Source organism: Zootoca vivipara, chromosome 2 (genome assembly GCF_965207765.1).
Source record: "Zootoca vivipara chromosome 2, rZooViv2.hap1.1, whole genome shotgun sequence".
In the NCBI taxonomy this organism is placed as follows: domain Eukaryota; kingdom Metazoa; phylum Chordata; class Lepidosauria; order Squamata; family Lacertidae; genus Zootoca; species Zootoca vivipara.
Window position 1 is genome coordinate 8,773,126 of NC_142584.1, and position 286,165 is coordinate 9,059,290.

General features: G+C 45.6%; 7 protein-coding genes, 1 long non-coding RNA gene and 2 pseudogenes across 24 annotated transcripts; 4 read left to right on the forward strand and 6 right to left on the reverse strand.

Annotated features, from left to right (window-relative positions):
* Positions 1–3,202: 3,202 nt before the first annotated feature.
* Positions 3,203–31,878, reverse strand: SENP1 (SUMO specific peptidase 1). 7 transcript variants are annotated; one of them, XR_015947933.1, is made up of 20 exons: positions 31,720–31,826; positions 30,825–30,874; positions 28,896–28,947; positions 27,636–27,766; positions 25,891–25,975; positions 23,213–23,372; positions 22,651–22,822; positions 21,719–21,822; positions 21,371–21,621; positions 20,969–21,023; positions 18,443–18,481; positions 16,996–17,080; positions 16,377–16,520; positions 15,779–15,910; positions 14,603–14,806; positions 13,327–13,406; positions 11,025–11,092; positions 8,119–8,203; positions 6,542–6,637; positions 5,114–5,695 (listed from the first exon to the last, which is right to left on the reverse strand). XR_015947933.1 is itself a non-coding variant. In XM_060272094.2 (19 exons), the coding sequence occupies exons 3-19, from the start codon at positions 28,897–28,899 to the stop codon at positions 5,633–5,635; spliced, it is 1,890 nt and encodes a 629-aa protein (XP_060128077.2). In that variant the 5' UTR covers positions 28,900–28,947; positions 30,825–30,874; positions 31,724–31,878; the 3' UTR covers positions 3,203–5,632. The 7 variants fall into 7 exon arrangements, 4 of the variants coding, with proteins under 4 accessions (XP_060128077.2, XP_060128078.2, XP_060128076.2 ...); XR_015947932.1 differs by having other exon boundaries at positions 31,724–31,824; XR_015947931.1 differs by having other exon boundaries at positions 31,593–31,778.
* Positions 31,841–76,683, forward strand: PFKM (phosphofructokinase, muscle). Of its 4 annotated transcripts, none has more exons than XM_088661250.1 (23): positions 31,841–31,975; positions 45,387–45,631; positions 53,538–53,611; positions 54,777–54,854; positions 58,578–58,767; positions 59,030–59,195; positions 60,743–60,787; positions 61,306–61,414; positions 63,507–63,602; positions 63,841–63,933; positions 64,777–64,902; positions 65,654–65,718; positions 65,950–66,013; positions 66,997–67,143; positions 67,265–67,335; positions 69,358–69,445; positions 69,811–69,963; positions 70,696–70,860; positions 71,792–71,853; positions 73,369–73,480; positions 74,220–74,319; positions 75,517–75,622; positions 75,966–76,683. In XM_088661250.1, the coding sequence occupies exons 2-23, from the start codon at positions 45,541–45,543 to the stop codon at positions 76,111–76,113; spliced, it is 2,349 nt and encodes a 782-aa protein (XP_088517376.1). In that variant the 5' UTR covers positions 31,841–31,975; positions 45,387–45,540; the 3' UTR covers positions 76,114–76,683. The 4 variants fall into 4 exon arrangements, with proteins under 4 accessions (XP_088517376.1, XP_088517378.1, XP_034955375.2 ...); XM_088661252.1 differs by having other exon boundaries at positions 31,847–31,975; positions 45,533–45,631; XM_035099484.3 differs by lacking the exon at positions 31,841–31,975 and adding an exon at positions 35,826–35,981 and having other exon boundaries at positions 45,533–45,631.
* Positions 76,684–78,676: 1,993 nt separating this feature from the next.
* On the reverse strand, positions 78,677–89,918 carry ASB8 (ankyrin repeat and SOCS box containing 8). 2 transcript variants are annotated; one of them, XM_035099486.3, is made up of 5 exons: positions 89,566–89,918; positions 88,643–88,718; positions 85,049–85,211; positions 82,527–82,631; positions 78,677–81,659 (listed from the first exon to the last, which is right to left on the reverse strand). In XM_035099486.3, exons 3-5 carry the CDS (start codon positions 85,163–85,165, stop codon positions 81,030–81,032), a joined length of 852 nt encoding a protein of 283 aa, XP_034955377.1. In that variant the 5' UTR covers positions 85,166–85,211; positions 88,643–88,718; positions 89,566–89,918; the 3' UTR covers positions 78,677–81,029. The 2 variants fall into 2 exon arrangements, with proteins under 2 accessions (XP_034955377.1, XP_088517383.1); XM_088661257.1 differs by lacking the exon at positions 89,566–89,918 and having other exon boundaries at positions 88,643–88,769.
* Positions 89,919–95,740: 5,822 nt separating this feature from the next.
* LOC118076666 (uncharacterized) lies at positions 95,741–102,970 on the forward strand. Of its 4 annotated transcripts, none has more exons than XM_035099501.3 (3): positions 95,741–95,928; positions 98,368–98,484; positions 101,555–102,970. In XM_035099501.3, exons 2-3 carry the CDS (start codon positions 98,409–98,411, stop codon positions 102,337–102,339), a joined length of 861 nt encoding a protein of 286 aa, XP_034955392.1. In that variant the 5' UTR covers positions 95,741–95,928; positions 98,368–98,408; the 3' UTR covers positions 102,340–102,970. The 4 variants fall into 4 exon arrangements, with proteins under 4 accessions (XP_034955392.1, XP_088517381.1, XP_088517380.1 ...); XM_088661255.1 differs by having other exon boundaries at positions 95,744–95,855; XM_088661254.1 differs by having other exon boundaries at positions 95,791–95,924.
* A 1,917-nt stretch (positions 102,971–104,887) lies between these two features.
* Positions 104,888–112,253, reverse strand: PFDN5 (prefoldin subunit 5). Its single transcript, XM_035099519.3, has 6 exons — positions 112,172–112,253; positions 109,347–109,449; positions 108,908–108,939; positions 107,122–107,196; positions 105,436–105,541; positions 104,888–105,326 (listed from the first exon to the last, which is right to left on the reverse strand). Exons 1-6 carry the CDS (start codon positions 112,241–112,243, stop codon positions 105,247–105,249), a joined length of 468 nt encoding a protein of 155 aa, XP_034955410.1. The 5' UTR covers positions 112,244–112,253; the 3' UTR covers positions 104,888–105,246.
* A 4,045-nt stretch (positions 112,254–116,298) lies between these two features.
* Positions 116,299–162,026, reverse strand: ESPL1 (extra spindle pole bodies like 1, separase). The gene is made up of 31 exons (XM_035099532.3): positions 161,971–162,026; positions 160,794–160,882; positions 159,170–160,285; positions 157,682–157,786; positions 156,022–156,142; positions 154,933–155,069; positions 153,150–153,337; positions 149,560–149,802; positions 147,561–147,705; positions 146,415–146,577; positions 145,622–145,764; positions 142,402–142,536; positions 140,325–140,444; positions 139,197–139,368; positions 138,126–138,254; positions 134,367–134,523; positions 133,831–133,940; positions 131,698–132,824; positions 130,286–130,664; positions 128,945–129,115; positions 127,191–127,404; positions 125,893–126,080; positions 125,097–125,224; positions 124,896–125,018; positions 124,035–124,190; positions 122,737–122,910; positions 122,189–122,293; positions 120,457–120,572; positions 120,060–120,143; positions 117,457–117,615; positions 116,299–116,835 (listed from the first exon to the last, which is right to left on the reverse strand). The coding sequence occupies exons 2-31, from the start codon at positions 160,872–160,874 to the stop codon at positions 116,634–116,636; spliced, it is 6,591 nt and encodes a 2,196-aa protein (XP_034955423.2). The 5' UTR covers positions 160,875–160,882; positions 161,971–162,026; the 3' UTR covers positions 116,299–116,633.
* Positions 162,027–162,711: 685 nt separating this feature from the next.
* On the forward strand, positions 162,712–165,211 carry LOC118081106 (pseudouridine-5'-phosphatase pseudogene; annotated as a pseudogene). The gene has a single exon (XR_015947934.1). The product of XR_015947934.1 is annotated as a pseudouridine-5'-phosphatase pseudogene (transcript).
* A 904-nt stretch (positions 165,212–166,115) lies between these two features.
* On the reverse strand, positions 166,116–168,457 carry LOC132591765 (uncharacterized). Its single transcript, XR_015947935.1, has 2 exons — positions 168,304–168,457; positions 166,116–166,569 (listed from the first exon to the last, which is right to left on the reverse strand). It is a non-coding gene; the product is annotated as an uncharacterized LOC132591765 (long non-coding RNA).
* Positions 168,458–171,837: 3,380 nt separating this feature from the next.
* SLC61A1 (solute carrier family 61 member 1) lies at positions 171,838–179,883 on the reverse strand. 2 transcript variants are annotated; one of them, XM_035099554.3, is made up of 3 exons: positions 179,770–179,863; positions 177,221–177,278; positions 171,838–173,754 (listed from the first exon to the last, which is right to left on the reverse strand). In XM_035099554.3, exon 3 carries the CDS (start codon positions 173,698–173,700, stop codon positions 172,342–172,344), a length of 1,359 nt encoding a protein of 452 aa, XP_034955445.1. In that variant the 5' UTR covers positions 173,701–173,754; positions 177,221–177,278; positions 179,770–179,863; the 3' UTR covers positions 171,838–172,341. The 2 variants fall into 2 exon arrangements, with proteins under 2 accessions (XP_034955445.1, XP_034955437.1); XM_035099546.3 differs by lacking the exon at positions 177,221–177,278 and having other exon boundaries at positions 179,770–179,883.
* Positions 179,884–205,307: 25,424 nt separating this feature from the next.
* Positions 205,308–236,949, forward strand: LOC118076701 (nuclear receptor subfamily 1 group D member 1-like; annotated as a pseudogene). The gene is made up of 8 exons (XR_015947936.1): positions 205,308–205,471; positions 227,604–227,894; positions 228,723–228,811; positions 230,010–230,154; positions 231,821–232,341; positions 234,144–234,329; positions 235,224–235,434; positions 236,605–236,949. The product of XR_015947936.1 is annotated as a nuclear receptor subfamily 1 group D member 1-like (transcript).
* Positions 236,950–286,165: the final 49,216 nt, after the last annotated feature.

Consider the following 286,165-nt stretch of genomic DNA (forward strand, 5'->3'; position numbering starts at 1 on the left):
TCAAAGCACATAACCTGCAAATGCTATATATTAGCTTAAGATTTCTCTTGTACGGCTTCATCTTGTAAAGCTCAGGTGACACATCGGTTAGGAAGATTCGCTCTAACAAGAATGTAACAGATAACAGCAGCAGCAACAAAAAAACCCTCCTATTTCTGATTCTTCCCTGGAAGAACTACTAGGCCCAGAGCCACCTAGTGACTAAAGTATCGAATGACAGCCAACAGCCTCCGTCTTTAAAATGGACAATACGGTATTGGCAACAATAGGCTTGCCATACGTCAGGAAAGTTCTTGACATGTCCTGGTTTTCCAGTTGTAAAAATGGCGTCATGGAATCGGCAAAATGACAAGGAAAACGCGATGGGAAAAGCAGCGGGGAAAGCCCAAAAAGCTGGGGGGTTTGGGGGTCTTCCTAAAAAAAAATTAGGAAGGAAGTTGACTGTTTTTTGTTTTTGTATATATTTTTTATTACATTTTCTGTTTTACCATTTAAAATAGGCATTTAAACATCCTTAAAATATCACTGACTTCCTTTCTTCTCTTTCCATGGTTCATTTTGCATATCATAAATCCTAGCATATTTTACAAAAACTAAACCATTCAGTATTCCATTATTGCATCCATCAAAACACTGTTGAATTTATCTTAATGTTGCCAAAGTTTTCAAGTGTACACAATTTCCCCCCATGTATTCAATAAACGTTTTCCAAGCTTCTCTAAATGTATGTTCTTCTTGTTCTCTTATTACTACCGGTAATTCTTCTTTAGTTGGAACCTCACTTGTTTGCCAAGAATTTTACTGTTTGAAACATGGCAACCCTAGGTAACAACAACAACAACAACAGTAGTAATAATCAATGCTATTTTGCTAGAAAACGAGGTGCCGGAACTCACCATGAATGCCTCCCTCTGTCTCTTAGAATGGCAATGGCACACACCCGAGAGGTTCCAGAACCAAGTTCTGGCGAGTTCCCTCTGAAAAAAGCCAATAATAATAATAATAATAATAATAATAATAATAATAATAATAATATCAGCAGTTGGGGAAAAGGAAGACCTTGTTCTGAGACCTTGAATGCTCTCTGTCAATCAGAAGTAGACAATACTGGTGTTCTAGATGCACCTAACTTGGCGTACCTTCATATGACTTAGGTGTGCCAGAATTCTGTACAGAGCAACAGTTGTTTTGCTTGTCAAGCTATGAATAAAACCAGAAAGTCCATCGTTGCATCCTACAGCTGGCCATAACTTTAGGAGCTCTTCGTACAGGTACCATATTCATAGAGTTGCCAGGAAAGAGACCTTGGCGGTGGCATTTGGCTAACCCTGTATTTGAACATACTCTGTCAAGGTCAATATTGAATCCATTTGGAGACTGGTGGCAATGCTGGACCCTGCTTTGGGAAGGTGGAAGCACCAGAAGACAGTCAGTCAGTCCCTTTCCTTCTATGGACACTTTGTCTGTAGGCAGTGATGGAAATACAAATTTTGCAGAATTATTTTTGATATAAAGCAGCCCAATGGCAGGAAGTGAAGCAAGGTGGGATTAAGCACCATGCTAAATTCTCTAGAGAGAATGAACTGGAATTTGTTTACTGAATATTGCAAAGAGACAAGTTATTCAAATGTTCAATGTTATTTTGTATTGCTTTGAACTTAAGAAATACATCAGTATATAAAGCCTGTTACAAAAATCAGGATATGGATCTAGATTCAGGTAGTTGGCCGTGCTGGTCTGATGCAGTTGAAATAAAAAAATAGTCCAGTAGCACTTTAGAGACCAAGTTTGTTCTAGGTATAAGCTTTTGTATGCATTAGTCGGTCTCTAAGGTCAGACTTAGTTGGTCTCTAAGGTGCTACTGGAATTTTTTTAATTTTTCACTGCAACAGGATATGAATGTGCATGTGTTTCAGAAGTGAATCATTTATATATTTGAATGATGAAAAAAAGAAATGTATGTGAAAGAAAAAATCCAAATGGGAGTTGTGGATACAGATTAGCACTTGCTCCAGACGCAGATCCCCTGTGAATCAGCAGGCAGGCAAAATAGTTTTGGGTGGCCTATGTCATGGTCACTGCAGAGTGTCCAAGGTCTCTTTTGAATATGGGATAAATAGTTCCCATTTTCTCTGAGAAAGAGTTAGAAGTAGTGGCAAGGAATCAATGGAATATTGTCTGCTCAGCTCAAGGTACACTTACAGAAGTTGCTTGTTCATGTGTGTGCAGAGATTAAAGATGCTAATGAATAGTTGCTTGGAAAGGGTTAGGTAAAGCCTTGCCCGTGTCTAGGAAGAGAATGTTGCAGGGAGGAGAGAGTCAACATGACCTGAAAATCCCTAGCCAGTGGCATGCAGCAAAATATATTAAAAGTGCAAGAACAAAATAAATTCAGTGTCTCCTCTTCACACCCTGCAATATAGCTTCAAGCCTCCTTAAAGTCCCACTATTGCACTGTTCTGTAATAATGTTAATGGTCTACCTACCATAGCTTTCCCCCACCTAAAATCAACTTGCTTCTAGAAAAACCCTGTATTTATCTTAGATGACTTGCAGTCAGGGATGGCTGAATCTGACAATATTGGTTTCTCTGTCAATTTTCCAATCCTAAATTTGATCTGCCCTATTTCTACATATGCTAATGAATTAATATATGCATTTTGGGGGAAACGTTACCTAGTGAATGGATTTTTGCATGCAATTTTCACATAATAGAATGCATTTTTGTATGTTGTTTTCAGCAATGTACACATTTGTGTGTGCACGTTTCACTAATACAGTATAAAGGTTTTTCTAAGCATTCTTTGGCTGAAGAACAGCACCAGCTGAAACTTCAAAGGCAGCTTCACATATAATTGAATAGGCTTTTGTTTTTGTTATTTGTCTCTTTGTTGTTCAGCCTTGTGTTCAAATGCAAGATGACACACAAGGGCCTCAGGGAAAGGCTTCCCTGAGCCAAGTTCTTTGTTTCTTTTCTGAAATGTATTGCAGTTGTTTGTGTCCTGGTTTCATTCTGCTGAATATTACCAGTGATATGGAGCAGGGGAGGGGAAACACCTTGCTGAATAAATTTAAGTCAGTTGTAATGCATGTTACAGAGGAAGGGATGGGAAAGAATTTGGCAAGGGTTCATTTCTGATAACATGTAGATCCCCACAATAGAAATAGGGCAGGGAAATGATGCAGTAGGCCAGACTTTGGATAATTATTATTTCAACAGCTGGGTTTATTTAAGAATAACACATTACAAAAAAAATACAGAATTTCAGATCACTTGGAAAAAAACATAGAAAAAGGGTCACCAAAGAGCCTGGTATAAAAAAAAACCACAGATAGAGGAAAAAAGGTACAAACTTGTCTAGGAAGAGCACGACTTAAGGAAGTGCAATGAAATTTGTACAAAACTATTGTTTACAGGTAAAGAATATATAAAATGTTCCCTATCTGATGACAAAAATACAAGAGGACATTGCTTTATTCTTTAGAATTAAAAAAAATGGTACATCAAGAGGTATGTGTGGCATGTGAACTTAGTAAGTAGTCCTACATAATTTGCACCTGAATTCCAACTGCATCTCACCTTTGTTGGCCTCAGCAGGTACAGATACCAAGCACATCTGCTGATGTCCATTAATATAAGTCAGTGATGGCCAAACTTGGCCCTCCAGCTGTTTTTGGACTACAACTCCTATCATCCCTAGCTAACAGGACCAGTGGTCAGGGATGGTGGGAATTGTAGTCCCAAAACAGCTGGAGGGCCGAGTTTGGCCGTCACAGAATAAGTGGAGCTTACAGCGGGCCTCCACTGAAACAAATGGCTGCAGAGAAGTTGCACACAGTGGGCTGTGATATGGGCCAGTGGCATTGGAGAAGATCTTTGAGTGAACCAGAGTTTATAGAGTCCCTCTCATACTGAACTAGAAGTTACATCAATCAGTGAGACTCAAAGTGCTTTGGGCTCTGTAAAAGATCTCTCTGCCTGCTGCTAAATCTCAAGCTGCAGCTGGCAATGCCACTTACATTTGTTTCAGAGAGAAACTAAACAGATTCTGTATATTATCCTGCATTAGCACATAAAAGCAGGATTTGAAGAGGAAGCATCTCAGTGGAAGAGGTCCTCCACTTGGCATCATTAATGGCTATCTGGAACAGAAGCAGAAAGTGGAGGGCAGGAGGGGGGGAAAGGTCAGGATTTCAATTCAGCTATAGGAGTTTTAAACGGAAACATAAAAGAGCTTAAAACCCAGACACTTATTTGTTCACTGCTGCACCATTGAGAAAAGTTTATAAATATATATATGGTATCAAAACAGCTTACCAATTATTATAAAAAAATGCTTTAAACATCATATTGTACCTAAATTCTACAAAGGGTTTGACGATCAATAACTGTTCCATCCTCTTGTCAGATAAGCATTCCATCAAGCATGTAGCTGCTTAAGTTGGCTTGCAAATCCTATTCTGTATCAAGAATGCAATGTAACAGTCCTTCCTAATGTCAGGATTTCCTTAAATTCTGATAACAGGTCAATGGGGAGAGATGCTGGATTTTATAGGGTCTGACCCCAGGCATTTGGGCACAGGGCCCCAGAAGTGCCTCACAACCCAAAGCTCTACCCTTTCTCTCTGCTTCAGATTCCATCCACACAGCATGACTGTGTGATGAGGTCATAGAGGAGGCACCTAAAACGAAGGCTCTCAGTGCAGGGTGCCTCTGCCAACACATGACTCATCTTTCCAACAGGTGGGCAGCTGCTTCCGGATTCTGAGTTAGAAAAGAATTCACTAGAAGAAATAGATTTTAAATGCTAGGGAGATCCTCTGCTCGAGCATCAAAAAAAGGCATTGTTCATCTTTCATTTACCATCTCATCCTACAGAACTGAAGAGAAGGTCACAGTCATGATGGAAAATGTTGTAGCAAGCTGCTTCTCATGTGCTGGTGTCTATCAGAGCTTCCATTCTCAGGCGATTTTATTTCCACCTAATAACCAAAGAACTAAGGGCAATGCAACATGTCATGACTGCTGTGGGGTAGCCATGTTCTCTTCTGCAACTTATAGAAACACACATATATACAATCAGGTTTCCCCAGACACATATGTACATGCATGTTGTACCTCTACATGACTTTATTTGCTGCAGAAGACCACCTGCAGTAATTGTAACATGTAGCACTGCCCTTACTGAATGCCATGAAAGCCATTTTTCTCCATGTCTTGGTAAATGCAATACAATAGTACAAGTGCCCCACACAGTTGAAGCCTGGAAGGTTTCAAGTTGTTTGCAGAAGCTGGCCATTTCGAAAGGACTGAGACTGTAAAAAGAGGAAAACTCACTGAAGGTGAAAGTCAGTACTCCTCAGCATCTCCAAATGTCACTTGTAAAAAAAACAGGGTTCCAAGAGAGAGAAAGGCAAGTGTGCTTCTGAAATAGTTCCATGGCACACTGCTCCACGAAATATAATTCATTAATTTTTTATTTTTATTTTTTTAAAAAGAAAACCACACAAAATGTATTGTACACAGTCTTTAAGCTTCAGCAGGAAACCCATGCAGCCCACTTCGGAAATGGCCAAGAAGGGCAATAGCCTGGGTTTGCAGTCTCTGAAGGGGCTTGCTTTTCGCATGAAATCACAGCAGCTTGCGATGGAGGATCTCCCAGACCATCCGTTTTCGGAAGTAAGGCATATGTTGCTTTAACAAAAGAAACACAACAGCATCAACACTTTCTTAAAATGACAACAAGGTAATCCTTTGATATACACGGGCAAAGTGTAAGCCTCATACTGAGACAGCTATATTCCAGTGATCTGTTTTTAAACACAAAACCAGGGCTAGTACCACCAGATCTTGAAATCCATTAAAAAGTTATTTTTCAAGTTTGATCTGGTTATCCTAACCCCACATCCACAATTTTGCTTGTCCATGAGCAGATATAAGTGACACTTCTTTCAATTGCTACAAGCACTAATTCTGCAACACAGACTTGGCCTGCGGTTGGCAGAATGAGAATTTTGACCTCCAACAGAGGTAATAGATGAAGATAATTCTAACACAGTGCCATCATCCAACAGGTTCTTGTGCCATATTTTTTAAACATGCTGGTGGTAAGGTAACAAAAAACTGAAGAGTCACCATAAAAGTAGCTGTGGACCATTAATATAGGTTATAGTCCTGGAATTACCATAGGGCATAACTTGCTTATCCATATCATAAGGCTCTGTATCCAAATTTAAGGATCTTGCTACAGGGAGCAAAACAACTGCCCACATGCAGCTCCCTCTCTTGTGGCACAATTATTACAAGCTATATGTTCAGAATGTTATTGAAAACCACAATCTTGCAATTTGACTTGCACGAGATAAGCAAATATATGGGAAATTATCTACTTGGGTGTTCCGTCTTCTGGCCACTGAGCTTCAGTTTTCTTGGTTAAAAATTAGTTTGTTTGGGCACAATTAAGACTAGAAGACAGCACTGTGATAATATAAGCTAGCATTCTACCAATTCAGTGCCCACTAGCCAGGAGAGCCAACTTACCTGAGTGAAATTGATTGGTTTGTCTTTGGTAATGCAGTCAGCATATTTACAGGCAAACATCCCACAGTCACTTCCATTCATCTGTTGAGGAATCTCCTTTAAAAGACAAACAAACACAGCCCTCTCTATTTAGAAGACAAAAACCTCATGTTAGCTTTACCAAATAATTATGATATAAACTGCGCAAGGTAATGAAAGGTGCAAGAAACCCAAAGAACCCCACCATGCATGAGCGAGTCTTCAGAATTAATGGGAACAAATGAGCCAGTATTTCAGCCAAGATGAAGGCAAAGATAGCAAGACTAGAATACTTCCATCCTGACAAACAAGGAAAAAGATAGGAACAGAAATACAGTGGTACCTCGGTTTACAAACAGTCCCGTTTACGAACGCCTCCGTTTATGAATGCCGCAGACCCGAGTGTTTACATCCGGGTTCCGTGGCGTCGGATGTGCAGATGTGATCTGTCGGCACTTTGTGCACACGCAGAAGCATGCCTTCTGCTTCAGGGAGCAAGCGCCTACGTTTACGAACGCCTCTGTGGAACGGATCGCATTCGTAAACTGAGGTTCCACTGTATGTCACAGGCTCTGCCCATGTACAGAGATCTTTGGATGCTTGTAGTCACTCTTAGTTCCAACAGCTTATACAGGTACGTATGATCAGAGGCACCCACTCCTGCTCCCTTCTCAACCCATGCTCAGGACAATGAGAGAACTGCTGCAACTTGCTCCTCTGGCAAAGAAGCCACTCCATACTGTTTTGCTTCCCTTTTCTCCATCACTGGCTGATTTCCCCTGCTTTTTCAACTGAAGGCTAGAGCAGTGAGATCAGGAAGGGAAATATTCAGGAGCCTTAGTCTTATCTGTCAGAAGTGAGGCGCTATTGAGGAGTGAGGGGGGGCATTTTAAATAAAAGGACACAGGCCGGATTTAGAAAGCAATTGGGCCGGATCTGGCCCCTAGTTTGCCTACCCATGGCATAGAACCTCTAATCACAGACGATTGTGTGAGGCACATCACACCTTTCTATCTATGAAACAAATAGCACTATCTCGTTTCCTCACAGTACACATTATTTTCTTTGACACAGGCATGACTAACCTTTTATGGCCAAAGGGGTAGAATTCAAGGTTGGCAAAGCCTGAGCTACATATGCCACTCACATGGACCCAACCACACTACACACAGCTAGCTAGCGCTCTCTCTCTCTCTCTCTCTCTCTCTCTCTCTCTCACACACACACACACACACAGGCTCTACCCAAACTCATAAACAGACCACACACTCTTATATCTCTCTTATATCACTCACCGCTTAACTGGAGTGCTAGGGTCAAGCAATTTCTTCATCCCAGCACTGGGCTGAATAAAGAAGCATCTCAGCCCAGCGCTGCAGTGGACAGAAAAGGGGCCCAATTTTGCTAACGGCTTGGCAAGCTGCATCACCAGGCCAACCCTGATCTAAAAGTTACACTCAAAAACCTTAAGAGCCAGGCAAACCATTAGTTTAGGAAAGTGGATATAGGATAAGAGCATTTCAGACACTCATGTGGTCAACTATGTAGGATCCAAATACCTGGCTCCGTTTACTCTGCTGCACCCAGCCATTGGTATCAAATTCCTTCCGCTTTTTGTCGACGCTTTCCTGCTTTAGGTACTGCCTGCAGAGGATTGAAAAGAAGAAACACTTTTAGAAAGTACACAACCAGCAAAAAATGATAAAAACCCAATTAAGGAATTAATTTTTTGGGGGGGGGATTACTTTTAATTTCAGAATTGCTTCTCCTAGCCCAATTCTGGACTTTAATTCACTAACATACTAATTCATCATAAGGCACACCTACAGCAGAACACCAAAGGCGTGGAAAACGTCAAGAATCTGACTAAAGGGTAAATGACGGGACAGTGCTACTTTTCTGGAAAGAAAGCCCCCTGAAAAATGAACTCTGCATTGCACTTATCGCTATGCCCAAGTATTTTATTTTATTTTATTTCTAATCCTAAGCAATATTTGCACTAGCGGTCCCTATATGAATGGATCACAAAACACACTGAAACTCTTGGCAAAGATAATGTGGCAAGGATCTCCCGGACATGTATGTAGACATGAGAAGGACTTGCAGACAACCAGTAAGCAATGTTATGCAACCATTCCACAGTATGTGCACACATATCAAGTATTTTATTACATTGAGAAAAGGATGGACAGCTTACTATCAGTTTCAGCTAAATTTATGTGGTAGTTTACAACAGTAACAAGGTCTGGTTACATCTTACAGCTGAGCTAAGTATTATCTACTTTCAGGTGCCTCTAGAGAGTTTCAAACCTTCCCCTTGGAGATAAGCTACTAGGGTCTAGCATTTAACACGAGGTCAAGCAGCCCCAGTAGGATAAATACCATAACAGAGCAGGTCCACATCCCCCCAATGTTAAAAAGAATAAACTTTCCAATAGCTTGCTATTGGCTACAGCAGTTGTCTGGAACCCTTTTCCTACCACTTCCCCTAAATCCCATAAAGATTATAGTCCAATGAAATGGCAATGTTCTGGTTATTGAGGTAAGTCAGAAATGGCCTAATACATCACTTCTATGTATCTGAGTTCACTGCCCTCTTGATAGTCAATTTCAACTGCTGCTCATTCTTCCTGTTAATATATTGTACCTTGTTTCTAAAGCAAAGAGTTCCCAATCACTTTGGTTTTTTCCTCTTATGCATTCCCCTGTTGGATGAAAGACCTGGCTGCAGCCATAACCCCCTCCCCACTGCTTCTTATTCCAGATGTATGTAACTGTCACCCTGGTATATAAAAACAAACTCAGCTGCTTACACACAACACATAATACAGTGGTGCCTCGCTTAACGAATGCCCTGCTTAACGAAATTTCCGCTTAACGAAAAGATTTTTCGAGCGGAGGTTGCCTCGCTAGACGAATTCGTTTTATGAAAAAATTGTCTAGCGAATCGCGGTTTCCCATAGGAATGCATTGAAATTCAATTAATGCGTTCCTATGGGCAAAAAAAAATGCAAAAAAATACAATGCATTCCTATGGGATTTGCTAGACAAATTTTTCGTTATAAGAAAAGACCCGTGGAACGAATTAAATTTGTCTAGCGAGGCACCACTGTACACAATAATTTCCTCCTGTCTATTGGCCCTTCCCTTCTACACAGCCTGATCTCTCACTCATAGTATCTTTTCAAGCGCTCATATTCTCATGGTTCTTTGCTCAAGAACCATGCAACTAGTCCTGGGTACCCAACAAGACTGGGGGCTTTTACTTGAGCTGCAGCCCCCATGATATATGGCAAGCCACTTCTGAAACAGAGGAGAGTCTCAAAAGCAGCCTGTGATATGGCATAGGAGTCTGTGGCCCAAAGGAAAAAAATTCCACTGGATTCCCACAAGTTGTATTGGTTGGCCTACGGTAATTTGGGGGGTGGGTCCCTTTTTATATTTCTAAAGAGGCATGAAAGAGACAGCTCCTTAGGTATAGCAGGAGTATAAGCAATAACATTATTTGGAAATAAAACTGAATACACTTAAATTAAGACTTTGGTATCAAATTGATATTCTGAAAAATGTCAACTTCTCTGTAAGAAATTTCTCAAGATAGAAAAGCACATAAATATATCATATTGGGGGTGGTGGTGCTTTGGGAACCTAGCCAAAGGCTTATATCATTTTATAAATGACAATTATATAAATTTATAAACTACATAGGATTATATAGTTTCAACAACCTCTTAACTTGGAAGTTGAGATTCCCTCAAGGAATATTTTCTGCTGAACAGCATACAAATATTTTGAAGGTGACAAGGACACCAGCTATACGCCAAAGCACTACAGATGGTCTCTGAAGAGATGTACCTATATCTTGTATACACATCCCTCTGCATCTTCCTTTGTATATTAGGAGAGAAACTTAAAAAGGACTCACACACCTGCTTCATATTTCACTTCTTGTCCATGTCTGATCTCATTCTGAGCAAACATGGGCTAATCATTTTTGCCACGTTTTTACATAACAAAGCATACTTCTCGATTCTCTACATCGGAAGAAGGCATGGGTGGCATAACTAATTAAGGGCGGAAATTATATTTACATATGAAGCGGCATGATATCAAATCACACCATTAGTCCATCTATCCTAGTATTGTCCACTCTGATCTTTTAGCAGTTCTTTTGGGGGGGGAGGGGTCTTAGGCAGAAAAGTATCTATCCAAAGTATCTATCCTAGCCTGGCTACCTTAAATAACTGAGACTGCTGCCTAGGATCAGTCCCTCTATATGAATCTGGATGATTTTCTCAGTATAACCAGATTTTGAAAAATGGAATATATACATTTTTTAAGCCACAGGAGATTCATGGCATCCCATAAATCTCTCCCTTTTCTAAAAAAAGGGGCAAGCAAATCATTCAAAACTCACCAAAAATCAGGAAGCTCTAAAGATTGAAAGCATGAAAGGGTCACTAACCATGAATAGGACCTCGGTCCCCTCTTCCCGGTGTGATCCTCCCACTGCATTCAACCAATTAAAGCCTCCTGAAAGGAAATAGAAAGGGAAAAGCAATTACAGGAAGGGCGACAATCAGCTGGAAGCCGAGTCCCTGTCCCATTGCCCTACCTGTGCTGCTAGGCATCATGTGGTCAAATTTGCAGGGCTCCTGCTCTAACCATGCTGCCATGTCACCAAATCTGGGATCTAATTTGGCTTTCCCATATAATCAAGAGAACCCTTTGGGCTTTTATATAAAAGCAGATTTCCTTTGGAGAGGGCCTGCCAACATGAATGGGCTCAGGTGGCAAAAGAGCCACAACATCCACTTGCAGACACTGTCTGCCTGTTTAAAATCTTATCCATTTGGAGGGGGGGGACAGAGAATAGGTTGAGGAATAGGATTTTCTCAAGAACTGCTCAGAGGCTCTTGGATGAGTACCCAGTGCGGGTTTTACAGTCAAAATCACAAATACACGATTGCAAGACAGGCACATGAGGGGCAGAACTGTATGGGGTCACGGATTTAATCCTCAATCCATCTACATTACCCATAAAGGTAAAGGGTAAAGGGACCCCTGACCATTAGGTCCAGTCGTGACCGACTCTGGGGTTGCGCGCTCATCTCGCATTATTGGCCGAGGGAGCCGGCGTATAGCTTCCAGGTCATGTGGCCAGCATGACGAAGCCGCTTCTGGCAAACCAGAGCAGCACATGGAAACGCCGTTTACCTTCCCGCTGTAGCGGTTCCTATTTATCTACTTGCATTTTGACGTGCTTTCGAACTGCTAGGTTGGCAGGAGCTGGGACCAAGCAACGGGAGCTCACCCCGTCACAGGGATTCGAACCGCCGACCTTCTGATCAGCAAGCCCTAGGCTCAGTGGTTTAACCACAGCGCCACCTGGGTCCCTCTACATTACCCATAATACCACCCTAAAGAACCTGCTTACTATTTGGAGAACACTAGTTTACTTGAAACCCAGGGACCCAGGTGGCGCTGTGGGTTAAACCACTGAGCCTAGGGCTTGCTGATCAGAAGGTCAGCTGTTCGAATCCCTGTGACGGGGTGAGCGCCCGTTGCTCGGTCCCAGCTCCTAATGGTAATGGCTAAAACTTACCTTTATGTCATTTTCTAAGTTGCCTACTACTTTGACTGGCATTCTATATGAAGCGTCTTATTGGTCTATTTATGAACCTGGTTGGATTGTTTTATTACCGGTATAAATTTGAACCATTTTAGCACACTGTATATGTTGTGAGTGTTAAGATGCATGTTACTGTGTATATATTTCTTTTCCCTTTCATTATGATGAGTGCGCTGCTAACAAAACTTAACTAACAAAATCACCCCATGCTCCTAAGCCTTGTGCCAGTGTGTCGTGCGCCGCTGCACCGGTTCCATGTTAAAGGCAGGAACTCTGTTCATAAATGGTAGAGTATCTGAGATAGAGGTTAATTTTACCAGGGATACTGAAAAATGTACAAGTATGCACTGGTATCTAAAAATTCACAAAGCAAATTTTAAATATTTTCAAAGTTTTATCATTCTGAATTGCCTGCTTCATATTCCTGAATCAGCAGTAAAATATTCGATCAACAATTAAGATTGAAATTCCTCTCCAGGCCATTGCCACTTCAAAGCTACAAGGCAGTGCATTCTTAGACTTGATTAATTCCCCCCCCCCCATTTGTTTTCGGGAAAACTTCATACTCTTGCAACTGCTGAAAATATTGCAGTCTCTGATGCATATGTCCTTTTATTCTATATCTTCCTGGCATCTTTTTCCAAATGGAAAGGGCCATCAAATACTGGGTTACCTTAAGAACATTATACTCAGAGATCCAATTTCCAAGGCCTTTCTTTCTATTCTTGTTTGGTTTTCTATAGTCTGTTGTTGTAACTGGCATTTTACTTCAAACTTGTAAGTTGCCTTGAACACTTTTTAGTGAAAGGCTAGGGTAGAAATATTTTAAATAATTCAATTTCTTATAAGAACTCAAGAGGCTGTAGCTCAACAGCAAGTCTGTTTAGTTGAAGAAAACGTTTATGTCACTGCTATCTAAAAAAGTTGGAAGCTACACCTCAAAGAAACAAATGTAACATCTGCCCCTTGGGTTACCAGGGCATGCTTGCTGTTAGCTATCCCTTTTGATTTAGTCATTTCTTTATGTAATCACAGCAATAAAGATTGATTTTTATCCACCTGAAGGTCTTGCATTCTCTCTTCACCTTTGGGCTGCGAAAAACTTGAATATATTTAAATAAATTGGGACACTCACAACAATATCTTGCAAGCTTCAGTGTTGGTTCCTCCCATTGAATCGTAGTAGGTGATGCTTTTTTTCCTGAAGTCAATAACCTAAGTAAGACAGAACATCTCATTAAACCACGGACACACTTACAACTCAGAACTTTCTAGAAAGCATTTAGAAAACATCCAGCCTTGCTTTCTATAGAAAAAAAGAATTTGAAAAGATTAAGTCCTTCACCAAAGTAACTTGACCAAATATATATATGCTTCTCTTTAGTTTAGGAGTAGGGCTGGGCAATAACTGGGTTTCAATATTGCGAAATATCACCAGCTAAACTTTGTGATATATCAATATATCACAATATCCGAAATAAGGAAGGAACTACTGTACGCAGAAGCGAAGAGGACACTGTCCTGGCAACTGCTACTGCTTAAGTGTCTAAAAGCGATAAATGATGATATTATCAATCACCTCATGGTCACCTTCAGGAGCAGGCAAGCCAAAATGTATCCCAACAGGACTTTTGGTTTTGGGCTCGGCTACCAAATTCAGGACAATCCAGTGATGAGACATGGTGATTACAAATAACCTGGGAATGCCAGCAGGCCTGCTAGGAGGCAGAAGTAGCAGTGTCAGAAACAGCCTGCCATGACTGGTACATGTCGGCAGTGGTGGCAACAATTTGCAAGGCCTGGTGATGGCGGCACAATCAGTTGTGGTCTGAGAGTCCTCATGGCGGCAATGGGAGGGGGCAGCAGTAACAGCAAGACCTGGCAGCAGCAGAACAGAATGTGGCAGCCTGCGAGGCCTCATGGTGCTTTTCTCCATTTGCTCAATGGAATTTGCCAACCGCCCATTGGCGCCTCAATTGTCGAATGTTTCGAAGTCAAACAGTCTTCTGGAACAGATTATGTTTGACAACTGAGGTACCACTGTATTGCCAGCTCAAATATTGTGAAACAATTATCATGATGTGTACTTCAAACTGGTTTTGGACAATATATCGCCCATGCCTATTTAGGAGTTAATATCTTGCCCAGCCACACAAAGATATGGCTACATTTGTGTAGCTGAGCAAAACTGATATCTGCACAAACACACAGCCCTGTGGCAGTTTTCAATGTATGCACAAGTCTGTAGATCTTCATAGCCACTGAGCTTTATGAAAATGTCAGCTCACAAGTACGCTACAAAAGAGGAGCCACTGTGATATTGTTCGGAGCACATTCCAGAGAAGCAGAAGCGAGAATGAGAACTTGGAACAAATAAACAAAACACCCCCAAACCTGTAAAATATACTCACTGCTAGGCACCAGTGGACACCAAGGTGAATAGGCACCAGCAGGATGTCAACAGAAAATACATCCACTTTTTTAGTCCAACGCTTCACAGCTTGGTACCCAGCAGTTTTTAACTTGGTGAAGAAAAATGTGTTGAATGCATGAACCGTTGGAAAGCCCCTCTGTTTACTTCTTTCCATTAGCATATTCATGTAGAAGTTAATTATCTGAGGGGGAGAGTAATACATGTTAGGAAACGACAGAAATTTTCAAAATAGCATTTTTTGCATTCAAGAGGGAAAAAAATATTCATTAAGCAAATGGTGAAAGATAGCAAGCTATGAACCCTGCAGATATCTGCTGCTGCTGCTTCTTTTTTTAAGGGGGGATTCTTCATTAGGTTAAGGATGGCAAGTACTTCAACACCCTTTCAATTCTCTAAAATAATATGCCTATATAGTAGCCTGCACAGAGAATTTTGCAAGCTAAACCTATTATTTGCTGCTGAAGGTGCAAAATGGAGGAGGTGGGAGGGATCTGCAATTGGGGGGGGGATGATGAGCACGAGTCCCTCCCCTGCACCCCTTTCTTTCTCTGTGCCCTCCTCCTTTCCCATTTGCCCAGGTTCTCAGAGGAAAGAGGGATCATGGGAGGTGACAGCAACTGGGTGTCTAGTAAAGGACGAATATGTAATCCATGTGCACGAGGCTGTGCCAGGCAGTACCCCGTGAGGCTGCTGACCTCAAACTGCTGCAAGGCTGATTGATTTGTCTTTTTCAAAAAAAATCTGACTCTTTTTATGAATGCAGATTGTGGCCATCTACACCATGGACTAACTCATGTTTCAAGACCAGGATATTATGAGCCATGATCTTGATGTGCGTTGGAGCTGTCATTCCTAGACCAGCTGATCTCCCAAAAATGGATAATTATGAGGACCGATAATTATACTGCCTTCAAGTTCCAAGGCAGATTGCCTGTGAATTACCAAATGTGGGGAAGGACAGTGGGAGAAGGCTATTTTGCCCTCATGTCCTCTTTGCTGGCTGCATGCAGGCTTCTGGTTGGCTACTTTGTGAAACACGATGCTGAACTAGACAGTGATTTGGTCTGATCTAGAAAGGCTCTTCTTGGTTTATTTGGAGATTTTAAACAAGTACCAAACAACTGCAGCGTACAAAAAGTGAAGATCAGGTTACCTCATCATTGAGCCAATTGAGGTGGTTAAGAGTCTGAATATCTTTCCTAGTTATTGTCAACCGGAAGGCTTCGCTCAGCACCTCATCCTGGTTCCCGCTTCGTAGTACACTCTTTATTTCCCTCTCCATTTCCTAGAGAAAATAAAGAGAGATGCATACAACAAGTAGTTTTGGCTTTTCCAGCTGGAGAGCTTTGCCTGAGATAACTAGTTACATTTGTCTCATCGCATAGAAAGGGCTCTAGAATGAGCAGAGCCTGGAATCATGGTCTTAGTAGCTGAGCTGTGCTAGTTTGTGGATGGCCCCGCTAGGAGGAGGAGCCTGCACAAACAATTCTCCAAAAACCACTGTACATAAACCAGCATGTCATGTGGGCAGGCTAGGCTAGATCACTTCTCCCCATGGTTCGTTTTCTATGTGCAGAGGTGTTCTGTTTTGTTTTTTATTAGAGCACAGCATTCATGCAATCTCCGCAAACTAGGATCTCAAATACTGTAGTACAGTCGAGGAGCAGCTTTATCATATAATCACAGCTGTTTCTGTAGGTTATCTCTAAAGCCTGTCAAGTTTTTTTTAACATTTACATTAAAAAGTCTACCTCTGTAATTTCAGGGAACTCTTCCTCCCCATCAGTGGTCTTCTTTTCTTCTGGCACAATCGTGACAGGAATCTCCTTCTCGAGAGGTACTCGCAAGTGTAAGTTGACTGAATCAGGTACCAAAAACTCCTGTTTCTGCAGCCTCTGAAAGACACACCCTTAAGATAGCAACATCTCACTTTGCAACTTCAGTGTCTCTCTTATATTTGCACGTATGAGTCAGCCAGGCAATTTTAATTTAGAATCCAACTTCACCAGTGGAAAATATAATGGAGAAATCCTTTGTTTGACTTTAATAGGGTTTTGATCACGTCTTGGTCCATAACTTGCTTATCAATTTACAATTCAAAGCAAGACAGCCGAGTCTTACAGCCTTTAGGTGTTGCAGCCTTTATTATCATTAGCAACGACAGGCATGTAACTGGAGAAACCAGGCAGCCTTCCCAACTGTGATACGCATTAAAAAATAACTGAATTCATTTATGGGAAGGCACCAAGTTTTGTTTTTTATTGTTCTTTGTAATATTTGATAGGAAGAGCATTTGTAAGTCTGATGGAACGTTCAATAAACCAAGATTGTTTATTAAAAACACACACAAAATGCATTTGAACATCTTACCTGCTTCTGCAATTGCAATGCCAAAGCTTTTTGCTCTTCTATCTGTCGCCATCTCTCACGGGCTCGGGAATCATATACGCTGGTTCTAGAAACATTTTTGTACGCAGCAGATTGAGAATTCAGCATTAGCAGCAATGGATGTATGCATCATTGCCACTTTCAAATATAAGGCATTTGAGCATTTCTTTAGGCTCCTGATCAATTTTTATGGCAGAGCCACTTTGAGGTGAAGGATGGAGAGGGCTGGGTCAGACTGACTCCTTCTGCCAAATTGAGATACCTGTAAGTCCTGTTGGCACAGCCACACCAGCCCCTTCATGCACCTTTGTATGAAGAGAGAACTGAGCTGTGTTTACCAAGGAGAAAAATTTGGCCCTGGGTATCATTATTGCTAGCATCTGGTTTAAATGTAAAAAAAGTCACCTTTACCCCTTATGAAGATCTATCTTATGTACATTTAAACTATGCAACCAGATTACACAGAAGGCCCCTTGCCTTCTACTTATGTAGAAACCATTCACAAGTGTCACAAAGGCCATAGAGAGCTGCCTAGTCTTACTGAAGGGCTTTATTCTCTCTCTTTGAGGACAGCTTTGGTAAATCGCAGATTACCGAGATGAAAGGGTAGAATGTGAAATAAAAATTCTTCATGTCACAAGTGAAATTAGGTTACTACTCCCAATATCAACAGCACTTACCCCTAGGGGATATGATTTTTTTTTAAAAAAATTAAAATTATACTTCATGTATATTTAATTTTAGTTTGCATTCATTTTTGTTGTTTCTCTTTGCTTTTGGTTCACATGTTCCACTGTGTATGTTCTTGTTTTAATTAAATAAAAATACTTTAAAATATTACAACTGAACATTCGGAATTTACATTCTACCAGACTTTTCCCAAAACTAAATTTCCTTGCAGCTAGCAATGGTCAATTCTCTGGCATTCTCTATGGATCCAGACCTGCAGGCTATTCTTGGGGTAGTCCTGGCTACTCCCCAGAGCTATGCTGATGTTTAGAAGGGGGTTAGAAAAGCAGCTTCTCTCTTGCATTCAACAATAATAAAACCATATCCAAACTGACTGACAAGAAGCATGGGGGAGAAAGCTATTAGGTAAGTATTTCATTAGCAAAAAATGGGGGGGGGATCCAGAATTTTGACAGCTATTTCCTATAGGAGTTCAGGGGTATCGACCTGGCAATCTCCACATGTTTTTTGACAGCAGCTTCCATCAGCCCCAGCCAGCATGACTAATGGTCAGGGCTGATAAGAGTCATAGTTCAACAACATTTGATTGTCCTTGTTACAGATCATGGCTGTTGGGAAGGCAGCAACAACAGCCTGGAAGCTGTGTGCTTAAAGAGAAGGCAAACTCTTGGAGATATTGGATATGATGACTATATGAAACAAATGCAATCATTAATATTAAAAAAATGAAATAACTTACAATTCTTTGATCCACAATTCAGCCTCAAAGAAAGGTGTGCTGAAAGAAAAAGAATACAAGAAACTGAGAATGTTATTCTGTGGGAAAATAGCCGAGAAGAATAAAGGGGCTATTTGTTACAAAAGTGGCAGGTTCCCTGTCTTCTTTATCCAGAAGTCCTGCCTTTTGATATCAAGTTTATATAGCTTGAAATATTTTTTTAAACTTTTTTACATAAAAAAGTTAGTTTTAGAGCATTGTGTGACATACGTACATGCCCCAAATAGTAGAAAGTACATATATTCTCATGCCTCCATTTCTAAAGGGTGGCAAGAGTGAATATTTTACCCTGTCCTTAATCCTAAACCCAATACCGTAGTTTCAATGTGTCATTCTACTGATAGCGCTCTATTCAAGTAAGTTTTGTGTTTAGGGTCTTCAGGAGAATCTAGGCATCTTGGATTCCATGGTGCCTCTTTGGAAAGGAACCTTTATTACAGCATTGTTCTTAACTGTGACACAGGTATAGACACATATAATGTTGTTCATACATGTACCTCTCCTACAAATAAAATAAAAATGTGCTCCTATTGCTCAAGGAAGGGAGCAATCACGCATGGTTGGCAGGTCATGAACATGTGGGCACCATGACAAGTTCTGCTACTACAAGGTCATTTGCATCCCTTATTCCGATTGATGGGTTAGTGGGCAGAAGACATCGGCCACACGATACCCAAAAATAAACCTTTTTCAAAAAAATTTTTTACATAAAATCTATATCAAAAAGCGGGTCTTCAGGATAAAAGGGGGCGGGACGTCCATTAATTTTAATCTGACAAATAGTAGTCCCCGTTCTTCTGAGGTGGTTATTTTAGCTGAAATTCCACTGAACAGTAATGACAACCTTGGGGGAAAAAGTGACAAAGAAGATTGGTGGTTGCTCAGTCCAGCTGCACAGCCTGCAATCAAATGAAGAGAAATTTCAACTTAAAGGGACACTGGGGAGCCCCGAGGGGTGAGAAGGTTGGAAAGGGCCATGAGGCTTGCCTAAGAAAGTGCAGACAGGGATGCAGTGCTGGGGATCTCTCACAAGATGGCACTGCAAACAGGCTACAGGAGAAGCCGGTGGCAGCAATGACAGAAAGATCTCTCCCTCTCACAAACACACTCACTCTCTTACTCTGTCAGAGTAACAGTCTACTTGTTCAGCCATGAATTCCCTGGCCATTAACATACATTAGGCACATACTGCCACCTACAGAGCATATTATATTGAATTTCTGTGCTCTGCTTTTGTATTGTTTTATGATGTGTTTTACTACTACAGTATTGTCCATGGCTTGAGATACGCTGTGATGTAAACCACAGTCTAGGGCTTGCCGATCAGAAGGTCGGCGGTTCAAAATCCCGTGACGGGGTGAGCTCCTGTTGCTCGATCCCAGCTCCTGCCAACCTAGCAGTTCGAAAGCACATCAAAGTGCAAGTAGATAAATAGGTGGGAAGGTAAATGGCGTTTCCGTGCCCTGCTCTGGTTTCGCCAAAAGCAGCTCAGTCATGCTGGCCACATGACCCGGAAAAAGTGTCTGCTAACAAACTTCGACTCCCTCGGCCAGTAAAGCGAGATGAGCGCCGCAACCCCAGAGTCGTTCGCGACTGGACTTAACTGTCAGGGGTCCTTTACCTTTACCTTACTACTACCGGTACATTATTATCCATGGCTTTAGATACCTCTTTAATACAAAGTGGTAGCATTTAAAATGTTATATACACAGTATCTGCATCTATAAATACCCTGATCCCTACAATTTCCTGCCTCCTAACTTTCACAGCCTGGAAGCAGAAACGAAATGTGATTGTGAAGTTACAGATTGAAAAGCAAACCAACAAAAAAAAACCTCATGAAAATGATAGTTGCAGATCAGAAAAAGTGGTCAAGATGCTTTGCTGGATTGAAACCCAAAATTTCTGCCCAAAGAAGGCCACGATCTAGCTGTGGTCTGATCAGAATCTTCACTGAGTAGCCAAGCTACTACTACAAGCTGCCATCTGAGCAATGTCTAACCTATCTAATAACAGAGTTAAAACCCACTGGCAAAATAAATTTAGATAAGAGAAAACACATAGAAAGCTAAACCAACAGGCCCAAATCCAGAAGGGACAAAAGTAATGCTACAGTCCCATTGGGCAATAAATGTGTTGAGTGGAATTCAACCTCACCCTATGATGAACATTCCCTCTGTACAAGCATTTTAGCTTGTCAGGCAAAGCATCCTACGTCTTCTCTACCACTGCCTTTCATGGGTTTGCCCGGACCTCCCCCCCTCCCCCCCCCAGGTCAAGGGGGTGCAGGAAGGAGAGAGGGAAGCCCTGCTGGAAGTCCTTGCACAGGGCTTCTTCCATTTACGGAGCTTGCTAAGGTGAATGTAACTAACTTGTCCTATCAATTTCAATAGGACTTAAACACAACTTTCTCCATTAGAACTTTTATCCCTCTATTTCGCATCAAGGGGAGCTCTCAGTTGTGGTCCCCACAAGGAAGACACTTACCTTGGTGCTGGAGATTTGAAGTCTTGGCCATTGAGCATTATGACAGAGTCAGATCCTAAATGAAGAACAAGCAATATTAGATATTAATCTTTATGAATGGACTTCTTTAAAACAAAACCATACCATCCGGATCCTCCCCTTTTTTTTCCTGGGTTATCAGTTTATTACACGATTGTACATAATAATAATAGTTAATATAATTAGCCTTAAGTTGCAATCCTGAGTGCAGGCCATCTGAATGTGGAAATTACTTCCACGTAAACAAGATTGGGAATGGATTGCAAGGAAACATATAGGCCATCTTACATATATGTTGGAACAATCTGTTAATGATCTTCAGAAAGTAAAAGCTAAGAAGGGCTGAGCAGGGAGAATAGTCTAATTCTCATCTATTGTTTTCACCTTCAGCATGCAAATCCAATGCTGACACACTATTTTGCCGAGCTGCTGTATTGGTGTCCTTGGGCTCAAAGGTAACACGTGAAGGGAAATTATGGACTGGATGTGGCAGTGGTTTGTGCGAGTGTTGCTCCTGAGTCCTGAGAACACCAGATGATTGGTTGCCTGCGGTGGGGCAATAAGCTTCAAAAGGTTTCCTACTCTGATTTTCAGCTTCTTTCACAAGGTTTTTATTGGAACCTGCGCATCTGGGTCTGAAAACAAACAAACAAACAAAAAGATCAGGGCTTCCACCAACGAACTGAAAACATGAGGTAGATAATGAGCTAGCAGCGTATTTCAGAGACTCACAGGTTGAGAGACAACAATGAAGAGGACTTTGAGACTGAGCATTTCTTCCCTGTAACCATTTGAATCAGTTGCCTGTAAATCTCTTTTTCTTCCTCTCGAACTGTCTGTGGAGAAATAACCACACATATTTCAACCAGCCAAATAGTTCAATCCTGGCTCTGCAGAGACATGCAACATACTGTAGTATAGAAAGAGTCCACATATTTATCTACTTGACACCAAAGGTTTACACTTTTTTAAAAAAAAACCAACAAAAAAGCAATAGTTTAAACCTCTGTGTCAAAGACATACATCTTGAGAGGCAAAATTCTTTTTATATATTATTTAATACACTGCTTAATTCCAAAATTCACAAACCCCAATATGCAAGATGAAACCAAAGGTCAGGGTCAGATGCTCTAAAGATTTCAAAGAAAAGGGTTGTAGAGAAGAATAAAATGCCTCCTCCCAGCACTGCAAGAATGTGAACAGCAAAACATAATAGTGTATGATTTGGCTTATTTGTTTGGACACATCTACTAATTGGTCTAAGGGCACGTCTTCACATCTGTAGATTTATCTTTCTTCCCTACTCATGTTCTCTTCCCCTTTCCTTTATCCATCTTTCCTTTCCAAGGACTCCTCTCCCAAGTACTTCCCTTAGTCTACTCATCCCCTGATTTTTCTACTACTCTTAGCCTAGGCCCTTATCTCCCCCACAACCCAAGATCAGAGAGATCAGTCAAACGTAGTCAGAGACGTGCGCATGTCTAGCAAACCCTTCTGTTGTAATAGGGAAATTAAGCCAAATACTATGAGAGATGTCACCCCCAGCACAAAACAATTGGGGGGGTGTAAATCTGTAAAAAGGTGGTAAAACCCACGAGAAGTCAAAGCATAAGGCTCCTCACACACAGGAAACTTTATTCTCTCTCCTTTTTCCTTTTACCTACCTCTTCTGCGGTGCTGATGGATCTCCTTTGGGATTTCTTGGGACTTAGTAAGCTCCGACGACATTGAGCACTCCATGATGGACTAGTAACAGACTTAATTGGAAAGGATTTTTCAAATGCAGAAATATGGCAATGGTGATTTGATTTCCCTGCAAAGGAATTTGATGTCGTACTGCAGAAAAAGTTCAAGGTATTAGATTAGTAAGCCAGTACTATAAAGCTATTCAGATTTTTGTTTTCCCTGCTGCATAAACCCAAGCAGAAAGCCAGAGCAACCCTATTCTCACTTCCTCATACTTAGGAAAAGTTAAAAGGTAGTGCTGCTTTTCTCCTCCTCTTGAAGAGAATAACTTCAGGCTCACTGTGACAATCCATCTTCTTCCAGCAGATGGGGAATATTCTGGAGCAGGCTTTCGTTATCATTAAGAATTCCCACCCCACAATTTTCTGCTTACAATACAAAAATCAAAATATATAAACTCCACACACTACCCCGCCCAACGCACTGCTAATTTTTTTAATTGTATGGATACAGAACAAAATCTAGTGAAACCTAATGTACCTTTGACTTTTGCGTGCATCAAAATATACGCTGCGGTTTGCTCTAGGCTTCTGTAAAACGGGACCCAGAGTAGAATCACAATTCCTCCACTGCCCATTAGCACTTGTTCCAAATGGTCTTTGCACTCCTGCTGCTTGATACCTCTCAGGGGATGGCGGTCCTGTGAGAAAGAAGCATTCAACAATACAGTAAATGAAAAGCCAACCGATTCACTCCAAGTTATCCATTACAAACAACCTAATTGTATCAAGCATGACAGGACTTCAGAGGAGTTCCGTGGATGTACTTGCATCTCCCTAGATAGTATCAAGGAACTAAAAAGGCTATAAAAGTTTCAAATGAGATCCCACCAGTAAAACTGCAACAAGCCCGCCTCACTATTTAGCAAGTTAGTTTTTGAAAAAAATGTATTTATTGAAAATTTTCCAACACACATATACACACACATACACCATACAAAAGCAAAAATACAAAAAACACAAAAAACAAAAGAAAAAAGAAAAATATCAAAAACAAAATCTCTAACTTAAATCTTAATCAACACCTTTTGGACTCCCTCAACCTCCCCCCCTTGGGTCCCTGTTAGAATATTACTTAAACAGTATTCATTGTAATTTTACTAATCTTACACATTATTTTATCAATTCTTTGTTCTTATTTTCAACCCATCTTTCATATCTTATTGCAATCATCTTTATCTAATATTTCAAATCAAGTATTTCTAATTTCCTTTCTTCATTCTATAACTTTTTCCCTTCTGCCTATAATTTTTATTAACAACGAATCATCATTCTAACATTAACTCTTAATTCAAACATTTTTCCACATCCATTATAGCATTGCTCCCCCTCTTCCACCATTCCAGATTTTCCAGAAGCTTACAGCGAAGTCCATATAACATACCAGTGTAGGGTCGTTTCAATCATCCATCTCTATTCACATTTAAGATCTATTAACCCACTCCCACCCTTTCCCACAGCTTCCACAAAACCCTTTCCTCCCACTTCTGCAGTTTCCCACCTATACCTTTCTGTCTACCTTCCCAGGGGGTGCCCTGTCCTCCCTCTCTCACTGAGAGGACAAGAGCCCTCTCTGGCTCATCCTTGAGGAGATTTTGAATCCAGTCCTTTTTCTGTTCCACATCTCCCACTTGTAGAACATACTGCCATTCTTCTTCTTCTTCCTCTTCCTGTTGTACCAGTTCTTCCTGTGTCATAAAAATTTTCAATGTTGGTGCTTTCTTTATATCCTCCACATCCAATCTTTCAACTTCTATGTCAAATCTTCTTTCCGTGCTGCTTTCTCTGTTCACCTCTCTTGGTTTTTCGTTGTGTTCCCGCGACAAAGCGCATTCCCGCAACGCGTTGGTGTACGAATTCAGTCCTTTTCTTATGTCACTCAGCACTGCAAATATTTTTTGCCAAGGCTGATCTTTTCCAGCTGCTAGGTCTGAAGCCATCTTATCTGTTCCAGTCCCGTGGGAAACCCACCAGTCACACTGCAGGAAATGGGGGAGGGTTTATTCTGAAACATTGTAATCCATTTTGTTGCCCGATCTGGTTACTTCCTTTTTTAACCTCATCCGTGGCCAAATCTTTCAAATTTTTGAACTTTTCTTAAAATCTTTTACTCACGGTTTCCAAATTTGTTTCATTTGTTGCGAAAGAATCCACTGCGTTCTGCCGCCGGCACGAAGCTTCGCTGCTGCGAGGGTAACGATGAAGCTTAAGATGGCCCCCACGACTTCCACCCCGCTCTTCCCCGGGCTCTTCTCGAGCTTACCGGAGAGTAGGAGAGTCGGGATCAGGGCACTGCTAAGCACTTTGTCACCATAAAGCTCAATATGGGGCTCTTTTGGGCAGCCGCGGCGCTTTCGCGGCTCCCCCCCCCCCCCGCAGAGCCGGATTGTCTCGGAGCTCGAGACAAACCCCGCCGATCGGCGCTTGCAGTAGACCGGAAGTACCACTACTTAGCAAGTTAGTTGCTCAGGTTGTGGACTGCAGCCTGTTCTTTTAAGAGTACCTGCATGATTTTTGGCAACATAATCCCAATTAACAGGTACTCGGGAGGAGACTACTGGTTAACCCAAGGCTGGTCACCTGGCAGCCCATATTCCAGACTGTATTGAACTATAAACAAAAACATAGTAAAAGGTCTTCCCAGGTTTATTCATACATTTCAAAAACAAAAGCATTTCAGTTTAATATTACGCAGGAAAAAACCACAAATGAACAACCACACCCTAGGCCAACCCCAATCTCTCTCACCACCAAAAGAACACAAGTGAATAAAAGAGAACCTGATGTTGATATCAAACCCCACATATATCAAGTAAAACAAAAACATCGTCACCTAACCCCACCTACCCTCCCACCCCCTACCCACCTTGTTTCCCCTCTTTCTTTCCAATGTCTCAACAAATGAAACTAATTTACAAAAATGATACATGTAAAAATGTAAGAGAGAGACACTGCATATACCTTTATGTTCTTAAGGAATATTTCGAAAGTTTCAAATGCATTCCTCTATACAGTAGAAGTTTAGACTCGACCATAAACTATAACAAGGCAGCATGTATAACTTCACCAAAGGAAATTTCACTGCAGTGTTACAATCAGCACATGTTTTAAAAGCTTTTAATTGGTTTCTCAAGTGAACCCAAGTCAGCCTCGCCTTACCTGAATAGTAGCCGAAACTGCAGGAAGTATTTCCAGTCGGACAAGTAAGAGGCCTCTCCAGACGATCAAACTTGTTTGATGAAAACTGCACAAAAGAGGCCATAAAACCAGAATATATTCAAAGGAAGGATCACATCTGGGGAAAATGTGTGTGTGTGTGTGTGTGTGTGTGTGTGTGTGTGTGTGTGTGTTTTCATGCGTAATAGAAGGACCGTGCAACTTATTATCATTAGCTACAACAATATAAGTGAAACTAAAACTGAAATACAGTGGACGCTTGGGTTGCAAACATGATCCATGTGGGAGGCACACTTGCAACCCTCAGCGTTTGCAGCCCGCATCTGCATGTCTGCGCACAAGCAAGTCGCGATTCCATGCTTCTGCGCATGCATAAAGCGTGATTTAGTGCTTCTGCGCATGCACGAGCACCGAAACCTGGAAGTAACCCGTTCTGGTACTTCTGGGTTCAGCACAGAGCGCAACCTGAAGCAGCTGTAACCCGAGGTATGACTGTATACGAAGAATTTTGCAACTTTAAAATATCCTAAAGAAAAATTGTGCAAATGTAAAGAATGGCACATTTAGGATACAATGCTGCAGTCAAAGTTTGGAAATGCTGCAGAACTAATCACATACCTTTGGCCAACTAATAATAATGCCTTTTGCTTTTTCTTCAGCCTTCCTACATTTAAGCTTAGGGGGATTATGCAGTAGTGAGACTTTATAAACCTCAACATCTTTCTCTACAGGAGTTCTTCTTTCTTTCTTTTTGACAAATAATCATAAATAAATAAGAATAAAAATGTGCACCCCACCACTGAGACCCTTCCATTGTAACTATCCAACCTCCCAAAATTTCAATATCTATTGCGATGGTTTGACCCATTTCCATTTGAACAGTACAAATTCTACACCCTCCATATCTCCTAAAAATCATTTATTCTGCATATTCCCTCCATCTCTTTATACCATTTTTCCATTTTATATTCTGCTTGCCCCTTCCACTTCCTAGCTATAATAATTCGTGCAGCTGTCAATAAATTTGTGAGCAAGTCCTTCATAGCCTGTAAACCTTCCACCCCATTGTAAATTGAAAATAATGCTGGACTTTTGGTCAGCTTTAACCCAGTGATTTCTGTTATCTCCTTAAAAATCTCTACATGACTTCTGCCCTTCCAACCCTCTTGGTAATTATACAGCTGTCTAGTTCTAATTGACAGTAGGAAGTTTTGCTTTATTTTATAGTATGAAATAATAAACCCAGTAGTCCTGAATACAAATTCATCTTTACACACTCATCTTTATTACACCCTGAGATCTATGGATGAAAGGTGGCATACAAATTTTAATAATAATAACAAGAAACTTGCAGGAGATAAATATCTGAATCTCCATTACAACAGCTGGATATGTCCCCAACTTTATTCTATATGGTATATATTGAAATCAACCAAGTTAGTGGCAAAGCAATCCTAAAAGGGGCCAGCAATCCAAACAACACATTCTGCCAGGGGTATCTTACTGCCCACTTGAGTGGGGATTGGGTTTTCACCACAATGGAACGCCACCCTCATTCCAGCAGCCAGTAGATTGCAACACTTCCAACCAACCAATCAACATTGAGAAGTTGAGATTGCAGCCAAGTGTTATAATTCAAAGAGCAAAAATTAGCCTCGTTACTTTTGGAGCAAAAATACAGTAAAAAAAAAATACAGCTAAGAAATAAAAGCAGTTCATTCTCAAACCTTGTTGCCAGACAATGGAAGTTGATCTCCTGAAAGAGCGTTCTGCTGTAGAGGAAGAGTCTTGAACACAGAAGTGTGATTAGCTAACCCATAGTCTCCAGCCTCCATCTTCATACAATCAGCAGTTTCATCTGAAAGAGAAAAGCTCCTTAGTGTATGATTCTCAGGAGGAAAGAAAGTGTACACAATCCAAGAGAGGTTTTCATTCTGCAAGCTCATGTTAAGCAAACAGGTGGCGCAGCTGGGACTTCTGCAGGAGAAATTCCCTGTGGACTACATACCACTGGAATGACAAATGCCAAAGAAGCAAAAACAAACCCCAAGAAAGGAAAACACCAGAAAGAGACCACACATGAACTTCATTCACACTTGTAACAAGCTTCATACAGAAATCAAGGTAACTTGGCAAACACCTTGAGCAATCATATATACTATAACAGGGATTGTCAACCTGGTGTCCACAAATTAGGCTTTAACTGGTGCCCCAGACACTTAGGCAGGACTCATAGCTGGCTTCCTATGGTAAGTATAACGTTGTCAGGGATGGCTACCTAATTTTAGGGTATGCCACACTCCCAAGGGCACCTATTTTGTGACTGGTGCTACCCACCACTCTCTCAAAATTCAAGGTGTGCCCACTGGTCCAAAAAGGTTAGCAACACCTGTACTACAAACTGTAGCTTTCACATCTCAAAAGGTACAACCTACATTCTTCATAATGCTAAATTTAAGAGAGACAGTAGGTAGCATTTCAATTATGTTCAGATGATAAGCAGCAGCCTTGAGCTACATAAAAATAACCCCTCTCACACACACAACCTTGCAACAGCTGAAATCTAATAAGCTGTTTTCCAAATGGAGAAAAATGAGTGATCTTCTCCAACTTGCCAGAAACCTCTCACTACCACTGCACCTGCTCATTTACTATTATAGATGGCCAGCATATGTTTGCAGGGAACCAAAAATGCACACATGATGCAGAGCAAGCACATAGGATGTAGAGCAACCCCCTAAGAAGCAAGGTGATATTAAGCATGCCACAGCAAGGTTGAGGAAGCTGCTGGTTACAAAAATAGTGAGGCAGATCCTAAAGCTCAAGCAGGAGCATAAACTGGGTAAAATCCTAATGTGTAAATCCAGACTGGGCTGTTAGGTAGGTCTGAAAGTGTCTGAAAAGACATGGAGATTCCATTTGATGTAGGTTTTATAATGATAAAGGGTACAAGACAAAATGGGCTGGTATAACATGCACAGACTCACCCATTCCTGAACTGCTCACATAACTGACTCATATGATAGAAGTTTCAAGTGCCTGAAAAGAGCAAGATGTATAACATATTAAGGATTTAGAGCAAACCCCATGGAATGTTTGTCTAGTACAAATACCCAATTTCTTGAGTAAAAAAGTTGGAAAAAGAGTTGTGAAATCTAGAACAAAGCATTGCAATCACACATTGTATGGAAAAAATATACATACTTTAACAGTGAAAGAGAAATAAAAAGTTTTTAAATATTGCTGTTTCTGCTCTTCAGAAATCAATAATACAATGTTTTAGCTCTTTCATTACCGTGTCTACTCAGAAGTAAGTCCTATTGATTTCAATGGGGTTTATTCTCAAGTAAATGGGATTAATAATGCAGTTTTATTCTAATTAAACAAGGGTGCAGTCGTATTAGTATTATGTTCATGCACAGTGATTTTAAATTCTCGAGAATAATCTTTTGGAGAATATTCTCAAGAATATTCTCCAAAAGATTATTCTCGATAATTTAACATTACTATTCATGCATATCACCAACTTGCAAATGTTCATAGCTACATGTTACATTTCAGAACCCTTCTCCTCTGACCATTCTGACAAGTCAAAGGCCACAGACTCTTAGATGTACAGTTGAAATACAGCTTTATACTCACTGCATCATTAAGAAACTAAATAGTCCGCACTATCCTTTTCCACTAACTAAAAGTTGGTAGTGGAACTAGTTTTTCAGGGTGTGGTCACCCAACTAATTGTCCTGTATTACCATGATTTTGCAATTAAGTGAACTACTAAACTGCACTGGAGACAATGTTTCAAAAAAAGGATACATTATATCAGAGCTTTCCAAACACTGTCTCACAACAGCGTCGGCTGCAGTGTGTCGCGCAAACGTTCCCCAAACTTCTCCTGGGGCTGGAAAGATGTTGGTTTAACCTCCAGTTTGCTAGTAAAACTGAATTACTGTGTCACGAAATGATGCATGTCTTAAAAGTGTGTCACCAACATGAAAAGTTTGGAAAGCTCTGCATTATATATATGACTGGGTGTTTTATCTCCTAAACTCTGACTTCCCCCTCCTGCTCTCACTAGGCCATTTTACCACTCTTTAGCTAAGATAATTCTTGCAATTTTGATAAGAGAAATCTAAGTTGAATGTTTTCTCTGAGTCTGTCAATTCCAGTCAAAACAACACAGCCACCAAAGACAGCAAAGGTGGAAATACTGTGTGCAGAGGGAAGACACACCAGATCACTTTTCCTACACTATCATACAGAATTCATTTTTATGTAAATCGCCAAAGGAATTTTGAGGATTATGCAGTACATAAATCCTGCTAAATAAATAAAATGCAGTTAGGTTTCCACAATAGATTCAAGGGACACAGCAATGGTGACTATAAAGTCAAACTTTGTGATGTTCTATTATGCTTTTGTTATTTATTGTTTGTAAGCCTCTTTGTGACTCGTGTGAGTGAAAGGTGTCATAGAGATAAAATAAAATGAAGCATGAAGCGACCCAGGTGGTGATGAGCTGCACCCCTCAACTCTTACCTCAACACTCATATGTTCTCCCTTCCCAACCACCCCGCAGGAAAAAAGCCAAGGTCACTCTCCTGCAGCTTCAGCAGATCTCCTTTACTTTTAGCAGTTGACCTGAAGTGGAAATTCAATTCAAAGGCTCATCACAGCACAATCCAGCAGGTGGGGAGGGAGGGGATGACACCTGTCAAAATCCTTACTTCAGCTTTTAAGTGCATACGATAATTCTTCGCGCGGATGGGTTACCTCTTGGTAACCAACCACACAAAATATATTATCACCATGATGCATTAAATTTAAATACCACCTTCCATCCGGGCTTCACAGTACAAAAAATGCAAATGTACACAACTGTAATACAGAACATAGCCTTCTCCTTCTCTGCATACCTTGATCCTGCCCAGAGGCCCCAGCGGTCTTCCTCCTTTCCCAGAGATTCCTTAAAGCAAGAGATTTCAGTAAGTCAGTTCAGCTGTCCTCTGAGGGTTAGGGGAGAAGTTCGATTCAGAGGGCCTTCTCGGTAGTGGCACCTGCCCTGTGGAACGCCCTCCCATCAGATGTCAAGGAAATAAACAACTACCTGACTTTTAGAAGACATCTGAAGGCACCCCTGTTTAGGGAAACTTTTAATGTTTGATGTTTTGTCGTGTTTTTAAAAATATTTTGGGAGCCGCCCAGAGGGGCTGGGGAAACCCAGCCAGATGGGCGGGGTATTATTTAAACTGCATTTAAGCGGCTTGCACTTAATTGGGAGCAAGGCCCGTTTGGGCAAGAGCTGGCCTTAACAGTACTTCCAAACAGGCGCACTTTTCGCAGCAGCAGCAGCAGCAGCAGCAAGGACAACCACACCACCACAAGAGCGCCAGCCAGCAGCGAACTCCCCCCCCCCTTCAAGCCACGTCCGAGGCGAGGTTTAAACAGGGGACTTTCCCGCCCGCCCGCCTCTTCGGCCAGCCACGCTTCCCTCTCTCCCAGCTTTCCGGGTTCAAAAGAGAGCGAGGAGAAGGGGGGCGGTCCGTGAGGGAGGCGGACCGGGCCTTAGAGGTCTCGGAGGGGGCGGGAGAGAAAAGGTGGGGGACCCCAACTGGGGGGGGGGGTAGTAGGGCAGTTGCCATAACTACCAAGCCCAGACTCTTCCACCCCCCACCACAGTTTACCGGAAGCGAAGTCAGCGGCCGAGACGGAGGGAGCTGAGGCGAAAGTCTCTTTGTTTCCGCCGCCGCCACCGCCTTCCAAGCGCCCCGGGGCTCTTTCTCTTTCACTCACACACACTCTCTCACTCACTCACTCTCTTTCTTTTTTTCTTTTCTCCTGGATTCGAAGAGGCGGGAACACGTCAAGGCAACCGGAAACGGAAATGCTTCTCCCGGTTTGCTCCCCCTCCCCGCCCTTTTCCGCCGCTCCCACTTCCGGGGGAAGAAGAAGACGACGACGACGACTCGGCTGTGGAGGAGGAGGAGGAGGAGAGAACGTTGGCTCAGAGGGGGGCGGGGGGAAAGGAACACACCCACGCGCGCGCAGAGTCCTCGGAAGGGAATTGGTAGGAAGGAGGAGGAGGGTTGCGCGTGCGCACGCGGGGGGGGGGGGGAATTGCCAGTAGTTTAACGCAAAAGAGGTTGCATGCATGTGCGTAGGTGGGTGTATATGCACTGTACAGTATATATTTGGAAGAACGTATGTAAGCATGAATGCGTGTATATGTATATATTTGCAAGTATGTGTGTATAGAGTTACAAGTATGTAAGCATGCATGTGTGTGTATGTATGTCAGGCATCCCCAAACTTCGGCCCTCCAGATGTTTTGGACTATAATTCCCATCATCCCTGACCACTGGTCCTCTTAGCTAGGGATCATGGGAATTGTAGGCTAAAACATCTGGAGGGCTGCAGTTTGGGGATGCCTGATGTATGTAAATATTTGCAAGTATGTATTCATATGCATTATATGCCTGTTGTCTTTGTCCATGGAGTTTTCTTGGCAGGGATACTGGAGTGGCTTGCCAGTTCCTTCTCCAGGTGGATCACGTTTAGTCAAAACTCTCCACTATGACCTGTCCAACTTGGGTGGCCCTGCATGGCATAGCTCATAGCTTCTCTGAGTTATTCAAGCCCCTTCGCCACGACAAGGCATTGATACCATAATCAAGGACAAAAGTGGTAAGGACCTAACAGAAGCAGAAGACATCAAGAAGAGGTGGCAAGAATACACAGAGGAATTATACCAGAAAGATATGGAGGTCTCATACACCCCAGATAGTGTGGTTGCTGACCTTGAGCCAGACATCTTGGAGAGTGAAGTCAAATGGGCCTTAGAAAGCATTGCTAATAACAAGGCCAGTGGAAGTGATGATATTCCAGCTGAACTATTTAAAATTTTAAAAGATGATGCTGTTAAGGTGCTACACCCAATATGCCAGCAAGTTTGGAAAACTCAGCAATGGCCAGAGGATTGGAGAAGATCAGTCTACATCCCAATTCCAAAGAAGGGCAGTGCCAAAGAATGCTCCAACTACCGCACAATTGCGCTCATTTCACACGCTAGCAAGGTTATGCTTAAAATTCTACAAGGCAGGCTTAGGCAGTATGTGGACCGAGAACTCCCAGAAGTGCAAGCTGGATTTCGAAAGGGCAGAGGAACCAGAGACCAAATAGCAAACATGCGCTGGATTATGGAGAAAGCTAGAGAGTTCCAGAAAAACGTCTACTTCTGCTTCATTGACTATGCAAAAGCCTTTGACTGTGTCGACCACAGCAAACTATGGCAAGTTCTTAAAGAAATGGGAGTGCCTGATCACCTCATCTGTCTCCTGAGAAATCTCTATGTGGGACAAGAAGCTACAGTTAGAACTGGATATGGAACAACTGATTGGTTCAAAATTGGGAAAGGAGTACGACAAGGTTGTATATTGTCTCCCTGCTTATTTAACTTATATGCAGAATTCATCATGCGAAAGGCTGGACTAGATGAATCCCAAGCCGGAATTAAGATTGCCGGAAGAAATATCAACAACCTCAGATATGCAGATGACACAACCTTGATGGCAGAAAGCGAGGAGGAATTAAAGAACCTTTTAATGAGGGTGAAAGAGGAGAGCGCAAAATATGGTCTGAAGCTCAACATCAAAAAAACCAAGATCATGGCCACTGGTCCCATCACCTCCTGGCAAATAGAAGGGGAAGAAATGGAGGCAGTGAGAGATTTTACTTTCTTGGGCTCCTTGATCACTGCAGATGGTGACAGCAGTCACGAAATTAAAAGACGCCTGCTTCTTGGGAGAAAAGCAATGACAAACCTAGACAGCATCTTAAAAAGCAGAGACATCACTTTGCCGACAAAGGTCCGTATAGTTAAAGCTATGGTTTTCCCAGTAGTGATGTATGGAAGTGAGAGCTGGACCATAAAGAAGGCTGATCGCCGAAGAATTGATGCTTTTGAATTATGGTGCTGGAGGAGACTCTTGAGAGTCCCATGGACTGCAAGAAGATCAAACCTATCCATTCTTAAGGAAATCAGCCCTGAGTGCTCCCTAGAAGGACAGATCGTGAAGCTGAGGCTCCAATACTTTGGCCACCTCATGAGAAGAGAAGAATCCTTGGAAAAGACCCTGATGTTGGGAAAGATTGAGGGCACTAGGAGAAGGGGACGACAGAGGACAAGATGGTTGGACAGTGTTCTCGAAGCTACGAACATGAGTTTGACCAAACTGCGGGAGGCAGTGCAAGACAGGAGTGCCTGGCGTGCTATGGTCCATGGGGTCACGAAGAGTCGGACACGACTAAACGACTAAACAACAACAACATTCATATGCATGGGATGCGGGTGGCGCTGTGGGTTAAACCACAGAGCCTAGGGCTTGCGGATCAGAAGGTTGGTGGTTCGAATCCCTGAGATGGGGTGAGTTCCCGTTACTCGGTCCCAGCTCCTACCAACCTAGCAGTTCAAAAGCACGTCAAAGTGCAAGTAGATAAATAGGTACCGCTCTGGCAGGAAGGTAAACGGCGTTTCCATGTGCTGCTCTGGTTCGCCAGAAGCGGCTTTGTCATGCTGGCCACATGACCTGGAAGCTGTATGCCGGCTCCCTCAGCCAATAACGCGAGATGAGCGCCGCAACCCCAGAGTTGGTCACAACTGGACCTAATGGTCAGATATCCCTTTACCTTTATGCATGTATATATTTGCAAGTGTGTGTGCATACTTGCAAGTATGCATGTGTGCGTCTGTATTGTATCAATGCACTTCTGATTGTAGCTTGTGGTTCTGCTCCAGAATAACAGTGGGTTTTCTGAGACTTTTTTTTAGGGGGGAGCATCTGAATAGATGTGTGCTGGATGTTGGGGGAGGGGCTGGGTCGTTTTCCAAGGGCTGGTGGTGTTTTTCATCATAGTTGAAAACTGGTACTCACAACTTTCTGGGTAGAATAGATTTTTGCAAGCAAGACATGAAAAAAAGCAGTATGACGTTACCCTGTTGCATCTTTTACTCAGGCTTGCAAAGCATATGTTCTGCCACAGAATTATGGGCGCTTCCCCAAGGAATATCTTCCCTTTTGAAAGTCCTGCCCTAGGATTCCTAGGTACCTAGGAGTAAACTCTATTATTCAACACGCTTTTCAGTGTCTAAGATTGATCTGCATACCTGTTGGGCAGAAAGTAATGATACAGTGTTGTTGTTTTTTTACAATGCTGAGTGAGCCATTGAAAACAGGATGTGAATTTGTCAGAGCATTTATTATGGCATGTGTGTGTTCAGGAGGGGGGGGGTTAGAGAAGGAGAGAAAACTTCTCAGTGAAGCTTTCCTTGTATGTGGTTTGAGGAGAACGAGGTTGCTGTCCCAGAGTTTCACAATTTTTCATATAAGGCCCTGCCAGTAAGGAAGATATTCTCCATGATACACATGCATTCAACCTTCTCCTTGACATGTCATCATCATCATCATATAGCTACCGGTAGTTGGGTATTGTCCTTTTTGGGATTCTTCACGGGGGCGAGGGCAGGTTTTTCTATCATCAAGACCAAGTTATGCTGTATTGCTGAGGTTAGAACTATACTGCAGGTTAATTTTATTTCTCCTTGGTGCAAGTTTTGGCTCACCGTGCTTACAGACCTTGAACTCATATTTTTATCCCTTATATAAATTCATTGCAGTATGTTGGGGAGCCTGTTAATTCTATTATGTGCAGCCACAGCAACATGTTAAAAACACATTCCTGATGTAAAAGAAGTAATCTTGAAAGGGTGAATCCGAAGCTGCCTCTTTAAAGTAGCTTACAGTTGCAAGACAACATGACTGGGACATTTTCAATGAAAGGTCATGGCTTTAATATCTACCAATAAGGGTGAGGAACGGCAGAGGCAGCTGTCTAGAGGCCTAACACAGCGTCTATAAATATCACACAGGAAAGCACACATGTTCTGGTTATGTGGGCTCCCCTGGACCTCTCTGTCGTAGGGTCCAGTCTCTTCATTTCAGTGTCACTTACCTTTGCAGCTGTTATCTTCTTCTTTACCTTCTACTCATTCTCTGAAGAAAAAGAAGAGCAACCAGGTTAGTGTAGATTCATGTTCTAGATTTTTATTTTTAATTTGCCTCTTAAAACATCTTAGGATTTTAGACCACAAATAGAATCTTACCGCTCGGTGGAAGAGCCATGGCTGGTTCAAATCTCTGTTTAGTCAAGAAGAATACTGTGTGGCCTGGTGCCTTTTGTTTCTGCCTATATCTACTTCACACTCCAGGAAGAGCTTGATAGAAGTTTATATATATGTATCCTAGGCTAGTGCATGAGGAAATCTTAAATATAAAAGTTCACAGCCAGACCTTTCATATTTCCAGAGTGATATTTCCTGAGTTTTCCAGAGTGGATAAAAAGCGTCACAGTCTGCCCATTAGTTGATGCTTGAGATTGTAGCTTGCTTTGTAAAAGTGTGCAGGAGAACGCTGTCCTGGCAAGTTTTATGAATGTAAAATGGGAGGGTAAGGTAGTAGTGCAAGCAATTGCCTCTTTGTTTCCTTTGCGATTCCCCTACCCTGCTTGTTTTTAAAATTCAGAGATGGATCTCTGTTGCTGTGTCTTAGCAAATGCCTTGGTAGCAGTATGAGCTAATTCAAGCAGGGATACAGCGCCAGGCTTGTGGGTAGAACCAATCTTTCTATAAAACACACACACACACACACACACACGCATGGTAAAGAGATAGCATGCAGACATCAGTTGACAATTTATTCACTACACACACAAAAAGAAAAAAATTCAAAGCTTGCACGTGGTTTCCTCTTGTTCTTTGGACCAAGATTGTCAGCTCATCAGTCTTCCTAGAATAGTTCCAAAAACTCTGCCTCCCAAGCTGAAACCATGATCCTTCCCCAGTCTTCACTGGAGAATGCAAAGGAGTTAGATTCAATTTTAAGTGAAACTTAATGTTTCAAGTAGGCTGTGCAAGAGATGCTTGCACATTCAGTTCTCATTCAGAGGTTGACATCTCCAGGGGTTCTGAGTTAGCTCTTTAAGTCATGGTTCAGTAGCAACTGACCCATTCTTTGTTTGTAGGGTGGGGAGACTTTTTCATCCCAAAGACCACTTCTTTCCTCGTGGGCAACTTTTAGGGGTCCACATGGCAGCAAAAGGCAAAAACAGGAAGCACAACAAATGTAAATTTCACATTTGTACACAAGGCCAGTTTCAACACACCATCCCCCAACCAGGCCAGCAAGAAGCGTCAGAATTCAAGGAAAACTTTGCAGCCAGACAAAAAACGTTCAAGGAGGGTGCAAAGTATGGCTAGGCTAGGCCTCTACAGAATCCCAAGGGCTACATTCCCCACTCCTGCTCTACTTTTACTCTAGTGTCGTTGGACCTTCTTCCTTCCCATTGCCATTGATGAGATTCCATGGACTGGATCAGACCACTGTTCCATCTAGCCCAGCGTTGTAACAGTGGTTCTGATTGGCACTTCCAGGTGACCTCCCAAGGTCTGAATTTGGAATTCTTAATACATTTTTTATTATAAAAAAAATCACTGATCAACATTATTATTATAATTATACAGTGGTGCCTCGCTAGACGAATTTAATTTGTTCTGTGAGTTAATTCGTTTTGCGAAAAATTCGTCTAGCAAATCCCATAGGAATGCATTGATTTTTTTAATTATTTTTTTGCCCATAGGAACGCATTAATTGAATTTCAATGCATTCCTATGGGAAACCGCGATTCGCTAGACGAATTTTTCACAAAACAAATTCGTCTTGCGAGGCAACCTCTGCTCAAAAAATCTCTTCGTTAAGCAACAAATTCGTCTTACAGGGCATTCGTCTAGCGAGGCACCACTGTAATGGATTTGATATCCCACTTTATCACTACCCGAAGGAGTCTCAAAGTGGCTAACATTCTCCTTTCCCTTCCTCCCCCACAACAAACACTCTGTGAGGTGAGTGGGGCTGAGAGACTTCAGAGAAGTGTGACTAGTCCAAGGTCACCCAGCAGCTGCATGTGGAGGAGCGGAGACAGGAACCCGGTTCCCCAGAATAGGAATCTACCGCTCTTAACCACTACACCACACTGGCTCTCCTTACCAAGCTAGAAAGAACTTAACTGCCGGGGTAGAAGACCTGTCGCCTTCCTGACTTTGTTGAACTCTCAGTTCCCATCAACCCCAACCAACATGGTCAATGGTCAGGGCTGATGGGAGTTGTGGTCCAGCAACACCTGAAGGGCCAACACCTGAGTGCCCACCCCTGCACTCTCCACGGATGACCCCAAATCCCAAGAAACCAGCCATTCTACATAAATGCATGCCCTTTGGTTTAAGGATTAGGAGGTATGAACAGGTGAGTTGTGATTGGCAGGTGGTGCCTGCTATGGAAGAGAGGTTTTTCCATGCTTGTCACTAAACCAGAGTTTCCCAAACTTTGGTCTCCCCTTGTTTTTGGACTACAACTCCCATCATGGCCTGCCAGCAGGACCCAGTGGTCAGGGATGATGGAAATTGTGGTCCAAAAACAGGTGGAGACCCAAGTTTGGAAAACGCCGCACTAAATGAAAGTTCAAAGTCGCTATGCATTTGGATTGGGCATGCTTTGCCATACACTAAGCAAGAGATTCTCCTTGCTCTAGACTAGCCACACTTCACCAGTTTGCCTTAGTGATGGGTTCATGAGAGTAAGTGTTACTGAACAGAAATGCCAGGTCGCACTTGGCACAGGGTATTACAGCTAGCAGATTCTGTATTCGTGGTTGCACTCTGCCTGTCAGCTTCCAGAGCTTTAGAGGGATAATCTACAAAGCCACCGACTTATGCTCTTGTAATCCCAGGAAGGAATTGATAAGATGATACTGAATTAAGAAAATGCTAGAGGAGGAAGCTAGCAGCTCTGGCAAGATGAACCATATTTCCTGTTTGAAGAAGCCTTTAAAAGTCCACAGAACAGTAACCCCTTTCTCTCCCACACACCCTAGTTTGCCTGTCTGCAGATGCCTATTTACATTAATAATAATGGTGCATTAAAGTTTGGGGTGAGAGGGAAGAAACAAACTCTCCAGTTTATGAAACTTCCTTTACAGGGTAATCTTACGGCCAGGTGAATGTCAATTTACAAACCTGCTTCAAAAGTTCTGTCAACAAGGACAACCCCTCGATTACAGCCAAAACATCTTTCCCTTCAGTCACTTTGCATTTAACTGTAATAGAACCCTGTATAAATAATGCGGACTTCTTTTTAAAGTGCTGATTTATTTACAAGATTACATCCCTCTCACTCATGCTTTCAGGGACAGTCCCATCTCATCTGTGTTGCATCCTGTATGTCCATCAATACTTGGAACAGATTTTGCTAGTGCAAGAGGACTTCCCTTTCCTCTCCTCCAGCCCCCCCCCCAATGTTCTCCAAAGAGTTGGGGAGACCCCCTGGAACAGATTTCAGGGGGCTGCAAGAAGAAAGGAAGGATCATTCCAATTTGTGCAATATTTGATATCCTCTAAGTTTAAGAAGATGTCATGCTACCCGTCTTTTTCTTGAAAAAGCCATCTGCTGAGATCAGTATTTTGCAAATGTTTAATACCAGGGGGGCACCGTTTTTCTCCCCACCCACCTGCATTTAAAATTGGAGTCACATTTTATTCTTATGCTGAAGTAGGTATACAGTGGTACCTTGGTAGTCGAATGGCTTGGCTCCCGAACAAATTGGCTCCTGAACGTCGCAACACCGGAACTGAGTGTTTTGCTTGTGAACGTTTTTTGGAACCCAAATGTCCGACGCGGCTCCTGCGGCTTCCGACTGAGTGCAGGAAACTCCTGCAGCCAATCGGAAGCCGCACCTTGGTTTTTGAACCATTTCGGGAGTGGGGCGGACTCCTGGAACAGATTAAATTCAAGAACCAAGGTACCACTGTATCCATTTCAGTGTAAGAATTTAAAAAAATTAATTTCCCCAGAGCAATAGGAAATTGTCTTCCTTGCAAGTGCATTGAGCTAATATCACTTAGTATCTCACACTCAGTAAAGCTCAGGGTTTGGAATGAGCTTTTCTGGGCAATGCTGCTTCTTAGGATTCCTTTGCACTTGGGAGCTGTAGCACTGGCGGTATTGAGAAATCCCAGTGCAAATTTACTTCTTCCCTTAAGGTGATGGTATTCTCCATACATTGACAGAATGAAAGGCTGATCAATGTGCCAAGGGCCTTCTCTGTTTTGACCGAGAATGTTTTGAGTGCAATACAAACCCTCTTATGATGCACTAGTGCACCTTGCAACACAATTTCAGAAAAACAAGCCTAGATTTTCATCCTTTGGTTCAATGAAGCTGCTAGTCCTACAACAGGAAATCCGAAAGCTCGATTTGCACTGCATCCAGAAGGTGGCAGCAATGTTTCTTCATTTTAATTTGTGACCAGAGGGGTTTCAACTGAATGGGCACCGTTGCCCTCCTGTATTTATAATTTGGTTTCTCCAAACATATACTGTACCTAGATTGTCATAATTTCCTAGGCCATAGTGCAAGGTGGCAGCGTTAGGAGAAGCAGGTCTATTGGGCTTTTTGCCGGCAAACACAAAATTAAATATTGGAATACTATCGACTGGAGAGAGGCAGAGGTCATTGTACCCTTAGCCATGTACAGAGTACCGTAATTCTTTTTATTTCCAAAGATTTTTATTGATTTTATAAATACATATAGTAAAACAATAAACAGATAACACTCCACACGATACAATGCAAACACAACAAAAACACACATACAACAAGATATCTTTCTACCTTTATAAATTCTTATTCTTTTCTTTACCATTTTAGGGTGACTTCCTCAAGTCCCCCCTATATGTGCTTCATTGTTATTAATCTTTAGCAACTTCTAACGCATAACTATAAATCATATTGCAAATCTCCTTAATATAATTTCTACTTATTCACACTTTAAAAATCTTATCTTCATATTGTCTTTAAATCCTTAACTTAACTTCTTATATTACAGCCTATAACTACTTCCAAATCTATATTCAAATTTCAAATATTACAGTATTTCTTTAGGTATTCTTTAAATTTCTTCCAATCTTTTTCCACCGTCTCTTCTCCCTGGTCGCAGAGTCTCCCGGTCAGTTCAGCCAGCTCCATATGGTCCATCATTTTCATCTGCCATTCTTCAACCGTTGGTATTTCTTGTATCTTCCAATTCTTCACTATCAAAATTCTCGCTGCTGTTGTGGCATACAAAAAGAAAGTAACATCTTTTGGGGGAATTTCTTTTCCAACTGCCCAATAAGAAGGCTTCTGGTTTCTTAATAAATGTGTTTTTCAACACCTTCTTTAATTCATTATAAATCTTTTCCCAGAAGTCTTTTACTATGGGGCAAGTCCACCACATGTGGTAAAAAGTTCCTTCTACAGCTTTACATTTCCAGCATTTATTATCATATGTATGATATATTCTTGCTAGTTTAACTGGTGTTAAATACCACCTATACATCATTTTCATAACATTTTCTTTCAAAACATTACATGCTGTAAACTCACACACACACACACACACACAATTTTTCCCAATCCTCCATCATAATACATGTACAGAGTAATCCAGGTTAAATTCCAAATGCAAACCAATAAGTTTCCTCTAGGTAACAGTGTAAGTGTGAAAACAGCCAATCTTCATTATTTTAAAACCTTAATTTCACCATAATAAGGTAAGAAAAGAGTAACACAAGTTAACTGCAAGTGTTATTTCATCTAACAATTCAGTTATGTTTGATTTGTTAGAAACAAATAATCATAACTACAATTTTTCACATGCCCTTCACCCTAAGGTCCCAGGGCAGGTTACAACAATTCTTCTGAACATCAGCAAATGGTTTATTGGAGAGAATCTCCCCGAACCCTGTACAGTATTAGTTTGCTCTATTTGCAAACAGCAACAGAGAAGGAAGAGTTGGTGTTGCCTTACTTTTACAAAATAAGAGGCAGGGAATTTGGAATTGGAGGGTTAGTGTAGGAGTATAGGGGTAGAGAGAACTCTGCAAAATGGAAGAAGAAAAATCCCCATATTATCATAACACTCTCTTTTTAGCCTCCGCTCTTGTAGCAGGCATTGCCTTTATCATTTATGCTGCAACCATGCGAGCTAGAAATTTTGAGCCATGCAATTTAGGAGCTTACCAGATGCACTAGAGGCCAAATTCTGGCTCATGGTAAGCTAGTGTCCTACATAATAAAAATGGAGAGTGCAAGTGAGCCCGCTCTTGCTCTGTGTCTTTACACTGAGGATAGATTTGGCTTTCTAAGTGAGATGTTTTCATCCGGGTCAATGGCTCCCAAGCTGTAATGCAGAGCATACTAGTTAACATGGTGTGCTCAGAACGAGCATTGCACGTGGAAGCCTTTGGCCCAGTCTCTTCTCAAACAATAAGTCATCAGCCTAGTGGTTGCGACCTGGAAAGCAAGGCGTGTTGGTTTCCTAGCAATGTCACTGTGAACCTTCCATGCCAGGTGCCCCTCGAGTTAAGTGGGAAAGGTACCAACTGCAATCATGGAGTGGTCGTTTTTAGACACAGCATCTTTATTTGGGATGTGCTAGGTAATAAAACTCAAATAGGACTGAGGCACGCAGTTGCTACATGCCGCCTGCATTCCCCTTTTTCTGTTAAAGTAAATACATTTAAGCAATGCATCCTGGGAGATGCAAATGGGCACTATCCCTGCCACACTGTGAGCGTGGGGAGGAATCGTACCAGGAAAGTACAGAATACCAGTTCCACTACAAGGTAAGCTCTGCTGCTAGGAGGCTTTGCTTAACTTTTGTTTTTGAAGATGTGCAGAGGCAAACTCGCAAAGCCACTGAAAGCTCAGCTGTACCAGCCATCTGCAGACATTTCTTCTTCATTAATTTGTATCTCACTGTTAGGGCAAAATTCTGGGTGCCAGAATGCTCAGCCACCCAGCTCATCAGGCAAGGGCCTGTGGTCGTTGCGGAGTATAAAAGGAAGGAGTCCAGCCATGATCCGGAGCAAGCAGCAAGGTTTCTTACTGTGCAGCAGGTTCAATGCCAGACTGAACACCGTGAACAGGGCTGCAAGAACTTTTAAAAGTTCCCACCACCATCCCATAATGCACATCGAAAGCATCATACATACATCACTTGTGACAGGGTAAAACGTCAGAAAAGGGGAAGGTGCAAGGGGCATTAGCATACAGGTAAACAGGAGGTACACAGGATTAACATAAGGTAACAATGCGCGATGTCCCAGGACATTGATAAGCAAGTACCAGTAAGTATCTGGGAGGGGATCCTTGAGTACCCGGCAGGGGAAAACAATGGGTTCAGGTGTGTGTATTGCCTCTGGCTTCGGAGGGTCGGGAATGGCAGGAGATGGTACCTGTATGGATTATGGATATGCAGAGGAGCACCACCCTGGCTACGTGACCTCTTGCTTAAAGGATTATGGCTGTTCCCTGCATCCCTGAGAGCCCTTGGCCAGAGTCGCAAAAGGGGGTTTCATTTAGAAATACAGATACGCGGTATTCATTCATAAAGAAATATGGTTACATAGAGTCTCAGGCAACAGAGAAAGGGTAGGAAAGGGAGCCTTTATTACTCAGGGCTTGATCTTGAGGGGTTCGTGTTGGTGCGATACTACCGTAGAGTGGTGTTGTAGGATCAGACGGGTCCCCTTGAGGGCATTTGTGCCAATCTTGATTCCCAAATGAAGCCTCGTTTGGGTGCCCCCCCTATAAAATTCCCTAACACTCACCTTTCCATACAGCTTCCATTTCCCGAACATGCAGAAGAAGATGTTTTCCAGAAAGTTAAAATACCTGTAAAATATGCCCATCTGTATATTGCTGTAAAAATAAAGAATCTCTGAGCTCCTTATTCTTGGGGTAGTTATATTAAAAGGGGGAGGTGCATGTTGTCAGATTGCATGAGTACATATTTCTACATAAACACATGGAAGATTTTAATTTGGGTTGGTTTCTTAATTCTTATTATTTTCTAATTTTAAAAATCAAGATGAAACAAGGCCTCTGATTCAGGTCTGACCCTTTCCTTAGGCAGAGTGAAGCAATCACTTCAGGTGGCTGATGTGAAGGCCAGGCCAAGAGAGGATGGGTATGTCTGTGCCACACAGATTGCCCTTCAACAAGCCCTCAATTTGTGGTGGCTAGGGGACACTGCCGGTGTTTGTGTAAGATTGAACTCATTCTTACATGGAATGAAGGAGGGTTCTTCACCTCAAACTGCAAAATGTCTGAAATTACAATTCTATAAATCACAAATAAACAGTGCTGGTTTTTAAGTATTCCCAACCGAATCATTTAACTTAGCTTTTGAAATATTCATGTAAATAAATAGCTTTGTGATGAGTTGGCTCCTTTGCAGTCTGTGCATTCATTCCTGCACAAAGTTCATTATCTGGTGCCCAGATCCAAAGAGCTTGCAAATTCTTCAAAGAAGTTAAGTGTAGGGAACAAGAAGGAATAATTCCTCATTGTATGATTTCATAATAACCTGCTTATTGATCCCAAAGTAATGGAGGGCATCTATTTGTGAGCATGACAGAAATCATTTTTCAATGCCAGTGCTCTGTAAATGAGTTTGACCTAGATGCACATTCATTTCCCTGCATGGTTCATCTGTATTTGTAAAGCTGTCGCTGTTCAACTTTGGTTTTCCAAAGCCTGTTTGGAAAAGACATAGGATGATATTCAACCAAATTTCACTGAGATCCATTGAAGTGAATGGGTCCCTCAGTCATGTTCAGTCATTTCAGTGAGTGTACTCATGAGTAAAACCTAATTGAATACCACTCATAATTTCAAACCACCACCCTCCAGAACAGTTTTTATTTAATCTTTTGGTGAAACTTGATTGTAAGGTTGCTGTACTTGGATTTCCAAAGTACTTCATTCTGCTGTGTCCCTATTTTCCTAGTGTCCCTATTTTCCAGGGACAGTCCCGAAATTACAGAAGCCATCCTGGTTTCTGATTTGATCCCGGAATGCCCCACTTTTCCTTAAGATGTCCCTATTTTCATCGGAGAAATATTGGAGACTATGATGTTTCAGGCCTACATAAATCCAATTGTGTTCAATGGGGCTTACTCCCAGGTAAATGTTTTGAGGATTGCCACCTGGAGGTTGTAGTCAATGAACTCTTATTTAAAGTAGACCCGTTAAAATCAATGGACTTAAGTTAGTCCTGGTCATTAATGTCAGTGGGTCTGCTCCAAGTCAAAGTTAAGTAGAATACAACTCAAGAGCCTCTTTAAAAAATCTTACCTATATTCTCTCCCAACTTTGAAGCCACCAAAAGCCCACAACACAGTAGTTGGTACCTGAAACCTGACATTTCTGCTGTCCATTGGTACTCATGACAGCTGGCCATGTGCCCTTTAGGATTAGCTGTGGCTGACACTGCATCGAAGATCATTTACAGGCTGACATTTCCACTTGTCATTTATTGGAGAGTAGGCAGGGTGTCAACTTTGAAAGGCAACGGCAGAGGGCTACGAGGAGCACTCCGGACCCGGCTGTGGCTCCTGTGGCAGGACAAGAAGGCACCGAAGACCAAGGGCGTTTCCCCCATCTTTAAGAAACTCTTCTTGTTGACTTTCCAGCCCGGAGAATGTCGCAAAAAGCGGTCAAACATGAGCACGCCGACACAATGGGGATTGGCAAGGCCATCGCTGTGTTGACATCTGGAGGAGATGCCCAGGGTAAGTGAACAGGTTGCTGGTGTGTGTGTGTGTGTGTGTTGGGGGTCTCCCTTTGTGGCCTGGAGCGAATGGCAAAAAAGCAAATAGGCAGAAGTCACCACTTTTTAGCATCCAGATTTTCCCTAAACTTGGTAAGATGACTCAAGTGGAACTGATCTTGGTTGCAAATTGTAACAGGTAAATTTGTCTTTCCTCCATCCATAGCTGCCAAGTTATCCCTTTTTTACAGGGATTTTCCCTTATGCTGAATAGGCTTCCTCGCGGGAAAAGGGAAAACTTGGCAGCTATGCCTCCATCCCGCCCTGCTTTGTGAGTTTTGAGAAGCATCTAACCATTGTTGGAAGCTGAATGCTGGGCTGGGTAGACTTTTGGTTTTTGTCCAGTAAGGAGCAGTTCTTTTCTATACTGTCTCCCCTACTTTGACTTTCCCCTCCCATGCTGTCTCCAGCCTCAGTAGTTCTCTGCCTTCTTGCTGGATGCCTTTTTTCTCTTTGATATTATTTGTATTGCTTTTTTTAAAAAAGAGCCTTGAAAGCAATTTGTGGCTCATCAACCACAGTTTGCCCACCTACCACCCCCATCTTGCAAGCATCCTTAGCAAAATGAGCACTCATATAATCTACCCTCAGGTGTATTGAACCATCATTTCTCTGCTGTTCCTCCTATACTCTTACAAAGTCTGCAGTTCACTGCATCTCTTCCTGGTCTGGATTTGCCTATATCTATGTCTGTTGATTAATTTGGGGTGGGGGCACTGTGGTGTGAACAAATGCAATGAAATGCTTAAAAAAAATTCCCTCCAAAATATTTTTATTAGTTTTCAATACAGCAAAATACAGGTGCTTTTCTCAAACATGTTGACTTGTCAAGTTCTTAAGCAGATGATTCCTTATTTTCCTTATTCTGACCTTGAGATACACACACACAGCTCTGTTTTGTTTATCTGCACTCATATATCTTCTCTTGGTGTCCAAGTCCCGTCTTAGTTTCAAGATGGATTTTTTTTTTGGAAACGCATACATGCTGTTGACGGCATTGCAAGTGAACATATCACTTGGCTGAGTATTATAAATAGAAAAAAGGCCATTCCTGCCTCCAGGGACTTGCAATTTCATTTAATATTGTATTTTAAAATTGCTGTACCCTTATGGTGAAGGGTGGGTAAGAAATGGAAATACTACTGCTACTAATATATAAGGGTATATTATTATTATTATTATTATTAAATTTCTATACCACCCTATACCTGAAGGTCTCGAAGCAGTTCACATAAAATATCATTACATAAAATCAAAACAAAACCAACAACCCAATAAAAAAACCCCCAAAGAGCTAGCATTTTTAAAAAGGGTATAGGATGTAGATTAGGCATCCCCAAACTTCGGCCCTCCAGATGTTTTGGCCCACAACTCCCATGATCCCTAGCTAACAGGACCAGTGGTCAGGTATGATGGGAATTGTAGTCCCAAAACATCTGGAGGGCCAAGTTTGGGGATGCCTGATATAAATCAAGTCAGGCAATGGCCTGATTGAAAAGGAACGTTTTTGCCTGGTGCCTAAAGGTGTGAAGGCACCAGGCGAACTTCCCTGGGGAGAGCATTCCGCAGACGGGGAGCCACTGCAGAGAAGACCCGTTCTCGTGTTGCCACCCTCCAGACCTCTCAAGGAGGAGGCCCACGAAGATGGGCCTCGGAAGATGATCTCAGGGTCCTCTGGGTAGGTTCATATTGGAAGAGCCAGTCCTTGAGGTATTGTGGTCCTGAGCCATTTAAGGCTTTATAGGTCAAAACCAGCACTTTGAATTGGGCCAGGAAACTAATCCGTAGCCAGTGTAGTTGGACCAGGATTGGTATAATATGCTCAAACTGTCTTGCTCCGGTGAGCAGCCTGGTTGCTGAATTCTGCACCAGCTGAAATTTCCGAACTGTATTATATATATATATCTGGGTATAAGGCGGTATATAAATTCAATTAATAATAATGATAATAATAATAATAATAATAATAATAATAATAATAATAATAATAATACAGTCATACCTTGTGTTGCGTTCCGCTCTTCTTACGGACTTTCAGCTTACGGCATCCCAAAATGGATTAAGTCTGCAACTAGAGGTACCACTGTAATAATAATAATAATAATAATAATAATAATAATAATAATAATAATAATGTGAGAATGGGGGAGCTAACAGGGGAGGAAAGGGAAATAAATGAAAGGCTTACAAGGAAGAAATACTTTGGGTGGGGTTCACCTGAAGAACCCGGTCAGTGGACAGGTACACGAGGATTTTGGGGCCCCTTATGTGCTCCCTGAAACTGACTCTCCTGACCCCAACCCCAGAACAGTGCATGGAGAGATGTTGTTCCATCTGGCAAGCTAGAATACTGGTACAGGAAAAAGATTTATTGGAGCACCATGTTGAATTCCACGCACTGTTACTAAATCACTCAGTGTGACCCAGGCTAGGACTTACTCTCATACTACTTTGTGATGCCATTCTGTTGTGACTTTGTTGTGGTGGTGGAAGAGCTACTACTAATAAGCAAGAAGCAGCAGTGTGTGTGTGTGTCATACATACTTTTACTGCTGCTGTTGATCTGATGTGATAACTTGAGAGGCTTTTTGCAAAATGTCTTGTCACAATCACATGGCCTGGCAACATGACTTCACAAGGGCTACACTACATCACAAACCCACTGCCCATGGATGCAGCAGTTAAGTATGTATGGTTGTGGACAGGAGTGCAATATGGGGAAGAAACCTAATCCTTGGCTGGTTTACTGGAAATCCCAACTATGGACGTACGTACCTATATTACAACTTTACTGGTGGATATTCTCCGCAGTTGTGTTGCTTTATGAAGGGCTGTTGCAGTCTAGACCAGGCATCCCCAAACTGTGGCCCTCCAGATATTTTGGCCTACAACTCCCATGATCCCTAGCTAAGAGGACCCAGTGGTCAGGGATGATGGGAATTGTAGTCCAAAACATCTGGAGGGCCGAAGTTTGGGGATGCCTGGTCTAGACAGATGCCAAACAATAACTTCTGATGTAACCCAGAGGTACAGCTTAACGTCTAACACATTAAAGCATGGACACATCTAGCTTCAAATGATAGGTGACAAAATGACTAGTTTGGCGCTGGTATCTGAGACAAATCTTCTCACATTTGCCCTGTAGATAGGCCATACTTGGTTAATGGACACACACAAAAAAAACTTTGAGAAGTCGTAGTCTTCTGGTGGTAAGAAATGGTGGCCAATGTGGTGCCTTCCAGATGTTGCTGGACTACAACTCCCATCATCCCTGACCATTGGCTGTGCTGGTTGGGGCTGATGTGAATCAACAGCATGTGAAGGGGCACCCTTATAGGCTGCTCTTCCCTTAAGGCAGGAGTCGGCAAGGCTTACCGGGCATGGGTCAGATCACTCCCGCGGAGATCCTCCGTAGGCCGGACCAGCGCAGCGTGACACTGGAAATTGCGTCTGCGCATTTCCGCGGCGCTGGAAATCGCTTCTGCGCATGCCCAGACGCTGAAAAATGTGCCTGCGCAGATGCAATTTCTGGCATCTGGGCATGCGCAGAAGCAATTTTTGGAGCTGTGGAAGCGAGTGCTTGCGTGGCGCTGTGCTGGTTTAGCGCTGAGCATGGGACTAGCTGAGCAGGCAGCTCAGTTTGGGGGTGGCTCGTGGGCCGGTTAAACAGCCTCCGTGGGGCGCTTCCAGCCCATGGGCCTTAGGTTGCTGACCCCTGCCTTAAGGTATATGTGGAAGCAGAGCCCAACAAGGCTGCAAGAACTATGTGAAAGAGGTGATGGCTTTAAGGAAGGCTAAAGGGATGTATTTAATGGAAGGATGTTTCTGGCTCACTCCTGCATCCATTCTCAGGCTGCACAGCTGATGTGGTAGCATTATGCAGCCTTTCAATATTCGTGGACTCATTTATCATAACCCATCAGTCCCAGCCAGCATGGCCAATGATCAGGGAAGATGGGAGTTGGAGTCCAACAACATCTGGAGGGCCATAGAGTGCCTGGAGGCGGTTGGAGGATGGATGGCGGCTAACAGATTGAGGTTGAATCCTGACAATACAGAAGTACTGTTTGTGGGGGACAGGAGGTGGGCAGGTGTGGAGGACTCCCTGGTCCTGAATGGGGTAACTGTGCCCCTGAAGGACCAGGTGCGCAGCCTGGGAATCATTCTGGACTCACAGCTGTCCATGGAGGCGCAGGTCAATTCTGTGTCCAGTGCAGCTGTCTATCAGCTCCATCTGGTACGCAGACTGAGACCCTACCTGCCCGCAGACTGTCTCACCAGAGTGGTGCATGCTCTGGTTATCTCCCGCTTGGACTACTGCAATGCGCTCTACATGAGGCTACCTTTGAAGGTGACCCGGAAACTACAACTAATCCAGAATGCGGCAGCTAGACTGGTGACTGGGAGCGGCCGCCGAGACCACATAACACTGGTCTTGAAAGATCTACATTGGCTCCCAGTACGTTTCCGAGCACAGTTCAAAGTGTTGGTGCTGACCTTTAAAGCCCTAAATGGCCTCGGTCCAGTATACCTGAAGGAGCGTCTCCACCCCCATCGTTCTGCTGGACACTGAGGTCCAGTACCGAGGGCCTTCTGACGGTTCCCTTGTTGCGAGAAGCCAAGTTGCAGGGAACCAGGCAGAGGGCCTTCTCGGTGGTGGCGCCTGCCCTGTGGAATGCCCTCTCATCAGATGTCAAAGAGAAAAACAGCTACCAGATTTTTAGAAGACATCTGAAGGCAGCCCTGTTTAGGGAGGCTTTTAATGTTTAATTGTTTTATTTCATTTTTCTGTTGTAAGCCGCCCAGAGTGGCTGGGGAAACCCAGCCAGATGGGTGGGGTATAAATAATATATTATTATTATTATTATTATTATTATTATTATTATTATTATTATTATTATATATACCTGGAGGGCAGCACTAGAGCCAAAAATGGATGGGTCCATTTCCACTCGCCATTTCCAGATAGGGGGAACCCAGTGCTGCATGAAATTAGGTCAACGGTTGCCTGCAAGTTATCCACTACTGCACAGTGCAGGGCCCTTCCTTTTTGTCCTTCAGATGATGGGGAGCCTAGGAGATTTCTGACTCAATAAATGCTTGGTGTGTTGTCTCCTAGGGTGAATTTGGATTAAAAGAATTGGCAGGATTGGCGAGGCGGATGCAATGGCATAACAGAAATGAAAAACCTAACAGACTAATGCGAGAATGTTACATTAAGACCGATCTTAAAAATCTACAATGGATAAGTAAAAAAGGAGAAGAGGACATTTTGCAGAAGGGCATCCTATGTTATAACCATATGTTTAGAAATCTTGGACCAATATTATTATTTATTATCCAAGACCTCTATTAGAAGGCGAACAGTTCACTTTTTGAAAAGGCAATTTGGAAATTTTCAGATATAGAAAGAAAGTAAGATGGAAACCTATTAAGACTGGAAGTGTGTGCAGACCGTTGAACAAGGGGAAGCTAACTTAAAGACAGAACCATCTTGATATCAGCATTTGGGAATAGGTCCTTTTTCGATAGGCTGATGAGAAGTCTCATTCGATATTTTTCAGCTGTGCTGGCAAGCAGGCAATGAGGTATATGTACTTGTGTACATGATGATCATAATTGGAAGAAAGGTTTAAAAGCGGTGGTGGTTTGGCATCCACCTCAGCCTTCTCTTAGCCCAAGCTTTCCTCAGCTGCATCCATGATCGCAGCTTGTTTGTGAAGCAGTCACATGACTTAGAGAGGTTTTTTGGGGTGGGGGAGAAATGGCATTGAATTACAGTCCCTCTCTTGGTGTGGTATATTTTGGAGCCAGCAAGCACAGTGGCCTGGCAGAGGGGGGTACCTCAGGAACTTGTTTTAAATGTCAGCGGGTCAAAAATAAAATGTGCAAATCATCTGAGGGTGGGATCATGGGAGACTTAGGAGTCTGGGTCAAGCATACTGACCTGAGGCAGTAAGAAACCACACGTACACCAAGGAGGCTGAGAAACAGCAGCGTGGGTTTAAGGGTCAGGTGATGCCATAATAAAGGCTCCACATCACACACTTACCACATTTATTTATAAACAAACAAACAAATGCATTTCTAGGCCACCCACTTGCAAAAATCAGGGTGGCATACAACAGCATGAAAACATTTAAAAACAACACAAAGCAATCATTAAAATGACTGTCTACTCAAGGGAGATTTTAAGCAACTGCATAGGCCTGTCAGCATAAAAAAAATAGTTCAGGAGATCACCTCTAAGTTGACAGCACAGATATATGAGGAAAAACAGCAATTGCACATCAATGGAGCTTCAGTGTTGTAGTAGGCTGGTTATACCATACTGTATATTCCGGCGTATAAGACGCCTGGGCGTATAAGACGACCCCCGACTTTTGAGAAGATTTTCCTGGGTTAAAAGGTAGTCTTATATGCAGGAATATACAGTAAATTGAATGTCACAGCAGCATCAAGGCCAGGCAAATAAGGCAGAGCTCTATAGAAATAGAGACACCCCCATCTAGGGATGTTAGAAGGCATCAATTTCTGTTCCGATCTGTGTTCATTGCAAGCAGCACTGTTTCCGTTCCACTTCAGTTTGGTTTCCAACAAAGACCAGGGGCGTACCCAGGATCAAATTTGGGGGGCAAGGGCGGGGCCAATGCACGGGAGGGAAGGGGCTACAGTGGGAATGTGGGCGGGGCTATGTGGCCTGCGCCTTTCAGATGTCCCGAGGAGGCGGCCCCAGGCTCCCGCTCCCCTAAAAATAAGCAGCAATGCACTCTAAAATATACCATCAAACAAATAAAATAGCTGAAAACAACAGAGCAGCTTAGAACAATCATTAACAAAACTTACAGTGTTTGGGCATATAAATAAGTATTAATCTGGTGCCAAATCTAGAGCAGTGTGGGTGCTTTTCATACTTGTTAGGAGATTAGAGCTGTGAGTCACTAGTCTTTTCTGTTTCCTTTATATTCTGACTTAAGCCCCCAGGGGGTCTTGTTCACCTTCCCATGGCTTCTCCTGTGATTCAGTAAGAACTAGATATGGTTGGAACAGAATCTGCCTCAGGAAATGGTAAGTTCTTCATTGTTGAAGGCATTTATGCAGCCCTCAGTCAGATAGGTGGTGTAGTTGCATCTTCCTTGGTAGATCTTGTACTGATCTCAGACAGATGACTTCCAGATTCCCTTCAATCTCTCTGATTGTAAAGTAGAGCAAGACATAGCCCACAGGAATCTCCTTGGGTTTCATCTCAGATAAGTACGGTATGTAATGTATTAAAAAATTGTCCAAGTAGCACCTTAGAGACCAACTAAGTTTGTTCTGGGTACAGTGGTACCTCGACATCCAAACGATTCGACTTCCAAAGGTTTCGTTTTCCGAAGTCGACAACCCCGGAAGTCTTTTCGGCGCTTCGACAACCAAAGACTTCGACTTACAAAGATGGCCGTGGAACGGATCGTCTTCATAAGTCGAGGTACCACTGTACTGTATAAACTTTCGTGTGCATGCAAACTTCTTCAGATACGGTATCTGCATATGGAATGCATGCACACAAAAGCTTATACCCAGAACAAACTTAGTTGGTCTCTAAGGTGCTACTGGACATTTAGTTATTTATTTTGACTGCGTCAGACCAACACAGCTACCTTACCTGAATAAGTAATGTACATATTGTTGTTTATACAATACATTAGCAAAGTGTCGTGCTCTCAAAAATGGTGTTGAACTACAACTCCCATCAGCCCTGCCAGGCATGACAGGAGCCATGGACCAGGCACACCTGAAGGGCACATTGTCTACCTCTCCAGTGCTGTCATCCAGATTGCTTGTGGATGGCATTGTGACCTCTCTTCTACCTTCTCTCTGAACAGGCATGAATGCTGCTGTCCGGGCAGTGGTCAGAGTGGGAATATACACTGGGGCCAAAGTGTACTTTGTTCATGAGGTAGGTAGATTTGCTGGCTTTCTTTACTTGAGTAGGGATTGTATCTAAGGCCTGGTCGACTCATGGAACAGAATGAGGCGTGGAATCCCCTTACTTACAACATTCTCATGAAACTAGGGACATTCCATTCTAAAGCATAGAATGTCTCTATTTTCTAGAGTGGGCTGCATCACTTGAAGCTACAGGGGGCTACAGTTTAACCATTTTTGAACTTGCACTCGTGTAAAATTCCTGCAAGCTAAACGCACACACACTCATAGCTGCCAAGTCTCCCGTATTCCCCGGGAAATCCCCATTTTTCCAGCTGTTCCTAGCTGAAAAAACAGATTTTTTTGTTTTCCCCCGGTTTATTCTGGCGCGGCGGCCATTTTGGAACTGGGCGGAGCATGCTCAGAAGCAACTTTTTGATGCTGCTCTGCCCAGTTCCAAAATGGCTACAGTGCGACTTCTGGCGTGGTGGCCATTTTGGAACTGGGCAAAGCAGCATCAAAAGTCACTTCTGAGCATGCTCCGCCCAGTTCCAAAATGGTGGCAGCGCTACTTCCGGTCTGCTACTTCCACCCGGTCCCTTATTTCTCCGACAGCAACTTGGCAGGTATGCACACACCAGAGAGGAACGTTCGAGCTCCGCCTCTTCCCGCCCGTACTAGGTTTTTGCTTACTCATGGTAAGCTTTTTCTGCTGGAGAGTATTCACAAATATTATGCTCCATCTTCAGACTTGAATGGTATATTCCATTCTTCCACCTCGTTCTACTGCAAATGGATTTATTATTTTGTTAACACTGCTGCTGATTGCTGCTGCTAGACCAAATGGACTATTAGAGTCGCCATAGGTTGCATAGCAACTGTAATGCCAGACCAGCTACCCTGCTGCTCCACAGTCCCTATGCAAGGATTGCCCTTTGTTGGGGTGCTTCCTGTTCAATGTTGCTACAGTGGCTAAAGGAGCTGGAAATATCCTGCGGTCGAACAATGCACCAGCCTGGCAATGTCGTTGAACTGCATCTTGTCCTTAATGTTCCTTCTTCAGTATAGTTTGCTGTAGCAACAGCTCACAGCTATGGTGTCTCTATCTTCTTGAGTTAACCAGCTCTAGAGGAGATTGAGATGGAGGCTCAAAAAGGCTTCTCTTTTCAAATAATCTCTTCTGACTTCTGTTTCAGGGCTACCAAGGGCTTGTGGACGGCGGTGACAATATTAAGGAAGCAACATGGGAAGGTGTTTCTATGATGCTGCAGCTGGTAAGTCGGTCCCTTGGATTTTGTCCCTCAGGCTGTGAGAGGTTTCAGAGCTGTCCTCCTTTCCCTAGGTGTCACCAGTGCTAAGATTTCAGAGTTTTATGATACTACTGAACCACTTGGTGCCCCCCTGATGTTTTCAACCGTTTATTTATTTCACAAAATGTATACGGTGGTACCTCGGGTTACAAACACTTCGGGTTACAAACGCTTCAGGTTACAGACTCTGCTAACCCGGAAGTACTTTGCCTCAGGATGAGAACAGAAATCGCGTGGTGGCAGTGGGAGGCCCCATTGGCTAAAGCGGTACCTCAGGTTAAGAACAGTTTCAGGTTAAGAACGGACCTCCAGAATGAATTAAGTTCTTAACCAGAGGTACCACTGTATACTGCTTTGTTTTTTTTAAAAAAAGCATAGCCGGAAATCCTCCAAGTGGATTTCAGAAACACAGCAACAATGAAATTATCAGTAGAAAAATATTAATTTAAAACAGTTATTTAAAGCATCCCCCCCAAAAAAATTTTTAAAAAATCAATGTTAAGCTAAAGACCAGATTAAAACACGTCAACATTCTCCATATCTGGGTAGACTTGCCTAAACCAAAAAGTTTTTAGCAAGTGCCAAAAAGAATGAATGGGACCATAATGTGGGTGCTGCCACACTAAGTGATAAATTGCTTACAAATGAAGAACGATAACTCCCTTCATCCCTATTGATTATGCTGGCTGAAGCTGGTGAGAAATGTAGTTCAAAACACCTGGAGGGCACTAGGTTGGGGAAAGCTGCTATAGAATTAGGGCATGGTTTGCATTTCATTGGGTTGGATCCAGACTTGTGCTCAGCCAAGTTCTACTTGCATTGGTGAAAGTGGGCAGGGTGGTGGGTTGTTGTTTTGTTATTCCTTCTTTGCCTCTGCAATCCCCTGTGCCTCCATCAAATCTGCCCCAGAGGTGTGTTTTTTGACAGGGGCATATTTATGGACACTATACATGACATAATCCCCAGTGGGATTTTAATTTTAACCTTGTAAAAATATCTTAAACCTCTGGAAATATCGAAGTGGTCAGTCCAGTGTTATTTTTATTTTATTTTTAAATGTTATTCTTTTCCCCTTTGAGAAGTTCCTTTGCTCCTTCTCCAGTTTGAGGAAAGTCACTGGCTGGTTGAGTGAGGGGCTCCTGTCACGAGGAAAATTATTGTAACATCTTGACCTTTTCGCCAGTTGGGGTCACTGGCAAAGTCGTCCATCTTAAGTGTAATGATATCACCAGAGCTGGGGTCACAATGAATGCCTGAGACCCAAAATAACTCGAAACCCAAGCTGACCTTTGCTTGCAGCCATACTTGCATGAGTCAGGGCTTTTTTGGATTTCATAAACAAGAATTGCAGAGGATTCTGGTCTGACCACAACTCTCTTTAGGCATCCAGACTGTAGAGATAGAGGATCACATGTAGCAAACATGTATTATCTCTCCCAGTGTATCTCTTTTTTGTAGAAAAAGAAGTGCCAGAACTCACCGCGAACAACTCCCTTGTTCTCTTATAATGGCAATGGCGCCCACCAGAGAGGTGCCAGAACTGAGTTCTGGCTGAAAAAATGTCCTGATCTCTCCTCACCAACCCTTTGCACATAACAGTGAATTGGGTGAAATTCTCAACCACTGCTTTACAAAACACTTCGACCTGTTGCAGCTAATGGATTTTGGTGATGGTGAAGATGCCTTGATCTTTGTAGTGAGGAGAATTTATTTGGTGGGCAGAGAGAGCAGGGAGGTGTAGATACACTGAATCAGGAGATCAGGCGGCAGCCATTTTCCTCAAAAAGAATGAACCTGAGAATTATAGGTCATAGCCTTTCTGGACATTGTCTCTTTTTAGAGTAGCTTGAGAACCGTAGTTGAGCGGAGTGGGACTTGGGGATCTGTTTACCTCAATAAAGAAGCTCCAGGACAAGCCCAGCCATGAGGGAAAGTGAAGCAGCCACCTCAAATGGCAGATGGGGCGTCAGGGAGAGAATAATGGAGTCAGACCTATGTCTCCTAAGCTATCTTGTTTCCCTGATAGTGTTGGATGCTATGCTGTTGTTAACCAGCTACCCTCTCTCAACCTAACCTACCTCACAGGTTTGTTGTGAGGATAAAATGGGAGAAGGGGGAGAATGATGTTTGCTGCCTTGACATCCTTGGCAGGAGAGAGAGGATGAAATGAACTTTTGCTTGCTCTTCTGGAAAGATGTCCAGCAGTGCTCCCATGTGGATCAACTTATTTTTAATATATAAATTTATACAGTATATTAAAGTTATACTGTACAAGATTCTGCAAAATACAGTGTTATCAAATAGAATCTGATGGCAATATGCATAGTCCATGTAGAATAATAGAATTGTAGAGAGTTGGAAGGAACCCCCAGGGACATCTAGTCCAACCCCCTGCCATGCAGGAATCTCAGCTAAAGCATCCATGACAGATGCCCATCCAACCTCTGCTTAAAAACCTCCAAGGAAGGAGAGTCAACAGCCTCCCAAAGGAGGTTCTACTGTCAAACAGCTCTCACTGTTGGAAAGTACTTCCTGATGTTTAGTCGAAAACTCATTTCTTGAAATTTGGAGCCATTGGTTCGAGTCCTACCCTCCAGACCAGGAGAAAACAAGTTTGTTCTCTCTTTCAGGTTGACAGCCCTTGAGATATTTGAAAATGGCTATAATATCAATAATAGTTCACTGTTGAACAAATACAGACATAAAATAAAACCAAAATAAATAAACCACAGGTATGTGAATGCGTGGAAGGTAGCGACTAAAACTATTTATACCCGTTGTTCCCAATGTGGGGCACACGCCCCACAGGGGGACAATTTGATTTTGACGTGGGCAATTTGAGAATGAGTTAGACCAAGTTAATGGCTTTTTAGGCTTCTTCCACATGAATAGGAGGGATGCAGGTGGTGCTGTGGGTTAAACCACAGAGCCTAGGGCTTGCCGATCAGAAGTTCGGCGGTTCGAATCCCCGCGATGGGGTGAGCTCCCGTTGCTCAGTCCCAGCTCCTGCCAACCTAGCAGTTCAAAAGCACGTCAAAGTGCAAGTAGATAAATACCCTGTTTCCCCTTTTTTAATACGTAGTCATGGTAGGTAACGCTCCAAGCGGGAAGCTCAACGGCGTTTCCGTGTGCTGCTCTGGTTCGCCAGAAGCAGCTTTGTCATGCTGGCCACAAGACCTGGAAGCTATACGCCGGCTCCCTTGGCCAATAATGCAAGATGAGTGCTGCAACCCCAGAGTCGGTCACGACTGGACCTAATGGTCAGGGGTCCCTTTACCTTTACCTTTACCATATGAATAGAGGTTCACTTTTTGAATAATCACAGGATTTTAGAGATACTTAGGTGGGGCATGGCCAAAAAAAGGTTGGGAACTACTGGTTTATACCATAGACACAATGGTTAAACAAGGCAAGGTTGCAAAACATGGACCCTTTTCTACCAATAGAAAGTAATTAAAGTATTCAAAAGTATTTGTTCATGGGCTGAGGGGGAGCCCCCCTCATCTGAAGCAGCTTTCTTGTCATGGTACCTATGACCTAAAGTATTTTTTTTCCTCCCTCGATTTTTTTCTTCTTCCAGATTTGCTTGAGGGACTCCTTCTCTTGATCATAGCAGCACCTAAGTTAGGTGGCCATAATGTTGTATTCCAGCTCTCACACTCTCACCTGGTTTGTCCCCTCACCTAGGGTGGCACCGTCATCGGAAGTGCCAGGTGCATGGACTTCCGTGCCCACGAAGGACGCCTGAAGGCTGCTCGCAACCTGGTGAAGAAAGGAATCACAAACTTGTGCGTGATCGGGGGAGACGGCAGCTTGACTGGAGCAGATACCTTCCGAGCGGAGTGGCCCAGTTTGCTGCAGGAACTAGTTAAGACAGGTATTGCCAAGGAGGGCACTTAAAAACTGGATGCCAAGTCCCCTAACCGTTGGCTGTGCTGGCAAGAGTTGGAATCCAACAATATTTGGAGAAGCTCAGCTTAGCCACACTTGCTCTAAGGCCTGACCTGCAGGATAAAGGGAGAATAGGGAGGACGATTGCTTTCTTTTTGCTAGTTTTAGGCTAAGAGCGAACTTTCAGGGATAGTGTAATTATATCCTATGCTGATATTTCACTGGTTCTTTGCCTAATAACTTTCCAGGTGGCATCACGGCAGAAGAAGCCAGCAAGTCTAGTCACCTAAACATTGTTGGCATGGTTGGCTCAATTGATAACGACTTTTGTGGCACTGACATGACCATTGGAACGGACTCCGCTCTCCACAGGATAATGGAAATAGTGGATGCTATCACCACCACGGCTCAGAGGTGAGACTTGTGGGCATTGTGCAGGCCCCTTTGTTTTCTACAGTTCCTGAACGGCACTGTGAGAATCTCTTTTTGCAGCTTAAAAAAGAGAGAAGAAAACAAAGTCCTAGCCCTTAAGGCTAGGCTTGAAAGTGTATATAGACGGCAGTTGCAGAGCAATCTCAGAAGGTCTTTGCCCTTCCTCATGCAGGAGCATATAAAATGGGAAATAATATATTTGCAAATACAGGCAAAATTTGGCTCAATATGCCTACTCTCTGTTGTAGAATTTTAAAATATATATATACCGGTATCTTAGATAAGGGTGTGGTGTGTGTGTGTGTGTGTGTGTGTGAGAGAGAGAGAGAGAGAGAGAGAGAGAGAGAGAGAGAGAGAGAGAGAGAGAGAGAGAGAGAGAGAACAAGAAAATATAAGGATCTTCAAGGTAAACCTTGTGCACAGTGGTGTAGCATGGGGGGGGATCTGTGGCCCCAGGCATATTTTTGCAACCAGGCACCCCCACAACAGGCTTCCCCTTATCAGAGCCGGGCTCCGGTGCACGAGGGAGCTGCAGAAACAGTTTCCTCACATGACGACCCAACACAGCCGTAGCTCCACTCCCAGGTCAAGCCTGAACCAGGGATGGAGAAAAGAGTCTCGGCGGCAATCTTGGCTGGGCGGTGCCATGCAAGGATGCTGCCAAGCAGCTTTCCCTTGTTTGACCACAGCTCCACTCCAGGGTCACACCTGGCCCTGGGCGCAGCAGGCTCCCTCTATGCCTCACCCAGTGCCAGATTTATGTATAAACTAAACAAGCTATAGCTTAGGGCCCCACTCTCTTGGGAGCCCCAAAAAATTTTAAAGGGGGGGGGAACTGGACGTACATTTCCAAAATATGATAAAAAAACAAATAAAATAAAACCTACATACAGCAACAGTGTTTTGTGTTATGTAGGCTCCTATTTGTTATGTGCAAATGGCTTTAGATACCTATTAGGTTCATAGATTACCATATAGCATATATTCAACACAAAAACCAGTGACAATTTGTTGTTGACAAAGGACAGCTGGACATATAAAGGGCCCCATTGCCTTCAGTAGCTTAGGGCCTCATCAAACCTAAATCCGGCCCTGGCCCCACCCCCTTGGGGGGGCGTGTCCCTTGTGCCCAATCCGAGTTGCGGTAGTACCAGTACTGTATATGCTTCGCCACTACTTGTGCATGTTTTAATGAGGTATTTTGAGGACCTTCTTGGCAACAGTTGAAGTGACCTGGAACTCTTTTTTTTTTTCTGAGAAGAGCCTGTGCAATCCCTTGTCTTTCTAATTATGTGAGAATCTGTGTGGATAGTAGTATTTTAAAAAATTGAAAACAAGAACAAAAAAGATAACCATTAGCAGTAAGAAACCTGGTGCCAAGATGTGGAATGATGAGCAAACGGCACAAGCTGAAGCTATCCCTAATTTTCCCCTACATACAAAACTCAAATCTTTTCTGGAATGTTTAAAACATTTCTTTTTTTTAAAAAAAATACTCACAATGCTTTATTATTTGTTTTGCCTTGCAGTCACCAGAGGACATTTGTGCTGGAGGTCATGGGTCGTCACTGCGGGTAGGAATTTCTATTCTTATTTCTCTCAAATGTCACGTTTTAAAATGCATTTTGATCATTATTTTTTTAGAACGGCAGCACAAAAATCAATGAAGTGAACGATCTGAAGCAGGCATAGGTAACCTTCGGCCCTCCAGATGTTTTGGCCTACAACCTCCCATGATCCCTAGCTAACAGGACCAGTGGCCAGAGATGATGGGAATTGTAGTCCAAAACATCTGGAGGGCCGGAGGTTGCCTATGCCTGAATTCTGAAGGATAATTACATTCTGATCCACACACTAGCCCAGGAAGTGTGGATCCAGTTGGTGCTGGAATTCAGAAAGATCAAATTTCTCCAGTCTGAGTGCAGTCTGGGTCTCCCCAGAGAGAGGATGATATGAATCCGTCTCCAATCAGACCTAAGTAACCTTTAAGAAAGCACCTTCCCTGCTTGGGTTTTTCAAGCACTCTTGCTAGGTTAAAATCTTGCACCAAATCAATAATGGCTCATTGTTCGGCTTTTATCTCTTCCTCTAGTTACCTAGCCCTTGTAACAGCCTTGGCAAGTGGTGCAGACTGGGTTTTCATTCCAGAATCTCCACCAGAGGACGACTGGGAAGATCACTTGTGCAGGAGGCTAACTGAGGTAACCAAAATATACAAGTATCCAAATCAGAGGGCTAACTGCCTAGTCCTTAAGGTTTTCTCAGACATAAATCCCACAGTGTTCAGTTGGAATTATGCTTATGATTACAGCCTCTGTTAACACATCCACCAATATGTGGCCCTTCATTATTTGTTTCTTAACATATTGGCTCAGTAGAATCATAGAATCATAGAGTTGGATGGGACTCCCAAGTATCATCCGGTCCAACCCCCTGCAATGCAGGAATCTCAGCTAAAATATCCATGAGAGGTGACCATCCAACCTCTGCTTAAAAACCTCCAAGGAAGGAGAGTCCACAACCTCCTGAGGGAGACCATTCCACTGTCAAACAGCTCCTGCTGTCAGAAAGTTCTCCCTGATGCTTAGTCAGAATCATCAGGAATCTGCCATGGAAGCTTTAGGTGTGATTTTTGCAGCTGCTGTTTAAGTTGCAAAACAACAAAGGACGGGACAGATCAATGGAGAATTTCTGAAACAACAATGGGATATTAGCTCTGCCTAAGGCATGATGGAGAACAGCAACAAACCAGGAGAAGATAGACATAACATTTTACAAGGACAGGAAGAAACATCACGGACAGAATAATTGCCACAAACAGGAAGAATAAGGATATAGTTTGAGCCCTCAGTTGTAGTTTCATAAATCATTTCATGTGTCAATACGAATGGAAGTTGTTAACATTGCAGTTGTATAAGGGATTGTTATCTTGACTGGAGTGTAATTGAAATTAATAAGATTTTTGGAATGCAGAAATAAAGAAAATCATCAAACCATCAATTGTAGCATGTGGCAGGCCACCTAAATTATATAATTTGTTATCTGAGTGTTTGGTATTAGTAATGGGGCTATTATTGGACTGTAATTGAAAATTAATATAAAAAAAATATCTAAAAAAAATAGGACACTGCCCCACCAAACTCAAACTGCCTCCACCTTCCTGCCCTCATAGAACCAGTGTGGGGTGGCTTACCTTTCATCGGCTTCACCTACTGTTTGCCTTTCTGCCTTACCAATCCCAGCAGGCACCAGCTACCGGTATCACTAAACTAGTGTATTATTTGCATCCATTGGTGAGCTCAACACATATCCTTAGAGCAGCTTTTGTTACAAGGGACTTGTATGTGTGCACTTAACACATGACACACATGCTTGGGGGGGATCTTTTGTGCGGCTCAACCATGCACCACCCTGAGAATGCATGTAAGGGAGATCAAAATCCAAAAATTCACAGTGGGGTGGAAAAGGGAATTCAGCTACACACTAAACCACGTGTTTCAGCATACAAAAAATAAACACTTCCAAAATGGCAGCAATACGTACACTGTAATGTGTTGATGCTGTGTACTGTACTGGCTGGAGAATGTTTAAAAATGCAAAACAGTTGAAGTATTTGGAGTCAGTGAAAGAAATCTGCACCAAAACAATGGGATACCCTCACGTATCCCAAGTCACCTCAAGGGCCTGGTGAGCTGGAGAAGCTAGACCAGGCACCCCCAAACTGCGGCCCTCCAGATGTTTTGGCCTACAACTCCCATGATCCCTAGCTAACAGGACCAGTGGTCGGGGAAGATGGGAATTGTAGTCCAAAACATCTGGAGGGCCGAAGTTTGGGGATGCCTGAGCTAGACAAACCTAGGGTAGCCTGAGTTTCACAGTCAGGCCCTCTCTAGGCTGCACAAAACTGTCTCCAGCCTTGATTAAGGAATTGGGGGAATATGGCAGCAGCAACTGAACAGAGAAGAGTACCACAATTGATGGCACTGAAAGCTGTCGAGAGGTCCAAGAGGGTTGGGTTCCTGGCAGCCTTTCTTGACTGACCAAGGCAGTTTCTGTCTCCAAACCAGGACTGGAACATGGTTTGAAGTGGATCTCTCTCTCTCTCTCTCTCTCTCTCTCTCTCTCTCTCTCTCTCTCTCTCTCTCTCTCTCTCTCTCTCTCTCTCTCTCTCTCTCCTCTTCCTCCTCCTCCTCCTCCTCCTCCTCTTCTTCTTCTTCTTCTTCTTCTTCTTCTTCTTCTTCTTCTTCTTCTTCTTCTTCTTCTTCTTCTTCTTCTTCTTCTTCTTCTCCACAGACAAGAACCCGAGGCTCAAGGCTGAACATAATTATTGTGGCTGAAGGAGCAATTGATAAGCACGGCAAGCCGATCACCTCAGAAGACATTAAAAGTGTGGGTGATGCAATCCTGTTTCTGCTTGAAGCATCTGTGTCAGTGTCCTTTGCCCTAACATTGAGATTGAGCTGAAATACTCGCTGGGAGGCAGAATGCCTGGTTTATTGTCCTGCACAGTTAAAAAGGGCGGGTTTGTACAACCAAACGACTCAAAGAGTCTCCCTCTGTTGTCCAGTGAACATTCTTAACTTTGAAGGGATAGTGTCATTTTTATGCACCTCTCTTCTCTCTGCAGCTGGTTGTGAAACGCCTGGGCTATGACACTAGAGTCACCATCCTTGGACATGTGCAGCGTGGTGGGACCCCCTCTGCCTTTGATCGCATCCTGGTAAAAAGCAATACAGTTTTGTTTCTGATGCTTCGTATAGATGACATGCCTGTAAACAATATTGCAATTTGGAGTCAGAGGCAGGAGGAGAAATTTCTAAAGGTGTAGTCCAGGTGTGGGGAACCTTTGAGCCTCCAGATGTTGCTGAGCTGCAATTCCCATAATCCCTGGCCGTTGGCCCTGCTTGCTGGGGCTGATGGGAGCTGCAGTTCAGCAACACCTGGCGGCCCCAAGATTTCCCACACTTGATGCAGTCCCGCTGCGTCTAGGTCAGGCATCCCCAAACTGCGGCCCTCCAGATGTTTTGGCCAACAACTCCCATGATCCCTAGCTAACAGGACCAGTGGTCAGGGATGATGGGAATTGTAGTCCAAAACATCTGGAGGGCCGAAGTTTGGGGATGCCTGCTCTAGGTTGTCAACTTCTCTGGAATTAATTGCTTGCAGGTGGGGAATGTTACACTTCTATAGAAGAGCAAAAGGTCTTGTGACAGACTAGTTGAGGTATGAGCTTTCTTGGACTAGAGCCCATTTTGTCACACTGTAATCTATGAAGACAAAAGGCCACGAAATGCAGTCTGTCGCATTTTTAGGCAAAGTTTGACTACACACAATAAGAACACTCGTTGACTGTTCACACAACAGGAGGTGATTAGCAATAACATAATTACAAATTACTTATCACTCCCTCTAATAGTGAACAGGTGGCAAGTGTTGGCTGGATTGGCGCCAAAATTAGGCTGCTGTAAAACAAGAGGGAAGTATTGGCATGCTCAGGTGTTTGCAGAAATACAAAAAAAATCACCCTTTTTAAAAAATCATTTTTCTGTTCTCCATCTTGCAGGGAAGCAGGATGGGTGTGGAAGCTGTCATGGCACTACTAGAGGGAACTCCTGATACACCAGCATGTGTTGTCAGCCTCTCTGGTAACCAAGCTGTCCGTCTTCCTCTCATGGAGTGTGTCCAAGTAGTAAGTACTGTTTGCTGGCATGTGTGTTTATGTTGGGGGAGCGGGACAAGAAAATGCGCCTCTTTATCCCAGCCTTTGATAGTTAAGGTGTTTTGTTTGTTGGTCCCACCTCATTTGCTGAATGTATATTGTTCTGTTCCATTTGAAATAGTTGCTTTTATAACAGTATACAGTCGTACCTTGGATCCCGAATGCCTTGCGACTCGAACATTTTGGCTCACAAATACCACAAACGCAGAAATGAGTGTTCCGATTTGCGGACGTTCTTTGGAACCTGAATGCCTGGCGCAGTTTCTGTGGCTTCCGATTGAGTGCAGGGAACCCCTGCAGCCAATCGGAAGCCACGCCTTGGTTTCCGAACATTTTTGGAAGTCGAATGGACTTCCGGAACGGATTCTGTTTGACACCAAGGTACAAATGTACAGTTTTACCTCGGTTTTTGAACGTCTCCATTGACAACCGTTTCAGTTTTCGAACGCCGAAAACCCGGAAGTAAATGCTTTGGTTTTCAAACACTTATCAGAAGTCGAACATGCCACATGGCTTCCATATTGAGTTTCCTGCATTGAGGCTTCCATTTTGAGTTTCCCATATTGAGGCTTCCATTTTCAGTTTTCGGTTTTTGAATGTTTCGGAACTCGGTCTTACATTCAAAAACCAAGGTACCACTGTATTATATTGTTGTTACCACCCCATGGACCTTATGGGCAGGTAAGAAATCTTATTCGTCACTGTCACCTTCCTTCAACAGACTAAAGATGTCACAACAGCGATGAACGAAGGGCGGTTTGATGAAGCTCTTAAACTTAGGGGAAGGTAAGGTGGAGCTGCAATGTGAACAAGGCCTTCCAGGGCCACTGTGCAATTTCCTTTTTATTCTTAGGAAGGGGAAGTGGCCGTAGCTCAGTGACAGAGCACCTGTCAATCCTTGGCATCTGCAAGAATGGCTGGGAAGGATTTCCTGCCAACCTCAGTCAGTGTAGACAGTGAATGAACCTGGGTAGAAGGCTGCTTCCTTTGCTCCTAATAATTTGATTCATCCTACAGGAGTTTCCAAAACAACTGGAATGTTTACAAGATTTTGGCCCATATTCGCCCACCCTCTGCAAAGGTAAGGGATGGGGAAGGGGCATACAGTGGGAAAGAAAGCATAGCTCAGTGGCATCCTTTGTATGTACAAGTCCCATGTTCAATCCCTGACATCTCTAAATAAAAGGATTTAGGTAGGTGATGGGAGAGAAACCCTTCTCTGTCTGAGACTGTGAAGACCTGCTGCCAGACAGTGTAGGCTGACCTGGCCTCCTATGAGGCAGCCTCAGTATAGGCAGGTCTGCATCTCCTTTTGAGAACTGTTTAGACAGGCCTTTGTAACATGAACTTTCTTTCTTTTTAACCAGTCTGTCTCTTTATTGATGTTTTTCTGCTGATTTTATTCTCATGTGATGTACTCTGCCTTGGAGACACACGCACACACATGCACGCGCGCGCGCACACACACACACACACAGAGAGAGAATATGTAATTATAATTTTCATAAATAAACCATCCTTGTAATGGCAACAAAGCTGCTCTGTGAAGGCATTTCTCTCCATGTGACCGGCTCCTTCAGTGGAACCCAAAATCCCAAAGCGGGGAGTGCTTTGAAGTACACCCAATATTATTTTATTTTATTTTAATTCTACCATGCCCATCTGGCTGGGTCTCCCCAGCCACTCTGGGTGGCTTTCAACAGAACATTAAAAACAGAATAAAACTTCCAACATTAAAAACCTCCCTAAACAGGGCTGCCTTCAGATGTCTTCTAAAAGTCAAATAGTTGTTTATTTCCTAGACATCTGATGGGAGGGCGTTCCACAGGATGGGTGCCACTACCGAGAAGGCCCTCTGCCTGGTTCCCTGTAACTTCACTTCTTGCAGTGAGGGAACTGCCAGAAGGCCCTTGGCGCTGGACCTCAGTGTCCGGGCTAAACGATGGGGGTGGAGACGCTCCTTCAGGTATACTGGGCTGAGGCCGTTTAGGGCTTTAAAGGCCAGCACCAACACTTTGAAAAGCCCTTTCTGACTTTATCCCCAATCCTTTCCTTTCTCTGCAGAGTGGCTACAACCTGGCGGTGATGAATGTAGGTGCGCCAGCAGCTGGCATGAACGCAGCCGTGAGGTCTACTGTTAGAATTGGATTGATCCACGGCCATAGGATGTTGGCTGTGCACGACGGGTTTGAAGGCCTAGCCGAAGGAAAGGTATTTCGTTTTGTTTAACTGAGGGATTAATGCTCTCTTCTAAGAGAGTTCCACAGTTGCCAGTGGCTCAGGAAGAACTGCTTGAGTTAAAGAAACCCTTTCGTCCATCCTTCCTCTCCAGATTGAAGAAATTGGATGGGGAGGAGTCGGCGGCTGGACTGGGAGAGGTGGATCAAGTCTTGGAACTAAAAGGTATTATGATGGAGTAGGGAGAGGTGTCTATGGATGGATGTACTCTGTGTTTAAAATAAACACAGCTGCTAAGGAAAAATAAAATGATTTTAAAAAAACACAGCTGGCATACATAGCTGAGGCAAACTTTTTCCTGTTATAAAATTGAAAACACATGTTCCTCTTATTGCTTAAAGCAGGGGTGGCTAACTTGTGGCCCTCCTGATATTCCTGGATTCCAACTCCCAGCCAGTATGGTCACTAGTGAAGGATGATGGGAGTTGTAGTTCAGCAAAACAAACAAACAAACGTGGAGGGCAACAGGTTAGTCACCCCTGCCTAATTTTTTTTTAACTTTTAGAGTGTGGAAGAGCCACTGGAGACAATTCTCCATATTTCTACAGGAGACAATGTACAGTAGAACCACTACTTACGAATAACTCTACTTACGAATGTTTCTACTTACGAACGGAGCTCCGTCCGCCATCTTGGATGCGGTTTAGATAGGATTTTTTCTACTTACAAATTTTTAGATAGGGTTGCTTCGACTTACGAATTTTTTCTCCCAATGCATTCCTATGGGATTCGACTTACAATTTTTTTTGACTTATGAATGTGCATTCGGAACACATTAAATTCGTAAGCAGAGGTACCACTGTACTCCTGGATGGAAGAAGACAAGCTCAAAGCATTGATTTGTGTAAGAATGTATCCAGCAGCCTCCTCAGAGGCTGCTGCATTTGTAGATGGGTAGTGACTGGATGCTTGAATGATGCTGGATGCAGAGGCAAAACAGAATTACCTCACTCAGCGGAGGCTGATTGGAAAGAGCAGTGACTCGTGCAGAGATGCATCAGGCAGCCTCCCCTGAAGCTGGGAAGTTCTTCTGTGACTGCCTCAGGAATATTTGAAAGCTCATATCCTATCCTTTGCTGAAGCACAGCAGAATTGCCCGTCCCGCTGCAGAGGCTAACCGTCTGAAAACTGAGTGTTACTGGGGATAATGGGACACTGGAACTTTCTATGAGTGAAATCAAAGTCCCATCGCTTGCCCCCCAAAGACTTATTGAATCAGAGCCATTCCTGAATTCTCGGGGGTGTTTTTCTAGCTGGCGTGGCCGGTGCTCCTGTTAAAGCCCTTGCCTTGCCATGGAAAGGTGAGATAAGTTTGGCTGTTGACAAGATCCCTCCTACGTGGCCTCTTCATCTATAGGGAGTCTGAAAGGCTTCTTAATTCTTTGAGGGGCTCCTGGCAATGAAGCTGACCAGATGATGGCTGGGGCAGAGGGGGCATAGGTGACAGAACAAGAGTCTACCATGTGGTAATGACGATGGTGGTGAAGAAAACTTATTTCTCTGCTTCCGTTTCATCCTCAGTGAACCACTCAGCAAAGCATTTTCCAAGTGGGGAGTGGACTGCCTAAATCTAACCCAGTCTGAAAGCTGCAGTTGAGTCAGAATGTCACTTGCCAGGTTGTAATGTGAAGCAGCAAGATGGGATTATATCATTTTGATCCTTAAAACTCTGTGCTGACTGCCTCTTAGCCACTGGCCCCAACCAAAGGTGTTGGCACCTTTGTCCAAAGCCATATAAAACTTAGGGCCCAAGGAATGTAAGACGTGCCTTCGCTAGTACCTGCTGGCCCATGCTTTAAGATTGGCTCGGGTAGTCCCGTCAGTGGTAGTGATGGTGGTGACAAGAGGCAGGGCCTTCTCAGTGGCAGCCCTCATCTGTGGAACTCCCTGCATTTGCTTTTCCCTCACAACATTCCCTCACAACATTGCTTTTCCCTCACAACATTCAGGCACAAATTTTAAAAATGCATCTATTCAGCCAGGCATTTGGAATCTTAACTGAACTGGGACCCGTTAATCAAAATTGTATTAGCCACTGTATTCTGTTTTAGTTGTTGGCGTGGATTTCATTATTTTAATTACTGCTTTATAATACCTGCATTTTTTTTTTGCTTGATGTTAACCATCAGAATGAATAAGAGATTAAACAAAAATGGAGTGCTGATTCTTCTTCTTCTTCAATGGCAGGACTCTACCTAAGAAGTACTTTGAGCAAATCAGCAGCAACATCGCCAATTTTAACATCCATGGGCTGATCATAATTGGTGGCTTTGAGGTAGGTCTCTGGCACGCCTTAGGCTCTTTAAAGCACAAGATGTATAACAGAAGCAAAGCACTGTGGATAGGATTAACAGATTGGTGAATGAGTATGTCAGTTTTCACATCCCACAGAACATTCCTATAGGCACAATATGACAGCCATTTACAGTGGACTGAAAGAGGCAGTCTCCATCCAACAGGGTGGACTCCGATGATAGTCCTGTTATGGCTGGGATGGAGAACTGCCCAGATGTTGCTGGACTCCCATTGGCCACGGGTAGCATGGTCAGGGATGATGGGAGATACAGTCCAACAACATCTGGAGGGCCACAGTTTCCTCATCTTAATAATGGAGGCTTTCTTCTTTTTCCCTTTCCGTAGGCTTTCACCGGCAGCCTGGAGTTGATTGAAGGCCGAGCCAAGTTCGAAGAGCTCTGTATCCCGCTCTGTGTTATTCCTGCCACCGTCTCCAACAACGTTCCTGGCTCTGACTTCAGCATTGGTGCAGACACAGCCCTCAACACCATCACATCAGTAAGGCATTCATTGGCATCCAAGCTCAATGAATTTCAGTACACGCAGGGCAAGTCTTACCACAGGGTGGGGTGTGGCAGGTGCCTAACATAGTGTTTTGTGGTGCAACAGCATAGGAAGCTGCCTTATAACTGAGTCAGACCATTGGTCCATCTAGTTTACTACTGTCGAAACTGGCTGGCAGTGGCTCTCCAGGAGTAGAAATAAATACACTGTGCAAATTTGGAGGATTTTCATAGGCTGCTGAGATCAGCTTTCCGTGATGCAGAATTTGCTTGTTATTCCTTAGGCATCTCTGATGAAAAGACATGCCTGCCTGATAAAACCCTGGATAGGTGCTGCCAGCCAGAATAGATGGTCCAATGGTCAAATTTGGTATTCGACAGTGTCTTGTCTTCAGAAGCAATGGAGAGGGGCTGTAGCTCATTGGCAGACTGTGCGCTTTCCTTGCCAAAGGTTCTAGGTTGGTCCCTGCCACATTCAGCTCAGAGGATCTTGGGTGATGGGGAAGACCCCTACTTTGCCACGAAATCTTGGGAGGGCAGTTATCAGTCGAGAGGAGGCAGTATGTCTGACTCAGTCCGAGACAGTTGCTGTACATTTACATGCCTGTAACTTCTTTTAACTTGCAAACATAAGAGATGCCAAAACGTTTTGCAGAGAACTTGCCCCATTCTGTCTTTCTGAGCAGGATGCCATTTGTTTTAACACATTGCTTGTTTAATTCCCTAGACTTGTGACCGTATCAAACAGTCTGCAGCTGGCACCAAGAGGCGGGTGTTCATCATTGAGACCATGGGAGGATATTGCGGCTACCTGGCTACCATGGCGGGACTGGCTGCTGGAGCAGATGCAGCCTATATTTATGAGGATCCTTTCACCATCCGTGACTTGGAAGTGAGAACCGTTTGCAGAGGCCAGAGGGGGCTGTTTCCTTTTTGAAAGCTCCTGGGAGAGCAGCATAGTCTAGAATAGATTGAGTTCCTCTCTCCACCCTTAGCAGCCTCTGCTGTAAATATCTGAATAGTCATTGCAAAACTGTGTGCTGGGGCAACACCAGTATGCTGTGAGAGGACTGCTTGTGTGCCATGAGAATAAATGAGAGGAGCGTTCCTGCACTAGCGTCCTGCCTTCACTGGAAGCAGGTAATTCTGTCTAGTACTGTAACTGCTTTGGATGTGACTGGAGTGTTCAATCACCTCCAAGAGAAGAGCACAGCAGAATTGCCTCTTACAATCACTTCCAATTCAGACTCATTAACAGAATTGCCTGCCTACAGAAAAGGCTGTGTTGTATCTCTGCATGAGTCACTTCTTTAGGCTTGCTCTGAAGGCAATGACTCATGCATAAACATAGGGGCTAATCTTTAAGAATGGGCAATTCCTACTCTTGCATACTCTAAAAGCCAATGTTTTCAGAGGCAAGAGTAAAAATGCGTGCAGTACCTATAGTTCTCATTCAGGAGGAAAGTGAGCCTCAAGCATCTCACTGTGTAACATTTTGCAACTGTTTGTGCAGATGACAACTGTGTGAAGTCACTAATGTAAATAGTTTTGGGCCCGCAGTTTGACTTTATTAAGTGGGTTAATCTTACTCCTTTCATATTCACAATCCAAAACATGATATCACAGGCTTTAGTGCAAAGTTTGCATATCCCACCTTCACACAGGAAAGTTTTTCCAGGAATACTCCTTTATAGAAAATAAGTCTTGACTGTATGATGATGGGGACTGGAACTTGGCAACAAAAGCTATGATAGCTGGGAGATGTGCTCACGTGTAGTTTCGGAGATGGAAACTGAAACCATGATTCTCTCTTTGGTAAACAGATGAATGTGGATCATCTGACTGAGAAAATGAAGACCACTGTGAAGAGAGGTCTCATATTGAGGTATCTTACTAGGCTTAACCATCAAACAGCTGGGGATTGGAGGCTCAGAAGTGGTTTCCATTAGGTAAAAAGAGTGAAGATGGGCAATACCATTGTAGGAGTGGTGGAAACAGTTTTCTTTTAAGCTTTAACCATATATGCTTATAACTTTCTGTTCTGAGCTGGGTTCTAAAACAACATTGGTTCTGCAGCTTTTCAGCATGGTGCATTTTGAAAGGGGGAACAACTTAACCTTTGAAGTACGTTATGCTGAGAGAAATTTGCCCAAGAGTGGTGTGGAACTTCATTACAAAGTAGAGAAATTTGCACCTGGGTCTCCCATCACTGCCAGGACCACACTGACATTCTCTTATACTAGAAGACAAAGCAGGCTATGGTCAGAATAGAATTATGGTGGGCAGAGGCAGCTTATGGAGCAATAATGTATTTTCAGTACAAATGGGTGCAGACCAAGGGAAATATGTAGTCTGTCAAGCTGTAGGGCCCACTAGCCAATCAGACCAAAGTGGGCAAGGCAATGGGTGTGAATCCTGGGTCTACATTCATACAAAATACAGAAAATTCTACACACACACACACACAAAAAACCCTCTCTCCACCCAGTCAGCCAAGAAAGAGGCATTAGCATAGTACAATGATACAAAAGTAGTTGAGGAGAGCAGGGTGGGTGGATGACTCAATAACTTTAATTGTACTTATCTTACTAACCTACTTAGAAATAGCTGTTGCTCTAATCCAAGCATATGTCTTCGTCTTACTTTTAACCCTTTATTTAGAAGAAAACATTTAATGACCCAACAAGCACACCCCTTTCATATAGTAAACCCTAGTCCATGACCACTAACAGGAGCCATCACAGCTTTATTATTAACATCTGGTTTAGCAGCATGATTCCATTTTAATAACACCAACCTTATATACTTAGGCCTAATTATTATAATGGGGACCCAGGTGGCGCTGTGGGTTAAACCACTGAGCCTAGGGCTTGCCGATCAGAAGGTCGGCGGTTCGAATCCCTGTGACGGGGTGAGCTCCCGTTGCTTGGTCCCAGCTCCTGCCAACTTAACAGTTTGAAAGCAGGTCAAAATGCAAGTAGATAAATAGGAACCGCTACAGCGGGAAGGTAAACGGCGTTTCCGTGTGCTGCTCTGGTTTGCCAGAAGTGGCTTTGTCAAGCTGGCCACATGACCTGGAAGCTGTACGCCGGCTCCCTTGGCCAATAATGCGAGATGAGCGCGCAACCCCAGAGTCGGTCACGACTGGACCTAATGGTCAGGGGTCCCTTTACCTTTTAATTATTATAATGCTAACCATACAACAATGATGACGAGACATCATTCGTGAAGGAACATACCTAGGACACCATACAGCACCAGTACAAAAAGTTCCCCACCTGAGGCTCCCCCCCCCCCTCAGCACTTTGTTCTACTATCTCTTTTCTTTTAAAGCTAGTTCTTAATCAGTGTAGACCTGTCTTCCTGCCTCATCCATGCTGGGTATGTTCTCTCTTTCTAGGAATGAAAAGTGCAATGAGAACTATACCACCGAGTTCATATACAACTTGTATTCTGAGGAAGGGAAAGGCGTCTTTGACACCAGGAAGAACGTCTTGGGACACATGCAGCAGGTATGTCTGGAGCCTGGCTATACTGCTACAGCTGCTCAAGCAAATAATACTGCTATTAGTTCCACGAATGCAGAGAAGTTGAACTCGGGCTGAAGACAGAAATAGCTCCAAAGGACTGGTCCCAGAGGCCTCCAGTTCACCCACACTGTCTTATGTTTTGTTCCAAACGGAAAACACACGGACACAACACACAGACACAGACACACACACACACAGAGAGAGAGAGAGAGAATTCTGTCTCCCAAGTGCTCTTAAAAGGCCTCCCTACCAGCATCAGAGCTGGGGAAATGCTACTTCTTTTTTTACTCTTCATAGAAAGATGGCCATCTGTCGTGGATGCTTTAGCTGCATGGCAGGGGGTTGGACTAGATGACCCTTGGGTCCCTTCCAACTCTATGATTCTATAATAAAAGGGAGTGTTTCCAGGACCTCTCTCCAGCACTGGGGTAGTAGGAAATGATGTCTTTTACCCTTTACCTGCGAAGAGCAGACAGAGGGCTTTATGTCCTGATCACAGTATGGACAGAGACTTTACCACCCAATTTCAAGTGCTGAGCACCAGGCTGCTGAGATTGGAAGATAAAGCTGTAGCAATTGGCGGGTCACTTCCTCTGCCAGGCTGTACAAGGCCCATAGCCACTCCCGCTGCAACCGATCTTCCATTTGGAGGCTTTTAAGCAATTCCTGCAACTATGATTCTCAATGACAATCAAGCTGATTTCCCCTTTGCCCATCACAGGGTGGCTCACCAACTCCGTTTGACAGAAACTTTGGAACAAAAATGGGTGCTAAAGCAGTGGCATGGATGTCCGGCAAGATTAAAGAGTGTTCCAGGCATGGTAGGTGGATGCTTTTGACTGGGTAGCCTGTTACACCAGGGGGTTAGCTATGGCTGCTGGAGAATGAGGGATAGGAAAAAGAGAGAACAGAATCCAGATGTTTCTCCCTGTTGCATCATGCCATTAATGAATTTGGAAAGAGGCATCGCCCTCTAAAACTGCATAGGCTACTTGTGCTATCAAAACCAGCTCAGTATTGTCTACAGGTCACTGATAGGTTGTGCTCTCTAGGAATTTAGATGGATCTTTCCAATGAGGATTAACCAGTGATTAAACCTGGGATATTTTTCATGTGAAGTAAGTGCACTACCACTGACCTACAGCCCTGCTTACAACTCCCTTGCTCCTGTTTTCAGGTGACTATGAGGGAGCCTCTGTAACTATACTTTATAGAGTTGTGTGGAAGTTGCCCAGGGCTGTTTGGCCCTTTTCATAGCTCTTTTTTTTCCCCTTAGAAAAAGCACTTGCTTTTAAAGTTTCAAAATAACATGGCTTTAAATAACATTGCTGTACTTGTTCTTGTCAGATTGAATGTACCAGAGAGGTAGCTGATACTTACGTTACTGGAACAGATTTACATGAATTCGTATCTGAGACTGACTGATATTTAAAGACTGGCTCTGAGGCAGGCAGGCAGCATAACAAAACACGCTTGCTGCTCTCACAGCTAAAACTCCACATACAGTGATAACTGACTGAACTGGAAAAAAACTGCCTCAGTATATATATTTATGACATCACAATATTATGTGCTACAGCATTAACCCTTCGCATAGTATTTTGGTTATAAAACCAGTACAGATTTTGCCATTTTAATTTATTGTTCATTGCTCACCACCCTAAGAACTTTTGTTGAAGACTATTCAAGGATTATTATGATTAATGGAAGGCTATGCATTTTAATTGTAGACAGACAAATAGTTGAATTTAACTTGTAATTTACTACATAACTTATTGTGGACTTTTCTCCACCAATCTCTTTCACGTGAACAGGCATAAATACACCCAGATATTAAATTCCAGAAGATTTCCTTGAGAGTATTATTACTACTTTGCTGAACTATTTATTAATGTTTAGTCTGCATTTCAGAATAAAATCTTTCCAGGGTATCTTAGAATATTAAGCAATGAAAATGCAAGTCCTCATTTTTCCAGATAATGAATTTGATGAGCATTTCCCATGATTTCTTTTTCCAGGTCGTATCTTTGCCAACAGCCCTGATTCAGCTTGCCTCCTGGGCATGCGCAGACGGGCCCTTGTATTCCAGCCAGTCTCCGAACTCAAAGAGCAGACCGATTTTGAGTAAGTGTCTCCTCTGTCTTATAAACTCAGGTCAGTAAGTAAGGCAGAATCTGCACCTGCAGTCAGGGTAATCTGCAATGCACAATATATCTGTTAGCAGTCCAAGAACCTCGCTAAAATAATAATAACGCAGAAGTGGTTGCTAAAGACTCCCCAAGGCTGAGCCTTTTTGCAAAGTGAGCGATTGTGCCAGAGCCATGGAATCAATTGTGCTCCAGGGCTTTCCGTAGGCTTCCAATGCTGGACTACGATGGGCCTTTGAACTGCTCCAACAAGGCTCTTCTGGTGTTCTTAGGTGTGTCCTGAAACGTTCATGGTCTCTCTCTCTCTCTCTCTCCAACAGGCACCGCATCCCCAAATCACAGTGGTGGCTGAAGCTTCGTCCCATCTTGAAGATTCTTGCCAAGTACAAGATTGAGTTGGATACCTCTGAGACAGCTCACTTAGAACATATCACTCGCAAGAGAGTATCCGGAGAAGGCGCCCTGTGAACAGCTAGCAGCTCTCCCTTTTAGTTATGACACTCAAGGAGACCTCTAAAGCAAAGTATATTTTTCCCCAGTCCCCTTCCCAAGTTTAGCATGCAGCTGTCTCATCTAGTGTTTTGTGTAATGACCGGGACTGCATGCCTGCCACAAATGGAGGAGGCAACACCAAATGTCATCTAGTGCCATATCTGCAGTATGCGAATGAATGAGTTAAAGGGAAATGTATGTTATTATATTCTACTTTTCCTTTTAGAAAGCTCAAGACAGCTGACATGGGTCTCCTGGTGGTCTTCTATTCAGGCACCGAGCAGATCTACTCTTTCTTCTCCTTTACTGGTGCTTATAAGGTTAGGTGGCCCTCTGTCTGGGGGTGGAGTGGGGATTTCAAACAGGAATGGTCATTTCAGCTTAAGTTCATGTTGAAATCTGGACTGGACTGAATATATTATTTTGCTATCAGGCCCTCTCCTTTGAACAGTGACAGCTACCCCAGAACCCACAGTTGGGGTAAATTATAGCTTTGAGATTCAAGCTCTTCCAAATGCTGAAAATAAAATGGGAACTGTTTCTCTAGAGGCTGCTGTTTGGATCTGCCATTTCAACACCATCTTTTCCCCTTCTTCAGTAACATGCACAATGCAATGGGGGTTGGACTGCAGGCATGGGGGATTTTAAAAGACCAAGCAGCCAAATGGCACCCAGCATTCAAAATGTGCCAGGCACATTTTGCACCTGGCTATCAGCCACCTGCAACCGAGTGAAGAAGCCCGGGTGCTAGGATGGTGCCTGAAGTCTCCACCATCCAGAGGTACATGCCTAGGGATCCTTGACTGGTTTCACACACTAGCATCACATCATGCAGAATTCTACCAGTTATATTTTATCTGCACAATCAGAATGAATTTCAGGAACTAAAAAGTCATCTTGAAAAATACAGTTTTTGAGCCGCCTGGCCCAAAAATGGCAACTTTGGTGACTGCAACCCTGGTTTAAAAGGAGCCATTTGGTGCCTAGCTTATATATCCAAGTTTCTAACACTGCTGGCACCAGTACTAAACTAGACTGCATGTAAACTCTTCCATTTGCCAAAATACATACACCTCTCTTCTCATCTGGGGCAATTTCCACCTCCGTGGATTTAAAGCAGCCCCTGTGAACATCATTTGAAACCACCCTTATTAAGAAGTGCATAAAAATATGCAAAAGTGCAACAGCAGCTCTTAGACACATGGAACAAAGATACCTGCAGACACTGGGGGTTGTAGTGCTATATGCTTGTTCTCCAACCTGTTACTTGATGGCCCAGCTAGCTACAAACAGTAGTGCATCTGTACAACAGGAAGGCAGACTTCAGGCTTGTAGATTCTAGTTTGTTCCTGACTACAATCCCAAAATCTACTACCCAGAAGCTGGTGCAAAAATACAGCCAAAGGGAATTCAGTGCCAGAGCTGAACAGAACTTGCAGTTCCTCCACACAAAAATCCATTCCTGGTTATCTCGCTCCCTCCAGGCTTCCTGCACTTTAGCACACACACAGAGGGAAATAAAATGCACACATAATAAAGTAACAGTAGCCCTATGAAATAGCAACGGTGGGAAATAATTACAAAAAGGTTTCCACCAGCCGGTGTCTCTTACCAAGTTCCAAAAAGTAGAGGCAACAGCAACACGCAGTCCTCCGAGTCAGTGCCTTAACTGAAAAGGCCGCCTTGCAATTCATCTGGTGGGAGGACTGGGGGAAGGCCTCTGAAGTAAATTTTAGTAACTATGTCTTAAGTATCTCAGGCAGTTGTTGAATGAGTGTTTTCTCTCTTTTCCCCTGCATCTAAACCCGGCGCCCCCTTTTTTGCATGTGCACTCAGAATTATGTACCTGTACATGAGGGAGTTTTGTCTTCCATATTGAATGGTGCTGTCTGCATGTATTCTCTTCCCTAGTAAAAAATGTAAAAACAATCACCTGGAAAACAGCGAATTACTTTGAAAATGCCAAGCTAGCCTCCTATTATATTTGCAGTTGGCGTCCATTTATTACTACTAATGAACTTACAAAACTGACAATAAAACGCTGGGAAACGTTTCACCGCCAGTGGTGTTAGACACACAGTTTAAAAAAAAATAGCAGAGTTAAAAAAATTAAAACAGAGGCAGGAACTTTGTATACATTTCTTCCCAGCTACTTATCCAGGCTTCCTCAGCCTCAGCCCTCCAGATGTTTTGAGACTACAGTTCCCAGCATCCCTGACTACTGGTCTTGCTAGCTAGGGATAATGGGAGTTGTAGGCCAAAAACATCTGGAGGGCTGAGGTTGAGGAAGCCTGTACTTATCCTTACTGAAAAGGGAAGTTCTTGATGTTGTCATCCTCTTCCTTTGGCAAAATCCACTCCACATTAAATAGAATCCATGTTAGTTGCTGTATTACGCCATAACTGTGCACACCAGAACGACTTCTGGGTTCGTGGTGGTGCAGCAATCTGACAGCTATCTGCTGGAGAAATGGCAAGAGGAAATAGCAGGAGACAAGCAGTACAACACTCTCACAATGAAAACACACTGCAAAATAAATTGCTTCTACACCACCATTTTTAATTAGCAAACTTTTAATACTCCACACAAGTTATTTGCTCACCTAATGAACCACCTTCCTCCATAGCAACCAAACACTTGGGCAAAGGGAATTTTGAGCTCATGGCATGATTTGTTCCTCCCAATATGTGGCTTCTGACTGTCCAGCATGTACTCAGGTAGGCTTAACTCAATGGGGGAGATGTGTTCCCAGAGTGGATGACAACTGCATCGCCACAGTTACATACTGTTATAAGGAAGACATGATTTCGGTTGTTCTTAAAAGTATGGAGCAATGTTTCTGGATTGCCTGTGAATGGAGAGAACCACATCTCCATATAAAGTTATGGCTCTCCTTATAGTAAACAGCCTTTTAACCACCCGACTCATGGCTCAGGACACTGTTCATTTTACCAAGTGATTAGAGCAATCCCACACTGCCCTGAAAATAACGGTGCCCAGTTGGATACATTCACTGCTCAGAATTAGTTCATACTCCCTACCCAACCAACAGCGATATCCTGAGGGATGTAAGGGAATCCTAGAAGCATCTCCTATCCTCAGAAAATTTCATTTCATTTTTAAGCCTTGGCTGAAAGTAGAGGGAGCTGGGCCTTCAGGCAACAGTACCACTGGGCTATCTATCCTTTGCCATGATCTAAGGAAATTAGGTTATCCTTTTAGAGTGTAAATTGAAATATACCTATAATTTTACAATCGGGGAAAACCCTGGGTGTCAGCTATCGGAGTTTAAGAACTGGACTGTGCAAACAAAAGCTGGTCCAAAACCTTGGGAGATTTGTGACAGCACGTGGGCTCAGATGTTGCTTCTGTCATCTAATCAATTTGGTGTAAATAAATGCAGGATTCATAGCTGCAGGTAGTCATAAACTTTTACTGTTGCTTGGACACTAAAGGGACTTGTGTTTAATGGAAACACCTTGAAACCTTTAGAGGTTTTTTTTTAATGCAGCAGTGTTTTAAGTACTAAAATACCCCCTACCCCGTGAACACTCTGTTGCTAATTAAGGAAAGCACAGTAAAGCACAGCTGAAATTGAGTAATGTGACAGCAAACCAGAAATTAACTGAATATGCTATAAACCAGGTATGTGGCGCTTATGTCCCTCCAGATGTTGCTGAACTACAATTCTCAGTCATCAGCCTCAGCATGCATGGCCAGGGATGATGGGAACTGTAGTTCAATGAGGCTCAACACAGGGTGCTGAGACCCACTTTCAAAATGCAAGGAGACTGAAGAATATGCTTACTAAGCTCTAAAGCCATAAATAAGATACATGAGCACACAATGTAGACAGCAACCAACTTCCATATTATTCAGGGTACAAATCTCATACATGTACCTATCTTGCTACTTGACTTTTTAAAGAAAAAACTCACTGTGATTTACTCTGACTGGCCTGCTTTCTGGGGCTCAGCTGAGCCCTTCCCCTATGAAGGGTGGATCTAAACATGCAGGAGAACATGATTGAAAGGAAGATTATCATCTCAGAGTGTTGGTTTGAACTTGCACACTGCTTCTGAATGCTTCTTTGCTTTACATTATACTTTACATTAGGACAGCAAATAAAGGACTGATGAAGAACTTGTTGCCCTGAGGGTGTTTGCTTTCTACTTGCAGGGGTTTGGTTCCTCAACCTGACTCCCAACCAAGGGCCATTCACAAATCATATTCTCCACCTACAGTCTGAAATGAGACAGTCCACTACCACCTTGGGATTTGTTGTGGAATTTCATTCTGCTGTACATGAAGATCTGGCCAAAGTATCAAAACATGATCCACTACTTTGGAGAGAATTCTCCCTCACCTGCCAATCTGATGAGCAGATAGGAGACACACAAAGGAGGGCCTCCTTTGTTCCATTCCAACAAGCCACTTTACCTTGCAGTAGAAAATGAAATGGCAAGACAGGCCTGCTGACTCAAGCGTGTAAAGCTAGAAGCAGGAAAGTCACCAATCATTCGGCTTTTGTGCCTTCCCCACCACTTCCTCCTCCAGCCTGGTACGTAGCTCCACCTTCCCTTTGTGCAAAAGATTCTCAGGAGAAATCAGATCTAGGAATTCAGGGAAGAACTGCAGGAGGCAAGGGGGGGGGGGTTCTTTCTCAAGCATTACACCTTCCAGCCTCTCAGTGAAGAAAAGAAGGGAAAAATGAGAAACTAAGGGAAACAACCAGCCAATGTCAGAACCAGTATCCCATGTGCAGTTACACACTGATCTGCAAAAAACTACTTCGTATCACTGCTACAGTCAATTGAAAGCACCAGGAAAGGAGCTGCACAGTAAGTCAACCAAAGTGAGCTATTAACAGAGCCTTGCAAGGCTTTAGCTGTCATTTAAGCAACACATACTCTTTCAGAGATTCTGGCAGAGGCAGCTCCTTCACTGCATCTGGCAGGAACTGGACTCCCAGGCTGCGGCGCACAGCATAGCGCGACAGCGTCTTTAAGGTGCCTGGGGCGGAGCACAAGGTGGTGAGCTTTTCGCAGAGTTGCTGATCCCGCGTGACTTCGCGCGGCATCGTGCCGTTCTTCCGCAACTCAAAGTGTCCTACAGCACTGTGAAGGAGATCAAAGCAGGAGTCTTCTCTCTCAGTGCCGAGTCCTCTGACCAGCAGGGCAACCAACCTCGAAATCGGGGTCTGCCCCTTCATATTGACCACCCGGACCTCTGCCCCGTATTCCAGAAGGATGCTCACACTCTCCAGGTTTCCCTTCATCGCTGCCCAGCTCAGGGGGGTGTCGTCGTTGTAATCCAGAGCATTGACAAAGGCGCCGCTTTCTAAGAGTGTTCGGACACATTCAGCATTGTTCTTGAAGGCGGCCCAATGAAGTGGTGTGTCCTTGTTGCCATCCAGTGCATTGGGATTTGCCCCATATTCTAATAGGATTTCTACGCAGGTCTCGTCCTTTTCCGCTGCATAGTGAAGTGCTGTTCGGTTGTAGCCATCAAGGGCATTGACCTGAAAAAGCAGAGACGGGATTCTTCATGTGTTTGGAGTTTATTATCAGCAAGAGGAAAATTATCCAAAGCTTGGCTAATAAGGATGGGAAGTGGAATCCTCTCAATGCAATCCCCATCAGCCGAAACACTTGTCCCATGATCCTCACTCTCTAATACCGGACCCATTCAACGACAGTTTCCTCTGAAGCAGATCTCAAAAGAAAACTCAAGTATCATGCTGCTGCTCTGGCCCTTATTTTTTAGAAACAGCACGATGATGATAATGATACATTTGGTCTCATGGCCTTGTCATTTTCCTATCTGTAAAAACTTTTGTCAAAATTAAAGGCAATGCTGAAACACACACACATATGACTATTACTGAGGGACAGCAAACACCATTAAAAACAGACTGCCCATAATTCAACATATGATCAAACTGGCACAGGACTAGACTGGGCCATGTCAATCAATCAGGCAAATAATTTTTGAGCCAGAGAGCTAAACTCCAGTCACCTATTCAAAATAATGCTCAGGATCCCAACAACTGTGCAAACCATTCACTATGCCCAAGAGGGCTTGACCCTATGATTCCCGAAATGGCACATTTTCTTACCACTCAACCTCAGCCCCCAAAAGGCAAACCACTTTGAAAACACACAAAACGCTGTTTTCCCCTCTCCAAGCTCTTGCATCTAAAGGAATATGTCTCAATCTAGTCGTGTAATATGTAATACTGTGATCAGGATTTGTGTGTGTGTGTGGCCTATCACAAGGATAACATATAAGAACCCCCTTGAACATTCAGAAGTGCTCTGCAAACCCCCTCACATCTGTCATATATGAGTAGGTTTGCTGGATCTGTTCTTAAATAGGCTCCTCTTACCTCAGCTCCTTTTTCCAAGAGCAGCTCAATGCAGTCGGCGTCAGCAACCATGCAAGCACAGTGCAATGGCTTCAGGGTACCGTGCATACAGTTAACATCTGCTCCCTGGAAGAACACCAATTGGGAAAGCACAGTAAGAGAGGTTCTGCCAGCTTATTTATTTCTGATCTCAATGGAGCATAAATAACTTTTGCAATACACATTTGTCATCTAATAACGATACCACATTGGGGTACTTCATATTTATGGTGATTAAATCTCTGTGATTTAAGACAAAAATCTAAAGCCCAAATCCTTATCAGTCTCTTCATATTTATTACTCTCACAGCTATTTATGTATTGCTGTAGCATTCCAAAGGTGGCTAAAAAATGGGAGAGAACTTGCCTCCCGCAAGATCTGCTCCATTTGCTTGAGGAAGCTAGTAAAGAACGACATCCTCTCAAGGAGCTCAGGTTCAGACCGTGGCCTGTTTCCATACAGCCAGTATCTTGGGGTCTCCTCATGTCACAAGGAACTGTATGGATTGCTCATATTTAATGACATGGAATTTATTGTTAGCAACACAGGTTGTACTCAGGGGAGCTAAGTGACAATTGTTAACCAGAAGGGTTTTTCTTCTGTGTACTTCAGATGTATATTGAGAAGTCATAGTCAAGTGATCAGCTGACCCCAGCCTTCAGAAAAAAGCTTGCTTTCCCCCTTCTCTCCCGGAGAGAATTATGATATACAGGAGACAACCATTTTGCACGGGGGTTCTGTTCCTGGACCTACACGCATAAGCCCACTCGGTCCCCATTCTGTCCTATTCTGAGTCCAAAAGGACCTGCACTTCGGTGGTCACACGTCAAACTGAACTTGCTTAAAATGGTCACCACCTGTATTTTCAAACACCTGCTTTAAAAAGCTAATCTCTTAACTCTGGCATCTCCAAATAGGCCTCCCCTCCCCTTGTGTTTCTGTCTTACCAAACAGATTCAGGCCCCAGCCTCCAGCTATTTTTATTTCTGTACAACACTCTGTTACCATATGCATTCTGGAAAGATTACTATCTTATATTTTATTTAACAGCAGGGAGAGGAAGAACAAGGATAGCAAACAAACATCAATAACCATATCAGCTTCCATGGGCTCTTTGGCCAACAGGCTGACTTATAGTACATTTAATGGGCTCTGGCAGACTAAGTACCTGGGAATTAATATAGCAAAGCAGTTGGCAGCATCAATCAAACCTAATGTGGAGCTCTGCGACTACAAGTACTGAGAAATCAGAAACTGAAGTAGTCTTAGCACTGCCCTTTGGAGCTAAAGACTGACTACATCTTCTTTTTACAGGTAGGTAGCCATGTTGGTCTGCTGTAGTTGAAACAAAATAAAAAAATCTCCTTCCGGTAGCACCTCGCATGCACACGAAAGCTCATACCAATGACAAACTTAGTTGGTCTCTAAGGTGCTACCGGAAGGAATTTGTTTATTTTACATATTCTTTTGAATATCAGAAATGTCACATTTAAACTGGCCTGAGGAACACTATTCAATACTATTTAACATATATCCTCCCTTCTCCTTTATGGAGCCAAAATCCACATGGATCACCTCTTGACTCCCCCAGATTTGTGGGCAACAAGGAACAGCTACCTGGCCAGTAAATTTGTTTTAATGCTCTTCCAAACTTGCCTCTGCTCACTGTAAGCTGTCTGCTGTACATACACTCTAAAAATAGCCAGTAGTTTAGATTTACACTTAAGATGCATCAAGGGCGGGTTAGCAAGAAGGCACAGCCGACATAACCTCACCCATCAGAAAGGAGGATTCCTATCCCTACGGTTATAGCCCAAAATACAGCAGTGGCCACAGTATACAGATGATCTAAGATCTGGGGTATATTGGCTGTATGACATAATACATACTTCACAAAGCACAACTTTAGTTCAAGTGTCTATTACATGCGCATGTCGGTTCTCAACCACTGGTATCTGTGTGGTCAGTTACAGCACAGCACATTTGTTCTGGCCTGCTTGAGAAAAGCAGGGGGAAATAGAAGTTAAAAGGAAATAAGGAGATCTTTCTCCTCTGATGGAGCAAAAGCAGTCCATGCTTGCCATTCCCAGACAGTGCTGTTCTGCTCTAAGTTCACTAAGAACAGGAAGCAGGTTAATGCCACCCTATAGTGGCCTCAATTGCATTCCTTTACTTTTATAAAAGTATAAAATGAATGGTTACCGTCCCATCCCTTGGGGAAACAATGTGTTACACTAATGAAGCCATGTCTCTCTCCCGCACCCTGAAGGCAGTTTGCAGGAAGATGCACCATATGTTACCGTGGATTCACAGGATTGGTCCCCACCTCTTAAACTCATTAACCCTGGTTTAAAAGTGTATGTGAAGCAAACAGCAGTCCGAAGGAAATCCTGCCTAGGGTTGTAGCTGAGCCATAAAACTGAACCAAGACACACAGAGGTTTTTTGGAGATTCCAAAACACAACTTCCAGAGCTAAAACATCTCTGTAGTCTTCCAACATACCCTCCTGATAAGGTCTTCGACGTTGTCATGCGGGAAGGATCGGATGGCTGCAATAGTCCGGATCAAGCGCTCCGACAAAGAATATTTACTCTGAATGCTCTGCATAATATACCACATACTGGAACTCAAGTTTCCTTGGGTTCATTCACATGCTCAATGTTGCCTGTGGTGGAGATAAAAGAGAAATGCAGAAGAAAGCTTTAAAAAGAAAGAAAGCGCACAAAAGTTCAAGGGAACACCTATTAATAATATAAATTGTGAATAAGAAAAGACTTGGCATCTTGTTACATTTCACTCAGCACAAGATTACTGCAGCATCAAGTGATGGTTTGCATGCCAAGGGTGGGTTGCGCCAGAGGCAAGAAGTGGATGGGGCAACAGGTGTGACTTAGCTCTACAAAAGCCAGAGGTTTCCATACACTCAGGTGCACATACTCCACCCAGGCATACAAGAGGCATGATCACATCAAGGACATATTGCAGTTGGGCAAAAGCACCCAAGGGGGGGGTTACAAAGTAGGGCTGGCAAAAGGCGTGGACTGGGAAGAGTCCTAAGGACCAGACTGTCAGGCATTCAGCCTCTGAGCCTCCACTCATGGTCTATTTTGATCAACAGCCGCTCTATGTGGTCTCCTGAATAGGTTTTTGTTCTGCCCACGATCATTTAACTGAAGATTCTGGTGACTGAATTTGGGATCATCTGCATACGAAGCATGTGCTCTAGTACTTTGAAAACCAAGGTGCAGCTTTTAATTGGCTGCGGGGCCTTCCAGCAGAACTCCTTTTATATGGAGGATTCCGCTTGCATTATTTGCATGTTTGGAAGAACAAAAAATGAAACCAAACTGCATGATGCAATCATATCTATTGTGCAAGTGTTACATCCTAGACTAGCCACCTTTTAAAATACATTGTGCTTACTTTTTCATCATCCTTGTTCTTGTTTTAGAAGGGTTTCACATTTTAAAGAAATAATACAAGGTCCTGCAAATTTTGCAACCAGAATAAAAGTATTCAATTCAGCAGGTCACCCTGATTTCAATAATCTGCTCCAGTTTTGCAAGCTGTCAGTGTACAAGTAGAACCCAACAAGTAGCACTCAAGGCTATGAAGTTATAGTATATGTGATGCAAGCATCATCTCGCTCATTTGTTTTCATAAACAAGATGAAAAATTGGGTGGCACAAGGCACACTTTATTATTATTAGTTGCTTTTTAAAAATGAAAAAAGAAACTCAAAGCAACTTACAAAAATGAACATTAAAAACAAGGACTGAACAACCTAAAATAAACTATATGTATGTATCTCTATATACACAGGTTCCACCCCATTAAAATGTAAGCTGAAAATTAAGATTCAAATGCATAATAATGTTTTTGCCCAGCATGTGAGAACAAAGACAGCACAAGGCTTGCCTCCCTGGACAGAACATTCCATAAAGGGGGAGCCACCACTAAAAAGGCCCTTTCTCTTGTTGCCACCCTCCACACCTCCCTTGGAGGGGGCACATGGAGAAGGACCTTAGATGAAGAATGCAGAGGGAAGAATGGTTCATGTGAGGAGAGGCAGTCCCTGAAGTACTAATGTCCAGAGCAGCATCAGGCTTCCTAGGTCACAACCAGCATTTTGAACTGAGCCCAGAAACTACTTGCACCAGTAAGCAAGGCAGACAACACATTGCAGTAATCTAACTTAAAGACGGATGCTGCACATAGCTGCCAAGTTATCCCTTTTTTTAAGGGATTTTCCCTTATGCTGAATAGGCTTCCTCACGAGAAAAGGGAAAACTTGGCAGCTATGTTGCTGCAGTCTCAGAGAAACATAATATACTGTCAGAAGCATTCCTTCTTTTTTACTCAACTCAGATGGCCAAGAGAAATACAGAGGATTGTATATAAGATGATAGTCAACTAAACAGACAAATGCACTCCCCATTCCGGGGAGAAAAGGGGAGCAAGAGAAACACACAACTGTGGAACATAGCTGTGCCTTCCAATTAGGAATGAGATGGAACAGATAAATAATAAACCACTAATTCCCAAAGGGTGTGCTGCAAGGGAATTGCTAGCAAGCCACGAGAAACAAACAAGAAGCAATCAGCAGCCTCGTTCTGCCAACTCCCAGACAGCGCTATTGCCTGCCTATAACTCTTGAATGTATTCTGGGTGAAAGCACTTTAGCCACAATGCATGATGCATCCCTTCCCTGTCATACATTACATGCATGCCATGTATGACAGCTCATAACAAGATGCATTTCTGCTAAAAGAGGAAACATGTATGCTTCACTGTTGACCTGATGCAAGGGATGCATTAGACACCATTTGACTTATTACTACTGTACATAAAACATCTTCCAATTAGTGCAAGCTGACTGAGGTGCCAGTTACAGTAGTTCTGTTGGTTAATTAGAAAACAATTCAAAAATAGCAGCAGTAAGACCAACTGAAAGATCACAAAGTAATGAGCAATAATTCAGTTTCCCAGAACTCTTCAGCAGCAAACTTAACATGCCACCTGAAGAATAGCTTTGAGGACCAGTGTGTCTCTGTGACATGTCTTTTTTATCCTATTACAGGTGTTAAATAGGTTACAAACGCCAGAATGTTTGTGTTCTCATGAAACACATCTTTGTGACTACCACTGTGCTTTACACATATGCAAGTTTTTAACATAATTGTCAGTTTGCATTCTGGCATTTTGCTTCCCCCACGCTTCACTGCTTACACCCAAGCGCCTACGCCAGCTAACCTGGGCTAACACTTCACGCATCTGAAGACATGGGCTCTAGACCACAAAAACAAAGCATGTCATCATAAATGTTTAAGAGGCAACAAGACTCTCTTGTGGTTTTGAATTAAGAAGCACTGCCTCTGTGTTACCTTTTGCATTTCAATGCAAGCTGCATAACTGCCACATACCCTCGCCTCACACGCAGACTCCCTATGTAACGTGACATATAACGATATACATTTTCATGGGCATAGCCGGGATTTATGTTGGGCGGCGGGGGCAGGGCCACCACCTGTTATCATCCTCTGTCTGGCTCTGTGTAGCAGATTTGGAATGAACTCTCACAACAGCAGCTAATTTACATTACTTTCTTTTGACTCCAAGTGCTCAGAAAAGCCTGTTCAAAATCTTTCTACAATTTCTAAATTACGGTAAGTATTTTTTTTAATTTGATGGGGGGGATCTGCCCTCCCTCCCTACTCCTATGTACATTTTGAATACCCCCCTCTCTCTATAGCCACCTAAATCTCTGTATGAACAACACAGAAGCTTTGCGGGATTTCTGTTGTTGTTTTGTTGCTGTTGTTGTGGCAGACAGTGAGGCGTGTTTTGGGCATGGAAAGAGGCGAGCTGAAGCCCACAGAGGCCGACCAGAGGTAGTGGTGCTGGGGGTTGTCGCACCGCCAAGCCCAACCGATGCGGTGGTCCCAGGGGTCGCCTCTCGTTCACCACCAGCCCCACGAGCGCCCCGCCCCGGCGGTGCCGCCTCCGCCGCCCGCGGAGGCCAGACGGAGCAGACCCCGCACCGCAGGGCGAGGCCTCCCCGGCCCCTGACGCCGACGCAGCCCCAGCCTCACTCACCGACCCGGCGTCGACCCCGGCCCGCGCGCCCTCCAGTAGCGCCCCCGGAAGCTCAAGCGCCGCTGACCCCGGTGACCTGGAAGAGGTAAAGAAAAAGAAGAAGAAACCCCTCAGGCAGACGCTTTTTCCGCTCCGTCTCAGTGGGCCCCGCCCTCCTCACCAGTCTCCTCCAATCATTGCCGAAGGTCTCAGTGTAAAGCCCACCCCACTCTTCCCTCTACCTGCCAATCCTCTCGCAGCTCTCTGAAAAAGGTCCTCTTTCCCCGGCGAAGGGAGTTCCAGGGATACACCGCGTAGCAGCTTCTGGCAAAGGCTGGGCTCTTTCTTCCTCCCACGGGGGCTTTTTCTGGGCCTGGCTAAATTTTAGGCACGGGAGGGGAGGAAGGAGGAAGAGGCAAAGCAGCGCTTCACGTGCGCAATTTTGTTCGGCTCTGCAAACGTGACATGAAGGCTGGCAACATCTGGGAATTACTTCTTTTTTATTTTAAGTCATTTATTATTATTATTTATTAACATTATAACATAAAATTTTTCTCTTTGGTTTTATTGACCTCCCCTCCCGTTTTCATGGTGTTTTAAATTTCTCTCCCTTGCTGCACCCTTGTCTTCTCTCTCTCATAACCACGACACAATAATCTCTAAGCCTGTCTGTTGCTCATAGTTCAAATCCTGCTCGCAAATTCATCACACTCATGGGCATAGCGGGGAGGGGCAGCATAGAAAGTAGTCAATTAAGTGAGTACTTTTAGGGTGGTATTTTTACCCGTGACTTCTCCCCCCCCCAAAAAAAATCCTGATTACGTCCATGATCATACATTAATATTTCTTTAAATATTCCAAAGGGGACTTCCATTTAAGTATTCCAAAAGGGGCTTCCATTCTTCCACAAAACAATCATTAGGCGCTCTTATTTTTGCTGTTACCTTTGCCAACCCTCCGTGGTCCATCCCTTTACTTATCCATTCTTCTTTGGTGGGAACTTCTTCCTTCCAGCTTTGTGCATAAAGAATCCTAGCTGCTGTCGTTACATACAGCTTAATCGTATTTTTTGGGAATTCTGTTCCCACCGTCTGGGAATTCCATGCCTGGAAGTTTCACTTAAAATAGCATAATTGTCATCGTTAATAGGGTTCATTGCAGTCTTACAGGTGGTAAAGTTAGAATTGGAAGAATATATCTTCATGCTTGGGTGGATAACTTAAGGGGAGGGATCGTGCAAATAAAACAAGGGCATCACTGAGGATGCCACTGGCTGAATCCGACCTCTACTGTCTATGAACAAAAGACAGCCCTACTCCTCATCCCAGACACGCTCCTCCAGCCGGAGGGGAGCCAAGCCGGCCAGCCAGACGCTCAAAGGGGAAGGCAAGGATGAAAGGAGCAGCGAATGCAACCACATCCTAGGGATTCTCAAGCAAAGCCAGGCAGGGGATCGGAGGTGGAGGTTGGGGCTGGATGGAGAAAGGACTTTCCTTTTCCCAGAATCCACCTTAAATATTGGTGAAGCTGAACAAAATCTGGCTCTGGGTTTCTCAGTCTGCACCCTGTGGTGCCTGCAGTGAATTCTCATCTCTCGGTACATGCAGCAGCCAAAACCAAAAAATCTTCCGCGCCCAAAGCAGTGGTGAGTAGATGAAAGATGGGGAAGCCTGGACGTGAAGGACGAGATGCTTTAGCAGCAGCAACTAGGTCCGGACTCTGCTTGCTGGAAGGAAACTGGTTTTTTGTGTTTTATTTGATAGACAGTGACAGTGACAGGATTCTGGGAAAAGCGCCGCATTTGCAATCATTGTAATAAAATGCATTCCAATTAATACGTATAAAAACTAAAAAAAAACCTGACGCTGTTGCAGTAGCCCACCCCCAAATCTCATTATTTCACTATGCTCTGAATCAAGTCACACTCCTGAAGTGTCAGGACTAGGGGTTGGTGTTTTTTTTCTCACGTTGTGGGCATGGGTGTTTAATTTCATTGCTGTACAATTAAGTGCAAAGCACTGAGCTCCCTATCTCTCTGCAAGGTAGCTTTATTATTACCATTTTACAGATGCCAAGGGTGGGGGCTGACTGCTGTTGCTCTGGTGGGTTTGACATGCATCCAGACTGTATCTCAACATGCCCTTGTCCAGAGGGTATTTGGTGGGGGGCAAGCCAGCTGGTTAGTCTTTATTGCAAATAGAATCAAGGCTGAATTTGAAAATATTTTGAAATCGAGTTTTCATTTGTGTTTTTCTGCTTGTTGTGTAATCCCCCCCCTTTTATACACCCTACCTCACATCACAATATCATAATTTGTGACAACCAGAACATTCAGTAACTGTTTTTGTTCCCTGGATAGACCTTTGTCCTGCTCTAACAGGAGGAACCCAACAGACAAATGGTGCTGGGTGTGGCTGAAAAGCCAGACCTGGGGTTGGACTCACACATAACTCTAGATTGAATAACACAAATCTTCCTGTTGGACGCTAGCACACAGAGAATGTTTTCAGAGAGCTGGTGATGTCAAGGAGTGTGCCAATTCAGTCTCACTTGACCACTCTGCATTTGGGACAGAGTTTGCTGTTCCTGTGTGATGTACACTATTGCCAGCTGTAGCAACAGTGTCAAATTTTAATCCTGTGGTGTACCACCTCTTGAATATTATATAATACTTAAGCACCACTGCATGTCAAGTGCTGTATTGCAATTAGAATCGAGGTGCCCCAGTTGGGTATCTCTCATAATTAGAAAATGATGCCTTTCACATTCAAAAGCTTCCAGAGTTAACACTAAATACATTACTTCTGGTAAATGAGCCACCATAGACATTAGAGGGCTATGAAAATTTGTGTCCCGGGCTTTTTAGACTCGTCTACCCATGTACTATCAGAAACCAAAAGGGAGCATTGGTTGCCAGATGTGAATCGCCCCCCCCCCACTTAGATATATTCTGCTGATAGCTGAATTATATTTCCAGGATACAAAATAAATGGAGAGCAGAAGGAAGGAAGGCAGCCTAACCCAGAAAGACCCCATAAGAACAGATCCCCAGGGGGCAGAGGAACACTCCCAGGGGAGAAATTTTGACAGCAGCAGTCAGGAGACAGACTGTGAGAGCCAGAACAAGCCGGGGAGGCAGCGGAGAAAAAACACAGCCATTAGCAGGACGTTTGGTGTTTCCTCCCGGTGCAAGGAAGGCATTGAAAGGCTGAAGGGCCTCCTGGCCCTGCAAAGACCCCTTGTGAGGCCCACCATCTGCAATGAGTGTGGCAAGGGCTTCAGCCGCAGTTCGGACCTCGTCAGGCACCAGATCACCCACACAGGGGAGAAGCCCTACACCCGCGCTGACTGCGGCAAAGGCTTCATCCAGAACTCCAACCTGCTGGCCCACTAGAGGATACACACAGGAGAGAATCCCTACCAATGCAGGGACTGCAGCAAGCGCTTCAGCGAGAGCTCTGCCCTTATCCAGCATCAGAGGACCCACATGGGAGAGAAGCCTTACGTGTGCGTGGAGTGCGGGAAGTGATTCAGTGTGAGCTCGAACCTAATTCGTCACCGGCGCACCCATACGGACGAGGGGCCTTATATCTGTGAGGAGTGCAGGGAGGGTTTCTGGCACAAGTCGCAGCTCAGGAGGCACCAGAAACTGCACATAGCTTAGCGTTTGGGGTGGGGGTGAGCTACAAAATCAAACCAAACCGCATACTGTGTAAAAGAACAGGCCAATATGTAAAACTGAAACAAATGTGTTCTTGTGCACATTTTCTGAACTCGGATTTACCTGCAAAAAGATAGTTAAAGTTGATCCTTCCAATTTAATTTTCCCACCCATTGCTCTCCTGTACAGGTTTTGGGCTGCAATCCTATACACGCCGAACTCAATGGAACTTAGGTCTAAGAAGGCCTGCAAGGAATAGCACTGTTGGCGGGTTTAAGAAAAACGTGGGTGTCAGAAACACTTCACTATGACCACCTTGAAGTTCATCAGCAATGCTGAAAAGTTAGGCTTTAAATATACTTCCAAGTCAGGTTTTGAAACCAATCTTTGAAAAATCACTCACATTCCAAGTTTTGGCTATAGTTTGGTTGTATATGGGATCAAAAGCACGTGAGGATTCTATATTTTGGGACTCAATGGCCTGGTTCTCATGCTGCACTAAGACAAGCCAAATGCACACAGGATCCAGAAGAGATGGTAGCCAATTTACTCCTTTTAAAAAATAATAATTTTCATTTTACAACAAACAAAAGCAAAATCTATTAAAAAGCAACTTACTGCATGTGTCGTATTTTGAATCCCCTCCCCCTCTTTCTGTGGTTCCTTACGTTTATAATATTTTTACTGCATTTCCGAATTAAACCTATTTATTATTTATCCCATATATTCAATATATGTTTTATATCACTGCACATTTTCACATTAATCCTGCTAATGTCTTAATCTGTTTACAATAGTCTTGTAAATATTCAATAAACAGTTTCCATTATTTATTAAAAACCTTGTCATCTTGATTAAAAATAATAATAATAATCTATTATTTGTACCCCACCCATTCGGCTGGGTTTCTCCAGCCACTCTGGGCAGCTTCCAACAAAGATTAAAATACATTAAAATGTCACACATTAAAAACTTCCCTAAACAGGGCTGCCTTCAGATGTTTTCTAAATGTCAGGTTTATCTCTTTGACATCTGATGGGAGTGCATTCCACAGGGCGGGTGCCACTACTGAGAAGGCCCTCTGCCTGGTTCCCTGTAGTTTTGCTTCTCGCAGATAGGGAACTGCCAGAAGGCCCTCAGCGCTGGATCTCAGTGTCCGGTCAGAACAATGGAGGTGGAGACGCTCCTTCAGGTATACTGGACCGAGGCCATTTAGGGCTTTAAAGGTCAGCACCAACGCTTTGATTTGTGCTCGGAAACGTACTGGGAGCTAGTGTAGGTCTTTCATGCTGGCCGCTCCCAGTCACCAGTCTAGCTGCTGCATTCTGGATTAGTTGTAGTTTCCGGGTCACCTTCAAAGGTAGCCCCACGTAGAGCTCATTGCAGTAGTCCAAGCAGGAGATAACCAGAGCATACACCACTCTGGCGAGACAGTCCGCAGGCAGATAGGGTCTCAGCCTGCGTACCAGATGGAGCTGGTAGACAGCTGCCCTGGATACAGAACTGACCTGCGCCTCCATGCACAGCTGTGAGTCCAAAATGACTCCCAGGCTGCGCACCTGGTCCTTCAGGGGCACAGTTACCCAATTCAGGACCAGGGAGTCCACACCAGCTCACCCCGTCCCCCAAGAACAGTACTTCTGTCTCGTCAGGATTCAACCTCAATCCATTAACCGCCATCCATCCTCTAACTGCCTCCAGGCCCTCACACAGGGCCTTCACCGCCTTCACTGGTTCCGCTTTATTCTTCTGTTAAGTTTAGCCATTTCTGCGTAATCCAGTAGTTTCTGTCGCCATTCCTCTTTAGTTGGGACATTTTCTTCTTTCCATCTTTGGGCAAATAGCAGTCAAGCGGCTGGGGTCGCATATATAATTTTTAAAAAATTGTTTTAGGTAACTTTGCTCTACTTCTGATTGCTCAGCTGTTGTGTTGAGCTGTGCTGCGGCTTGGCTTAGTGTGTCATCCAAACCTGAGCTCATGGTTTGGCTCTCTTCAGACAAACCAAGAGCTGTAGCCAAGGTTTGTCCTATGGTTTATGGTTTGTGGTTTGTTTGGGAGAACTTACCCACATGCCTGGGTTCAGACTACACACTAAGCTTAGCTTAGCTCATCCCAATGGCAGAACAACCAGGGAGCAGCAAAGTGTCCAGGTTCTCTTCCTTAGGAGCCCACATGCTTGTGTGTTCCTGCTGAGTCATGGTTTGGTCCTACTGAGTGCGATCTGCACGCCCCTTGAAGCATTTCCACCCTTAAATTGGGTACAGTCATACATCGGTTTAAGTATGCCTCGGTTTGAGTATTTTCAGTTTCAATGGGAAAGTTCGCTTCAGGTTAAGTACAGTACAGACTTCCGGAACCAATTGTGTTTGTAAACCGAGGTAGCACGGTACATTTAAGACATATGGATTATGGCAGACGTCATGCTTCAAACACCAGCATTGGAAGCACACAGGACAGGAGCTAGAGTAAACAGCAGTGTGTACACAGCCTCTATCAGCTCCATTAAATCCAGTGGACCTACGGTACTTGTTTAGAAAGCTTAGTCAACTTCCACCCCTTGGCAGGTAGATTAATATATGGTGTTTTCTCTGGAGGAATTAATGCAGAGTCCCACAAGAAGTGTGCATGCACACGAAAGCTCATACCTATGACAAAGTTGGTCTCTAAGGTGCTACTGGAAGGATTTTATTTGTTGTTGTTGTTTTGACTCCTTCCACTGAAATTTATGAGACTGATCCGGGATGCTGTGGTACGCACATCCTGTCAATGGCACCCTTAAATTATTTCAAATCCTGGACTTACAGGGGCCCCCTCTTCAGACCACAAATGTGACACTATCTTTAGTTTATTCAGTGTATGGCAGGGCAAGCCAGAGTCCGCCTTTGCTTAAGGGCCTTGGGTTTAAGTACCCGAAAACCCTACCCAATATATTTTGGCACCTGAGGCAAACCACAAAATGGCACACACGCCCCCACCTCCCTGCCAGGGAATAAGAGGAACAAAGATGGAATCCATAGAACTGTAGAGTTGGAAGGGACGTCAAGTGACACATAGTCCACCCCCGCCCCCTGCAATGATGCAGGAATCTCCACTGAATAAATATCTACATCAAGATCTTGTCAAATGGGTGGGCCGGCCCTGGTCCTACTCAGAGGGTCTCCTGCTGGGACCTTCTGGGTGCATCGCTAAAGAAAAGGGTGCCGTTTGGCAAACAGCTCTCAGCCAGCTGCTGACCTCCCCGTCCCTAACGGAGAAGAAACTCGCCCACCTACTTTTCCGACGGCATTCTTCACCCCTCAGGGTGCATATATAGACACTGCACTTCCCTTTTCAAGAAAGCGTGCTGATTTACACTAGGACAACACCCCCCTCCCCACCTCTTAACCATAGAGCTAGCACTACCTCCCTCTTCCTAGCGATCACCAGGAAATACAGCAGCGGAGAGGAGGTGGAATAGGGGATTAAATCAAACTGGGACCTTCCTGTTCCCAGCAGCCCCCTGAGCCGAGCTGAGAGTTGAGCTTTAGTGCAATCGCTGCCGTGGCGGCTCAGCCTCCTTTCTCTTGCCTAAGGTGGGGGTGGTGTTTGGAAAAATAAAAATAAATCAGAACGGGTTACCTTGCTTCCTTCATCTTCCCAGGGCAAGTGAGTTTGAACCGAGGGATCTGCGGGGGTGGGAGATACCGGGAGGGGGAAATCGTTGCATTGGCAAGATTTGCAAGCGGAATTGGCAAGATTTGCAAGCAGGGAAGGGGAGCATCGCTAGGCACGACCTCCCTTTCTCTGCAAACCGCATCCCGAGTGGGCAGCATTGCGCCCTTTTTTTTTTACTTTGCAAAAGACTTTGCATGCCTATTATTGATCAGATTTCTTCCTTGCTTGCCACCCTTGGTGAGAATTTCCTTGTTATTCCCATTGCTCCCTTCTCTCTGTGTGTCGTTCTCACGTCGGTGCAATATCGAAATGGTTCCCTCTCTCCGGGGATGTGGCCTCACGGCTCAGATCTGCAGGATTTCGGGGTCCGGCTGGCCGCCAACTGTCCCCCCCCCCCATCCTCCACCACCTGCTTGCTCGCCCGCTGCCCCTGATGACATTGCTCGATCCCAAGATGGCCACCTCGGGCGAGAGAGAAAGCTGTCATTTTCAAAGTTGCGGCTCCGGGGGTGCAGCGAGGCATCGCTGCGGGGCATCAAGTTAGAGGTTTCCGGGGCTGAGTAAGGCGGCCGTGGGGATGAGCCTTTAATCTTCCTGAGCAGTGCAAAATCGGGGGTGGGGGTTTGGGGTACGGGAAGGTGCTGTTCGCTGGTTTTTAACTTTAGAAGACACTAGTATTTAACTCTCTCTCTAAGTATTGTGGCTAACACATTTATTGTGGCATGAGCATAACAGCCACGTGATTGGTCTTTGTATTTGTTTTTGTGTGTGCAAGGAGCTTACATGGCCGTTTCTCTGTACAGTAATATGTTGCTTTAATGATGGTTAGCCATTAGTGGCCTTATTTTCATTTTTATTGTTACTAGGTCCCCATGTGCTACATTGCTTCTTCTTCTCCTTCTCCTCATTCTTTTGCCTCATCCCCACCCCCCCACCCCACCCCGATGTTCTTCTGGTTAACTGGGTTCATATTGTGGGAGGCTTACAGTTGGCAACGTTTTTTAGAAAAGGAACATGCTCACCAGTAGTTTGATTATATGGCAGCAATCCCGTGCAGTTTCTTGGCAGTGAATCCTGCCAAATGCAATTGGTCTTAATCAATTGATTCAGTGGTTAAAGTTGCCTATGGATAGAGCAATAACTCTGAAGCACATTTTGTTGGGAGGTAGCATGCATACCGGGCAGGAGCATAACTCAGCAGGAGAGTGTTTGCTCTTGCCTGCAGAAGGTTCCTGCTTCAATCTGGGACAATTAAAAGAGAAGTGGGCGAGGGGGAAGAAGCGGGTGTTGGGGGGAGACCTCCTCTGTTTCAGAGCCCGGAGAGCTGCTGCCAGTCAGGGCAGGCAATACTGGGTTAAATGTAAGAGGAGCCCTGCTGGATCAGCATAACAGGCATCTGCCGCTAAGGGGATGAGGCCTTGACTTCATAGCAGAGCACCTGTTTTGTGTGCAGGTTCAATCCCTGGCACCTGCAGGTAGGGTTGGGAGAGAAGCCTGCCTAAAACTTTGTAGAGCCGCTGCCAACCAGTGTAGACAGCATTGAGCTAGATGGGCCGATGAATGATGGGTGCAATTTATCTGGTATTTCATTTGAATGGCTCCTTTTGGTTCCTCCCTTGTTAAATAATAAGTGTGGAACAGCAATTAAGGTTTAAGTTGTAAACTGGTCTTCCCCTGTACCTTTTCAGGAAATGAAAAGGTGCTGGGCTAGTAGCACTGAACCCTGTTTCGGGGCCCTGCACTACAATTCCCATCTTCCCTGACTGTTGGCTATACCGGCTTGGGCTGATGGGAGTTGGAATCCAACATCCGTGGAGGGACACAAGTTCTCCATCCTTGGTCTACACCACTGCTGTAGTTTCAGAACAAAGTAGTTGATTCCCCATCTCATGATATAGGAGGCGTTCTCATGTTCCACTGAAAGGATGAGATTTTAATCACTGGTAACTGGAGTGCTCTTGCTCTGTACTCTGTGACCAATGCATAGTTTGATTTGGAAATACCCCTGGAACGTATTTTCAAGGTCAGGACTCAAACCCTGAAACATGTTGAGGCACTACAAAAAGAGTGTTGCTTAACATGTGCAGAGTGCATTCTGGTCACCGCTGAGCAGGGTGGGCTTTACAGGGCAGGGCTGTTAGATCAGAGCATGCAATTTTGTGAAGCCTTGGCACTTTTCAGTGTAGAGGTTAAGTCCTCCCAAGTAGAGGTCATAGATTATCAGAGCTAGATAGGCCTCGCTATACCAGCATAGGTCCCACCAGAAGATGAGAGAGCATGGCATGATAGTCAGAGGGGAGGCTGTGTGATCTCAAGCTGTAGGCAATTATGGTCCCTTTCACCCAGTACTGCTTGTTTGTGAACATCTGTTACAAACTCCAGAAATGCTTGATATTTCCTCTGATTTCAATTCTCTCATTCTACCCATAGCAGTAACACTCTGGCTTGGAGGGGGGGGAAAGCTCTTTGAGATGGAGTGCGAAGACCCAGGTCGTGTGGAGATCCACAACTCAGATGATGGTGGGATTGTACGGAGAGTCTACCTAGGTGAGATGCTTGGCCCAGTTGCACATTCTTGTGTGAATCCTATTATTCTTCTTACATTATTATACCCGGGTCTAAACCACTGGGCCTAGGGCTTGCTGATTGGAAGGTTGGCGGTTTGAATCCCTGCAACGGGGTGAGCTCCCATTGAAAGCACGTCAAAGTGCAAGTAGATAAATAGGTACCGCTCCAGCGGGAAGGTAAAGTGTTTCCGTGCACTGCTCTGGTTTCGCCAGAAGCGGCTCAGTCATGCTGGCCACATGACCCGGAAAAACTGTCTGCAGACAAACGTCGGCTCCCTCGGCCAGTAAAGCGAGATGAGTGCCGCAACCCCCAAGTTGTTCACGACTGGACTTAACTGTCAGGGGTCCTTTACCATTTTCCCCTCCCCTCCAAGGAGCTCAAGGGAGCATACAAGGTTCTTCTTCCTCCTCCTCTTCCTTTTATCTGCACAGCAACCCTGTGAGGCAGGTTAGACAAATATATTATAGAATCATAGGCTTGCAGAGCTGGAAGGGACCCCTTAGATCATCTAGTCCAACCCCCTGCAATGCAGGAATCTCAACCAAAGCATCCATGACAGGTGGCCATCCGACCTCTGATTAAAAACCTCAAAGGAAGGAGAGTCCATAAGCTCATTCTGCTCCAATCACTCTCCAGGATTGCTGTTATGCATTCCATTTGAAAATGATTTAATGTTGCCCTAGTTTTTTGCCAGTGATAGGGAACCTGTGGCTCGCCATATGTTACGAGACTACAACTCCCACCATCCCTTAAGAGAATAAGTCATGTACCAGGTCTTGCAGTTTGATGATGTGGAATCTCTGTTGCTAATAAAGGTGATAGCAAAGGGCAGGGGGCAAATATTCCTCCTTCCTGTAACTGCAGCCGACAATACAAATTTACTAAATATGCATGTGCAACTCTCCATAAGCCCTCGCTTATTGTTCTGCATATGCCTTGATTCCACTGCGGTGCAGAAAAAGCACATTATGTAGCACTGGGTGGAGAACTGAGCTTCCTGGCCACAGCCAAGTGGTAGCTGCATGCAGAAGGCACCACCCAGGTCCAATCCTTAACATCTTCAGGTAACAGGTAGGTAGCCGTGTTGGTCTGGATCGAAGTAAAATAAAAAAATTCCTTCAGTAGCACCTTAAAGACCAACTAAGTTTTTATTTTGGTATGAGCTTTCGTGTGCATGCACACTTCTTCAGATACAGTGAAATGGAAGTTTCCAGGCACTTATGTAGAGAAGGGGTGGGGAGGGGTGGGGATGGGGAGGGGGGATCACTCAGAAGGGTGGTGGAAATGGGTGATTGACTGACTGATAGCTGTTGATGACCGCAAACGACTGCAAATGGTTTTGCATGAAAAAGCAAGGGTTGAGATGGCTGAAGATCGCTTATCATGTATAATGAGATAAGAACCCGATATCTCTGTTCAAACCAGGTCCCTCCATGGTTTTGAGCTTGGTGATAAGTTGCAATTCAGCAACTTCTCTTTCCAGTCTATTTCTGAAATTCTTTTGTAGTAAGACAGCTACTTTGAGATCTTGTATAGAATGTCCTGGGAGATTGAAGTGTTCTCCTACTGGTTTTTCTGTCTTCTGGTTCCTGATGTCAGATTTATGTCCATTTATCCTTTGGCGTAGGGTTTGGCCTGTTTGTCCAATATAGAGAGCTGAAGGGCACTGTTGGCATTTGATGGCATACACAATCTATACAAGATCTCAAAGTAGCTGTCTTACTACAAAAGAATTTCAGAAATAGACTGGAAAGAGAAGTTGCTGAATTGCAACTTATCACCAAGCTCAAAACCATGGAGGGACCTGGTTTGAACAGAGATATCGGGTTCTTATCTCATTATACATGATAAGCGATCTTCAGCCATCTCAACCCTTGCTTTTTCATGCAAAACCATTTGCAGTCGTTTGCGGTCATCAACAGCTATCAGTCAGTCAATCACCCATTTCCACCACCCTTCTGAGTGATCCCCCCTCCCCATCCCCACCCCTCCCCACCCCTTCTCTACATAAGTGCCTGGAAACTTCCATTTCACTGTATCTGAAGAAGTGTGCATGCACACGAAAGCTCATACCAAAATAAAAACTTAGTTGGTCTTTAAGGTGCTACTGAAGGAATTTTTTTATTTATCTTCAGGTAAGATGGAGAGACCCCTGCCTAAAACCTTGGGAGTACAGTGTTAGACAGCATTGTACTAGATGGAGCAAGGGTCTTGCTTGGTATAAGACAGCTTCTTTGGATCCCACGTCTTTTATTTATAAATGGCACACATTTCTAGCACTGAAAAGGAACAGGAAGCTGCCTTGTCCATCTAACTCAGTACTGCCCATACTGCTTAGTGGTGGCTCTTTGGGATTTAAGTCAGGGTTTTCTCCCCGCTCTACTTACAGATGCTGAAGATTCAATCTGGGATCTGCTGTTTGCAAAGCAGATGCTCTACCGCTGATCTATGGCCTTTCTTATAACTGCAAATTGCATTATTACCTGTTCTGCATCTTTCCCTCAGCAACAATTTATTGAAAATAGGTGCAAAGGGTTTAGCAGGCATTCAAATTTCAAATGCAGAGACTGTCATAAATATACATGCCTGATTTCATTTCTCAATGCTGAAGCGTGTAGCATCTTCCTCCAAAATTAGAAGCGGAGATCAAGCTGGAAGTTGAACTTGAAATGTAGAATAGGGCCATGGGCAAACACACTAGCTATCATTTTGGCGTTTTGCATGCAAACAGGACGACCAAGGGCAAGTTTAAAGCAAACCAGCTTTTCTTGGCCACTTAGGGGGAACTAGTAGGAATGGTGCAATAAAACTATGCCAAATGGAAGAAATTATACAAACTATCGTAATAAATGTGAGTTGCACCATTAGCTTTTTCATAACACTTGGGTTATCAAACAGGTGTGTGGCTGTTTTTAAACTCAGCCCTGGTGGGTTTCCATTTTTGAAAGCCTCAGACTTAAAGACCCATTCTTCTGACCTCTGCGGATCAGCCTGTGCGTCTTGCTGCATTGCTCCTGTGGCTGATCTATGTGGCTGTTTTCCCCTACAGCTGACAAAGGTGAAGATGATCTGGAGCACGAGACCATCCAATCCAGCATTCAGCATGGACAGTCCAACTGGAAGGCAAATTCCCAGCAGGAAGGATCAGCCCCTGGCAGCTATGGCGAGGGCGAGGGGGCGGTTGCAGCTGCAGTGGTCTCACGCTCCACCAAACAGCGCCCCTTCATCTGCAACGAGTGCGGCAAGAGCTTCAGCCACTGGTCGAAGCTGCTGCGGCACCAGCGCACCCACACCGGCGAGCGGCCCAGCACCTGCACCGACTGCGGCAAGAGCTTCTCGCAGAACTCGCACCTGGTGCAGCACCGGCGCACGCACACCGGCGAAAAGCCCTACGTCTGCCGGGACTGCGGCAAGAGCTTCAGCTGGAGCTCCAATCTCATCCAGCACCAGCGCATACACACAGGAGAGCGCCCTTACACGTGTGGGGACTGCGGGCGCAGCTTCACCCAAAGCAAGAACCTGGCCAAGCACCGGAGGACACACACGGGTGCCCGGCCGTTCCGCTGCCCCGAGTGTGGGCGGGGCTTTGCGCACACGGCCGGCCTGGTCAAACACCAGCGCCTGCGCCATGACACCGACTCTCCCATCGGGCACCCTTGCCCGGAATGCGGGCAGCGCTTCCGGGCACCCTCCGAGGTGGAGCGCCACCGCGTGGCTCACCACGGCGTTGCCCCCTCGGAGCCCTTCATCTGTGTGGAGTGCGGAGAGTGTTTCACCAAGAGAACCACACTCATCCGCCACAAGAGAGTGCACAAGCCCATCTTTGTGCGTTGAGGCTTTTCGTCGCCCCCGTGCGGGATGGGAATTCCAAACGTCTATGCCCAGGCTTGCAGCCTGAAGACTACAGGTTGGGGTCCGAGGTGACTCTGGACGGCAACCTGGGTGTCGCTTGACCAGGTCAAAGGCCCTGATGGGGCCAACGTGCAAAATCCACTGGGTGGTGACGAGGAGGAGGAGGAGGAGCAGGAGGGAAGAAGAAAAGACTGGGCTCAGAGCTTGGACTCCAGGCCCTTGTCGGGAGAGAGACTGGTTGCAGCCCAGATCTCGAACTGCCTGTGGGGCAGAATGAAAGCACAGCATAACTCTCACTCACCTGCTGAGAATCTACAGGCCCTGGACTCTTCTCCTGTACATACAATGTGTGTGTGTGTGGGGGATTCTTTAGTTAGAAGCCATAATAGAAAACCTTCAAGGGGAGGGAGGGGGAAGAGATCCAGTAAGCAAGTCTCCCTGAGACTTGGATGGAAGAAAGAATTCAGACGAGGAAGCATCTTGCAGCAGAACTGAGTTGCCTCAGGGAAGGAGCATGGACAATTGGGGCAGGGGAAATTGGATGGCGGTTGAGGAGAGGACAGGGAGATTGAACAAAACAATTGTGAAATAAAAGTTTTGTGTATCTCCTGATCTCAAAGTGCCAAACTCATTCTTTCTTTTAGAAGTTTGCGATCAAACAAGGGCAGTTCAAGAGACAAAGGTAGGCAATGTGGCAGAATGGGAAGATGGACCAAATTCGGAACAGGAGATGAATAGCACTGATAAAAAGGCCACTCACTGGGATACTGTGGTGGCTGATGGGCTGTACAGAAGAAGAAAAGGAGACACTATGGACTAAAAGACATTTAAGCCCAGCAACCCAACAAGAGGACATAGCAAGTCTTTTTTTTTTTTTGCAGTGCAGGGTACAAACTGGCATCTGGGGCAGAACACAGTTCATTTTAAAGCTGTTCCTTGTGTTTATGGCTATGGATGTTAGTTATGCAAAAGGCAGTTTTCATAGATAGGTCTTGATCTTCCCAGCCACCTCATATTCCTCTCCTGATAAATACTTTTTGCATACCCACATTTCTCCACCTATCACTATATTACTACAAGCATACTTTATCAACTACAGTCAAGCAAAAACTACAGAGGATAGACATCTACAATAGTAGTAACAGTATTATCTGGCCTATAAGTGAGTCCTTCAGATGTTGAGGTGTTCTCTCCCTGCAGGGGAGAAAAGTTGTTATAAAATGAAACATCCTTGCTTTCTGGTTTCCTGAGAAAACTTACAAATGGTCCTTCATCACACAGGGAGACAAGTGAATGAGAGGCATACAGATTCAGGCTGCTGACACAACTACGAAATATCTCTATATGGAGGACATAGTACTAAGCGTGCTTTAGGATTGCAGGCTGAAAGTGTTAGTGCTTATTGAATTCTATGGCTGCATTTGGATATAGCTCAACCATGGTTTAATACAGAGACAGGGAAGCTGTGGCATTCCAGAGGGTGTTGGACTCCCAGTCGTCATCACTGACCACTGGCCATGCTGGCATAAAATGATGGGAGTTGAAAGTCCCAACTGGAGGCCCATAGGTTTAGCATTAACGGAAGGAACTTCAGGAAGCCCTTGCGGCATCATAGCTGCCAAGTTCTCCCTTTTTTTAAGGGAAATTCCCTTATGCTGAATAGGCTTCCTCGTGAGAAAAGGGAAAACTTGGCAGCTATGTGCGGCATGCCTGGATGTCCCTCGCCCTCTGGATGAAGCAAGTAAGCTTCATAAACTTTGAGAGAAATTCAACATAGTGTTATGGCAATCATTCACAGTGCAAGCCAGGCATCCCCAAACTTCGGCCCTCCAGATGTTTTGGACTACAATTCCCATCTTCCCTGACCACTGGTCCCGTTAGCTAGGGATCATGGGAGTTGTAGGCCAAAACATCTGGAGGGCCGCAGTTTGGGGATGCCTGGTGCAAGCATTTCAGCTTTCCAGATGGAACAATCCCCCCTGCCCCCCCCCGCTGTTCTGGGAGCTCTCCACCGAGCCAATTTGGTGAAGAAAGAGGAGGCAAAGGCGCTGGTGGTTGTGGGACTTGTTATATGAGTGCGCCCCTAGGGGTCTTAAGTTTGCTTCTTTCAACTAATCTTTACAATTAACTAGTTTGTCCGGGTTAAGGCGACACGGATGGTTGTACCTATTCTAAAACAGAAACAAAAAGCTTCTGGACTCCTCCTCGATGTTGCAACAAAGGATAAGGGGGAAAGTATGCGAGTCCAAAGCTTGCAGTGCCTTGTAATGCTAGGCAAACCAGCCCTATTGGATTTACTTCGGAATAAATATGCTTATGACCACACTAAGATACCTAGTGAATGTACAATCCAATACTCAGCCCTGGAACGTAGACATATTCTCCCTCAATATCATTTCATACATATATCTGATTAATGTTATTTGCCCAAGATCTAAAGAGGTTAACAGCTGCTCACTTCAATTTCCCAGTTCCTTGCCTTCGCCTCCCATTTCTGAAGATCACACTAGCTGGTTCACACACATTGCACTTTCTCTCATCCTACCAGTTTATTTTGTACAATTCCATTTACAAGTGACAAAAATTTCCCACTGGGCTTTAAAAATGAAAGGCCGTCTCATGTCACAATCAGAGCAATACATAACAACCAGCCCAAGAATAAAATTAGCGAAAGCCCGCCGCCTTAAAAGGATGGAATCCTCAAAATGGTAATTGTTCCCAGAAAAGATTTTGTTATATCACAATCCCGTATTTATTAAAACAACTAACGTCCCCCCCCCTCCTCACCCTCAGCTGCACAGATGAATGGAGAGCTGCATCCTGGGGGAGCAATTCGGGTTTACATCACAAAATGGTGAACTGCGAAGGCATGTGTGTGACCAGTGTTTGCTAGGCCTTTGCTGCTGCTGCCTGTGAGGTCCCCGCTGCTGTTAGTTGCTGAATCTTATGGCTCATCATCTCTATTACAGCTGCAAAAGAAGAAACAAACAAGAGTAAAGAACTTCACCCCAGCCACAGCTGCTCGGATCAAAATGTAATCTCGCCAATTCCAGGGCTTTGCCTGCCATCAGGCCCCACCTTGCTTCATTGCGTGCTTCTCCTGGAGTGCCGGCTGGATTTTCTCCATCTGTTTCGTCAGGAAATCAATCTTCCTCTTGAAGAAATCTCTGGCATCGTCCACTGACTGCAACATCAAATGCACTTTGTGGATATTGGCAAAATAGCTTTCTAAACAGAGGATGCTGAGCCAGACCCTTAAACTGCTAACGAGGCATATTCAAAACAATTTTGAATTCTCCAATCTGGTGCCCTCCCAAATGCTGTGGACTACAACTCCCATCAGCCCCAGCCAGCAAAGGATGGTGGGAGCTGTAGTCCAACAAACATACTGGAGGCCTGACTTAAACCCTTAACCAGTTTGGCATGCTCTGAATCTTTTACATTCGCACCTGTCATAGAGTCTATCTCTTTGGATATACGAAACCCCTGCTAAGAAATTTTACTAACCTACTGGAACTGTTTGGCCTTCTCTTTCAAATTTGTCAGACATAATGCCCAAAGAGGAACGTTTGTTCCTTTTCAGGTTAGGCATATTCCAATAGCAAGTCTATTCAAGGGCCATTTCATATTTGATGCCGGATGGTGTGGTCTATAAAAAAACACAGATCTATCTTAGAATGTTGAAAGGACCCATGGCATCAGCTCCCCAGCAACACACAGTAGATCCATACTATTGGACCAATCCACATTGGAATCCATTTACCAATCTTATAGAGACAGACAGAAAAAAGAATGGGCAGAATTGAGCATTTGCTGAGAACAAAGACTGTTGAGGAGCCCATTGTTGGTCCCCAATTCCATTTTTCTTACTAATTCCCATGGAGGGAATGTGCTCTTCCAGGCACACTTGCAGCATAAATCTTTGATGCCATCTACAGGCACAGATATTACATACGAAATGAAAGGTTCCTCGTTAACAGAATTCTATTTTAATGAACTGAATAGAGCCAAAGTTTTATGAGTCATTGGAAGTAGGAGAGTGTGTTTCTGTATAAAATTAATAATGCTTAGCTTATTTTTTAGTTGTTATTTTATTAATATTGTTTTATAGGTTATAAATGCCTTACTGATTTGTTAATCATATAATATGACTTACGCTGTTATTGTGATGCTTAGCTTATTTTCTAGTTGCTGGTTTGTTAATACTGTATTGCAATTGTTTTGTTAATTATATTATATGATTTATGCTGTAATTGTGAGGTTCTATTATGTTATTTTTATTTATTGTTTGTAAGCAACTTTTGAGATTCATTTGAATGGAAAAGCAGCAGAGAAATGCAATAAATTAAATCTAAACAATCATATTTGTCAAGAAATCCCTTTCTCCTGATCTCTGGTTCAAACCCCATTTATGAAGCCGGCTATGGTTCTACAGGGGTATGGGAATACAATTTGTACATTCTCAATGACATTGCCTCCCATCCCCTGGCCCTAAAACACATGATGGGAAATGTGACAAAGAGGGTGGGCTGATAAGCCTCCAGGGCCCCACAAAAACTCATCCATATTGAGAGCCCCAGAAACAGTCAATTCAGGCAGAATACCAAAATCTGCCTTGAGAACAGTTCAACTCAACCCAACAGTTCAAAGCAGAAAGTACTGGAGCATTAGACCATAGCAGGCCCCAACGTTTCACATGAACTCAAACCATGCAGCTGCTTTAATAAGAATTCCACGTGTGAATCTCAAGAACGGATGTCTTACCTTTTCTACATAGTAACCTGTTCCTACATCTATCAAGACATGAGCAACATCGGAAAGCTTCCCAGGAACATACATCTGTGAGAAAGGTTAAGAAAATGCAGAAGGAACAGGGAGGAACCATGTGACATGCAGGTAGCCCACAATCTGTGTGTGGCTCTTCCATGTGGACCACACGGATGCCCAAATGAGCATGTGCTAGATTGATGTCTTACCAATGGACTGGGTGACAGCCAATACATAGAAGCTCAATCCAGACCAGACTGGATATTTTACCTTGATTGGTCAACTGCAAACCAGTGAGCTGTTTTAGCCTGAAGATGCAAATGATCTTTAAGTCTGAGGTTGCAGCACATGATACGATGAGGTCACAGTTATAAGCTGACCTCACCGACACTCAAGTCTCCATTATGACATATGTAACATATCCAACATTATTAAAGGCACTAGTGTTGTTCAGCCCGTTTAGAAAACGGGCGCTAGAGGATATGTGAGAGGAGCAGCGGGGCTGCGGCCTTCCCTCTCTCTCTCTGCGCTCGGCCGCGGGGCGCGCCGGGAACGCAAGTAAACAAACTCGCTCTCCCGTCGTGCCCCGCAGCTGAGCGAAGAGAGGGAGGGAAGGCCGCGGCCTAGCCGCTCCTCTCACGGGCTCCTCCGTCACTGCCCATGGAGGCCGGCCCCCTGAGGGCGAGGAGCTCAGGACGGGCAGAGGCCAGGGAAGGTGAGGCACGCTCGGCCCGGGCTGCTCCCGCTGCTGCTGTTACCGCCGCCACCTCCTTCCTTCGCCAGAACAACGGAGTCTGGTGACGAAGGTGGCTCCGGGGACGCCCATGGCTGTCGCGGGGCCGAAGCCGGGGTGGCGGCGGCGGGAGGGGGCGGGGATCCTCTAGGCGCCCATGGAGGCCAGCGCTGGGAGCGGCCCGCTAGAACAGCCTCCGGCGCCGCATGACAGTGTCCTGGGCGCGCGACCGAGATATTGTCTCTGCGTCCGATCCCTGTGTCCCTGGGGCACATGCGCATTAGCGCGGAAAACGGGACACACGGAATCTGGACGCAGAGACACAGGGACTTTATTATAATATAGGATGAGTTGTCAAAACAATTGGGGATACAGTTCCCAAGGGGTGCCTTGTAGAGAGGGCCTTCTCCAACTGCAGCCTGCTTATTTAAACCATTCAGCTTCGTTTTAAACAAATGAGTACCTCTTATTCCAAAACCAATCATTTGTCCAAAAACAGCTGGGGTAGTACAGTAGGACAAAAATCAAGAACCACAGGGAATAGGAGTACCGCAGTGCTGAAGATAAAAAAATCCAGGGGTGGCCAGAGCAAGATGTACCTGTGCAACCCAGCTGCTGAAAAACTCCCAAAGGCTAAAGCCTTTTACTCTGAACCATGAAACGGGCTCTAGAGAGAACTATGAGACGTTTCCACTCTTCTAATAAGGTATCTCCACAAATGTGGTTGCAGATGAGAGGATGGAAGGATTCTATGAGAGATGTTGCTCTCTGAAAAGTTGTATGCCAGGACTCGGGAACCTGTGGCTCTCCAGATACTGTTGGACTCCCAACTCCTTTTAGGCCCATCCAACAAGGCCAATGGTTAGGATGATGGGAGCTGTAGTTCAGCGACATCTGCAAAACACAGGTTCTCCGTGCCTGTTCTAGATACTTTGTTGCAGATTAATCCAACGGTCAAATTATAGGAAAAGAATGGCTGCTTAAGGGAGAAAGGTTTTGCGCGGTAGGCAGTGGTGCTGCCATACCACCAACTCCTTGTGGAAAGGATACAGAGCTGGAAAGTGGGACCAGTAGCTCTTTACCTGATGAGACAAAAATATAGGACTGTTACATTACAGAGCATCTCCACAATAATGATTTGTCAAAGTCAGAATCCAATTGTGCCGTGTAATTTATTGGTTACTTTTGTAAAACGTCAAAAAAAACCCACACATCTGAGTTGAAGGAACTACCATTGAGCTCCTTCATGTCATCTTTCATACCATTTTCTAAGAAACCACAGTAAGGTATGTTTCACGCATATTCTAGGGAGTGGAACAAGGAAGATGTTTGACCTAAAGTTAACATAATTATTATACATTACTACTAACTTTTAGTATTTGTGTCAATGTTCCGCATTTTCATTGTTGTAACCCACTTTGAATTCCTCTTTTTCAGGGGCGGGGGTCAAGGAAGCAGGATATAAATTTTAAAATAAAGAGTCACTTGCCTTCATTGGTTTTATTCAAAACTGTCAGACAGTCCTTGGCTTCCACATATTTTGTCTGCACCACCTTAAGTTGTGCAATGGATGAAGAAAGGAACTCCACTTCCTATAGAAGGCATACAAAAATCAAGGCTCAGCATCAAATAACTTTGTTGCCACCAGGGGCCACTATTCTACTATAAGTACTACAAACATTACTCTAGTAATGGTGGGATATTGCTTCAATGAAACACCAACTGCTCCCATCAAAAAGCCCTGTAAGCTTTGTAGGACACTCACAACTGCAATCACTTGGAAAAGAGGAAAGACTACAAAGTGAGGGGGTGATTCATCCCTCACTTCCCAATCTCTTAACAGGAGGATAACACCAAAATGTTGAAAGGATTACTGAAGTGCAGAAGACAATGAAGCTTAAGGCTACCTGATACCAGAAGACAATGAAGCTTAAGGCTACCAACCCATAGCACCACAAACCAGGTCAAGGAAGTGACAAAAAAAGAAAGCATGCATGCACTACGCAAATATTTTCAAGGGGTTGAATTTTCACAGGAAAGGGGTAGGTAGGCTACATGCCTTGACCAAAAAAGCTAAAGTTCAGGGAGATCCAATATTACTCAAAGCCCTCTGCTTCAAAAGCAGTATGGTACTCCTGAGTAGGGGTACCCAGATCCCCTGAGGCTCAGATCCTGGGAGCTAAGGGGCTGCGCTTCATAGGATGAGGCAGGAAACTCGGAGATGTCCACTAAATGCTGCTCAAGTGAAGAAGAATTTAGCCTTCTCTTTCCACCCCACCCCCCCAAACCCTTGATTCTGGCCCTTCTCCCATCCACTGGAGACCTAGCAAAAAGGAGGCAGAGCTGCATCCTTATCCACACTGACTGGGGAACATACTTTCAAGTATCATAAAATTGTAGAGTTGAAACGAACTCAAAGGATCATCTAGTCCAACCCCCTGGAATGCAGGAATCTCAAATAAAGCATCTATGACAGATCATAAACCTCCAAGGAAGGAGCGCTCACAACCTCTCAAGGGAGTCCCTTCCACTATGAATAACTCTTAACTGTCAGAAATTACTTCCTGATGTTTAGCAGGAATCTCCGTTCTTGTAACTTGAATCCATTGCTTCAGGTTGTGGCCTCTGGAGGAAGCTCGCTCCATCCTCCATGTGACCATAGCTGCCAAGTCTCCCGTTTCTCGCGGGAAACCCATGGATTTAATCTGTTTCCGCTGTTATCCTGAACAGAAAAAAATCCCGGAAATCCTCTGGATTTCCTATCTGCCAGGGAGGCTCCATTTCGGGTGCCGCTCTGCCCATGTCTGGGCACCGGAAGTTGCTTCTATGCATGTCCAGACATGCTGATGTCCGTTGCTGATCCCACATTTTTCAGCAGGAGACTTGGCAGCTATGCCATGTGACAGCCCTTGAGATATTTAAAGGTGGTATCCTAACTCCTCTCAAGTCTCTTCTTTTCCAGGTTAAACATACCCAACCCCCCCTCGACCATTCCTCACTTTGCTTGGTTTCCAGACCCTCAACTGTCTTGATTTGCCCTCCTTTGCGCCCGTTCCAGCTTCTAAGCATCTTTCTTAAATTGTGGTGCTCGGAATCGGACACAGATCTTCCAGGCGTGGTCTGACCCAAGGCAGAATAAGAGCAATCCGAAGACTTCCCTTGATCCCCGGGGCACTATACTTCCGCTGATGCAGCCTAGAATAGCATTGGCCTTTTTTGCTGCTGCATCACACACTGTTGGCTTCTTGTTGTTGTTTAGTTGTTTCCGACTCTTCGTGACCCCATGGACCAGAGCAAGCCAGGCACTCCTGTCTTCCACTGCCTCCTGCAGTTTGGTCAGACTCATGTTGGTAGCTTCGAGAACACTGTCCAACCATCTTGTCCCCTTCTCCTTGTGCCCTCCATCTTTCCCAACATCAGGGTCTTTTCCAGGGAGTCTTCTCTTCTCATGAGGTGGCCAAAGTATTGGAGCCTCAGCTTCAGGATGTGTCCTTCCAGTGAGCACTCAGGGCTGATTTCCTTCAGAATGGATAGGTTTGATCTTCTCGCAGTCCATGGGACTCTCAAGAGTCTCCTCCAGCACCATAATTCAAAAGCATCAACTCTTCGGCAATCAGCCTTCTTTATGGTCCAGCTCTCCCCTTCCATACATCACTATTGGGGAAACCATAGCTTTAACCAGGCACCCCCAAACTTCGGCTCTCCTGATGTTTTGGACTACAATTCCCATCTTCCCCGACCACTGGTCCTGTTAGGTAGGGATCATGGGAGTTGTAGGCCAAAACATCTGGAGGGCCACAGTTTGGGGATGCCTGGCTTTAACTATTCGGACCTTTGTCGACAAGGTGATGTCTCTGCTTTTTAAGATGCTGTCTAGATTTGTCATTGCTTTTCTCCCAAGAAGCAGGAGTCTTTTAATTTCATGACTGCTGTCACCATCTGCAGTGATCATGGAACCCAAGAAAGTAAAATCTCTCACTGTTGGCTTAAGTCGCCTTAAATCGGGTGTGGGGAACCTGGCAGTTGGGACTCCAACTCCCATTATCCCCAACCATTGGCCATGCTCGCTGGGCCTGATGGGAGTCGCAGTCCAGCAGAGCCTTGGAAGGCGATTTTTTTTGGGGGGGGGGGGAAGCACAGATTCCCCATCTCTGCCCTAAATCTCCGATTCTTTTCCTACCACTTGGCGACCTTAGGCGCGGCCGGCCGCCCAACCTCCCTCTCCCGCCTCAGGCTAGTTTGAGCGGGAAGCGGCCGGCCGTTCATTCCCCACGCCAGCCTCTCACCCCCAGTCGCTAAGGCTCGTTCCCTCACCTGGTCCAGCTGGTTCTTCAGCACCTCCAGCTGCGGCAGCGAAAGCTCCGTGATGTTCACCTGCTGCGCCATCTTGGGAGGCGAGGGGGAAAGGCGCCCCACCGCACCAGCGTCCTCTCCAGCCGGCGTAGTCTATGATCGGTCCGTCTATTGCGACTCGGCACCTACCGGAAGCTCCGCCCCGCCTCCCTAGCAACTGCCAAAGAGGGATGCTTGGGGGAAGAGCCAGCCGGCAACGCCACACTCCGCCCTCACTTCCGGTTGCTTGTTGGCGTCCTTCTCCTGCGGTGCGAGAGTGGCGAGGAGGCTACATATGTAAAAATGTCGAACGGAGCGCTGCTCCAGGCCCGACACGGTGATTTGTGATTCAGGTCACCCGCGCCCCGAAATTGTTTTGCTCCGTTGGACGAACCTGTTTCTTAATTTTTGTTAAAACCAGTCGAAGGGCAGACTGGGGCGGGGAAGTGTCGAGGGGTGGAAGCTTGTGACTTTGCAGATAAAAGGGAGATGAGTTGACACTCTAAAAAATGCTGCATAACAGGCAGAAATGACACAGCGCTGTTTCTTCATGATGGGGCGGTGAGACTATGCTTGTTTAATTTGTGATCCAAACTTTAATGGCAAATTAACAGCACCCATGCATTTTTAAAAACCATTATGCATTTTGTTTTCTACAGGACACACTGCTTTCAAAACACTGGCAAAAATGGAACCTGTAAGACACACTTGAAACATTTCTATGTTGAATTTTTCCTTGCCATGCCATGAGGCATTTCAAAAATGCCTTTTTAATAAAGTCATCTTGAGCTCTAGTTTCTTTTGGGACAGAGCAGGCATGCATGTTTCAAAGCATTGTCACCACAGGGAGCTTCTAGGGATGCCTGCTTCTGATTTTTATATCAGTGCCTGTATATTTTCTCTTAACTCATGGAGAAATTCCATTATTTATGACCCAGAATCTGAATAATGAAATCAGGAGGCCCTTGGGCAACTCGTTGCTGGATGAGGTGGAGTTGTTTCCATAATCTTAACTGTAAAAGGTTTTTAGTTGTGTTCAATGAAGCCTATTTGTAAGAACATAGTTTTAGGGTGCCAAATCTCAATTTATCTATGCCAACCCTCCAGGAACTGCCAAAGGGAAAAAATTAAAACCAAGCAATACAAATATGAACAGGGGCATGGAAATAAAAGGACTTTTCATGTACTGACATCCTAGAGAAGTTAATACTTTAGTATGTCCATTTCTGTTTTTTCTAATGTAAACAGAGGGGAGCTGTGGTGTTGACTGAAGCTCAGCTTTGAGATGCTTTGTAATATAATTGTTTGTAATATAACCTGTCATTTAAAGGTTAAGGTAAGCAGTACAAGCCACAATACAACAGCCTTTCCCAAGCTGGTGTCCTCCAGATGCTTTTGTATTATAACTCCCATTGACCCCAGCCAGTGTGACCAGGGATCATAGAGAATGGATGCCCTGATATGGACGGCATCAGGGTTTTAACACACACACTTTGCGTGCCTCTGACATTCAAGGTTGGTTCTGGTGCTGAGCTCCAGAACTGTTCTTCACCCTGTAACTAGTAACCCTCATCAAGGAAAGTAGCATTTAAATTCATATCAAAATCGAACACAAGACATTTGATTACTAGAACACTGATAAATGAGAGAAAAGGATCACCTTCATTATTCTTCCAGACATCCAACATTCTTTCCAAACATCCCACACATGTTGTGGCTATAGTAAAAATATCACACATCTCTCTGAGATACAAGTTGCATTCCTAATGGTGATGATGGGGGGGGGGATTTATGTTTCCTTGCTCCATGTCTGTGTGCAGGTAACTACTAAATCATATGTAACAGAAGGTTACATAGTACAAAATTATTGAATATCCTAGTGCAAAACCTGGGGACTATCAAGGGTGCTCAATTTTACATTTTTAAAGCAAATTCTGGGAGTGCCTAGCTATCTGCTGAGAAAAATACATTTATTCTAGAGCTTTTGAAATGAAGCAAGTTTGGTTTCTCTGGTGGTCTGGGGCACACCTACAATAAATCCAGAAAGTGTCTATACAGCTCTGTGCTCCTAATTCTGTAGACAAAACTATGCCTAAGGCTAATATTCTTAGGCACAGTTTTGTGTACAGAATTAGGAGCACAGAGCTGTATAGACACTTCCACGTGAAAGGCTTGTTGTTTAGTTGTTTACAACTCTTTGTGACCCCATGGACCAGAGCAAGCCAGGCGCTCCTGTCTTCCACTGCCTCCCGCAGTTTGGTCAGACTCATGTTGGTAGCTTCGAGAACACTGTCCAACCATCTCGTCCTCTGTAATCCCCTTCTCCTTGTGCCCTCCTTCTTTCCCAACATCAGGGTCCTTTCCAGGGAGTCTTCTCATGAGGTGGCCAAAGTATTGGAGCCTTAGCTTCAGGATGTGTCCTTCTGGTGAGCACTCAGGGCTGATTTCCTTCAGAATGGATAGGTTTGATCTTCTCGCAGTCCATGAGACTCTCAAGAGCAGGCATCCCCAAACTTCGCCCCTCCAGATGTTTTGGACTACAATTCCCATCTTCCCCGATCACTGGTCGTTAGCTAGGGATCATGGGAGTTGTAGGCCAAAACATCTGGAGGGCCGCAGTTTGGGGATGGCTGCTCAAGGGTCTCCTCCAGCACCATAATTCAAAAGCATCAATTCTTCAGCAATCAGCCTTCTTTATGGTCCAGCTCTCCCTTCCATACATCACTACTGGGAAAACCATAGCTTTAACTATATGGACCTTTGTCGGCAAGGTGATGTCTCTGCTTTTTAAGATGCTGTCTAGGTTTGTCATTGCTTTTCACCCAAGAAGCAGGCGTCTTTTAATTTCGTGACTGCTGTTACCATCTGCAGTGATTATGGAACCCAAGAAAGTAAAATTTCTCACTGCCTCCATTTCTTCCCCTTCTATTTGCCAGGAGGTGATGGGACCAGTGGCCATGATCTTAGTTTTTTTGATGTTGAGCTTCAGACCATATTTTGCGCTCTCCTCTTTCACCCTCATTAAAAGTGTCTTTAATTCCTCCTCACTTTCTGCCATCAAGGTTGTGTCATCTGCATATCTGAGGTTATTTCTTCCAGCAATCTTAATTCCGGTTTGGGATTAATAGAGTCCAGCCTTTCGCATGATGAATTCTGCATATAAGTTAAATAAGAAGGGAGACAATATACAGCCTTGTCGTACCCCTTTCCCAATTGTGAACCAATCATTTATTCCATATCTAGTTCTACCTGTAGCTTCTTGTCCCACATAGAAATTTCTCAGGAGACAGATGAGGTGATCAGGCACTCCAATTTCTTTAAGAACTTGCCATAGTTTTCTGTGGTCGACACAGTCAAATGCTTTTGCGTAGTCAATGAAGCAGAAGTAGATATTTTTCTGGAACTCTCTAGCTTTCTTCATAACCCAGCACATATTTGCAATTTGGTCTCTGGTTCCTCTGCCCCTTCGAAATCCAGCTTGCACTTCTGGGAGTTCTCGGTCCACATACTGCTTAAGCCTGCCTTGTAGAATTTTAAGCATAACCTTGCTAGCGTGTGAAATGAGTGCAGTTGTGTGGTAGTTGGAGCATTCTTTGGCACTGCCCTTCTTTGGGATTGGGATGTAGACTGATCTTCTCCAATCCTCTGGCCACCGCTAAGTTTTCCAAACTTGCTGGCATATTGAGTGTAGCACCTTAACAGAATCCTCTTTTAAGGCTAGTATTGTTTAAAAGGTTCTGCACCAAAATAACCCAAATTATAACTTAATGTGGGAACCTGTGCATATTGTGCAACATTCTTCATTTTTTGTTGTTTTTGCTGTTTTTGTTTTAAACTGTTCAGTGTAATTCTCCTGTTCTGCTCATCATGGTGAGGGGAAAGGAGAAGATGATATGGGGGTATTATAAACCCACAAGAGAAGATAGGCATGCAGTAGCTCTTGGGTCACACCAGAACAGAATATTAAACCAGCATGGTCAAATGCTAGAATGGTAAATCCATGTTTGGTTTTAGGAAGACTTCCAGGAATGACCAGCCAGCACTAGATTTCTGGCACCTGTTCCAAGCTTAACCGTTTTTTCTCCCCCCTCTGCCAAGCCTACACATGCTTTATTTGTTATAACTTTTATTCAGGCTTTGAAACATTAAAATACAAATTCATTTTAAAATAATTAATCACTGGAAATGCAAACTGTACACTGTGCAAACGCTACATATTGCAAAGAGCAGCAGCTTAACTAGGAACATCCCGTGTAAAGGCAGTGCAGACTTTCCATTGAAGGTAGTTGGCGACCAACCCAGCTTGCATAAGGCCAGATATTTTATCCTTCTCCCCAGCAGCAGTTTCCATTTAAGGCAGTTCAGCATTTACGACAAAACAATAATTTGAGGCCTTTCAAATCCCTCCCACCAGAAACTAGATATTATGCTTTTGCCCTGTTTTCTACTGCAGAGATACTGGTAAGCCATAGGCTATTGGGGCAGCACCAATCATATATTTGAGTCTGGGGGCATGGCGGGACTGTATGACATATTGGAGGAATGGAGCTCCTGAACCTGCCTTGAGCCAGTTCTTCAGAAGTGCTTCCATGTAGCGATCGATGTCTCGGTCAGTCACATCCCAGAGGTTACCCAGCACTAGAGGACTAGGGATTGAGGGAGAAGGAGAGAGAGAGATCACATGTACAGGTCATTTTTTTAAAAAAATCTAAATCCTGTGTATATAATAGGTGTCCAAACAAAGCATGAAACTTCTAGCTTCCCCAGAAAGCACTGGATAATGACTAGGGGAAATTATGCCATGGGCTTCATTGCCCCAGGCAAAATTTCTTTCAGGGTCAAAGCTAGCAGTCAGCAACCCATTTTCTCTTTCCTCTATTCCTTTCTATCTCCCCAACAGTTAGGCTGAGAAAAAAACATTTTCTTCTGGGGATGGGGAGTACAAGGTTCTGGGGAAGAGCTGGGGAACCTGTGGCCATTCAAATATTGCTCAGCTACAGCTTCCATCAGCCCAAGTCAGAATGGCTTATTTTCAGGAATGTTGACAGCTGCAGTCCAGCAACATCTGGATGACCTCAGGTTCCCCCTCTACCACTGGTCTAGGACCAGAAGAATGGAACCATTTGGGCTTCATGGGCCAGATGCTTATCAAGATCTGCCTCCTGGGCAGAATCTGACAGGTGGGTGGAGACCCTCCCCCAAGATGCAAGGATTGCTGACTCATTTGTTAAAGAGAGGCAGGGCCAGCAAAGGCTGCGGTAACTTACCATCCTGCCATGAGGAACCGGAGGACAGCACCACTTCCCTCCAGGTTGCCCTGCACTGCTAGGACAGCACTGCTGCAGCCGAAAAGAAGAGCCACGGCCCTGCAGTCCACTTTCAGAATGGTGTCCACAAAACGGGCGCCAGCACCATGCCCAGCGTAGCTACAGGAAGGAAAGAACCACAAGAAAGTAAAATGAAACACAAGCCCACTTGGATCAGAAGCATAACTCTCCCCTCTTCCACAGCCTCAGCTGCCTGCCATAGAAAAAGCAGGCTTAAGTGGCAACCCATGCGGCCTCAGTGAATGCAGACAAGGGATCGTGTAAAGCACCAACCTGTTTACAGTGGTGCCTCGTAAGACGAATTTAATTCGTTCCGCGAGTCAATTCGTTTTGTGAAAAATTCGTCTAGCGAATCACGGTTTCCCATAGGAATGCATTGAAATTTCTTTTTTTGCCCATAAAAGGTAAAGGTAAAGGGACCCCTGACCATTAGGTGCAGTCGTGACCGACTCTGGGGTTGCGCGCTCATCTCGCATTATTGGCCGAGGGAGCCGGGGTATAGCTTCCAGGTCATGTGGCCAGCATGACAAAGCCGCTTCTGGCAAACCAGAGCAGCACATGGAAACGCCGTTTACCTTCCCGCTGTAGCGGTTCCTATTTATCTACTTGCATTTTGACGTGCTTTCGAACTGCTAGGTTGGCAGGAGCTGGGACCAAGCAACGGGAGCTCACCCCGTCACAGGGATTCAAACCGCCGACCTTCTGATCAGCAAGCCCTAGGCTCAGTGGTTTAACCCATAGCGCCACCAGGGTCCCTTTTTGCCCATAGGAACGCATTAAATTTCAGTGCATTCCTATGGGAAACCGCAATTCACAAGATGATTTTTTCGCAAAACGAATTCGTCTTGCGAGTCACCATCAGATCGCAAGACGCATTCGTCTTGCGAAAAATTCGTCTTGCAGGGCATTTGTCCTGCGAGGTACCACTGTACATTCCTGAGGGGGCTTCGTGTCTGGCACTAACGCTGGGCCCTCATGAGCAACTTGAACAGACATCCCTGCATCTCTAGGGGAACAAGGGTTGCTGGGAGATTGTACCCCACCTTCTCTAATGATGACCACTGCAGAAAGAGTGGGTGGGCAGACAAGGAACATAGGAACCTGGTTCCAGACACTAGCTAGATGACATGCACCAGTAACTATACGGAGATTGCTTTGGACCTCCAGCACACAAATGTTGCCCTGTGGCTGAAAGAGGGAGGAAGTTTGGGTGGGCATTCTGGCCTGTAGTGGGCTAGAGGAACGGGGGCAACTAGGAGGTCAGTCTCTGCTCCTGCTGGCTGGGCCTGGTGGGAGTTGGAGCCCAGAGGTTGAGAGGAAGAACATCTCTTCATTTTATCAATGTCAGACTGAACTCCCTCTATTTACCCCCCTCCCTGCTCCTCTTCCTTAATGAGTCTTAAATTGCAAGCCTGAAAGACAGGTGCTGTGCCTTATTTTGATTTCAACACACTGGCTATTTAATGTAGGTTCATAGGAAAATAAGCATGCAATGATTTCAAGAGTGGAGCCTCCTTTAAACCAAGGGAGACATATTAAAGGGTCATTAAATTGCCTGATGGTAGTTATAAGTAGCTAGGGATGATTAAGAAGAGTTCATCTGTCCCTGGTTTGTAAAGTCTAGTTTTCACACACACCGTTCCTGGGTTATTATGTACTCATGTTCAGTAGTGAAAGGTCCAGACAACAGTGTTAAATACATTCAAAAAATAACTTGGTTCTATCATAGAATCAAAGAATCGTAGAGTTGGAAGAGACCACAAGGGCCATCCAGTCCAACCCCCTGCCAAGCAGGAAACACCATCAAAGCATCCTTGACAAATGCCTGTCAAGCCTCTGCTTAAAGACCTCCAAAGGAGGAGACTCCACCACACTCCTTGGTAGCAAATTCCACTGTCGAACAGCTCTTACTGTCAGGAAGTTCTTTCTAATGTTTAGGTGGAATCTTCCTTCTTGTAGTTTGAATCCATTGCTCCGTGTCCGCTTCTCTGGAGCAGCAGAAAACAACCTTTCTCCCTCCTCTATATGACATCCTTTTATATATTTGAACATGGCTATCATATCACCCCTTAACCTTCTCTTCTCCAGGCTAAACATACCCAGTTCCCTATCACTATATGTCTATTCAATATTCTCTTTCCCTTTTTTTTGCTTCTCTTGAGATGCCTTAGCTCATGTTTTTCAGGGCCCTACTAGGCAAACCTGCCTAGAAGAACCTGGCAATCTCTCATGAATGCTTTAACTGAGATTCCTGCAGTGAGAGGGACTTGATTACCCTTGGGGTCCCTTCCAACTCTGCGATTTGATCTTGCACAAGAAGAGCAAAGAGCAAAACAGGCGTCAAAGCAAAGAGCAAAACAGAGAAGAATACTGCCCAGGCATCATGTCAATACAGACATAAATGCGTTGGTCCTACCTCAAAAGTTATGAGTTAAATTTGTCGGTTGCCCCCAAGCAGCATGCTTTCCTTTCCCCCAATTAAATCAAGGGACCAGCCTTCTCCATCACTGACTTAGGCAGCACTACATGATGTATGTACTCACATATAGAGATCGCGTTCTTCAAGAGCCGATGGCACTTGGTCTGCACTGGGATTCTCTCCTACCACTCCTGTCCATCCAGGCTCACTACCAAGCAAATTGGGGGGGGGGGAGACGACGACATTAGACAGGTTAGTACGAAGGGCACTTTTTCTAGCACCAGGGGAAGGGAAGCAGATTGGAATACAGTTCTCACAATACCTAGCCATTATGCTGTGTTGAGCTGATGGGATTTGGAGCCCAACAAAATCTGGATGGCTACAGATTCCCCATCCCTGGTCAAGCAGACTTTGTAAATTCCGGTGGACCCCAAAATCAGCCTGCTGGTAACCTGTGCGGGGAAATCCGGCTTCCAAAAGACCTCTGTGTTACTTGTGCACACATGCAGATAATTAATTACCTCTGAAACCAGTCTTTGAACATTCTCTCCGTCCCAGGGAGGTTTGTGTGTGGATTCAAGACATAAAAGGCGTTGCTGCTGTTAACACCGCGGTTTAGGATAGTCTCTTCCTGATACTGTTAAAAGCAGATCGGAAAAACAGCTTTATTAGATGGAATAAAGGCAGAGGTTTTGGTACAGGGAAGAGATTTCAGCCTGCAAATGTTTTTGCTAGATGTAGCCTTGGTGCAATTAGTGTGTCATCTCCAGAGCCAGAAAGGGGGGGGGGGGTAAGAAGAAGAGTGAAAGTGTAAGAAGTGGTTTCTCGTGGGCAATACCAGGCTCATTGCTCCTTCCCATGACTAGCAACAACCTGAAGTCACCCCGTTAAATCCGCAAGCACAAAACACGGAACTAAGCTTCCAAAAGGTGCTGAAAAAACACGAGCACGCAGCCTTGCTTGAATCTAGTCAGCTCAATGTATCATTCAGAATCTGGGGAAAGGGGCCAAGGGATCCTGGATCGAACCTCAGTTTATCCACCAGCACGCGTCTCTCCTCACTTCCTCCAAAGCTTGCAACCTATGAAAATTAAAACCACACGCAGTGCCCCAGAGACAGACAGCTAGGATCCCTTTGTAGGGCACTTGGGTAAATTGAGCCAAGCTTCATTTCACAGAGAAAGCAAAAGCAGCTAAATGTCACTTTCTAGTTACAGGTAGGTAGCCGTGTTGGTCTGAGTCGAAGCAAAATAAAAAAATTCCTTCAGTAGCACCTTAAAGACCAACTAAGTTTTTATTTTGGTATGAGCTTTCGTGTGCATGCACACTTCTTCAGATACACTGGAAACAGAAGAGCCAGACCCTTATGTATATACAGAGGGTGGTGGGTGTGGGTGGGAATGGGTGATAGGGGCTGAGGCGCTAAAGAAAGCTTGATCATGCATAATGAGATAAGAATCCTATGTCTTTGTTCATCCCAGGTGGCTCCATGGTTTTAAGCTTGGTAATGAGTTCCAATTCAGAAACTTCTCTTTCCAGTCTGTTTCTGAAATTTTTCTGTAATAAAACAGCTGCTTTGAGATCTTGTATAGAATGTCCTGGGAGATTGAAGTGTTCTCCTACTGGTTTCTCTGTCTTGTGGTTCCTGATGTCAGATTTATGTCCATTTATCCTTTGGCGTAGGATTTGGCCTGTTTGTCCAATATAGAGAGCTGAAGGGCACTGTTGGCACTGTTATCTCATTATGCATGATCAAGCTTTCTTTAGCGCCTCAGCCCTTGCTTTTCCCCCGCAGGACCAATTGCAGTCATCAGCAGTCGTTAACAGCCATCAACAGGTTTACCACTCCTATCAGCCCATCACCCTTTCACACCCACACCCACCACCCTCTGTATATACATAAGGGTCTGGCTCTTCTGTTTCCAGTGTATCTGAAGAAGTGTGCATGCACACGAAAGCTCATACCAAAATAAAAACTTAGTTGGTCTTTAAGGTGCTACTGAAGGAATTTTTTATGTCACTTTCTACTTACCCTGTTTCACAAGTCTTTTAAATAAAGGTATTTGCTGGCCGTTACTAAATATCCTTTTCGCGATTCACCAAGAAGGGAGACATGGAACCTCGTGCATGCAAAAACTTAACAAAACTAATGTTGTCATAGCTATTGAATCCATCTTTAAAAAGGCGTAGGATAAAAACTATGTCTGGATCATGCCTTTGTGCCTTCTAGCAGGGCAGGGGGGTTCTTTATACCTTTTTTGTAAGAGAGTAGCTGAGCAGGAACCGCAGAGATGGTAACCGGGTCACGGAATGGTTTTTCAAGCATGGCATGTTTTCCCAGGGAAGCTTTTGCAGGTGCTGGGGGGGGGGGGGAAGAAATGATCAGAAATTAAGCCTTGCTCTCCCCTCCATACAAGAGGGCACTGCTGGGCTCCTTCAATGGAGTAACTTCAGTCTGTGTGCCAGAGGTTGGGGGACATAATTCCAGCCCATTAAGGGAAGCCAAGGATGTCTTTATCACCAGCCCTCCAACATCTGGCAGGCTGATTCTGACCTGGTCCGCCAGGAAAAGGAAAGCAATGCGCTGAACCCTCAAATGTTGCTATTGAACGAGCATTTGGGGAGTGATGTTGGGTAGCACAGAAGGTGCGACCGCACCAAACAGACTCCAATTCCCAATAACTAGAGATGTTGTGCTTCTGCTTCTCCCAGGAAATGTACCCAAGGACCAGGGACTGTGCAAAATTGAAGGCTATCTGCTCACCTGTCATGTAACTAATGGGGAAATGGCTTTCACTTACTTTATCCAGCACAAGGACCAAGTGGCCACTCGACGCCTGACCAGTACGGGATCCCAGTTTGTCCACTGCCTCCTGCAGACAGTTCTGGGCTCTCTCGGGCTGAGCTGGGCTGAGTCCCTGTGCCAAGCACTGTACATGTTGTGGGGTCAAGAGATGCGAGCCAATCAGCATGGCCTGGTGGAGGAAGAGCGAAAGTTAAGATGCAAGGCCATTTTGTACACCCACAACCCTGGTGAAGTGCTATCTGTCACCACAACCATTTGTGCAATTCTTAACTCATTATTTGCTTACTTACAAGCACTTTTAAATTACTTAATATTTAAAGAGAGATTACAAACAAGAGGGTTTTATATCTCCAAAAGCGATATGCTGAAACATACATGTAAGCTATAAAACAGCATCGTAAACACAAACATTAAGAAATAGCTATTTATTAAGAAATAATTTATTGTTATTTCAAATGGTAGGGGAAAGATATAGTGGCTAATGTGCCACATGAGTAAATATTAAATGCACCTGGGCTTTTTTTGTTTAGTTTTCAGGGAGGGGTGCATGGCATAAGCCAGCCAGATGGGTGGGGTTAAATCAATAAAATAAAAAATACATACATGCATGCATGCATGCATGCATACATACATACATACATACATACATACATACTGTACATGCTGAGAGACAGAGATTGGTTATAGGAGAATTCTCTTAATATTAGAATAAGAGGTCACCATGCAAAGCTATTGGAAGGAATTCAATAGCCATCAGCGCAAGCATTTCTGCTTTCCAGATACAAAAATTCCCCTTCTCTTCCCGGCTATGCACTGTTCTGGGGGTTCTTCCAACACCCCAGAGCCACTTTTGTGGAGGAGGAGAGATGGGACAGCCCAGTTGTACAAGCAAGTCCTTGCATGGGGCTTCCGCTATCAGGACTTGTTGGGCGAATCAGGCCCGATGTTTGCAGCAGAATCGGAAGGACCCATTTAAAAAAACAAACCAATAAAAAAACCGAAGTATTTCACGCAATGTGTAACTTGCAGAATTCACTGCAACAGGAAGAGAGGCTACAGCCACTAGCGTTGAAAACAAGGGGATTAGAAATAATCATGGGAGCATGGGTATATCAACAGCTAAACAGAACCTCCATGGTCTGCAACAGTGTACCTCACACCAGAAGCTGGGGGCAAAGTCATCACCTCCATGCTTTCTTCTGGGAAGCGTCTGGCTTGCAAGCTGGACCTTTGGCTGCAATCGAGCTCACCAGTTCTTATTTCTGACTGCTAAAAGACTCCTGAGCTCCTCACCTTAAGCAGTGCTAGATCTACTTCCTCACAGCCGCACTCTGAGAGGCGTGCCTGGAGGCGGGAGGCTTCTTCTGCTAAGTTTTGGTCCTCAAAGGCTGGCAGTAGGGCACCCTTCCAGCAGCTCAGGACATGCGTCTCCAGGGACTCGGTCAAATCCTGTGGAGTGAAGAAACCATGAGTCCCGCAGAACCAGTCACTCAGTTGCAAGCCAATGGAGGACAAGGAGAATTGGCTCCCAGTACGTTTCCGAGCACAATTCAAAGTGTTGGTGCTGACCTTTAAAGCCCCAAACAGCCTCGGCCCAGTATACCTGAAGGAGCATCTCCAGCCCCATTGTTCAACCCGGACACTGAGATCCAGCTCCGAGGGCCTTCTGGAGGTTCCCGCACTGCGAGAAGTGAGGTTACAGGGAACCAGGCAGAGGGCCTTCTCGGTGGTGGCGCCCTCCCATCAGATGTCAAGGAAATAAACAACTATCTGACTTTTAGAAGACATCTGAAGGCAGCCCTGTTTAGGGAAGTTTTTAATGTTTGATCTTTTATCGTGTTTTTAATATTCTGTTGGGAGCCGCCCAGAGTGGCTGTGGAAACAATGAGAGGAATGAGGTTTGGGAACAGAAGATGCTTCCCCATCCCAATTCTGCCTTGTGCCCCCCACTTTTAGTTGGTAGTGGTGGCAGCACTTGTGGGACCCCCCCCACACCAGGTCCCATTCTTTTGCCTACAGTCACAGGTGCCAGACATGTAAGTAGCACAACCCCTCTTATCCTTTTTTGCTAGACTTTAGCCACCTCTTCTCTGCTGCTGGAAGTCAAAGGGCTCAGCAGATTTGGGGCAATGCCAAAGACCACAGAGACCTCACCTTCATCCTCTTGTCCAGGACAACCCTGCCATTCCACCAGTCCTTCCTGTCCGTGAGGTTGGATATCTCTTTCTGTTTCTGTAGGATGGCATCAAGTTCACCAAGGGCTGCACTTACGGGTACCTGAGAAACAAAGGGGCATGATGGGAAAAGGCGGCCCCTCCAACCAGGAAGCTGCCAATGCAAATTTTACTTCCTTACCTTGGCGTGCCTGGTCTGTATCTGGATGGTGACTGGGGGGGCATCTTTCTCCAGTCGTGTCAGCAAGAGGACGTCCCCAATAGTTTCTGGCTGGATGCTCACCAGGGTTAATATACACACGGTTACCCCTGTGGTAGAGACAGCAATGCCCCCCAATTTTTAAAAAGAAGAGCTGCACATAGGGTGGTTAAAGCAACACTTCTATTTGCTAGAACGTAACAGGAGGCACAATTGTGCCATCAAGTCCCAAATGGCGAGCACAGAAACTCCTGTTTCTCTTAAGACACAGCACCTCCTCTTCCTACGCAACACCCTTTAAAACTAGACACATTTCTAGTCCTCGTTTTGAGAAATAAGTATAAATGAGGGGGTCTCTGTTGGCAGTTCAGGATGCAGAGATGGCCAAGGAAACAATTCTGGGCAACTTAACTATACACTCCCTTCTCCATACCCAAGTAAGTGAAAGCAGTTCCTGTCACCCAAATCCCACTCATTAACTAATGCAACATGCCCGGCATGACACAGCATGAACTACAGAAATCCAGGTAAATTTAAGTACAGCTCTACAGCTCTTTTAATTTGTTAAATCGTCAATGTTCCAATTCCTATCTGGAGTCCACGATGTTTTGTTTTTAATTCTAGACCATGGTATTGCAAAAAATGCCAGCTCATTAAAGGGTTCTGCTGCAGCAATAAGACTCTCAACCTTTTCTGCTATAGAAACACAGGTACCACCATCCTTTTGAATTGGGAGCAAGTACCGCCTGCTCTCCCACATTGAAGTCATGTCATATACCAGAAGGGATTTGTTGCAGCTGTTCTCTGAAGTTCTCCGTCTCCAACTTTGTTGGGCTGGGGCAGCTGAATTCAAAGAGGTTCTGTAATTCAGAGAGGTGCTGGAACTGACAACCAGTTTTTCCTTCTTGCAGGCTAAGTGCTTCCAACTGCTTTAAGGCGCTGGCCACGGATACCTTTTTCATTTTGCTAAGAATCAAACAAGAGGCCAGGGGTCATTAAGACATCAGCTTTCAAAGGATGTGCAACAGAAAGCAAGAAGTAATTTCATTTCAGATGCTAACAAGACACTTCACACACACCAACATTCTGGCAGCAGCATAAACAAAAGCCCACCTAACGATTCACGTTGACATCCAAGCATATTTTGCTTTCTACCAGCATGGATTTTAAATACGTTTGAAAAAACTTATAATGGTTGGAAAAGGCATTTGGAATAGGGATGTTCTGGGGAAATGCGTTCAGATTCACTCCCTTGTATAGAACTGATACAGACCCCAATCTTTAAGACAGGGGTCCCCAGACTTACCCGCCTTCGGGCCGGTGCCCACTGCGCCGATCGCGCGGCGGGCCGGAGAGTGCGCACGCAGTGGGCCGGAGGGTGGGGGAGTGCACGCCAGTGCGCATGCGCACACCCATTTACTGGCGCGGTGGCGCGCTTCCAGGCCGGAAAAATCGCCGAAAATTGTTTGTGTGCATGCGTATGGGCCTCCCCCGACCCGGAAGTGCACCGGAAATGACCTCTTCTGGGTCGGGAGAGGCCCATACGCATGCGCAGAAACGATTTTCGGCGATTTTTTCCAGATCTGGAAGTGCGCTGCCGTGCAGCGCGCCACAAGAGCGGGCGGCGGCAGCGGGCGGCGCGGGACGGATTGGGAGGCCAATTGGGCCGCATCTGGGCCCCGGGCCGTAGTCTGGGGACCCCTGCTTTAAGACAACTGGGTGGGAGCTTTGAGTACCCACCCAGCTAGGAGGCTGCACACTGCATCTCTGCATGATTCTTGTCTCTGACTTTGCCTGCTTTAGATAAGCTCCTCAGGGAGAGACAATTCTGCTGCATCAGAGCTGACTCATCTTTCATTCATGTAAAAACAGCACCTGGAAGAGGCTGGCAGCTAAGTAACTGCACAGGTTCCTGCTTACCTCCCTGCAGTCATGAGGCTTGCTCAGGTTCACTGAGAGTGGATAATTTTTTACCCTCTCACACACTTCAAGTAAACCTACATGAGGCTATGTTTTCCACACTTACATACAGTATACACCACTTCCCCTTCCCCACCCCAAAAAATGAGCTCTTACTGGAGCTTCTTGTAAATGACGGTCAGTATCTGATGACGAAAAGTTACAGAGACTGACTCAGAAACCAGGTAGGCAGTAACAATGGGGTCTCGGCTCCCGGTGCACAGTGCCATGAGCCGGCAGAGATGGCTGTAGAGGGAACCCGGAGGGTAATGTCCAATTGCGTAGAAGGCAGCTTGCAGGGAGTCATAGACAGAGTCCATGGACAAGGAGTCTACAATAGTTTGGGAGAGAGAGAAAAAAACCTGAATTAAATGAAAAACTGAACATTTATGTTTATTCTGTGAACTGAACAGTGTGATTCCAAAATAACAAATTTTAAGAACTGTTGCAAATTTATAAAACTTAAGTTTGTTAAATTTGTATTCCACTCTTCCCCCTGGCTCAGCATCATTCGTATCAGAAGCAATGAATCTTAATTAGACCTGTCAGGCCCCTGGATTTGGTCTGCGCCAGACCACTTTGAGCAAATCACATTTACTTGTAAAGTCGCCTGACGCCCTATGGCATTAGGCACAGAGATCTGTTATCCGTGATCTAAACGCTAAGGCTGGAGGTAGGGGTTCTCTTATCTCCGATCTTTGTGCTCTTTTCTCACAGCACTAAGATTAGAGATACGCCTCTGCTGCAGTCTTTTGGAAAGCAAGTAGAGGTTCATTTCCAATCTTATTGCTCATATGACACCAGGTGATTGACAAGTGGGTGGTCCCACCACACCTGTCAAAAATGGTCCACAGAGGGCAGGCCAGTTTTGGATCCAGTCTCTGGCCTGTTCCAGTTTCCCACAGCTGGTGTATATGGTTGCCCAAGGTCACTCAGTGAGCTTCATGGCCAAGTGGGAATTTGAACCCTGGTCCTGGTCCTGTCACCAGGAGACCACAGTGGCTCGGAATAAACTTATTCTCTAGTAAGCATCTATTAGATCAGGCATCCCCAAACTTCGGCCCTCCCGATGTTTTGGACTACAATTCCCATCTTCCCCGACCACTGGTCCTGTTAGCTAGGGATCATGGGAGTTGTAGGCCAGAGCATCTGGAGGGCCGAAGTTTGGGGATGCCTGTATTAGATTATATCTTGAAGGCCAGGTTTTTAGACTTGGGAAAAGCAGGGACATGATGTCACCGTGAGCTGATTGGGTCATTTGAAGCATGCCCCCCCCCTCAATCTCCACATTTGCAGAATGGGAATAAATTATATTGACCAGCCCTTGCACAGCTATTTTAAAGATTACTGCAGCAACATATGCAAAATGCTTTAAACCCCTGGCACTAGGACACTGCTTATGATGTGAACCAAAGAAGAAGAAGCCTACCACCCAGAGTTGTGCGAACTACACAAAAGCCCAGTGAGGCTGTGGCATTTGTCATTGAGTGATGAATTCAAGAGTCAGAAACTTTGGCTTCCATTTAGCTGAAAGACCCAAGTTTCTAGTCCTCAGCACTGCAAAGGTAGGCTTAAACCTTGGGAACTTCTGAAGCCTGAAAGGCTCAGTAATTTTTTTGTGAGAGGGAGAAAACACATTCAGTACCTTCCTTCCTCAAAGCTAGCAGAGTAAGGAACATCTAAGGTATTTTTGTGCATATTTTTAGAACCCACCTTATTTTTGTGGTTGAAAGTTGCTCTAAGCTGTTTTTAATATGTACTGTGTTTTAATGCTGTAACCTGCCCTGGGACATTAGGCTGCCTCATAAAGTGGGAATCGTGGCTTTAAGAAGGGAGCTGAGGAGCAGAGCGGAGAGGCTCATGTTTCTTACTGTCAGGTGCATCCAGGGAAGAAGCAAGCGGGTGCAAGTTGAAAGGGTCCTCTGAACCTCTCTTCTCTGTAGCCTGGAAAGCCTCCTGCAAGTGAATGCTGGCATCACGCCGGAGAACCTCTTGGTCCTCTTCTGTGTCATTCAGCCGACGGATAGGCCGCCTCCTGTGTTCTGCAGGGAGAAGAAGTAATGCCAACATGTCAATGCCAGCTGCAAAACAGCCTCTGTAATCAGGGATGTGGCTTGGGTGCAATTTCACATGGCACGCTGCTGGGCACAGAATGAGTCTTCCCAAGCAATCCCGACAAGGAAGCCTCTTAAGGACCCACAAATTTTAGGGCATTCACTCTGTGTAAGTTTTCGTGGGAGTGAAGCCCGCTTTAGAAACCTGAAATGCACGAGAGCTCGTGCCACAGTAAACCTTTATGTCAGTTGCAGCGCATGAATAACCAAGGCAAGCTACACACCTGAAATGAATTACTAAGAAATCTCAACATTTAAAAAACAACTTTCTAACCCTTGTCATTGAGAAGGCAGGTTGGAAAACATGCTGCTTACACCTGCTGAATTTGATTACCAGTGGATTAAGGTCTTTCAGCAGGCCTTTGCTTCGCCCCATGATGGAAATAAAGGCTTTTAGATCTTAAAATATGCCCTTGTGAGTTCCTAATTTTCCCTCTTCCCTAGTAAAAAAAAACCACATATGGTATTTGGCAAGTTTAAAATTATTTACTTAGAAACTCTCCAAAGTTCAGATTCATGTGTTTTTCCATAAGGTAGTCAGAAAATGTTGCACAGGCAATAAAACTTGGCTTAGTTACATTGATGAAAGTTCCTAAATTATTGGTATAAGAGATCAAGAAAGGCTTGTAAGAGCCATGCGGTCTGAGCTGCAGCAACCAGCTCTGACCTCCTCACACATTGCGATTCTCAGATAGACTGGGAGGGGGCAGACCCTCCCATGATGAGCTAAGCCTGGAAGGACAGTTAATCTACGGTCTTAACCCCTTCATGCATTAATTAGACTTAAGTAATGTCAGCTATGACTGGTCCATGGGGTTGGACATGACTAAACAACAACAACACAATGTCAGCTATATGCGTCTAGTTATCCCACAGGATGCTCTGCTTCAAAGCTTGATGAGAGGCAGAAAGGAAGACGACAAAGAGAAATCAGACTTGCTCTAACACCTATGGAATATTCTTATTTACTCTGGCTTGTTCTTTCCCTTTAAAGCCTCTTGCTACTTTGCCTAAGAAGCCTGCCAACTTGCTCATTTCTAGGTCTCTCACCTTCCATCTTCCACTACTGTTTTCTTTTTCCAAGCAGTCACACCTCACCTTCAACTACTGGCGCTTCTTCATTGGAACCCTGTAGGACCCTGGCCTCAGGACTTTCCTCAATGGTCCTCAGAACCTCCTTTTCTTCCTCCTGAGAGCTGGCAGTTATCTCCTCAGAAGGAGCTTCTTTGGTTTCCTCCTGCTGCTTTCCTCGTCGAGAAACTCCCTTACCCCGTGGCCTCCTGGGCAGGGGCGTTGCCATCCGGGAGCAGCCATCTGAGGAGTCAGTGCTACAGCTCATCTGGGATGCCTTCCTGCTAGAGGCCACCCTCCTCCCTGCCTTGGGGGTGGCAGGCACTGGGTCTTTGGCAGCAGGCAACCGGGACTCCTGCATGGCTTCCAGAGGATCTTCCATATCACTGTCATCATAGAAAGAGACCTGGGGGGGGGGTGTGAGAGAAAGAGACAAGTTTGTTTTGCTTTCTCTTCACCTCCTTCCCCAAAACTCTTACAGTAACGGAATTCACTACCACAATGTTTGGTGATAGCTGCTAGATTATATGGGGTTTTTGGGGGGGTGGCGGCGGGATGGGCGGGGAGGTTGGACAAGTTCATGCCAGGATGGTGATACAGTGGTGCCTCGCTTAACGAATGCCCTACTTAACGAAATTTCCGCTTAACGAAAGGATTTTTCGAGCGGAGGTTGCCTCGCTAGACGAATGCGTTTTACGAAAAATTCGTCTAGCGAATCGCGGTTTCCCATAGGAATGCATTGAAATTCAATTAATGCGTTCCTATGGGCAAAAAAATTTCAAAAAAATTTCAATGCATTCCTATGGGATTCGCTAGACGAATTTTTCGCTATAAGAAAAGACCCGTGGAATGAATTAAATTTGTCTAGCGAGGCACCACTGTATTATTATCTCCAGGTGCAGAGGCAGCATGCCACTGAATACTAGTCACTTGGGAACAAACAACAATGGGAGAGAGCCACTGCTCAGAGCTATTATGACATTGTCCTGCCTGTAGGCTTTTCACAGGCATCTGATTGGACAATGTAGAAAAGCAAGGTGCTGGGCTGTATGGGTCCTGACCTCATTATCTTTGCCTGTGATGGTGGTGGCAAGACTGGTGGGAGTTGAAGTTGAATAGCATCCAGAGGACCAAAGGTTTCTTATCCCTGCTTTAGAAGGACATCTGCTGGATCAGAACAGCAGCTGATCTAGTCAATCATCCCATTTTCACAGCAGACCACCAGATGCCACCCCCACCCCCACCCCAGGAAGCCTGCAAACCAACTCCATAGATTAGCCATGTAAATATTGAAGGTATCTTTTTAATAAACCACAGCAGCCATAATTAAAGCTTCCATATGAAGACCATGGCCCAGATTAAGCAAGGCAATTTTTAGGTTCGTTTTATGCTAGGGTTGCTGACGTGTAATAGATTATTATTATTATTTTAATTGTTACCTTAATTCGAGATTTCGTTCTCTTCGACACTTTAGGGGCCTTTAGAAGCTTGGTGTTTAGCTTTGGAGAAGATTCCTCAAAAACCGCAAACGGGGCCTTCAGGCGCGGCTTGGCTGCTGAACGCTGGATCGTCCTGGGAGCTGGGAGGGATTTCTGGGCTGGGGTACGGTGCTCTACAGGTGGTCTAAGGACAACCGGAACAGCCTCTGAATCAGAGTCAGCCAGGGCAAATGGATTATTAGGTCTGGTCACAGGCAGAGGTTTAGTTCCTTGGATTCGCTTAGACTTTGCTTTTTGGTCAGCTCTTGGCTGCTTCGGCGTTTTCAGGGGCAGCGTGCAAAGTGAATTGACCGCCTTTTCTGCCTTTTGCTTGCCTTCTGGGTTCCCGTGTAGAGACAATGGGGACTTCCAGGACCAAGCACTAGAAAATAGGTTTTCTGCACTGTCATATTGAGTAGAGGCTAGGATAGACATCGTACCCACAGCTTTGGCAAGCAGCAGCCTGGCCCTTTGGTATTGGAAGCCAAGAGGCCGAGTCTCCTTAGAAGACAGCAAGCTCAAGCCAGTCTCCAGAATTCCCCAAAGTTTCTTCTCTGGTCTGCCAGTGTTCACACTTTGCCAAGCCAGAGTCACGTAGATATGAGCCACCAGATTATCAAGAATCTGAACTGGGGACTGATGCTCAATGGCCTCCTTCTTGCCTTGAGAAACGCAGGCGACCATGCTGGAGAGACGCAGACCCACAGTGGCACACCGTTTCAGACTGGTCTCGAGGAGATGCAAGCCTTCTGCCCTGTTCCCAGATGCCAGCTCCTCCTCTGCAGAGGTGACCAGCCAGCCAAGACAGACGACAGAGAGGACCACGTCAGAGCACAGCAAGCAGTGGCAGGCCTCTGGGTGATTCAGGAAGCCAGCATGCTTCTTCTCTTTGGGCTTCAGCACTGGCGAGGTGGTTAGAGTCTTCTTCGGCAGGGAGACTGTGTCAACATACTCAAGGGAGACCTCTTTCAAGAAAGGCTGCTCGTCCTCAGAGGGCTCCACACATGGACCTTGAGGCGTCCTGTTTTTAGACCTGCCTTTTCTGGGCTTGATTTTCACACCTCCTTTTTCTTCTTTGGTTTCAAAAACTGGAGGCAGAAGAGACAAGCTAATTGAGTATTTCCCCCTGGCACCCGCAGAAAACACTTCAAAAATTATTTTGAAAGCTTAAACACAAAATTCATGTAAACCTGTGTTTCCCAAACTTGGATCTTCAACTGTTTTTGGACTACAGTTCCCACTGGCCCTGCTAGCTAGGAATGATGGGAGTTGTATGTAGAACAAAAACAGCTGGAGACCCACGTTTGGGAAACACTGATCTAAACCCTCCACAAAGGGAAAGTCATCTTTGGACTGAGGGGTGTAAAAGGTTCTTTACCCCCAGGCAGGACACAAGCAACCAAGTTGCTCAGATTCCTAGCGCCCAATATTGAAAGGATGAAGCGTGGCACCTTTTCAGAGTAAGCCCCAGGTGCACAGCGGGTCTCAATATCAGTGTGTTTGAAGATCCTACACCCTCAAGCTAGGGCTGCTGATATGCTGCCCATGGGTGTCATAGCACCCCCATTAAAAAATAGGGTTTTAAAAATTTATTTAGAGGGTCTAGTTTCTTGCCACCTAAGCCTCTTTCTTTGGCTCTGGGAGCCATCTGGGGCTGACAGGCACTCTTAGCATCGGAAAGGAAGGTGGACGGGCAGGTGGGACTGGTGCTTTGCTTTACGTTGTACCCAGCCCAACTGCCCATTTTTTTCCATTTGTATTCCTTTTTTTTGTAAAGGGAGGATTTGCTGTTGTTTGCTAAGTGTTTGTGGAATTGCCCATTTGAACTTTGTGGGCACATGATTTTGTGAGGATGCATTGCCCGTGTAGGTGGGTTTGGCTTTTGGGGAGGAGAAGAGTTTATTAGCCTGAAAAATCTGGAACCATGAGCTCAAGCCCAGATCTACCCTTAATTATCCCCTTGAGTTAAGTCACAGGGCAAAACAACTCCCCTTCTGCAAACAGCAGTTTGCCTCCCCATTCTTCCAGCAGCAAGATGTTCCAAGTCCTACCATCCCTGCTTAGGCTACTTGAGGTGGGGTGGAGAAGACTCACCTGTGCCCGACTCAAGAAGAAACAAGACCTGCTCCAGATCCAAGCGACACAGCTCCAGGTCACTGCGCTGCAGTTCCAGTCCACTCTTCAAGACCAGGAAGCGAGCACACCTGAGGAGAAAGAGTAGGCCAAGCACACATTAGAGTTCCCTGCAACCTATCTCAACATGCTGCTCCGTACCAAAATTTCACAAAAGGCTGTCCTCCATCCTATGCCCATCACGGCTCTGCACAGATAAGCTCAACAGATTAAGGAGGGCTTGTCTTTAGGCTGCCTGGGTCCACATGTTTTGAGAAGGGACAAGGCCAACACAAGTTCGAGTCTCCAATTCCCCCACCTATGAGCTTGTCTATGCAATGTTATTTTCATTATATATTGGGGTGGAGAACTGCTGACCCCCCCCTCCAGGTGCTGTTGGACTCCATCTCCCACCAGACTCAGCCAGCATGGCCAATGGTCAGGGATGATCGAGATTTTAGTACAGTGACATCTAAAGAGCCACGGGTTCCCCCTCCTTACCCATTTACATTCCTTACCATCGAATAGACTGAAGCCTCATGGAGATCTTGAGCATTTCCAGGCAGAAAGCTTTTGCTTCATTGACAATCTCGATCTTGCCCAGGAGGGAGACAAAGCTCTCGGAGCAAACAAACATGTCAGCCAGCACCTGCCACTTCTGCACCAAATTACCACCTGAGTAGGATGGTAAAATTTGTTTGGGGTGGGGAAAGAAATAGTTAAGTTGCATATGTGTAGGGCATCTTAATTTTACATCCAGGTGCACCATTTTCAAAAGAGATAACATGCTGAAGTGTGGAACACATTAACTCTACATACATTAAGATCGGGCAAGCGACATCTGCATTCTTTGGGACCACCTATTCACTGGGCACTTGGCCAAGAACTGGGAGGGGTAAATGGTATTTACTCTGAGCAAAAAGCTAAGATCATTGTAAATAATGTGGTCTCAGAAGAGATAAGAATAGAGAAAGGAACAAGACAAGGGTGCCCACTCTCCCCCCTGTTATTTATTTCTGTCCTGGAGGTTTTGCTGAATATGATAAGGAGCGATGAAGGTGTTAAAGGAATCACAGTGGGTACAAAACAATACAAGTTAAAAGCCTTTGCAGACGATTTAGTACTGACTTTGCAGAACCCTGAACAGAGTGCGGGGAGAGCACTGCAGATAATTCAAGAGTTTGGCAGTGTGGCAGGCTTTAAGTTAAATAAAGGGAAAACTAAAGTACTAGATAAGAACTTGACATTGCAAGAGAAACAGAACATAGAGGATTGCACAGGACTGAAATGTGTAAAAAAGGTGAAATACCTAGGAGTTAATATGACGTCAAAAAATTTGAATTTATATAAAGATAATTATGAGTTTGGTTGGCATGCATATTTATGGTATGATAAAGTAAAATTGCATAAAGGTTTTAAAAGCCATATAATTAGGAAATCATTGTTTAATGTCTGGATTAGATATAAAGATTTGTTGGAAAGAAAAACTCCTAGGTGGATCTCACCACTCGAGGCAAAGAAACCTAAAAGGACAAATATGGATGAGAACAGGTTGAAATACAAAGACATTTTGATGGAGGTGGGAAACCACTTTAAGTTAAGGCCATATGAACAATTGAAAGATAGGCTGAGTGACTGGTTTCAGTATGTGCAGATAAATGAAGCATTCAAGTTAGATAAAAAAATAGGATTCCAACCAGAAAAATCGAAATTAGAAACGGAATTATTAGAGACAGACCATAAGAACTTGTCCAGAATGTACAATTTGTTGCTAGAATGGCATTTGAAAGATGAGCAAACAAAATCAGTTATGATTGAATGGGCCAAAGATCTGGGTCACAATGTGATGATGTCGGAGTGGGAAAAATTGTGGAAGAAGGGTATGAAATTTACAGCTTGTACTGTGTTGAAGGAAAATTTGATGAAAATGATGTATAGATGGTATTTGACACCGGTCAAGTTAGCTAAAATGTACCACAAAAGCGACAACAAATGTTGGAAATGTAAGCAGGATGTTGGCTCATTCTACCACATGTGGTGGACATGCCCTAAGATAAAAGGCTTCTGGGAAATGATTTATAATGAATTGAAAAAGATGTTTAAAAACACATTTTTGAAAAAACCGGAAGCCTTTTTGCTTGGAATAATTGGGGAAGAAATCCCCAAGGACGATGTTAATTTGTTTATGTATGCCACCACTGCTGCTAGGATCTTAATAGCAAAATACTGGAAAAAAGAGGAATTGCCTTCGATGCAGGAATGGCAAATGAAAATGATGGACTATATGGAACTGGCAGAACTGACAGGAAGACTCCGGGACCAGACAAATGACAAAGTTTTAAAAGATTGGAAGAAATTTAGAATATATATAGGGAATGTATTTGATAATTAGAGTTTGAATATCCAGGAAAATAAAGAAGTCAAGGCAATAGGGAGATAATAGAAGATAGAAAGTTAAGAATTTTGGTAGATGATATAAAGATGAAATCAATTTTGAAGTGTTAAAGGGATTACATGATGGGTAAGAAAGATGATTTAGAAACTGCTACAGAGGTTTATAAAAATGAAAATCAGATAGTAGGGAATTGGGGAAGCCTGAAGACAATGAATATCAAAATGGATGAGAGATGATATATTTTTCTGTTATATGTTGTTTGATTTTGGTATTTTTGTATCTTGATGTTTTTTGTATTTGTATTTTCGTATTTTTGGATTTTGTATGTGTGTGGATAAAACGATTAATAAAAAATATATTTTTTAAAAAAAGAACTGGGAGGGGGGGCAGGCTTCCCATCCCCCAACTAAGCAGTTTAAGGAAGTCCAGCTCATGTGAGCCAGTGGTATAGGGGCTTGCTCAGTAGGACTGGAGAGGAAGAAGGATCCAATTCCAGACATTGTGATATATCAGCATATCGCGGTATTAAGCTACTGATGTATCACAATGTTGAAAACCATATATCGCCCAGCCTTAGTGTCTGCCTCATTTGGTAATTCTTTACCAAGGTAAACCATACTCTGCACCTCATCTACATTATACAAGCATTCCCTAATTAGCACAATTTATCCTACAAGCCATGGGGAAAGCCAATGAGCTATTCAGGGCACCTTGCCTCCCAACCACTGAAAGCCTCTTTCTGCCACTCATCTGGCTCCTGGGATTTAATTAGGCATTTTGCCCACACGTTTCTCAAACCTACCTATGCATCCAGAAGAATTGGAAACTTTTTTTTAAAAAAAATGCAGCTGGGTATCCAGATGCTGAACTCTGCACCCAACATCAAATATTGCAGCTGTATTTATTCTGGTTGCAAAGTTGCAGGTTTATTTCCCTGCATGTTTTTTTAAAAAACCCATTGCTCAGATGAGGTGAGCTGTTGAAGTTTTCATTGCTTGAGCTTGGCAGAGTAAATGAAATAAGAGAACAATGTAAAATAAGGAGTAGCAACTGGTGGGTCATTTGCTTGTAAAAATCCATAGATTTTTATGTGGTTAGGAAGCCGTTCCAGTACTGAAGGTCAACCAAGTTCCAAGATTGTGTGCTGAAACGTATTTGGTTTATTTTCAGAGGGAGGAATTCAGCATAGCACTAGGGCTATTGTTCTGTCAGCACAAATTTTCAGCTTGCCAGATGGAACAATTCCCCTTCTCCCATCCCCTTACACTGTTCTACCACCCAGAATGTATATCTCTGCCTTTCTTTTGTGAAATAACTTCAGCATCTTCAACTAGTAGAACAAGTTATAATTTTTAAATCACTAAAACCATCATATGGACAGTCTAAATTTAGTTAAGCTACTCCACTCATTTTTCCACGACACCTTTTGCACAACTGTCTAGCCCAGCTGCTCCCAAATGCATCAGACCACTTGAAAACTACTTGAAAACAGGCCACTGAATAATTTTTCTGCCTGTTGTCGCAACCGTAATGTGCTGTGCTAGATGCTGCATGATTACTTAATCATATTTTTATTGATTTCCTATATTGTATCACAATTTGCATTCCAAAGAATTCTAAAAAGCGTGTAAAGCACAATCCATAGTGATGGTGCTATATTAATACTAAAAAAACACCAGCTGCTCCCTTTCAGGGGTAGATACAGCATATTGGTTCTATCCAATAGATCCTTGGCTGAAAAGGAACTACGATAGTAAACAGCAGCAATATTCCAACAGTGGACCGCTTCCCCCCAGTTTAGGGAAAGTTTCATGCATACAGGATTTTGAAAAATAATAAAAAATCTTTGCACACTTTCAGAGGACAGCAATAAACATTTTACCATGATCTACAAACTGATGCTCTGAAACATCTTTAGCAGACGTGTCGCTGATAATCAGTGAGAAGCTCAAGAGGATGCTGCGGTAGAGTCTGTGAGCATCACCCAGAGCCGATTCAGGGGTCTTCCATCCTGCATGAGAGGAGAGAACACACACTGTATGTTACTACTGTGTTCATCAAGCTTTGTAGTTTCAAGGAAACCTTTCCACAAGCAACCCATATGAAAGGATCTTTGTGTGCTGCCAATATTTTGGAGATGTGTTCAAGGGAACAATACACAATGCCCACATAGGGATAAGCACGCCTATTAGGCCTATAACTATTGGGATGTAGCTTACAGAACACCCAGTGGTTTCCTAGGGCTGTACATTTTAAGGGGCAACCTGCTTTCAGAGATGAGAAACTCTTGATTAGCTCCCAAGAAATGCAAATGTTCCTTGGAGCACAGTTTGCAATGAAGAGGAAAGCAGATTTTTACTTCCAATACTATTTACAGGACTAGCGCATGGTGGGAACCTCTTCTACACACAAGGAAGAAACTTCCATGATATATGACACTGTTGCCATGGCTTAAAAACGGGGCTGGGCAACCTGGTGCTCTCCAAACATTATTGAACTCTCCACTCCTATCAGCCTCAGCGAACATAATCAATGACCACCATGGATGATAGGAGCTGGAATCCAACAACAACTTGTTTGCCATCTCTGGCTTAAAGCCTCAGTCTTTGCTTGTTGGGTGGAATTTACAACAACCCAAGAACTGCAGGTTACCAAGCAGTGTTCTGCCCCACTGCTGTTCTGCCCCAGAATTTAAAATTGGCTGTTCCCTCTCCACTTGGGAACGACATGCTGTTCACCTGCTGGGTGAAACCTAACTCTAGTATGCTCCTCCCAAGCATCTGGAACGGAACATCTTCTCTTTGCACTTGAATGTTTAGATACCCTCTGCAGCTCACAAAGTTCTCAAAATCTTCTATTCATTTGCAATTCACTTATTGACAGGTGAATTGCAAGTATCAGATGAGTACAGATTAGTATCAAGGAGGAGATGTATGGATGCTTCTGCACTCACCTTGAACCCAGAGTTTTTGCCTCAGTGCCAGTGGGAGGGCAGAAGCTGGCAGACCAAGGTAAGCGGCTGTCAACTGGAGAGCACTGGCTCGGAGCTGGTACCAGACCTTAGAGGACCTTTGCAAAGCAGGGTTCTGTAAGATTTCGACTAAAAGGTTGACACCTTCTTCAATCTGTCCGCAAAGAGGGAGGGGTGGAGGATCAGTTGCAAAGAAGACTGTCTTTCACTGTGCACCAACCAGCGTTCAATTTATGCTGCAAAAGCTTATGAATCAGAATGCAGATGATTCTTGACCCCAGGGAATTTTTCTGAAAGTTTGGAAGTGCCTGCAATTTGACGCCCATGTGTGCATTTCATAGCTGAACCTAGAATATCCCAACCTGTTCCAGCATTCTCCTATCCATACTGCAGACAATGGGATAAAAACCAACCCACTTGCGGCTAGCAATGATCTACATTTATAATTAGCCCAGAAGTGGTGGGGCTTCTCAGTTCATTCCTGCAGAATCCCCACAGAACCAAAGCTCCAGCCCACAAGTACAAAAAAAGTTATCAAGCCTGGATGGATCTTGTACAAATTGAGGCGTGGCCTAACTGTGACAAATGGTTCAGCCCCTATCAGAATCATTCATCAGTGCAGCCTCCTTACAGGCAAAAAGAATCGCATACAGTGGTACCTCGGTTTACAAACAGCCCTGTTTATGAACGCCTCCATTTACGAACGCTGTGGACCTGGAAGTGTGTACATCTGGGTTCCGTGGCGTCGGATGTGCAGACGCGATCTGCGCAGCTCGCGCATGCGCAGAAGCACTCTATCGGTGCTTCACGCACGCGCAGAAGCGTGCCTTCGGGGAGCAAATGCCTCTGTTTATGAACACCTCCGTGGAACGGATCACGTTTGTAAACCGAGGTTCCACTGTATTGGCAGGGGGCAATCTTGGTTTTGAATGATTCGGCAAAGTATTAGCCATAGCATACGGTAATGCAGTAGACTCCCTTTTAGGGTCCTACAGACTCAAAAGCACCATTCCCATGTGGCTTTCTACTCTCTCGCTTTTAGTAACCTGGCTTGCTTGCCAGTCTCAGTGCTGTGCAGTGAATGTAAAAGGGCAACCCCCACCAGGATACCTTGCGGTTTGCTAAGCACAGCTCGCTACGGAGCACAGCCAGTGTTTGATTGGTCAGCAGCCAAGAGTCATTCTTTCTGTCCACATTTTGGAAGCACGATTCAGCCTCCTTTAAAGTGGTCTGCAAGAGAATAAAACAGGACAAAAGAACATTAGCACAGCAGTTGTCCACTAGAGTTGAAATAACAAAGAGTTCAGCCGGCATTTGTCCTGTTTATCAGCAGTTGACCTTAATAGCAGGAAGTAACGAGAAAGCCATCAAGAAATCAGGGCTATGGGGCCTCCAACAGGAATGAGCTTGTCTCCAGATTGTCAACTTCATGGTTCATACAGTGGTTGTGGTTGTTTTGTCGTCTTAGTCGTGTTCGACTCTCTGTGACCCCATGAACCAGAGCCTGCCTTGGAAACTCTCACTTTCTTCTCAAAGCTTCTCCTTTTTTATGTCCATGGAGTTTTCTTGGCAAAATACTGGATTGCCAGTTCCTTCTCTAGGTGGATCACATTTAGTCTAAACTCTTGGCTATGACCTGTCCGTCTTGGGTGGCCCTGCACGGCATAGCTCATAGCTTCTTGGAGTTATTCAAGCCCCTTCGCCCCGACAAGGCAGTTATCCATGAAGGGGCATACAGTAGTAAGGTTACTTAATTGTCTCGTTTGCCCTCACTGAGGTTTATTTTGGCTATTTGCTTTCGGGCCCAAGTCAGACTGCTAATTTTGGACTAAGGCCTCCGGCAGTTATCATTCTCTACTCAGCCACTGGGAGATGAGATTTAACTGAGCCCCATCAGCAGAAGTCAGCATAGTTCCCACCGCCACAGGTGTCAGGTGCCCTCCTGAGTGAGGTCTGCCCATCTCTGCCACTGTTGGCTTTCCATCGTGTATCAAAAGCATGACTCTTTGGCAGTGCATTGGGAAGAAGGACCTCTCAGAGCAATTTGCTATTCAGACACCTCCAACTCTGAGGGCCCCAGTAGCATTTCCTTTCTTTGTTGATGCTTTGAGGATTTGTGTTGAAGTGAATTGTTAGTACATCTGGTGATCCATTTTTAGGAGGTGGAAAGGCATAGCATGTCTGCATCAAAGCTGCACAGTGGTACCTTGGTAGTCGAATGGCTTGGCTCTCAAACAAATCGGCTCCCAAACGCCACAAACCCAGAAGTGAGTGTTCCGGTTTGGGAACAATTTTCAGAAGCCAAACATCCAGTGCGGCTTCTGATTAAGTGCAGGAAGCTCCTGCAGCCACCCGGCAGCTGTGTCTTGGTTTTCGAACTGTTTCGGGGGTCAAATGGACTCCCAGAATGGATTAATTTCGAGAACCAAGGTACCACTGTATTGAGGAAGCATGTTTAACCCTCACATTTCCCAGATTCTAGTTACAGGCAGGTAGCCATGTTGGTCTGATGTAGTCGAAACAAATAAAAAAAAATTCCTTCCAGTAGCACAGGCATCCCCAAACTGCAGCCCTCCAGATGTTTTGGCCTACAACTCCCATGATCCCTAGCTAACAGGACCAGTGGTCAGGGAAGGTGGGAATTGTAGTCCAAAACATCTGGAGGGCCGAAGTTTGGGGATGCCTGCAGTAGCACCTTAGAGACCTCTGTGGTGACTTCTGTTTCAGTGTATCTGAAGAAGTGTGCATGCACACGAAAGCTCATACCAATGACAAACTTAGTTGGTCTCCAAGGTGCTACTGGAAGGAATTCTTCCCCCCCCCCAGATTGGCAGCCAGTAGGGCCCCGGTAGAGCAGCTTTAAAGCCTCAAGTTCAACACCCAACATCACTAGTTAGTTTCAGGTGTGAGGGCTGGGAGAAAGACCTCTAACAGCTGCTGCCATCCCAACTGTGCTGGGGTAGATGAAACAGAAAGTCTCCCAGCAATAAGGTGACCATTTTTAAAAGGGTATTTGTAAGAGTGAAACATATGTAGGGCACAAAACCTAGCAGTCTGCCTTAGAGAGAATCAGATCTGTGGTCCAGTACTGTCCACACTGACTGGCAAAGGTTCTCCAGGATTTCAGGGATCTTTCCAGGAGATGCCAGGGACTTTTGCCATTCACAGGACTACTCTTCATGCTCACCTCAGCGTAACTGGGACATTCCAGATGGAGAAGCAGCTTGGAAATTTGGCAGAAGGCATTGGTCCTCCCCACAGAGTCTTCAAGTGCCCTGGAGAGAGCTGTGATGAGGAAATAACTCTCTATGGCCTGTAATGGCTGCATAATAAAAAAGGAAATAAATCTATTTAAATATGTGCAGGGTGGTGGGGACCCAATCCAGTACAGTTGGGGATGGTCAGTTTTGCTATTCAGGGGAAGCTCTCTGCTCACAAGGACCCAAGCTCTGTAATAAAAGTTGCCATGACCTAACAGGAAAGCCTTCCTGGGTGCAGAGGAGATCTGCTGAGATGGCATTCAGGAACAAAATCTGATTCTGATCAATCTACTCTTCCCTCCCGGTCAAGGGGCAGAGTAGCATTGCTCCATGACATTTTCCAGAATGTGGAAAGCAGTCAGGTTCATAGAATAACACATCTGGAGACTTGTTACAACTTCTTTCCTTTAGAAAATGAAATTGAGCAAAAGGCAGGACCTTTAACACTTTCATTAAATGTCTATAGGTCCATATACAGCCAGACATTGCTGCCAGCTCTGGTCCACTCACCGTGGCAGAACTGGCCATTTGCTGTTGATGCAGCAAAGGGTGGAAATGCCCTTTTCAGTTCGAGGGAAACATTATTATTATTTTATTCCTTTATACACCACCCTTTTCCTCCTAGGATCTCAAGGTGACATGCATGGCTCTCCCGTGCCAATTTTATCCTTATAACATCCCTGTGAGGTAGGTTAGGCTGAGAGATGGCGACTGGCCCATGGCCACCCGCTGAGCTTCATGGCCGAGTGAGGATTTGAATGTTGGTCTCCCAGGTCCTAGTCTGGCAGTCTAACCCCACTGGCTCCCACATTCCATCACAGGCAACCTTCCAGCGGTCACTTCCCATAGGCATCTTGGTCAGCCTCTGTGAGGACAGGATGCTGGACTAGATGGGCCACTGGCATGATCCAGCAGGGCTCTTTTTAGGTCAGTGATGGCGAACCTATGACACGCGTGTCAGATGTGACACGCAGAGCCTTCACTGCTGGCACGCACCCCATCGGCCCATTCGTGCTGTTATTGCTGTCCCCCCCCCCACCCCATTTGTTCTCCAGCTCCTCCACATTGTCTCCGCTACAGCTTGTCTCCGCTGTTGCTGGTAGCCAGAGATTGGTTTTTTAACCCTTCCTTTGCCGTTTTCTCCTGGCGCTTTGGCAGACTATGATTGGGTGTAACTGCATTCGTTTTTTAACCCGTTCTTTGCTGGTTTTTTTGGCACTTTGGCAAACTATGTCGGTGCTGAGTGTTAGTTCCAGTGAAGGTATTATTCATCATTTATTTCTCTTCTCTTTCACCCCAAAAAAGCGCAGCAGCTTTGGGGCATCCCCCCCAAAAAGCAAAGCAACTTTTGCACCCCCCAAAAAACCTCCAAAACTTTGGTTAGCAGCTCCCCCCAAAAAGCTCAACAACTCTGGGCACCAGGGTGGATAAAAATCAATGATTTTTTAAAAAAAATAAAAAAAAATCGGATTTTTTTTATTTAAATCGGATTTTTTTGATTTAAATCGATTTTTTTGATTTAAATCGGATTTTTTAAAAATAAAATGCTTTTTGAGGAAAATATATTACCATCCAAAGGTTGTTCCATCATGAAATAAAGATTAGTTTTTAAATTATGTAGAATAAGGTTGTATATGTTTATTTTTTGGGGTAAATAAATTCCATTAATCCAGGCATCCCCAAACTGCGGCCCTCCAGATGTTTTGGCCTACAACTCCTATGACCCCTAGCTAACAGGATCACTGGTCGGGGAAGATGGGAATTGTAGTCCAAAACATCTGGAGGGCTGAAGTCTGGGGATGCCTGCATTAATCCATTCACAATGTCATGCTCTTCCAGAGGTTTTTGTAAGATTATTGGGCAGTTTCTCTGCCTACAAGATATTATCGCAGGTGCTTGGTTTACTTTTGCAGTTCTCAAAACTGAATTTGACTCAACAGAGATCACATGCCTCTTCTTCACAGCAAAAATGTTATAACATTAACAGAGTTGAGAAAAAGACCTTAATCCTATTGTTCTACAAACCTATGAATACAGAAACAATCCCTTCAGTGCTAAGTTTCAAAAAGTTCACTGAACAGAATAGAAACAGTATTTTTCTGATTGTTTGGAATAGACAGTATTTAAGTTTTTCATGTGTAGGCTGGGCTGGCAGTCTAAGTTTCTTAAAATATATATATTTTGTTTTTGTTTAGCCAAATTAGTTAACAAACATGGATGTTTGTTTAAGCAAATAACATATGCTGTAATGTTCTTGTTTCAGTTGAATAAATCTATTTAAATTGTTATTATTAAGGTAATGATTATTTTTCTCCTTCCTAAGTACAACAGTAAAGTTGTCCAAATATGATTAACCTATTAAACTGGGGGGTAAAAAACTAATATGAAAAGTTGTTATTCTAAAAATCTTAATCTACTTGCATATTAAAGTTATACCAGCAAGAATTAGTCTTTATGTAGAAAACTATGATTTAAATCAAGCCTTACTGACTAGTGATTTAAATCGTGATTTAAATCAGTTTGATTTAAATCAAATCCACCCTGCTGGGCACTTTGTGATAAATAAGCGGTTTTTGGTTTGGTTTGGTTAAATAATTAGTTTTTGGTTTATTAAATACAGTTATATATTACAATTATACATTTTTGTTATTTAAACTATAAATATCGAAAAATTATGGTTTTTTTCTTGAAGTGACACACCACCCGAGTTATGCTCGGTTTTTTGGCGAATTTTGACACACCAAGCTCAAAAGGTTGCCCATCACTGTTTTAGGTCCACCAAGCACTGAATATTGCAAGCTCGTCGTAAGAGCTTGTGAGCCACTCTTAGTTTCTCGTGCCGTCTCTGCTCCCAGTTCTCGAATCAGAAAGCAAGGCACCTCAGACTGACAGGGGTGGGGAGGGGAGGGAGAAGGAAGGGCATAATGGGACTCCTACATGGGACGGAAGGCGCTGTTCTCAGGTGTAGCCTTCATGCTGCTGCCCCAAGGCTTTTCACAACCAGCCTAAAAGAGACACAATACAGTGCTTGCATGAGAGCAGGGAAGTGGGGGGGGGGGAGAGGGAGAGGGCCTTTCAGGAAGCTGAAGGAGAACAAAATCCCAGTTATATAGACTTCTTGCCCAAGCAAAGTGCCTGGCTCATTACCTTTCCCATCATTCTGTACATAGCTGCCATGATGTGTAAGGATGCTGCTGTCTGTTCAACGTTACGTACAGCTGGGATCCTGCCCTTGGAGGAGAGGAGCTGCTTCCACAAGGCAAGGGCATCGTCCAAACACTTTGACTGCACTGAAAAAGAGAGTTAGAGTGTTGGGTGGGATCAAGAGACTGCAGAGCCAATCACCACCTCGTAGGGAGAGTCAAAACACAGTTCTTTGTGCAGTAACTAGAAACTCAAGCGCATCTCATATCAAGGCTTCTCCTCTGCCCACCTGGAGCTGCTACACCATTGGGGTTAAGAAGCAAGGGTCACATTTCACATGTCCCTTTCTGAGCAATGAAAATTTAAGGTTGCTTTTTGATGGGTCAGAAATATCCATGGTGCCTTTTATAATCCAGTTGGATATCAACAAACTGAGCAAGCTTGGTTAGAGAACACCCACGATCTTATTTTCCCCATTTTCTACCCGATTATCAGCTGATAAATTCACTAGCATGATCGGGTAATACTGCTCACAGAATTGCACCCACCTGTCAATCACCTCACACGGCAGCACTTAAGCTCACAGTTCTTGGCACCTGATGCTTGAATCAGATCTTCGCACCCAACATCATATGACATCAGGTGACTGGAAGGTGGGCAGGGTTTGCCCGAAATAGCATTGTGGGCCAAATTTAGCAGCCCAAGCAGGATGAAGGTTCCCTACACCTGCTTCAAGTGTGTGTGTGTGTGTGTGTGTGTGTGTGTGTGTGTGTGTGCGCCCGCCCAAGTTCCTTACCAGAATCCACAGACAGGTTAAATGCAATGCCAAGATACAGGAACTTGTCATCCTGGGATTTACTCTCATAGTTAAGATCATTGGTCTCAAAGCCTTCAAGATCTTGTATGCCTTTCTGGCCCTTGGCATGGGCACTCCTGGACCTCTGCTCTTGCTTGATGCTCTGCATTTGAGAAAGCAACCCGGATAAAGCTTGGTATGGAAATGAGAGGACATACTGTCTGTCCCCAGTGGCATAAAATCTTCATCCCTTGTGGAGCAGCTCAGGGCATAACAAAGCAAGCCACTACAGTGGTTTCACACTGAGCCCAAACCTCATGGTGCATCACAATAACTGACACATCACACAATGCATCACAATTCTTCACAAAAGGTTACTTCAATTTAAAACCCTTCCAGGATTCCCTGGAGACGCTGAAAAGCTTACAGCAGAAAGGCAGGGAGTTCCTAAGCCAAAATATGTTCAATCCCCAACATCTCCACTTAAATAAGCATTGGTGTGTTATGGATGTTTTGCTTGCTACACAGTCAAATACACTTTAACTAGGATTATATGCAGCAACACAACAGCAGAAAGAATGCAAAATCAAATACAATTCTGTTTTCCTTTATTCACATCTGAGATTTTAAGATGGGGGAGGTTTCTAGACCTTTTGGTTAAAAAAAGTAAGCATTGGGGAAATGCCTGATGAGATCTGAAAAGCTAGACTAGTTGTCAGGGATGAGGCTTCAGTGCCTGGAAATAAGGTAAACAGCATACCGGTATATACTTCTGCAGCAAGGTTAGTAGAAGAAGAGTTTGGATTTGATATCCCACTTTATCACTACCCTAAGGGAGTCTCAAAGCGGCTAACATTCTCCTTTCCATTCCTCTCCAACAACAAACACTCTGTGAGGTGAGTGGGGCTGAGAGACTTCAGAGAAGTGTGACTAGCCCAAGGTCACCCAGCAGCTGCATGTGGAGGAGCGGAGACAGGAACCCAGTTCCCCAGATTACGAGTCTACCACTCTTAACCACTACACCACACTGGCTCTAGTAGAAATGAATTTATACAGTTTATAGCATTTAACTTCTAAAACACAAAATATAAGTAGCTCTGAATTTAGTCAGCTGAGTTCTGAGCTGCTTTGCTTACTGCCACATACCTCATGCATTTTGTCCTCAATTGTGCAGATGTAAAGCCAGAGTAAGGCTTGGGCCTTGTCGTCCTGGAGCTGCTCCTCATTCTGGGGAGTCTTTGGCACAGAATCCAACAGCCACAGGGCTTCATGAACAGAGTCCAGGGCAGAGCTACAGCGGAGGAGACAGAGTTTAGCCAAGGGTGTCTCCCATTCATCAACCATGGAGGCTCTTCTGGACAAATTCAGGATCATCTTAGCATACAAATGATTAAATTTAGATCCCACTCTTCCTCCCAAAGGGGCCCGGGGCAGCCAGCTACAAGGGCTAAACCAGGCATCCCCAAACTGCGGCCCTCCAGATGTTTGGGCCTACAACTCCCATGATCCCTAGCTAACAGGACCAGTGGTTAGGGGTGATGGGAATTGTAGTCCAAAACATCTGGAGGGCTGAAGTTTGGGGATGCCTGGGCTAAACTTTCTTAAAAACAATTTCAATACAGATGCAGACTGGGAAAGAATTCAACTTAAAAGGCTTGCTGAAGGAGGAAGGGCTTCAGAGTGCTAAAAAGACGTCAGAGATGGCGCCTGTCTGATATTCAAGGGGAAGGAATTCCAAAGAGTAGGTGCCACAACACTAAAGTTCTAATTACCACAGTGTATGGAATGGACCTCATAATAAGATGGTACCTGCTGGAGGTCCTCATCTGCAAAAAGCAGCAATCAATTGGGTATGTAAGGGGTGAGACAATATTTCTGGTATTTTGGATCCAAGCTGTAGAAGGTTTCATACACAAGAGACAGCACCTTGAACTTAACCTGGTGACTAATTGACAGCCATCAGGGTGGAGGAACCTATGGCTTCCAGATACTGTTAAGACTCCAATTCCCATCAGCCCCAACCAGCCTGGACAATAGTTGGGGATGATGGAGGCTGAAGTTCCAGTAACATTGTGGAGAGGGGAATCACAGGTTTCCCCATCCCTGCTCTGACCCATGAGAGTGGTGAGGTGTGTGTGTTGAATTGTAGCTATGGGACCAGAGAGCTGCTTCTGAGAAAGGAAATTGAGAACCAGGGGGTTGGGCTCTGCACCATTTGTTAAATGCAATAAAAAAAATTCCTTCCAGCAGCACTTAAAGACCAACTAAGTTTTTATTTTGGTATGAGCTTTTGTGTGCATGCACACTTCTTCAGATACTGTTCCATGCACACGAAAGCTCATACCAAAATAAAAACTTAGTTGGTCTTTAAGGTGCTGCTGGAAGGAATTTTTTAATTTTGTTTCAACTACGTCAGACCAACACGGCTACCTACCTGTAATTAAATGCAATTTGTATGTGACATGCTTGTATTTATAACTTGTGAACAGCAGAATGGAGAACATGGAGAATTATAAACACAAGGTCTCCTAGGTTGGGCATATTCATGAGAAGCTACTCTTTTTGCTTTGCAAAATAAAAGCAAAAATAAGTCAGCAATATTAAAAGGATGGAGGGAAACCTTAGCAAAGGCCAGAGCAGAATGCCCTGAGACTGTGCTGCAAAAAAGTAAATTATATCCTTGTAACATAGATGCCTCTCTAGCATAAGGTTTCTTAATTTGCACATCTTGACTCCAAAGTTCTTTCTTGAGTTGTGGCGGAACCCCAACACTTTTCAGCAAAGGGTGGGGATGGAGGATTAGAGATTAGCTGCTCCTGGCTTAGAGGAAGGATGAGAAATTGGACAGGGAAAAGGAAAGTAAGAGTTTATAGGAAGCAGGTGGCAGGGCCTAGGCAGGACTAATAGCCACAATACAAGGAACAACCTCCTCCTTCAATTACTAAAGTTGAATTTGCCATGCAGATGAATCTCATCAATCGCCACTTTAAGGGACACACACCTCAGCTAGGACCATAGCTGTCAAGTTCTCCCTTTTTTAAAAGGGAAATTCCCTTATGCTGAATAGGTTTCCTTGCGAGAAAAGGGAAAACTTGACCCCGAGCGCCAATGACAATAGAAGCTCCAGAGAATACTGGCCACTCACCATTCTGTCTGTTCACTGTAGTCATGGTAACACAGAACCTGTGCCAGTTCCACCAGAATCACAGCCCGCTCGTGAGCCCAGCCACTGCCTTCTGAACATATGTCCAGCAGATCACAGATCACGTTGAAGCGCTCCTGGCCAGTGTCAACCCGCACGGTCTTGTAAGCCTTCAGCTCCTCCAACAATACTTTCATGAGGACCTCTGTATCCAAGCTGTACCCCTCCAGGCCCTCCTTTAGAGTCCTGTGATGAACATGCAGGCAAAACAAGGAGGAAAAATTACAAGAGACCCAAAGTAGAGCAACTCCAGATTATATGGTTACAATAACACAATGTGCCTTTTATTCTCATCTTGCCAGACATCTCCAGGGTCAGCTGCACCGTCAGGCAGAGTGATCTGGCTGCCTCAGGCAGCAAAAACAGAGATAATGGGCTAATGCTGCCAATTTCTTCAAAAGTCCAATACAAAACAAGCAGCACGCAAGGGCACCAGATTCAATCAAGTTTCAATCAAGTATTATTAATCCAAAGAGAAAACAATAAGAGAACCATATACAAGTGCTGACACAGGAGCCAAAATCAAACGTTAAACAGATAGCATGTACAAATAAAAGGCAAACCAGTCTTTATAGTCTTTGAAGCTATATAGCGGTCAGCAAAGTGGCAGCAGGTCGAACGAGGTGTCAATGGTAGACAGGCTGCCGGCGTTTTTTTGCCTGTTTCGCCCATATGGCTTAGTCAATACATGCTCAAACCAAAAATACTCTGAATACAAGAAATTGAATATGTAAATGAGAGAACCTTTTGAAAAAAACCCTGAGCATTGTGGCCTAAGCCAAGATAAGTGGTTTCATACAAATTTGAATGCACTAAACATAAAAGCACAAGGAGAAACTACTGAAGAAGCCCGTCATATGGGCGAAACAGGCAAAAAAACGCCGGCAGCCTGTCTACCATTGACACCTCGTTCGACCTGCTGCCACTTTGCTGACCGCTATATAGCTTCAAAGACTATAAAGACTGGTTTGCCTTTTATTTGTACATGCTATCTGTTTAACGTTTGATTTTGGCTCCTGTGTCAGCACTTGTATATGGTTCTCTTATTGTTTTCTCTTTGGATTAATAATACTTGATTGAAACTTGATTGAATCTGGTGCCCTTGCGTGCTGCTTGTTTTGTATTGCCTCAGGCAGCAGGCACCAGAAATGAGGTTGAGGTGTGTTTGTCAAGAGGTCTGCCCCACATTTCCTAAGCTAGCCTGTTGCCCTCAGGCTGCCCCATCACCAGTGTGTTCCCCCACCACAAAACTACATTAATTAATCAGTTTATTTCAGCATATTAGCATTACACATTTAGCAGTAAGCAACCAAACCACATAGAAAATGAATTTTATCCATCCTATGTAAGTTGTGTGTTCTCCCTCTGCATTCGACAGGTGTGGAGTTGCTAGAGGCAGTCTGTTGGCCACAGGTCCAAGGTCCCTTGGAGAGTAGCTCAAACGATGCTGCTGCAGTGGTATAGGCCCTATGTTATCTGCCTTGTGTGCTATTAAAACTTTTCAGAGTAGGTGTACTGCTGCCAGAATGAAGCTCTTTGTTATTTTAAAGAAACTTTAATTTTAAAAATAGACAAAATACAAACATTGAGCATATTGATACAAAACTGAGGGGAGAAAAATTAGAATGGATAAGAGGGGCAGAAAAGGGAAAATAATAGCCTACATTAATTCATGTGATGCATCTTTTATCATCACAATCTCCAAGGCACGGAGAAATTATTTTAACCTAATCTTTTAAAATATATAACTCCTCAAACTTCATTGGACCATGGAGGGTCTATGTTCTGTCTCTGTTGTATTGATGTATATCAAAGGTTTAGACCAAATAGTACAGAAATGAACCATTTTTGATTCCTCCTTAAGTCATTTTTATTTGATATGTGGTAAACACGTGTTTATGGCTATTGCCAGGACAGACTGGTTCTGTACATGGAATAGGGAGATGCCATGTTGTCTTTCATGCATCAGAATGTATTGGGTTGGCCCTGAGCACCTCTGGGAGCTCACAAGCAGCAAAGAAACAACGCATTGGGTATCCTGCTCTTTGTCCCAGCATCATCTAGCATCAGTCTCTAATTGGGGACCTGTTCCCTATGAACTTACCCAATTGATTTTAAGCTGGTGGCAAAGCTGTGCATAAAAGACCATCCTCAAGACCTTACAAGGTTGGTAAGTTAGCTAGCTTGTCTGTATTGAAATTAAACCCCTATTTACAAGCACCTCCAAATGTGTGGCTTGCATGCAATATGAAGTGGGATTGTGACTAGAACTGTCACACCACACATCATAATGCGCAAGGACACAGTGTTGGGACCCCATATATGGGCTGAATCATTTCACACCAATTAGGAGAGGCCATTACGGCATAGGTTGGTTAGAGCTATACATGTTGGATTCTACTGCGGCCACCCACGTGAAGTTTTGTGTGGAACTCTGCGGCAGTGACGTTCCTTCTGTTACCAATAGGAGTCTTTACATTTGGAGGTTTCCATGAACAGCATGACAGGGTTGGTGGATTCTGTTAAATACCCTGTGGAACAGTTTATGGAAACCCCACTAAGGTCAGAAAACTGCAGACTGAGCATCCCCACTTTATCTGATGTCTGTAACAAAGCATTCTTTTGTTTGTCCTATAGCAGAGATTTATGCTGCTGTTTAGTCATTTAGTTGTGTCAGACTCTTCGTGACCCCATGGACCAGAACACGCCAGCAGAGATTTATAGGAAATACTATTATAGGAATTGATATATGTTAGAGAAATATGATATTCAAGGCACTAGATATAAGGATCTGAAACATCACAGAAGGATGAGAAGTCAAAATGTTACGGGAATATTGTATGGAAACTGAATCGAAATTTTTAAACTGTATAAAAATCAATTAATAATTATGACCCAAAAAAAGGAATTCCATGAACTGTTTTTTTTTCTGGGTCTTTTTTGGATTGCAAGTGCTTTCAAGTACAGCCCTGTCATAGCTGTTTTGGCAAGCACCATGTGCTTAGATGATTATATACATTTATATACACAGATTTTATTGCTTAATAGTCTTGACTGTTGCTTAAGGGAGGACCTAAGTGTCAAGGAGTATAGCAGCCTCATTTCCTATGTTCTTTCTTTAGTGCTAGGATGTGACATGAGGTAAAACTCTCCAGTTCCTTCAGAACCTGCAGTGTCCCTTTTCCCGGCAAAGAAGATATAAGTTGGAATATCTTAATGCATGTGAGGGGTGGCGGGGAAGATCAATGCCACAAAGAGCTGGAATAGTACTCCTCTTTTAGTAGTCTTGTCTGCTGTGATTATCTTCAGAAGCACGAATAAAACAGACACCAGGTTTTAAACTGATGTATGTAAGTCAACTTGAACACTGTTTCAACAGTGGAAGGACAGGATGCAGATTTCCCAAAAGCTACACATATACAGCAAGACAAATATAAAAGTCCCCCCCCCAAACTGCCAGTTTCAAGTTCTGACAGGGCAAACCTCAATCCCCATTTTAAGAGGAATACCCAATCTCTCGGTTCCATTCTTACTTCAGTCTCAGGTCATCAGATTTGCTGGCATCAATTTTGACTTTGACCCAGGCGGAGATTGGCTCTGCCATCTGTTCTGTTATCCCGCTGCCTTGAACAGCCAGCCAGAGTACCACAGCCTGGAGAGCCTCCTCTAACAAGCCCAGTTTCCTGTAATTCTCCACTTGAAGCTTAAAGCAATTGTGTAGCTGCGAAGAGAAAGAAAAGCATTCAAGTAGCATGCAGTGGAGACTAGTCTTCCTTCCTGAAGAGAAGGAAGTAAAGCCATTCTGCTTCAGGTTCTCATTAGCTGGAGCAGTGTTTCCCAAACGTGGGTCTCCAGCCGTTCTCGGACTACAATTCCTATCACCCCTGGTCTTGCGAGGGATGGTGGGAGTTGTAGTCCTAAAACAGCTGGAGACCCAGGTTTGGGAAACAGTGAGCTACAGCAAGAACTGCTCAACTACAGCCTATGCTGTAGTTCTAACTGTCTTCTAACTGACCAACTCCTCAGATGTCATGCTAAGACCCCCCCCTGGGGCGCGTTCCAAAAAAAACAGGGCAACTCATTATAGGTTACTGCACTTCTATTTGGCTCTTCTGCCAAAAAGTTCCTGGCTTTATTCATGGGTTATACGTGCTGATGAAACCTCCTGCAGTGATACGTTGAACTGCCCTGATGTCACAGATTATCTGCTCTCAAACTTCTGGATGCCATTGCTAGAAAATCCAAGATGTGACTTGGGAGGGTGGGGGAGAGATAAAAAGGTAAAGGTAAAGGGACCCCTGACCATTAGGTCCAGTCGTGACCGACTCTGGGGTTGCGCGCTCATCTCGCATTATTGGCCGAGGGAGCCGGCGTATAGCTTCCAGGTCATGTGGCCAGCATGACAAAGCCGCTTCTGGCAAACCAGAGCAGCACATGGAAACGCCGTTTACCTTCCCGCTGTAGCGGTTCCTATTTATCCACTTGCATTTTGACGTGCTTTCGAACTGCTAGGTTGGCAGGAGCTGGGACCAAGCAACGGGAGCTCACCCCGTCACAGGGATTCGAACCGCCGACCTTCTGATCAGCAAGCCCTAGGCTCAGTGGTTTAACCACAGCGCCACCTGGTGGGGGAGAGATAGGGAGGAGCAAAAGCCTGCAGAAGGCGCAGGCAGGGGTGTAAGACAACAGTAAGAAGGGTTGGAACATCACGTGGTCCACAGAAAAGAGCTGAAAAAGAGAGGAAGCAAGGAGGAGGGCTGCAATTAAACATACTGGCTTTGAGTCAGCCAGCCAAATCAGTAGTTGCAGGCCTCTGAGTACCATTTTAATCCTAGCACCTACGAACAGGTTGGACGATATGATGCCCTCCATATACTGTACTGTTGGACTCCAACTCCCATCAGCCCCAGCCAGCACAGCCAATTGCCTAGAATGATGGGAATTGCACTACACAAAGACTGGAGGATGCCATGTTGGCTACCCCTGAGTTAAGTCAAAGCAACAATCCTACACATTTTTAAAAGTAAGCTCCTTTGAACTCAGATGACCTAGCTTTTCAAAGTAATTAAACACAGGGCGATTTGTCCGAGCACCTCCATCCCTAAATCCTAGAAATCTGAACCCAGGGCCAAGCTCATTATTATTCCCATCACACTATGCTATATTGAACTCAGTACTTCTTCAAACAAAATGAGAGTCTATCCAGAGCTCAGGGAAAACAGCAACCTGCAGGTGCATGTTCCGTAGTTCATGGAATTTCGCCCGTGTGCCTCCTCCATGCCAGCTTAGCACACTACAAGCAACACTTTTCGTTACCTTTTCTGTAGACAAATCTGAACAACTGACAATCTCCTCCTTTGCCAAGCGTCTGCAGAAAAGCTCCACGATAGAGTTAGACTCCGCATACATCTTATGACAGTAGAAGTTATATGCCAGCCGTGATATACAGTATGCTGTTAGAAAAAGAAAACCAATCTTAAAAACTACCTTCAATGGGTATTAAAACCTACTTATGACAGAAAACTACAAAACCGATTACTGATTCATCTCTTGAAGCAGAAATCCAATTGACCCAACTGATCCTGTATGGTCCAGGATACTTCCACTAGGTGGAACATCTAGCTCAGTATTGTTTACACAATGCCAGGGATTGAGACTAGAATGCTTTACCCCTAAGCTACAGCTCTTCTCCTTAGTCCAAAACTTGCCCATTCAAACTTTGTTCTGAAAAGGTAATGAGCTTAAAGAAGCTATAGTTGTTTACCATCAAGATTTCGGGTTGGTGATCAGATTTTAACTAGCACAATATTTTCAATTAAGCCAAGGGCAGAAGGACCAATATAGACCAAACTCTGCACAAAATCAAGACACAGGTAAAGGTCTCTTCCTAAACAAGCTCTTTCCCAGAGACAACAGCAACAGCGATTTGGACTGGTTTTTCCCCTTACACACCTTCAGCGGCTCATTACCCCTCCACCTGTTAATCAGGATCGCGCACAACTCAGGTGCTGAGATAATTCTAGCAGAACCTCTCTTACCGCTCACACCTCTGGCGGGGATTGAGGAGCCCCTTGCTTGTGCCTCAGGAGAAAGAACCAAGAAAAAGGACCCTTGGGATACATGGGGCCCTCAGTTACCAATCCCTAATCCCATCCATCAGAATTTTAGCGAGTGACATGTAATGTCTCCAAGTTCTCCAGCAAGTTCAGCTTGCCAAAGGCAATCTACCCACCCACACACCAATTAAAGAGAGAAAGGTGGACACCTCAGAGACTGAGAGAGATGCCAAAAATGAAGAATGCATTCTTCTTTCTTCCTTATTTTGGCCCTCAACTTATCTGTACACAGCTCCATCTGTCCTACCTTCAGACTCGGCCAGCTGGAGAAAGACAGCTGGAAACCAACCTGAGAAATCCAGGTATTCAGCCTGCTCTTTCTTGGGAAGTCCTACTAGCATATCCAACATCCAAGTGACAACCTTCTGAAGATACACCAGTAACTCTGGCAGTGCTGCAGATTCCGGCCCCTGTGTGGAAATCCAAAAATTTTAGGAATTAAAACAGGAGGGGGAACTTCAAGACTCAAAGCAACAGTTCACCACAGGGCATCTGCAACAGATAGTAGATAATCACCTTGATCAAGTTCAATGGTCAAAGTACCTAGGGTCAGTTAGGAAAACTATGCTGCAACTGATATGGTATGATTGAGGAATTGTGGGTGTGCTGCAGTCTCCTCCCTTTTTCCAAATAAATTATTATTACAGTACTAGAAATATAATGATACAAGAATAGAAAAGAGCATAGAAAAGCACAAAAGGTATGAAAGTGAAGGAAAAACTGCAAGAAAACACAGTTAAAAGTTTTACATTTCAAAATAACTAACTTCACTATTTCTCAAATACTTAAAATATGCTTAATAAACGCATTGCTCCTCTGAACACTGTACGTACACTTCCTGCTTCATCGTCTTGATACGGTATGACATTCTCAGAGAAGCATGAATTCAGTCTCTGTCCCCAAAATTCCTTATTTTCTTTTAATATAATTCACTAACCAAGGCTTCTTTAAACTCCTCCTGCATTTTCACCACTGTTAATTGTATTAATCCAAACTGCTAATCAATTCAGTTTCAGGTTGTTGTTGTTGTTGTTTAAAGTTCCTCATTCAAGGCATCAGATAGCCACCACATCACATCCTATTGCTTTTTTAGCCAGATATGCTCATTTTGATGTGTGCATTCTTGGTAGGGAAAGAGGCTTGTGCCACACATTACACAGTCAAGTTGAGGCATTGTTTCTGCCCTTCAGAGGTCAGCTTCCACGTTCACAGCTAAAAAGACTACACTTCTCTCTTATTTATGAACCATGGGTGTTCTGTTGATGTGAGAGGAACCATGTCAGCATCTTGTCTATACAGTTGTACCTCGGAAGTTGAACAGAATCCGTTCTAGAAATCCATTTGGCTTCCAAAGCGCGGCTTCTGATTGGCTAGCGGAAGCCCTGTCAAATGTTTCACTTCACAAAGAACATTCAAAAACCGGAACACTCACTTCTGGTTTTCAATCGTTCGGGAGCTGGAACGTTAGACTCCCAAGGTGTTCGGGAGCTGAGGTACGACTGTATAGGAATCGGGTAGGTGATAAAAGTGAGCTATTTCTTGTTTGATCAAAGTTCCATTTAGCCCAGAACTGTCTTCTTCAGAGATGGGGGAATCAGTGGCTCTCCAGATGTTGTTGGACTATATCTCCCATCAACCTCAGCCAGAATGCTCAATGCTCAGGAATGATGGGCGTTCCAGTCTAGCAGTGTTCGGAAGACCACAGGTTCTTCATCCCTGGTCTATTCTGACAGGGAGCAGCAATTCAACAATTCTCCAGGCAAGCGTCTTTCATAGTCCTGCTACCAGACGTTTTGACAGAAGACTAAAAGCTCCCCCACCGAGACAGCAAGCAACTTCTGCTGAGCCAAGACTTAAAGAGACTAAGACTTATTTATCCTGCCCAAGGAAGACAACCTCAGTCTTACGTCCACAAACTGAATGTTTTTGTCCATTCAAGACAGACTTACCTGCAGAGTCTGTAGAGTGTCGGATACCAAAGTCGTGTACATCTGGAAGTAGTGGTACAGTTGCTTCTTCAGAGCTTGCTGCTGTCTCATGGTCTCCGGCAGAACCTTGTAGAAGACAAAGACAACAGAAAGTATTTGGAACAATCCCAGGTCAAACCTGTATAAGATTACTCGCAAAACCTTTAATGCGCTGAAAGCCCTCCTAAAAATCCCATTAAAACAAAAACAGTAGCACTCTAGTGATAGCAGAGGAACTGGCCTATTTTAATTTGAGACAGGAAAAATACAATTTATTAATCTACCTACCACCATTAGCAGAGTTTACAAAGTCTTTTCACACTTCAGTGTCAAATGCAATCAATAAGAACTTGGAAAACATATTTCTAAGATGTAACTCCAACATTTGCATTCTGAAAATCTGATTGTGCCCCCTCTTCTCTCTCTCTCTCTCTCACACACACACCAACTATTTAGAAGGCTGTACTTTGAAAATCAACTTTCTAGATCTCACAATAGCAGAGCAAAGGTATTTATCCTACCTATCCCCACCCACCTCCTCTTGCCCATACAGGCTAAACCAGGGGTTGTTAACCTGGTCCCTACCGCCCACTAGTGGGCGTTTCAGGATTCTAGGTGGGCGGTAGGGGGTTCTATAGCACTAGCTGAATCCTCCTTCCATCAAGCACTGGTGGGCAGTAAGGAAATTCTACCATCAAGAAAGATGCATTAGTGGGTGGTAGGTATAAAAAGGTTGACTACCCCTGGGCTAAACCAATGGAATAAAACATGTTTTGAAAGCCTTAAGTCAGGGGTCCCCAGACTTACCGGGCTTCGGGCCGGAGAGCAGGGGAGTGCGCGCGCAGCGGGCCGGGGGCGGGGGAGTGCGTGCCCGTGCGCACACGCACACGGTCGGAAAAAAACCGCCGAAAATCACTTGTGCGCATGCGTATGGGCCTCCCCCGACCCGGAAGTGCATCGGAAATGACCTCTTCTGGGTCGGGAGAGGCCCATACGCATGCGCACAAAGGATTTTTGGCGATTTTTTGCCGATTTTGAAGATCGCCGCCGCGCGCCGTAAGAGCGGGCGGCAGCAGCGGGCGGCGGGGGTCGTCGCGGGCCGGATTGGGAGGCTAATTGGGCCGCATCCGGCCCAGGGGCCGTAGTCTGGGGACCCCTGCCTTAAGTGTTCATTGAACCACATTCATTGAATCTCTGCATAATCTGCACCAGGCATCCCCAAACTTTGGCCCTCCAGATGTTTTGGCCTACAACTCCCATGATCCCTAACTAACAGGATCAGCAGTCAGGGATGTTGGGAAATGTAGTCCAAAACATCTGGAGGGCTGAAGTTTGGGGATGCCTGGTCTGCACCTTCCCCTCCCCAAATCCAGGATAAAACCCTATTGTTTACATCTTAGCCATGCACTACTGCTCTCACAAAGACATCCAGGACTATATGAAAGGATAGACGGGGAAAGCTTTACTCACTAAACCCATCAGCTTCTGGAGTAATGCGACGTAACTTTCCATGAAGGCAGAGATCCCCAGAATATCATGCAGGTTAAAGAAGCCCTGTTTGCTGTTCTTTGCAAGTCCATACAAAGGGGTTACGAGCAACTGGCAGCTTTCAGTCAGCACTCTAAGCAGGGGCTCTTGATGATCTGTTGAGGAGTTTAGAGCCTCAGTAGCTTGGATGAAGAAGGGCTTTACTGAACCCTCAGCCTGCACCAACACTTTGTTCAGCTCGACTCCAGCAGAGAGTACGTCTAAAGCCACACTAAAGCAATGGCCCTCATTGCTGGACTTTTTCAAGTAGTCACTGAATTGCTGGATAACTTCATCGCTCTCTTTGAAGCAGCCACTTTTGCAGAGGTAACGGCACCTCACCACAGTGAGCTCAAAGATGCAGAGACAGTCCTGGAAGGCCAAATGCGCACCCACACCCCTCTTTTCCAGAAGGGCAGCAACCAACAGGCGGAAGAACTCTGCACTGAGAAAATGGGCCTCTTCCTTTCTCAGAGGACTCCGCTGGGCCTCAAATGTCACAGCTGCAATGGAGGCATGCCGGGCCACCTTGGAGGTGAAGTACGGGGCCTCCTGAGGCAAGAGGTTGGCGGCATCGTTCTCCAGAAGCACCAAGAAGCGTACAGCTTGCAGCTGGGTGGAGAGCACGGCCCTGAACTCTGCTGGAGTCTTGTCCAGTTTAGCCCTGCCATCCACACTCTTCCACAGCACACCAAAGGTGCTTTGGGCAACAGCCGCATAGTCATGAGCAGGCACCTGGGGAGGCTGGTACTTCAAGAGTTCCTCATAGAGGAGATCAGCAAACATTAGGCAAGAATCAGAGGAGCCCTGAGCAGCCACAGCCCTCAGCAAATGGTACAGCAACTTTTCCAAGTAGAGAGGAATATACTGGAGCCTTGCTGCAGTGTAGCCGCCATAGGCTGCCTTGGCTAGGGCCTGGAGACTTTCCAAGTGAGCAGGGCAGTCCAAACCTTCACCAAGCCTGTGGATGCAAGCCCGTAGGATTCTATCACATGCTGTAACCTGTTTGGAGGCTTGGCTTGGGCAGTCTGCATTTTTGGGTTCCCCCTCAAGGCATTCCTGAAATTGAGAGGAGACTTTTAGTATCATTGTTAGAGCATCTCACCATTTTTAAAGCTTACTAACCGCCTTCTGGAGGCAATGTATCTATGTGTACCAAGAATGGGGAACTCTGTGGCCCTCCAGATGTTTCTGAACTTCAACCACCATTAGTCCCAACCAGCATGGACAGGGATGATGGGGGCTGGAGTCCCACAACAACATATGGATGGCTACAGGTTCTCCATCACTGATTTATTCAAACAGAAAAGCATGCATCTAGAGTCCCATTTGGGCATTGTGAGAGCTGGCATTTCTTCTCCAAGCACAGCCATGTCAACTTAAGTAATGGTCAGTTAAAGGTTTCCAGAAAGCTCACAAGCTATCCCCCCCAATAACTGGTATTCATATTCACAGATACCGTATACTGTGTCTAATTCTCGGGATTCCATTTACTCACCATGGCGAATAATAGCCATATAACCCTCTTTCAAAAGCCATTCCTTATCAACACATCTAGCAGCATTACCTTCAACTCAGACAACAAAGTCAGTGTTTCTTGGGAAGTGCTGGTCCGCGCCACAAAATCCACGTCTTTGAGGAACTTCATCTCGCATCCTGCAGAAAGTAAGAATACAAATAAAGTTACCAGCCCATACGCAGAGCTGAGCCAGGTCTCTCTCTCTCATTTAGTCTGGTCCTATATCCCTCATCTCTACCTTGTTACAATACAAAATCATTACAGTGTCACAGAATCACAGAATTTGAAGGGACATTGAGGCTCATCTAGTCCAACCCCCTGCAATGCAAGAATATTTGAGTCACATCTCCTATCTTGGTGCTTAAACAGCAATAATTTACACCAGAAAAAAGGGCTGCTACTGGTGGCGACAGTGTGTTGGCAGCAACTAGAAAACCATAAAATAGGAAGTCCCAACTAGACCAGAGTTTACTGAGCTCAAGAAAGGCTTCCATATCTGAACTGCTACACACACAAATACTCCTTGAGTCTCTCACTGTTGCTTGCATGCCAATTCCTCTCATTAGGTATGGAGCATAAGAAGAGCCTGGCTACTAGGTCATTTAAAGGGGTTAATTGATTGTATTGCTAAGCCACTTTTCATTCAAATGAACCTCTAAGCAGTTTACCAACAATAAACAACAACAAACAGCAATAAATAAATGACAACATAGCAGAACATAATAGAGCACCACAAACACAGCACAACTCATATAAAGCAACTGACAAATAATCAATTAAACAATCTACAAAACACTATTAACGAAGCAGCAATAAAGAAAACAGGCTAAACCTCACAATTACATCGAAAGCCATATTATATGCTTAACAAATTAAGACAGCATTTATAGTCTATGGGGTGGGATTGGGAAAGGACGCTTTGAAGGGCTCCGAGTCTGCAGGGCACCTTTTACCTCAATGCAGCCCCTGCGGTTCAAGCCATCAAATTCCTCCCAAGCCCGCCAGTAGCTACACCGAATTCCGCCCTGAGGGGTGTTCACACTGACTCCAAAAAGACACTCCACAACCCTCTTCCCAGGCTGGGCTCCGGCTCCGCCACCTTTCGGAACAGAAAACCGGTTCGGCTGCTGTGGAATATATATATATATCTGCCGCTATAGAAATAACTCGGCTCGGATTCGGATTGCGCCGTGTAGACGCGCAACCCCCCCCCCCAGTATCTTACCCCCAGTCTCCCGACGACCCCTCGAAGTCGCTCCCCTAACCGGCAGCCGCGCGAGGCAAACAAGCGAGGAAGCCTGCAAGCGGAGCCGCGCCCCGCGCGCTCCCCGTTCAAATCGGATCCCGCGGCCAATCACCGTTGCCGCCTTGTAGCTCCGCCTTTCCCGGGGAAGTCCTTCGCGGGCTGCGCTTCCCGGCTGCGGAAACAGCGTAGCGCCTCGTGGTATTTGCTCCGGCTGCTGCTTGCTGCAAGCGAGCCCTACCTACGAAATGCATTGCCGCTTTGCATAGGATCGCGTATGTTATTGCTGCGGCTAGTGATGGTCCACGGCGGACCCGTTGCCCTTGGATTTGAACTTACGAGAAGAGATTTCGACTAAACGTCGGGAAGAGCTCTCTGACAGGAAGAGCTGTTCCGACAGTGGAACGGTCTGCCACTAGAGGTGGTGGTGGGCTCTCCTTCCTTGGAGTTTTTAAAGCAGAGCTTGGTTGGATGGATGGCCATCTGCCACGGGTGCTTTTGTTGAGATTTATGCATCTCAGGGGGTTGGACTAGACCCTTGGGGGCCCTTCCAACTCTTCAGACCTATGATTTCCTTCCGCACGTGGATTCAAGGGATCGGATCCTTAGCTCACTGTTCTTGCAGAAAGCTGGTGAAGTGGGCTCCGCTCAGCTCCAAATCTGCAAGCCTCTTGGTTGGTTTTTGCGCGGTGTTGCAGATTTTTGTTACTTTCGCGTGCTTTTATTGGGAGAGGAGAACATGAGCGTAGCCAGGATTTTTGTTAGGGAGGGCAGGCTTTTGTTTGGAGTGGAGCAGAACCTCCGATTTATATTGATTTTGATAGATTAGGGGGCAGATGCCCCCACTGCCTATGCCCATGGGGGAGGAGACTTTTTTAAACAGGGGAAATAGGACTGGACGTCCTCTTCTGGTGAGCCGGCCACTTCTTGCTTATGCATCCTGAGCATTTGCCATTATTTACTCTGGTGTAAGCCGCACTGATTTCAAGGCGTCTTACTCCCAAGCAAGTGTCGCAGTAAAGGGGAAAGGGCGAAGGCCAATCGACAGTGCAGGAACAAATCCCCCCAAATGTTGTCCTGCGCAGAAAGAACGGATTGAAGTCCGTGGAGAACCTCCCGCTTTTCCGTACGTTGTTGGATTCCCAATTCCCATCAGTCCCAGTTTGCATAGCCAATGGCCAAGGGAGCTGGGGGTCCAGCTTCCTGGATGCCCACAGGCTCTCCAACCCTGCGGGGAGCCCTGCACGCACAGGATCGTGGTGGTCGAGAGCTTGAGAGCTTTTGCACCATGGGCTGTCTTGATACTGTGCCACCGCCAGCTTCTTTGGCCGCGATTGCTGCAAGCAGCCCACGGACGCCGTCGGTTTCGCTAAGTGGGGAATCCACTTCCAGAGGGGAAGTCGCGCACGACCGTGCTTTGCGACAGTCGGCGCCAAAAGAGAGTTGGGTACTGTTGCTGCTGCTGCCACCTTAAAAGACGACATAGAATTGTGAGTGCAGTTTGGATAGAAGCCGTCGGAGCAACGGCAGCGCGTGTGTGCAGCGGTTTTGCTCGACGGTTTGTTGAGCTGCAGTTGGTAAGGAGGTCGCTGTTGCTTGCGTCCCGATGGCCAGCAGCTCCAAACCTCTCCAGCCCGTCACTCACGTCATTTTTGACTTGGACGGAACCCTTCTAAATACCGAAACCCTTTACACTGAAGTGATGAATGATGTGTGCGGCCACTACGGAAAACAGTTCACTTGGGAGGTGAAATCCTCCATCATGGGCAGAAGGGAAGCGGAAGCTGTGGTGATGATTCAAAAGGCGCTGGACCTCCCCATAAGCCCAGACCAAATCTTGGAAGAAAGTAAGAAGAAGAAGAAAGAGTTGTTCCCCAAATCCGTGTTTTTGCCAGGCACAGAAAAGCTCATCCGCCATTTGCATCAGCACAAGATACCCATCGCTGTGGCTAGCAGCTCCATTAAAGAGGCCTTTGACATGAAAACAGGCCACCACCAGGCCATGTTTCAATTATTTCACCATATTGTGCTGGGAGATAACCCGGAAGTGAAGGCTGGCAAGCCAGCGCCTGATATTTTTCTAGTCTGCGCAAAGAAATTTGAGCCTCCGGCCCCTCCAGAAAAGTGCCTTGTGTTTGAAGATGCGCCCAATGGGGTCAAGTCAGGCATAAGTGCCGGCATGCAAGTGGTCATGGTTCCGGATGAAAAGCTGGCGAAAGAGTTAACCAAAGAAGCTACCCTGGTCCTCAACTCCATGAGTGACTTCAAGCCAGAAATGTTCGGCCTGCCAAAATTTCAATAAGGGATAGTGTTTCATGTTGACTCCCTTAATCTTACCATATTGGACAAAATAGCAAACTCCTGATTTTTATTTTTATTATTATTATTAAAAGGCTCACCAGTCAGTTATATTCTCCATTTCTGCCAGCTCATTTATTGAAATCCGTGAATGCTAGAGAGAAAAATGGGGCATGCATGCTATGCCCCTTTTAGCAGTTGACTTATGAAAGTCTCATTTTTGGCAGTGGCCCCTGCCCCTCCAAAGAGGTTTGACCCTGAATTACACAGCCACTTGGGGAATACCAGACGGGGTGGAAATGGGGCAGGGGAATCCTTGGGTGTGAATGCAAACATTTTTCCAAAGCTCGCCTACTGTGTTGCCTTGTATTTTGCAATGATCTGCCTTCTGGTTTTATTTATTCGTTTTCTTATTGCATTTGTCTCACACCTTTATTAGCCCAAGTGAGCATATATGATTCTCCCCTTCTCTAGAGATAAGTTAGGCTGAGACGGTGGACAGGGCCACAGTCAGCTACCTAGTTCTTTGCATGAACTGGGGATTTGAACCTGGGTCACCCATGCTCTAGTCTCCCAACCACTTCAAACATAAAACTCCGCCTTCTGGATTGAAAGGGAGATGGCACAAAGTAGAAAACGTTATTCTACCACCAAAGTCTCATTTGTCTCAAGGATTGTTGCCCAGCTAACTCTATAGATTATAAACCTGAAGGCTTGGCCTTGTTTGTGTTTACAGAAGTACAGGTTTTTAAAAAGTAATTTATAAGTTGTAAGCTGTTTAGACATCTCCGCCTTCACTTTACATCTTTATGAAGGACTACTCAGAATGTAACTAGAAATTTATAAATTTAAACTGAACCCTTATCATTTACTACACATCGCCCATCTAGCTGGGTTTCCCCAGCCACTCTGGATGGCCTCCAGCACACATAAAAACATTTTAAAAAATCAAACACTAAAACCTTCCCGATACAGGGCTGCCTTCTGATGCCTTCCGATGTCTTCTAAAAGTTGTGTAGTTGTTTATCTCCTTGACATCTGGTGGGAGGGTGTTCCACAGGGTGGGTGCCACTACCGAGAAGGCCCTCTGCCTGGTTCCCTTGAACTTCACTTCTCACAGCAAGGGAACTGTCAGAAAGCACTCAGAGCTGGATCTCAGTGTCTGGGCTAAATTATGGGGCTAGATTAGATGGCCCTTTTTGTTAGAAAAGTAGAAAATACTGCACTGGGACATGGCGGTATTTACTGGGTGGTTGGGTATTACAGGGATCCTGCAGTGAGATAAAATAGCTCATTGGATGAAGAGCAAGTACCACAGAAAACCCTTGTCCCTACTCATCCTTTTTACTTGGTATAACTTCCCTGCCAATAACCATGGTTTCATGGCTTTCCTCTATCTCCACTGTGGAGGATTCCTCTTCAATGACAATGTTGTCTGCATGGCTTTCCACTGAGTATGTTTCCTCTCGAATTACCAGGTCCAGCAGAGAACCACACTTCAAACAAGTAGTTAGACACTCGCTTTTTACCTCACTTCCTGGTGTAATCACCACTACAGTTTCTATTTCACGAATCTTTATTGCGGGGGTCTTGAAGCAAAGTATCTCAATCCCAACCAATGCTGCACTCAGCAGCTGGAAACCCGCAGCGATATAGCCTACGTAAATAGAAGGTCCAATATGCTGCTCGCTGGGAATTGGAGGCAATTCTAATTCTGGGAAGTCTGGGAAGTTGATTTCCCCATTTTTCAAGACAGCAGACATGTTCCATATGACAGAAATCAGGACAAGTATCCCTGCAAATAAGTTCAGGAAAGCTCCAATCCTAAAAAAGGTTAACACAAAATCCTTATGTATTCTGGGCTCAAACACATTGTACAAGGCAAATGACGTTAACACTAGGGCCGCTGAATTCATAAGGGAAGCCAATGCCATTAAGTCCTGAGCATAAAAAATTTCCCTTGGGAGGGTTGGATATTGCTCATTGAGATCTTCACAATGCCAAAAAGCATTGCCATCGTTAGAAGGGTCTCTCCAAAAACAGACAGCCCAGATTCCAATCCAGACGTTTCCAGAGGCGATTCCCTCGATGTTTTCTACACGCCACACTCTCCAGTTCACACTGGCTGTTGTTGCAATGCACATCACCCAGCCCACAATCCCCGTCAAAAACGCACATAACTGGAGGCGAGAAACTAAGCTCAGCCACCTCTCCAAGAGAGAGCCTTGTCTGAACTGCAGGCGGGGTTTGGAGAGAAGACTCGGGGAGACATTGGCAGGCATCCTGGAAACAAAAGAGAAGACAACATGCAATGAGAGAGGGAATAACAAGCATGTCTAGTCATTGAAGGACATCCTCCCTCCTGCATTCTTCCTTCCATGGTCAGAAAGAAGCAGCAAAAGAAAGAGTTCCCCTGCTCCCTCCCACCCCCTGGTTAGGTATGGACATCTGATCCAGAGAAGCCGACACGCATACTTCCTTCCAACACACTGCTACTGATTTAATATACTGTTGCATCGTTCCTGTGAAAATGGTCATAACCTCAGCAACCTGTTGTGGTTGGGAATCTGCTCATGATTTCGCTGTTTTGCTATCTGCTACTGCAGCTATCCTTTTCCACAGAGCATAAACACACCTGATGTCGTAGTGAGGAATGGTTAAGCCATAAACTTACGTGAAATGCGTTCTTCAGCTAGACTCTAGTATGCCAGGAATAGACCAGTATTTGCTAGGGGCTCCTGAGCCTCAAGAAGACTGAGCTGCTGACCACTGGGCTGACGTTCACCTGAGCAGCCGGCCACAGCAGCAACTGCTCTGCAGAATTCTTAGGTCAGTTAAGCCTGAAGTCAGATTCAGAGCAGTTCCAATAGGGAAAATGGTGATAGGTGTATCTCAGTACAGATTTGTTTGATGGTCCTGAATGCATTTCATAAAGGATCGCCATTTACAAGAGAGGCTAATAGAATTAGGCCTTGAACAATAAGAATTTCCTTGGCAAAATTATTGAAGACTCCTTACAAACCTATCATTCTTCTTTCCCATCACATCTTGTTTGGACATTATAGTAAGGGAGAAGATTGTTGCTCTTTTCCTTTGCGCTGGGACCACATGAAATTTTGTGCCATGGGACCCCATCACTCACACCAATACAGGCAATACCATTTTCAGAACCAAGATGTCCATGATTTAAAATTGTTTTCTAAGACACTTCAATCAAAATATTTGTGTCACTTGCTTTCTGTTCCTTTCTGTGTTGATGCTCCGAATGTGAGCTGCTCAACTGCATGCAGTTTCCACTGCAGTGTGTGTGTTTGTTTGTGTGCGTGTGTGATTAACATTCAGCAAAGCAATGGGCCTAAATCAGGGGGCCCCAAACTAAGGCCCGGGGGCCGGATGCGGCCCAATCGCCTTCTAAATCCGGCCCATGGACGGTCCGGGAATCAGCATGTTTTTACATGAGTAGAATGTGTCCTTTTATTTAAAATGCATCTCTGGGTTATTTGTGGGGCTTAGTAATTCGTTCATGTTTTTTTTAAGAATATAGTCCAGCCCCCCACAAGGTCTGAGGGACAGTGGACTGGCCCCCTGCTGAAAAAGTTTGCTGACCCCTGGCCTAAATCCAACTATTCCGCCTGAAATAACTTTGGGATCCAGCTTTGAAAAATGGAAAGTAGATATAAAATTCAGAGGAATTAAAATCTGTTATCTTTTTGACTATTTTAAAAATCTTAGAACATTCACAAATGCTAATGTTTGAAAGAAGGCAGCAAATGGAGCATTGGAGCCATCCATTCATCACAGGAGTTGTGACCATTGATAAGGTGAAGCACTCTCACATCCACATGGCAATCTGCACTGCTTTTTTCCACTGCTCATATACGCAACTCCAGTTCTCTATCTGCATGACATCATCCACACCCAAATGCTCTCCCATTCTGTTTCCCCCACTTAATCAGGATACACCATCTTCATTGAAAACTCGGCTCAATGACAGCCATCCAATAGAAAAGTGCTAACTGTCTTCATGCAGATACAGTTCTGTGCAGGGTGTTGCCGACAAGTTCTTCCAGAGTGTGGGGATGTTTTCAGGGTCTGTTTGCTTTTCCCTGCCTCCCGTTTCATCCTCTCCTGGGGAGATCTTGGCCATTCCTCCTTCTCCAGGTCTGGTTCACTGGGAAAATAAGAGAGAAGAGGTTTCATGCAAGACGAGGTGTGCAATCGATCTTCAGGGCATTTGGAAGGAAGAAAAGGTTCAGGAACAAGCGATGCTGCAGCCCCCAAAGCGTAAAAACACATTTGAACATATCGCTCATGAGATTCCCGCCCCCCCCCCTTTATGGGTAAGATAAACCCTCCCCTAAGGTTTTATCTCACAATGGTTTTATCCTACTTGTAGATTTTTAATTTTAAACATGAATTTTAACATTGTATTAATCTGCATTTTAATTGAATTGTTTCTTTTATGCTTGCGTTGATATTTTTGTTGTTAGCCGCCCTCAGCCCGGTCTTGACTGGGAAGGGCGGGGTATAAATAAAATTATTATTGTTATTGTTATTGTTGTTATTATTATTATTAAAATGCAGAACATCCTGTGCTCCTATTAATAAACAAAGTGGGGTGTTTCATATGATAAGAACAGAGGAAGCTGCCTTATACAGTACCAGACCATTTTTTGAGAAATTGCTACAGGTGCCAGTCCACCCACTGGCTACCAATGAGGACATAGCAAAGCACAGTAACAATATGCTTTTAAAAGAATAGATTTGAATGCCAGCTCACTCATTCCATGCACATTTGTGAAAGGAGGGTGGGGTGGGGTGGAAACAGTGAATTCATCACCAGGGGGCTTCCAAGTCCTGGGAATTCACTGCTTGCATTTATTTATAGCAGTGCTTTATTACGGTAGTTATTACAATTATTTGCTCGAATTCTTTTTAAATTTTTATTCTAGTTACATGTCTTATACTAATATCATTTTTCTTGGGTTGGAAGAAAACTTGTTCAAAACTTTCGTTTCAATCCAGTCCTGATTTTCCTTGAAGAATTTCCGATGGACGCTGATCACACACAACCTAGTCAAGAGGTTCAAAGCCTTCTGAAGGGCCCTGAATGGGGTGGGGCCTGCTCATGGATACCCTTACCCTTCTGCCATAACTCTACGCAACATTATGCTACTGAAATGGTTATCATTTGGCAACATGTACATGGTACGTTTCCACCACATTCTGATGTGGCAAAAAGTGATAAATCGCCCAGAGATCTACCAGGAGATGTACATCATCCTGCCCGCCTGGGTACAAAAGCAGGAGGGGAAATCAAGGCTTACACATCTGTTCACACGGTAATCACAAGTTAGCAAGAGGAATTCTTCAGTAATAAGTAGAACTGTCAGCCTGTGAAAAAGATCAATTAAATATCCACATAACTGCATTATTCGGATGAAAGCAAGCATGATTGGTTTTCTTTAGGTGACACATCTGCATGGCACAGCAGGCACCATTTTAGAAAGAGCATATCCTCCTGTGGAAGAGAGGATACCTTTTCTGAAATGTAGAAAGCTGCAATAATCTGCACCGTAAATCGGAACTAGCTTTGAAAACGAGGTTTTATCAATTAATCAACGACATGTTGCAACAACACTTGCATTTGTGTAAAGGAATGAGTCACTCACAGAGGACGGATTTTAAACCAGGGGTGGGGAACCTGTGGTCCTCCAGATGTTGTTGTACAACAAAGCACATCCTTCTAGCCACTAGCTATACTGGCTTGGGGCTGAAGGGAGTTGGGAGTCTGGCTATCCAGCCCTGATTTCAACAGAGCACTAAATGGAACCTTTGTGTCAAGAGGCAGACTGCCTCCCAGTATTAGGTTCATCAGAGAAAATAGGAGTTTTCTGCCCAGCCATTGCTGGGAACGTTTGGGCCAAGACTCTAAACCAGGAGTGTGGATAAAGAATGCTACTGGCTGCAAGTCCTACCTGCAATCATGATCTGAAGGCTGTTCTTTGTGTCTCTCCTCCACGAGATTTCCAGAGGGTGGCAACATGAGAACGGGCCCTTTCTGCAGGGGCTCCCCGTTTGCAGAATGCTCTCCCCAAGGAGGCTCGCGTTCTTCTTCCACCAGGCCTTGGGCTAATTAACATTCTACGCCATTTTAAATGTGTCTGTAGGAGTAGGTGAGAGCTTATGCGTTTGTTTTATGTTTGTTCTTATTATGTACAGCGGTACCTCGGGTTAAGAACTTAATTCGTTCTGGAGGTCCGTTCTTAACCTGAAACTGTTCTTAACCTGAAGCACCACTTTAGCTAATGGGGCCTCCTGCTGCTGCCGTGCAATTTCTGTTCTCATCCTGAAGCAAAGTTCTTAACCCGAGGTACTATTTCTGGGTTAGCAGAGTCTGTAACCTGAAGCGTCTGTAACCTGAGGTACCACTGTATTTTGTGTTTTCATCTTTCTTTCTTTCTTTCTTTTTGCTGTGAACCTGAGATCTTTGGATGGAGGGTGGTATGCAAATTTAATAATAAAATAAACAATAAATTAATACCTGCACTTTTACCTGCTGTAAAGTGTCTCATACTGGTCATTAACAACACTTACCACACCTCCACCTTTTTTAGTCTGAGCATCCGTTACTATGAAAACATTTTCATGCTATCTTTCCAAGTGTAAACACAAACTAAATATCAACCGTGAAATTCCCTGAAACGAGAAGTATTTCTCTTTGCTTTATAATTTAACCTCTCCTTTTATATCTCTATTCTAAGCATTCTGCCAAATTAGATTCTAAATTTTCTTTTTCCAAGTAGTCTTGTACATATTTCCATTCCCCCATTATCTTTTGCCTCGGAACATTCCTAATTATTGCAGTTAATTTCGCCATCCTCAGGTATTCAACCAGTTTTTCTTGCCATTCCTGGACTGTTGGTAAGCTAACTCCTTTCCATTTCGATGCAATCAAAACCCTTGCCGCTGCACATGCATAAAGCAAGATATTTACTCTGTCCTTTGGGACATTTGAAGCGGTCATACTTAAAAGGAAGGTTTCAGGACTTTTTTGGAAAGTACATTTTAACAGCTTTTTCATTTTTTCATATATCTTATTCCAGAATTCTGCCACCTTGGGGCATGTCCACCAGCAATGATAGAAATTTCTAATTATCCAATTCTATGATTTCTATCTCTGTCTCAAGACATTTGCTAAAAGACAACCCTTTCATATTCTTTCGCCTGATAACAGAAGTTGTGTTTCCTGTTACGGATCAAATTATGTGGAAAACCTTTCAGGTTCTCCTTTCTGCCCGTCCTCTAAAAATGTTGCAACTCTAAAATCAGTTATGTAGTAGGAAGGGAGAAGTTTGAGCAATGCAGGGTCTTCATTTGTGCGCATGAAGGGTTTGCCCTCTCCCTTCCCTCCTATGTTGGCACACCCAATGGTCAGGAATGATGGGAACTGCAGTTAAAGCATCTGAATAGCCATCAATACTCAATCCTGGGCCTAAACTATGAAGGTCTTACCATATTAACCCCCCCCCCAAATTAACACTGAGAGGAGAAGCTTTATGTATTTTATTCTTTTCCATAAGCAGAGGGTTGACAACATGGAATTTGGCTGACATTATGAACAAGTTCAATACTGATAACAGATGGTCAGTCTATCAACCTCACTGCTCACTTAAAAAAAAAATAGAGGGCTGTGTCCTTTTCAACCATTACTTTCCACAATCTATCCAGGATGAAGTGGTAGGAAGCAATCCCCACACCCTCACACACAGAAAATTTGGTAGAAGTCAAGGTGCCTTGGGAATCAAAAACTCCACGGTGCAGAAAAGAAAAGCTATGCTTGCCACAGATCAAATCCGATGGGGATCAATCCTTATTGAAAAAGGCATAGAAAAGATTCTCCCTTGTGGGGAAAAAGGACACACAAGAGTCAGAAGAGACTCTTGTGTTCTCTCTGCAGAGTCCTTGCCTATATATACAGTACCAGCACTGTGATGTGCAACAGACGACTGGCCAACTCCAGAGCATCTTTCCCCCAAGAAAAGGCATCACATATCAGAGCTCAGGAGAAGAGACCTCACTTTGACCAGGTGGACTGGGCAACCTGAGCTCTGCATTGTTACGGACCACCGTGAAGAGGCTCACGACGGCCAGAAGGGCCATCACCATCATGACAGAGCAGATGGTGAACATGTTCCTGGTGCCTGTCTTGTAGTCGCTGTCGTGGAGGATCAGCAGGCCGAGGCAGGCCAGCAGGTTGAGCGGGACGCGGAACCAGTGCACGACACCTGCCTGGTCCTTCTCGGGGATCACCTTCTGCCGCAAAAAACCCATAGAAGGGAAGTAGAGCCCGCAAGACAGCTCAATGAGCAGGAAGGCCAAGAAGGACTCGGAAGGGTTCTCCTGCCCAGGGTTGGTAGAGAAAGTCAGCATGAAGAGGGAGAAGAAAACCATCAGGACTGAGAGGGAAAGGATGTGCATGGGCTGCAGGTGGTATTTCTTGGAGGTTGCGACGCGGTAGAGTGATGAGCCTGCCATGCTGGCCGCCATGAAACTAGAGAAGACTATGCCCAGGGGTGGGTTGTGAGGATCCAGGACAGGAGTCCAAAGGAAGATGAAGATGTAGATGACACTCTCAAACAAAGCCTGGATGGTACCCAAAAGCAAGACCCGGCGGTCTGAGAGGAGGCACTTCAAGCCATCAGTGCAAGTCCTGGAGAGAGCCCTCTTCTTGCCATAATTTTCATCCCAGTTCTTCATCGCCAGGACACCTGCCAGCATGAGAAAGGGGATGGAGACCATGAAGGGGGCCACCGGGCCCAGCCCCAGCCATTCTGCAAAGACGTTGGCGACCACGCCGGCTCCGATAGCGATGATGCCATTCCAAAAAGCTGCCTTGGAGAAGGTAGCGGGGATCCACTCGGCCGGGAAGTCGTGGCGTTCCACGTGCTCGTGGACGTACCACGCCTCGAAGGCAGAAAAGAGCAGGGCAGTGGACAGCCCCCCTAATATCCTTCCCACAATGAGCACAAAATAATCCCAGGAGAGCTTTGTGAGGCAGCAGATGGAGTAAGTCAAGGAGAAGAGGATGCAGGATTTCTTACGGCCCAAGCGGTCAACCAAGGAGCTGGAGACCAGCCCAAACAGGACGCTGGAGGCAAAGCCGCAGACGTAGATGATGGTGATCTGAGCCTCCAAGAAGTGGTAGTGGTGGTACAGTTTATAGAGATAAGGTCCTTGCAGCCAATCAGCGGCAAGGGCCAAGAAGTAGACCTGATAATAGTCTAGCTGGAACCGCAGGAAGGCTGGGTTGGAGCAAGACCTGCCGGTGATCTTGGAGCGGCAGGCAGAGAACTCCAAGCCAATGCATATCAGCAAGAGGAAGGCAAAAGCAACATAGGCAGTGACCAGCATGATGTTCTAAATCATCGTGTGCATCGCATCTCCCGATACCTGCTCCCAACACACCTGAAAGAGAAGAACACAAGAGGTACGGATGTAACAATTTGCACTAGGCAGCTTTGCAGCAAGACTTGGAGGTGGGCAGAACAGAGTTTATCTGTGGTGCATTTACACTTCTGAAAAAGCTTGGCACAAACTGTATGTAGTCAGTGCACACTTTTGTGCATTCTTAACACACTCACACACCCTGCACACTAAAGATGACACCCCGCCTTGCACAGATAAATCCTAAGCTCACCATTATGTTCGAAAGGCTGTGGAGAAAGAGGTTCCTATATTCATGTATGGTGGGAGTGCCCTGTGGTCCATTCCTTTTGGGAAAAAGTTTTTAATCTGACCTCCAAAATCACTAAACAATCTATCCCTCCGTATTATCACTTGCCGTATTATCATTAGATTTGACACCAAATTCTACCCTTAAATCTAAAGAATCAATTTCCTTCCTGTCCACAGCAGCAACTAGACTAGTTATTGTCCAACAATGGAATCTAATATACCAATAGAGGCTTGGGTTAATAACATCTGGAGAATTGCTCTATCACAGGGGTCCCCAGACTTACCGGCGTTTGTGCCGGTTCCCACCACGCCGATCGCGCGGTGGGCCGGAGGACGGGGGAGCGCGCGCCCGTGCGCATGCGCACGGGCGCTTACTGGCGCGGCGGCGCACTTCCAGGGTGCAAAAAGCGCCGAAAATCCATTGTGCGCATGCGTATGGGCCTCCCCCGACCCGGAAGTGCACCAGAAATGACCTCTTCCGGGTCGGGAGAGGCCCATACGCATGCGCAGAAAGGATTTTCAGCGCTTTTTTCCCGACCCGGAAGAGCGCTGCTGCGCTGCGCGCCGTAAGAGCGGGCGGTGGCAGGGGTCGTTGCGGGCCGGATTGGCAGGCCAATTGGGCCGCATCCGGCCCCCGGGCCGTAGTCTGGGGACCCATGCTCTATCAAAACGCCTCACATACCATCGGTGACAAATCAAAGGCATCTCCGAAAAAGATACCTTTGACACAATCTGGTCTCCCTTTTTCTCTTTTTTTTTTGAAGAAGAACAGGATATTTTAATGCCACCATCATCACAGAGGTGTCTGTGGAGGGGGTATATTGATTGAAAACATACAGTATTGTATTATAACTGTATTATAACTTTTGAATACATGTTTTTAAATGAATGAATGACAACACCACAGAACTTTGAACACATTTTGAAACATTTTGAGTACATTAAGTGAACATTTTATTGCCCGGCCATCTGCAACAAATGGGAGTCACCTCCAGGTATTGTTGCTCTTTGTTATATTATATGTGTTTAGAAAATCAATAAAAAAAAATTGAAAAAAAGAAAAAAAGAAAGTTTTGTGTAAGCTAGAAGAGGGTCAATTTCTCCTTTCATGCTACTAATATTTATACCTGTAACTAGCTGGGCCCTGCCACGCGTTGCTGTGGCTCAGTCTGTTAAATGGAGCCTCAGAGTCCCCCTTTAGACTCCCCTCACTTTCAGAGTCCCCCTGTTTTACGCATCCCTGTGACTCTCCCCCCCTGTTCCGACCCATGACCTATCCCGCCCCCTCCTCCCCCCTGGCTCATCCCTGTGATTGGGCCCACCCTGTCCCGACCCATGACCTATCCCGCCCCTCCTCCCCCCACCCCCCATCCCCCACCCAGGCAAACCCCCACCTCCACTCGGCCTAGTCTGGAAAGCGGCCTAGTCTGCAAAGCCGAGCCGAGATGCTGTGGAGAGGGAAGCTTTCCTAGGTGCAGTACCAGTGTAGCCGTCGCTAGAGGGCACTGGTTTGCAACCTCTCCTGTGCTCCCAGCATGCACTTTCATATGATTTGTGAGTTCTGAAACATGGGGTTTTACCTAGTGTAGGTGACACAAACTTTCCTATAGCCTTCGGACATTCACATGTGATGTTGTGTCAAAATTTCACCTCAATCGGTCAAGCGGTTTTGGTGAAAAGTGGAAACACACCCACATGCTCAGTTTACATTTTTATATATATAGATACACTGCTAAATGTGCCTTCCATTCATAAGCAATATAGCTCTAAGTACCAAAATGCTGGCTATACACAACAAAAGACCAATCATCTTCAGGCTGTTTGTTAAGTGTCCTAGAGCAATGCTTCTCAACTGTTTTCTAACCCATGTTCCATCTTTGCAATTACAGAAATCCCATACCTCCCATCTTACTTTAATTGCATTTTTGAATTGATGGAAATTGCATAAACCTGATTATTATTATTTTACTCATATTGTACATATTCTTTGGCAGGCATCCCTAAACTGCGTCCCTCCAGATGTTTTGGCCTACAACTCCCTAGCTAACAGGACCAGTGGTTAGGGATGATGGAAATTGTAGTCCAAAACATCTGGAGGGCCGAAGTTTGGGGATGCCTGTTCTTTGGGAACACTCAGGTCCCACCCACCTGCCCAATATATTCATATGCTTCACCGGTGGAAAAACACTACTCTAGGAGAGTAGTGGACTAGGTGAACCTCTGGTCTTCTCCAGCAGGGCAATCCTTAGGTTCACAAGCTACAGGGTGGTATTTCTGAGCATACAAGGTGGTGTGCGTATAACAACGGGGCTAGCTTCCACGTGTACTTTAGCTTATCTTTCAATTTCATCTTGTAGTTTTTAAAGTTGGCACAGACTAGAATAACAAATGAGAGAGTGCAAAACCAGAAGCATATGAAGATTAGTAGCAAAAAGGAGTTAAGGAACCTAATGTTCCCTAACCTAACCAGGGATGCGGGTGGCGATGTGGTCTAAACCACTGAGCCTCTTGGGCTTGCCAATCAGAAGTTGGCGGTTCGAATCCCCATGACGGGGTGAGCTCCCGTTGCTCTGTGCCAGCTCCTGCCAACCTAGCAGTTCAAAAGTACGCCAGTGGAAGTAGATAAATAGGTACCGTTGCAGCGGGAAGGCAAATAATAATAATAATTTATTTCTGTGCACTCTGGTTTCCACGGTGTTCCATTGCACCAGAAGTGGTTTAGTCATGCTGGCCACATGACCCGGAAAGTTGCCTATGGACAAATGCCGGCTCCCTCACCCTGAAAGCAAGATGAGCTCCACAACCCCATAGTCACCTTTGACTGGACTTAACCATCCAGGGGTCCTTTAACTTTTACCTAACCTAATCTCAGGATTGTCCTGGACTTCTAACTGGCATCACTCCCAGCCAGCATGGTCAGAGATGAAGTATCGAACAATATGTGAAGGGCCGCAGGCTCTCCACCCCCAGGATAGAGGAATGGGGAGCAATGCTGGGCATTCAAGTGAGAAGGGAAGAGACAGGTTTGTTCTACTGATAAAGCCAAATTACTTTAAGATTTTTCCCCCACCACCATGAGAGATACAATCCATGCCTACCCCCACCCCCACCCTAAAATAAGTTGAGACTTTTCATGATGCCCAATTACTTTCCGCATACCAGAGTCAAAGAAGAGACAGAAATAATGCATACTAACCTTGATCAGCGTCCCACACTATATGCAAAGTAAGATCTGTTGCAATGCTCTCCGCTGCCTGAAACATAACTTCATTTTTTAAAAACTGAACCTTAACTTTTGGGAACTGCAAGGAAGTGATTGCTCCAGAGTCCAGAGACTTAAGTGTAAAGCAGCCCTCTCAGTAGCTCAGATAAACTACTGTGTAAAGACCACCGGGATAGTGAGAGCCAAAGGGATTGGCTCCAAAGGGAGATATGGCAGGGGCAGCAAGAAAAGGCAAAGCTAGCAAGGAGACCCCCGAGGAACTATCTTGCACCTCCTCAAAGCTAAGAAAGAGAAACTGAGTGAGCTTGAGGTTACTAGAGGCTGCTACAGCCAAGTATTCCTCATGCTGTTTCAAATGCTTCCCATATGAGCAGTGAAAAACAAGCTCAACCAGCTAAACTAGCCATCTCCTCCACCACACAGCTTGGGAGCAATCAAGAGTACAGTAACTTTTTGGCTGAACTACAAAACTGTCTCCCAAGGACTCCTTTGCAGCCTATCATTAAAATGTCTGTAATAACTCTACAGCCAGGAGGCAAAAGCCACTAAAAATATCTGAGAGTGTAATATTATTGTGGCAATCCTGAATTACAACTTTCCTACAACTCGGCTATGGAGCTTTTAGCTCTCATGTTAACCCGATAAAGATCAACACCCACACCTTACCTCTATGCAAATATTAACAATGAAAACCAGAAAGAGCAGTTTAAACTCAATACTTCAGAAAGCAATTGTAAACGCATAATGTTTCCTCACAAACCCCGAATGTTTTGCCTCTATAACCTTCCATTGTAGAACTAATTATCACTGATCCCTAAAAATGTGACTCTCTCTATTTACTGGTCAGACACCTGTCCTATGCAGGTTTTCAATTTATGCTCAACTCTTCATCAGATTCATCTCCAGTGCCTGTAGTAGGAGATTATCTTTAGAACAGAACAGCCACCTGCTTCACAATAGTATTAGGAGAATAGAGGAACTAAGAGTACAGTATTTTATTTCCCCAAGCTTTAAAGGAGCAGCACAGTTTAGATCTAAACAAAGCATGAATGGGCTTATTTGGCTTTTGCAATCAGATTTAGGAAAGCGTGGAAGTCTGGTATCCTAAAATCAGTGCTTTTTTTAAGGGAGAACTCATCGGAACTCAGTTCCAGCATTGCTCAGGTGAGTTCTGGCAGCTCTTAGGTGGGTGCCATTGCCATTCTAAGAGAAAGAGGGAGGTGTTCATAGTGAGTTCCGGCACCTCATTTTCTGTAAAAATAGCACTGCCTAAATCCATGTAATAGTACCTTAAGTTATTTGTTTTTTAACTGTGATTTATTAACTCAAAAGTATTAGTTACAGAAAATATACTGTACTAACAACGCAATCCTGTGCACCCAGAGTGGCTGGGGCAACCCAGTCAGATGGACAGGGTACAATAATAAAATTATTATTACTATTATTACTATTGGGAAGTATGTCCTATTGAACTCAGTGGGGCTTACTCACAGGAGGCAAGTGTGCACCCTAAGTAAATTAAGGCAGGCAATGCCAACACAGTGTCCTCAAAACACTGTGTGTACTAGATTTAGGTTAAGCTATTAGCTCCCAAGCCACAGCAGCTCAGCAACAGAAGACACTTTGACTAAGCCTGAGGAGGGGGGGGCAGGCTTCGATACACCTCCTCCCCATATAGCCCAAATCCCTACACACACGGCACTTCTGAGGTGAAACAGAGAAAAGTTCTCTCCACACCACCAACCAGGGGAGATGGTTGCATGCAGAGCTAGGGTTGCCACCTGTCCTGTATAATTCAGGATTGTCCCTATTTCAATGCAAAATGTACGTCCTGTGTTGATCGTTTGCCCTGTATTTCAGGTCTTTTCTTTCTATCCAGGTCAGCCTGGATAGCTCAGTTGGTCAGAGTGAGGTGCTGATAACACCAAGGCTGCAGGTTCCATCCCCTTATGGGACAGCGGCATAGTCCTGCACTGCAGCGGGTTGGGACTCTATGATACCCTCGGGTCCCTTCCGACTACATACATGATTATGATAATAATAATAGTAATTATTATCATTATTTATACCCCGCCCATCTGGCCAGGTTTCCACGTGATTCTATGATTCTCTCTGTCCCTCTCTCTGCCAAGTTAGGGAACCTCTGCAAAGGCAGGTGTGTGAAACGTCATGTAGCGGAGTCAGGCACAGGCAGATTTACAATTTCATGTTGTGTGTGAGTTGTAAGATTGTAATGGATTGGGGGGGAAAGGGAAATAAATCGCGCCCCAGAACAAAGGTGGCAGCCCTAATGCAAGAGTACCCTCCACCCGCATTTCCAGAGTGGGAAGGGGAGGAAGCAACATGCCCTTCCCCGACCCCCGCTTCTTGCAGGGCACCCTCCCCACATTCCTGCCCCGCGAACGAATTCGCCTCTCCCCCCCACCAGCCCTCTTCGCTTCCGACCCTTTGGCCGAAGGGGGGGGATTCCCCTCCCCTAGCCGCCCTACCGAACTCCCCCCATGGCCCTTCCCTTTACCAACCTGCCTGGGTCTCTCTCCGGCTCCCCTCCCCTCAGCCCCGTCGTCTCCGCCGGGGGGAGCTCGTGCTGCATGCCCGAAGCCTCGCTTCCGCTTCCGGAGTCGCTGTGCTGCCTGTCACGTGACCCGAGGCCGCAGGCCGCGCGCTCGGCCTGTCGCGACGCTGCCCCCTGGAGGCGAGCGCTGCGAATGCAGGCTGCTTGTGGCGTAAACGGTCTGCTTGTGGCGTAAAATGTCCTGCTTTTTATTTGATACAAATTTAATTTAACAGCAACAACAATAATGATTTCTTTTGCGTCTCTTGCAGGAGGAGGGTTTAATTTTTATGCTGCTCCACCACGTATTAAAAAAAAGTACCTCTAAGCGGTGTACAGAAAACTAATTTGCAGAAAATACTAAAAATGAACTTAAGGAACTGCAGAAAGAGGGGGAAGGAAATCAAGTGAAATGTTAAAGTTACTGTAAAAGTATTGAAATGTATAAAACTGAAAATCGTGTGTGTGTGTGTAGCTAACATGAAATGGGATGATCAATTCGTTTTTCTCCTCAGCCTCCAGGTTCTCACTGAGAAAGTGGGTAGAGAAATGTTTGCCCTCCCTTTCTCCAAACTCTACTAGAACCTATCGTAGAAATGTGCAGTTGGAAGGGACCCTGAGGATCATCTAGTTCTAGTCCAACCCCCTGCGATGCAGGACTATGCAGCTGCCTCATACAGGGATCGAACCTGCAAGCTTGGCATAATCAGCACCACACACTAACCGTCTGAGCTATCCAGGTCCACTTGTGGACATCAATGAAGCAGGACCAAGAAAAGGAAGTACTTCCTTCATACGGCACATAGTTAAACTTTGGAACTTGCTTGGGGCTCATGCACGCTTCTGCTTGTCCTGTGCATTCTAGGCACGGGCCTAAGTGGGTTTGCCTTTGCTTCCCTCTGGAAAATGCTAAATTGGAACAAACAGCAGTCTGCAGAAAACCTAATTGCTGTCCCCCCCCCCCCCCCCGGATTCAGCCCTAAACTGTAGGTTTTCCCAGGAAAAAGCAGTGAAGCATACGGAACTGTGGATTAGCCCTTGGATGGCTTTCAAAAGGGATCGGATGAATTTATGGAGGACAAGGCTGTGTCAGTGGCTGGCTGCTAGCCACAATGGCTATGCGCAGCAGGTGTGGGAAAACTGTGGCCCTCCAGAGGTGGCTGGATTGCAACTCCAGTCTTAATTAGCGGTGCCAGCTGGGGCTGGCAGGAGTTGGAGCCCCACAATATCTTGAGGAACACAGGCTCCCCTCCCCTTCACGGAAATACAGCACCAGACTTTTCCTCGCCCTAATTACATTGTCATTTGATTAGTCCGCAACATTCATTTCAATGCAAAGAAATCATTTTGCAAATAATGGAAGGGGGAGGTAATCAATAACACATTGTTTGGAACCTGAAAGCAAGAACAACTGTGAATACCAATTGCATTTGCTGGATTGAAATTCCATTCCAGACATGGAACAAAAGAGCAAACATTCGGCTGCTTGGAACAAAATGGCTAGGTTGTGCTCAGGTGTGAAGTAAGAGTTTGGTTGACTGGGGCCATTCACCAATGTTTCATGGCAACCTCCCCTCCAAAATGCATCGACAAGCTTCCATACAAGCAATGAATGAAGTTGCATCACTGATGTTTCTTTTTCTTTACTGAACGGATTTTCCACATTAAGAGGAAATGCTTATTTGTTTTTTTAAAGATACAAGCTGGAATTATTATAATGATGACATTATGTGGATGGTGTAAAAAAACAACAACCTTGTTCATGTATGAGCAGCCACGATTCCACAACAAATCTCCAATCTGGAAGCACCTTAACTGTCAGTACGGAAAGACCATGCATGCATGGACTATAGTGGTATCTTGGTTCTCAAATGCCTTGATACTCAAACAACTTGGAACCTAAACACTGCCAGGGCCGTTTTAAGGGTACCCAGCGCCCTGGCGCAAAAATTTTTGCCGCCCCCCCTTCCCTTTGGCCTGCACGGCTCATGGCTCCGAGTCACTCACCTCTGGTGGCTCCAGATGCTCTCCTCCTGGCGCCGATGCTCGGCGGTGCTCAGCTCCAGGCGCACGGGCCGGCCCAGCTCACCCAGCTCCGCTTCCCTGCCCAGCGGAGGCTGCTGCAAGGGGAGCGCAACTCCGCCGGCCTCGCCGAGCTCCAAGTCCAGCAGGCCCCGTTGCCAGCCCAGCGCCCCGTCGCTGCCACCAGCAGGGCCGCCGCCAAAGCCAGAGGCCCTCCCACTTGGGACACCCATGACCGCCGGCCCCACCGCATCTCTGCTGCGCCACTTGAGGAGCGCAGGACAGGACCCGAGGAGGAAGGGCCACCCCGCCACCGCCAGGCCTGGAGCAAGGAAGCGGCCTTCTTTGCAGGAGCAGCCGAGGTGCCTCAGAGGCCGCACGGCTCCTGGCCTCAACGCTGCAGTGTTACACTGCAAACCTAGAAGTAAGTGTTCCGGTTTGCGAACTTTTTTCAGAAGCCGAACGTGCTCCATTTTAAGTGCCACACTTCCATTTTGAGTGTTACGCTTCCAATTTGAGTGTTTTGCTTCCAGTTTGAGTGTTATGCCGAGTTCTGTCTGATTTTGCTATTTATTTTGTGGTGTTTTTGTGTGTGGCTGTTTTTCGTTTTTGTGACTGTGTGGAATCTAGTTCAGCTACTGATTGATTGATTGATTGTGTGACTGCAGTACATTGTTTATTGCTTTCGTTTTATGACTCAAGGGTCTTGTTAGATAGTAAAATTCATGTTAAATTGCTGTTTTGGGTTTCTTTTTCCTATGGGAAAGCGCGCCTTGGTTTTGGAACGCTTTGGGTTTGGAACGGACTTCTGGAACGGATTAAGTTTGAGAACCAAGGTACCGCTGTACAGTAAAGACCTTTAACGTTCCTTCAGTAGCACCTTAAAGACCAACTAAGTTTTTATTTTGGTATGAGCTTTCGTGTGCATGCACACTTCTTCAGATATGCACACGAAAGCTCATACCAAAATAAAAACTTAGTTGGTCTTTAAGGTGCTACTGAAGGAATTTTTTTCTATTTTGCTTCGACTCAGACCAACACGGCTACCTACCTGTAACTAGACCTTTAACGTTGTTTCAAAGCTTCATATTATATGCTTATCCACTAGGTGGCAGAAAATCCACAGTGAAGTAGTCTGTAGTTCAACATGGCAAGTTTGCCATGTGTTTTGTTTTATGGGAGGTGAAAGGTGCACTGGGACAGAGGCTATATAACTACCTTGGCCCTGGCTGCAGTACTTGGGAGTCAGTGTTGATTTGAATTGCCTTCGACGCACATTTGCGGTTAATGCGGTTAATTTCCTCCCTGCCAGCTCGGCTACCATTGCACTAAAACACACGTGTTAATAAGAACCCAGTGAGTTGAACATCTGGCAGCCATGCTTTGAATTGTGCCTTCCCCCGAATATTATTAATATTAATATTAATTAATATTATTAATTCCCTCCAAAAATGATTAATTATTGTTAGCGAAGCTACAGGGAACCAGACACAGGGCCTTCTAGGTAGTGGTTTTGTATGCTTTTACTCTGTTTTTATATATATATATATATATATATATATATATATATATATATATATGTATATATATATATATTTTATTTATACCCCTCCCCAGTCAAAAACCGGGCTCAGGGCTCACACCAACAAAACCACAATGAAACATTAAAAACAATTAAATAAAATACAGATTAAAATACAGTATTAAAATTTAAAATGCAGCCTCATTTCAAGTAGTCCATAAATCCAGGCCATGAGGGAGGAAAACACAGGGGTCAGGCTAAGTCCAACCCAAAGGCCAGGTGGAACAGCTCTGTCTTGCAGGCCCTGCGGAAAGATGACAAATCCCGCAGGGCCCTGGTCTCCTGGGAAAGAGCGTTCCACCAAGTTGGGGCCAATACTGAAAAGGCCCTGGCTCTAGTAGAGGCCAATCTAGCCACCTTATGGCACCTTATATGCTGTAAGCCACCCAGAGTGGCAGGGTATTTTTAATAAAAAATTATTATTATTATTATATTATTATTATTATCATCATCATCCTGGAAACTGTAGTTCATTGACTGTGCTGGGAATTGTAGCTCTGTGGTAGGCAAACTACAGTTCCCAAGAATCTGTGGGGAAAGAAAAATGCGTTAAGTGTGGGGTATGGCTGTGACCTATGAAACTATTTAAAGTTTTTTTTTCCTTTCCTGCCAGGGAATACAAAATTCCAACCCTCATTCTCATTTGTGACCTCCTTCTGTTCTGCACTATTTTGTACTCTTGGTTTTGTGTGTTTGCGTGTAGGATTGCTGCTTCTTTACAGGCTGTTAGGGATGCAAGCATTTAACAGGCGATTTCCATCTCTGTCTCCACACCAAGAAGCTGTCTGTGCCTGTTGAATGTTTATCTGCTATCACAGCTGTATACACAGTTCCCATCAGGGAAAAAACACACAATAGTTCGCAATGCGCTGTGTGCTTGTGCATGATTGCACTTCTCCTGTAGGCCATATTAGGAAAATAGTACTATTTGTAAATTCACAGTCATACCTCGTGTTGCATTAGGTTCATGTTGCGTCTTTTCGGCTTGTGTATACTTCCGGGTTTTGCCGCACATACGCAGAAGCGTTCTGCGCGCTTCGCACATGTGCAGAGGCACTCTATCGTGCCTTGTGCAGAAGCGGCACTCTAGTTACGGACTTTTTGGGGTGCAAACGGCATCCCGGAATGGATTGAGTCTGTAACTAGAGGTACCACTGTACTAAAATAGTAAATTATGCAAAATTATGCAAAAATATGTAAGAGATCTTATTTTTCTCCCAGCAGACCACTGGGGTAAGCTGAGACACAGGTTTACCCTAAGGAATATTATATTATATGGCTTCAGTAACAGTGTCAGCTGCACAAATAGAAGCGGTCATCTGGGGACACATGGCATAAGGTGATCCAGGAAGTAAACAGCTCCCAAGCTATTAAGGGCTTTATATGCTAACAGCAACACCTTGAACTTGGCCTGCTAGCAGGTTGGGAACTGTTGAACTTTGACTGGTCTTAATACACATGAACCAAATCAGAGCACGGGTTTGCAATCGGAGACCCTTCTCCATTTGCCCCCCCTGCGAGGAGGATGACCTGAGAAAGGGCCTTTTCAGTGGTGTGTCCCGTCCCCCCAATTTGTAGGATGCTCCCGTTAGAGAAGCACATCTGGCACCCTCACTATCTATTTTTAGGCACCAGGTAGAAACATTTTTATTCACCCAGGCTTTTGGAACTGAAATTGGAGGGTGAGGTATGTTTGTGGCATATTCCCCTGCTCCTCTTTTTGGTCCTTAGAACAGGGGTCCCCAGACTTTCTGCGCGGCGGGCCGGTGCCCGCCGCGCCGACCGCGCGGTGGGCCGGAGGGCAGGGGAGTGCGCGCGCAGCGGGCCGGAGGGCGGGGGAGTGCGCACACGCACACGGGCGGGAAAAAAATCGCCAAAAATCGCTTGTGCGCATGCGTATGGGCCTCCCCCGACCCGGAAGTGCACCAGAAACGACCTCTTCCGGGTCGGGAGAGGCCCATACGCATGCGCACAAAGGATTTTCGGCGATTTTTTGCCGATTTTTTAAATCGTCGCTGCGCCGCGCGCCGTGAGAGCGGGCGGCGGCAGCGGGCGGCGGGAGTCGTCGCGGGCCGGATTGGAAGGCCGATTGGGCCGCATCCGGCCCGGGGGCCGTAGTTTGGGGACCCCTGCCTTAGAAGATACAGTATCTGAAAGCAGTCCTCTTTGTTGTTGTTGTTTAGTCGTTTAGTCATGTCCGACTCTTTGTGACCCCATGGACCATAGCACGCCAGGCACTCCTTTCTTCCACTGCCTCCCGCAGTTTGGTCAAACCCATGTTCGTAGCTTCGAAAACACTGTCCAACCATCTCGTCCTCTGTCGTCCCCTTCTCCTAGTGCCCTCAATCTTTCCCAACATCAGGGTCTTTTCCATCTTTCCCAACATCAGGGTCTTTTCCAGGGAGTCTTCTCTTCTCATGAGGCATGAGGTGGCCAAAGTATTGGAGCCTCAGCTTCAGGATCTGTCCTTCCAGTGAGCACTCAGGGCTGATTTCCTTCAGAATGGATAGGTTTGATCTTCTTGCAGTCCATGGGACTCTCAAGAGTCTCCTCCAGCACCATAATTCAAAAGCATCAATTCTTCGGCGACCAGCCTTCTTTATGGTCCAGCTCTCACTTCCATACATCACTACTGGGAAAACCATAGCTTTAACTATACGGACCTTTGTAGGCAAGGTGATGTCTCTGCTTTTTAAGATGCTGTCTAGGTTTGTCATTGCTTTTCTCCCAAGAAGCAGGCGTCTTTAGGGAAGTTTTTAATGTTTTATCATGTTTTTAATATTATGTTGGCAGCCGCACAGAGTGGCTGGGGAAACCCAGCCAGATGGGCGAGGTATAAATTTATTATTATTATTATTGTTGTTGTTGTTGTTGTTGTTGTTGTTGTTGTTATTGTTATTAGGCAGGTTGAGTTGGATCTGCCCTTTTCTTTGCATGTCCCAGGTGAGCATTTCAGGTTATTTTTACTCATTTTTATGCTTGCTTCTTAATGTTTGTTTCTGTATGTGGCTTTGAGTCACTTTTTGTGGGTAAGTAACATAATTAATATTATTTCTGCTACTAATTATAATTAATAGAGGCATCAGTTTTTGACTTTGTGGGTGATATTTGGCAAGAACTTTCTTGGGAATCCATGTTATGAATTTCCTGTTTTCATTTTAGTTAAGTCCTATTTATCCAAACACATGAAATGCGTGAAGCCCATAATTGCAAAGAAAGAGCAAGGCCTCCTTTTTGATATGCTCTTTACTAGAAAGATTACAAATAAATTTAAAAGAAGGTCATTGACATCTGAAACATTTTTTATATATGCAGCTGTTCACAGTGCTACTTAGTAAATGTAACTTTTCCAGATTTATTCGGAAGCTGTGTCTAACAAAAAGGCTCTGCCAGTTTTATGCCTATTTGAAATGGCACAGATATTAAACTTGCTAAAGAAAAGGGCTACGAACATGAGTTTGACCAAACTGTGGGAGGCAATGGAAGACAGGAGTGCCTGGCGTGCTCTGGTCCATGGGGTCACGAAGAGTGGGACACGACTAAACAACAACAACAAAGAAAAGGGCTAGTTAAAGGATATTTATTGATGTACAGTATTTTTGAAAATAGATTAGTAGGTACATATAAAAGCAAACCATGGTATATCTAGGAGATGCCATATAAAATTAGACCCTTAATCTCAGGGCCTTGGATTCGAGTCCCGTGTTGGGCAAAAGTGTCTAGCATTGCAGAGGCTACGACTACATGACCCTCATGGTCCCTTGCAGCTCTACAATTCTATGATTCTATTATGTACCCTGCTTCCACCTTCCCTGCCTCTCCCATATGCCCTGTTGCTTCCTCTCCCAACTCGTACTCCTTATCCCATGCTTGCCTTCCTAATTTAGCAGGTTCAGGGAACCTTTGGCCCTCCAGATGTTGCTGAACTACAACTCCCATTATCCCTGGCCATGCACCATGCTGCCCAGTGCTGATGGGAGCTGGAAGGCGGAAGGACTTGGAGGGCCCTCTGTGTTGGCTACTGCTGATCTAGAAGTATTTACACCACCTGGGTAGTGGCCAAATCCTTCCTGCATTCTGTACAACCTGTAGCGCATAACTGGGGCTAAAGAGATCAGCTGTAAACAGCCACAGCGAGGGGTTTCAGGAAGCCCCAGGCAACCCAGGCACACTGTGTGCTCTTGCTGCGTCTGTGGGAAGCCACTCGGAGCCAAGGAAGGAAGGGGTTAGGTGAGGTTGCTCAGTTCGACAACCACAGCCTGTTTTCTGCAGCAGCCTCCAGCATTCACGCCTGACCCAGTTTTATACTGTGGCCCAGATATATTTAGAATCCTCCTGCGGAGCGTGTGACATGACAAGCATGCTCAAGTCTTGGATCCTGTGGCCTCCCTGGTAGGAGAGCCCCCCACCCCACCCCACCCCCTTTGCCTCAAGTTCCCAGCTGAAAGGGGAGGGGGCTTTATAAAACACTCCTGTGCAGTGTTAGAAAAGGCTTGCATTGGAACAGTGCTCCAAAGGAAATTGGTCACGGTGCACGCAGTCGTTGCTTGGGAGAAAGTAGTTCAAGAGGAGCATGGGGATACCGTAAGGGCCATAGATAGCTCAGGAGCAAGTGCAGAGCTTGCAAAACAGTCTCCGATTCAATCCCTGGAATCTCAAGGTAGGAACTAGGATGGACCTTCTATACAATCATCTCAAAGCAGTGCACAATAAAAAACGGTCAACACCACAAAAAGCCCATCAGATCCGTTTAAAACAAAACTAAAACTCTACAGAGCTCAGTCGGTAGAGCATGAGACTCTTAATCTTGGGGCATTGCAGAGGGTTGAACTAGATGACCCTTGTGGTCCCTTCCAACTCTAGACTTCTATGATTCTACGGTAGCCCTTTATCCAGCTAGGAACAAAAATGTCTTCGGTGGTTTCTGGAAAGCACAAATGACAGGCGCCTGTCATATCTTGACAGGAATGCTATTCCACAGGACCAGCCACACTAAAAGTCCTGCTCTGAGTTACTGTGGAGTGAGCTTCTGAGGTCTTTGGAACTTGCAGAAGAAATTCTCCTGCAGACCACAACAACCTACTGGGTTTATAAGGGGATCTCTTGCGGCCTTCTTTTAAAATAATAAAATACTGTAATAAAATAAGGCTTGTTGAACCCTATATGTCAACATGTTATAGTAAAGAGAAGAGTGCCTCCGAGCATCTGCAGAGCACCATTCCCTCGCCAACTTTTGTAACATTACTTTTAAAGGATAGTTAAGTGTTGGTGTGCTTCATTTGTGCCATCCCCTCAGCAGAAATATTCCAGTTCATTCTATTGATTATCTTGCCAAACCCACACTCTCAGTGCATGAGTTATGCAGAGAGTGACTGGGGAAACCCAGCCAGATGGGCAGGGTACAAATAAAGTAATAATATAATAGTTCGTAATAGTAGTAGTAGTAGTAGTAGTAGTAGTAGCAGCAGCAGCAACTGTGGTACATCTGACCAGGACTAGGAAGACCCAGATTCAAATCTGCACTCAGCCATTAAGCTCATTGAGTGACCTTGCACTAGTCACTTTATCTAACCTATTTTATAGAGTTATAAATGTATGCAGCCTTGATCTCATAAATGCACTTATGTCAGGTCCCATAGGGCATGGAACTTGCTCAGTCAGAACCTTTTTGTTTGATTTACAGCTAAGGTCTTCAAGTTTCCTTAAAGTGAGCCTCAGATTTTAAAGGCTTGATTTGCAAGGAGGCTTGTCGTGGTCTCCTTTGCCTGTACGGTGAGAGCCCTCAAACATTTATGTCCTAAACCAGGCATCCCCAAACTGCGGCCCTCCAGATGTTTTGGCCTACAACTCCCATGATCCCTAGCTAACAGGACCAGTGGTTGGGGAAGATGGGAAATGTAGTCCAAAACATCTGGAGGGCCGAAGTTTGGGGGTGCCTGTCCTAAACCTTACAGGGGTCAGCAAACGTTTTCAGCAGGGGGCCGGTCCACTGTCCCTCAGACCTTGTGGGGGGCCGGACTACATTTTGGGGAAAAAATAATGAACGAATTCCTATGCCCCACAAATAACCCAGAGATGCATTTTAAATAAAATGACACATTCTGCTCATGTAAAAACACGCTGGCTCCCAGATCGTCCGTGGGTGGGATTTAGAAGGCGATTGGGCCGGATCCCGCCCCTGGGCCTGAGTTTGCCTACCCATGTCCTAAGCTTTGCCCTCCCTCCCCCACCACTTCCTTAAGCCACCCACTGAGCAGCTCTCCTGAAAATCAGGATAACAGCAGGGAGGGGGGAGGATGAAGGATTGCATAAGAAGGGGAGAGGGGCAGGGGAAATTAGTTCAGAGGCAGTGGGCTACCTCTCACCCTGCTCTCCTGCCATTTCAAAAAAGTTTCAAATAGTGCAAGGGGTTATGGGGTGGGTGGCGGCCAGCCCCTGACCCATGACCTGACCTCCCATTAAGCATAGTGCGGACTCTGTATACTGTACCATGTGCCTAGCCCTGCACCCCCTCCCCAAACTTGCTGCCTGCAGGTCAGGTAGAAGATGCTTTGAAAAATTGCCACGAATGTACATTTCCTACTTCGCAGCTTAACTTTATCCCACAACCAGAAACAGTGAATATATCAATTTTATACATACTTCTTCAGCATCACTTTTTGCCATTTGTTTTTGTGAGGCCAGACTGTGGGAGATGGCGCGAGATGGAGTCTTGTTGTCCCTTCCTTTACCTAGGCAGCCAATGAAATGGGTTCAATACATGCTGGCATGTGTGTGCTCTTGGCTGCCTTTGGGTGATTAGTTGAAAAGCTCCCATTGGTGGGTTGTTGTTTTAAAAGAAGTCCACTATTGGGGCCCCAATATCGAGATGTTCACAGTAAATTAAAACCTATTATTTTGCGCATAAACCAATTCATGGGAGAACAATTAATAATTTCTTGCACATTCTGTGCAGAGTGCAAGTTGCCATTTTTGGTTCAGGTTAGGCAAGTCAGCAACAAGTTGAGATGAACCTGAACCAGCAGCAAAAACTTTCCATACTCCGTTTGGGGAATTGAAATGAAACGGAAGTACCGTTCCGTGCAGGTGTGTGTATCCTGTTCCCAGGAAATGCCAATTTGCACATTTTCTGAGAGGGTTCTTTCTTTTTCTTTTGGCAAACAACCATGTTTGGAGGCGGATTAAGTAGTGTGCTTGATGCAAAACACAGGGGTGTAAACAGGTGGGCTTGAGGAAGGGGGGAACAGGGCATGCCTACAACATTTGGACAGGCAAACTCTGGATTTTTAACCAATGATACAAGTGCTTCGCTCTCATGTTTGGACAAGCGGAGGACAAATTGAATATGGAAAAAGTGGATTTATTCTTAGGTACGGATGAGCTGTTAGTTCTGTCTACTTCCATGGATGCAAAAGTATTTACATTTTTAAGAACTATGTACTTGAGTCTAGCTGTCTGGTTTTATAGGAGCCAATATACCAGACAAATGAAACCATACATAACAGCCAGTGTGATACTCTCCTTTGGGTCATACAAGCTACATCTGACGACATTCCCTCTTCCACACAACTGTTAAAAGCTCTGGCCTTCCTCCTCCTCCTCCTCCTCCGTCTGGCTACCCTAATCTCCCAAAGAGCAGATTGAACTCTTTGGATGCATGCAATTCTATTATCTACCAAAGCACCTTATCAATACAAGTCACCACCACCTCCATCATTCAGCCTGGACACTGAGCTCCAGCTCTGATGGCCTTCTGGTGGTTCCCTCATTGTGAGAAATGAAGCTACAGGGAACCAGGGAGAAGGCCTTTTTGGTAGCTGTGCCTGCCCTGTGGAACACCCTCCCAGCGGATGTCAAACAGATAAAGAGCTATGTGATTTTAAAAGACATCTGAAGGCAGACATTTTTAGTGCGTGATGTTGTATTGTGTTTTTACTGTTTTTGTTGGGAGCCGCCCAGAGTGGCTGGGGCAACGCTGTCAGATGGGCAGCATATAAATAAATAAGTTGTTGTTGTTGTTGTTGTTGTTGTTGTTGTTGTTGTTGTTGTTGTAATATTAAAGCTAAATGACAAAAGATAGGCCTTTGGTGTGGCTCCCCCCACCGCCGCACCACTGCATCTCTGCATGGTGTGAAGAGCCCCATTTGTTGATTTCTGCCTTGTTGTGTTAAGAGTCACAGGGCCTCTGTCCCCACAGGGCTCTGGCCTCATCCAGGTACCGGCCATATCTAGAGGAGAGAGATAGAAAGAGGCAGGTGTTCCTTTTGGCCTCCAACTGCTCTTGCCCATGCTAAGCAGCCTGCCTGGCGAGCTGAGAGTCCGCGTGCTGGCTCAGGGCAGCTTTAGGAGCTGGGTGCTCTTGGCCTTAGGGAGCTATAAATATAGCCCCGCCGGACGCATCCCGTGGGCCTGCCGGCCTTGTGCATGTCCTGGAATCCTCCCTCCTGAGCGGGGACGGCCATGGGGCTTTCTAGCTGGGTACACTTCCCTGGGTCCAGCAGCAGCTGTGCAGAGACACTGTGAGTTTCTCCCAGCCCTGCCCTTCACCTTTCCCTGTCCTGGAGGGTGCCCCCTCCCCTGCCCACCTTGCTCATGTGTAGCATCGGCTGCTGCCCCCCGCCCTGCCCCATGTGCTGTCCTGCTTGCTTCAGGCCGCCCTGCCCCGCTTGCTACCCGCCTCCTTGCTGCCCCACCTGCTGCCGCCCTTCCTGCTGCTACTGCCCCCCACCTCCCGCCTGCTGCCGCTCGGGGGGCTGCTGCTCCAGCGGCTGCCGGCCCCCAACCCCCTGCTGCCACCCTCGCCCTTCCTGGGGGGGCTTCGGCTGCTGCCCTCCTCCTCCTCCTCCCCCTTGCCCAGGCTGCCGCCCCGCTTCCCGATACTGCGCGCCGTCTTGCTCGGCCTGCCGCAGGCCGGGGACCCGCCTCAGCACCAAGTGAGCCGCCCTTGCCCTCCTGGATGCCCGTCTCCTTCGGATGTCGTCGAAACCCCAGGCCCCCGTGGGAACAGCCCAACTCGGCCGCCTCAACAACAGTAAGTAACCATCCTTTCTGTGACGTCAGCCGCCAGCTTCCAGTGCGGCTTGCTGGCGTCCCAGAATGCTTTGCTGTGGCGGAGGTGGTTTCCATTTTGTGGCCAGGATGGATGGCGAGGTCCTAGTGGTGAATCTTGCGCTTTGGAAGCGATCTCCCTCCCTGACCTTCCTAGCTGTAATCCCATCAAATATTAAATCCCCTGAGATCTCTTCACAGATTCCTCGAGGAGGGTCTGGTGGCGGGGCAGGCGGCCATATTAGCACGTGGGGTTCAGCATCCTGAGTCATCTTTATGGCTCACAAACTCCAATGGATCCCCTTTCCCATTGTATCAGTGGCGGGCTTTGGTCATATGGCACCTTAGTGGGTGGGTGGGTTGGCATTCGTCTGTCTCAAGAGACAATGGAGGAGTGCGCCTTTGGGGGTGAAGTCAGAGGACAAAATTTGTCACCCCCCGTAAATATTTCTTATTTTCACAATGATTCCTTTTGGTGCAGTTGCTTTTTCCATGGATCTTTTCAGTGACTACCCATATAAATATGTTTTTGTTGTTGTTGTTGTTGTTGTTGTTGTTGTTGTTGTTGTTGTTGTTGTTGTTGCTGCTGCTGCTGCTGCTGCTGCTGCTGCTATTTTTCTATAAAAAGAGGTGCCAATGGTGGCAATGAATGACAATGGTGAGTTCCCGCTGAAAAAAAGCCCCGATTATTATTATTTTGCACCCTGTACAGGGAAACCGCTTGCACCGCCTTAAATCAGTCGCTGCTGTAACTTATGCACCTCGAACCTTTTTCTTCCACATAAACCCAAAACACAAAGACTGTTTTCCTCTCCATGCCTGTGCAAGGGGGCGAGCTGGCGAAGTGTATAAGGAGAACTCTCTGACAAAGCCTCTGTTGTTGTTGATGCTGTGTGTGTGTGTGTGTGTGTGTGTGTGTGTGTGTGTGTGTGTGTCAGAGCCCAGTTCCTGTGTTTTGCTCCTATGGGACTTGAGTCAGCAAGCAGATCCAGTGTTCCTGGCCCTTCAGGCCTTACATAAATAAAAAGAGAGCCCCCCCCCCCGCCCAATCAACAACAAGTAGAAAAGGAGCAGCTTTCACAAAGCTCTCCGCTACTCAGTAGGGGCTCTCCTTTAAGTGACAGTTCTGGAGCACAGGCTTGTGTGAGCTTCCCAACAGCAGTGCCCAGCTGACAGTCCGGCACACCGGGTGCACTGATTGCTCTGGAAGATATTATCTCACAAAGAAAGGGCATTTGCCAAATTAGTTATATGGGGCTGGAGGGGAGAGGGGGAACCGAGTTATACGGCCGAAGCACAATAGCTGCTTAGGCAACTTTTATCAGCAGGGAAACAACTGCAGAGACAAGGATGGCGCCAGGGAAAGGGGAGGGGGGGTGGGCGCAACTTTGGGAGCAATGAGCTATATGTAGGAGGGCCCAGGAAGGGGATTTCGCACAACCCAAAGGAAGATTGCGCAGGCTGAATTGTGGGGAGCGCATGGATGTGGAGGGCAGGCAGTTGTCTGAAATAGCAGGGAAATGCACAAGGTTGAAAGTAGCTGCCTGAGTTGTGGGCAAGTGTAAGGCAGTTGGGATATAAAAGACACCTGGGGGCGGGACATTTTGTAAGCTGTGTAGAACCTCTGCTGTTTCGCCATTAAGCACTCCAGTTGCTGCAATATCTTGTAAGCATATACCTATTTGGGGGTGCATCTTTGCAGCAGGGGAACCTTTGCTTTTTGGGTTTTGTCTGCATGTGATGTTGGGATCCTCCTTGTCTTCTGAGACCTGCAGCCTATTAAATCTTATATGAGACAAATCAGGAGGCGCAGCATAGTGGCCAAATCTGCCATCCTACCCCGGAGTAAGCACCATTGGACACCGTGATATTTTATTCTACGTAGAATCTTTGGTGTTAATATGAATCTCCTAAATGTCTTGCTTTTATCATATTAATGAACAGCTTGCAGCTGTCTGGGTGCTTGCAGATGGACGTTTAATGTGGAATTGGTGTTGACAATGTGCAAAAGTTTTTCACACTGCCCACAAGACATTTGCTCCTCAGCAGAGCACTAACTACTTGGTTGTGGTTTTTTTGGGTGGCGCAAATTATATGAGCACACCTATTTCCACCAGATGCCACCTAATAATGTATTGACAGAATGTCCAAATTTCAATAACCTGATTCAGTCTCAAGATCTCTGCTCACATTTGTTGTTGTTTAGTCGTGTCCAACTCTTCGTGACCCCATGGACCAGAGTACGCCAGGCACTCCTGTCTTCCACTGCCTCAGTTTGATCAGACTCATGTTCATAGCTTCAAGAACACTGTCCAACCATCTCATCCTCTGTCATCCCCTTCTTCTTGTGCCCTCTATCTTTCCCAACATCAGGGTCTTTTCCAGGGAGTCTTCTCTTCTCTTGAGGTGGCCAAAGTATTGTAGCCTCAGCTTCAGGATTTGTCCTTCCAGTGAGCACTCAGGGCTGATTTCCTTCAGAATGGATAGGTTTGATCTTCTTGCAGTCCATGGGACTCTCAAGAGTCTCCTCCAGCACCATAATTCAAAAGCATCAATTCTTCGGCGCTCAGCCTTCTTTTATGGTCCAGCTTTCACTTCCATACATCACTACTGGGAAAACCATGGCTTTACTTACATATTGCTCACATACTTCCTGTAAATATGGACTTCCTCCTCTGGGAATTGCAGGCTTCAATCGATAGATGCATTAAATTTATGAAACACCACATAATATTAAATTTTCTAGGTGCTGTACAGAATAAATAACAATAAAATCAAAGTAAATTTAAGAAGCAACCAGCATAAAACCCCAGATATAAAGCCACCATGCTGAGGTAGCAGATGCAGCACAGAACTGAAATAGCCATCAAATACACTAAAACCATCAATAATGCCACAGGGCCTTTAATATATGGTACAGTAATCTTTAAAAGCCTGGGAGAACAGGAACTTCCCTTCCCCAAAAGACAACAATGTAGGCACCAGGTGACTTCCTAAAGAGAGCATTCCATAACCATGGAGCCATCACTGAAAAGGCCCCCTCTCCTACAGATTTCCCCCACCAAAAAGCAGAATAGTGATTTTGCACAGTTGCAATCACACAGCCCCATACATCCCCCACCCAATCTAGTGGCTTATATCCTGTATGTCCAAAATTGGGCTTTAAAAAAGGGGAGATGACAGCAATCTTGCATTTGCCTCTTCACTTGAGATTATGAAATTGGTTCCTGGTGTGAGGAAATGGGCTGGTTTAGCTTTTATAAAGGGGGAATACTACGAAATATACTATATAGATAGATGGGTATCAATCATGCACGTAGCCAGGTTTTTTGTTAGGGGGGCAAGACTTTTGTTAGGGGGGCAGAACTGACATGATTGGTCAGTTAGTTAAGTATTTCTATTGTTTTACTTGATCATAATACCCGGGGTGGGGGGACACGTTATAAGCCAGGGGTGCCAATTTAAATAAAATAAGCCCCGCCCCACATAATCACATGACACTGCGCCCACACCCACACCCCACTTGAATGCAGTTCCCATAATCTTTGGGCCCCCTCAAATATTCCATGGGGGGGGGGATGAAGTCCGCTTGGCCCCTAGGAGTTGGCTCCTATGTTATATGCTTTGAACAGGCAACAGATGTCCATTCCCAGCACAGAAATACAGTGAAATGCAGAGTTGGGTAGCTCAGTAGGTTAGAGCATGGCACCGATATTGCCAATGTTGCAGGTTTGATCCCCTGTATGGGGCAACTATAATTCCTGCATTGCAGGGGGTTGGACTAGATGATCCACAGGGTCCCCTCCATCTCTGCAATTCTATGATGGGGTAAACAGCACATAGAATTTCTAGCTGTCAATACAAGTAGCAGGAGTTTTATAAATCATTTAATGTGTCAACACGAATAGAAGTTATTAATATTGCAGTTGTTGTATAAGGAATTATTATGATGACCGCAAGGTAAGGGAAATTAGTAAGATTTTGGAACGCAGAAATAAAGACAATCATCAAAATATCAATTCAAGCGAAGGGGGGGCGACCTTATTTAAAGTATGTAATTCGGTATTTGAACGATTGGTATTAGTAATTGTATTATAAATTCGTATTGTTATAATGACACGTGTCAGCCTCCAGGGCGCGCGTCCATGGGAATGGAATCGCGCCAAACTCCAGCCCCCCCCCCTGCTAAGAGCAGCCATTGCAGGCTTCCCCGCCGCTCCTTCCCTGTCCTCGCATCGCCCCTGCCCATGTGCGCCGAGCGAGTCACGCTGAGCCGCGCCCCTTGGGGCACATGGCTCCCCCTCGCTAAACCTGCGCCGCCCGGGGCGGATCTGCGCCAGGGGAGATTAGCGCCGCCTTCGCCCTGGCCTGCCCGGGGTGGCCCCCGAGCGGGAGGCCGAGCAGCCGGAGGGCTCAGCCCGGCCGCGTCCTCCCCTTTTCCACCCCGGGCTGGGCTTGCACGCGAGGAGCAGCGGCTTCGCAGATGGGACTCCCGGCGCCGCACGTGTGCTTCTCCGCAGCTGATCGGAGTTGGGGAGGTCGCGCCTCTTGCTGCGGGTGGATCAAGGGAAGAGAGGATTGAGGGCAGCTAAAGCTTAATCTCTCTTTTCCTCCCTCGAGGTCGGGCCGAAGTTTTACAAAAATAAAGCCCCAACCTCGCCAGATTTAAGGGCCGCCTCAGCACCTTAAGCGACCTCCCTTGTTATTGCTTGGTTGTTGTGGTGTTGTCATAAGAGCCAGCTCCTACGGGCTGAGGTCCCTTCCATAAAATATTCGAGGGGGCTGCCCCCCCTAAATTGATGGGCATTGTAATTCAAATGGCGTGCGTGCACCACATCTTGTGATTGATTATGCAGAGTGGGGCTTACCTGCCCCCCCCCATTTTATTAAAGTTGGCACCCCAGGTTGTTGTGATTAGGAGAAGGAAAACACTGATCCTAAACCTGCTTTGCAGGATATCTTCAAGAGAAGAAAAAGCTCTGTAGTAAACCCTACACAAATCTGGAGTGGGGTCCCTAAGACAGTTGGAGCAGTTTATTGTTATGTTTTATTCTGTACAGCAGGAGCAGTTTATTGTTATGTTTTATTCTGTACAGCACCTAGAAAAATTTATATTATTTGGTGTTTCAGCAGTTTAACGTCACCCCCTGAGGTGCACTCCATTGTCTCTCAAGACAGACGGATGCCAACAAAATCATTATTATTAATTAAATTTGTGTACTGCCCTTCATCCATAGATGATGAACAGGAGGTCACTGGGATTAAGGCTGGCTTCCAATTCCCTGCCTGATGTGTGAGGCAAAGCTGAGTGAAGCTCCCAGAGCTCTGTTTATTCAGAATAAAGAGATGGGTACTGGGTATGGAGTGGTCAAAAGCATACAAGCAGAGCTGACCCAGCTGTTAGGCAGGGTGAGGCTGCTGCTTCAGGTGGCAGAAGCCCTCTACAGGTGCCCTGCCTGCACCATCAGCGCCAATTTTGGGCAAGGTCGCATCCATTTGAGGGCAAGATCTCGCCTGAAATTGGTGCTGTTGGTACCCAAGGTGGAAAATCCCATAACTGGCTCTTTCCTCTCTCTGGCATTAAACACATTACTACTTATTTGTGTTATTAATATTATTTAATCTAACATCAATTTGCATTTTCATGACACCCCAAACCAGCTTTTAACCAGTTAGTGAGATAGGATTTACCATTGCAGAAGCGTTGCTGCCAATATGCTGGTGACACACAGCTCTACTTCTCCTGTATATCTGCAGGTGAGGCAGTGGATGCATCAGACCAGCATCTTGCCTCTGTAATGGACTGGATGAGAGCCAAGAAACTGAAGCTCAACCCAGGTAGGGCCCTGAGGCACTGCCAGCGGATGGTTCCCTGTTCTGGTCAGGGTTGCATTCTGCCTAAGCTAAAGGATGTTTGTTTTAAATTATTGTATGTGTATACCTTTTACAACTGCAAGTCTCTTCGAGGCATTTTACATGGAAAATGGCCCATGCACATGACAATAACATAGATTACTGTGGGTTAAACCACAGGGCCTACGGCTTGCTGATCAGAAGGTCGGCGGTTCGAATCCCTGCAACGGGGTGAGCTCCCATTGCTCGGTCCCAGCTCCTGCCCACCTAGCAGTTCGAAAGCACATCAAAGTGCAAGTAGATAAATAGGGACCGCTCCGGCGGGAAGGTAAACGTGTTTCCGTGCGCTGCTCTGGTTCGCCAGAAGCAGCTTTGTCATGCTGGCCACATGAGCCGGAAGCTGTCAGCGGACAAACGCCGGCTCCCTCGGCCTATAGAGCGAGATGAGCGCCGCAACCCCAGAGTCGGACACGACTGGACCTGATGGTCAGGGGCCCCTTTACCTTTACCTTTTTAAGCCTCATTGGTATCAACCAGATTTACCCCAAATCAGTAAGATTGCAGTTATACAGCCCCATTGATCTTCACCTTGCCACAATGTTCTTCCTGGAAGCCCTAAAGCTTCCACAACCCTCTTGTAGATGGATTCGGCTGAGCTGCGACCTCTGTTTGCTCTTGTTCTTTATTTTTAAACCCATCCACAGAGCATGTAACAAGTCGTGTAACAAAACATTGCATCTCCTTTTGTCTATAACTGAAAGGACGGTGATTCTTTGCCTTCTACTTATTTAGCCAAACGTAATAGTTCCATGCAGGAATCTGGGTCACCCAGAGAGGTTGGGGGGGGGGAGTGGAAGGGAAGCAGAGAGTTAGGGTTTCTGGGCCACCTACGTGTGTGCGGTGCTGTTTTTTGTGTGTGTGAACTGTCACAAACAGGCAGCAGGAGCTCAGCTGGTTCTGGGTTGCCATTTAACAACAGCTCAATCCCTTCTTTTCTTCCCTGGGATTCTTCAAACTCCTCAAAGGTTTCTTTTTAGATGAATTGCTGTCTGACTGTAGTAGGGAATATTGGGGAAAGCATGGTATGGGAGGTCATCCCTCGGCAGGGTGAGGCGAGACAGCCAGGGGAGGCCTTGAACAACACACAATCATATAAACCACTGTTCTACAAATTTCTAATAGCTTCTGCATTAAAACTGGTGACACACTTTACTCTTGCATCCCGAAAAGCCTTATGTAAGAGGAGGGGAGAACTTCTTGGAAAAAGGGGACCAGCTCTTGGACAGTGTTGAAATAAATTCTTGAGCAAGTGCAATGGGACTTCCACCCTCTCTCCTCCTTCCCCTTGCACATGTTGTCTCCAGATCTGCTCCACAGAGGCGGGGGTAAACCCAGAACAGATTTAGGGGGTGCCTGGGAGACCTGGGTGCGGGGAGGAGTCTTGTTGAACAAGCAGAAATCATTTTGCTGAAGCAACACTAGCTTGAGTGATACATTGCACACCATCCCTTATGTAACTGTGTGGATCACTGTTCTGGACTCAGAAAGAGCATGATAGCAAAGGCTTCTGAGACCCCGAGACCCTGGAGAACTGCTGCCAATCAGAGCAGGCAATACTGGGCTGGATGGACAAAAAGCCTGACATGGGATAAGGCAGTTTCCTTATTTTGCTCTAGGTGTCCCTGGGGATTGGCATACCTAGAACAGCAACTCACACAGAGATAAAACAGAACAGTTTGTATCCTCTGAGGGTATGTAATTCTGCTGCAGCTTTTGCAGTGGGTGTGATGGGATGTTTTCATCACACTCGGGGCTGAAGAGACAGAGATTCCGCAGACTGAAGCAGTCGAGTGGGCACATATGGCAACCTCACAAGTAAACTAGTCCCTAGTTGTTAAGGACTTTATGTACTAATGGTAACACCTTGAACTTGGCATGGTAGCAAATTGGCAACTAGTGTAGATCTCTGAGCACAGGAGCTATATGCTGACCAGGTGTTATTCTGTGCTGCAGCATTCTGCACTAACTGCAGCTTCCAGATCAAGCCCAAGGGAAGCCCCACATAGTGTGGATTGCAGTAATCTAGTATTGAAATAACTAATGCATGAACTGTGGTCAAGCTTTCCTAGTCCAGGAATGGCCATACCAATTGCAGTTGGTCAAAGGCACTTCTAGCCACAAAGGCTTGCTGAGCCACCAAGTGACAGAGCTCTATCCAAAAGAATGGATCCATATAATCTGTGTCGCCCAAAATTGCTTGCAGCTGCCCCACTGCAATCCTCTCCACCACCTTTTGCCCCAAGGGGGCATTTGTGACTGGTCAATAGTTGTTCCAATATAAAGGGTCCAGAGCTGGTTTCTCAAGGAGCAGCTACACTACTGCCTCTTTCAAGGTAGCACACAATGAAGTGCTAGCTGCATTCTGGACCCAACAAGTCAGCCCCCGCTCTGCAAGTTTTAATAAGCTAGGAGGAACATGGCTTATTAAAGGCACGTGGTCGGATGTATTGCCACCAAGCACCTTGTCCACGTCAGCTGATTGCACAAGGTGAAACTGATCCCACCATGCAACTCGATAATGGCACTGGATGCTTCAGCTGGAGCAGCGACAAGTGCAGAGTCCAGATCACCCCAAAGTCAAGCGACTTTCTCCTCCAAGTTGGTTACAGCATATGTTTGAAAGCTCCAGAGGTCCCTCCCCCACCATAACCTCTGAGCCACCCGAAAAAAACTCCACTGGCCGGATACCAGAGGATGCAAGCAATACAAACAGCAAATTGAGCCTTCTTTGCAGCCACATGCTAGGCAGATTATGCACTCCAACCCGCGTTCGAGACTTCTCCATTGGAGAAGCATCCATGTGCTGTCGTCTTCTGCGCATGCGCAATATCTAGAGGTGGTTTGTGACCGCACAGTGCTGTGAAGTGTGGCCTTGGGAAGTTCTCCTGCACAAGCCCCATCAGAATGTAAGGAGAGCCTTGTGGGATGAGACCAAAAACCTACACAGTCCAGCATCCTGTTCCCACAAGGTACCTCTGGTGAGCCCGACACAAGCCACAAGCCTTCCTCTGAAACCTGGAGACTGCAGTGTAGCCCTGACTGTTTTTCTCTTCCATTCATCAAATCCCTTTAAAAAGCTATCAGACCTGGTGGCCGTCAAATCTGATTGCACCCACTTTGCTGAAATGAATGGGAGGCTTCCCATTTTCTTAACTGCTTCTATTCATGGGGATTGGGCAGGAGGGCTTCCCTGAGAACTGGGACCAAATCAGATCTGGAGCTCCCACTCTGCCATGGGCACTGCTGCCTCAACTCGCTGTGTATTATTATTATTATTATTATTATTATTATTATTATTATTATTATTATACCCCACCCATCTGGCTGGGTTTCCCCCACCACTCTGGGCAGCTTCCAACAAATACTAAATTACATTAAAATATCACAGATTAAAAACTTCCCTAAACAGGAACTTCTCGGCTCTTACAGTCTCCAGGATGCCTTGCATGGCCCTGTCCTAAACCTTCATGCACTTCCCCATGCCATAGAAAGACTTTTCCTCAGCAAGGCCAATGACTGATATTTCCCTGGCTGATCAAATGTTCTCAGATGCTCAGGACCCAGAACACAAACTCTATTTTCAGAGCAGAACAAACTTTTAGGAGAAACAGACTTGAGTAAATTAAATTGTCAGCTTCCCGTTCCAGCTCTCTAACTTCGGGTGCCCCCCCCCCCCTTCTGCCTCACTTTTAAAACCTTTGTCATGGCAGTATGTTAATGGTTCACTGCACTGTCCCAGTTTCTCTCTCTCTGTTTTTTTTACATCCTATTAATAGCGGTTGTCCCAGTTTCATATTCAGCAGGGGCTTTCTCTGTGCCCTGGTATATAACTTCCTGTCTCACACACCTCTGTTTTTAACCAATTCATCCATTGCAAACATTGGTTTCTGTATTTTAAAAAGAATACATTATTTTTTTTATTTTTTTGTATTTTGGCATTAGCTGTTTTGTGCTACAGGCCTGAGCTGTCATTCTAACTTCCAGACCGATAACTCAGTTGGTAGAGCATGAGACTCTTAATCTCAGGGCTGTGGGTTCAAGGCCCGCAAAAAAGATTCCTGCATTGCAGATGACCCAACTCTGCAGTTCTATGATCCTATATAACCCAAGTTTTATCTTAAGCTTGGTATTACAATATGGGCAGTAGCAGTGAAGGGAACAAAGACACAAGCAGGCAGAGAGACAGAGACAGAGACAGAGACAGAGACAGAGAGAGAGAGAGAGAGAGAGAGAGAGAGAGATACACTGAGCAATTAGTGGTGATGGCTATATGGAATTTCTAGGTTTCAGGGGCTATATGTGTCTCAGTATTGGCCACATCTGCACCTTGCATTTAAAGCCATATCACACCACTTCAAGCAATCATGGCTTCCACCAAAGGATCATGGGAACTGTAGTTTGCTGAGAGGGGACTCCTTGTCCCTTCACAGAGCCACAGTTCTCAGAGCTCAATGGGAAGAGGGTTGGACTGTTAAAGCACTTTAAGAATTGTGGCTTTGCAAGGGGAATAGAGTTCTCCTAACAACTCTCAACGTGCTTAACAAACTACGGTTCCCAGATTCTTTGGGATAAACCATGACTTGTAAAAGCGGAATATTACTGCTTTAAATGTAAGGTGCAGGTGGAGTCATAGTTGTGGGGGGCAACAACAGCAAAGGAGGGCTAGTTCGACCCAGTCAGATGGGCGGGGTACAAATAATAAACTATAATTATAAATTAGTTTTATTATTAATCTATGCCCTTTTTGTGGGTTTGTCATAGGCATCTGGATGGCCACTGTGAAAAAAGAATGCAGGACGAGATAGGCCCATAGCTGCCAAGTTTTCCCTTTTCTCGCGAGGAAGCCTATTCAGCATAAGGGAAAATCCCTTTAAAAAAGGGATAACTTGGCAGCTATGGATAGGCCTTTGGGCTCTTCTTAAGTCTTATTGCTCTGATTTAATTTACCGTATTTCAGTAAGGTTTAAGCATCCCCAGATTTCATTAGATGATCCCATCTGTGTTCTACATAAAATTTCTAAAACAGTTCCTCCAGCTGAGACAATTTAAAGAGGCCCAAATTGTGGGTTCTCCTTTCTCTTACAACCGTCTCTCAAAACCGTCTGGGCCTGATGAATGCATCTTAGAAGCAATCAAAGTATTTCTTGCTTGAAATGGCATTGACACACGCACCAGGGTTAAGCAGATGTAGGGCGATTTTAATTTCTATGGTGCATAATTTGGCAGTTTGGGGCTTTTTTAAATGGTTGGTGGTTTGCACAGAGGCAGCCCCAAGTTTTGGAGGCCACACCATTTCCAGGTACGGCTGCCAAGATCCCCGCACACCTCCTGCCAGCAGAGCTAGATGAAACAATTGTCTGACTCAGACAGATTCCTATGTTCCACCCTGAGCTCTTGAGAAACTCAGTGAACTCTCTCGGTCCTGGAACTCCCAAGGAACTCCCAATTCGAGGCTCACACTTGCTTAAAGTTGCAGCCCTTGACATGTCTACTCAAAAGTAAGTCTAACTGATTTTCACTGTGGAATTTACTCCCAGGTAAGTGAGCCCAGGGTTGCAGCCTGCCTCACTCTCTGTAGTCACTAGTTGTCACTAGTCAACGTTGGCAGGGAAAACCACCCGTATACTGATTATGACATCACAGAAATAAACAACTCTTGTCTTCAGAACTTTGGCAGGATTTACAACATGGTGGCCATGAGCCAACCAAAGTCAGGCACTTTTAAGGCCCCAGTGATTTCACGGACAGATTCTCTCAGTAAAACAAAGGGGGCAGAAAAGTCCTCTAATCTTATAATTATTCAACCTTGGGTCCCCAGGTGTTGTTGGACTACGACTCCCATCATCCCTGACCAATGGGCCAAGCTGGCTGGAAACGATGGGAGCTGTAGTCCAACACCATCTGGGAAGCTCACTGACTGCAGCACTTTTAACCAGCTGCAGTTAAGAAATTCTGGTCACAGGCAGAAATCCAACAGGTGTAGCGTCCCCCAGCCTGGTGCTGCCTATACCACTTTTTATTTCATTGAACCACCACGAAGAAGACAGTGCTTCTGAGCATACCGAGAATGCCTCAGCCCCACCTGCGGCTAATCGCCACCCCACTCTCTCCCTTCCCTCGCTTGTCCAAGTCATCCTCGCGCGCCCCCCCCCCCCGGATCCGGAGCGGCAGCTTGGCTCCCTTCTGGGGCAAAGCAGGACGTGACCCCTTTCTCCGCTGACAATAAGCTGGGAACTGCCGCTTGCCTATGTCCCAGATGGGCCCGTGCCAGGCGGCGGGTGGGTGCGGGGGACGCGAATGGGTCGGTGCGGGGGGGGTGCTCTCCCCTTCCCCACCCCCGATCTGGGCTGCTGCAATGTGTGTGTGAAGCGAGGCCAAGCTCCCCTTCCCCTCCCTCCGCCTGCTGCCCATGTGCGGCCGCGGGAGCTGATGTCATCGCTTGGGCTGCCTGAAATGTGTGTCAGTGGGGCATGCTTCCGATGCTGTCACATGCAGGCTACACATGAGCCAGCCGCCAAGGCAAGCCAGATCCTCCCTCCCCCGCTCCCTCCTGGCTCGAAAACAGGAGCGGCTAATCCCCGAGTTGAACAAGCAAAAAAGCAGCAGCAGCAGCAGCGGCAAGCGAGCAAGCCTCACCCACGCCTATACAATCCAGGGAGCGCCGGAGTTGGGGGGGGGGAGAGATCGAGCGAGCGGGGGAATCTGCAGCCGGAGCCGGGCTTGGAAGCACGTGGAAGTGGCAGCAGGCTGCAAAAACGCCGCTTTCGGGAACCTGAAACCATTTCGCAGCGCGGCAGCTCGGGAGCAAGCAAGCAAGCAAGCACGCGCACACGCACACTCACATCCGCGGGAGAAAGCAGGGGAGGGGGGAAGGAGGGAAGCCGCAGAGGGTTCCCTTAGCGCTTAGCCTACTTGCTGCCGATCGTTATTCCCATTTATTTATTTATTTTCGCCTGCTTTGAGGGGCGCCTCGTTTGCCAAGCACACAGGCACGCGCAGGTCTGCAACGCTCGACGCGATTTCTGCTTTGCAAACCCGGAGTCAGGTTAAATCTGCAAACGGAAGCCGGGCGCCTGGAAACGCAGCGACATGGATAACAATTCGGGTAAGCCGGCGAGCGTTGCGGTGATGCTGCAAACTCATCTCTCTCCCTAGGATTTAGCGGATCGTAGGAGATGGCATCAGTTCTCTGGAAGTGGGTGGGCGCTAAAAAGGAGAATGTTAACCCGGGTGTGTGTTTTGGTTTTTTTTTGGGGGGGGGGGGTTGCAAGCCGTTTGCAAAATGCAATCATCTGTGCTATATTATAAGCCGGGGTTTTAACGTTTTTTTCAGTGGCAGTATCCTAGGATAGGATATCCTATCAGGTTAGATTCCCGGCACAGGAAGACGTTCATAAGTCTGGGATTTAATTCATTTCCCATTTATAAAAACATACACCAGCGCACACAGAAATTCCCTTGCGTTATTTTTAGACAGTTGGTATTTTCCTAGCCGAAGCGTACATTTCTGAATTGTGAGTGGGGGTTTCTGAAGAGCCTCTTATGCCTGATTTCCCCCCCTTTTTATTTCTTTGCATGAAGAGCGGGGTGGTGGAGGAGGGAGAAAATAGAAATATGGTTTCGGTTGATACTGGAATGGTTGTTTTAAGTGAAAAGGAGAGAGAGGGAGGGAGCCAGCCTGAAAGACGTGCATGGGCATTCAAGGAATGAGAGAATTATTGCTGCAATGTGGGAAGTAGTTCTGATGCGTAAAATTACTACTTGCTTTCGAAATTTGTTTTGATAAAATATCACGGATTTGACTCGCGGGAATGCCCCGGGATTCGTGCACCTCGGTAAACAAACCCCGTGGCATCTGACTGGCAGGCTCTGGAAAAACTGCAACTCATTTCTGTTTTGTCCTCGGCTGTTGTGCAAAAGGAGGGTAGAAATATTGCAGGCACCGTTTGGAGAGCTCTGTGTGTATGTGTGCAAATTGGATGGGTCCAGCACTCAGCCCCATGAGGTCTCTCTGAGATGATGTGTGTGGAGACCTACCAAGTGGGAAGTTGGGTTTTAGGGGAACAGGGTTGCTGAAAGAGGGGTGAGATAAGGTTAACCCAGGAAAGTGGGCCAGTGTAAGGAGAGGCATCTTTTTACATAGGAGAGATGAGCAAGTGCTGCCTTGCACAGAATCAGACCATCCAGCCCAGACTGGCAGGTCTTGGGTAAAGGTATTTCCTTCCCAGCTTGAATTCTCTCTCCCCCCCCCCCAGATGCTAAGGATGGGACAGTGGGCTGTGTCCTATTTTACTTGGAAAGCGATAATCATTCCACCACCAGCACATCACAGCAGAGAAGGCCCCCCAGCATAGAGTTCAGCATCCTGTGAAAATATCGATTTTCTGTTTTAAAAGGGCAAGTTTCTAGTCCTTAATCAATGCTTGGTGGCAGTAGTGGCAATGCTGGCTGAAATCTCAGGTGCGGGGGGGTGACGGACCTGCATAGCTCTTTGCCTGTCCCTCTTAGCAGAAGCAGAATAAATTATGCTTCAAAAAAAGCAGATAGATGCAAATTTATTTAATTTGCAGCATTTACACAGGCTGCCTAATTTTTTTCTTGCATTGGCGCGGATTAAGCTTGCTGCAGAATTTTCATTTGTTTGTTTTAGTGAAGAAGATCAAAACAGAGCCAGGCTGGGTTATGTATCCTTACATTCATGCAAGAGTGCCTTCCATATGTGTGTGTATGTGTTTGTGGGGGGTTCTCCCATCTACTACAGATCTCTGGAATACAAAATGATTTTCACAAGGAATCCTCTGCTGTGCAGTCTTTGCGGGGGACACTGTGACCCTGATTGCAGAGTTGCAGAGCCCTGGGTTGTCCCCTGTCTCTCCTCCCTCGCCCCTCATTCCTGCTAAATCATCTATAAGAAGCTTTTGGAGTGCAGTGTAGGGGGGCGTTTCAAAGCATTAGAGTCCCACAGATCTCATGTTAACCCCCAGAAGTTCCTTTGTGGCCACAGTGTTGACAGACTTGGGTTCAAATCTCGCTGAGGAATAGAACAAACTCGGTGGCTGTGTGAAAGCCACACTTAACTCTCAACCCAACCGACCTTGCGGGTTTGTCATGAGAATTGAATGGAGCAAATGCATGCTGCCTTGAACTCCCTTGAGGAGTAAATGCTATTATTTTTTGTATTTCATGCACACTCGCATTAAAATAACTTGGACGCTTCTAATCCCAGGGATCATTGGGGCAACAGGGCAAGAAGCAGGAGCAACATGGTCACTGCTATGGGGCCAGTTCTGGGTCAATAGCATTAGAAGGGGTTAGCCCTACTGCAGTTTGGAGGTGGGTGATGTGCAAGGTGCCATCAAGTTGCACTTAAATTCCACCGTGAAGCTTAACGTCATTGTGATGCCACCCCTTCAGCTGGGGAAGCTGCTGTGCCTTCTCCACTGGGGCAATGCAGCATCCAGAAATTCTGGGACTGTGGCCTCTTGAAGGTTTCCTTATCGTTCTCGGAGGCTACCGTGGTGATTCACGACAACACATGTTGACACTGTGCATTGTGCTACAATCTCTTGAGATTTCACTTTCCAGTTCTGGGTTAACATTGGGTTGGATGACTAACTCAAGTCCCATTGATTTCAACCTCTGCATGACGTAAGTCCATCCTGTTTGCCTTCGAGTGATAACAGTGTCTAATCTTTTATCAAGTGCCTACAGAAGTACAGTACGTGTGCAACTATTGGTACCCTTGGAGACTTTGGTATTCTCTTCTAATACAACCCATTTGGGAGCAATGCATCCCCCCCTCCTCAGTGATTGATGGCTGCAGGAAACTCTCTCTCTCTCTCTCTCTTTAAGGCAGGCCTGGCCAACTTCTGTATTTTGCGGGGGTATTCTGCTTCTCCAAACATTGGGGCTGCAAGTGTATTTTATCACCCAAGCCTTCCTTGTGGCGGTCATATTTCATAATAAAGCTGGTATCTCCTAGTAATTTTCACCTTTAAAATAATAATATTATGAAGCTCACTGGGACATAGCTGTGGTACAACATACAAAACCTAAACAGAGGGGGTGCCATTAAAATGTGGAGGCTCTGCATTTTTTCCATTGTTTTTTCCCCTTTGTAACTGGGACAGCTTTCTTCCTTAAACCCTATTCCTTAATTCAAAGTTGAATTTCCTCGGAAGAACCAATGGTGGCATGTGGGCCACCGAGGCTCACGCTCCCCGCTGCAAGGCATTCAAGGTGTCTTGCGAGGCTGAGGGCTGAGTCCCTGAACCAGCATCCATCTGCCTAATCCGTCTGATGGGAGCAGCAGTCTTGACAGGTCCCTTGCTCGGAGAATCCTGGGTGGGTATGCCTGCATGTGATTACCACTTGCTTGGTGCTAACCTGACGCAGCTGTCTCCTGACCTGAGCGCCGCAGGCCTTAACTGAACGTGCCCAATGTTTTCTCCAGCTAATCACTGCTTGAGTAAGATTGCCAGGTGACTCACGGGCTGTTGAGGAGGAGGAGGAGGAAGGTGTGCATGGATTTGCCTGCTTCCAGCACCCAGGTGTGCTATTTTATCTCTTCAGTAGTTAAAGATCTTGAATGCTGGCATGGGCTGGGATAGGAGTGTCCCACTTGTCAAATTTTCGGAGGCCGATTCCATTTTACAAGGGTGAGATTCTGCTTCAAGGTGTCCACAAGTTCATGTGAAGTTCAAGGAGTGTTGTGCAGATTGTATTCCATCCTGTTTGGCCTGGGACTTCGATGCTTTGGAACATTGCAGTGAGCTTGCTGAGCCCCAAAGCAGTAGGCCGTGCTGCCTCGTGGTCAAACTGTGACCCAAAGAGTAGCCACTGTTGGTCAGGGTGGTCGAGACCTGGCTAGACGTGGCAAATCATCTGAGTTGGTTCAAAGCATGAAGGAAACTGCAGTGGTAGAAGAAATCCTTAGTGGCCATTGGTGAGTCCCTGTCAGGGAAAAAGGACGGATGTAAATAAATTATACTGTGTATATAATAAATAGAACAACAATAATTTTACATGCAAGCTACACCTGCTGAAATTCCTTCTTCTAGACTGGTATTAAAGGTGCTGTGTTGAATGCGTTGCAGCTGGCCAGACAGAATGACACCTTGTGTATGCTATTCTGCAGGTTATTACAGTTATTATTATTATTAATCAGTTTTCTATACCGCCCTTCATCATAAGATCCCAGGGCGGTTCACAGAATAGAATACAGGATAAAAACAAGTAGATAAGTGAAACGAAACAGCAAAACAATAAACCCTCGCTTCCCACAGATACATTTAAAAGGCTGCAGAATATTCTTCTGTCACCCCCCCCCCCCGAGCCAATTTGGGGCGGGGGGAGCCCCCTTTAAGGCCTTGCACTGACAGGACTCAGTACGTGGATCCCACCCATACATTTCTAACAATTTCCCCTTCCCCTCAAAGCCAGTTGTGGAGAACTTTGCTGTAGCCAGGAGGTTTTTATCCACTTGACATGCCAGTTTTCTGTGGGCCAAATTCTTCCCATGGAATGCCAGTTGCCTACCACAGATGTGTCTGATTCTGGAAAGGACAACTGGTGGCTGAATTCTCAGACCAGTAAGCAATTGTGTGTGTCCCTCAGTGGGGGGTCCGCTTGGTTTTAATCAACAGACGATTTTTTTGCTTGCCGCTTCATTCGTAAGGAACGAGAAAAGTGCTTTAAAAACTCAAGATAAGGGGAGCAGGAAATTAATTTGTGTTTTTTTGTATTGTATCTTGGCTAATGGCTATTTGGAATTATTTCATGTTTTAGTTTCCAAAGGTGTGTATATGGGGAGGGAGCATTGAGTTGTGTGCAGTGGGCCTCAGACTGCAGTTTCCCTATGGCCCTCCAGATGTGGTTGGACTGTGACTCTCATCATCTCTGGCCATTGGCTATGCTGCCTGGGGTTGATGGGAGTTGGAGTTCAACTGCATCGGAAGGGCACCTGATGGGTTGGCCAAGGAGCTGGTCACCCATTGGTGAAATTTTGCACCTTCCTAACTAGAATATGTTGCAACAGTTAAAGGAGACCCAAGTATGATTCATTGAACCATATTCTCTCTCTGGCTTGCCTGTCTAGTAGCATGCACACCATATATTTAAAACACATTGCTGCCCCCAAAGAATGCTGGGAACTCTGCCCACCACAGAGCTACAATTTGAGAAACCACAGCTCCAGGATTTTTGGGGAATGTCATGGCTTTAAATGTATGGGGTATATGCGGCATTCTCACTCACTGTTTCTCTCTTGCACATGGCTGCAATTCCCCGCACTTCCTTATCTGTTGCCTAGAGCTCACCTTTGCCCCAGGGCTTCCCCATTCACTTCCAAAGTGTTTATGTGCAAAACTGCCCTTGAAATTAGCAGAGAAGAAGCCCACCTAAACGGCAGGGCTTTACAGTATATCAGATCCCATCTGCTGAAGTTATTCCCCATGTGTGCATGTAGGCATTGCTTTCTGCATTTTTTTACTAGTGTTTCCAAATCTGTTTCATAAGCTATGTTATTTTGGGCATGCGGCCAACGATCTCCTGCTATGTTTGCACATCCTTGTCCACTTATAGAAACACAGGGTGCAATAATCAGTGATCTCTGCACACAGCACTCATTTCACGATGAAAATTAGCCTGAGGTTGGCCCTTTGCCCACAGGCGCCCAGTCCCTCGGCACCCCAAAGATAACACATTCACGAGGAGCAGATTAGTCTAGACTCTGGGATCGTGAAACACAGCAAATACCCAGTGTGCATGCATTAAATGTTTGCGGAAGCAGTAAACGACATTTGCCTTATGTGTGACTGGTAGAATCTGTGCCATTTAGGACATTGACCTTATTTTACAATTTTTCCTTGAATATAAGAATGTTCACCCACCCCATACTAATTGTACAGCTGCAGGTGGTACTGCAGTGGTAAAGATGATCAGAGGCGGTAGTGGTTGGAGCAATTATTATTGTTGTTGTTATTATTATTATTATTATTATTATTATTATTATTATTATTATTGCCACCCATCTTACTGGGTTACTCCAGCAACTCTGGGCGGCCTCCAACAAATTAAAACACAGACCTGTGGTTTTCAAACTTTTTTCTTCAGGCCACATTCATTTCCTCCCCCCCCCCCCAATAAGATTTTATTAAAGTTTATTCATAATACAGTAAGGTAAAAGAAACCAAGCTAAATAAAAATAAAAACAGAGAAAGAGAAGGAAAAAAACACAAGAGTCCTCTCTCAAAGGTAGCTCTTAACCCACATCATGTACAGAAAGTGGTGAGCCCTCCCAGCTCTCACCTGGGAGCTTCCCTTCCTTCTCCCTTTCTCTCACCCTCGGAGATCTTCTCTGCCTTTCACCCAAGGCCCTTCCACCATCCATCCACCCACCTCCCTCATGTAGGTGTAATCCTTGGACCCCAATAACAGTCCTCTCCCAACAATCCCCAGATGGTGGAGATGTCAAGTGCCATATTGCGGCGTCCAGGCATCTTCACTTGGTCGCAAGTTGGCCAAAAACCAGGTGCAAAATGGGCAAAATGCAAAATCTATATTGCGCCCCATATGGGATAATGGAAGGAGAGGCCCATGCTGCAAGCAAGAGATATGATGCTGTTCAGTGAGAGACAAACAGGTGGACTTCTAGAGTGAAAACTGGAGGCCCAAGGGTATTATTTTGGTGCTTAATCGGGGTCAGCGGGGGGAAAGCCTTAGAAACTGGGTAATATGGAGGTAGCTGTGTTGCAACTGCCAATTTCTGTGTTAGAATCATAGAATCGTAGAGTTGGAAGAGACCACAAGGGCCATCCAGTCCAACCCCCTGCCAAGCAGGAAACACCATCAAAGCATTCTTGACATATGCCTGTCAAACCTCTGCTTAAAGACCTCCAAAGAAGGAGACTCCACCACACTCCTTGGTAGCAAATTCCACTGCCGAACAGCTCTTACTGTCAGGAAGTTATTCCTAATGTTTAGGTGGAAGCTTCTTTCTTGTAGTTTGAATCCATTGCTCCGTGTCCGCTTCTCTGGAGCAGCAGAAAACAACCTTTCACCCTCTTCTATATGACATCCTTTTATATATTTGAACATGGCTATCATATCACCCCTTAACCTTCTCTTCTCCAGGCTAAACATACCCAGCTCCCTAAGCTGTTCCTCATAAGGCATCGTTTCCAGGCCTTTGACCATTTTGGTTGCCCTCCTCTGGACACGTTCCAGCTTGTCAGTATCTTTCTTGAACTGTGGTGCCCAGAACTGGACACAGTACTCCAGGTGAGGTCTGACCAGAGCAGAATACAGTGGTACTATTACTTCCCTTGATCTAGATGCTATACTCCTATTGATGCAGCCCAGAATTGCATTGGCTTTTTTAGCTGCTGCATCACACTGCTGACTCATGTCAAGTTTGTGGTCTACCAAGACTCCTAGATCCTTTTCACATGTACTGCTCTCAAGCCAGGTGTCTCCCATCCTGTATTTGTGCCTTTCATATTTTTTTTGCCCAAGTGTAGTACTTTACATTTCTCCTTGTTAAAATTCATCTTGTTTGCTTTGGCTCAGTTGTCTAATCTGTTAAGGTCATTTGAAGTGTGTTGATGGAGGGGAATCAGGTGGCCCTGTTGATGATTTATAAAACGGTCCAACCTCCCAATCTCTTGTGCTGAAGGGGGTTTGGATGCCACAGAGCTATCCCTCTGGCGGGGGTTTTCATTATGCCTACCAAAAGTGTGATCCAGTTACTAACAGTGGTCCCAGCTTGGAGTTGGTGTGACCAAAAGAATGGTAAAAAAGACACCCCCCCCAAAAGGCCTGCCTTGGCCATGAATGAGTGGTATCAGGGCTTCAGATGTGGTGTTCAGCCCTGTTGCTCTCAAGAGCCTTTTGTCATTTCACCCTCCTGGCTGGATAGGGTTTTATTTTTTGCACTCGCGGCTTCCCCAAGAACCCTGGGAATTGTAGTTCGGCACTGGTGCTGAGCGTTTGGATGTAGAGAGCCCCGACCTACTTTACAGCACTACAGTTCCCATGGTTCCCTGGGAAAAGCTGGGCCGTGACTGCTAAGCTAGTTTAAGTCTGGGGATGTCTTAATTAGGTCACACATTCCAACACTTGGGAAATAAGGTCATTTGTGTGTTTGTAATGCCAAGCACCTCTTCCTGAGGCTCTTCTTCTTTTTCTTCTTTAATTGGGTGTTTGTATTCATTTGCTCTGTAATAGCCTCTCCGGCACTGGCTGGAAAATAATGTGTTTGCAGTGCAATAGTTTAAAACAACAACAGCAGCTTAAAAATTGTTTAATAGCACGTTGAGTCTCTCAGTGCATCCGACTTTTAGGGTAGCTGCAACTCAAGCACAACCAAGAACTTTTATTATCTGGATGGGCAGTGAAAGGTAGATGGGGTAAGGGGGGGAGCAGTGTACAGCATCTGGGGAATATTTGCAAGCATGCATACATCTCCTCTTTCTGCCCTCTCCCCTCAAGTTTCCTGTGTCTAGATACCTAGGAGATAGACACGGACCCTGAAGAACAATAATGCACCTGTGTGTGCAACACAGAATGCATTTTAGAAATGAGCACACGGCCTCCAGCATCTTCCCAAAAGACAGAATAGAGACCAGGGACCGGCAGCAGAAAGTAGGGATTCTCCCAGGTAAATAGGGGCCATGGTGTGTGTGTTAGTTCAGCTATGCAGCAAGTCTGCCACAAATGTCGTTTGTGTCCTATCCATAGCTGCCAAGTTTTCCCTTTTCTCGCGAGGAAGCCTATTCAGCATAATTGAATTTCCCTTTAAAAAAGGGAGAACTTGGCAGCTATGGTCCTATCAATAGCCTCAGAAGGGAGGTAGAAAGAACCTGGGGGGGGGAGAGACAGGGAGCCCCCAAGCATCAAACAGAAACGGGATGACTTGGATAGGAAAACATTTGCAAATTGGAAGGGGGGTTGCTTGTTCCTTGATTGGTCAAACAACTTCCTTCCAGTTTTCCAATTGGTACCCATAGGTTGGGGACTGTTCACAAACCTGCTTTGGTTTCCCGTCTCTGCTTTGAGTCTGGGAGCTGGGAGCAGCTGGGGATGATGAACTCTGCAGCAAAAAGCTCCCCCTCCCGACTCACTCAGAGCTGCTGCGCCACCTCACCCTGCCCTTTCTCCCGTTGCGGTGACTTTGACCTACTTCTCTTTCTGAAGGCGGCGGCACTTTCGCAGGTGCCAGAGAGGCTGAGATCAAACTTTAAAATGTATTGCAGCAGGCAGGATATGCTGGGCCCAGGAGCGAAAGCAGACGCGGTCGGGGCGTGGCGGGGCTGCCGCCTATTTTATTGCAGGGCAACCTTTCCCTTTGCAAGGGATGCTCTCCCTTCCTTGAACCTTGCCAGGCATTTGGAAACACCTTCGCCGGGGTGGTAAATAAAGAAGCAAGGGGTGATAAGCAGGCTATCCTTTCTGATTCCTGTTACCTCTTGAACTGAACCTTCTCATCTTGAACAAAAAAAGCTTCTCCCCCCCCCCTCCTGGAAAATTTCTAGCCCTGATCCAGAAGCAGTGAGGTCTGCAGAGTGAGACCGACTTGTTCAAGGCCACCAGTTCAAGTGGTAAAATTACACACAGGTGCATATGATATAGACCCAATAAGGGGAACCTGCCCCCCAATATCTTATTGGACTCCAGCTCCCATCAGCCCCAGCCAGCATAGCCAGGGGTCACAGAAGATGCAGGGAGATCCGGAGGGCCACAGGTTTCCCAATGCTTTGGGGAGGTGCAATTTTCATGGGAGGTGTGGGGAAGCATGAAGGAGGGATGCCTGCCACTTTCTGCTGCAGTCTCCTGCGGTTGCCTCTTGCCAATAGGGCTGGCCGTGGGTGGGGGGCAGTTAATCACAAAAATAGAGGCTGGGGAAAGGTTACGTGTCCACCTCCTAAATTCGGTTTGCCCAGAAGCAGTCGCTGTCAGGGTTGTATCAACAGAATAATAGGTGGGAGCGATGTGCTCTTTGTAATAATGTAGTTTCCCCCCAAGGATGGGACCCACATTTCAGTTTTCCAGGCCCCACATCCCATCCTTGGTGTGGGCCATTCCTGAACTTATTCTGAAACCAGGTCACTGGGGACAAAACACAAGCCGTGGTGTAAATGGGCTTATGGTGAACCCAGTTGCCTAGGCAGCTCACCGCAAGCCGAGCTTGCCAGAAACTTGGGAGGAGCTGTGTGTGAAAATGTCTCCCATTGTATCATGGGACCAGTAAGAAAACGGACTCATCAGACCCATATTCAAACCAGGTTGGATTCTCAATTCCTCAGCTTGGTTTTAAAAACAAGCCCCAATATGTCTGTGTGATCTTGACCACCTTTCCTTAGTCTTGACAATGGGTCAGTGTGCCTGGCTGTTAACCAGAAGGTTGGTGATTCAAGCCCACCCAGGGGCAGCTGTGGGCAGGATTCCTGCATTGCAGGGGGTTGGACTAGATGACCCTCGGGGACCCTTTGAACTTTGCAATTGTACGATTCTATCATGGGGCTTTAGTTCAACAGCAGTGCCCATGCTTGGCATGCAAAACACACCAGGTCCAATCCACCTATAGGTAGGCCAGGAAAAGACCCCCCCCAGTGTTTTAAGCTGGAGAGAGCTGGTGCCCAGTCCGCTGTAGCCAACCCTAAGCTACATGGACCAATGGACTGATGTTATCAGGTGCCTGAAATCCCCAACTCCTTATAGCTGTACAGAACAAATGCTGCCATGCGGAGGAGAGAGGGCATCCCTTGTTTTTGCAACTTTGATCAGTCCTTTAGCAGGAAAAAAAAAGCAAACATTGAATCCCTGGGAACCGAGATGCTTCTAAATATATCACTTGTGGGGTGGGGGCCTCTGGTAGTGTTTTGTCCCCTTAGCAATCTCCCATCCCCCCCCCCATCGCAGTGAAGCAAACAAATATCCTTGTGATCACAATTGGTATCTTTATTTCCCAGGCTCTCTGCCTGTTCTGGGAGCGCTGCTGCAGTTCCAACAAGCCCACGGATGCACTCTGATTTGTTTAACCTACTTAAAGCCAAAAAAACCGAGCTGCTCTTTCCTCTCCCGCCCCTCCCTCCCCTGTTCCACTGATGAAGGAACATGCAGGCAGATTAAAGCCTGCACGAGTAGCTAGTGTCTCCTGGCAGGCTTCAGCTAAGACCCTAGCTAGACTCGTGTTCCCTTTCTGGGTAATCTTATTCATTGACACATCACCATTTTGCAAGGGAAGCACCGGCCTCTCCTTCCCGGGAGGCAGGCTGCTCTCCTCCTCCAGAAGGACATCATTTGGAGCCGAGGTGCGCTGGGTGGGGAGGCAGGATGAGACCAGTTAGGTTCAGTTTGGTATGGCTTCCATTCCAGGCTGTTGGCACCAGCTGAAAGAAGCCAACTAAGACTCCACAAGCAACTGATTTTTACCCTGAGGCTCTGCTTTCCACAAAGACAGGGTCAAGTTGCATTCTCAGGTCACTGTAAAGGGGTTTCTCTACTCGGAGGGAGCCCCTTGTTAGTGGCCTAAGATCCATCTCTCTCTGTCACAGGTCTGTGGCCCTCCAGATGTTGGCGGACTCCAGATTCCATTAGCCCCAGCCAATTTGAGCAATGATGGGAGTTGTAGTCCTCTAGCATCACAGTTTCCCCAGCCCTCTTCTATAACCTGCTTTTAATGGAACTGCTGTGACTTCAGGCAAGTGGAGTGTTTAAGTGGTTTCTGTCGGATTATTGATGTCCTTTAGAAGAGTCTGGTTTTTTGGGGGGAAGGGGCAGGACTCCCCCCTTTTTGTAGTGTACCTCAGTGTCCAAAGGATGCTAGCGTTGGAAGAGATGCAATTGATCTTTGCAGCAAGGCTACATCACAGCACGGTGTCCATTCTTTCCTGGCAAGTGTTAGAAAGTGCTCCCTTAACAAGATACAAGAAATGCAGACATTCTTCCAATTTTGGCAACCCAAATTTTAATCTGAGATATTAGATCCTTTGCTGGAAACTTTTTTTGGCAAGCCTAACCAGACACATGATTTAGTTACTTACATTTGTTCTGAAAGTCTTGCTGATTTTTATCTTTATTTTGAACAATGATGGCTTATATATATATATCTTTGTGAGTGTTATCTATGTTTTATCTGTATGCCACTTGGAGAACGTTTAGATCAAGCAGTTTATACATTTTCCTAAATACATTTTAAAAAATTGCCTGCCATCAGAGCAGCCCTGCTGTGAAGTAGGTCATTATAAACCCCCATTTTATGGATGTGGGAACTGAGGCTCAGATATAGTTTGCATGTTCTTGGCTGAGCAGAGATTTGAACACAGCTTGAAGCCATGTGCTATTGCCTGCCAAATGTGTCTTCTTTCATGTTAACAAAATGTGTTATCCTTAACACTGAATCCAGTTTAATAAAATAGATCTCTCTCTCTCTCTCTCTCTCTCTCTCTCTCTCTCTCTCTCTCTCTCTCTCTCTCTCTCTCCCCCCCCCCCAGTTAATTTGCCAAACCCATTTAGATGCTTGTGTTGGAATTCAGGGCAGGCCAGCGTTAGAACCTCAAATTAGCCCCAAATTTTGGCTCTTGAATTTGGAACCAGAATTTTGCAATTAAGAGATTGGCCAAGGAGGCTGCCTTTTCTATTGATTGGCTAAGCAAGCAAAATCTGACTCCTTTTTCTTTCCTGTTGAGCTGCAGCCTTTAGTTAGATCCAGGTAGGTGTAAAATAATTCATGCAAAAGTCAACTTCAAAGTGATAGATTAGCCAGCCCAAAATAGGGTCATTGCTTGTATCTGCAGAGGAAGGAAAATCGGGTTTCACCGCTTAAAAAAAAAGGAGGGGGAAAACAACGGCAGCTCCCTGGCCTAGATTCCGAAATACATCAGGACTGCCGCCAGCTGTTGACTGCTTCAAAGGCAGCGTGAATCTGCCTTACAGACATGCTCCAGAGCCACCCGGGAGCTGCTGATTTTGCCTTTGTCAGGTGAATTCAGGTCACCAGGTACAAGGCACTGCAGCAGCAGCAGCAGCAGCCTTCAGCGCAAGGGCTCTGGAGGGCGCCTTGGATTGATTTCATCAGCGCCCGGGATGTGCAAACTGCAGCAGTTCCTTTTCCTGCTGTGACATGTGCAGTGGCGCAGCTGAGATCCATTCCCTGGTTTCTGGTTTGCTCGAGGTTCGAGGATTGCCGGGGGTGGGGTGGGGGGAGAAGATGGCCTCTTCCCTATGCGCTGGCCCTGCTGCAGAGAAACCAACTGCAGTGTCAGCTGCAGAAGCAGCGTGGGCCCTGTGATGATGCTGATGGATGAGGCAGCGCACAATGGCAGCCACTAATAATGCCACTCGGAGAGGAGGGGTGTGCTGGCGGAGGGTGCTGCTGTTTCCGATGGTGCCAATTTGGCTCACAAGGGGTTGGTGGTACAGGGGAGCTGACGGCTTCTGCTCTCATTTCTCTGCCACTGACCTCTCTTGACCTTGTGTGAGGCATAATAATCATAATCGTAATTTTATTATATTTACCCCGCCCATATAAAAACCATAATAAAGCATCAAACATCAAAAACTTCCCTGGGCCTCAGATTCTGCTGCCAGGCAGGCAACTGTTTGCATGGTTCCACGGATGCCAGAAAGACCCCTTCTCTTCCCACCCCCCATCTTCCAAATCTGTAGTGCAGATGTAAAAACTGACATTGGGCAAGAATGTATTTTTTAAATTACGGAATAGCCAGCTCCTGCTCTCTGCCCATGCATACACACTCAAAACAGGCTCAGAGCTGTTTTCGTGTCAAAAGTGCGCTGACATCGCACAGTCACAATTTGCCCGGCATTGTGAGGTGGTTCGGGAATTACCCGCTGAGGTGAGAAAGATGCTATATGGGTTGATAAGTGCTTCAAAACTAGGTAAAGCTTGCAGCCCATATTGCAATCTAGCAAAATATTGCTATTCAAGCCCCCCAGGCTGTTTCAAAAGAAGTTACCTTGTACTAAGTCAAGAGTTTTTGTCTCATCTAGCCCGGTGTTTTCCACTCTGGCTTTCCAGGATCTCAGACACAAATATTTCTTTCCCATCACCTGCTGCTGCCTGATCTCCTTTTAAGCTAGAAATAACAAAAATTGTGCCAGGGACCTTTTGCATCCCTCCTCTTCAAGCTGTCAGGATTCATCACGTTTGAAGGGACTGCTAGTGCCTTTTACTAAGAAGTAAATTTCATAGAGATCAATGGGTCTGATGTCTACATAAAGGTATTCTGACAGCAAAAGCAGTGGAATGGAGACTCTTGGGAGGTGGTGGACTCTCCTTCCTTGGAGGTTTTTAAGCAGGGGTTGGTTGGCTATCTGCCATGGATGCTTTAGTGGAGAATCCTGCATTGCAGGGGGTTGGACTAGAGGACCCCTGGGGTCCCTTCCAGTTCTACATTTTTATGATTCTATATAGTGCCGAGGCAGAGTCTGCAGTCCCACTCAGTACTGTTAGGGGTTTACTGTCTTATTCCCTTTCTCCTACACTTGGCACAGTAGCCAGGAGGGTAGCATTTTATCAGTACAGTCATACCCTGGGTTGCGATCGCTGCGGGTTGCACATTTTCAGGTTACGGAAGCACCGAACCCGGAAGTACCGGAACAGGTTACTCCCGGTTTTTGGCGCATGCACAGAAGCGTTAAATCACGCTTTGCGCATGCGCTGAATCGTGTCACGTGCGTGCATGCGCAGACGCGGCGCTGCGGGTTGCAGACGCTGCAGGTTGCGAACGTGCCTCCCGCACGGATCACGCTCGCAACCCAAGGTTCCACTGTAGAGGCACATCCAAAAACAGGCACATGAACTGGAGCATGTGTCTGTGATTTGCTAGGCATCTTCTCTGAGGCTGGTGCAGGACCAGTGGTCAGGGATGATGGGAAATGTAGTCAAAAAACAGCTGGAGACCCAAGTCTGGGGAAACCCTGATCTGGAGGGCCAGATTCCCTACCCCTTCTTTAAATCAAGGGTAACCAACATGGTGCCCTCCAGGTGTTGATCAACTCCCATCACCCCCAGCAGACGTGGCTAAGTCAAGGATGATGGGAGCTGCAACAATGTTTGGGGCAGCCACACTGCCTATCCCTGCTCTACATGGTCCTCATATGTTTCCTGATCTTCCTCTTCTTTGAGCTGGATTGTTAAACTTTCAGTTTTAGATTCCTGCCTGTACAATAATCTTGCTCAGCTGCAATTGCAGAACCGCAGCACGTTAAGTGGCTTCATTATGTAACGATAGTAGCAAGGATGAAGTAATAATTATGTGGATTTGGAGCTAGCTGGGGCACCACAATATGGGCAGGGGGCGGGGATGTGAGTTTAGGTGTCTTTTAGCAGAGGCGAGTAAATAGGCTGAAATGATCCTATTCAGTACTATTTTAAACCGGTGGCTGCCAACTTTCAGGGTGTTGTGGAAAGCTGAGATATTAATACAGATAATCTACAGTCTGCCCATCTTTGAAAGCAGTGGTTTTCAGTGTTTCAGGAAATACTTTCCAGATGGACTGATCTGTAAGGAATCCGTGTGTCACTGAGGATTCAGAGGCAATATTTAGCGTGCTGCATCACCCCGGGAAACACAGGGTCCTCCTCACTGGTGGCCCTGCATCAGAATGTGCCCTAGAGAACATGCCCATCACTTCTGCAGCATCTGCACATTGCAGTGAAAGATAAGCACCTGGCTTGTCTGCTGTTAATTGATCTTCTCGGCAAGGAAATCCTCCTGATAAAGGAGGTTCTCCAGAGCACAGTTTTCAGGCCGCTGTTTTTAAACAAAATAAGAGGCAGCGAAAAGTAGATGCATGCTATCAGTGCATGTGGTCGGGATGAAGGAACATGACAAGATGTCTCTCCAAACAAGTATTAAAAAAAGGTCATGCGAAAGCCACTCTTCTGCCGGTTTAATGAGGTGCCAGTCCAGTTCTTACATTTAAAAAACCAGAGAAAGACAGAAGTGGGAGTGCTAATTGGGTGTAGGACACAAGATGCAAGGCAGGCCTCCGTCAAGGGTTTGCTGGGGACCAAGACCAGCAAATAGCAAGGCAGCACGGTTAACGCTCACATTGCACGGGAGACCAGAATGATCAGAAACAGTATGAGAGAGTTCTTGAGAAGCAGTTTGAGAGTTTCAGGATTTGAGGTGATGCTTTGCACACACAAGGTTTCAGATTCAATCTCCAATATCTCCACATCAGGCTGGAAGATACCACTTTCAGAAATCCTGGAGTGTTGCTGCCGCCAAGTCAGTGCAGGCAAATAACTGAGCTAAATGGACCAATGGTCTGAACTCCGTATAAGATAGATTCCTGTGTTCCTTGGTTTGTATACCTAGCATCTTGCAGGTTAAGGATGCGTCATCCAAGGGCCCTAAGACCCAGATCTGGCACTGGTGCAGCCTGCAACAGCTACTTGTGTGATATACACCTCGCCACCCACCTGTATATTGCCAGCCACTTACTTGCCCTAGTTAAGAAAATCGCTGTTTGTAGTCTGATGAAAAGCAAGCCCATTCCTGTGGTCTTCGCTTCAAAAATTACAGCAGCAGCAATACGTGCTGCAAAGCATATCCCAGTGTGCCATATACAAATCTGGCTCCAAAATTAAGCTTTGCACGGTTTCCAAAGTTCAGTGTTCACAAGCAAAATTCTCAAGATGATTTAGCAAAGCTAGAAAGCAAAAATTGGGAAGATCTGGAGGGTGTCTCCAAATTTGCAACTGGAATTCATGCAGAGAAAGCAGGTAGAGTGCTATACTTCTTAAATAGGTACATTGGAAGAGTGTGGTGTACTGTTACAAATCACACAACAATTTTTATAGAATCTATACCAAATTCTGTTATACTATTATGTATTTACATAAGCCATCCTGAGAAGAGCTGACCTGGTAATGAGAAGATAATGGGGCATCTGGATGTCTTTTTCCACTGGCGGAGGGAGATGGGAGATTATAAATACTGGGAACAGGAACCCTGGGTTCCATCACACCACCTGCCTATTCCTGTTGTATATATGCAGAATCAAGGTGCGTTTTTTCATAGTGGGGGGGGGGTAGATTTATTTAAACTTGTAGGCTGATGGTGGCAGTCCCATTTTAACTGCTCTGTCCTTGCAGCTGCAATCTGGGCTGCCCAGATTAATTATTGCACAACCCATATTTTTGCAGATTAACCTCTGCTGCCCTTAGCTTTTACCAAGAGAGGACTGGTGCCTTAACTTGACCCAGAGGTGAGTAGGACTTGGATCAGTAGGGCTCGGTGTGCTGTTTTCAGGCAAGAGACTCTCATTTTGGCTTCCGGAAAGCCCTCTTCTTAAAGGCTCCCTGCAATCCTACACATGGGGAAAGGAAGGGGAAGGGGCTGCTCTCATTCTTGCGGAGGGCGTTCTGCACATGCACAGATGCACTCTTTTCTTAAAAAAACCTGCTCCCTGCTGGGCGTGGCGATTCTCTTCCAGGAGCCAGCCGCGATCTTGTCCGCAGCGCCGTGCCCTCCATGCGCTAGCAAGGAAGGGCCCACCAACCTCCACAGCTCCCCTTCCTCCCGGATCGCGTCTCTCGCTCCCCCCCCCCGCTTGCATGCATGCAGCTGCATGCGCAACCCCCCGTTTGCATGCATGCATAAGGATGCAATGCCGCGGCTTGCATCGCGGGCGCCTCGCGTGCAGAGAGCCGCCTCCTGCTGTCGGGAGGAGGATGAATGCCGCCCGAGCCATGTGAGCCGCGAGTCAGGTGTCTCCCTTCCCCGCCTTGGCGGCGCTCCAGCACGTTGCTTGTTCCTGACACTCGTTCCGCGGCAGCTAGAGGCGGACACGTGAGGCGCTGACCCGATTGGAGGCTCCGCTCCGCAGGGGAGGCGAAGCGGAGCTGGGAACCGGAGCTCGCTCCTGCCACCGCCGCCCCCTCGGAGCTGTTCTCCGGCGGCGATTGGCAGGCGCTAAAAATAACAAGCGCTCGGGCTGCTGCTCGCTTGGCGCAGATGCGCGACGAGCAGCGCGGCGATCCCGGGGCAATTCGGCTGCCCCATTTGCAAAGGCGGCAGAAAAAAAGTCGCGGAGATGGGCATGGAAGCAAACTTATTTAAGGGTTTTTTGTTTTTTAAGGGGAAAAAACGGGAGAAGTCCATGGGTGTAGCCAAGGGAGACAGCTGCCCCCCTAAATCAATAAAAATCAATGCAAATTTGAGATCCCCCCCAAAAAAACAAAAGACTGCCCCCCTAACAAAAATCCTGGAGAGGTCTACAGATGAATTTTGGGGTTTTGTGCATCTATGCAGAGAGCCAGAGTTTTGAAGCGTAACACGGCCCCCAAGACTAGTGGGAAGGGATCCAGACTGACCCCCAATTTCATTGTGTCTTGGTGGAATCAAGGTCCCGGCCAGCAGTTGTTTTTTCACCAGCTGCTCTTCTGATCAGTGGGGCAATTCCACCCACCCCTGCAAAAAAAAAAACCCCACACAACAACCCTTGAGGCCACTTCAAAAGAAATGATTAAAAAAAAAAGTTCTGTGTGAGAATTACATGCATCTCAGTTCTGAACATACAGAGTGGCCGCTATGCTGAGTAAAGACCATTGTCTCATTTAGCCCAGGGTTTCCCAAATTTGGGCGTCCAGCTGGGTTTGGACTACAACACCCATCATCCCTAGCTGGCAGGTCTGGTGGTCAGGGATGATGGAACTTGTAGTCCGAAAAGAGCTGGAGACCCAAGTTTGATTCTAGCCCAACACAATCTCTTCCATGACTCCCCCAAAGATTTCAGGCAAAAATCTTTCCTGTTGCCTTTGCTATCCTCCTGCTGGGCTTAACAAGAATCTGACCTGGAACATTCTGCTGCGTGCAGAGTATGTGCTTTTCCGCTGTGCCTTTCCGATCAGGAGGGTGAGATTTGTTCCACCAAGGGGAGCACTTTCACCACATCGTCCTCCTCAGAATGCTGCCCTGTTTCCTCTCCCTCACACCCTCCACTACCAAATTAATCCGGATTTGCTATTTCTGCAGGGTTGTGTGTGTGTGTTTTTAAAAACTTACAGGATTTTCCGCAGAAACGGTAAATCCGGATTAAATGGGTGAATAATAATGGGACAGCATTTTGATGAGGACGGTGTCATGTGGATGCTGCAAAGGAGAAAAAGTGTGATTTCACTTGCTCTGCTTCCCTTTGCAGCATCTTTTGACCGTCCAGAGGAGGTCCTAAGGTGTTGAGGGGAAGGGAAGGTGTTTGCCTCGCTGATCCACAGAACCAGCAGTGATAGAAAAAGCACATTGTGGGACATGCATGCCTTGTTGAACTGTTTGCTTTTAGGCTGAGGTCAAGCGCCCACCATAGAAGTTGAATCTTTGGCTTCGTTGTTCATTTGAGGGAGTTTGGGCTGTTCTCTGTTTGGAGAAGAGGCCCACTGTTTAGAGTTTGAGATTGCCTTGATCTAGGCCAGGCATCTCCAAACCCTGCCCTCCAGATGTTTTGGGACTACAATTCCCATCATCCCTGACCTGTTAGCTAGGGATGATGGGAGTTGTAGTCCCAAAACATCTGTTGGGCCGAGTTTGGGGGTGCCTGATCTAGGCCAAAGATCAAATGCAGTTCTGGATCATGCAAGCAAATTCCCAGATGCCCCATTAGTCCGACAGTCTGCCGAGCGGAAGGTTTGAGTGCACTATATTGCTGGGAAGAAACTCTTTTCCCATGCCCAAAGTTGGTTTTAAGGCTGGCGCTGCTTGCAGGCTGAACAAGCTGCCCTTGCCCTTATAAGCTTCACAATGCCTAGGAAAACATAAAAGAGAGGCAGTTTATTTTTGGCACATGTTTTTGAAGCCAGGGGTTTTTGCAGGACAGAGCCGAGTGACGATGATTGGCCCTTGCGGCAAATTAAACTCATTCTGTCACCAAAAGATAGAAGAGAGCAAAGGAGTGTGGGGATGTTTGCTCGGAAAGTATTTCTCCGTTCCTGATGTAGGTCTCATGCGGATGTGGTGTGTGAGTTCAGGCACATAAGTCAAGGAGCCTGAGGGAGTGCGGCTCCTGTAACGCTTCTGTGTGGTCCACTTTACAAAATCCTTGTGCAATGGAGCACATCTCTGCTTTTTTGTGGGGGGGGGGCGGCAGAGGAGAAAACGTTGAGTTAGCGAAGGAGGCATCAGGAAAAGGGAGAGGAGCTGAGAGCTGGTGGAACCACCGACCTTCTCCTGTGACTCTTCAGGAATGATGGGAGTTGTCATCCAGCAATGACTAAAGTGCTAGAATCCCACCTGTACTTCATAGGGATATTAGGGGGCTATTGTTGTTAAAGAGCCTTCCTTAGCCAGAACACACAAGCTTCCTGAACACACAAGCTGATCTCCCATCCCGATAATTCCTCTGACTTCAGGCTCGCAACCTGCCCTGGCTTCGAGACCTGGCAGTGCAAAGCTATTAAAAAGGGTGTTAAGGGGCATTCCCACCAAGCAATTTCCTAAATGCACTATTGGAAGGGAAGCCAATTGCCCTGAGCCGGTGGGGCCTCCGTTTTGGCATTTGCAGTGGCACCTTGTGGGGGTCCTGGCACGGCCTCTGCCTCTCAGATGGCCGCTTGGGCTTTCGTGCCTTCATATGCGTGCCATCCACTTGCCCTAGTTTTCCTGCAGCACGTGTCGCCCGGGCCACATCATTCTCTGCTCTTCCCCATGCGCTGTCCCACATGGAGGCTGCATGCGTTCAGTCGGTCACTGGCTTCACACCTTCAGGCGCAGCTGCCAGCTCAGTGCCCTGGCGGAAAGAGACACAGTTTTTTGCAGGGAGGAAGGGAGGGGCGGTGGTTTGTGGCAGTAGTGACCCCATTCGAGGCCGCTTTCCCTGACCTCTTCTGTGCGCAGGTTTTGACCGGTCAGATGGCTGGCACACATGCCGTCTGCAAGAAGACAGAGCCATGGTTTGCTGTTACCAACCAAAGAAGGGGTGGAGCAACGGTGGCTTGAAATCGCAGCCAGGTTGATGTCGGATGAATGTTAAACGCACAATTTGAAATTGGCAACAGATGTTGTCTTACTATTGCTTTCACTTCTCGCAGCCGTCGTGGATTGCAGAATAAAGTTTTCTTGGAGCTTTCAGCAGAAAGTTGCTCAGCTTGGCCTTGACCAGTGGTTCCACAAGCCATCTCATATTCTCCATCATTTCCTTCCCTCTCTTCCAGCAATGCCCTATATGGCACTAGTTCACTGTGCTTTTTTGCTTTCTTTGGCCCTCGAGAAATGAGAGCTGAGGAATTGGATCCGTTTGCTAGCTGCCTGCCGCTGCCTACAAGAGGCTGGGGTTGGAGGCAGGAACAAACTCACTTTATAGGAGTGCAGAAGACGCCTCTAGTCACCAGCCCCTCTCTGAACCCATGGTGCCCATTGCCTTGGCAAGGCTTCTAGAGTCTTCTGTGAAGACACACCCAGGGGTTTAAAGCAAACCAGGGGGGGGGTCTGCTCACCCCCACATCCATTGTTTACATCCAAGCAATGGCATCTTGTAGGTGCACAGACTCTCTGGTCCTTGCTCAGCCACTAAAAAAAGGCAGAAAACTTTGAATTAGAGAATCTGGAAAGTTTTCCGGAACATTTCCTTATGCAAATTAGGATCATTTGCATATGTAAATTTTCAGTTTGCGTTGGAGATTCTTTAAAAAATGACCTGAAGAGCGATCTAATTGAAGATACAGTAGTGATAAATTAATAATGTTGTGTTTACGAGGATCATATGAGGATTATTATTAATGTATTTTTCTTTTTTTCCTTTCGTTTTTATGTTTGATATTTTTTTTATTATTCTCTAGTTTGAATTTCATGGGTTGAAAAAAGAGTTATCTAATTTAGTCTTGTTACTTTCACTTGTCTTTAGTAAACATATTTAACAACTTGGGGGTGGTTTGTGTAAAACTATATTGGCAACTGGTACCTGTTCATTGTTACCAAGGTACTTAGGAAACAGGAAGCGTAGTTTCCCCCTCCTTCTTTTATGCTCACAACAATCCTGTGAGGTGGGTTAGGCTCAGAGAGAGCTTCATGGCCAAGTGAGGATTCGAATGCTGGTCTCCCAGGTCAACATCTGACACTCAGTTTTATATTAGGGACCTCTTCAATCAAGCGGCTTATACGACTTCTAAGCAAATAAATGTTCCAAGCATGGTTTCAACTCACACCTGCTAGGTGTCTCTCTGCAGTTCCGCAGTCCTGATCTTTCCCCTACCTCCTCCTTGTCCACCCTCCCTCCAGGTGGCGTGATCCTGTATGTGGGCTCCACAGCCGGATCCAGCCCCACCCCGGGCAGCCCCCCCAGTGGATACCTGGTGCCTTCGCCTCAACACTCACTGCCATCCTCGCTGGAGGAGCTGACCCTTACGGAGATCGGGGCCATTAAGCCTCAACGGGCCAGCTCGCCGTCCTCTCCCAAGGTAGCCTTCCAGTTCCCCGAGGGGATCCGCTACCCCAGCAAGGGCCAGTCGCCCCCAACGCAGAGCAGGGTACCCGCTGCCAAACAGAACGGAGCCACCGGCACCTTCACAAGTAAGTGGCTCTCAGTTTGTCAGCATCTTTGTTTGGGTGGCATTATTATTATTATTATTATTATTATTATTATTATTATTAGGTTTTTCAAAAAACTTTAACATATTTACTCACATCCCATTCTATGATTCTAAGATCTGCCTAGTTACTCGCAATTTTAAAACCTACCTTACTGCAAAGGCTCAAGGCTGGTGCCAGCATTTTTTTAAATTTACAGTGGTACCTCTACTTACGAATAACTCTACTTACGAATGTTTCTACTTACGAATGGAGCTCCGTCCGCCATCTTGGATGCGATTTAGATAGGATTTTTTCTACTTACGAATTTTTAGATAGGGTTGCTTCTACTTGCGATTTTTTTCTCCCAATGCATTCCTATGGGATTTGACTTACAAATTTTTTCGACTTAAAAACGTGCGTTCGGAACGCATTAAATTCGTGAGTAGAGGTACCATTGTACTTCCCTTTAATTTATTGCGTGGGAGTGCAAGCCCATTGCTGCTCCCATTTTAAAAGAGGGGAAGGAACATTTCACCTAGCTGAAACCACCTCCAGCAGGTCTGGTGTTGTGTTGGGATACAAATCTCCATTGGGCCTGCACAATCAAAACCGACCTTCCCGAACCAGCTGAATCTCCAGCCATTTTGGACTTACAACTGCCATGACTATTGGGTGCGCTGCCTCTGGCTAATAATGCGAGTTATAGCTCCCGAAATCTGAAGGATGCCAAGTTGGAGGAGGGGGGGGGGATTGGCAGGGGGCAGAGACTGAGGGTGGGGAGGAGGGCACAGGTGGAAGATTAACCACCACTCTTCTCTCCCTCAACAGAGACAGGTGGAATGGTGCTCCTCTGCAAGGTTTGCGGTGACATTGCCTCAGGCTTCCACTATGGCGTCCATGCTTGTGAGGGATGCAAGGTAAGCTGCGTCCTGCTTATTCTCCTTTTCACATGTCTAAAGTTTTCTCTTAAGTGATAAGGACTGGAAATGGTTGGTTTTTTAAAAAAACAACAACAAGCTGAGATCCTTCAAACACTGAATTTGGCACCTTTTATCAAATCTTCTGCTTGTGCATTGGAATGTGGATCACACGCAACTCTTGCATGGGCTTTTCATAGATCTCAGGACTATGTTTTCCAAACCAGCTGTGAGCTCTGCATTAACTGGTTTACTTTTAAAGTGCCTTGCAGAAGCGATTAGTCTTGACTCTCTCCTGCCCTTCTCCCTGTTTGCATTGAAAGCAGGCGTGCTATATACTGCAATATGCCCCCTAGCCAAGTAGGCGTTGGAAGGCGATGCTCAGACATGGTTAGGAGAGACAAAACGGATGCTCTGCTTATGACCAGGGGCATTGCTAGGTGCTTGTGCGGTAAAGGCCTTATGGCACAAGGCTGCATAATATTTGCACATTCTAATTTGCACATATAGATGCCTCTGGGAAATTAAGATTGCAAGTTGCTGGGAGTCTCACTAGCACGGTATGAGTGTGTGTGTGTGTGTGTGTGTGTGTGTGTGTGTGTGTGAAAAGAGGGGCAGGGAAGGGTTGAGAGACCCAGACCCTGCTGCAAAACACACACACACACACACACCCAAAGACCCCCACATACTGTGGCTCAGGCCATCTGGGGCGGCCCCCTAACAACATTCCTGCAGCAGCTTATCAAACCAATTGGAGACCACTTTGTTTGCTGTCCATCCAAGCTGGCCCCCTGGGATTTGGGGGAGAGTTAACTTGCGCTAGGTTTCCTATAGCTCATTGCAACCCCCTTCAGCCAACTTTCAAGAAGAGGCTAGCAGTGTTTTCAGCTTTAAATACAACTCTGAAAACAGAGCAGATACATCCGGAATTTCCCAGACATAGCCAGGATTCATCTATCAAAAATGGCACCCCGGTGCAATTTTTGAAAATGGGTCAAAATGTCCGGGAAAACCCGTATCAGAAGTGTTGAATTTTTTGAGAATTTCCTGGAAAATAGCTAAGAAGCATCATTTAGGGGAGAGATTATCACTTTTGGAAATATGGCAACCCTAAGTGCAGACCATGGGGTCAGCGTGTGTCGTGTGTTTGTGTTAGTTCCTCTTTGTTAACCTGGTCGCTGTTTCCTTCGTCCGCTAGGGGTTCTTTCGCAGGAGCATCCAGCAGAACATCAACTACAAGATGTGTGTGAAGAACGAAAACTGCATGATCATGAGGATGAACCGCAACCGCTGCCAGCATTGCCGCTTCAAGAAGTGCCTGGCTGTGGGCATGTCAAGAGATGGTAAGCATCTAGGCAGGGTCAGAACAGCCACCAGAGCAGGAGACTCTTATTCTCAGGGCTGTGGGTTTGAGCCCCACGTTGGGCAAAAAATTCCTGCATTGCAAGGGGTTGGACTAATTCAGGCATGTCTCCAACAGGTAGATCGTGATCTACCGGTAGATCACTGGACGTCTGTGGTAGATCACTGGTAGATCACTGGCTCCCCCAAAGAAGCTCAACAACTTTGGCTCTTCTAAAAAAAGCTCAAATTTTGCCCTGCATCCCCCCAAAACAGGGCTTTCCTCCTCCCCGAAAAAAGCTCAACAACTTTGACCTGAACCCCCAAAAAGGGGGTAGATTTTTGCCAGTTTTTAACTCTGTAAGTAGATCACAGTCTCTTGGGAGTTGGCCACCCCTGATGACCCTTGTGGTCCCTTCCAGCTCTGCAATTCTATGATTCCATGTTTCAGGGCAGCTGTTATGAATTACTTTCAGTGACAATCCAGAGCTTTGGATATACATCAATAACAAGCCCTGTGGTTTTCTTGCAAGTGCGTTAGAATTAATTGAGCAACACCAAACTGTATTGAAGTGTCCTGTGTTTCATCTAAGAGATAGTAGGCAGAGTGTTTGTTTACATTATTGTAAAACACTCTCCCATTAGGAAATGCAGACTTGGGGGCATCCTCCCTAAAATGGCTGGGGAGTGGGGCATGAGAAAAGGGTGCTAGACCCTGGTATGCTTTCTCATTAATGTGTCCCACGATACCAAGCCCAAGCCAGCCCTTAAAGCCCAAGCAACGGCTGGCTGTTTCCGCTGCTCCTTTACTCTTTCTTACAAGGGCACTGTGTCAGCAAATCCTTTGGTTGATAAATAGAGCCCTGGGCTGATTTATGCTTCCAGGCTAGGATTTCCAGGGCAACTGAGAAAGTTGTGGGAGGAGCCCCTCATGCCCGGAAAGCAGACAGCATCCTTTGATTAATGGTCACGACAGCTCTCTTGGGTACATGATAGATGTACCCAGAACCTTGAGGAGCTGGTGACTAATTTTGGCTTCCAAGTGATGCTGTGGATTTTGGAACAGGGTTGGATCTGGTCCCCCTCCGCTTTGTCTGCAGAAAGGTTAATGCCAAAATCGGCAGTCACCACCACCCCACAAGTTGCAGAAATTGTGCATGTGGGTCAGTGCATCTAGCTGTTAACCAGAAGGTTGGTGGTTCGAGCACACCCACCCAGGGGCGGTTGTGGGCAGGATTCCTGCATTGCAGAGGTTTGGACTATAAGACCCTCAGGGCCCCTTCCAACTCCACAATTCTATGATTCTATGTGAGATAGCGTACCTGATTAGGCCTGTACCTATTTCAGTGGCGTTTGAGGTGATTCCGAAGGGCTGTACCTCCCCACCCCCCCACCCCAGTGCTGCCAGGTTCAAAGCCAGAACAGGGAGAATTTTGGTGGGTGCAGTTTCTCCCACATTAGCATAGGGACAAAGAGAAAAGCTTCTCATGCCGAAATCTTCCATCACTACAGATTATCCTCAACCTGCTGTTTATTTTTCTGAGGCTTCCGGAGGGCGGCATGCTGCCCCCTACAGCCGTCCTCGTGACTTGCCCAAGAAGGGCCTGTTTCATGCCATCCTTTTCCCTCGCTAACATTCTCCTGCCATTTCTCTCCCCCCCCCCACAGCTGTGCGCTTTGGGCGCATTCCTAAACGGGAGAAGCAGCGCTTGCTGGATGAGATGCAGAGCTACATGAACAGCCTGAACGAGGCCCCCATGGACGTTGGCATGAGCCCCGAGGCGGACGCCGCCCCACCCAGCCCCAACGCCCAGGAAGAGGAGGCCATCAGTGCCATCTCGAGAGCTTACCACGACATCTTCGTGAGTGGCCAGGACCGCCTGGGCAAGCGGGGAGGGTCCCCCGGGAGCGAGGCCTGCCCTTTGACCAACTACAACGATCAGCAGCTGAAGAACTCCTACAGCTACGGGCAATACGAGTCGGCCACTCTGCGCGTGTCCAGCTACAGCCCCCAGGAGCCTCCTGGCTTCGTGGACAACGGCTCCCGGTGCTTTGGCAACGAGATCTTCAAGGCTCAGCAGGGCGGCTATCTGCACAATGCCGGATGCTACCCAGCTTTTGAGTACGGCTACCCTGAAGCAAACACTCAGAGGAGCTGCCCCTGGCGGGGTACTACCAGTCGAGGCATCGTAAGTACTAGAATGAAATATTATACTGGGTAAAACACTGCCATCAGATGTGTGGCAATGTAGGCATCTCTGGAGATAGGTTATGGAAGATGGGTAGGGACCATGCTTGCCAGCAATGGAGCCTCCTTGCAGAGGGGTACGATACCTTCAAATCTTTGGGGCAGACAACAGGGGATGGTTATCTTCTCTGCATCTGAACTTTTCATTGCTCCCCAACGTTGGCCAGCTTCAGGGAAAGAGGGAATCATAATGATGCAGAGGGTCGGTGCATCTAGCTGTTGTTCACCAGAATGTTGGTGGTTCAAACCCACTCAGGAATGGCATGTGGGCAGGATCCCTGCATTTCAGGGAGTTGGGCTAGCTGACCCTCTGGGTCCCTTCCAACTCTACGGTTCTGCGATTCAACACTTCCTAGCGGGCTTGAGCCTCAGCACGGCTCAGTTTGGAAATCAGGCACTGGGCCGAGCTGCGGTGGAAGACTGCCTGCAGATTGCAAAGCTGGACTTGTTGGCTGCTGCAGGATCTACAGTAGGACACTGGCTTCCAGCAGGGAAACTCTTCGAGCTCCCTCTGTTGGAAACAATGACTACTGCACCGCAAATGGAGCCATTTTCAAGAGCCCTCAGGACTAGTAATAAATACTATACAGCATCTTATGTTACATTTTGGGATTAAATAAAGGCAACCTTCCCTTTAGAAATGATCTGCTTGAATCAGGGCAATAGCATTCCAAGGTCTGGCCACATGTACCCATCACATACGAGATCTGCGTGGCTCGGCCACCTCCTCTGTTTGCCTTGAGCTGGAAATGCGGCTCCGGGCCACATGACCCGGAAAAACTGCGAACAAATGTCTGCTCCCTCGGCCAGTAAAGCGAGATGAGAGCTGCAACCCCAGAGTCGTTCACGATTGGACTTAACTGCCAGAGGTCCTTTACCTTTACCTTTTTAAACAAATACAGATGGCCATTAAACACTTACCCAGAAGCACATCCAATGGTCTTTGTTTTATCCATTGTCTCTAGACATACACTTTCACATTCCAACATATTACTTAATGTAACCCTTCCACTGAGAATATTGAGCGGTTGGTATAAGGTCTTGATTTTAGTCATTAACATAGTTAAAGATAGGGGGCCACGTTTCTTGGAAGGTGTCTCTATTTGTTAAGCCTTTAATTGCCCTCCTGTGTCTGGTGAGGACATTGTTATATGCCATATATTATTTTGCCCTATGTTCAGGGGTATTTCAGTCTGAATAATAAATACATTTTAATTGACTAGAGGTTACTACTAAAATCCGTGCAACGGGGCAAGCTCCCATTGCCCTGTCCCTGCTCCTGCCAACCTAGCAGTTCAAAAGCACGCCAGTGGAAGTAGATAAATAGGTACCACTGCAGCGGGAAGGTAAACGGCATTTCTGTGTGCTGCGGCTTCCGTCACGATGTTCTGTCGCGCCAGAAGTGGTTTAGTCATGCTGGCCACATGACCCGGAAAGCTGTCTGCGGACAAACGCCGGTTCCCTCAGTCTGAAAAGCGAGATGAGCGCCGCAACCCCATAGTCGCCTTTGACTGGACTTAACCATCCAGGGGTCCTTTACCTTTTACTTTGATTACACGAACCACCCTTTGCAGAGATTAAAATACATTTAAATGTCACACATTAAAAACTCCCCTAAACAGATGCATCTTTTGAAAGTAAATAAATGGTATTTGTCGCTTGCTGAAGCAATGTATTTGAAAGGGGTGCTTCTGGCTAGATTGAGCTAGATTGATTCTTTTCTGACATCCTTCTTCTATGCAGGCCTGCCCTCTGAACGCCACCCCCTATTGCAGCAACGGCAAGAGTAGCCAGCAAGTGTGGGAGGACTTTTCGCAGTGCTTCACGCCAGCCGTCAAGGAGGTGGTGGAGTTTGCCAAGAGCATTCCTGGGTTCCAGTCCCTCTGCCAGCAAGACCAAGTCATGCTGCTGAAAGCAGGCACCTTCCAGGTAAGAACAGAAGCAGAAGCAGGCAGGACCTGCATGCAACAGCACTTCTCCCCATTTGTGATTCTCAGCAACTAGTATTCAGGGACAGCCTACCTGCAACAGAGGAGGTAGAATCATAGAGCTGGGACCATGAGGGCCATCTAGTCCAACCCCCAGCATTGCAGGAATCTCTTGCCCAACATGGGACTCGAACCCATGACCCTGAAATTAATAGTTTCGTGCTCTGCCAAGTGAGCTGTAGAATCTACTCATTGTGGCTAGCAGCCAGTGATAGCTATAGGTAATTCTTCTTTTGCCCTGGGCCTCTCATGGATACTCTCCTTGGGCGAAAAATAGCTTGCACCAGAGGCAGTCATTGTGGTGCTCTTCAGATGTTTTTTTGACTCCATCTCCCATCATCTTGGCCATGCTGGCTGTGTCACAATATTGTTGCATTTTGGGAGGGCCCTGTCATTGCTTAGCTATTGGCTCTCACGCAGGGGAACCCGAAAGGCCTGCCTCTTGTGCCTTCAAACAGCCGCGCAGCAGGCCAGATTTTAACAAATTTAGTTCCTCCCACTGCTCCAAAAACAGAAAAAGGTCAGACCTGCCTCCCTGTGCTATGCACAGGAGCACTTTTAGGGTGCTTGGCACAAGTCAATCTCAAACCTCAAATGCAAAACTCAGTGCAGCCTGTGATAGAGATGGCCAGAGACACCGTTCATGCTTTCAGGGCTATGTCCTCCTTTTCAAAATACCCTGATAGCTTCCCAGCATCTCCTTCCACCTGGTAATAGGACATGGTAATAGGCATAACAGCTCAGGAAGCTCACCTTTCTTCATTCCTAGGATGTTGGTCAAAGTGGCACCCCATTTGCTTAGACCTCAACCTTCCCCTCTTCTTTCCCTTCCCAGGTGCTGATGGTTCGCTTCTCCTCCCTGTTCAGCCCCAAGGAGAAGGTGGTGACCTTCCTGAGTGGGGAGACATACTCGCTCTGCAGCCTACGCACCATGGGCATGGGCTCCCTGCTGGATGCCATGTTTGAGTTCAGCGAGAAGCTCAGTTCCCTGGACCTGGACGCACAGGAAATGGCGCTCTTCATGGCCGTAGTCCTGGTCTCAGCAGGTGAGTTAAGGGGTCATAACTGGCTTTGTTGGGTAGGAGGAGCATTCTGCGACTTGCATTAAAGGCTTTCCCTGTCCTTGTGGTCCTGTGCTGGGAGAATCCCAAATGATTCCTTCTCGCCTCGGAGCAATTAAAGGCACCCAGGGTGGAATCTGGGAGCGCTCACTGGCAAGGAGGCATTGTGCTGATCGCAAGGCCCAGCCCTGCAAACAGAGGTTAGAGCTAGAAAACTGCAGTATTTACAGAGGGATCATAATCTTTTATAGCCAACACTGGTTACCCTATTGATTAGTCGTTGTTTTTTTAAAAGATTTGTTTTCATTTTATCTGTCTTGATAGTTTCACACAGACACACACACACACACACGGAGTAACAGTAAAATACCTTGAGATAATATATCTCCTGCCCATCTGGCTGGGTTGCCCCAGCCACTCTGGGCAGCTTCCAATACATATAAAAATATGATAATACATCAAACATTAAAAAAATCCTGATAATAGGGCTGGCTTCAGGTGTTGTTGTTTTTTAAGCAAATTTGATTTACATTTCTACCCTGTTTCTCATATTTTAAGACATACCCATAAAATAAGCCATAGCAGGATTTTAAGCATTCAAGGAATATAAGCCATACCCCGAAAATAAGACATAGTGATAGGCGCAGCAGCAATGCCGGCCGCAGCAGGAGGAGGAGCGAAAAAATAAGACGTCCCTTGAAAATAAGCCATAGTGTGTTTTTTTGAGGAAAAAATAAATATAAGACATGTCTTATAATATGAGAAACACGGTAGCTTTTATGGGGCAAATTGGTATGAGAAACACCTGGCAACAAAATTTCAGGAGTTCAAAGCAGTTGCTGAATGATATTTCCAATAGTCAGCAATTAAGCTTCCCTGCCTTTATTTGTGTTTGTGCGTGTGTGTATTCAAGCATAAATTATTGCTGCAGAATTTGGGTCATTTCAGAACAGGATTTTTTATTTTTTTAAATGTTGAATTGCCATCTGCATCATAATGTCAGGGTGTCTCTAACAAGTGAGCTTGATGCTGACGAGTAAACATTGCAACTATTTTAACTTTACCATTCTTTCCCCAGGGAAATGAAAAACCCCTCTATTCTCCACGTGTCTTTCCTGTTTCTGTCAACTCAATACCTTTGCTTTGGTTTTTCAGATCGTTCTGGCATCTCTGACGTGGACGCAGTCGAAATCCTCCAGGAGACTTTAATCCGGGCCTTGCGGACTCTCGTGACTAAGAAGCACCCGGATGACTCCACGCTTTTCCCAAGCTGCTCCTCCGCCTGCCTGACCTGAGGACCCTCAACAACCAGCATTCAGAGAAACTCCTTGCCTTCCGGATCAACCCGTAAGCCTGCTGGACTGGACGGCTTCTGAAACCCTGCAAGCTTTGAGGAAGAAGAACCAAGAATCAACCATCAAGCAAACTTAATGCATCGGACTAAATTTTGCTCCGTGGGGAGAGAAGATGGTGACGGTGAAAGGAGAGGAGCATAAGGGATCCGGCAAGGGAGGGGTGCCCATAGCCCATCGCAGCTGGGATCTACTAAAGCGGATCCCTCCCTGGCGAGGAGACCAGACACAGGAGGAAGGGTTTGTTTCCCAGATAGTGCTCTCCGTGGCGCTGTGCAGATTGAAGATCATTTATTTTGCTAGAGGAGACCAGGCAATCGAGCTGGACACGCGTTGTACCGTGTTGTTTTTCAAATGTGTGCTGATATATATATATATTTATATATATATATGTATACACACACACACACACAGTACATGCATATATATCTTACTTTCCATGTGATATTGTGTTGAAGTTCTGTATATAAAAACACTGGGCTTATTGTATGTAATTCTAATAACTCTTGGTAGCGCTTCGTGGGGTGGGTGGGGGAGAGGAGGAAAAAAAGGACAACCTGATAAGACGAACATCACAACTTTAGCTCCTTTCCTTTTATCTGCATGCTACCGCAGCCCCAGGACTCAAGCTCCCCCGCACTTCTTTTTTGGAATTCCTTTCTTTGGGATGGGGAGTTTGCTCTGTTTCGTTGCTGCTCTTTCCCGAAGAAGGGATCGCACACACAGAGCTAATTGCTATACATACTGTGTTTTAAGACGTTCAGTTCATGCTACAGATTTTACTGGGTAGGTGTTATGTTCAGCTGTGTAAAGTAGAACTGCTCAAGTTGGGCCCCTTTTCCACCTCCTTCCCTGCAACTGAGCAAGTCCTCTTTCACGCCTGAGACAAGTGTCGATAAGTCAATATAATATATATTTTGTAAACGTTGCAAGCAAAAACACAAAAGGGGCTTCCACTAGTGCACAGGTCAGGCTTGCTCTCAACTCTCCAAGGTGGCCATAGCATGCTAGGAAGGCCGTCGGCCCCATGGTGTGGGAAGAGGACCGCTGCGAAGGGGCTAAGGCTGCAATCCTTAACCTTGGTTACCTGGGAGTAAGCCCCGTTGACTTTTTGGAGGGCTAAATTCTGAGCAGACATGGTTTGGGGGAGGGCAGGCTCTCAGAAGGCCAAATGGAAGAAGCAGGAGTGCAGCTGGGTGTTTCAAGAGGGGTGATGAAGAAAGTTGGGGTTCACCATGGGAAACGGGAAGCTGCCTTACGCTGAATCAGACCCATTGATGCATCTAGTTCAGTATTGTTTAGAGTGACTGCCAGCAGCTCTCCAGGGTTTCCAGCAGAAGTCTTTCCTTGTCCTACCTGGAGAGGCTAGGGGTGGCACCTGGGATTTTTTACATGCAGTGCAAGTGCTCCCTGTACCTCTGAGCTACATCCCTCCCCCTTGTACCACCAGGGCTCCTTCCATGCTAAGTAAGGTTTTAGGCAGGCATCCCCAAACTTCGGCCCTCCAGATGTTTTGGACTACAGTCCCCATCATCCGCGATCACTGGTCCTGTTAGCTAGGGATCATGGGAGTTGTAGGCCAAAACATCTGGAGGGCCGCAGTTTGGGGATGCCTGGTTTTAGGGAAACAAGCAGAGGTTAGCTGAGCCCTTAGGTAGAAAGGGCTAAGCAAAGCAAACACTCTGAATACCATTCCACCCAACCGTACCAGTTTCTTCCAGGCAATGGTGCTGTCTTTTTTCCAGAAGAGCGAAGCTGTATGAGTACTCTCTCCCAGAATTCCAGAACCTGGCTTTCCATTTGAACTTGTAGATCTTGCTCACTTTCCAGGATATGGGGCACTGAGCCCCAGAGTCTTGGCTATCTTCCAAAGCTGCCTTTGTTATATTTAATCCCCAGTCTCTATTCCAGATGTGCGAATATAACCCTAGACTGCTGGCTAAATCGCTCTTTCCTAACAACCAGTTAGTTGGTTTGTTCCCCCTCCCCCCGGGGGGGGGGGGAGGAGGAGGCAGGGAACAGAATGGAACCTAGAATTAGCTTGGTTCCAACATTTCCCTCCTTTTGCTATACTTAAGGCTGTGTGTACTCTACACTTTACACACACACACACCAGATTTTGAGCCAAGAAATGCTTAAATTTGTGACCTGGGTAAATTATGCAAATTAAATATCACATTTGTTTATTCTTGTACAGTTTGTGCTGCTTCCACCAGATGGGAAATGTGTGGGTTTCCTCCCCTTTTTCTGGTGATGGGGGCACAGGGTGCTTTACCTACTGACCCCTGCAAGTTCTACTTGGTTTCTGATACCCAAGCTACACATGATGCTGGCAGGCCCGTGTCTGAAGTATAGGTGTCTATGCATGGTTTAGCACACCAAAGGGGCGCACATGGGTGGCTGGGGGTGGTGATGTTCTGAACCCTACCTTTGTCCCTGCTCTTTTCTCCCTAGTTCCCTACCACCACCACCACCACCACCTCACCCCACCCAGGCTCAACACCAGCTAAAAGTGCCTGGGGAAAGGAGCTTTGAAGGAGAGAAAGATGGCCGGTGTTGGGGACAGTTCATTGTGCCCCTTTGGAGCTTTTAAGCTACACCCCACCCCAATCATTCTCTGGTTTACATGTGCTTTCTGCCATTGTCATGTGTAGTTTAGGTCTCGGACCTCACCTTGCAAAGTCCAGTGTTTTCAAAATTATTCTTTGGTTGTTAGGGCAAGAAGATTATTTTTGTTGTTAAAAAGAGGTTCTAGGTAAAGGTAAAGGGACCCCTGACCATTAGGTCCAGTCGTGACCGACTCTGGGGTTGCGCGCTCATCTCGCATTATTGGCCGAGGGAGCCGGCATATAGCTTCCAGGTCATGTGGCCAGCATGACAAAGCCGCTTCTGGCAAACCAGAGCAGCACATGGAAACGCCGTTTACCTTCCCGCTGTAGCGGTTCCTATTTATCTACTTGCATTTTGATGTGCTTTCGAACTGCTAGGTTGGCAGGAGCTGGGACCAAGCAACGGGAGCTCACAGGGATTCGAACCGCCGACCTTCTGATCAGCAAGCCCTAGGCTCAGTGGATGCTAAATTCCATGCTTGGAAGTGCAGGCACATGGATTACACACAGCCTTGATTTTATGTAGATCCAGAGACCCCAGGAATTGTTTTCTTCAACTGTTGTATGTGAGACTTTATAGATTTAAAAGGAGCCAAACCTTGAGGTTGGTTGGGATTTTTTTTTTCCTGAGGGGGAACTTCTAAGGGAGGTGACCAAAAAGGGATCTTGGGCTCCCAATTCTCTCCTGTAGGACCACCCTCCTGCTCCCACTCCACCCTGCCACCCTATTCTCTGCATTGAAACATATCAGGTCTTTTTCCATCCCATTGACAGGAGCTCTCATGGCATGTTTCAGTCACCCTCCTGTGTGCATGATGTGGGGGATATTCTGTGTTCTTCGCAGGGTGGGAGGGACACTGTTGTTGCTGCTGCTGCTGTTGTTCAACACTGCTTTTAAAATGAAAAAAAACCAAACATTGCACTTTTCTTAGAAATCTAGAGGAAAAAATGTATGTTATAACAAAGAATTCCCTCCCTAAACCGGAGTATATTTGCTGCAAAGGGAAAATAGAGAGAGGGTTTTATTTACTGCTGCTGGTGCTGCTGTTGCTGCTGCTGTTTGGAGTCTACAAGACTCGCAAAAGATACCGACAAGAAAGAGAGAGAGTTTATTTTTTGTCTAATATTGAAGTGCAATAAATACATTGAAATATAAATAAAATAAAGACTTGCTTAACAGTGAAACAAGTGCCTTTCATTTTTTGTGTGGAAGGTGATGCATATATACCTTTTGGGTTTGTTTGGTTCTACATACTGAGTCTCCTTTCTTCCCAGCTGTAATTGCTAGTCTTCACCACTAGATGTCCGTGTAGACCAAAGTTGGCCCTTTTCTCCCCAAATACTCAAAACCAGGGCCTACTGACAGGCCTTCAGTGCATGGTAACCATGGGAACAGCCAGCACATGCCAATTCTCAGCAAGTTACGTGTTTCTGCCACTGCATGCAAGACCCAGCTTTTGGCATGCAACCCCTGCAAATGCCAGGAAAATTAAATTTGTGTTGGGGAGGTGTTTTTTTTAAAAAAAAAATTAAATAAAAAAAGCTGAAGCCTTGTGAGTGGCAACAAGTGCCCGAGACTGGCCTGGCGGGATCAGGCCCAACGTCCTTAACCAGCATTCTGTTTCTCACAGGGACCAACGGGGGAAATATACAGGAGCTAGTGGCCAGCCCACCCATGAGGGAATAGCCTCAGGCGGCAGGGTCCATAGGGGTGGCAAATTCAGCCTCCAACGGATGCATCGCCTGCCGCTGTGGAGGCAGCGATGGCTGTGGCCCGCTCCTTGGTGGCTGGATCTGCCTCCTCAGCAATGACCCCTAATGCCGTTTCTACTGCAGGCTCTGGGTGAATAGGAGGCATTGTGGTCCCTTCCCAATTTAGATCTCCGCTACCCGCTTGTTCCTAATGTAGATCTTCCCTCATCCCTTTTTTCCTGATGGGGGGCCTCCATTTTGTGGTTCGCCTCAGGTGCCAACATCTCCTGAGCCGGCCTGGACAGGAACTTTTAAACATCTTCCTTGCAGCTGGCCTACTTTGCAGGAGCTGCTCGGTCTTCTGCAACAGAGGAGGGCATAACCAGATTAAGATGGCCGCTTCAGGTGGAGGGTGCTTGCCCCATAAGCTAGCCTGCTGCACCCTGTCACCTCTGTTTGAAGTGACATTCAACTGCAGTCCTGTTGGCTTCTGCACATGGAATTGGGGTGGCTAAGGGCCCCATCTTGTCCTTTTCCTCAGAGGCAGCTGGTCTTGAATTAAAAGATTCAGAAAAACCCTGATTAATTGGGAGCGCATTTTTAATCTACCTTGTTGATTAAGCCAAGGGTGGGCAAGTTTAGGCCTGATTTCATGTGGGTGGCAACAAGGGGGGGAAATGGGATAAGGGCTGGAAGATGGAGAAAGGCCGCTGTTGGTTCTGGTCCCATCCCATCCACCCCCAGAACGTGGCCCTTGACTGCAAAACAACATTCACCATCCCTACATTAAGCTCAAAAGAACAGACTTCTTGCGTTAAGGAAAGTGATAGGAAAGTGTGGGGTGACACTCGCTTTGACACAGTGCTATCTAACCTCCCTGCAAAGCAGAACAGAATGAGCGCCCCTTTAAATAGCCAACATTGTCTTGTCTCACGGCAAAATAAGCCGGGATGAATATCAATAAACACGTTCTCTGGAAGCGCCTTTATTTCCAAGCAGATACGTACATGTTTCCATCGGGAACTAGTGTTACCCCATAATTTCCCAGGCCAGTCTTCCCCAAAATGGCGGCCTCCAGATGTTTCGGACTACAACTCCCATCGCCCCCGACTCTTGGCTGGCCTGTGGTGATGGGATTTGTAGACAAAAGTATGTGGAAGGCACCAGGTTTCCATCGGGAACTAGTGTTACTCCATAATTTCCCAGGCCGGTCGTCCCCAAAATGGCGGCCTCCAGATGTTTCGGACTACAACTCCCATCGCCCCCGACTCTTGGCTGGCCCGTGGTGATGGGATTTGTAGTCCTAAGTATGTGGAAGGCACCAGGTTGAGGCAGGCTGACGCAGGCACACTTGGCAAAGGGAGAGGTCCTTGAAAGACCTCGACAGAGGTCCTTTCCCTGTTATCTTCTTCTGTGCATGCCACCAAAAGCTACGACGCGGGCAGTCTCCCCTTTCTACCTCCCTGCACTTCAGAATAGGGTGCCCATTTCTCCACACGGGCCTCATTGTACCCCACCGCCAGTGCATAATCTGGCAAGATGCAAGGGTGTATGTTTGTGCCTCCTCCTCGCTGAGGAGCTGAGGTCCCTTTCCCTCAATAGCCCCGTTGTTCCTGGGCCGCCTGGCTTGGCCCTGCAGCCCCCAGAATCACCTCAGCTTGCGGTAGTAACCAGCCGTCTACTTTGTTTGACTTGAGAGCCGGCCAAGAGGCCTGGACAAGGCAAGAATTGTGGAGGGCTGTGGAGTGCAGAGGAGAGAGAGAGGGAGACTGGTCCCCTGCATCTCTGGGAGTCTGCTGGCAGGGATTACCTTCTCCCTCTCGACCCCCAGAATCTAGGACCTTGACCACCAGCTCAGGGGCAGATGTAGAGGAGGATGAGCAACAAGGTGATGCTACTTGTGCAGGGGATTTTAGCTAGGAGAAGGGAGAAGGGATGCCCGATTTGAAATCTCCACGCTGCCATGAAGCTGACCTAGTGATCTTGAGGTAGTCACAATCTCTCAGCCCCAAACCTACCTCAAGGTTGGTTGTGAGGAGAAAAACGGTGGGGGTATGGGTGGAGAACCAACCCCAATATTCAGCTCCTTAGAAGAAAGGCAGGGAAAAATACCTAGTGCTATTTTTCTAGAAAAAAAAGAGGTGCCAGAACTCACTATGAACACCTCCTTAGATTGGCAATGGCGCCCACCTGAGGTGTGCCAAAACTGAGTTCCAGCAAGTTCCAGCTGAAGAAAAGCCCTGCATATACTTGTAATAAGTAAGTCAAGAGCCTATGAACTATTGTCCTTTCTGTGATTTCAGATGGTTCTGTTTTATCTGTTTACAGGTAGGTAGCCGTGTTGGTCTGGGTCGAAGTAAAATAAAAAAATTCCTTCAGTAGCATCTTAAAGACCAACTAAGTTTTTATTTTGGTATGAGCTTTCATGTGCATGTATCTGAAGAAGTGTGCATGCACACAAAAGCTCATACCAAAATAAAAACTTAGTTGGTCTTTAAGGTGCTACTGAAGGAATTTTTCTGTTTTATCTGTGTAAGAGCTGCCTTGAGTCCTGGACTGGGAAAAAGGCGGAATATAAATAAATAAATAAATAAATAAATAAATAAATAAATATGCTTTTCTGAGCCATGGCAAGCAGAATCATAGAGACCCAAAGGCCCAGTTTCATAGCAAACACACAAACACACATGGGGCACAAAGCAGCACTCTATAGCCACATAGCTCAGAGTTGTGTAACTGTCTTTCATTTCCACTTAAAATGGGTCAGGAATCTGTGGCTCGCCAGAAGGTCTTGGACTAAAACTCCCCCCCCCCAAAAAAACCCCAGCAATGGTCAGAGGCAGCAGGAGTTGCAGCCCAACTACATCTGGGGTGGTGGTGGGGATTGCACAGGTTCCCTAAACCTGATTTAGAGGCAAGATACCTATTCCCTAATTCTCACTTCTCTTAAATACATTCTCTCTTGTTCCTTTCATATTGCACAGGCCCTCTGTGCCCTCCAAATCCAACACCTCAACTAAAGTTCTGAAAAGCAATGAGCTCCCCACTGCTATAAGATTCCCCAGGCCCCAACTGCGCACGCGCACGCGCACACACACACACACCCAGCCTACCGTAGCCTTCTCCTTGGCTGGCAGCCTGATATAAACTTTAGGTCATTTTCAGTTTTGGACAGTTTGCTGGCAGCCAGTGACGGTATGATGAGATAGGACCACAATCCTCAAATTCTCCCTTGCCAGCTAAATGTGTTGCTGCAGAAGGGTCCTATCATATTTTAACCCAAACGTTCATTCTCTTGACCGTAGAATTTGGATCTTTGGACAGATTTGTGTGGCGCTGTGGGTTAAACCACAGAGCCTAGGGCTTGCCGATCAGAAGGTCGGCGGTTCGAATCCCCACGACAAAGTGAGCTCCTGTTGCTTGGTCCCTGCTCCTGCCAACCTAGCAGTTCGAAAGCACATCAAAGTGCAAGTAGATAAATAGCTACCGCTCCAGCGGGAAGGTAAACGCCGTTTCCGTGCGCTGCTCTGGTTCGCCAGAAGTGGCTTAGTCATGCTGGCCACATGACCTGGAAGCTGTACGCCGGCTCCCTTGACCAATAATGCAAGATGAGCGCCGCAACCCCAGAGTCGGTCACGACTGGACCTAATGGTCAGGGGTCCCTTTACCTTTACCTTAAGCCAACCTAGCAGCTCTTTATCAGAGCCACTCGGCCCACTGCTCTGTTCAGTAGGTTTCTGCCTGGTTCTCTTACCACAGAGATTAATTCATTGAAATGTATGCACATTCAGTGCTCCCTATTGCTTTAGCATTGCCACTGAGTATTTAATTAAAGTCAGCCAAGTGGGTTCCCTGGACTTCCCCTGAGGGCTTTCGCTTTACTGGCAAGAAAATGTCTAGTAAGTCAGAGCTTTACCTCACTGACCCTGCTGGGTGGAGTGTATTTTGGTCCCCAGCCTAGAATGCTGTGTGGATTATTTCTCCAGGCCTGGTTCCAGGGTTTTTGGGTGCCCCAAGTAATCAGCCACCAGAAGGGCCTCCCCCAATGCCACTGCAAACTGATGCTTCCCACAGTAGCTTGGTGGGGCACATGATAGCCCTGCTGGATCTGGCCAATGGCCCATCTAGTCCAACATCCTGGGAAGCCCCTACCCCACCCCAGAAGGAGCGCAACAGCTCTTCCCACACCTGTGATTCTCACACCTTCCCACACCTTCCCACACCTGTGATTCTCAGCAACTGGTATTTAGAGGCAGGTTGCCTCTGACAGTGAGGCTGAACATCACCATCATGGCTAGTACCTGTTACATGGTATATTTTGCCAATTAGAAGGCTGGATGAAGTTTAAGCAGTGACATCCTCAAATAAGATAAACGGCTCGGGACCGCAATACCTCAAGGACCGCCTCTTTCCATGTGAACCTACCCGGACTCTGAGATCACCTTCTGAGGCCCTTCTTTGTGTGCTTCCTCCTCGAGAGGTCCAGAGGGTGGCAACATTAGAACGGGCCTTCTCTGCAGTGGCTCCCCATCTGTGGACTGTTCTCCCCAGGGAAGTTCGCCTGGCGCCTTCATAATACACCTTTAGGCGCCAGGCAAAAATGTTCCTTTTTAACTAGGCCTTTGGTTGATCTGATTTACATCCTATGCCCTTTAAAAATGTGTCTCCCCCCCCCCCCGGGTGGGGCTATTGTGTGGTTGTTTTTATTATGTATTTTGTGGGTTTATATCTTGAATTTATTCTGTGAATCAACCTGGGACCCCCAAGTATAGGGCAGTATATAAATTCTATAATAATAATATTAATAAGAGAAGTGATGAAGCTCAGCAGGGGAGCTAAATGAGCATGCCTATTTAAGACCCTAAGTGTCCCTCTTTTCCAGGGACAGTCCCAGAATTACAGAAACCGTCCCGGTTTCTGATTTGATGCCAGAATGTCTCGGTTTTCTTTGGCACGTCCCTATTTTGATCAGAGAAATGTTGGAGGGTATGGATAGGAAGTCCCTGTTTTCATCAGAGAAATTCTGGAGGGTATGTTATTTAAGGATGCTGTTTCAGTTTCTGATATTTCCACTAAGAGGAATCTCAGGTAGGCGAGAAAAGTCACCAAGATGAGGAAGAGGTGCCACTGCCCCACACAACAGGCAGGACAAGACAGACCTTAGGGCCGCCCCTACCATTAGACAGTGGGGGCAACTCAGGAAGCTGATTTAGGGTGCAATAAAATGGCGGCACCATATTAGTTACCGTATTAAAGAGAATCTTGTGGAAGTTTCTTCCACAAGTGCAAAAATAATGACCAGCTTTGGGTATGGTGCAGCTTGACTTGGGGCCTGGGGCTACTGTGTTTGCTGTGCTATCCCAGGCCTCAAAATGTCTTTGACCAGCACTATAGCTCACTACTGTATAAGACAGGCATCCCCAAACAGCGGCCCTCCAGATGTTTTGGCCTACAACTCCCATGATCCCTAGCTAACAGGACCAGTGGTCAGGGATGATGGGGATTGTAGTCCAAAACATCTGGAGGGCCGAAGTTTGGGGGTGCCTGGTATAGGACATCTCTCTCTCAGATCAGGTGTGTGTGGGGGGGAAGAGATGGCACAGTCGATCTAGCTTCCCAGGAGTGACATTACTGCTGTGGAATTGGACAGTGAGGAGATGGGGCAACAGGGAAGTTGGGGTGCATCAGCAGAAGACTATGGGTACTTTATCTCTGTTCTAAAGTGACAGCCCGATGTCTCCAGAGAGTCAGGAATGTAGTTCAAATGATGTTGGGCCTGTGCATCTGTGTCCAAAATGAAACAATTTTGCAGTCTGTGAAGGGGCTGGGTGGAGAGGGCTCATTCCTGTTCCACGCTTATGAGGACCCGCTCCTTTAAACCCCCTGCTTGTCCTTTCCCCAAACTTTTCCAGATGTTGCAGCTTTTCTTCCCCCATCTCCTCTCTCCTTGTCACATCTGCAAGTGGTTTGAACTGCAAAAGAAGATCTTTGTGGAGTGGTGAGTTGGCACCAAACTTTCCCCCTTGCTCTTGCCCCCCCCCCACTCCATTCCCTGGCGCACGGATGAGTCCAAAAAGTTAAGAAAACCCTGGCATTGCAGGGAAGCTGGCCCACATCTTTGTGTTGCGGGTCAGCACATGGTTGATTAAGCTATATCAGCACAGGCAAGTTTCTCCCAACTCGCTTTTTCCTGCCTTGCCTGCTTCCTTCTAGGTGCTTTAATGTCTGTCAAGTCTCCGTGGCTGGACCTTGGTTAAATGCACGCAAGCAAAGAGCTTGGTTGGCTATGCAAGAGGTACCCAAGCCTGGGTATGGAGAGGGCAAGGCATAATATTCCCTCTCGGGTCAAATTGAGGTCCAGCCTAGAGACTGCAGTCATTTTTCCTCCCAATAGCTGAAAAGAAGCTTGGAAGGGAAAGGTTCCTACTTACACTTTTGCGTCTATTAAAACTTGCTGGGCGGGTTTCCGTATTGTTTCAAAAACCTGCCCAATCTGTTTGGCCAGAGGTAGCAGAGGGTCAAAATGAAATAAGTATGTGTACACACCATGGGAAGCCAGGTTCTCGTCAAAACACTTTCAACCCTCTAAATGTGATTCTGTCTCCAGAGAAATGTATCAAAAGGCGCTTCTGGAAATGGATTATCTGATTAGATAGTTAAAATAGCTTTCCCCCCAGATTTTGTTAACACTGTTCACACATGTGCAGAAACATGATGAGTCGGGTTTACAAGCCCTTTCAGAAACTTGTGAAAATGTCATATGGGTAATTCTGAAGGTATCTGAATTCTTGCTTCAGTCTGAACATGGGAAACAATCTTTGAAAAAGCAGGGCCGGCCCTATCATTAGACATTGTGTGGCAATTGCTTAGCTGGCAGTGCAGCAGATTTATTTTTAAACCCCTAGTAGATATCCACTCAATGTTTCTAATTGTTTGGAGAAGCATCTCTCTCCTCACTACAGTTTTTTTTTAGCACCAAGAGCAAATACCAGTGAACACATGGTGAGCATGGTGGAACATATGGTGACCTTATTCTGGGATGCTTATCAAAACTCCAGGCCACTGAGGCTGAGATCGCGTTGACAGATTGGTCTTCCATAGAGGAAGTGAGAGAGAGACCCGTTGGACTGGTGTATCTGGTCTCTCTGCTTGTCCCTCTTTGACCAGAAAGTAGGTAACGGCTGAATCTCAGCCCTCTCATCGCAACTTCAAGACTCTCCATGGACACGATGCACCAAACAGTCCTGTTGCATTGGGCCTGCCATGTACAACTTGGGGAAAGATCTTCCCAGTGGTAGTTAGTCTGGAAAAGGCTTGGCGAGCAGTGTTGGCTCCAGGTTTTTGTGGGGCTTCAGGGCAAGATGCCCTTTGTAGGCATCCCTCCTCCCCAGCTTTGGCTACTTCCTCTGACACCCCGATGGGAAGGGCAGGCAAGTGACCAGGTGGTGGCAGACGTTGCCTCTTCTCACTTGCTTTGCTTGCTTGAATGCACTCTTTGGACCAGAGGCCAGCAGGTGGCAGTGGTGGGAGGAGCAGTGGCAGGAACAGGGAGTGCCAGCAGTGCGCCCTTGCCTATGCATGGGCTTTGGCAGGTGCCCTACAGATTGCCGACCCTAACTTTGGTGGCCAAAAGGACTTGCAAGGCTCATGCTGAGGGTACTTTCACGGGGAGTGGGGAGAGACTAAGGAGGATGTTTCAGAGAGAAGAGTAAGATGCAGGAAGCATTCAAAAGAGAGAGGCTATTTTGGAGTTTTATCCTTCCTGGAGCACAGTAATAGGATATGCATGAGGACAAGTGTGATAATCTCCTTCTTTGCAAGCTGATCTCTTTGGAAACTGTCGCAGAATCTGATGCTGACTTTTTCCTGGTTGGATGAGAACCTGGCAGGTGGCCTCAAAAAGCACTCTGGGTTTCAAAAGTTGGCCTGAACCAGATAGCTGCTTCCACCACCACCCGTTCCTGATGTGTGGTGTGATGTGAAGATTTATATGCTAATCCATCACACACAACGTAAAAGCCAGGAGTAGATTGTCCCCCTCCCTACATAATCTCTCTGCTGGGAACCTGCCTTTATGGCTCCTTAGGCCGATATTGGACTATAGATCTCCATCGAGCCGACAGGCCTTTCCAACCCGCAGGCCATGGGCCCGGCTAATGAAATCACAAGCTGGCACAATGACTTCAAATGTGCCTGAAATAAATTCGATTTGGAAAAATGAAGAAAGTCTGAAGTGAGCTGTTTATAGAAGGGGCCTGAGCAACATGGGCTGGCTTCTGGGAATGATCTAATCCAGTTAGGGCTGCGGAGGTGGCTCTGATGTGTTTGGAGAGGACAGGCATCTTGGCTTAAAGTTACAATTGGAAGGCGTATGGACAGGCAAGTTCAGTTCATGGGTGCCCGTCTCATCTCAGGACTAACCAGATTTTCTGCCCGGTTTGAAACAGGTTGCCTAAAGGCTCATTTGGATGATCGACAGTGATTGTCTTATAATTTGGACCAACAACTAACATTCTTTTCGAAAGGTTACTTATCATGCATGTAAATTTTACGCAGGAGACTGGAGTGACAAGCAGTCCTTGAATTTCCACCTGAAAGCTACCATCTGCAGACCAGAACCACCCAAGGTAGATGGGGGAGCCACTCTAGCACTGCATCTCTGTAGTGCTCTGTCCTGTTCCCAAGGCAACTGTTTGTGACCAGCAGAGCAGACTGGTCCATTATGACAAAGGAGGGACTGCCCCACCAACCTCAGCCTGCCTTCAGCCAGCCCACATAGGACAATCTACAATGGACAAACAGGACAAGACCATCGCTTCTTCCCTTGCCCTTCTGTACTAATCTGTCTCTGCTAATGTACACAGAACCTCCTCATGTAAGACTGCTGCAGTTCAGGGAAGGAGGATGGCGTCTCTACAAAGTATATTTTTTGACATCATTGTTATGTGTCTGGCAGCCTTTCCCTTCCTTCTGAAAGGACTTCCTCAGTCCAATTCACTCTATTGAAACCTGCAAATGGCACTCCCGTAGAGTTGTGGAAAGTAGAAGCTTGAGAATGCAGACCCAGTGGTGGAGCATCATGCTCTGGCATGGGGGGGAGGGAGCAGGTGGTGGCAGGGCTGACACGCATCCTGGGGGCGGGCAGCCACGATGGCACCCTGCCAGGATCGCGCTGCTGGGGCCGGTGCACTCCCCCCGCACTCCTCTTCCTCCGCCAGTGTGCAGACCCTCCAAGTGTCCCTATTTTCCAGGGACAGTCCCGGATTTACAGAAGCCATCCCGGTTTTTTATTTGATCATTTTCCTTAGGACGTCCCTCTTCTCATCATAGAAATGTTGGAGGGTATGGAGTTACGCGACCCCCGAGCTAAGGAGACATTAAGAAGACATCCAAAGGCAGCCCTGTATAGCAAAGGTTTTATTTTTTATAAAAAAAATGTTTAATGTTTTATTATGTTTTATATACGTTGGAAGCTGCCCAGAGTGCCTGGGGCAACCCAGTCAGATGGGTGGGGGTATAATAAGACGTCCCTATTTTCATTGGAGAAATGTTGGGGAAAGCTAATGAACTAAAAAAAATAATTTCTACCAAGACAAACTCCACATTGACTGGATAGCCATAGAGGAAGCTGTCTCTCTCCAACACACACCTCAAGTCAACATTACTCCACTAGGTACGGTTCTTCGGAGTCTGATCAAATCCATCTTTCTCTCATCATCTCCCCCTGCCCCACTTCATTGGTGGAGGCAGGGAGTCCAAGGCCTCAGGCCACATCTGTAATATGAAACCCATCTCCCTTTGTGTTGATTGTTGATTGGGTCAGGGCCCTCCAATGACCTCGGCCCTGTCAGGACTGTAAGACTAACAAATATAAACAGATGGAGTTTCTGCAGGTGGCAGCATTCCCCTGGGATCTCCCAGGTAATCCTATTACCTATTCATTACCTGGGAGGCTGCCGGCAATGGACCCAGCTTGCTGCAATATCTGCTGCTATTAAAAAAAAAAAGACGACCAGTCCCCAGCGCCCACCCCTCCTTGCCATGAAGCTCTTCTGCTCAGTCTAACAAGAGTTTGGGGGAAAGAGAGGGAGATGGAGCAGCTCTAAGGAAACCTTTGCTGGAGGCTGAGCTCAGAGGGAGATGTGCCAGTAAAAAGTAGCAGGCCATCCCATCCACTCTACCAAGAGACTAAATGGAGGCCAGAATACAACACTGCTTGTGGCTCACTACCCTGACCAGTGAGAAGTTCTAGGGCCAAGATAATAATAATAATAATAATAATAATAATAATAATAATAATAATAATAATAATAATAATTTATTTATACCCCGCCCATCTGGCTGCGTTTCCCCAGTCACTTTGGGCGGCTTCCAACAGAACATTAAAATGCAATAATCTATTAAACATTAAAAGCTTCCCTAAACAGGGCTGCCTTCAGATGTCTTCTAAAAGTCTGGTAGTTGTTTTTCTCTTTGACATCTGGTGGGAGGGTGCCACTACTGAGAAGGCCCTCTGCCTGGTTCCCTGTAACTTTCCTTCTCACTGTGAGAGAACTGTCAGAAGGCCCTCGGCACTGGACCTCAGTGTCCGGGCAGAACGATGGGGGTGGAGACGCTCCTTCAGGTCTCCTGCAGGATGACCTGCATTTGGTGTATGGATGAGTGAATCTGTCAATTTTATTTTCTCTCAGTTTCTCATATTTCCCATTTTAACTTCTGTCTTCTACATTTCCATTTCAGTTTGACATTTTTTTTTAAAAAAGTACTCACGAGCATTTTAGTGCAAATTAAAATAATACACACATGCCCATAGGCAATTTTGCCTACTGTACGTATTTTTTGAAAATGCCCACTTGACCCTCTGCATTTCTTTACACTTGGCTAGAGAATGGCATTTCAAAATACAGAGAGGTGCTTATTAGGAGGGATGGCCACACTTCAGTTTGCATATTGTTTCAGAAAGGGAACATTAGGTAGCTGTGGTGCTATTTTCCTGGGAAAAGAGGTGCCAGAACTCACCATGTGCACCTCCTCTATAATGGCAATGGTGCCCCCCTGAGAGGTGCCCGAACTGAGTTCTGGCTGAAAAAAAGCCCTGGCTAGCCTCATCATTAAGTGCAAACTGAATGGAATTTCTCCCCCATCCTTTGGTTTGGTTTCCTTTGGCGTTGAGAGAGAGAGAAGGATACAGAGTACTCTGGAGACAACAGCACCTTTGCAATATTTGCTTTGTGTACGTATAAAATAGCAGAGCATAAGTGGAGGCAAATATGAGCACGGTAATAACCTGTTGTCCCACTTCAGATTCCTTAGAGATACCTGCACCTAGAAGGTAATTTCATGGCTGGTGACTTCTGCTCTGACAGATCACTCCCCTACAATCAAATGCTTCTCCTGCCCCCCCCCTCAATTTATTTGGGTTCCAATACCAAAAAAATGAGCATATTTGGAATTTGAGACAGTGGAGATGTACCATAACACAAAATGTCTGCTGTAGGCAGGGGCGTAGCGTGGGTTGCTGCTGCCCGGAGTGGGGCAAATGTTCCCCAGGGGGGCTGAGCAGCAGTCAGTCCCTTTGCTGTCCAGCATCTAACCAAGGGAGTCTCTTCTTGCAAACTAGCTCCAACTTAGGAGCAGAGAGAAGGAAGAGAAACATGAAGCCAGGAATGCCGCTGTGCCGCCTCGCCCTGACCCCTCCTGCCTTGCAGTGAGGCGCTCTGGGTGATGCATGTGGCTCCAGAAGTGCTTTCCCACCTTCCTTTTCCTGTCCCCCTCCTCAGTGGGCGGCAGCAGTGGTACCACCCTACCCCTCCCTCCTACCCCAGCCCAGGTGCAGGGTGTGGGCGGGCGTCCCTTTGCCGTCCACGAGGAGAAAGAAGGTGCCCCCACCACCCCAGCCCTGAAGGTTGCGCTCCCTCAGAAATTTGTGCCTGGGGCCATGGCCCCCTGCCTCCCCCCTCCATGAGCAGGATGAGTCTCTCATGCACTGTGGAATTTTCAGGGGATATTTACTGATATCCTCTGCGTACACCAAAGGAGGCGCTGGTGGGCACAGTAATGCCTGCGGGCACAGTGTTGGCAGCCCCTGTACTAGACAAGAGGAGTGTTCAGCAACCCTGTAGCTCTTTAAATTGGAGGCCTGCTCCCTATCTTATATATGATTGGAACAGAACTGGCTTGGGAACATAGGAAAGCACCTTATACCAGGTGAGATTAGTTATCCATCAAGCCCAATACTGTATTGTCTATGGCAATCGTTCTCACTAGGGCTTCATGAGGAATTGTTTCCCCCCCACCCCCTGCCACATCACCTTCCACTTGGTTTTTTTTCTCTTGTAGCTGGAGACGCCAGGGATTGTTCAAGCGACTTTCTGTATAAACACATGTGCTCCACTGCTTTGCTAAAATCCCTCCCCATGGTCAACAAGCTATAGGTTTAAATAAATGGGTCTACCGCCATCACAGCTAGTTTCATCTTGAGGCTGAGATAATAACGGCTTGCCTGAAAGACCACCCAGTGTGTTGATGGCAGAGATTCGAACCAGGGACTTTGCTGGCTTGCAACTCATGTGCTTCGGCGGTGTGCTGACCACCACCCCTTCTGTGATATTCTTGCCTGCGGGATTGAACGAGGAGATGTGGGAGAGAGAAGGGCAAATCTTGAGGTAAAAAGCATAAACCTCCGCTTTCCTTCCACCAGCTGAGGAATCCCAAAGTGAGCCTCACTCGAGCCTGCTGCTGCATCCTAATTGGAAATCTGCAGGACAGCTGAATTCTTCTTAACCCTCAAAGTATGCAAAAACATTGTGCCTTCTGTAGCTTAACATTTGCACGGTTGCAAAATGAGCACGGGATATGCCCGTGAATTAACTTGTGCACCAGTCCTCTGAAGTCTCCAGGCCTGAGCCACCACTGGGGGTCCGATGAATGCCCAAGTAGATGGACCATTAGATCTTGTGACCATTTTTTTCTTTTCTCATGTGAAGCTAAGAAGGAGTTATCTTTGCCCGGATGCCAGTCTCTGTGGCTTCTTTGCAACGCCCACTTGGCCTGAAGGGGAAACTGTGGTCAGATTTCAACGTCACAAGTATTTGTGAGCGTCAAAGGCCCATTGCAAGAGACAATGCCGCCAAACTGCTGCTGCAAGCTTCCCTGTCCTAAACTGCCCCTTTTGGGGAGGGGGGATGTTCGGTGCCCCCTTGTGGTAGGTAAAAGGACTGTGCCAATTCATTGTGGAACCTTCTGGACTCTGGCAGACCTCCTAGTTTATCCTGGCTTCTTAAGCTTCTAGTCTGGGCTGCCTGGAAAGTTTTCCAAAATTCCTGGCATGGAGTCTGTAAATGGAAGGGATTCCAGAATGCTCTAACAGAGATTCAAAACCTCTTTGCCGGGTTCAGCTGCCTCTTTACAGCGATAGTTACTGTGCTCGGGCACATTTAGGCTAGGAGTAATCCAGCTCCTGCCCACCTAGCAGTTCGAAAGCACATCAAAGTGCAAGTAGATAAACAGGGACCGCTCCGGCGGGAAGGTAAACTGCGTTTCCGTGCGCTGCTCTGGTTCGCTAGAAGCAGCTTTATCATGCTGGCCACATGACCCAGAAGCTGTCTGTGGACAAACGCCGGCTCCCTTGGCCTATAGAGCGAGATGAGGGCCGCAACCCCAGAGTCGGACACGACTGGACCTGATGGTCAGGGGCCCCTTTACCTTTAATCATATTTTAATATGTAATAGTCATTTATCACTCATCTTATTCCAAACACTTGGGGCTAGCCAGAATAGATTTCAAACTTAATGTAAAGTATCCAGTTAAAATTCCATTAAATCAGCAAAATACGCTGATAACAGATGCTGCACTCTATTACTTTAAAGAGTAAGAGAGATTGAGAGAGAGGGAGACAAACTGGGAACACTTCTTGTTCAAATCTCCCCTGACCTATAAGCTCTGTGGATTGCCTTAGGCAAACTACTATCTCCAGCTGCCCCATGGGGGTAATAAGCCTTCTCAAACTTACAGGAATGACCTCACTCTTTTTATTCATCTTCATTTTATAATATAATAATTGTATACAGTACTGCTTTTCAACTGGAACGGTTCACAAAGCAGTTCAGAAAATCAGATTTATATTGTGACGATCCATTGCTGTCATTTGGACGGGCCCCACAAAGAATATTCAGGCTCTGGAGAAGATACTTTCTGAATCTTGTTATCCTGCTGACCTAAGAGAATCCCTGAGATTAAACGAATTGCGAGCTTCTCCAATCCACCATCTGTCTTCAGAACTGGGTGCTTTCAAGAGTAGCAAGGAAATGTGGGCTGATGTCCAACTCCTACCATAGCTTTGCTTGAGCTCAGAGGTGTGATGGCAAGGCAGGTTCTACAAGGGTGTAGGTAGAAGTATTTCAAAGCCCCCTCGCCAGATATTCCTGCAACCACTGCTGCTGCTGCTGCTCTGGGCAGAAGGTATTGACTGCTCCCAGTCCTTAGCGCTTTCCGGGGAAATCCTGTTGGACAGGCCCAGCATCAGTACCCAGTGAGGCAGCTGCTGGGGCCAGGCACTCCAGCGATGTTTAGGGTATAGTGCAGAGTAGGGGTGACACCAGGAAAAAAATGCAGGGCGGGGCACAGAAGGGACAAAGTATATTTCTAGTATGGATGGGCAATACCTGGTTTTCAACATTGCGATATGTCACCAGCTAAACGCTGTGATATACTGATATATCTCAATGTCTGAAATAAGGCTGGAGCTATGTAGAGGCATTGGTTGGTTTCACGGTTTCCCCCACATTGTGACTTTTGCATAGCACACACACTCACACAATTTGCAATATATTGTCAGGTCAAAAATTATGAAACCAATTATGGACTTGAAACCAGAGTTTGGGACAATATATATCCCCCAGCCACAACACACATCATGATATGTGATATATTGCCAGGTCAGAAACGATGAAACTGATATCACACTATGGACTTCAAACCGGTTTTTGGACAATGTACCGCCCAGCCCTAATTTCTAGGTGCGTGAGTTGTATCCCATATGTTAAGATCTTGGAAAGAAAAATAGCACTATATGTTAATGACCACAAAGGGGAGGCAAGTGTGGGGTGGGGAGTTCTTTGTTTGGGTGGAAGTGTTGCCCCATGACCCCCATCTGGCACTGCCCATGATACATTGGCGACAGCAGCAGAAAGCCACCCTAATTTCCCACAATTCCCTATAGTGACTTTATATCTGACACCACGGTTTGGTGGGGAATTAAAATCACTGCCTGCCCACAGGGCAGCTGATTCTGGGTGTCCTGAAAGGGTTGCATTGTAAATACGTTTCTGTGCTCCATAGACAACTTAACTTGGCACATGAATGACACTGTAAATGTGCGTGCTTTCAGATTAGATAGCATGATATAGTGTTGTGGTCAGGAACTGACAGACGGCAGGCCAAATGTGACCCACAGATGATTGCTAATTTACTTCCCACTGCCCTTCCAGGGACTAAAATGAACTTTTTTTTTTTTGCCCCAGAGATAACTCAAAGATGGCTTCAGAATACTTCCAGAAATCACCCTGGCTGCCCTGTGCATGTATAGCTTGGAATTTCCTTCTTTCTTCTGTGATGGTCAGTGTGGCAGCCTGATGTTATCAACTGCAACCAGCTATGGGTAGGCTAGCATAGTCAGACTGGGGGGGGAGTAGTGGGAGATGGGTATTCTCCTTTGTGGTCACTTAAAGCCATCTCATATACATTATAGGAAGGAAGAAGGGAAAACACTCTCTGCAAAGGACCCATGCCCTGCTGCTTTTGGCAGCTCTGGTATAACGTGATAATATCTGCCCTGCGCAGAGATGCACAAGTTCCAAGCACACTGGGGGCTCCTGTATTTTGCTGCAGGGGCGATTAGTAGCTTCATCCACGTACAGGAAAAAGGCAGCTCTTGGCAATATTCATATTACTCCTTCATAAAAACAGCTCAGCTGAAAAAAGCTGCATGTTGCAGCAGCCTCAAAACAGCTTCTATAGTATTTTACTGCTCTTTTTGATGGCCTCATTTTTTTTGTTTTGAAATGAGCAGGCACACCGGAATCACAAAATATGGAAACTCATCGTGTTTCATAGCTCGAAACTAGAGCTGAGTCAAAAGCCACTTGCCTCATGGTGTGCTTGTTTTGGTGCGCATCTAAAAGCACCTCCTGTTTTTGGTGATTTTCTCTACTTGCTCCATGCTAACATACTCATATTGTTCCATCAGTGTTCTTCCCTACACCATTCCCCCCACCCCATTTGCCATCCGACGCCTTTGCCATAGACAATGTGTGTGTGCTTTTATAAATATACTGTACTGAATTTTCACAACATAACAATTAACAAACAGTAAACCTGAGTGCATCTCACAGAGTTACACATTCTTGACTTGCATACTTTTGCTGATGGGGTCAGAATGCTTCATCTGATAACATCACAAACACTCATTTTTTTAAAAAAAATCTAAAAATCACATGGATCACCACAGCCAATCAGGTTAAACAGCAGTGTGGGCAAATGAGGCTTACTAGAGGAAGGAAAATGGCACCAAGATAGAAGCAGCTGTTGCCAGGGAGCAAATCTGGGCAATGGATGTCAAGTGTGCAGGCCTGAGGAGAGTTGAGTATCCAGTGAAGATGTGGTAAACAGGTGGGCAAACAGGAAGAATTCTCAGTACAGGTAAGCCTGGAGACTCAGCAACAAAACATGCTATATCCTCCCTCCTCTGCAATAACTTGCCCAGATTGAGAGATGAGAGAAGACCCTAATATCAGTCAACTGGCCCCTCAGAAGTCGCATGGCTTTCTAGAGGCCATGTGGGTCCCACATGAGACGGCTTGTAGTTCCTTCATCTGTCCAGCCTGGTGCTGCAGGAAGCCAGAAGCCCGATCCCAGCAACAACAACAACAACAACAACAACTTTATTATTTATACCTCACCCATCTGACTAGGTTTCCCCAGCCACTCTGGGAGTCTTCCAGGAAAAAATAAAAAAAAATAAAACGTCAAGCATTTAAAACTTCCCAATACAGGGCTGCCTTCAGATGACGTTCCACAGGGAGGGTGCCCCTGTTGAGAAGGTGCTCTCCTTAGCTCCAATAATGAAAACTATCGAAACAGTGAGACGCTGTTGAGTCTTTCCCCTGCCCTCTGGTAATTTGTTTGACTGCAAGGAAACTGCTGGTTTCAAGTCAAATATCAAAATTAGAGAATATTTGGCATACCTTGAACTGTAGCCATATTAACAACAACGGAGAGGCATTGCTAGAGCACAGCTAGATATGGCTCCCAAGGCCTTCAGCTCCGTTAGCAAGGTAAGTGACCACTTTTTTGCACCAGCTTCACTTGCCCGTTTCTATAGCTGAACTTCCCCAATCAATTATCCATAGATTTGTCGTGAGTTTAGGGACATGTCCACATTTGAGCACTATTTGAGCTGTGAATCCACTCCTCCCCCTGCTTGAATTAGACCAGAGTATGGGCACCCTCCCCCCGCCATTTACACACATTCAATACACCACAAAAACATCACAAAATGAGGTGTAATGGGTGTTTGCTGGCTTTTCCAATGGTGTTTCAAATATGTGTGATTTCACTAAGGTGCACGGTGCCTTGTACATAACCCCCTTGTAAATGTGCACCGGGAGGGGGGGTTGCCTATGGTCCACACCCACATGTATTTGAATTTGTATAAGAACAACTTGTCTTTTCTGTTCATAGTAGTGGCTACATGTTTGTCCCTGCCTTCCAATTTGATGATTCTATTATGTCAATTAAGTACTAACAGAGTGTGCGTGCACAACCATCAAAGGACCCAGCGTCTCCTGGCTTACTTTCAACAGGCAGGGTGAGTGTGGGACCTCCAGCTCACAAATGGTCAGCTGAGCTGTGTGTGAGAAGTGAAGTTACAGGGAACCAGGCAGAGGGCCTTCTCGGTACTGGCACCCGCCCTGTGGAACGCCCTCCCATCACATGTCAAAGAAATAAATAACTATATGACATTTAGAAGACATCTGAAGGCAGCCCTATTTAGGGAAGTTTTTAATGACTGATGTTTTAATGTCTTTCTAATCTTTTGCTGGAAGCCACCCAGAAGTTGGTGCTTTATTTGCAAAATGGGTCACTGCAGAAACAGACCTAACATTTTTGGAGTTGTGGCGTTCTTGAAGTTCTCTTGTTGTGTGCAGTCCCACCAGCTATTGTCTGCAGGATCTCTGAGTTTGCTGAGCACTGTCTGAGTTCCTCATCTAGGTGTGGAGCTTATTGATTGTTAAAGAAATTGGGTGTCGCCAAAGTCACCGCCAGCAACTTGGTTATTTGCTACTGGCAATGAGCTCCACATATAGTTGTAACTGTCAAAGCATGAGATTATATAATCCTGTGAGCCATCAGGCAGCAGAGTCCCTTGCCTGGACTCTGATATTGCATTTTATTGAAGTTACTGCTAACCTTTGGATAGGAAATGGACTCATTGGTGTGCACCCATGCATGGATGTGCTGCAGCTTATCCCACTGATCCTGGTCTTGTCAGGACCACGTTGCCAGTGGTACAATTTTAGTCAGCATTTACACTCATCAATATTACAGCTCCACCATCCTTCAGAAACAAACAGGAATGCAGAGAGAGAGAGAGAGAGAGAGAGAGAGAGAGAGAGGACTGTGGCAGGTAAAGTGGGGCAAAGTCACATTGGCTTTGGAATGAATGGCCAAAAGAGGAGCAGATCCCAGAGCTACCAGAAGACAGTCCCATGTTTCAACCACAAGACCTATCATCGCATGAGTGCAAAGCCACAAGCTTGATCACTGGGGTCGAGAGCTGACAGAGAAAAAGAGAACCCTTTGCCTGCTTTTCATGTTGGATCACATGAGAGCAAAGCATTCTAGTAGGACAAAGCAGAAGGAGCTGCCCAGATTATAGGCAAGGAGAGGTAGGAAGGAGATGACCACGGAGAAAAGGCACTTGCAAATTCCAGAGGTGCCTCTGCTGCTTCTTGTGGGTGCAGCTGCCCATGCAACATACGCTTTTCAGCTATGGCTCTACTCTGAGTCAAGCTAATATGGTTGACAGCCGTCTCAGGAGTCCCATGTTTGGTACCACAAAGGGTCACAGAGTAGGAGAGTGCCAACGTGCAGCAATCCACACAGCCCATGGTCGTTTTAAGTATGCTTGTGCAGGAGAACTTCCTAAGGAATTGTGAGGATGCTTTAAGGCCACCCTGAATATTTTCCCTGCTTGCTCCATCTTGCTGTTCCAGCAGACCCACCACTATGAAAGGACTTGAGCTCAGGGGTTTCCCTCACGCACCCAATGATTGTCCATTCTTCAGGCCAGAAGGCCGATAGCGCAGTGCAGATCCTGCAAAGAGCATATATTTTATCAGCTGCCACAGGAAATGGTGGAGAATCATCTCCCTCCCATTCCCCTTCCAAACTGCCTGCTTGCTCCACAAATCAACTCATGATATTCCTCCAGTGATGGCCGTGAAGAAGAAGAAGAAGAAGAAGAAGAAGAAGAAGAAGAAGAAGAAGAAGAAGAAGAAGAAGAAGAAGAAGAACGCAAGACAAACATACCGTAATACTTGTGCTTCTCAGCCTCCAAGAAGTAGGTCTGAGGTGTGTGGGAAGAATGACCTGACCCATTCTCCAAATAGCTCTCCTTGTCAGTAAGAAGTCTCTGGCCATTTCATTGTCCTTTGAAGGAATATGGTCCAACAATTAGTCCCTATGGCATCTTTCTCCAATCTAGTTCCCGCCAGATGTTGTAGACTACAACTTCCATTTCCCCTAGCCACTAAACCCTGAAGATTGACAATGATAGCAGCTCACACTAACAGTGATTTTCCAGGGACGTGGGACTGAAAATGAGATGGGGACAATCAGAATATATATATACAGTATATAAATGTAAAGGGTCCATGTTTGGGACTTTCCACTTTTCTTGGAAACCGCTTGACCGATTACGTTCAAATTTGAACGCAGCGTCCAGTACCAATATGCGAGTGCCAACATAACCTTAGATTCCACACATGCCAAACCTTTGGCAGGTAAAAACAGAATTTTCTTAAGAAAACATAGCGCCCTTCAGTGGATGTCAAAGGAACATACACCTCACCTGCTGCCATTGGCTGCATACTATCAGTGACATCGCAACAGAATATTCCAACCAACTGAATATGGGCCTTTAACAGAAAAAACCACCAATGTGGGGGAACAGTGGGGCCAATCACAGGGATGAGCCAGGGGGTGGGGGAGAGGGGGTGGGATAGGTCAATGGTTCGGGACAGGGTGTGGCCAGTCACAGGGATGAGCAGGGGGTGGGGGGGAGGTGACAGAATAGGCCATGGGTCGGGACAGGGTGGGGGGAGTTCCAGGGATGAGCCACAGCAACACGTGGCCGGGACAGCTAGTTGTGTAATAAATTTGTTCCTTTATGCTCACTGCTATTATGAGCACTGACCAGAAGGCTGCAAAACTCCCTTTTGGAGAGGAGGTGTCTGCTACCACAACTATTACTTTTAAAATGTTAATTGACTAGAAAGTTGAAACAGTTATCCAGGTGCCATGACAGCTAGAGGATTTTCAATAGGTAGACAAAACAGGGGTGGAACCTGAGATCGGGAACTAACAAAGGGCAGGGCAGGGAAAGTGAAAGAGGGTTCACCTACCTTTAGCCCTAGTCACTGTACCTATGTTAGAGTTCAGTGAATGCATGGGCCAATGAGAAGCAGCTGGGCTGTACTTTTTCCTTCTGCTGCATTTAATCACCCTCTTCGAAAGTAATTTGAGAAGTGGCCCCAGAGGCCTGAAAAGTTGGAGACAGAAGCTGGGAACCTGCCGTGCCCTAGGATGAGCCCCAAGGCCTGCTAACCAGCTGTTTCTCCCCGTCAGGGGGCATGATCTCCTTGGCTTTAATGAGGCTCATAAATCCTGCCGGTGTCACAGGCACACGGCTACACCTCACGCAAAGACAAACACAGCCTGCCACCTTTAACCCTGCTCGTGGGAGGAAGAAGTGCTGCCTCTGTATTTGCACTGCAACACCACAGAGACACCTAGTTATTGGGCAACAAGAATAGTGTGGTGCCACACTCATGCCACATTTACAGGATTATTGTGTGTACAGTATGAATATATATATAATTTATATTCACTTAAAATTTATGTCCCACCATTTTGGCTTCCTCAGTGTGGCATGTGATAGTATAAATCCTAGTGAAGTAAAATTTAAGCTGGTTCCTATGAACCCAGAGAAATGGATCCTGACCCAGGGAGAGCCCAAGGATCCAGGCAAGCAGACGAATTTAAGTGTCTCCTGCCCACCAAATAACAGAGACCAAACCAGGACGTACGAAGCAAGGCACTTTTATTTTCGCTGTTGCAACAGGGTCCTTCCTCTCACGCAGGAGAACAAGGAAGGAACCCCAAACAAAGGTGTCTTGCCCTTAAAAAGAAATTTGAAATTGGTTTCAGCCCACCCCCCAGAAGCATCATCCATATGTCACAGAAGGGGTGTAGCCCAAGACCCCTCTCCCTAGATTCATCATAGGTACATCATAGAAGGGGAGGTCTGGTGGCAGTAATCTGAGCATCCTGGACCCTGCCCCCAAAACCTAATCAACAAAAAAGAGATATTTACATTTCCCTGTTTCCCAGCCAAGTTAATCACACCCTTTTGTCTGGCACCCAGGTATCAGGATGCCAGGGATTATCACTTTAATTCCTGAGACAATGAGAAGGTTCCCCCCCCTTCTTCCTTGCAGAGGAACGCCAGGTCTGAGAGAGTCAAAATGGTGTCAGTCAGTCCTGTCTTCCTGTGCTGCTTCAGACATGTTTCTGTACATTCATGTACATGTTTTATGAACAATTATTATATATATATATATGACCTCAAAATTCTTATAACACTAGACTATGGTCTGCAGGTACCGTAGCTGCCCTGATGAAGCGAAGCACGTCTGAGTCAAAGCCCAGTAGCAACCGCTATGTAGGGATGTGTATAGATGCTCGAACTTGATATATTTATTAGATATTGTCCTTCCTCATGTCTGTGAGTTCAGCAGATTGCCATCCCTTTGCAGCTTAAAAGGGAAGCTTAGATAGGCTAGTTTTATACCTTGTGGTGTAAGTAATCCAGGATACTTTTAAGGCAGACAAAGGGATTCACCTGGTATTTCCCCTTTTCTCCTCCCTTAAAGCGACGGTCGCACAAACAGCCTTGTAAAAGGCAAAAATGACACCTACTCATTCAGAATGCTTGTTGAAGATTAACGGGCACAGCAGCTTTGTTCAGGCAGGCTTAAAATGGCAATTCCGTTACAAACACATGAGGTGTGGCTCAGACTTAGCATATGTTCTACATTGCTGGAATGGGGTGAAAGAGCAAAGGACAAGTGCCCAGCCAGGAGAGAAGATTTTATATGGCTATGCCTTCCCCCTGTCAGGGAGGAGTGTGAGTGTTTCTCAGAGTTCTCCCTAGCAAACTAACTTGCAGGAAAACTCTTTGAGCTTCAGCTCTGATCATGTGCCTTTCTAGCAAACAGGCATTGTTGGTTTGTCCACATTGTAAATATCCCACAAGCTGGACAGGTCAGGCACTTGGGATAGACACTGTAAGTATTGTAGCACCTTATAAGACTAACCAGTTTATGGCACCAGTTTTTGTGAGCTGGAATCTACTTCATCTGATGCATGGAATGTTGTCTCAATTATCTTATTCACACCATACATTTAGAGCAGCCAGGGAGAATCCTGGGAGCTGTAGTTTGTTAATGGTATTGTGAATTATAGCTCTGTGGGGCCAGCACCCTTAACAAACCACATTTCCCAGGATTCTTTGGGAGAAAGCCATAACAGCTAAAATCGTAGAAGAGTGCTTTGAATCTACAGTGTGCCCAGGAGCATTATTCTGTACAACTCTGTTCTGGTGTTATGTCCAAGAACACAGGGAAGGGGAGAGGTGGGGGCTTCACACGCTTCCTCTGCTGACTTTGAGGCTGAAGGGAGAATCTTTGCACATCCAGCTAAACACGCTTGGAATCCTGCCTGCGACTGGGAAGCCTGATAATACAGGGCTCCAGCTTGCACATAGGACTCTATGCACATTCAGTCGAACATGCAAAGAATCCCTCTTCAGAACCATAGCCATTGTTGAAGCTGACAGTGACATAGAGGCAGGGCTAACACTTGTGTTCTTGCTCCCTTTCCATATTAATTTATAATTTACTTAGAAAAAACAAAAGAAGCTCAGCGTCAGAAAGAAATAGCATTGTTTACAATGTGTTCTTCCTTTCCAGTAACCAGCAGTTAACTCAAGAATGGAGAACTCACATGCCTGGGGACCAAATGCAGCCCCCTGAGACTATCCCCAGGCTACACACCATCACCAGCCTTACTCTGCATCCTCCTTGAATGTTTTTGCCTAACTGGACTGTGTCCTTGAATTCTGACAATGCATCTTGCATGCCTGGTTGGGGGATTGAGAAAACTGTCTGAATGTGCGAAGAAGCTCTCCCGTACAAAGGTAAGTGTCACCTTTATTGCTCTGTCCACTCCTGTCTCTAACCCCACTGGTCCATTTGGCCCTCAGGGTGAAAAAAAATCTCCTACCCCCTAAGTGAACTAGTACACCAGTCTGAAAATGTATGCTGTTATTTCACCATCCTGCCAGTTAAATGATTTACTTTCACTGATCAAAATGGGCTTCTGTCAATTAACCAGCAATCCATATATTTTCCATCCATATATCAGGGAAATGGGGCCCGGAAAATGTTTTTGTTTTGTTTTTTAAACCCCTGCTCTGAAAAATTGGAGAGCTGCTATTAGGTAAATGTGCAAATTCTGGGATATCCTAGCACAGATCTCCTGCATCTTATCTCGGTTGTTCCTAAAAACCACTGTTCTAGACATTTGGGCAGTAGGTAGGTAGGTAGGATTTCTTCCAGCCTGCTGGAATCTGTTCCAAAATGGTACACCTCGCAGAGAATCTTGGCTCACAGCACTGAAGTATTAAAATATTGCCCGCTCTGTTACCATGTTCCAATCTGCCTGCCAGCATGGCTCCACACAGCTTGTCGTCATCTGTAGCGATCGAGGGGCTGTCTTGAGGGTACATGGCAGGCAAGGTGCTGCTGGTATTCTGCCTCACCCTCACATTGTAACTGTGAGACCACGGCTAGCGACATTTGCAACACTGGGTGTACATGCGGGTTTTGCCTCTTACGTAATTGCTCCCGTCAGCTTATTTATCACTCTAGATTTGCAGCTAGATCTCCCATCTCCTCCTCCTTTGCCCTTCTTAAGTCTGATATGTGCGTAAGTGTGGGTTTGAGTGTGTGTTGCATGATTCTGCAATATATACTCACTGTTACGCTGTTATACTTTGAGGAACCTTCCTAGCTGTTTCTTTTTCTGGGCAAGTCTAGTAGGAACTACCCTCAGATCAACACCCTCCACCCACCGCTGTAAATAACAGAGTATTTTGAAATCGGGGTGGGGTGGGGTGGGGTGGGGATACTGTGCCCTTCCTATGGTGTGACCTTTCATTCCAGCATCTGTACCAATGATGGCCAAGTCAGCCAAATTTATCAGCAACTTCCAAAGAATAAGGCCTGTTCTGCATACACAGCAGAATGAGGTGGTAGAATAATCCATAGGTGGTAAAATGGACAGTGCCACTTTAGGCTGCAGGCAGAGGAATGCCATTTTTTAATGTTCAAGTAAGGGACAAAGTTTTTAACCCAGTCTGTTTCCTGCTGCCTTAATTTTCTACTTGCAATAAGTTGCTTTGTGTCCGGGTGGATCTACACACAGGAAAAAACCCCGCTATAAATAAGTCATAAATTAAATTGTTATAGCAAAAATGGCATAGAAAAGTTTTGTGCTCTATAGTGCCATCTGGTGTTGCGTGTTTATAATGCATTTAAAATGCGTGTTGTTGTTTTTTTACTAATGTAGCTGAGTCCTCTGTGTGTTTGGATAGAAGTGTAGGCCAGGCATAGACCAGGCTTAAATGCCACTCTAGAAAGTTGTACAGGGGGTAAGTAGCAGCAAAGGCACTATAGAGAGGCAGTCAGAATTCAGGCCCAAGCTACGTATTACAAGCAGATGATGATGATGATGAATTACTTGTACCCCACCCATCTGACTGGGTTGCCCCAGCCACCCTAGCTTCCAACAGAATATAACAGAAAACAATGAAACATCAGACCTGAAAAACTTCCTGAAATAATTGAAATAATAATGATGATGATAATAATAATAATAATAATAATAATAATAATAATAATAATAATAATGTGTTCCTTGTACCAGATGCCACCACCTCCGTGGTGAAAAATACGCAGGGTGAAGCACTATTACATTAGTGTTCCCCTAACTTATGCTCTACTTTATTGGCTGGCTTGGAAGCACTCTGAAATGATACTGTATCTATTATTTTCAACTGCGTGTTTGGAATGCTGTGTATATAAGTCTCCTCCTGTAGTCCATCATATCAACTACAATAGCCTGGTCAGGCTTTGCTTCCAGTGGAAGTTAAAATCGTCAGGGCTATTGTTGAGAAGCAAACACCCCAAGGGTGTCGAATGATTTTCCTGGAGGGGTTTCAACAAGGCACATCTCTTTTGGGTAGGTTTTTTTTGTTTGGACTGCTAATCTGTTTGGCTTTTATTTTTGCTTTGCTGTTTATTCTTGAGTTTTCATTGACTTTTGATCTGTTTTTCTGAGTGGCATATTATTAAAATTTAACAACAACAACCTTTAAACTATTGTGCATCTGTCACAATGGTGGCCTGGCTTAGCATGAATGTGCGAGTGTGCAAGATCTTGGAGAGAAGATAGTGGCTGCTTTGCAACTCCCCGGTCAACAGAATCCAGGCTCATGGTTTAGCTCTCAAAGACAAATCATACCCCACAAACCATGATGCTGAAGCATGATGCCACATTCAGATGCCACATTAAACAAAGGTCTAGCTGACTGCAGCAACAGAACAACCAGGGAAGAGCAATATGTTCATGCTAAGCCATGATTGAGCTCATCCGTACTGTCATTTAATGGGGTAAATAGTAAACTTCCTGCAGCCCCATTAACTATCCATTGTTCTCCTCCAAATTACTGCTCTTCTCCATTTCCCCCTCCCTCAATCTGGATTTTCTTGTACCATCTCCTTTCCGGAGTATTCCTGTTATGAGGCAATCTGGGTTGAGGGAGGCAAAATTGTGGGAAGGCAGTGATTTAGAGGACAATGTCATATAGACAATGCAGAATTGATGGCAATACAGTAACCTTACTATCCACATTAAACAGCGGTACTGGATGAGCCCCTTAATGCGACGTGCATTCCAGGCTGCTGTCTCTTTGACCTGCTGCCGCTGTCCAAGGTCTTAAACGGAGCAAGCCCCTTTCCTGCCACCTGCCACCTGACCCTTTGAAACTGGAGATATCAGGGACTGAATTTAGGATGTTGTATGTTCAAAGTTTGTATTCTGCTACTGAGTTTTTGTGCCCTTTCATGCCCACTGCAGCATTAGGCAAAAGAAAAAGAAAAGCCTTTCTAGAAGGTTGAGGGGACCCTTCTGAACAGTGTGGGCTGTGGCTAAGGGAGGGTAGAGTAGAAACTGGAAGCAGAATCTTATTTCTGCTACCTCTTCCAGCAATTCTACATACAGCGTAAACTTAAATCTCCTGCTTTCATCTGACAAGGAAAGGTTTCATGCTTTTCTCTATAGGAAAAGGGTTGGCTACATGTCTGCCTGGCTCCGAGCCATCAGCTGCCTGCAGACTCAGGAAGAAAACATCGCATTGTTTCACTCTTCCCTTGCATTTAGAGCGCTGAGGGAGGGGGAGGCATCGTGAGGTCAGGTTAGAACGATGAGTGCAACCATTTCTTCTTTATAGCTTTCAAACCTTGATAGCTTCCAAAAGAAAATCTGCCAGAATGCTACCGTGAACCGACCCAGATTGCTAAATCCAATTCAAGACTTTGGGAGGTCATTTCATATGTGATGATGGAAACCTGTCTTGGCTGCGGTTCCTTAGTATTAGAAACCCGAAACAGAGCACCAGGGTCTGTCTGTCTACAGCGGCTTTTGCCAACCCGGCATCCTCCCAGATGTTTTGGACCTCAATATCTATCAGCCAGCAGAGCCTTGAATCTATGTGCAATGGACTCCAGGGGCCTGGTGTCTCTGATGTGACTGTTTTATTCTTTGTAGCTGAAAGTTTTAAAATCATTTTAAGGTTGTATTTTTAAATTGTTGCAACCTGCCCTGGGACCTTAGAGTGAAGGGTGGGGAATAAATTAAAATAGAATAATAATGATGTGCTTATATTTAAGCAGTCCGTATAGTTAAAGCTATGGTTTTCCCAGTATGGAAGTGAGAGCTGGACCATAAAGAAGGCTGATCGCCGAAGAATTGATGCTTTTGAATTATGGTGCTGGAGGAGACTCTTGAGAGTCCCATGGGCTGCAAGAAGATCAAACCTATCCATTCTGAAGGAAATCAGCCCTGAGTGCTCACTGGAAGGACAGATCGTGAAGCTGAGGCTCCAATACTTTGGCCACCTCATGAGAAGAGAAGACTCCCTGAAAAAGACCCTGATGTTGGGAAAGATTGAGGGCACTAGGAGAAGGGGACGACAGAGGACGAGATGGTTGGACAGTGTTCTCGAAGCTACGAACATGAGTTTGACCAAACTGCGGGAGGCAGTGCAAGACAGGAGTGCCTGGCGTGCTCTGGTCCATGGGGTCACGAAAAGTCGGACACGACTAAACGACTAAACAACAGCAACAATATTTAAGCAGTGTGTTCAGTGCTTGTATTAATTGGCTGGCTTTTTCTCAGGAGCAGAACACACCTATCTGGGCTATGAATAATGTGGATAATTTGTACAAGGTGGTAGTGGTTTAGTGGTGAACTGTGAAGTATGGGAGCTCTTTGTAATAGCCCTGTTAGCTGTGACCCCCAAGGAGAGTCTCCAAAAATGCTGGTTGATTATTCTTTTGTATACACAACACATATACACACGTCCAAGAGCTTCAGTATATAGCATAATATCTAATTTATTAGGATGAGCATGACTTCAGTCTTATAAACGGTGGAACACAGTGGTTCTTACTTTCAACTGCAAAGGTTGAACTTGTAAAACACAGTGGACTTTCACAAAAAATCTTCAGCCAGCTGAAATGGCAACCTTCGGCTTTTATTTAGAAATTTAAACAATATGGCAATGAAGTGCTGCCATTTAATAGGCTATTGTGAAGCAAGAAGAAAAGGAAAGGAGCAACTAGAGGCTGCTTATTTTCTGACTTCATATTCTGCCACAAACAAATCTGATTTTAAGTGAATCTGGCACAAACATGATCACCTCTTTCAGTGACCAAGGAGAATCCTTCGATCATTGGCACTCCAATAGTTGACACCGTTCTGCTCTTCTGGAAAAGGTCCCAGAGCTGCACTTTGCTGCATTTCACCTCCACTTCACCGCTGTTTGTACACCAAATGAACAGAGTTTAACATAATCTGTACCACATAATCTGTAAAGGGACCCCTGACCATTAAGTCCAGTCTCGCTTTTCAGGCCGAGGGAGCTGGCGTTTGTCCACAGACAGCTTTCCGGATCATGTGGCCAGCAGGACTAAACCGCTTCTGGCACAACGGAACACCATGATGGAAACCAGAGCAGCACATGGAAACGCCGTTTACCTATTTATCTACTTGCACTGGTGTACTTTCAAACTGCTAGGTTGGCAATTACCTTTATTCATAATAATAATAGCCATCCTTTTACCTGATATATTATGGCCATTCATTGTGCTCATAGGGCAACATTTGTGGCCCTACAAGTATCTCATGGTAGAGGGGAAGCACCAATGTAGAGTTCAGACCGATAATAATAATCACCCCTTCTTATCCCATGTAGTGATAACAATTTTCAGAGCAGCGATGGCAAAATAAAACAGGCAGAGCAATCCTATATGCACATTATGCTCGGACCTAAATTACCTGCAAGCTGTTGGCAGTCTGGAGGTGTCCAGAAACCCTGGAAATACAACCAATCAGAGACTTTACTGGAAACATATACTCACATTCCAGCCACACAGAGTGGCAGTCAATGAACTTCTGATGAGGACACCCACCCACACCTCACTCAGTGTGCAAAACAACACTGCAGCTCCCCCATTCCATCAGCCCCAGTATACACAGCCAGCAATGAGCCTGGCACTGCCAGTTCTCCAGGCATCCCTTTGGGCAGGCGATTGAATTACACTGCTGTCTTATGAGCACAACACAGAGAAAAAGGAAGGCAGGACTGGCTTTGTGATGGTGGTCCATCTGGCAATCTACCCGTGTTGTGGGGCTTGCACTAAATCCTATAGCCTAGGGGTGGGAACCTCACGCCCAGGGCAGAGTTCGAAACTCCCATTGTTCTAGGCACATTTTGCGACCGGGAATTTTATTAGCTTGAGCAGTTTCTGAGCTCTCCAGAGTGAAAGGAAAGGAGGACCTTTTTTCCTGCCTCCCACATCCAGCTACTCTCTGAAGACCTGGATTAGAGACCCTCTTAAGGATATTAGGGGCGTGGGCAGGGGAAGGACTAGACCCTGTGAAAAATGAACATAGTATTTTAGCTGCAGTTCATTCATTTTCAGTTTGGTATTCTTGTTATTAAAAAAGAGTTCCTGGACATTCCGTTGTTGCACCCATAACCTAGGATTGAGGTGACATTTACCTCCTATGTTTCCTATGTCAGTTTCTAACACTGGCCCAGGGGCCAAATGCAGTCCTCTAGTCTGCTCTGTCCAGCGTTTAGGAAACCTTCCTGGGCCATGTTCCTCTTCAGGCCACACCTCCTCTCACCAGGCCATACCTTCACTGGTTTTGCTCCACATCCACCTCAAGTGTTTTTGCCTGGCTGGAATATGTCCTTGAACTCTGAGAATGCCTCCTGCTTGCCTGGTTTGAGTGATCTGTGTGTGTGCACATAGAAACCTCCAACTTTCGTGTGGTTGCAGTGAGTTGACTGTATAAAAGACTTACATTGCCCCACCCACTTTTGCCAGAGTATAGCTCCTCAGTGGGGCCCCCAGTATGGAATTTCACTTACACCGCGGAATATATTTCCAGAAAGTAGCATTCTCTTCTAATTATTTGTTTAAAACAAATAAGTTTATTTTACATTTTCTTGGACAATGAGCCCCCTCGGCAAACAACTTCCTCCAGAAAGCACTCCCGCCTCAAACCCAAACACTTACTTTTGAAACTGAAGGCAGCAAGGATTGGAATTTATCCAAGGTACACATTTTGCCTTTGCAGAAGATGTGGACAAACACCATAGACTGGGCTGCTTGCTATAGACAGGGCTGCTCGGATATGACCAGGCACCTGCAGTAATTAGGATGCCATCTTCCAACACCACATTGTCCTGTTTATACAGACTTGTCTTCCGTGAGTATAGAAGCCGGAAACTTTATGGAGCTGGTGGGGCTTAAGATCACATGGATGTGCATAGGAAGGATTTCAAGTTAATGCAGAACAGCAAAGAAACTAAAGAGAAGCATACCTCTAAATGGGAAAGGACTGAAGCTTACTGGTCAAGCATCTCTTCTGCATGTAGAAGGCCTCAGGTTCAACAACGACAACAATAGTAATTATATATATATATATATATACCGGTATATATATATATATATATATATATATATATATATATATATATATTCGTTCATTCGTTCATTCATTCCCCACCCATCTGGCTGGATTTCCCCAGCCACTGTGGGCGGCTCCTAATAGAATATTATTATTATTATTACTAGCTGGCCTTGCCACGCGTTGCTGTGGGTTATTTGTGTGATTTCCCCTACCCTGTGCCGATCCATGACGTATCCCTGTGATTCTCCCACTCCTCCCCTCACCCCCTGGCTTATACCTGTGATTCCCCCCTCATCCCCCTCCCTCATCCCTGTGAATCCCCAAACTCTGTCCTGATCCATGACCTATTATGCCCCCTTTCCCCCCTGGCTTATCCCTGTGATTTCCCTCCTCTCCTCCGTCCAACCCCCCCCCCCTGTTATCCCTGTGACCCGTTCATTTTGCACACAATCATTCCCCCAATGCGCGTGTTCTGTAAAATTTTGCCCTGTCCCAACCCTGACTCCCCTACCCACGTGTGTTATGTGAAATAACATTTATTCTACCCAAAGGCTCGGCCCTGTAAAAGGCCCATATTCAGTTGATTCTATGCTGCGGCCTATTTGCCCCCCATCCCCCCTCCCAGGCAGGCCCCTAAATCCACTCAGCCTAGTCTGCAAAGCCAAGGCGAGATACTGTGGAGAGGGCAGGTTTCATTCCTGTGTCTCCCCCCACCATGTTCTGACCCATTACCTATCCCTGCCCCCTATTTGGCCCCCCACCCCACCCCCAGGCAGGCCCCTACCTCCACTTGGCAATGTTGGGCCTTGTTGCTGCAAAAGGCCTGTTTTCAGTTGGTTGCTGTGGAATTTTGTGATGTCATCTGGTGGCGCAGCTTTCGAGGCAGCAGTGAGCGATCTGCCTTTCTATTGGATGCTGCTGGGGTCTTCAGAGCTTCTGCTGGTGACATCTAATTTGGGCGCCACTTTATTGTGTTTAATCATTATTTTAGGTATGAAAGGTTTGCTTTTTGGGGAAAAAAATCATGCCAGATCCCTCAATGATGGGCATGGAACGTTGTGGCCAAATTTGTTACATTACAGTTCAGCGGTTACGGAGAAAGGCAGTGACCTCTGCGCATGCAATGCCTACATTTTTATATATATAGATTATTATTATTATTAATTAATTAATAAAGCGATCAAACGTTAAAAACTTCCCTAAACAGGACTGCCTTCAGATGTCTTCTAAAAGTCAGGTAGTTGTTTATTTCCTTGACATCAGATGGCGCCACTACTGAGAAAGCCCTCTGCCTGGTTCCCTGTAGCTTCACTTCTCACAGGGAGGGAACCGCCAGAAGGCCCTTGGAGCTGGACCTCAGTGTCCAGGCTGAATGATGGGGGTGGAGATGCTCCTTCAAGTATATGGGGCCGAGGCCGTTTAGGGCTTTCAAGGTCAGCACCAACACTTTGCATGGTGCTCGGAAACATACTGGGAGCCAATGTTGGTCTTTCAGGACCGGTGTTATATGGTCTCGGCAGCAACTCCCAGACCCCAGTCTAGCTGCTGCATTCTAGCAGCATCTCCAGGTAGGGAATGTTCACTGCCTGAAACCCTGGAGAATCACTGCTGGTCGTTGCGGGCTCTACTGAGCTAGTTGGACTATAGAATTGGAAGGGACCCCAAGAGTCATCAATGCAGGACGCAGTGTGTCACAAGTAAGTCCCATTGGGCTCAGTGCAACTTTCTCCCAGGTAAGTGTCTATGGGATGATTTGGGTAAAACGGACTTTGATTTTAATAGCATTTTAAACAATAATATAGAAATTTAAATTTCATTAAGCAAGCTGGTTTAAAATAGTTTGATCTCTTACTATAAGGGCACCTTTTTAAGGGCTTTGGCGCATCCCAGATAGCACCAGTCCTCGGCAGCCTCCCCACTTCCCTTTGCAGTAGCCGCAGCTCTTGTTTTCTCTGCGTGGGGGGTGGGTGGGGAGAAAAATCATTCTGTGGTTTAGGCAGTAGGATGCCGAAGTTGCGGTTTCAGGGGCCTCCTCTGCCAGAGACTGCCTGTTCAACTGAAGCAAGTCTTCTTTCCTTCTCACTTCTCCATCTGCCACCCCACCCTCAGCACTTTTGCTGCTGCTCTGCTTTGACGAATAACTTCTGGGGGCTTCCCCCATCCCTTGGGCGAGGGTGGAGGAAGTAAAGTGAGCGAGGGAGTAAACATTCAGAGTCTGCCCCCTTTAGCATTTTCTCCTGGGTGTCGAATAAACTGTCAGCTGAGAGAGGCAGGGGAAATCTTGCTAGACCACAGCCCTGGGGGTGGCGGGCCTCCAAATCTGTGCTCTCTTTCTACAGCAGAAGAGCTCCAGGCACAACAAACAGGCAGAGGAGCGATACAGGCCAGTGTGTCAGGATTCCCTGTCACTAGGTTGGTTACATGGTGTCCTACATTACCAAGGACAGTCCTCTCTTTGAGGGGGCCGCTGTCAGGGGACATGTCGTCCTCTATTGGAAGGTGTCGTCTCTTGGAAGGGCTGGCTGGCTGGTCCAAGCCCAATTTAGAGGTAAAGACCCCTGAGAAGGGAGATGCAAGGAGGAGACCCATCAGCAGTTAGCAGCTCCTGCATCGGCTGAGCAAGAAATCTAAGGATGGGGAGAGAGATTTGATTCAGTTTACATTTAAAGGCAAGCCTACTCAATCTGCACTTCCTGTGCGATGCAAAATACGGCCACTCCTCGAAAACTGGTACTTTTCTGAATTATGCAATGAAGTTCTCCAACCAAATGATGGTGTTTGAAAACACATATTCTAGGGCAGGGTTTTCCAAACCTGGGTCTCCAGCAGTTGTTGGACTACAACTCCCATCATCTGGGACAACCACTGGTGCTGCTAGCTAGGGGTGGTGGGAATTGTAGTCCAACAACAGACTGGAGAACCAAGTTTGGGGAACCCTGTTCTAGGAAAAGGTGTGTGTATGAATGCACATATTACTGAAAGTAAGGTACAAAAATCCATTATATTGTTTAACAGTCCTGAAATGGGAGAATTCCCATCAATGTCCCCACAAGCATTATATTTTGGTGCCTGGCCCAAACCAAAACCAAAACCAACGCCTGTAATTCCCCCCCCCCAGGCCCTCCAAATGTCAATGTGTATTAGATGACGCATGTGAAGTTTTGTTTTGGTATTTGCTGTGTGTCGCAATTCTTTCCAGCAGTTCTTTGACACTAACAGTCCAAGTCCATACATGCCTAACCAGAAGCAAGTCCTCTTGAGTTCAATGGGAATTTCTCCCAAGTAAGTGTGTGTAGGATTGCAACGTGAGTGCTCCTTATCAAAAAGATGTTATCTTTGTTTCAACTACTGTCAAATCTCTGAGGGCCAAAGCAAGAAGAGACACACAAGATCCATGATAAGTTCTCCCGACATTTCAATTTTTTACCTAAAAGCTGGTTCATAGTTTTCTGGATTTTACTGGAGGAGGAGCATGGGGGAGGGGGCAGCAATTAACCCTTTCCCACATGTTATTTTCCTGATATAATCCCCTTCCTTCCCCCACAACAGTTACACACATAATGCAATTGCTTGTGTGTTTTCCTCTTCCCTTTTGTTTCACCCTACTTTTCAGCTTTTTAAAATACTAGATTTTTGTTTTTGTTCGGAATAAATTGCATGATTCATTTCTGCCGGTTCCTTAATTGAAATTCCACTAGTCATCTTGGTCAGAAAAAGAAAGTTGAGCTGTAGTAAAATCATGTTTTGTTTGTTCTTGGTTTGGTCACTCAGTTTTCCATAAAAGAGGAAAATATCTTTTGACTTCTGCCAAGGTTTCAGAGTTATTGACTGTGCAAGTGCCATCTTCACTTATTTTCAAATGGATTTTAAAATTATTATTATTTCTCGTATTTGGCATGCCAGTATTTTATCACCAAGCTTAACTGTTTTCAAGTGTTTTAACTTCACGATATTTATGTTCTTATAAATCTCTTGATTTTGAATAATACATTTGTATTTAATTATTTCTGCTTACTGTTATTTAATTCTACTCAATGAGTGTTTCGTTTCTGTTTTAATTCCATTGCCGTCTTTCTTTCTTTCTTTCTTTCTTTCTTTCTTTCTTTCTTTCTTTCTTTCTTTCTTTCTTTCTTTCTTTCTTTCTTTCCTGGAAAACCCCAAAAGATATGATTTGCACTCTTAAGTATACATTGCTGGCTTCCCACAGTTTTGCCATATATATTTCCTGTGTACTGTATTACTATTTCTGAAAAGGAGTTGTAGTTTTTGTTCATAAGTGCGTTGGAGTTCTTTGTCTTGTAACAGAGTCTCATTCCCTTGCCAAGTTTTCTAACTCCCATAGAAATCTAACTCCCATAGAAAAAGATTACAAATTATAGTTGGCATATATAATGCGTTTTGTGCCACAAACCTTAATTTTTTCAACAATACTATCAGAAACCATACATATTTGGGTGGGTGGGGTGGAGAGAAGGTATCATTTCTGCCATTGGGGCGCTGATATCTCCAAATGCATTGTTGGCAATAATAATATTTGCTTAACTTTTCTATAGGCTTATCAAGTGTTCAGAATGTTTTCTAGTTGTCTAGTCCCAGCCAAAGAAGTCTAGTGTTATCTTGCCTCAGCCAAGGATGATGGGAGTTGTAGACCAGCCAGGCAACTGGAGGGCTATAGGTTTCCCACCCCTCATATAACATACGACTACAATGGTTGAGGCTGCTGAACAGACTCTTGGGCTGGGGTGTTCTGTTGGGGGAGGTTGTTCCTGGGTTTGTTTGTTTGTTTGTATCTTTCTCAAAATTTCGTTTTGCAACCTTGCTTTTTTCATATGATAATGCAGTAACCCCTTTCACTGTGTGCTAATAAAACTAGGCCCAACTTGTTATTTATCACTTTACTGCATCAGCATATACCAAACCTCACCCTGACCCCGTAATCCCATCATTCATTCCTTTTCATGTTGATACCCTTAGTTTTCTGGGATGCGGGTGGCGCTGTGGTCTAAACCACAGAGCCTAGGGCTTGCTGATCAGAAGGTCGGCGGTTCAAATCCCCCCAACGAAGTGAGCTCCTGTTGCTCGGTCCCTGCTCCTGCCAACCTAGCAGTTCGAAAGCATGTCAAAATGCAAGTAGATAAATAGGTACTGCTCCGGTGAGAAGATAAACAGCTTTCCATGTGCTGCTCTGGTTCGCCAAAAGCGGCTTAGTCATGCTGGCCACATGACCTGGAAGCTGTACGCCGGCTCCCTCGGCCAGTAAAGCGAGATGAGCGCCACAACCCCAGAGTCGTCCACGACTGGACCTAATGGTCAGGGGTCCCTTTACCTGAGACTCTTGAGAGTCCCATGGACTGCAAGAAGATCAAACCTATCTATTCTGAAGGAAATCAGCCCTGAGTGCTCACTGGAAGGACAGATCGTGAAGCTGAGGCTCCAATACTTTGGACACCTCATGAGAAGAGAAGACTCCCTGGAAAAGACCCTGATGTTGGGAAAGATGGAGGGCACTAGGAGAAGGGGACGACAGAGGACGAGATGGTTGGACAGTGTTCTCGAAGCTACCAACATGAGTTTGACCAAACTGCGGGAGGCAGTGGAAGACAGGAGTGCCTGGTGTGCTCTGGTCCATGGGGTCACGAAGAGTCGGACATGACTAAACAACTAAACAACAACAAAAATTACATCTATATGATTTTTTCACCAAACTTCAATACATGCAAGTTACGAATAGTCATAAGAGAAATGTTGCAAATAGCCTTGGCTTTCCTGTGTTAATATTTATGATTTTGAATGCAGCCAGGATGTCTGTGTCCACCCACGGATGCTGATCTTTCTCAGTTGGGTTTCTTCTTATGGCACCTTTACCCCATCAGGGAGGAAGCAGCAGTAGTAAGTAGGGCAGGGTGGTCCAATCTAGTTCAGGACTATGCTAGGGCGAAGGATGACAGCCTCCCTTCATCCTCTCCATGGTCCTGATCCAGACCCCGCATATAGGGTTGCTATTTAGGGAACTAAAACCAAGAATGTAAGAGGTCAGTCACATGCTTAAATGCCACATCTAGTTTCCGCGCCATACATTTGTATTTTAAACCACCACATGGCTTCAGTTCTCAGGATTCTTGGGGAAAGCACTGAACGTGTTTTAAATGTATGTTGTGGTTCTGCCCTAAGTAAATCCTGCTGTGCTTTTGGAGCAGACTGTGCAAACTGTGAACCCACCAAGCGGAATGTAGCCCACTAACTTATTTATGGCATCCCACCCAGGCCTTGCTAAACTGGAGCTGGGTGGGGAATCTCAGGCCCAGGGACCAAATGTGGCTATCCAGACCTCTCTGTTTGGCCCTCATGACTTTTTGCTCCAACCCCCAGCCCCAACCCCGACCGCAGTGCTTTTTGCCTGGCTGGAATGTGCCCTTAAAGTGAAATAATACTGGAGAGAGAGAGAGAGAGAGAGAGGTGTCCCTAGAAACCATTGACTTCTGCATGGATGGAACAGAACACTATTCTGTCACATCATCCATTGTGTCCAGGGACAGCCCCAGATTTGCAGAAGCCATCCTCGATCCTGGAGTGTTCCGCTTTTCTCCTATTTTCATCAGAGAAATGTTGGAGGGTATGGAGTTATGTGACCCCTGGGCTAAGGAGATAAGCAACTATACAACATTTGGAAGACATCTGAAGGCAGCCCTGTAAAAGGAAGTTTTTAAATGTTTAATGTTTTGTTATGTTTTTATATATGTTGGAAGCTGCCCAGAGTTAAATGGGTGGGAGTATAAATAATAAAATTATGATGAAGATGATGGAATAGGCTGAGAAATGTTGGAGGGTATGCCATTGCCCTGCCCATTTTGGCATCTGGCTGTACCCACCCTTGCTAAATTGCCTTGTGTTTTTGCTTCCTGCCTGGGCTTGCAAGAGCATGAGGATTGTCAAGCATGTCCATTGGGCATGGAGCATGCAAGCCAAGGTGGCAGAAGCTGCTGCCACTGGTGTTAAATTTCCACCTCCTCTGGTGTTTATATGTGTGTCATTTAGTGGCAGTGAGAGTAACCAAATTCAGTGCATTCCCAGGCCTGAATAAACCTCCTACACTTGCCACTTCCTCTTGCCTTATGCCAGCCTGCCGTAAGCCAGAGGCTGAGAGCACTCTAGGAATGACGGTGGCAGGCTCAAAGAGGTGGGTGGACTCTTCAAGGTTGGTCATAGTGAAAGTCTCAGTTTGACGCAGGTGGCGGCTCCCAGCCAGCAGCCTGGCAGAGCCTGTTAGGAGATCAGTCTGAAAGAGAGGGGAATGCCAAAATGATGAAGATAGGCATGGCTTTGGTTTAAATCAAAACTGGCAATCCAAATGAAGGGCTCCATTTTATCCAAGTTATTTAATACTTTTTTAAATAATATTTTTATTTAAAAAAATTAATTTTACATTTCAAATTAAACATATTTTAGTATAGCATACATTCAGTGACTTCCCTCCCTCCCCTTCTAAGCTTCTTTTAACTTATTCACCATTCCTGCATATTTTAATATATCCATCTAATTTAATTTTCCTTTGTTACATCAGTTCAAAATATGTTATACTGTTGAATTACTTTAATACTGCCAGCATTTTAAACTGTGCACAATTGCTTTCAATATACTTGACAAAAAAATTCCACTCCCCTGTTCTTCTTGTTCTCTTATTCTGCTTGTTGTTGTTGTTTAGTTGTTTAGTCATGTCCGACTTTTTGTGACCCCATGGACCAGAGCACGCCAGACACTCCTGTCTTCCACTGCCTCCCGCAGTTTGGTCAAACTCATGTTGATAGCTTCGAGAATACTGTCCAACCATCTTGTCCTCTGTCGTCCCCTTCTCCTTGTGCTCTCAATCTTTCCCAACATCTGGGTCTTTTCCAGGGAGTCTTCTCTTCTCATGAGGTGGCCAAAGTATTGGAGCCTCAGGTTCATCATTCTGCCTGGACACTGAGGTCCAGTGCCGAGGGCCTTCTGGCGGTTCCCTCGCTGCGAGAAGCCAAGTTACAGGGAACCAGGCAGAGGGCCTTCTTGGTAGTGGCACCCTCCCTGTGGAACGCCCTCCCACCAGATGTCAAAGAGAAAAACAACTACCAGACTTTTAGAAGACATCTGGAGGCAGCTCTGTTTAGGGAAGCTTTTAATGTTAAACAGACCAATGTATTTTAATATTTTGTTGGAAGCCAACCAGAGTGGCTGGGGAAACCCAGCCAGATGGGCAGGGTATAAATAAATTATTATTATTATTATTCTCAATAGCAAGACAAGTAATGTATAATACCCTATTTACTTGTCTAAAGAAAAAGGAAGATACTAAACTATCTAACCCCCTGCATCCTTTCTTGGGCCATATTCTGAGCCCACGATGGAGGGAGGGCTTATGATATTGACACCCCAGTGGACAGTGAGAGTGGTTTAGTTTGCAGAATTGGTGGGGAGAGGGGAGAGTGTCTGCCCCACCCACCCACCTTTTGGCATCAATTCCCACCATTTCCTGCCTTTCACAGCCTCAGCTGCATTACCTCTGGTGACCTCTCCACCATTTTTTTTTTGACAAGCTGATTTTCCTTTTGACTTTTTATTTCTTAGGGTCACTTATTCTTTGAATTCCATCCCCACCCTCAGAGATCTTGTAAGTGCAAATCTACACAGCTGTGTAGCTACGCAGAACATCACTGGTTTGTAGGCGCTTTTCTAATATCATTTTTAAAATTTCAATATCTAGCGCAAATAACCATGAAATCACTACATGACAAGGTTTGATGTGTCACCACCTTCAGAAGGTGGAACGGGGAAACTATTACTTATTAAATTTGTATACCGCCCAATAGGTAGTTAAATGTAAAGGACCCCTGGATGGTTTAGTCCAGTCAAAGGCGAGTATGGGGTTGCAGCGCTCATCTCGCTTTCAGGCCAAGGGAGCCAGCGTTTGTCCACAGACAGCTTTCTGGGTCATGTGGCCAGCATGACTAAACTGCTTCTGGCACAATGGAACACTGTGACAGAAGCCAGAGTGCACGGAAACGCCGTTTACCTTCCCGCCACAGCAGTACCTATTTATCTATGTGCACTGGTGTGCTTTCAAACTACTAGGTTGGCAGAAGCTGGGACAGAGCAACAGCTTACCCCATTGTGGGGGTTCGAACCACTGACCTTCTGATCGGCAAGCCCAATACCCGCAAACTGCTCCATGTATCACCACTGATTCCTCCCACTGCAAAATAATGTACTGTACAGGAAGCAAACCAAGGAGATGCACATGTGTCAAGCAAAATGTCAAGGGTGTCTCTGAGAGAAAGCCCTTGTGACATCATCACTTACACTTTCCATGTTGCTATGTGCCAGCAACGTTGCCATGTGACTAAGAATTGTGTGCTGTTTGTTTGAAATGCAGCATAGTGTTGAGACATGTGTGGAAAATAAGAAACGGGGAGAGCATTGCCTCCGCAGCGCAAGGAACCTGTGTGCATCTCCCCTAAATCATATTATGGATTATTCTTTGGCTATAGTGAATTTTGCTTCAACAGAGGAAAGCAAGTTTCTAGATCTCATGGTTTCGTATGAAAGTTTGAAAATGTGCAGGCACTCGTGTCTGCTGGCATCTGGCCTGGTACGCTGTTTTTGATGCTGGAGAGCAGTTCTGGCCAGTTCTTCAGCGCAAAAGACCATTGAAATGCATTGAGCATGCAAGAGGCACAGTTGCACATTTCAAAAGGGCATGTGGAGGAGAAATACCTAGCATGGAGCGCACCTCATGTTCTTTGCTCTTAAGAATCAGACAAGGTAGAAATGGGGCCAGCTGCTTACCGTAGTTTTCCTCCGGGTTGAAGTTTCTCATCTACCTAAATTCAAGTGTGGTTGCGGTGAAGAGGTTTGAAAACACAGCTTGTGTGATTCAGCAGACCACTGCCCCGCCCACTTTGAGGTTGTTTGCAGTCGCATGCTGAAATCTCAGTTTGTCATGTGAATTTTCTGCTTGTGAGAAGGAAACCAGTCACGTTGAGTGGTTACTAAACTGCTGATACTGCTCATGTGAACATAGTGCAAGTCCACGCACAAACACACACCGCCATTGAATCTGACACATATTGTGCCTTTTGAAACAAAGAACACCCATCATCACTGCCACGTATACTGTTGCCATACTGCTTATTGTCCTAATGGTGATTTGATTTACCTGTCCTTCTGTTCACCTTTCATCCTTAGTATGTTTGTCTTGTATGCCAGCCTTTCATCCTCTATGGTCCAGTTTCTGCAAAGCAGCAGAACTGAGAGGTGAACTTTTGCTGGACTGCACCATTTCAATATGCATTTGGTGCTGCTGAGGTATTTCTGTTTGAAGAACTCTCCTTTACAGGAGAAAACAAATCAGCAAACCTCCCCATGTATAGAAAAAGCAGCTTCTGTTTCCAAATAGTCCCCTCAGGCTCATAACCTCCACCATTCCTCTGATGAAAATAGGGACATCCTATTCTATACCCTCTAACGTTTCTCTGGTGAGAAGAGGGACATCTCAAAAAAAATTGGGACATTCTTGGATCAAATCAGAAACCAGGATGGCTCCTGTAAATCTGGGACTTCCTCCTGGAAAATAGGGATACTTGGAGTATCTGCAAGTGGAAAGCTAGGCTGGAAACCTCTTCCTGGTGTGTTTGCTTTCTAAGTGCAGGCAGTGTATAAGACAGGGGTAGTCAACCTTTTTATACCTACTGCCCACTAATGCATCTTTCTTGCTGGTAAAATTTCCTTACCACCCACCAGTGCTCAATGGAAGGGGGATTCAGCTTGTGCCATAGAACCCCCTACCGCCCACCTAGAATCCTGAAACGCTCACTAGTGGGCAGGAGGGCCCAGGTTAACAACCCCTGGTATAAGAACTTCAGAATAGCCCTGCTGGAGCAAACACACCAGCAGTGGGTGGGTTCCAATCACTGTGCTTCCTGCCACATTTGCTCTAATACCAGGAGTGGAGAACCCCTTTCAGCTTGAAGACCTGCATTCCCTCGTAGACAGCCTTCTGGGGGATGCATGCCATTGGTGGGCAGAGCCAGAGGCAAAAAGTGGGTGGGGTGATGAGCGGGGTTTTTTTTTGTATTTAAAGTTTATTTATTTTGAAACGGAACAAAACACAACAAAATTTACATATTTTCCATAATGTTCCAATACAGCAATAGTTCACATTTTTCGATGAGACACAGGATAATAAAACAAAACAAAACTGAACCAATAAAAACAAAGAGAACCAATAAAGCAAAACAAAACTGAACCATCCCTCCCCCCCTTTCCCTTTCCCTACCTCCCCTACCTCCCCCTTGGACTTCCTGTCAACTCCTGATATATAACCTATATTTTAACACAAATGTACACAACTCAATAAAGTTCTCTATATTCAATGTCTAATACATTATTTTCTCTTAGTGCATCTCGGTTATGACAAAAATTCTAACATAGTTGGTTTCTTCTCCACGGTTATTCAAATGCTTGCATAGACAACGTACCTTTACTATACGTTTGCACATATAATTTGTATCTTCCCCAGTTTTTCATAAATTTCTCTTTTGACTTGCCTCTTAAAGAATTTGTTAAATGTGCCATTTCTGCTAATTCCTGCATTTTGCCTTGCCATTCAGTTATTGAAGGGGTCTCCTGTTCTTTCCAGCCCTTAGTGGGGTTTTTTTTTTACAGTCGCCTACATTCCAGCTGGACAAAAGTTAGAGGTCCAGGCAGGCATGCAGGCAAGTAGCACTATGACTCACAGTTCAAGGCACTTGAGGCGCATGAAGGAGGGTCAGCGAAAAGGATAGACTAACAGTGACGGTGTGGCCTGGGGAGGAGTGGTGGCCTTGGGGAGAGTCCCAAGGGTGGCAGACAGAGAGCCATAGAGGGCCAAGCCCAACCCTAGAGCCTCAGGTGCCCGATTGTCACAGGGCTGAAAGGAAGATCAGGCCATTCACAGGTTGGAGAGGGAGATGCCAGGCTCACGTGCAGTTAGTTTCTTTACTAAGGAAAAGAAAAATACAAGGAGGTTCAAAAAGGCAAATCCCCATAATGAAGAACTGGAATGAAGCCCCTCCTTCGCTCTCTGAGTCAGGGTTCCTCCCCTGTAATCCTCTGCTATGGGGAGCCCCAGGAACCTGTCTGGCTTGTTGCTTCGTGTTCTGGGAGTAAGTGGGGCTGGAGAGCCTTTAGCAGAGAGGCCATCCTGCTGGTGTTGTTGCAGAAGAAGGGGTGCTGGGTCTGGCTCCCCACTGTTGTCTCTGTTGGAGCCTGCATCCAAACTAGAAACCCTGCCCTATGCTGGACCACCTGCCTGCTTCTGCCTCTCCATAATCCCTCAAGCTTCCTGCTGCTAGTACCTCCCAGCTTGTCCCCTCCTCTGAGGTGTGGCCAGTATCCCACCACCAGGACCTGGGATCTAAGTCTGCTTTCCCTGGGCTCCCACCACTCTTCCTCATTTAGCCAGCCCGACACCTACCTCCTCAATAGATCCCAAGTCTCTGCAGCAGCAAAGATCAGGGCATTAGACTTGCACTCTTAGTTGGTCTTATACTGTACAGTTAATCTGGATTCTTCCGTAGTATTTTTATTGCTAGGGTTTCCTATGGGTTGTTTGTGGATTGCCCTCCACAATTTTTCAATAGGAGATGGCTTGGTAAGGTCTACTGAAATACTGTTGTTTGTTCTGAATTGAATTATTACCTTGGAAATTTGGCGTTTATATATTTGCATGCTTTTATATCTGGTGGCGCTGTGGTTAAACCACTGAGCCTAGGGCTTGCTGATCAGAAGGTCGGCGGTTCGAATCCCTGTGATGGGGTGGGGTGAGCTCCCGTTGCTTGGTCCCAGCTCCTGCCAACCTAGCAGTTCGAAAGCACGTCAAAATGCAAGTAGATAAATAGGAACCGCAACAGTGGGAAGGTAAACGGCGTTTCCATGTGCTGCTCTGGTTTGCCAGAAGCGGCTTTGTCATGCTGGCCACAGGACCTGGAAGCTATACGCCGGCTCCCTCGGCCAATAATGCGAGATGAGCGCGCAACCCCAGAGTCGGTCACGACTGGACCTAATGGTTAGGGGTCCCTTTACCTTTACCTATTGTACTTTACTGTAAGCTGTTTAGGCCTGGATGACATGGAAAGGTTACATACAAATAAGCATGATGATGTTCCCCTCTACATAGTTCCATCCTTATTTCAGACACAGTGATATATCAATACTGTATATCACAATGCTGAAAACCAGATACCGCCCAGCCCTAATTATGATAATGATGCGTGGCTGCAGCTTTCCTTGGAGTGTTTGAAGGAACAAGTGGTGTCACTGGGCGCAGGGGGGACAGGGTTGCCACCTTATTTTATCACTCTTGCTCCTGCGCCTTTGACAGCAGCCTGTTATAACAGTTTAACAGCAGCCAGTATAAAAACGTTTTATAAACGTTTAAGCAAGAGAAGCATTTTCTGGCCCTGAGCTAGAGCAGCTAGGAAAGCCTCGTTTGCTTAATTTTTGCCTGCTGGGTTGTTAAAAAGTCAGTTTTACATAATTAAATAGTTTGCATTCTGAGCGGGAGGGAAAAAATAGTTGCTTGGAAAACGCTAGCCTATCCTTTGATCTTCAGCTGTTTCGCACACTGCTAGAAGTCTGGTGAGTGGCAGCAGAGGATCAGGAATCTTGAGTCATGCATGTTGGCCCATACATGTGTACCTTTTACTTGTTTCTTATAAGCTGGGCATGAATGCTGGCTCTCATCACCACTTTTCTTCACATGCAACTCAGTGAGACCCATCTCCCTTCTAAAGACTCAGTCTAGAGCAGGCATCCCCAAACTTTGGCCCTCCAGATGTTTTGGACTACAATTCCCATCTTCCCTGACCACTAGTCCTCTTAGCTAGGGATCCTGGGAGTTGTAGGCCAAAACATCTGGAGGGCCGCAGTTTGGGGATGCCTGGTCTAGAGAGCTTTCAAACTTTCTGTCCACTGAGGAACTGAGGTCATGGAGGTGCACTGCAGAGGCTTCTGGGTACTTTATTCTCCAGCCCATAAGTGATATACCATATATTCCCATAATCCTGCAGAGTGCTGGGAGGGGCACCTCTTTATGAGGGGTAAGCAACAGTTCCCAGGATTCTTGTGGCTGGGTGCTTTAAATGCATGGTGTAAAGAAAACCATGGGGGGGAATGTTCTCCAAGGATCCGTGGACAAGGCTGGCCTGTGCGGATGATGCTGGCAATGGCAACAAGCGTGTGGGTTGCTGACTCTCAGCAAAGGGGTGGAACAGTTATTCTGTCTTCTCTCCCCCCCCCCCCCCCGCCGTCTCAATCAATCAGTGAAGCCGCATGCAAGCCCTGACAGCTACTCCTTGGGAGGTCTGAGCTCACCCTTTGAAACT

Excerpts from the sequence above, each read along its gene's own strand:
- SENP1 (XM_060272094.2), bottom strand. Across the intron at positions 23,373-25,890 it reads CAGTTTCGGCTACTATTCAG|GACCGCCATCCCCTGAGAGG; the intron begins GTAAGGCGAGGC and ends TCTTTCTCACAG. Across the intron at positions 8,204-13,326 it reads GAAGCTTGCAAGATATTGTT|GCAGTACCTAAAGCAGGAAA; the intron begins GTGAGTGTCCCA and ends AATCCTCTGCAG.
- PFKM (XM_035099484.3), top strand. The coding sequence starts at position 35,855 with ATGTGGGCTCCCCTGGACCTCTCTGTCGTAGGGTCCAGTCTCTTCATT. Across the intron at positions 67,336-69,357 it reads TCAAGTCTTGGAACTAAAAG|GACTCTACCTAAGAAGTACT; the intron begins GTATTATGATGG and ends CTTCAATGGCAG. Across the intron at positions 69,964-70,695 it reads CCCTCAACACCATCACATCA|ACTTGTGACCGTATCAAACA; the intron begins GTAAGGCATTCA and ends TTAATTCCCTAG.
- ASB8 (XM_035099486.3), bottom strand. The coding sequence starts at position 85,165 with ATGTGGTATATTATGCAGAGCATTCAGAGTAAATATTCTTTGTCGGAG. Across the intron at positions 82,632-85,048 it reads TCGAAGACCTTATCAGGAGG|GGAGCAGATGTTAACTGTAT; the intron begins GTATGTTGGAAG and ends GTGTTCTTCCAG. Across the intron at positions 81,660-82,526 it reads TCTTGGAAAAAGGAGCTGAG|GTCAATGCCCTTGATGGCTA; the intron begins GTAAGAGGAGCC and ends CTGCTTTTTCAG.
- LOC118076666 (XM_035099501.3), top strand. The coding sequence starts at position 98,409 with ATGGAGTGCGAAGACCCAGGTCGTGTGGAGATCCACAACTCAGATGAT. Across the intron at positions 98,485-101,554 it reads TGTACGGAGAGTCTACCTAG|CTGACAAAGGTGAAGATGAT; the intron begins GTGAGATGCTTG and ends TTTCCCCTACAG.
- PFDN5 (XM_035099519.3), bottom strand. The coding sequence starts at position 112,243 with ATGGCGCAGCAGGTGAACATCACGGAGCTTTCGCTGCCGCAGCTGGAG. Across the intron at positions 105,542-107,121 it reads CAGGTTACTATGTAGAAAAG|TCAGTGGACGATGCCAGAGA; the intron begins GTAAGACATCCG and ends TTGATGTTGCAG. Across the intron at positions 105,327-105,435 it reads GAAGCACGCAATGAAGCAAG|CTGTAATAGAGATGATGAGC; the intron begins GTGGGGCCTGAT and ends CTTCTTTTGCAG.
- ESPL1 (XM_035099532.3), bottom strand. The coding sequence starts at position 160,874 with ATGAAGTTCCTCAAAGACGTGGATTTTGTGGCGCGGACCAGCACTTCC. Across the intron at positions 139,369-140,324 it reads TGTGCTTAGCAAACCGCAAG|ATTGAAGAAGGTGTCAACCT; the intron begins GTATCCTGGTGG and ends CTTTGCGGACAG. Across the intron at positions 120,144-120,456 it reads TTCAAAGACTGGTTTCAGAG|TGAGCCTGGATGGACAGGAG; the intron begins GTAATTAATTAT and ends TTTGCTTGGTAG.
- SLC61A1 (XM_035099546.3), bottom strand. The coding sequence starts at position 173,700 with ATGCTGGTCACTGCCTATGTTGCTTTTGCCTTCCTCTTGCTGATATGC.